Source organism: Mobula hypostoma, chromosome 15 (assembly GCF_963921235.1).
Source record: "Mobula hypostoma chromosome 15, sMobHyp1.1, whole genome shotgun sequence".
In the NCBI taxonomy this organism is placed as follows: domain Eukaryota; kingdom Metazoa; phylum Chordata; class Chondrichthyes; order Myliobatiformes; family Myliobatidae; genus Mobula; species Mobula hypostoma.
In genome coordinates, this window is record NC_086111.1 from 20,840,891 (window position 1) to 21,129,248 (window position 288,358).

Here is a 288,358-nt window from a genome sequence, read left to right on the forward strand (position 1 = left end):
TACTGTAAAGATGAAGCCACACTCAGGTTGGAGGAACAACACCTTATATTCCATATGGGTAGCCTCCAACCTGATGGCATGAACATTGACTTCTCTAACTTCCGCTAGGCCCCACCTCCCCCTCGTACCCCATCTGTTACTCTTTTTTATGCACACATTCTTTCTCTCACTCTCCTTTTTCTCCCTCTGTCCCTCTGAATATACCTCTTGCCCATCCTCTGGGTCACCCCCCCCCATCTTTCTTCCCGGACTTCCTGTCCCATGATTCTCTCGTATCCCCTTTTGCCTATCACCTGTCCAGCTCTCGGCTCCATCCCTCCCCCTCCTGTCTTCTCCTATCATTTTGCATCTCCCCCTCCCCCTCCAGCTTTCAAATCCCTTACTCACTCTTCCTTCAGTTAGTCCTGACGAAGGGTCTCGGCCTGAAACGTCGACTGCGCCTCTTCCTATAGATGCTGCTTGGCCTGCTGCGTTCACCAGCAACTTTGATGTGTGTTGCTTGAATTTCCAGCATCTGCAGAATTCCTGTTGTTTAGTGTGAATTGTGATGTTTTATTACACATTCATAATGTTACCTTGATTGTCACCACTCACCTATTCGACGTACGATAAAGGCTGCAGATGGAGAGGTCAGACTGGGAGAGGGATGGTGAATTAAAGTGGCAAGCAGTAGGGTGCTCAGGATCACTGTTCTACGGGGGCTTTGGGCTGTTGGGGAAAGATGACTGATCACCGAAGTGTGTATGTGTAGCATACTGAAGGCGTGGAGACCCCAGGCAGAAAGGAATATCAATGTCTGGGTCTATCTTGAATTCCATTCGGAAATGTGAGATGGGTATATGTTTTTCTCCATTCTTTTTATATAATTTATCAGCTGCTTGAGTAACAGCGGGTGTAAAATAACTCGGGCTATTTTACAGAACAAAAGTTTGGGAAAATCTTATAGTGTGAATTGTGTTGTATTATTACACATTCATTATTTTAATTGAGTTATAGGACACGTTTCTCACCTAATGAATGTATGATAAAGTCAACTCGTGTTAAATAAACCACCTTTGTTGCTCCAAGATCTATATGCTCTACAGTTTGTGAGGAGTTCTCCCACCTCCTCAATGATTTACTTGCCTGCCTCCAAATTTGCTCCAAGCTTGGCCCACTCCTTCTCTCCTTTCCATAAGATCATATGACATAGGGCAGGATTAGGATTATTTGAGGCTGTGTCCTTTGGTCCTAGACTCTTCCCCCCTAGGAAAACATTATCTCCACATCCACTCTATCAAGTCCTTTCAGCATTCAGTAGGTTTCAATTAAGTCACCCCTCATTCTTCTGAATTCCAGTGAGTACAGATCCAGAGCCATCAAACGCTATCCATATGACAAGCCGTTCAAACCTGTGATCATTATTGTGAGCCTCCTGTGAACCCTCACCAGTGTCAGCAGATTCTTTCTGTCTAAGTCCTTCTTTAGCCTCTCTACTCCGTCAAAACTGCCTGCCCCTCCACCTAACTTCGTATTGTCTGCAAACTTTGCAACAAAGCCACCAATTCTGTAATCCAATTCATTGATGTATAATGCAAAAAGTAGCGGCCCCAACACAGACCACTGTGGAACACCACTAGTCACTGGCAGCCAACCAGAAAACCTCCCTTTATTCCCACACTTTGCATCCTGCCAACCAGCCACAGCTTTATCCATGGTAGTATCTTTTCTGTAATACCACAGGCTCTTAACTTGTTAAGCAGTCTCATGTGTGGCACCTTCTGAAAATCCAAGTACGCAACATCAACCAATTTTCCATTGTCTATCCTGCTTGTCATTTCTTCAAAGAATTCCAACAGGTTTGTCAGGCAAGATTTTCCCTTAAGGAAACAATACTGACCACAGTCTATTTTATCATGTGCCTCCAAGTACTCCGAGATCTCATTCTTAACAATTGACTCCAACATCTTCCCAACCACTGAGGTAAGACTCACTAGTCTATAATTTCCTTTCTTCTGTCTCTCTCCCTTCTTCAAGAGTGGAGTGACATTTGCAATTTTCCAGTCTTCTAGAATGAGTCCAGAATCTAGCATTTTTTGAAAGATCATTACTGATGCATCCACAATCCCTTCAGCCACCTCTTTCAGAACCCTATGGTGTACATGATATCAGTAAGACAAAGGAGATGGTGTTGGACGACTAAGCTGCTCTGCTCCCTGTTACTATTGGTGGTAAGGACATGGATGTGGTGAGGATTACAAGTACCTGGGGGTGCACTTGGCTGACAGATTTGAGTGGAGTCCCATCACAGAAGCTGTGTACAAGAAGGGCCAGATTTGCCTCTACTTCCTGAGGAGACCGAGGCCCTTTGGAGTATACAGGCCTCTCCTTCACATGTTCTACCAAATTGTTGTCATCAGTACAATCTTCTATGTGATGGTGTGCTGGGGCAATGGCATAAACATGGGTGATGCCAAAAGGCTCAATAAACTGATTAGAAAGGCTGGGTCTGTTATAGGAGTCAAAATGGACACATTGGAGGCTGTGGTAGAACAAAGGACCCTACAGAAAATCCTGGTAATTCTGGACAATTTTTTTCACCTTCTGCATGCCACCTTGACTGAACAGAGGAGCACTTTTAGTAATCGACTGAGACATCTGTGCTGCTCCAAAGAGCACTATATGAGGTCATTCTTACCCTTGGCCATTAGGCTCTATAACGAGTCAACCTACAGCCGGGGAAGTGATGACCCCCTCCTGTCAGAAAGTTTGAGGCAACTGATTTTTTATTCTTTCTTACTTCTCCTCATATTTGTATATCTGTGCACTTGTAATGCTACTGTGACACTGTAATTTCCCTTGGGATCAATAAAGTACCTAGCTATCTATCTACCTCATCCTCAGCACTATCACTCAGATTCCCATTGATCTCTTCCAATCCATTACCCTCTTGTGCCCCTGAACTTTTCTCATTTAGAACTCTGAATATTTCAGCACAGTACAATCCTTCGGCCCCTGATGTGCCAAGATTTTTACTTCCTCTAGGATCAATCTAACCCTTTCCCTTCTACATAGCCCTCTGGTTTTCTATTCTCCACGTGCGTATTGTTACATACCCCGTAACTGGGTTGTCAAACCAGCAGAAATGGAACACTCATTGGAGTCTGTGATGACTAGAAACTAATAAAGTTTTATTAAAAAAATAAGTAATACAGCACACTAATCGCAAGGACATAAATGTAACAGGTTAGCGATGATAGTACACATATATACACAGAAATAGGGTAATAGGAATCAACCAAGCTCTATCGCAGTCTAGGGGTAAAATGATCGGTCTTAAGGTGAAGCAGAGCTCAGTTCAGTCTAGTGTAGTTCGAAGTAATCGCTGTTGTTGTACCGTTGGGGGGAGAGAGAGAGAGAGAGAGAGTGAGAGATACAGTTGAGGTTTCAGGCAAACCTTTCGAGGCCTTCTGATCCCGTTGTGGTCACCAACTGTGACCCCTCCGTTCCGGATGCGATCGTTCTTCCGTGGTGAACCCGGCACCCAGGCAAAGGTGGACACACAACAAGTTCCCACCGGTCCTACCTTTACACCCTGTGAGCCTCTGACCGATTTCCATGAATTGGTCCTCCAAACTCCCACCAACTTGTGGGGCACAGTGCTCTTTCCAGGTTCTCGTGGCGTGTGTCCTGTGCCTTAGCAAACCCGCTATTTTATCCTCCCCCTGATGGGGTATCACCTGTCCATCAAACTTAACACTGCCTATTGTCTCAGCAGGATTGCTAATTAACAGTTCAGGTTCAGAGCAAACTGTCTGTGGCAGATGCCATCATATTGAGTTATGTGTCTCTCTCTCGATATCTCTCTCTTCTCTCTTATTAGCATTTTGAATAGCTTTCCTTTGTCTCTCGTTATCTCTCTCTCATTAACAGCATCCGTTCTGCAGCTCTGCTTGGCTTCACAAATGACACCCCCACCCTTGAAAGAATTTTTACCGGGGGTAAAAATTACGGGCATGAATGCACATTACAAAATACACACTAATATACAGGTAGTCATCAGCTATTCGGCTAATACAGAGAACTTCAAATTTTAACACCTGGTCAGACAATCAGCAATCACATTGTCGGTTCCTTTTACATGTTTTATCTTTAAATCAAATTCTTGTAATATCAGACTCCAACTTAACAAGCGTTTGTTTTTATCCTTCATTGTGGTCAAAAACACTAATGGATTGTGATCAGCGTAAACTATCAGTGGTTTCCGTGCCTGACAAATATAAACCTCAATATATAACATAAACCTCACCGTAGTGAAAAATTTCACAAGCGCCAGAATGATTGCCAGTAATTCCTTTTCCACAGTGGAATAATTTCTCTGATGGACATTAAACTTAGAAAAATAAGCCACTGGGTGTTCAATTTCCTCTTTATCTGTCTGTAACAGCACCGCCCCGGCTGCTTCGTCACTAGCATCTGTTGCTAGGAAGAAGGGTTTTGAAAAGTCAGGCGCACTCAATACAGGGTAGTGACACAGAATCGCCTTCAGACTCTCGAAGGCTGGTTGACAAAGGTCGTTCCACACAAACTTCTCATTCTTTGGCAAGAGCTTAGTAAGAGATAGATAGATAGATATACTTTATTAATCCCGAGGGATATTTGGTTTCATTACAGCCGCACCAACCAAGAATAGGGCGTAAATATAGCAATACAAAAAACTCCAACCATCAAACACCAAAATGCAAACTATGCCAGATGGAAAATAAGTCCAGGACCAGTCTATTGGCTCAGGGTGTCTGACCCTCCGCGGGAGGAGCTGCACGTTCGATGGCCACAGGCAGGAACGACCTCCCGTGCCGCCAAGTGTTGTATCACGGTGGAATGTGGACGAAGTCCAACAATAAAAAGTTCAATATCCAGTCTGCAAACACGTTCCTCGATCGTAATATACCCCGGATTGCACCGTCCATTGTTAGCCAGAACAGTAAGCACCGAACTCCTTTACACTTAACGTTCTCAGTGCACTTCCGGTCAGCCGGAACGGTATTACCCACCGAACTCCTCTTCTCCAAAAGTCTCTGTTGTCTGGATCCGGTCCTCTTTCCTCGGCTTTGTGATACCCCTCTGTGTGTTTTCCTCCAGATTTCAGCAGGGGTGTCCACCGCTCTGTTCGCTAAGCTGGCCGGTCTTTGCTGGTCCGTGGAATATACAATGCGACCTTGTTTCTGTCCCGCGTGTCGGGATGTAACCATTTCCAGCGCTGAAGAAAACCCAAATAAAACTCTCTCTACCAGCATGTTAGAGAGGGTGCAGCTTCGATGTGTTACCGTGAGAAAAAAAAACAAGAAAAACGTAAATTAAAAAGTAAGAAGAAGAAAGTAAGAATAGATCGGAATGGCTGTACCAGGCTGCATGCACGACCGGCGCATGTGCACTGACATCAGGGAGGGTAATATCCGCAAAGTTTTTACAAAACTTCCGATAGTACCCCACCATCCCCAAAAACCTTCTCAGGGCCCTCTTGTCTGTCGGGATGGGAATTTCAGAGATAGCCTGCACCTTAGCCTGCATCGGTGCCAGCTGCCCCTGTCCTACCGCATACCCCAGATAGGTGACCTTAGCGTGGCTGAACTCACTTTTCGCGAGGTTCACTGTCAGGTTGGCTTCAGACAGCCGTTTAAACAGTTCCTCTACTGCCACAATGTGCTCATCCCACGTGTCACTCCAGACCACCAAATCATCAATATACGCTTCTATGTTCTTTAACCCTTTTATCACTGAATTAATCATCCTCTGGAAGGTCCCTGGGGCGTTCTTCATGCCAAAAGGTAAAACATTATACTTGTATAACCCCGATGGAGTGGCAAATACTGGGATTTCTCTAGCCCGGTCGGTTAAAGGAACACACCAGTACCCTTTCAGCAAATCGATCTTTGTGATATACTTAGCTCTCCCCACTTTATCAACGCAATCGTCTACCCTTGGGATGGGGTAAGCATCAGTTTTTGTGATGGTGTTCACCGTTCTGTAATCTGTACAGAATCGTATGTTCCCATTGGGTTTCGGGACAACCACACAGGGAGAGGCCCGTTCCAATTTGGATGGCCTAATAATACCTGCGGCTAGCATGTGTTCAGTTTCTTTCTCCACTAGTTTGCCCTTCTCCAAGTTCATCCTATAGGGGCGTTGCTTAATAGGCTGATCTGACGTAACAATAACATCATGTACCGTCCCCTTGTATCGCCTCGGGACATCCGGACATACATCTGCATGCCGGTTAATTAGTTTTATCAGCAGCTCACTCTGTTCAGGGGTTAAGTGAGAGACCTTATCAGCAAAGTTGGCCAAAACAATAGAGTTCTCCAATCTGGTCGGCACCATGTTTATCTTTTCAAGACTTGTTTTCCCCTTATCATTTGGCACCACAGCCTCATCATTTTTGTAATAGCACCGACTAGATCTGCTTTCTCATCGTGGCAAGCTTTTAGCATATTGATATGCACTAATTGTGTCAGCTTACGTCTGTCCGGCGTTTCAATAACATAATTCAAAGAGTCTATCTTTTTAATCACTTTGTACGGACCATGGAATATCGCCTGGAGGGGGTTGGTTACCATTGGAAACAGAACTAAGACCCTATCACCCACTTGAAACACTTGTTCGTGGGCACGTCTATCATACCACTGTTTCATTTTTGCTTGGGAGTCTCATAGATTTTCTTTGGCAAGGTCACAGATCCTTTTAAACCTCTCACGAAATTTTAAAACATAATCAATCACATTGACTTGTCCTGTCGGGCTGGACCATTGCTCTTTCAGTAGGGTCAGAGGTCCTCTGGGCTGATGACCGAAGACGAGCTCGAGTGGGTTGAACCCCAATGACTCTTGAACCGTGTCCCTTACGGCAAATAACAAGAGAGGCAAGGCATCATCCCAGTCCCTAGCGTTCTCTTGACAATAAGTTTTAATCATGGGCTTTAACATTGCGTGGAATCTCTCCAACACCCCTTGAGACTCCGGGTGGTACGCGGTGGCCAAAATCTGCTTCGCTCCCATCTCATCCAACATCCGTCGGAATGTGTGAGATGTGAAGACACTCCCCCGATCTGACTGGATTTCCCTTGGCAACCCCACCGTAGTGAAAAATGTCACAAATGCCTTTACCACTGCGGGAGCCTTGACGCTTGCCAGGGGCACCGCCTCCGGAAACCTGGTGGCGGCCCACATCATAGTCATCACATACTCTCGCCCACTTGCAGTTCTGGGCAGGGGACGACAAAATCCACAATTATTCAGGAAAAAGGTTCCCTGAAAGCGGGTATTGGTCGAAGGGGCGCTTTAGGCAGGCCCTGGTTCAGCTTTCCTACCACCTGACATAAATGATATTGCCTACAATATTCAATAATATCCTTCCTCATGTTCAGCCAGTAAAACTCTTTCATAATTCTATCGACTGTTTTCCTCACCCCAAAATGTCCACCGAGGGGTATCTTGTGGACCAGGTTAAAAATCTTGTCCCTATAAATTTTTGGCACCGCCACCTGGTGTACCACCCGCCACTCCTCATTCGCGGGCATGGTACTTGGTCTCCACTTCCTCATCAGTACTCCCTCCTTCATATAATAGCCCACTGGTTCCCTTTTTATTTCTGCTTCAGAGAGAGCTGTCTCCGTCAAAACCATCAGCTCCTCGTCTCGTTCCTGTGCCTGTATAAATTCCTTCCTTGCTAATGATAAGTCTACCTCAACTCCCTCACTTCCTTCCGCTCCACTATGCTCCTTGTTCTCACTTTCTAACCCCTCCTGGTACAAGGCTGGTAAAAACGTCTCAGCTAAATCTACATTCGCTTCGGCAGCCTTTCTGGACATGCGTCGAGTTACTGCGCAAACGGGATAAACCTGTGAGTCCATGGGCGGGTCCTCAGTCCTGGCAGGCTGGCTTGTCAGCTTCACTGCTGGGTACACATCTCCACCTGCAAGGTCGTTACTGAGCAAGACCTCCACGTCTTCCATCGGTAATTCGGACCTCACCTCTATCGTGACCGGTCCGGAGACCAAGTCACTTTTCAGGTATATCTGGTGCAAAGGTACTGCTTCAATCCCTTTCCCAATGCCTTTTATCCCACTGACCTCCCCAGTCTCGGTCTCTGCACTAAATTCTAACACCCTCCTTAAGATCAATGATTGACAAGCCCCAGTATCTCTCCAGATCCGTACTGGAACTGGGGTTGACCCCTCCTCCACCAACACTAATGCGGCCAAAGTAAACTTCTCGCGCCCTTCCTGAACTCTGTCAGATCACTTCTTCCCTGGTGGTTTGTTTGCCGGCTCAATACAGCCATTCGGAATCGTCATTTTTCCTTTCACCGTTTCCTTCTTTGGGGCAAAACACCTGGACACAATGTGACCCGCTTTCCCACAATTATAGCATACAAAACCAGGAGACTTCCTACCAAACTGCTTCCCGTCTTCCTTATCCTTCTCACTAGACCCCGGCTTACTTTCTGGCTTTGCCAGCGGACTTTCTCCGCCCTCTCAACTACCCTTCTGGTAGCTCTTACTCGGGGTAAACTTTGCTTTGTGTGTTAACGCCTATTCATCCGTTAACTTAGCAGTTGCGGCTAAAGTTTCTGCCTCTTTCTCACCTAGGTAGGGTCTCATACCTTCAGGGACACAACCTTTAAATTGCTCAATCAGTATTAGCTGTAGCAGTTTGTCATAATCCCCAGTGACCCCTTTCGAGGCGCACCAACGCTCATAAGACATCTGCATCTCACAGGCAAACTCTAAATACGTGTGGCCCCACTGCTTCCTCACATTCTGGAACCTTTACCGGTATGCCTCCGGACCAACTCATAAATCCTGAGTATAGCCTCTTTTACCACATCATACTTCTGTGCATCTTCTGCTGACAACGCTGAGTAAGCTTGTTGAGCCTTCCCTTTAAGCACGCTCTGGAGTGAAACAGCCCACTTATCCCTTGGCCAGTCCTGACTTGCAGCGACTTTTTCAAAATGTAGAAAGTACCGATCAACATCGGCCTCCTCAAATAGGGGAACCAACCTAACCTCCTGGGTCACCTTGACCCCTCCACCTTGGTCTTGCATTTGGCCCCCCTCTAGCATTATCTTTAACTTCTCCAGCTCAAACTCCTTTTCCTTCTCTCTTTCCTCCCTTTCTAGCAGCTTCTCTCTCTCTTCCCGTTCTAGCTGCTTTTCTCTCTCTTCCCTTTCTAGCTGCTTTACTTGGAACTCATGCTCAAGCCTTAATCTTTCCATCTGCAGCTGCACCGCCTCCCCAACAGGTTTACTCATAAACACCACCTCTAGCTCCCCGAGGGGAAACACATCTTTAGATACGTAATACTCTATGATGGCTCTGTGCATCTCCGCTCTCCTCATTGTCTGCTTCCCCTTCAAAAGATTCAACCATTTTGCAACAGTCGCCAATTCTGATTTTTTGGCATCCTCTAATGCCTCCAAGGTTGGAGCCTTTAGAAATTCCTCCATCTCCATTTCTGCTGTTTGCCCTTTTTTTTTATTCGGGAATTTAACCCAATCAATTTAACCAGTCCCAATTTTGGCTTTCAAAATCCCAGACGAGCCCCCACTTATGTTACATACCCCGTAACTGGGTTGTCAAACCAGCAGAAATGGAACACTCGTTGGAGTCTGTGATTACTAGAAACTAATAAAGTTTTATTAAAACAAATAAGTAATACAGTACACTAACCACAAGGATATAAATGCAAACAACAGGAATTCTGCAGATGCTGGAAATTCAAGCAACACACATCAAAGTTGCTGGTGAACGCAGCAGGCCAAGCAGCATCTATAGGAAGAGGCGCAGTCGACGCTTCAGGCCGAGACCCTTTGTCCGTCCTGACGAAGGGTCTCGGCCTGAAGCGTCGACTGCGCCTCTTCCTATAGATGCTGCTTGGCCTGCTGCGTTCACCAGCAACTTTGATGTGTGTTGCTAGGATATAAACGCAACAGATTAGCAAAGATAGTATACACATATACACAGAAATAGGGTAATAGGAATCAACCAGGCTCTATCGCAGTCTAGGGGTAAAATGATCGGTCTTAAGGTGAAGCAGAGTTCAGTTCAGTCTAGTGTAGTTCGAAGCAAACGCTGTTGTTGTACCGTTGGAGACAGAGAGAGAGAGAGAGAGAGAGAGAGATACATTTGAGGCTTCAGGCAAACCTTTCAAGGCCGTCTGATCCCATTGTGGTCACCGACTGTGACCCCTCCATTCTGGATGCGATCATTCTTCCGTGGTGAATCCGGCACCCAGGCAAGGGCAGACACACAACAGGTTCCCACCGGTCATACCTTTACACTCTGTGAGCCTCTGACTGAATTCCGCGAATTGGTCCTCCAAACTCCCACCAACTTGTGGGGCACAGTGCTCTTTCCAGGTTCTCGTGGCGTGTGCCCTGTGCCTTAGCAAACCCGCTATTTTATCCTCCCCCCCGATGGGGTATCACCTGTCCATCAAACTTCACACTTCCTATTGTCTCAGCAGGATTGTTAACGAACAGTTCAGGTTCAGAGCAAACTGTCTGTGGCAGAAACCAACATACTGAATTATGTGTCTCGCTCTCGATATCTCTCTCTTCTCTCTTATTAGCATTTTGAATGGCTCTCCTTTGTCTCTCGTTATCTCTCTCTCATTAACAGCATCCATTCTGCAGTTCTGCTTGGCTTCACACATGACAGTATCTAAGGGTTTATTAAATGCCTTCTAATGTATCTGCCTTTACAAACACCTCTGGCAGAGCATTTGCCACACTCACTACTCTCTGTATAAACAAACTTACCTCTGACATCCCCCCATACTTTTTTCGAAGCACCTCAAAATTTGGCCCCTGATATTAGCCATTTCCACCTTGGGAAACAGATCTGGCTGTTCACTCTATTTATGCTTCTTATCATCTTGTATACCTCTATATCTAACCTATTAGTTACTAAGTTCTTGGGATCTGCATGTTGCTGAACCTCCAGCAATTTTTTTCCTGTCCTTGCTTGCTCTTGAGAAGGTGATGGTGGGCATGTTCCTTGAACATCTGTTTCGCAGCACAGTCAGACATCACCAATTTCATCAGTCCAACAATGTACTGCCATCTTGCAAAGTGCCAAATGCTATGACTTACTCCTTTGACTCTTCTACTCTCTTGGAATGCTCTAAAACCCATCACTCCAAAGACAGAATACAGTAGAAGCACTCTGCTGGCCAGAGAAATGGTTAATGTTTCAGACAGTATACACTTAGTTGGGATAGATAGGTTAAGTGAGTGGGCAAGGCTCTGGCTGAGGGAGTACAATGTTGGTAAATGCAAGGTCATCCACTTTGGAAGGAAAAATGAAAGATCAGATTATTCTTTAAAAGGAAAATGATTGCAGCATGCTGCTGTGCAGAGGGACTTGGGAGTGCTTGTGCATGAATCACAAAAGGCTGGTTTGCAGGTGCAGCAGGCTATCAAGAAGGCAAGCAGAATGTTGGCCTTTATTGCTAGAGGGGTTGAATTTAAGAGTGTGGAAGTTATGCTGCAACTGTACAGGGTACTAGTGAGGATGCACCTGGAGTATTGTGTGCAGTTTTGGTCTCCTTACTTGAGGAAGGATATACTGGCTTTGGAGGCGGTGCAGAGGAGGTTCACCAGGTTGATTCCAGAGATGAAGGATTAGACTGAGGAGAGATTGGGTCTCCTGGGACTGTATTAGTTGGAATTCAGATGAATCGAGAGGAGATCTTATAGAAACATATAAAATTATGAAAGGGATATATAAGACAGAGGCAGGAAAGTTGTTTCCACTGATAGGTGAGACTAGAACTAGGGGCATAGCCTCAAGACTCGGGACAGCAGATTTAGGACGGAGATGAGAAGGAACTCCAGGTGCATCGAGCTGCAGCTCCTTAGGGACCGTGTTAGGAAACTGGAGATGCAGCTCGATGACCTTCGTATGGTCAGGGAGAGTGAGGAGGTGATAGAGAGGAGCTATATGCAGGTAGTCACTCCGGGGCCTGGGGAAACAGATGAGTGGGTAACAGACAGGAGAGGAAAGGTCAAGAAGCAGGGGCTAGAGAGTATCCCAGTGGCTGTCCCCCTTAACAATAAGTACTCCTGCTTGAGTACTGTTGTGGGGGACAGCTTACCTGGGGGAAGCAACAGTGGTTGCGCCTTTGGCACAGAGTCTGACCCTGTGCTCAGAAGGGTAGGGAAAAAGAGGAAGGCAGTAGTGATAAGGGACCCTATAGTTAGGGGGTCAGACAGGTGATTCTGTGGATGCAAGAAAGAAACGTGAATGGTAGTTTGCCTCCCAGATGCCAGGATCCGGGATGTTTCTGATCGTGTCCATGTTACCTTGAAGTGGGAAGGAGAACAGCCAGAGGTCATGGTACATATTGTAACCAACGACATAGGTAGGAAAAGGGAGGAGGTCCTGAAAGCAGACTACAGGGAGTTAGGAAGGAAGTTGAGAAGCAGGACCACCACGGTAATCATCTCAGGATTACTGCCTGTGCCACACGACAGTGAGTATAGGAACCGAGTGAGGTGGAGGATAAATGCATGGCTCAGGGATTGGAGCAGGGGGCAGGGATTCAGATTTCTGGATCATTGGGACCTCTTTTGGAGCAGGAGTGACCTGGTCAAAAAGGATGGGTTGCACTTGAATCCCAGGGGGACCAATATCCTGGCGGGGAGGATTGCAAAGGCGAAGGGGAGAGTTTAAACTAGAATTGCTGAGGGGTGGGAACCAAACTGAAGGGACAGAGGAAGAGACAGTTGGCTCACAAATAGAGAAAGCTTGGAGACAATGTGAAAGGGAGGATAGGCAGGTGATAGAGAAGGGCGCACTCAGACCGATGGTTTGGGATGTGTCTATTCTAATGCAAGGAGTATTATGAATAAAGCAGATGACCTTAGAGCGTGGATCAGCACTTGGAGCTATGATGTTGTGGCCATTACAGAGACTTGGTTGGCTCAGGGACAGGAATGGTTACTTCGAGTGCCAGGCTTTCGATGTTTCAGAGAGGACAGGGAGGGAGGCAAAAGAGGTGGGGGCGTGGCACTGTTGATCAGAGATAGTGTCACAGCTGCAGAAAAGGAAGAAATCATGGAGGGATTGTCTACGGAGTCCCTGTGGGCAGAAGTTAGGAATAGGAAAGGGTCAATAACTCCACTGGGTGTTTTTATAGACCACCCAATAGTAACAGGGACAACGAGGAACAGATAGGGAGACAGATTCTGGAAAGGAGTAATAAAAACAGTGTTGTTGTGGTGCGGGATTTTAATTTCCCAAATATTGATTGAAGCTTGAAGACTCGTACGGCCAGATTTGGGAACAGCTTCTTTCCAACTGTGATAAGACTGCTGAACGGATCCTGACCTGGATCTGTGCCGTACCCTCCAAATATCCGGACCTGCCTCTCGGTTTTTTTGCACCACCTTACTTCCCATTTTTCTATTTTCTATTTATGATTTATAATTTAAATTTTTAATATTTACTATCGATTTGTAATCCAGGGAGCAGGAAGCGCAGAGTCAAATATCGCTGTGATGATTGTATGTTCTGGTATCAATTGTTTGGGGACAATAAAGTATAAAGTGTTGACTGGCATCTCCCGAGAGTGAGGGGTTTAGATGGGGTGGAGTTTATTAGGTGTGTTCAGGAAGGTTTCTTGACACAATATGTAGATAAGCTGTACTTGATCTGGTATTGGGAAATGAACCTGGTCAGGTGTCCGGTCTCTCAGTTGGAGAGCATTTTGAAGATAGTGATCACAATTCTATCTCCTTTACCATAACACTGGAGAGGGATAGGAACAGGCAAGTTAGGAAATTAGAGTAAGGGGAAATATGAGGCTATCAGGCAGGAACTTGGAAGCAGATGTTCTCAGAGAAACGTACGGAAGAAATGTGGCAAATGTTCAGGGGTTATTTGCTTGGGGTTCTGCGTAGATATGGTCCAATGAGACAGGGAAAGGATGGTAGAATACAGGAACTGTGGTGTACAAAGGCTGTTGTAAATCTAGCCAAAGAAAAGAAGAGCTTACGAAAGGTTCAAAAAACTAGGTAATTATAGCGATCTAGAGGATTATAAGGCTAACAGGAAGAAGCTTAAGAATGAAATTAGAAGATCCAGAAGGGACCATGAGAAGGCCTTGGCGGGCAGGATTAAGGAAAACACCAAGGAATCCTTAAAGTATGTGAAGAGCAAAAAGATAAGATGTGAGAGAATAGGACCAATCAAATGTGACAGTGGAAAAGTGTGTATGGAACCGGAGGAAATGTAAAGGTACTTAATTAATATTTTGTTTCATTATTCACTACAGAAAAGGATCTTGGAGATTGTAGGGATGACTTGCAGCGGAATGAAAAGCTGGAGCATGTAAATATTAAGGAAGAGGATGTGCTGGAGCTTTTGGAAAGCATCAAGTTGGATAAGTCACCGGGGCTGGAGGAGACGTACCCCAGGCTACTGTGGGAGGTGAGGGAGGAGATTGCTGAGCCTTGGGCAATGATCTTTGCATCATCAATGAGGATGGGAGAAGTTCCGGAGGATTGGAGGGTTGTAGATGTTGTTCCATTATTCAAGAAAGGGAGTAGGGATAGCCTAGGAAACTATAGACCTGTGAGTCTTATTTCAGTGGTTGGTAAGTTGATAGAGAGGATCCTGAGAGGCAGGATTTATGAGCATTTGGAGAGGCATAATATGATTAAGAATAGTCAGCATGGCTTTGTCAAAGGCAGGTCATGCCTTATGAGCCTGATTGAATTTTTTGAGGATGTGACTAAACAGATTGATGAAGGTAGAGCTGTAGATGTAGTGTACAGTATATGGATTTTAGCAAGGCATTTAATAAGGTACTCCATGCAAGGCTTATTGAAAAAGTAAGGAGGAATGGGATCCAAGGAGACATTGCTTTGTGAATCCAGAACGGGTTTGTCCACAGAAAGGAAAGAGTGGTTGTAGAGGGGTCATATTCTGCATGGAGGCCGGTGACCAGTGGTGTGCCTCAGGGATCTGTTCTGGGACCCTTACTCTTTGTGATTTTTATAAATGACCTGGATGAGGAAGTGGAGGGATGGGTTAGTAAATTTGCTGATGACACAAAGGTTGGAAGTGTTGTTGATAGTGTGGAGGGCTGTCAGAGGTTACAGCAGGACATTGATAGGATGCAAAACAGGGCTGAGAATTGTCAGATCGAGTTCAACCCAGATAAGTGTGAGGTGGCTCATTTTGGCAGGTCAAATATGATGGCAGGATATAGTATTCTTGGCAGTGTGGAGGATCAGAGGGATCTTGGGGTCCGAGTCCATAGGACACTCAAAGCTGCTGTGCAGGTTGACTCTGTGGTTAAGAAGACATATGGTGCATTGACCTTCATCAATTGTGGGATTGAGTTTAGGAGCCGAGAGGTAATGTTGCAGCTATATAGGACCCTGGTCAGACCCCACTTGGAGTACTGTGCTCAATTCTGGTCACCTCACTACAGGAAGGATGTAGAAACCATAGACAGGGTGCAGAGAAGATTTACAAGGAAGTAGCCTGGATTGAGGAGCTTGTCTTATGAGAATAGGCTAAGTGTACTTGGCCTTTTCTCCTTGGGCAACATAGAATGAGAGGTGACCTGATTCAGGTGTACAAGATAATGAGAGGCATTGATCGTGTGGATAGTCAGAGGCTTTTTCCTTGGGCAGAAATGGCTGGCACGAGAGGGCACAGTTTTAAGGTGCTTGGAAGCAGGTACAGAGGAGATGTCAGGGGTAAGTTTTTTACTCAGAGAGTGGTGAGTGCGTGGAATGGGCTGCTGGTGGCAGTGGTAGAGGCGGAAACAATAGGGTCTTTTAAGAGACCCCTGGACGAATACATGGAGCTCAGAAAAATAGAGTGCTATGGGGTAACACTAGGTAGTTCTAAGGTACGTATATGTTTGGCACAGCTTTGTGGGCCAAAGGGCCTGTATTGTGCTGTAGGTTTCCTCTGTTTGTATGTTTCTATGAATTGCTTTTCCCAGAGAGTGGTGAATCTGTGGAATTCCCTGCCCAATGAAGCAGTGGAGGCTACCACAGTAAAAATATTTAAGACAAGTTTGGATAGATTTTTGCATCGTAGCGGAATTAAGGGTTATGGGGAAAAGGCAGGTAGGTGGAGATGAGTCCATGGCCAGATCAGCCATGGTCTTATTGAATGGTAGAGCAGGCTTGATAGGAAGATGATCTACCTCTGCCGCTATTTCTTATGTTCTTATGTTTTTATGTTGATTTACTACTGCTTGATATACAATGACCTGGTTGACTGAGAACCTTCACAGACATACTTTTTGTAACAGTGTCACATGGGCTCCCCAAATCTAATCAAAGAGTGTTTGGAGTGTTAGATTTGAACAGCCTGGAAACAGGCCCTATGAGCCAGCATGTCAGTACTGAGCGCCATGCTTATTCATTACTGATCTCTCCTTCCGTACTTTAGTTCCATATCCCTTTTCATCTTTCTCATTGTAGTACCTGTCAAGATGCCTCTTAAATCTTATCTCAGTTTCTGCCTCCACTGTCAGAAAATGTAGAGGAGGTTTGACACAAAAGTAGAACAGTAAATTATATTTTACTAATTAACTGCAAAATTACAAGCAACAAAGGAGTCACAAAACAAGAGAGAACAGATACTTAGCAGAACAAGGCAACAAGGCAACTCAAAGCCAGGAGCAACTGGTTGCAACTGGCTGATTCAATGAGTGAAAAGCAGGCTGTGAATGAGAACTGGGTTTAAATAGGCTGCAGGTGATGAGTTAGAAATGAGAGCAGGTGATGAGTTGGAAATGAGTGGCACATAACTCCTGTTAGCTGTGTGGAGACTGGGAGGTGTTTGGCTGTGCTGGCCTGACATCACCCCATCCCTACGTCTGGCACCCAATAGCCCTACATGATTCAGATGGATCCAATGTATCTCCTCAATGAGTGATGGATCTAAGATTAAACTGGACAGCACTCAAGACTTCTCCTCCAGACCATACCTTTCCCCATTGACCAGGTACTGCACATTCCATCCATGATATTGTGAATCCATCAGCCAGCAAACTGTGTACACAAAACCTTCCACTATCCTTGGTTCCAATTGTGTATGCTCCGGGGGGTTGAGTGGTCCATGGACAGTGGGCGTGAGGCAGAACACATGGTAGGTAGGTGTACTCCTGAGGGACAGTGGCCACTAGAATGGTAAGTGATTGGGATGATGTGCTGGGTAATCTTAAAGGGACCAATGAACCGGGCGAGTGCTTGTGGGAGTCCACGTACCATGACAGATCTCAGGTGGACAGCCAGATACAGTCCCCATGCTGGAGTACTCCTTGTACCACTGGCATCAGTAGGTGCGGTTGGTATCTCGGACTGCCTTCCATGCCCTCTTTCAAGCATTCCAGCATTGTCGACCCAGTGTCCTGGTGGATGGGTCCTCCACCGTTGGCTCTTCCATTGGGGTTGGCAGCCATGAAGAACTTTAAGGGGTGACAAAGGGCCAAGGAGCTGTGTAGCTTATAGGTCAGTTCAGTCCAGAGCAGGTACTTCTTCCATGTAGCATCAGAGGTGGTGAAGCATTGCAATCAATCTACTCCACTTGTTGGTTGGCTCCTTCTGAATGACCGTTGGTCTAACGATGATAGGCAGAGGGCAAACTCAACGAGGTGCCGAGGAGGAAGGAGAAGGCTTGCCTGAATTGGAAGCAACATTGTGGATGCTGGACTGACTCAATGTCCTGAGGGAATTCATGGAGGCAAACTACATGTTGGAGATCCAGGTCCTTTGTCTCGGTGGTTGACAGAAGTTTGGGGAGCGCAAGGAAGTGGGCCACGTTGGAGAACCGGTCTACCACTGTTAGGAATACCATGGCCCCATTGGAAAGTGGCAATCCTGTGCTAAAATCCATTGTGATATGAGACCATGGGAATCCGTAGGAGCACAGAGGGTCACTGGTTTGAGGAATTGGACTGGGTATATTGAGGGCAGGTGGTGAAGAACTGATGTACCATACATCTGCCATTGTGGTGGGCCACCAGGACCAGCATTACAAAATCTCCAGAGCCCTTTGTGCACCTGGACAGCCAGAGAGGGGTGAGGGATGAGCCCTCTGGAGTGCACAGCTGCCAGCACGTACAGGTGTATCGGCCAGAACAGGCTCGTACTGTAGAGACTGGCAGATCTGGTTCTCAAGTTCCCAGATGATCAGAGCAAGGATCTGAGAGGATGGAATCATGGGCTGAGGGTCAATCTCCCTTTCCGCCAAGTTGAACCGTCATGATAAGGTGTGCACGTTAGCGTTCTTGGAGCCTGGTTGGTAAGAGATGACAAAGTTGAATTGCTTGAAAAAGCGGTCCCAGTGAGCCTGACGTGGGTTGAGTTGGTGGGTCTGTTGTACAGATATGAGGTTCTGGTAGTCAGTCCATATCAGGAAGGGCTCGGTTTTTCCCATGTCTCCATTCATCCAAGGCCCATTTACTGGTGAGTAGTCTCCTACTCCAAAATGGCACCGAACAGAATTGAACTTGTGTGAAAAGAAAGCACAAGAGTGTGTCTTCTGTCTTCCCATCCTCCTCGCTGGGAGAGGAAGGCTTCGGCGCCCACATGAGATGCATTCTACCTCTGCCACCAAAGGTCCGGAGTGGTTCAGATGGCAGGGAATGGGAACAGTGGTGAAATATCCCGAGCTCCCCGAAAGCATGATCTATGGCAGCAGACCAGGTTACCCGTGAGGTAGGCGACTTGGAGAAGGTGGTGAAAAGAGTGGTGATTTGGCTGTTCAATAGTTCCATTTAATTGCAGACAATGCATGCAATATACATCCTGAAACTGTTTGGGGCAGATGTCAATGAAAATGGAAGGATGCCTCAAAGAATGAGTGGCAGTATAAACGCTACAACCCCAGAGGCCTCCCCCACTCCCCCCTCCCATGCACAAGCAGCAACAAAGCATCGACCCTCCCCCACCCCAACTTACTTCTGTCTGCAATAAAAGCATCAGCTCTCTCTATCCACTAAGCAAGCAATATCAAAGCTCCCAAGAAAGACCATGATCTGCACGAAAACAAAACTAATCATTCATCCGACAATTTGACAAGCCTCAGGCTCTCTCACTCTCTCTCTCTCTCTCTCTCTCTCTCTCTCCCTAATAAAGGGAAAGAGAAGTGTCCCCCTTTCACAGCGAGAGTGGAGACATAGAAAACAACTTGCTGATTTGCAATGATAAAATTCCTGATGAAACGGTGGTGGAAGTTGCAGAAGGCCAAGAAGCATTGTAGCTGTTTGAGAGAGTGTGGTCGGGACCATTCAATGACAGCGCACACTTTTTCTAGTTCAAAGTTCAAAGTAAACTTTATTATCAGAGTACATTCCCGTCACTACATACAACCCCGTGATTCTTTTTCCTGAAATCTATAGAACGGTAACTGTAAACAGGATCAATAAACAACAAATTATGCAAGTGTAAATATAAATCAAAAGCAATAAATAATGAGATCATGAAATACTGTAACAAGATAAAGAGTCCTTAAAGTAAGATCATTGGTTTTGGGAACATCAGAAATAGAATGAGTGAAGTTATCCTCTTTTGTTCAAGAGCCTGATGATTGAGGGGTAGTAACTGTTCTTGAATCTGATGGTGCGAATGAGGCTCATGTACCTTCTTCCTGATTGCAGCCGGGAGAAAAGAGCATGGCCTGGGTGGTGAGGACCTTTGATGATGGATGGATGATGGATGAGCAACAACATTTCATGTAGATGTGCTCAATAGTTGGGAGGGATTTACCCATGATGTACTAGGCCAAATCCACTACCTTTTGTAGTATTTTCCGCTCAAAGACATTCCCATACCTGGTCATAATGCATCCAGTCAATACCCTTTTCACCACATATATGTAGAAGTTTGCCAAGGTTTTTGATGACATTCTGAATCTCCATAGGCTCCTATGGAAGTAGAGGTGCTGTTGTGCTTTCTCTGCAAATTCATTTATATGATGGGTCAAGGACAGGTCCTTTGAGATAGTGACATCCAGGAATTTAAATTTACTGACTCTCTCCACCTCTGCTCCTCCGATGAGCACTGGCTCATGGATCTTGGGTTTCTGTCTCCTGACGTCTACTCTCAGTTCCTTGGTCTTGCTGACATTGAGTGAGTGGTTGTTGTAATACCACCCAGCCAAATTTTCAGACTCCCTCCTACATCCCGATTCATCACCACTTTCGATATGTCCCACAACAGTGGTGTCATCGGCAAACGTATTTTGTGTTGGAGCTGTACTTAGCTACACAGTCAAAGGTGCAAAGCGAGTAGAGCAGGGGGCTAAGCACACACCCCTGTGGTGCAGTCGTACTGATGGAAATTGTGGAGGTGTTTTTGCCAATCCAAACTGCCTGAGGTCTGCAAGTAAGGAAATCCAGGATCCAAGCGCACAAGTGGGTATAGAGGCCCAGCTCTTGGAGTTTACTGATTAGTTTTGAGGGGATGATGTAGTTGATAAAGACCATCCTGATGTATGCATCTTTGGTGTCCAGATGTTCCAAGGTTGTGTGAAGAGCCAATGAGATGGCATCTGCTATGGGCCTGTTGCTTTGGTAGGCCATTTGGAGTGAGTCCGGAAGCTGGTATGTTTCAGCACCAGCCTCTGATTTTTATATTTTAGGCATCCATTAGTCTCCTGAGACCATGGATTTGCATCTTGGAAGGTTTGCAGGGTGCAGGCCTGGGCAAGGTTGTATGGAAGACCAGCAGTTGCTCATGCTGCAAGTCTCCCCTCTCCACGCCTCCGATGTTGTCCAAGGGAAGGGCACTAGGGCCGATACAGCTTGGCACTGGTGTCGTCGCAGAGCAATGTGTGGTTAAGTGCCTTGCTCAAGGACACAACACACTGCCTCAGCTAAGGCTCGAACTAGTGACCTTCAGATCAGTAGACCAACGCCTTAACCACTTGGCCACACGTCAACACCAGCCTCTGAAACATTTCAACATTGTGGATGTGAGGCCACTGGGTGATAGTCATTGAGGCAGGCTACCATGTTCTTCTTGGGCACAGATATGATTGAAGCCTGCTTGAAGCACATGAGTACCACACACTGCCAGAGTGAGAGGTTGAATATATCCGTGAACACACCAGCCAGTTGGTCAACATAGGTCTTCAGTATTTGTCCAGGTACTCCATCCAAACGGGATGCCTTCCTTGGATTCATTCTGTTAATGGCAGTCCACACATCATCTTCAGATACTGAGACCAAAGGATCATTGGGAGACATGCAGTTGAACAATGATTCTGCCATGTTCTTCTGGTCAAAGTGAGCATGCAAGGCATTGAACTCACCTGGAAGCAAAGTCTTGCTGTCCCTCATGTCTCTAGATTTAAATATGTAGGAGGTTATGGCATTCAAACCCAGCCACAGCTGTTGTGCATCCCTTGTTGATTCTAGTCTAGTCTGGAATCCGCACCGCCTGTGAGATGGCTTTCTGGAGATCATACCTGCACCTCTCGCAACATTATTGATCTCCAGACTTCAATGCCACTGATCTGGCCCTCAGCACATTCTGGATTTCATGGTTCATCCAGATCTACTGATTGGGGAAGAACGTGAACGATTTTGTGGGGATATACTCATCTTCAGCTGTTTTAATGAAGTCTTTTACAACCCTGGTGTAGTCACTCAGATCCTCAGATGACTGTTAGAACACAGCCCGGACCACTGACTCAAGGCAATCTAGTAACCTCTCCCCTTATCGCCCGCAACCATCTCTTAGCTGCTTTGATCTCTGGAGTCTTGCTTTTTCGGCTTTGTCTATGCAGTAGTAGAACAGCCAAATGATCTGATTTGCCAAAATGCAGTCTAGGAAAGGAATGATAGGCATTCCTTATCCTAGTGTAGCAGTGGTCTAGTGTGTTGGGACCTCTGGTGCAACAGGCTACATGCTGGTGATAATTAGTTTTCGGGTTCATGGTTATGCCTTGGGGTGGAAGGACGTAACTCAGGAAGGAAATGTTTGGGGTGTGGAACTGGCATTTTACTAACTTGCAGAACAGCTGCTTTTCAAGGAGATGCTGGAGAACTGAATGGATGTGACAGACATGCCTTGGGGGTCCTTGGAGAAGATGAGGATGTTGTTGAGGTAGACAAGCATATGCATCTGTAACCGATCGCAGAGGATCAGACTGCTGGAAAATCCAAAAGGCATCACCGAACATTTGAAGTGTCCAGTGGGTGCTATGAACACCGTTTTCCACTCAATCCCCCAGAGGATACGGATCAGGTTGTAAGCACTCCATAGATCCAGTCTGGTGAAAATCTGGGCCCTGTGGAGTGTTTTCAATTCACGATCCATCAAAAATGAGAGGTTAACAGTTCATAATAATTATTTTATTGAGTCCACAGTAGTCAGTGCTGGGTCAAAGACAGACACCTTTCTTCTTGACAGAGAAGAATCCTGCTGGCGACTGGGATGGTTGAATGAAGCTGTGCTGTAGCACATTGCTGCTGTAGTCATTCATAGCTTGGAAGGGAGATGGAGAGCAAATTACTTCGGGTAGGGTGGTGCCCAGGAGGAGGTTAATTGAACAGCTGTGTGATCTGTGAGGTACTGACAGCAATGGCTAAGTGGTGGTATTCCTTTCAGAGCTTGGTGAGGCCAAGAGCTTTCTCTGTCTCCACGGATTTATGGGATAAAGTCCGCTGAGATTGCAGGCGGGTGGGTCCCCAACCTAGATTGAAACACATGACCAGGTGAAGTGAGGGTCATGAGTGGTGAGCCGAGGGAATTCAAGATGAGAGGAGTGTTGGGTGACCTTTCACTTCCTGGGTGGTTGAAAACCCAGTAATAAATTCCTTATACGTCGGTTGCAAATGGTGGTTTTTATTTCCCCAGTTAGCGACTCCCCAGGTCAGAGTCTGAGATTGCCCATTCAGGAGAGAGACAATTAATTTTGTTTTGGCTTGGTCCATGGAATACAAAGATGGCTGGAACTTGTATTGTAAGATGCATTGGACAAGAACTTGTGGCATTGGATGGGGGATCTGTCAAAGTGTTCAGGCAATGGAATCCGAGGTTCCAAGGGAGAAGGTTGAGGGGTGTGGGGTTGCTGTATCGCAATGGAGAGTTGGTTGAGAGTGGCGTGCAGATGATCAACGATTTCCTGCTGCTTCACGATTGTGTGCCCCTGTCAATGGATGACTTCATTTAGGCAAGCAAACTGCTGGGTCAATCAAATTTTCAGCAATCCTGACAGGAAATGTAGAGGAGGCGTGGCCCTGAAGCAGACCAACAAACTACAAAATAACAAGCCTTGAGATTAGATTAGATTCAACTTTATTGTCATTGTGCCAAGTACAGATACAAAGCCAATGAAATACATTTAGCATCTGACCAGAAATGCAAAGAACAGCGTTATTTACAAAATAACTGCAAATTTAAAAAGTGCTACAGCACACAAATATAAAAGTACTGAGACAGTACAATATGGGTGCAATACTGCTTAACGCTGTGATGTGAGGTTCAGCAGGGTCACAGCCTCAGGGAAGAAGCTCTTCTTGTGCCTGCTGGTGTAGGAGCAGAGGCTTCTGTAGCGCCTATCGGATGGGAGGAGAGTAAAAAGTCCATGGTTAGGGTGAGATGCATCCCTGACAATGCTGTTTGCCCTGCCCAGGCAGCGTTTATGGTAGGTGTTCTCAATGGTGGGCAATTGGGTGCCGATAATCTGCTGGGCAGTTTTCACCACCCACTGGAGTGCTTTGTGGTCGATAAATCAAGGAAGGTAGTGCACCCGTGGCTGACAAGAGAAATTAGGGATAGTATCAATTCCAAAGAAGTAGCATACAAATTAGCCAGAGAAAGTGGCTCACCTGAGGACTGGGAGAAATTCAGAGTTCATCAGAGGAGGACAAAGGGCTTAATTAGGAAGGGGAAAAAAGATTATGAGAGAAAACTGGCAGACAACATAAAAACGGACTGTAAAAGCTTTTATAGATATGTAAAAAGGAAAAGACTGGTAAAGACAAATGTAGGTCCCCTGCAGAATTGATTATGGGGAGCAAGGACATGGCAGACCAATTGAATAATTACTTTGGTTCTGTCTTCACTAAGGAGGACATAAATAATCTTCCAGAAATAGTAAGGGACAGAGGGTCCAGTGAGATGGAGGAACTGAGTGAAATACATGTTAGTAGGGAAGTGGTGTTAGGTAAATTGAAGGGATTGAAGGCAGATAAATCCCCAGGGCCAGATGGTCTGCATCCTAGAGTGCTTAAGGAAGTAGCCCAAGAAATAGTGGATGCATTAGTGATAATTTTTCAAAACTCACTAAATTCTGGACTAGTTCCTGAGGATTAGAGGGTGGCTAATGTAACCCCACTTTTTAAAAAAGGAGGGAGAGAGAAACCGGGGAATTATAGACCGGTTAGCCTAACGTCGGTGGTGGGGAAACTGCTGGAGTCAGTTATCAAAGATGTGATAACAGCACATTTGGAAAGCAGTGAAATCATTGGACAAAGTCAGCATGGATTTGTGAAAGGAAAATCATGTCTGACGAATCTCATAGAATTTTTTGAGGATGTAACTAGTAGAGTGGATAGGGGAGAACCAGTGGATGTGGTATATTTGGATTTTCAAAAGGCTTTTGACAAGGTCCCACACAGGAGATTAGTGTGCAAACTTAAAGCACACGGTATTGGGGGTAAGGTATTGGTGTGGGTGGAGAATTGGTTAGCAGACAGGAAGCAAAGAGTGGGAATAAACGGGAACTTTTCAGAATGGCAGGCGGTGACTAGTGGGGTACCGCAAGGCTCAGTGCTGGGACCCCAGTTGTTTACAATATATATTAATGACTTGGATGAGGGAATTAAATGCAGCATCTCCAAGTTTGCGGATGACACGAAGCTGGGCGGCAGTGTTAGCAGTGAGGAGGATGCTAAGAGGATGCAGGGTGACTTGGATAGGTTGGGTGAGTGGGCAAACTCATGGCAGATGCAATTTAATGTGGATAAATGTGAAGTTATCCACTTTGGTGGCAAAAATAGGAAAACAGATTATTATCTGAATGGTGGCCGATTAGGAAAAGGGGAGGTGCAACGAGACCTGGGTGTCATTATACACCAGTCATTGAAAGTGGGCATACAGGTACAGCAGGCGGTGAAAAAGGCGAATGGTATGCTGGCACTTATAGCGAGAGGATTCGAGTACAGGAGCAGGGAGGTACTACTGCAGTTGTACAAGGCCTTGGTGAGACCACACCTGGAGTATTGTGTGCAGTTTTGGTCCCCTAATCTGAGGAAAGACATCTTTGCCATAGAGGGAGTACAAAGAAGGTTCACCAGATTGATTCCTGGGATGGCAGGACTTTCATATGAAGAAAGACTGGATGAACTGGGCTTGTACTCGTTGGAATTTAGAAGATTGATGGGGGATCTGATTGAAACGTATAAGATCCTAAAGGGATTGGACAGGCTAGATGCAGGAAGGTTGTTCCCGATGTTGGGGAAGTCCAGAACGAGGGGTCACAGTTTGAGGATAGAGGGGAAGCCTTTTAGGACCGAGATTAGGAAAAACTTCTTCACACAGAGAGTGGTGAATCTGTGGAATTCTCTGCCACAGCAAACTGTTGAGGCCAGTTCATTGGCTATGTTTAAGAGGGAGTTAGATATGGCCCTTGTGGCTACAGCGGTCAGGGGGTATGGAGGGAAGGCTGGGGCGGGGTTCTGAGTTGGATGATCAGCCATGATCATAATAAATGGCGGTGCAGGCTCGAAAGGCCGAATGGCCTACTCCTGCACCTATTTTCTATGTTTCTATGTTTCTATGATACGAGACAATTGCCATACCACACTGAGATGTAGTTGGTGAGTATGCTCTCAATGGTACAGCGGTAAAAGTCAGTCAGTATCCTGGGACAGAGGTGAGCTTTCTTCATGCTCCGCAGGAAATAAAGGTGCTGTTGCACCTTTTTGATCAGGATGGAGGAGTTCAGAGACCAGGTGAGATCCTCAGAAATGTGGACACCAAGGAATTTGAAGCTTGATACACGCTTCAAACAAGAGAGAACAGATACTTCGCATAACAAGGTAATGAGATAACTGAAGGATAGGAGCAATTAGTTGGAGGTTGGCTGGTTTGCTAGGTGAACAAAGGACTGTGGATGAGAGTTGGGTTTAAATAGGTTGCAGGTGATGTATTGGAAATGAGTGGCAGGTAATTTCTGTGAGTTGCTACCTGTGCAGAGCTGACATCCATCACCTCCTCTGGCACCGCATTCCAAATGCCAGCTACTCTGTGTGAAACATTTACCCCTCAGAGTTTCTTTAATCCTCCTCCCTCTCATACTAAACATTATAGCAATGCACACAAAATGCTGAAGGATCAGGTAGCATCTATGGAAGGAAGGGAATAAACAGTTAGCATTTTGTGCCAAGCCACTTCACCCGGACTCTAAACCCATACCCTCAGTGTTAGATTCCCCTACTATGAAGAATAGACTCTGGCTATCTGCCCTATCAACACATCGCATAATTTTATACATCTCCATGTTATGTCTCAACCTCCTTTGTGCTGGTAAAACTGACCCATGAAATCCTCTCTCCCCCATCCTGGCAACAACTTTATGGATCTTTACTACACCCTCTCTGGCTTAATCACATTTATCTTCACTCAAGATTACGCTGAGCTGCAGTCTCCATCGAGGCTGAACCTGAAATGAATTGTTTTTTAGGTTATTTCTGTTTGTAGGGATGGTTTTGGGACAGAGAGGAGAGTTAGGGGCCAGGCAATGGTTTAGGGACAGGGATGTGGGGTGTGGAGGATCTTGAGGACAGGCTGGAGTGTAAGCCTCTGCTTCGCACTCGAAGACCCGTGGTTGGATGTCAGACCGTTGAGGATGAGGGATGGTGCCACCCCACTCTCTCCAGGTTAGTGAGTCAGAGCTCTGCGTGGGCAGGAGGCAGGAATGTCAGTAATCAAGACGGATCGGCAAGATCAGAGTTCGAGACTTAGTATTCAGGTCCCATCACTGGCGAATCTGGTGTTCAAGGCCTGGAATTCGGGTCCTCATTTGTCTTCATTGGTGAGTCTTGAGTTAATACCAAAGATCAACCAAGAGTCCAGATTGAAACCCAGAGGTTGTTTAGAAGTCCAGAAGTCAAGGCCAGATGAGCCCTGAGTCTCTGTGAGCCTGCTGGGGTAGAGAATCTATGAATGTGGAGGCTGGAGGCCAAATGCGGCCTGTCCTGGGGTTAGAGGATTGTGTAAGTGTGGGGGTGAATGGGCGGGAGGCCTGGGGCTTGTTTTGCTGCTGTTGTTTTGTCGCTTTCTATATCCTGTTTTGTTGTGTACAGCGTCGTTCTGCCAAGCATGGTGAGCATGTTACCTTTGGCACTAAAATGTGTGGCAACAGTTGCTGGCTGCCCCCAACTATCGTTGGGTCTGTTAGTTGTTAACGTAAGTGATGCACTTCACTCTGTGTCTTGATGTCCATGTGATACTAAACGAATCTGAATCTGAAATCTACCCTCCAGTGTGGCGACCCAGAACTGTACAACAATACCCCAAGTACAGTCTAACCACCATATTCCTTCATCTCGCATTAAGAAAAACTAATAGGCATGTTTCTTTCTTTCAATCTTTTTTTTATTGATTTAAAAGAATAAGGGTAAATACAAATCAGTGGAGAGGTTATCTCAAATACATATTTGAATAACAGTACAAACCAACCGCATGTTTCAAATGGGTTTATTTTATCCCTTCTCATTATCGTCACAATTTTGTTCCACAGTAGTTCTGTAATCATTTCTCAATAAGCAGCCAGAATGAATAGTTAACCAGTGTTAAAAATATCACCAAGGAAACACGGTAATATCCGTTTGAATAGATCTACCTCAAGCTTTAAGCTCTAATCTAAAACTAATGAAGCATGTTGCTTCTTCCATTAATCATCTTGGACTGTAAGCAGTTGTTAAATAGTAAGTGGAAATTTCAGTCCCTGTTTCAATTGATGAACAAATCAAAGATCATCCATCAAACAGGAGAATGTAAGCTTTCTGCAGACTTTGGAGAACTGACAAATGTAATAAGGCATTCACATTATATGACTTGTTAGTGAAGCTGTTGCCTGTACACTAGCTTTGGGCTATCTGGGATCTGTAAACTGTCAGTTCTGCTACATCCCACCTGAGAGGAAATATGAAAAAATATCTGTCCCCACATTGTTGAGGAGACTGAAATCTGCCACTTTCATTGACATAAATTCAGTGTGCACAGTTACAGTTTCGTTAATCCATTAAGTTCCAATTACCAAGCATCCACTTACATTCATCCTGCACTGATCCCATTTTGTCCATTAACTCCCTTCACCTGATGGCCCAGAGAGTCCTGGCAAACTTGAGACAGAGCTGGTAAATTCAAAATAGACCTGATGCTTTCTAGACAGGGTTGGTAAGTTCAAGACAGAGTTGATGCTCTCGAGACAGGACTGGAAAACTCGGGAACATTCTACATAACTCATGACATTGCATATAATTTGGAAACGTGCATCAAACTTGGAAATGTAGAATCATACTCAGGAACAAGGAATAGAACTCAGAAACATGGAATAGTCTTCGGAAGTCCATGGGCAACTCAGGAAACCTTGATGACCTTGAACATAGACTAGAAAAGCTCAGAACATGTACTCGAAAAGCATAGCCTTGGTACAAGCGCTGAGGATAGAAGGCACCCTCACCTCCAGCCGACTGAAGTCTAAGTTACTGTTGAACCTCCACTGGGTCCATTTATGGCACGGGGCCCTTCTGTCACAGTGCACAATGACAAACAACTGAACCCAGGTGCGGAGGAACAATGAACTCCCACATTGAGACAAAAACAAGAGTTTATTCACCTGACTAAGCGACACCACAAGCTGAATCATTTTGGAAACACACAACGAGATCCCATTGGGGGAGTACCAAGACTCACCACTTGTGGTGAATGGGACAGACGACTGAACTCAGGTGTGACAGAAACAAAAGTTTATTCAGTGGACATTGGTGACTTGACCAAGCGACACTATGAGCCGAATCATTCTTGAAACACACAAGGACCCCATGATAAGTGCTAATGGGAGTCCACTTTAATTAAGCACAGTACACTGAAAACCCGAGCCAGTCAAAATAAACTTGACAAAGTGAAACAGGGGGATTTGAGGGACTTGTACTTCAATCTCCCACGTTTGGTGGGGCCGGAGGGTGCCTTTCCCAGATTTATACAGCTGAAGGAACCAGTGTGTTACACAAACATCAGAGCCCTTGATTTATCTAAATAACACAAGATATCAGCTTCCTAGCAGTGTAAACGTGACTGAATCCAATAGAGTGACTATGCAGGTCTTAAAGAAGCAACCTACGAAAGTCCTGCCCCCCACCAAGCTGTCACCTGGCCTTGTACCAGATTCAGATACATCGAGGAAGCATTGTTGCCATGTGGCAATGACTTAGAATCTAAAGACATTATACCTCAGGGACCCAGAATACTACTCCAAGGTACGGCAAGGCAGGTTCAGAACTGCAATGGCAGAGATGGGTGCACTGGGGATTACTGAGGGAGGGGCAGTCAGAAGGGAAATTCTCAGCTCTAAGAATGTCAGCAATGCAACAGGAAGGTCCAGTGTCCACAGGGTGTGCCAATAACAATGAAAAGTGCAGCGGAGTGAACATAAAGGCAAGAAATAAACATCTGATTGAAACGTATAAGATCCTAAAGGGATTGGACAGGCTAGATGCGGGAAGATTGTTCCCGATGTTGGGGAGGTCCAGAACGAGGGGTCACAGTTTGAGGATAGAGGGGAAGCCTTTTAGGACCGAGATTAGGAAAAACTTCTTCACACAGAGGGTGGTGAATCTGTGGAATTCTCTGCCACAGGAAACTGTTGAGGCCAGTTCATTGGCTATGTTTAAGAGGGAGTTAGATATGGCCCTTGTGGCTACAGGGGTCAGGGGGTATGGAGGGAAGGCTGGGTTCTGAGTTGGATGATCAGCCATGATCATAATAAATGGCGGTGCAGGCTCGAAGGGCCGAATGGCCTACTCCTGCACCTATTTTCTATGTTTCTATGTTTCTATAAAGATGCTTGCATCTGCGCTCACTCAGAGGGAGAGCTCCAATACATTGTCAGCTTATTTACTGAAGAGTACAAGAGAATGGGCCTTACACTCAACATCTGGAAGACAAAGGTCCCCTACCGACTCGATTACCGCCCAGCCACACTGCCCTCGATTATATAGACTTGTGGTGAGACGCAGAAACACGTGGACCACTTCCCAGGTCTTGGGAGTTGTCGCTGAACTGGAATTGGTTTGTTATTGTCAGATGTTGAGTGTAAGGCCCACTCTCTTGTACTCTTCAGTGAATAAGCTGAGATACTGTGAAAAGCTTTTGTTTCCACATTATCCATACATCAAGGCAGTACAAAAAGGAACCAGAATGCAGAATATAGTGTTACAGTTATAGAGAAAGTGCAGTGCAGGTAAGTAAATAAAGTACGAGGTCCACATTGAGATAGATTGAGAGACCATTTTTCAGTATATCCTATAGAAAGTCTATTTATATGTCTTATAACAGTGGGATAGAAGCTGCCTTCAGCCTGGTGCTACATGTTCTCAGGCTTCTGTATCTTCTGCCCAATGGGAGGGGAAGGAGAGAGTTGGACCAGGTGGGAGGGGTCCTTCACCATGTTGGCGGCCCTCCTGAATTAGCAGGAAGTGTAAACTGAATAAATTGAGGGGAGTCTGGTTTGTGTGATGGACTGAGCTGTGTTCACAACTTTTCGTTTGTGTAGTATATGTGTAAACATTGGCGAGAGTCTTAGGGGCTGTGCCAAATTTCCTTAGGCAGACATAAGTGATGAAATTCACTCTGTCTTGATAATAGCCAGCACAGTCTTTGATCGATTGAGGAAGCAGGAAGGAGTGATGTCTTCATTCAATACGGGATCTTCTGGGTTCTGGACTACTTATCGCAGACATCTGAAAGTACAGGAAACATAGAGCCAATGCTTTTTCTGCAATATCTACCAAAACTGGCTGGTAGAATTGGTGAACCACTATCAGTGTCATCTTCCTGGCCAACATCCCTACAGTGAGGCCCTCATAACATTTTGAGTGAGCCACATCATAAACACAAGAGATTCTGTAGATGCTGGAAATCTAGAGCAACACACATCAAATGCTGGAAGAACTCAGCATGTCAGGCAACATCTAGGGAGGGGAATAAACAGACCATAGTTTGAGCTGAGACCCTTTATCAGGACTGAAAAAGAAGGGGGAAGAAACCAGAACAAGGTGGAGGAGGGGAAGGAGTACAGGATGGCAGATGATAGGTGAATCCATGTGAGGGCAAAGGTGAGAGAGAGTAAAGGGGGTGAAGTTGGAAGCTGGAGGTGATAGGTGGTTGAGTTAAAGAAGGAATATGACAGGAGAGGGCAGTGGACCATGGGAGAAAGGGAAAGAGGAAGGGAAGCAGAGGGAGGTGATGGCAGGTGAGGAGAATAAAAAGAGTAAGAGGGGATCTAGAATGAGGAACAAAGCTACCAAGGTGGAATGTGAGGTGTTGCTCCTCCAACCTGAGAGAGGCATCGCAGCAGTAGAAGAGGTCATGGACCAGGTGGGAATAGGAAGTAGAATTAAAATGGATGGCCATGAAGAAGTCCTGTCTGTTGCAGCAGACAGAGAAAAGGTGCTCGACAAAGCAGACCCCAATCTATGTCGGTCTGACTGATGTAAAGAAGGTCGCACCGAGAGCCACATGCAAAGCACTTCAACTCTGCCACAGGGAGAGGTTACCTTCCTGCCTGAGAAGTTGGAGTTAATTCAAGCAGTGTTTCAGTGGAGGCTATAAAATTAATCAAAGGCGTTGTCTGTTGGAGATGCACCACAGAGAACCATAGAACCATAGAAACTACAGCACAGAAACAGGCCTTTTGGCCCTTCTTGGCTGTGCCGAACCATTTTCTGCCTAGTCCCACTGACCTGCACACGGACCATATCCCTTCATACACCTCCCATCCATGTATCTGTCCAATTCATTCTTAATTGTTAAAAAAGAATCCGCATTTACCACCTCGTCTGGCAGCTCATTCCACACTCCCACCACTCTCTGTGTGAAGAAGCCCCCTCTAATGTTCCCTTTAAACTTTTCCCCCCTCACCCTTAACCCATGTCCTCTGGTTTTTTTCTCCCCTTGCCTCAGTGGAAAAAGCCTGCTTGCATTCACTCTATCTATACCCATCATAATTTTATATGCCTCTATCAAATCTCCCCTCATTCTTCTACACTCCAGGGAATAAAGTCCTAACCTATTCAACCTTTCTCTGGAACTGAGTTTCTCAAGTCCCGGCAATATCCTTGTAAACCTTCTCTGCACTCTTTCAACCTTATTTATATCCTTCCTGTAATTTGGTGACCAAAACTGAACACAATACTCCAGATCTGGCCTCACCAATGCCTTATACAATCTCATCATAACATTCCAGCTCTTATACTCAATACTTTGATTAATAAAGGCCAATGTACCAAAAGCTCTCTTTATGACCCTATCTACCTGTGACGCCACTTTTAGGGAATTCTGTATCTGTATTCCCAGAACTCTCTGTTCCACTGCACTCCTCAGTGTCTCACCATTAACCCTGTATGTTCTACCTTGGTTTGTCCTTCCAACGTGCAATACCTCACACTTGTCTGTATTAAACTCCATCTGCCATTTTCCAGCCCATTTTTCCAGCTGGTCCAAGTCCCTCTGCAGGCTCTGAAAACCTTCCTCACTGTCTACTACACCTCCAATCTTTGTATCATCAGCAAATTTGCTGATCCAATTTACCACATTATCATCCAGATCATTGATATAGATGACAAATAACAATGGACCCAGCACTGATCCCTGTGGCACATCACTAGTCACAGGCCTCCACTCGGAGAAGCAATTCTCTACTACCACTCTTTGGCTTCTTCCATTGAGCCAATGTCTAATCCAATTCACCACCTCTCCATGTATACCTAGCGAATGAATTTTCCTAACTAACCTCCCATGCGGGACCTTGTCAAAGGCCTTACTGAAGTCCATGTAGACAATATCCACTGCCTTCCCTTCATCCACTTTCCTGGTAACCTCCTCGAAAAACTCCAAAAGATTGGTCAAACATGACCTACCACACACAAAGCCATGTTGACTCTCCCTAATAAGTCCCTGTCTATCCAAATGCTTGTAGATTCTGTCTCTTAGTATTCCCTCCAATAACTTACCTACTACCGACGTTAAATTTACTGGCCTATAATTTCCCGGATTACTTTTTGATCCTTTTTTAAACAACGGAACAACATGAGCCACTCTCCAATCCTCCGGCACCTCACTTGTAGACAGCGACATTTTAAATATTTCTGCCAGGGCCCTTGCAATTTCAATACTAGTCTACATTTGAACAAGTTGTGTCACCATCTGGTATGGAAGAGCCACTGCACAGGATTGGGAGAAGCTACAGAGGGTTGTAGACTCAGTCACTCTATCATGGGCACTAGCTTTCCCAACATCGAGAACGTCGTCAAAAGCCGATGCCTCATAGAGACGGCATCCGTCATTAGGGACCCGTTCCACCCAGCACAAGCCCTCTTCTCGTTACTGCCATCAGGAAGAAGATGCAGAGCCTGAAGACACACAATCAATGTTTTAGGAGCAGCTGTCTCCTTCTGCCGTCAGACTTCCGAACAAAAAATGAACCCATGAGCACTATCTCACTATTTTGATTTTAATGCACTACGTTATACAGTATTTATTTATACCTTATTGCAACATCGCAAATTTTTATGTATTTCACTGTTCTGCTACCACAAGACAACAAATTTCACAACCTATGTCAGTGACAATAAACCTGATTCTGATTTCGATTCATTGACTGGATTTATTAGTCTCAGGCACACACGGTGTTGCGTTGCTCCATCCAGTTTACTTTGGCTCAGAAGAACAAAGTTGCATAGAAATATGCTTAGATGACTTCATAATTGAGGAAAATAACTAACTATTTGTAGATTTAATATTGCATATAGTTATTGATAACATAATTTTATATCTGTAAACAGCTAATTTGTTAGTTATTTGGGAAAACAGCGTAAAATGCAGAAGTTAAAGCATTTCCTGATAGCTGCTTTGGAATTTACATTCCAGCTTTCTGTCACCTTCTCCCCTTCATCACAGTAAAGTGCAATTTATTGCCATAATTATTTGATTTGCCAGAACGTTGTCACACCCAGATCAACTGGATCCCATAGCCGTACTAGTATGACAGGCCAAGTGAATATTGTGATGTTCCATGCAACCCAACTGTTCCTGTTTACATTTTAGGTTTGGCCTTGTGTGTAATTTACTCCCCACAAACTGCAGTGCTGGTCTTCAGTCAGTTGATTTACAGCACAGATTATTAACAGGAGATTTCCAGCTCATCATTATTTGATCTGACTCTATGAAGGCATTGCTCCATCCTGTGCAATTTGAAAAGAACCTGGGGAGCTGATGATGAAAGCATCATTTTTAATTTGGCCGTCTGTTCGATGGCCCTAATGTCAAAGAACTGAGCTCAATTTAATTCCTAGGTGCGAATCACAAATCACATGACATTGTCTTGAAGTTCACCGTTGATTGATGATGTTGAATGCTTTACATAGTTGTACTCTGGCTCATTGGTGTCACTATTGAGAACATTCAAGATTCAAGTTTATTTGTCACATGTGCAGCAAAGTGTACTGTACAGTGAAATCCACTGTTTGCGTTAACAAACAACCATCCAAGGGTGTGCTGGGGGCAGCCCGCAAGTCTCGCTATACGTTTTGACACCAACGTGCTGCAGTACGCTCACAATGCTCGGCAGAACAACACAGAACACAGCAAAACAACAACAGCAAAACATGCCCGTTTTCTCCCTCCCACCCACACACATAATCCTTCAACCCCAGGACAGGCTCCCTCCCTCCCACCACTGCACACAATCCTTTAACCCTCGGACAGGCCGACTCCCTCCCACCCACACACACAATCCTTCAACCCCAGGACAGGCTCACTCACACACACAATCCTTTAACCCTCGGACAGGCCGCCTGCTTTGGCCTGCAGCCTCCAGCAAGCTCGGACTCAGACTTGCAGACATTGGGCCTAGACTTCCCCAGAGGGTTCGCAGAGACTCGCAGACTCAGTTCCAGCCAACAAGCCCTGGATTTCGGACTTCCGATTCAAACCTCAGACAACGATCCTCGATCCACATTGAAGTGCCACAGAGCTGCTGTGAATTTCTGAGCACCTCCATTTTAGAAGCACCAATCACGTCCTCCCTCTTATTAGAAGTGTTTGCTGAGAGTGATGTGTTTATGAACTGCAAATTGTTATTGTTGTAGTCTAGAACATAGAACAGTACAGGCTTGTCTGCCCACAATGTCTGTGCTGAACATGACACCAAATTAAACTAATCCCTAATCCTTTAAACATGATACCTTTCCCTCCATTCCCTGCACACTCACGTGCTAACTAAAAGCCTCTTAACTGCTACTATTACTACCCCTGTCAGAGTGTTCCAGGCACCTATCACTCTCTGTGTAAAAAAATATTTTCTCCTCTCTCCCTAAAGCTATGCCCTCTGGTATTTGACATTTCTACCCTGAGAAACAGATTTTGATTGTTTGCCCTGTTTCTCGCCCGGATAATTTTGTAAATTTTGATCAGGGCTCCCCTTAGCCTCTGATACTCCAGGGAAACCAATCTGAGATTGTCCACCCTCTCGTTGTAGTTCATATCCTTTAAACCGGGCAACATCCAGATGAATCTTTTCTGCACCTTCTTCAAAACCTCCACATCTTTGCTGTAATGTGGAGACGGCAGGCAGGCAAATTGAGCACAGGAAGATCTCTTACGCATTGATCCTGGTTCAACAACAGCTATCCAGGCCATGCTGTCTTCTCACTGTTGCCATCGGGAAGGAGGTACAGGAGCCCTAGGTCCCATACTACCAGGTTCAGTAGCATTTATTACCCCTCAACTATCAGGCTCCTGAACCAGTGTGGATAACATCACTCTCTGCCACACTGAACCGATTCCTCAACCTATGGACTCACTTTCAATATCAATCTGTGTTCTGTATCTCACACTTCCAGCATTATCTTTGCTGCTCTCTCCTCCAACCTCATTCCTGTCTCTCTATTGGCACCTCCTCCAGACAGACCCACTGGGATTAACCAGTCTGCACTACCTTCCTCAGCCCTCCCCACCCCACTCAGCCATGAGTTGTGTCATTCAGTCTCCCCTGGTCTCCAGTGAGTCACAGGAATTCCCTTTGGACTCACTGCCCCTCCCTTCTTTTTACAATTTAAAATAAATTTGATTTCTTTCTTTTCCTGTTTCCAGTGAAAGGTCACCTGAAATGTTACCTCTGCTTCTCTCTCCCCTTGACTGGCCCACTGCATATTGCTAACATATTCCGCTTTTATTTCAACTACGTTTTTCTCCTGTCCCTTTTCTACTGATCGTAGTCTTGGCTGGGATAGATGGGATATCCAGGGAGGGTAGCACCTCTTGTCAAGGGGCTTATCGTGTCCATTCTGGGGTAGCTCACTCACCTTTTGCTGCCACCCGACACAACTCTCATCTGAGGCTCCAAGTAGCTGTTTGTATGAGAAGGTAGCCAAAACCTGGTATACCACTTCAACAGGTGAGCTAAACCAGGTGAGGGTAGCGCAGGTGGGCTAAAGCAGGTGAAGGTAGCGCAGGTGGGCTAAACCAGGTGAGGGTAACACAGGTGAGCTAAAGCAGGTGAAGATAGCGCAGGTGGGCTAAACCAGGTGAAGGTAGCGCAGGTGGGCTAAAGCAGGTGAAGGTAACACAGGTGGACTAAAGCAGATGAGGGTAGCACAGGTGGGCTAAACCAGGTGAGGGTAGCGCAGGTGGGCTAAAGCAGGTGAGGGTAGCGCAGGTGGCCTAAAGCAAGTGAAGGTAGCCAGTAGTCCTCAGACTCAGAGAGGGACATGTCTGTCCTAGCATGCAAGATCACCTCTGGTGGAACGGGTGGATAAGAACAGTGAGATCCAACAGTCCAGAAGGTGGCTCTGTAATGCTTTGTGAAGAGCAAAGGGAATGAAAAGGCACAGATGTAGTCCTGGTCATCGACGACAACAATGAAAGACCGCGGTGGTGAAGAGCATTTGTACAACTGGACCTGGACTTCCGAGGTCAAGGGAGTGGAAGCTGCCTCAATGCAATGGCTTTTCCACGTTGACAGCTCTCCAACACAGGTTCTTCATGTAGTTTACATCATCTAAACTGAAGAACTGCACACATGTAACTGTCACTGTCAAATACAACGGACAACCAAACAGTCTGACCTTAAAAAGAGACTATAAATTCTGCTATGCCCATGATGTTCAGTAATGCTCATCTCTTCCCTCTGATATCTGAGCTACTCTTTGCCTGGTTACTGACTCATTAACCAGGGTCATTGAAGTAAACTGCTGAGTTTTCATACTGCACCATCTGCAGTCTTCAGTGTGGAAGTGCAAGGAATAGGAGTGAGTACACCTGAGAGCAGGGACCAGGTATCAGTAACATGCTGCTAGTGTTACTGATTGCTGTGTTTTAAAGCTCGCCAACCTATTTTACAAGCTCCCTCCTGAAGCTGTCGATCATAGGAAAGGAATAATGAAAGATCAATGCTTTATTGATTATTGAAAACAAAGAAGGTCACACGTGGCTGAGCGGTTTATGTTGCTGCCTCACTACTCCAGTGATCCTGGTTTGATCCTGACCTCAGGCACTGTCTATGTGGGTTTTCACATTCTCCCCACGACTGTGTGGGTTTCCTCTGGGTCCTCCAGTTTCCTCTACATCTCAACTGGCAGGGTAACTGGCTGTGTAAATTGCCTGGGGTGACGTTACTGGAATTAATGGGCATGTGAGTTAGAGAGAGAGGCGGGGAGGAGAGGAGAAGATGGAGAGGGTGGGGGAAGGAGCAGAGAAGGAGAGAGAAGGAGGAGAGACAGGGGGGCAGACAACAGGGAGACAGAGGGTGAGATGGAGGGAGGAGGGGGCGAGATGGAGAGTTGCTGAGGTATAGGGGAAAGGAGAGTGGGAGGGATGAGATAGGGGTCTCCTAGGAGTAGGTGGGCTGAAAGATCTTTTTATGTTGTTATAAATATTTGATAAAATGTGGTAAAAATGAGCAATGAGCAATAACAAGGTGATATATTGTCCAAGATTTTTGAGTGAATTTTTTTTTGGAAAAGGGCCAATGACTTTCAGGGAGCTCATTTTGCATCACTCCTGCTGGAAGGTGAAGTACCCAGTGATTGATTAGTCTTCCAGACGTTCATTTCACTCAGATCACTGGGATAGAATTCCAATGGGCACAACTGTAGCTGGTTGCCCCACCCCCACCATTGGATTAACGTCCAGGCTGGAAAAACTACATGTAGGATTTGGAATCTGTCGCTAAATGAAAAACTTGTCTGCTGCATTTAACAGCCCATTTTGAATTATGACAAAGATGCCCATTTGGCCTATTAAGTCTCTGCTAGCACTCAGAATAGCCTTAGCAATCCTGCCCCTCCACTCCTTTATCTACAACCCTCCCCTGACCATCAATTCCTGATCATCAATTCCTCTGCCAGCCACCTACACGAAAGGGAATTGACCGTTGCTAGTTGATTTACAGACCAGCCCATCTTAGGAGTGTGGGAGGAAACCTGGGTTCCCAGTGGAGACGTACACAGGGAAGGTGCAGAATCTACACTGGTGGAGTTTGGGATTGGACCAGTATCAATGCAGAGCTGAAGCAGCAGATTTAATTGTTAAGACACAAGGTCACCCTTAATGGTGTTCCTATCAGTGGTGGAAAGGAACTGATTTTGGAATGAATGACGTTAAATGGACTTGTTGGGTGGAGTGTATACCCACCATCAGCGTAATGAGCTTCTGATGTAAAATAAAAAGAGTAAGCCCTTGTCATGCGGACTCTTTCTGTGTCTGGTAATCACTATGATGTGTGTGATGGCACAAGAGGCTGTAAATATCACAGTCCTGACCAAAAAGCAAACAGCTGGAGGAACTCAGTCTGTCAAGCAGCATCTGCAGAGGTAGAGGGATGGTCTGTGTTTTTAGGCTGGAACCTATTTAGGACTAAGAGTGTTGACGCGAGATAGCTGTTCAGATTCAGATTCAGATTCAGTTATCACAGGTACTTCAAAACATACAGTGAAAACTGTCATTCACAATAACAACCAACACACCCAAGGATGTGCCGTGGGCAGCCCACAAGCATCACCACACATAGCATGCCCAATCATACCTGGCAGAACTACACAAAACACAATAAGCACCAAAGGAACAATAGCAAATCAAGCCCAGTTTCTCCCTTCCACTGACCGACATATTCACCCACTCATGCACACACACAGAGTTCTCTAACCCCAGGAGAGGCTGTCTTCTGCCTCCTGCCACCAGCCTCCATCAGACTCACGATTCACAGACACTGGGCCTTCAACCTCCCCAGCGGATTCGCAGAGAATCATAGGCCTTGACATCTGGACTTCAGATCAAACTTCAGGCTTCGAACTGGACATCCGATCGACCTTCGCGCTTTGATATTTAATGTCAACCCCGTGACTTGCCAATGATGATGGATGAGGCTGCAAGAGGACCAGGGCTGGGAAATGAATTTTCAAGGGTATACGACCTATCGAAAGGACAGACTGATGGGCAGAGGAGGTGGGGTGGCTCTGTTGGTGTGGAATGAAATTCAGTCCCTTGCGAGGGGTGACATAGAATCAGGAGATGTGGAGTCAGTATGGATAGAACTGAGAAATTGTAAGGGCAAAAAGACCCAAATGGGAGTTATCTACAGGACCCCAAACAGTAGCATAGATATAGGGTGCAAGTTGAATCAAGAGTTAAAATTGGCATGTCGCAAAGGTAATGCTACGGTTGTCATGGGGGATTTCAACATGCAGATAGACTGGGAAAATCAGGTTGGTACTGGACCCCAAGAAAGGGAGTTTGTGAAGTGCCTCCAAGATAGATTCTTAGAGCAGCTTGTACTGCAGCGTACCAGGGAGAAGGCAATTCTGGATTTAGTGTTGTGTAATGAACCGGATTTGATAAGGGAACTCGAGGTAAAGGAGACATTAGGAGGTACTGACCATAATATGATAAATTTTAATCTACAATTTGAGAGGGAGAAGGGAAAATCAGAAGGGTCAGTATTACAGTTGAACAAAGGGGAGTATGGAGCCATGAGGGAGGAGCTGGCCAAAGTTGACTGGAAAGATACCCTAGCAGGGCTGACAGTGGAACAATAATGGCAGGCATTTCTGGGAATAATACAGAAGGTGCAGGATCAGTTCATTCCAAAGAGGAAGAAAGATTCTAAGGGGAGTAAGGAGCGGCCGTGGATGACAAGGGAAATCAAGGACAGTATAAAAATAAAAGAGAGGAAGTATAACATAGTAAAGATGAGCAGGAAGCCAGAGGATTGGGAGACCTTTAAAGGGCAACAGAAGATAAGTAGAAAGGCAATACGGGGAGAAAAGATGAGGTGTGAAGGTAAGCTAGCCAAGAATATAAAGGAGGGTAGTAAAAGCTTCTTTGGGTATGTGATAGGAAAAAATTAGTTAAGACCAAAGTTGGGCTCTTGAAGACAGAAACGGATTCACATTAGACAGAAAATGGTGTTGGGTAGACAGATGGGACTGAAGGCTGATAAATCCCCAGGGCCTGATGGTTTGCATCCCAGGGTACTTAAAGAGGTGGCTCTAGAAATCGTGGATACGTTGGTAATCATTTCCCAATGTTCTATAGATTCAGGATCAGTTCCTGCAGATTGGAGGGTAGCTAATGTTATCCCACTTTTTAAGAAAGGAGGGAGAGAGAAAACAGGCAATTATAGACCAGTTAGCCTGACATCATAGGTGGGGAAGATGCTGGACTCAATTATAAAAGATGAAATAGCAGCACATTTGGACAGCAGTACCAGGATCAGTCCAAATAAGCATGGATTTACAAGGGGAAATCATGCTCGACTAATCTTCTGGAATTGTTTAAGGTTTTAACTAGGAAAATGGACAAGGGAGAGCCAGTGGATGTAGTGTACCTGGACTTCCAGAAAGCCTTTGATAAGGTCCCATATAGGAGATTAGTGGGCAAAATTAGAACACATGGTATTGGGAGTAGGGTACTGACATGGATAGAAAATTGGTTGGCATACAGGAAACAAAGAGTAGGGATTAACAGGTCCCTTTCAGAATGGCAGGCAGTGACTAGTGGGGTACCACAAGGCTCGGTGCTATTTACAATATACATTAATGATTTAGATGAAGGGATTAAAAGTAACATTAGCAATTTGCAGATGACACAAAGCTGGGTGGCAGTGTGAAATGTGAAGGGGATGTTATGAGAATGCAGGGTGACTTGGACAGGTTGGGTGAGTGGGCAGATGCATGGCAGATGCAGTTTAATGCGGATAAATGTGAGGTTATCCACTTTGGTGGCAAGAAGAGGAAGGCAGATTACTATCTGAAGGGCTCAAGTTAGGAAAAGGGGAAGTACAATGAGATCCAGGTGTCCTTGTTCATCAGTCACTGAAAGTAAGCATGTAGGTACAGCAGGCAGTGAAGAAAGCTAATGGCATGTTGGCCTTCATAACAAGGGGAGTTGAGTATAGGAGCAAAGAGGTCCTTCTGCAGTTATACAGGGCCCTGGTGAGACCACACCTGGAGTATTGTGTGTAGTTTTGGTCTCCAAATTTGAGGAAGGACATTCTTGCTATTGAGGGAGTGCAGCACAGGTTCACGAGGTTAATTCCCAGGATGGCAGGTCTGTCATATGTTGAAAGATTGGAGTGACTGGCCTTGTATACACTGGAATTTAGAAGGATGAGAGGGGATCTGATTGAAACATATAAGAATATTAAGGGATTGAACCCGCTGGAGGCAGGAAACAGGTTCCCGATGTTGGGGGAGTCCAGAACCAGAGGCTACAGTTTAAAAATAAGGGGTAGGCCATTTAGAACGGAGTTGAGGAAAAACTTTTTTACCCAGAGAGTTGTGGATCTGTGGAATGCTCTGCCTCAGAAGGCAGTGGAGGACAATTTTCTGGATGCTTTCAAGAGAGAGTTAGATAGAGCCCTTAAAGATAGCAGAGTCAAGGGATATGGGGAGAAGGCAGGAACAGGGTACTGATTGTGGATGATCAGCCATGATCACAGTGAATGACGGTGCTGGTTCAAAGGGCTGAATGGCCTACTTCTGTACCTATTATCTATTGTTTATTGTCCATTGGATCTTGAATTTCAGCCCTTGAACGTCAGATGAACCAGTGATGGGACTCTGAACTCGAGGCCTGGACTCTCATCTTGTTGACTTGTATACCAGGAGGGGCGGAGGAGAGGCGGGGGTCTGTGGCTCTCATGCGTCCTGCTGACATAAAACTCTGATTCCTGAACCCACTGATGACTTGCTAACGTGGGGAGAGGGCCACCTGACCTTGGCCTTACAGGTCTGCCGGCCTGACATCTGACCACAGATGGCCTTCGTCCCAAGTCCACGCCGTGGCCTTCGAGGGCACAGTAGAGGCCTAGACTCCAGCCTGAACTAACTCCCTCAAATCCCTGTCCCTAAACCCTAGCCTGACCCCTAACTCCCCTCCCTTTCTCTATAACCGTCCCTGGTCATAGAGCTAAGCAACATGGAAACAAGGCGATTGATCCATCTCATTCATGTCAACCATGCCACCTGCCTGAGCTCATTCCATTTTCCCGAGTTTGGCCCATATCTCTCTCTGAACCTTTCCCATCCATGCACCTGCCTAAGTATTTTTTAAATGTTGTAATTGTACCCACCTCTACCACTTCCTCTGGAAGCTTGTTCTATATACACACCATCCTCTGTGTGAAAATGTTTCCCCTCTCGATCCCCTTTAAACGTCTCTCCTCTTACCTTAAACACAAGCCCTCACTTTTTAAGTTGAGGTTTATAAAGAGCTCGGGTCCTTTCAGGACTTTTCGGCAGGCTGTGATCATAGTAATCTCTTAGGCACTCGGCAAAGGGCAATAAAAAGACAGGAGATGTAAGCAGAGTGGCCATTGTGTGAGTGAATAGTGTTAGAGTGGTCAGGCTTTGGCTCAAGAGGCTTGGACAAGAACAGGTAGGATCTCAAAGTAAGTTTCTAGTATTTTTTTTCTTTCTCTTTCTTTGTTTGTTGGTAGATGGCTAGTGCAATGTGAATGGGTCCAGTGTTAGTTGTATGTTCTCTGTGTGAGATGTGGAAACTTCTGGAGAGAGATCAATTTCCCTGATTACTACATCTGGATGAAGTGCAGCTCCTTGGAGTCCGTGTTAAGGGACTGGAGAATGAGGAGGTGATAGATAGGAGCTACAGGGAGGTAGTCACCAGGAAGTTGCTGGAGGCAGGTACATGGGTGACTGTCGGGAGAGGGAAAGGGAATTGACGGCGAGTGCAGAGTACTCCTGTGGCCATTCCCATCAATGACACGTATACTACTGTTGCAGTGCTGCAGCAGCCAGGCCTCTGGAACTGAGTCTGGCTCTATGGCTCAGATGGGAAGGGGGAAGAAGAGGAGGGCAGTAGTGATAGGGGATTCCATAGTTAGAAGAGCCGACAAGAGATTCTGTGGATGTAAAAGAGACACCTGGAAGGCGTGTTGCCTCTCCGGTACTGGGGTTAGGGATGTCTCAGATCGGATCCACAGTATACTAAAGGAAGAGGGTGAACAGCTGGAAGTCCTGGTACATATTGGTACCCACAACATATAGCAGGTAAAGAGCAGGAGCTCCAGACTGGTAATCTTCGGATTGCTGCCTGTGCCATGCACCAGTGAGGGTAAGACTAAAATAACTTTGCAGATGAGTGTGTGGCTGAGGAATTAGTGCAGGGGACAGGGTTTCTGATTTATGGATTATTGTGATCTCTTCTGAGGAAGGTATGGCCTGCACAAAGAGGATAGTTTACACCCGAACCCAAGGGGGACCAATATCCTTGCAGGCAAGCACATTTGCTAGAGTTGCTGGGGAGGGTTTAAACTAAATTGGCAGGGGTGTGGGAGCCAGAATGATAGGGCTGGGGATGGGGCAGTCATCCCCAGTAGATGCAGTGTGTAGTGAGATGTTCTTGTTACTGTCTGTGTGATTTGCTTTTCACGCATGGGGGTGGGGTCATATTTTTGTTTGAACGGGTTCCATTTTTTAAATTTTGTGGCTGTCTGTGAATAAGAGGAATCTCAGGGTTGAATACTGCATACATAGAACATAGAATAGTACAGCACAGTACAGGCCCTTTGGCCCACAATGTTGTGCCGACCCTCAGACCCTGCCTCCCAAATAACCCCCCACCTTAAATTCCTCCATATGCCTGTCTAGTAATCTTTTAAACTTCACCAGTGCATCTGCCTCCACCACTGACTCAGGCAGTGCATTCCACGCACCAACCACTCTCTGAGTAAAAAACCTTCCTCTGATATCCCCCTTGAACTTCCCACCCCTTACCTTAAAGCCATGTCCTCTTGTATTGAGCAGTGGTGCCCTGGGGAAGAGGCGTTGGCTATCCACTCTATCTATTCCTCTTATTATCTTGTACACCTCTATCATGTCTCCTCTCATCCTCCTTCTCTCCAAAGAGTACAGCCCTAGCTCCCTGAATCTCTGATCATAATGCATACTCTCTAAACCAGGCAGCATCCTGGTAAATCTCCTCTGTACCCTTTCCAATGCTTCCACATCCTTCCTATAGTGAGGCGACCAGAACTGGACACAGTACTCCAAGTGTGGCCTAACCAGAGTTTTATAGAGCTGCATCATTACATCGCGACTCTTAAACTCTGTCCCTCGACTTCTCTAAGCTAACACCCCATAAGCTTTCTTAACTACCCTATCCACCTGTGAGGCAACTTTCAGGGATCTGTGGACATGGACCTCCAGATCCCTCTGCTCCTCCACACTACCAAGTATCCTGCCATTTACTTTGTACTCTGCCTTGGAGTTTGTCCTTCCAAAGTGTACCACTTCACACTTCTCTGGGTTGAACTCCATCTGCCACTTCTCAGCCCACTTCTGCATCCTATCAATGTTTCTCTGCAATCTTCGACAATTCTCTACACTATCTACAACACCACCAACTTTTGTGTTGTCTGCAAACTTGCCAACCCACCCTTCTACCCCCATATCCAGGTCATTAATAAAAATCACGAAAAGTAGAGATCCCAGAACAGAACCTTGTGGGACACCACTAGTCACAATCCTCCAATCTGAATGTACTCCCTCCACCACCACCCTCTGCCTTCTGCAGGCAAGCCAATTCTGAATCCACCTGGCCAAACTTCCCTGGATCCCATGCCTTCTGACTTTCTGAATAAGCCTACTATGTGGAACCTTGTCAAATGCCTTACTAAAATCCATATAGATCACATCCACTGCACTACCCTCATCTATATGCCTGGTCACCTCCTCAAAGAACTCTATCAGGCTTGTTAGACACAATCTGCCTTTCACAAAGCCATGCTGACTGTCCCTAATCAGACCATGACTCCCTAAATGCCCATAGATCCTATCCCTAAGAATCTTTTCCAAAAGCTTTCCCAACACAGATGTAAGGCTCACTGGTCTATAATTACCCGGACTATTCCTACTACCTTTTTTGAACAAAGGGACAACATTTGCCTCCCTCCAATCCTCCGGTACCATTCCCGTGGTCAACGAGGACATAAAGATCCTAGCCAGGGGCTCAGCACTCTCTTCCCTCGCCCCATGGAGCAGCCTGGGGAATATTCCGTCAGGCCCCCGGGACTTATCTGTCCTAATGTATTTTAACAACTCCAACACCTCCTCTCCCTTAATATCATCATGCTCTAGAACATCAACCTCACTCGTATTGTCCTCACCATCATGAAGTTCCCTCTCATTGGTGAATACCGAAGAGAAGTATTCATTGAGGACCTCGCTCACTTCCACAGCCTCCAGGCACATCTTCCCACCTTTATCGCTAATCAGTCCTACCTTCACTCCTGTCATCCTTTTTTTCTTCATACTTTGATAATAAATGTACTTTGAATTCATTCAATCCTTTGATTGTGAGCAATGGCAGGCAGATGATAGGGCAAAATTGCAATCAGTGGGATGATCTGATGTGTAGCATAGGGGTAAAATCCAAAAGGGTGATGAATACAGGATTGAAGTTGTTATATTTGAATACACTGTATACAGAAGGTTGATGATCTTGTAGTACAGGTAGAGATTGGCAGGTATGACGTTGTGGACATCACTAAGTCATGGCTGAAAGAAGATCATAGCTGGGATCTTAACATCCAAGAACACACCTTGTATAGAAAGGATAAGCAGGTAGGCAGAGGGGGTGGGGTAGCTCTGTTGGTAAAAAATGAAATCAAATACTTGGAAAGAGGTGACAGGATCAAAGATGTAAAATCCTTGTGGGTAGAGTGAAGAAACTGCAGGGGTAAAATGGCCCTGACGGAGTTACAGTATATACAGGTGTCCGAACAGTAGTAAGGATCTGGGATACCAAGTACAGTGGGAGATAAACAATGCATTTAGAAAGGGCAATGTTACAATAGTGATGGGGGATTTCAATATGCAGGTAGATTGGGAAAATCTAGTTGATGCTAGATCCCAAGAGAGGGTATTTGTAGAATGCCTATGGCCTAAGGCTTGCTGCAGAGCGTCAGTGGTGGTGTAGGGGTATCCGCACTTTATACACAAGTTGGTGTTGGAAAACTCACCCAATGTTTGACTCGTTTATAGAAACAGGTGCAATGTGCTCTGAACAAAAACATCCACATCCTAAACCGAACGTCCTCCATCATTTTTTATTGCAATACAAAAACTTCTTCATTGCAATTCCTTTCATACAGAAATATATTAACAATATATCCCAGTGGGGACCAAAAGATTTAAGTCTGTCACATTGTGCTATAACAAGCGATTAAGAAAAATTCATAGAAAAATAATATCGAGGGCATACAGCATAAACCATTCAATATTACACATTTAAAAATACAAGTTTAAGGATGCATCAGTTCCGATGGCATTAGTAGGTACTGTTGCCCTAAAAAGAGCAGGGTACATTTTAATGCCCTTTAACTTTTCTTTTAAATAGTTTCTACCAATATTATTTGTGATTAACATCGAGAATGTTTTTCTTTCCCCCGGTAGTAATTTGGGTTTTGACATTACATGGCACACTGTTATTGGGCAGAGATGGTACCAAAGGACATTTGGAATAAAGAGTCTCTGACACTGGGGTAAAAGGGCTGCTAATCTGTACTGGACTAACAAGGAGAAGGGGCTATGATGTGGGTAAATGATGGCATGAGGGTGCTTATGAACATTAACACATTTTTTGACACTTCTGCCCCCCCTCTCTCTCTCGCTCTCTTTCTCCGTCTCTCTCTCTGCCTGCTAAGATATTCTAAGGTTTCTGATTCCTGCATGTGTTGAAGACAATGAGAAAGCCACCTGACTACAGGGCGTGTAACAGTCCATCTCACCTGTGTGCTCCTGCAGGTATGGACTCAGAGTGAGGAACAATGGACTTCCCCAGCTGAGGTTGTAGAAGTCGATTGTGGCAATATTTCTTACGGTCATTAGGAGCAGGAGTAGGCCATTCGGCCCCTCCTGCCTGTCCAGCCATTCATTATGATCATTGCTGATCTACTCCAGGCCTCAACTCCTCTTCTGTGCCAAATCCGCAGAGTCCACATTTCATGGATTTTTCAAAGGATGAACCTACACTTCCCCCCCCCCCCACCCCCAATGATCTGGCCTCCAGCTCCAGAATCCCCGGAGTAGAGAATACCAGAGACTCAACACTGCACGAATAGATTCCTACGCTCCCAAGTCCGACCAGAGAGCGTTCTAGAGAAGTGGAGGAGATAATTAAGCAAGTGAATGGTCGGCTCAGTGACATGGGCAACCAACGTTGTTCTGCGTCACAGCCTTAGCAACCCATTCATAACAGACTTGCTAAATGCTGATAATTTAGTTCAGTAATAGCTTGTGGGACAAGGGTTGAAGCTGTTTTGGAGCCAGAGAGAGGGGACTTAGCCAAGGTATGACCCTTCCAATCATCATCTCATGGACACTCTCTTTATCACACCTGCCCCATCCACCCCGCTTTCCCCATGAAGCATGTGCGAATGCAAAGCTTTAACAGTCACTGGGCCCGTAATGTGGAATCTGGGTCTCCGGCTAGGCTCGGCAGCTTTGGGAGAGTGAGAGAGAAAGGCAGTATGGCCACAGTGAATAAAGGTGGCAACCACTGACTATCAGAGTAACACCTAGTGCCATGCTTTCACCACTAAAGGATGGTGTCAGGATGATTCTAGTAATTAATGGCTTTCAGCTAGCTATAGAAGTGCAATTTCCTTGTTTATAAACAAACATTGACACAAACGATGCATAATTTAACATGTAAGGACAGACACAAACAAACTCATCACATCAGCCTCACAGTATGAAGTCTGGCCTCTCTGAGTGCATTAATTGTGCTTCGTTCAGTCTGAAGGGAGTTCCCATTCAGACTGTCGCCTGCAGCTTTCTCCTCCCTCCGTCCTGACTGGCCATTCCCCGCCCGGCAAACCCAGAATCAGGGAAGGGCGAGAGTCCCCATCGACTCCTGCGAACAGGACGCTGGGTCGGATATGGCTTTGACCCCCTCTCCAGACATTGCTAGCCTCTTGGGTGCGAATGGGTCAGCACCCCCAAGGTAAGAGTATTAACAATCAGTTCGAGTAAAATCAATGCGTCGTTACCACCCTCCCTGAGAACTGATGAGGGGCCCTAGTTTGGTGATCCAGCCCCACACTAACCCTCAGTCTACAACTGATGTACTTAAATACTTAGTCAGTGTTTTCTATAAAAAACAAACATTCAAAGGCTAAGGGGGAAAAATAGATACTTTCAAATAAATTAATACTGAAGGAAAACCTTTCTATTATTGCCACCCTTTGCAGGGAAGGAGGGAGCCACACCGACTCTGGGTGAACGTAGGTCTTGGAGGATCTATCTTAAGACCTCTTGCCCCAATGCTGCATCTAGTCAAACAGGGTTTTTCCCCACCTCCAATATTCTGCTAGCTACTAAGCATTTGTGCAAGTGCCTTACAAACCGGTCCTCTGGAGATGTTAAGCCCAGGATGGCTGGACACCCTGAGAGCGGGTAGTGCTCAGTGTTCGAGAGGCCCCACTCTTCCCATTCGGAGCAGTTCACCTGTGACCGGGATCGGGGAGTGAAAGGTCGGAAAGGTTGGTAGCACCATCAGAAATTGTCTCACAGCAGGGGAGGGGGCGGGGTGGGGTGCTCTTGCCCCTCCTGCTCACAGTGTCCGCGTGTTCTTCCTGTTCTCCTTGCGCTGTTGCAGGCGGCTGGCGTTCCGCGCACCCTCGCAGTCCTCAGACCTGCTGCGTGCCGTCATGGCCAGAGGGCTGCGGCTGACCACCAGATCCAGGCGGCCACCAGACTCTGAGATGAGCGGCGCCATCACACAACTGTCGAAGTCTCCGGTCTGGATCTGGTTCACCTGCCGGCAGAGAGAGAGAGAGAACCTATTGGCGTCGGTTTACTATTGTCACGTCTACCAAGATCATGTGAAAAGTTTGTCTTGCGTACCATTCATAAAGATCAAATCATTGCACAGTGCATTGAGGTAGAGCAGGGTCAAACAAGCAGAAGCGGTGGATACAGGTTTGATTTCAATATTTAATTGAAATTTGGATAAGTACGTGGATGGGAGGGGTACGGAGGTCTTTGGTCCAGGTGCAGGTTGGTGGAACAAGGCGGAAGAGTTCAGCATGGACTAGATGGGCTGAAGGGCCTGTTTCTGTGCTGTAGTGCTCTATGACTCTATAATAACAAAGCAGAATAAAGTGTAAGTGCTACAGAGAAAGAGCAGTGTATGTACACATTGAAGTGCAAGATCACAATGAGGTAAATTGTGAGGCCAAGAGTTCATCTTACTGAACCAGCAATCCATTCAAGAGTCTGATAACAGCAGGACAGCAGCTGCCCTTGAGCTTAGCATTTCGTGTATCTTTTACATGAGGGGAGAAAGGAGGAGAGAGAATGCCCAGCAAGGGTGACATCACCTGGCTCACATCCCATCCCCGTTCCAGCCTCCCCAAAGCTGGAGGCTGGATTCCACCAGGGCAGGCTGATCAAAGGTTAATTAGTAATTGATAAATTGGTTCATTATTGTCACATATACCACAATCCACTGAAAAACTTTATCATCCTGCAGATCCTATCATCACATCAGTACATCAAGGGATGAGATCAAGGGCTCCTTGCACAGCCCAAACAAAAGCGTTAAATTATGAGGCTCAGTTGAATAGACCGGGCTCAAGTAGCAACAAATTACTCGACATATGACTGTCAAAATAAACCTGATCCTGATTTTGAAGTAGATAGAGTGATGATCAAACTGAAGGGCTTAGGATAATTAAAGGGTCTGAAATGTTGGAGAAAATAAAAGCAAAAAATGTGCTGGAGGAACTCAGCAGGTCAGCCAGCATCTGTGGAGGGAAATGGACATCAACGTTTCAGACCGAGACCCTTCCACTGTAGTGAAAGAGCAGAAGGGAGAGGGCCAGTGTAAAGAGGTGAGGGGAAAGGGTGGGGAAAGGGTGTCTTTGGCTGGGTCAGAGGAATGGGGCTTGTTTTGTTGTTGTGGCTTTGGCGCTGTTCTGTCTTGTTCTGCTGAGCAGTGCAGGCCCCAGCACAGCCTAGGTTGTCAGCACAAATGACAGTAGTTGCAATAAATGAATCTGAATCTGTAAGAGAGCTGGCAAGTGATAGGCTGATCCAGGTGAGGAGCGGTGATTGGCAGACGAGGGTGAAGATAGCAACAGAGGCTGCGTGATGACAGGTGGACGTGACAAAGAGCTGCTGGTGACGGAATCTGAAAAGGAAGGATGGAGCATGAAACCAGTAAGGGAGGTTGCATACTTGCAAACTGACCCCAGCACATCCATAGGTTGGTTGTTAACACAAACGATGCATTTCACAGTATGGTTTGATGTTCACATGATAAACAAGCTGAGAAATAGTTACCTTAAATCTCAGTTAACAGCACCAGCAACACTTGCAGTTTCTACCACCAAGAAAGACAAGGGCGGAAGGTACATGTGTACAGCACTACCTGCAGATCCACTCTGAGTCAAACACCATCCTCACTTGCTAGCTCTTCATTGACTAACTCCTGGAACTCCCTCCCCACAAGCACTGTGGGAGCATCTTCACGGGCAAGAGAACCGTGGTACAAGACGGCAAATCACCACCACCCTCACTGGAGCGACTATGGGTGGGCACTAAATATCAGTCTCCCACAGGTCCCTTAAGGCAAAGGTGCTTCTATCTTACCTGTAGTATCCGGTCGTAGGGTTGGAGCCCACTGCCATCAGCGGGACCATTTGGCCGTATCAAGTTGACATAAACCCCTTTCTCTAGAAGGCCGTCGGAAATACTGAAACCAAACTCTTCATTCTCGGGCTGTTTATGGATTGTAATCTGAGAAGAGAGAGTTGCCTCTTAAAGATTTCTTTCAAAGTAAGCCAAATTTATTGAACCCCTCATAATAGTGAATGGCCTATAACAGAGATTAACTATTTCTTTACATTAAACAGTGCAGGAGATGGGCAGCTCAGGGAAACGGTTGGCAGGTCAGCTGTCTCACAGAGTCATGGGTTCAATCCTGACCTTGGGTGCTCCTTGCGATGATGTGGTTTCCTCTGGATTCCTCCCTCATGCCACGGACTTGTGCTTTGGTAGGCTAATTGTCAGCAGAAAATCAATTGAAGTAACTTGAGGTAATTTCTTCCATTCCCTTCTCTCTTTAGATCCCCTCTATCCATCTATTTTCTTCTTGTCACCTGCCTATCACCTCCTTCTGGTGCCCCCCTTCCCTTTCACCCATCATCCACTCTCCTCTCCTAAGAGATTCCTTCTTCTACAGCTCTTTACCTTTTTTAGCTATCACCTCCCAGCTTCTCACTTTTATCTCCCCAACCCCAACCCACCGACTTGCCCCCATCGCCTGGTTTCACTTATTGCCTGCCATCTTGTACTCCTTCCTCTCCTCTGCATCTTCTTATTCTCGCTTCTTCCCCCTTCCTTTCCAGTCTTGATGAAGGATCTCGGCCCAAAACTTTGACTGTATATTTTTCTCCATGGGCGCCTCCTGACCTGTTGAGCTCCTCCAGTATTCTGTGTGCTTTACTCTGGGTTTCCAGCATCTGCAGAATCTCTTGTGCTTGCTTATGCTGTGCAATTAGGGATTGGCATTTCCATCAGTAAGTAATGGTTTGTGTTTCTCTCCCTTCACAGCTCATCGATGCAATGAAGTAACTTGTTGGTATAATTCTGTTTGACACTAAATTCTTTATATTAAAATTGTAAGGTTGTCCTTAAATGTTCACAATGGTAGGATTTAGGCCTGATCATGTTAAATGGTAGAGTTTACAAGAGTTTACACTGTCCTCTGCTGCCACTTGGTGCTGGAGGCTGGAACTGCAGGGTGACTCCTCTGTAATTACACATTTTCTCCCCCGTGTTTCGGTAGCACTGCCACATGCGTCATTCATTTCTCCTGATCTCAGACCCTCCCTACGCAGGAAACAACCTATCTCTATCTCTCTTCTCAGATTCTCACACGAATACAGTACCCTCCAACAAGGGTAAAGCCCTTTCAGTTGCCACCTGTCCCCGCAGGGCCCATCATCACAGACATGCAGCGTGTGCCCAGTCTGAAGGGGAACTCGTCAGCCTGCAGCCAAGCCTTCCGGGTGTTTTATTTGTTTGACAACACCTTACAAACCCATGACCTTCATCATCAAGAAGAACATCTAAAGCGAATGCTACCCCCCGCAACTTCTGAAAGTCACAGACCTTGATGGATTTGAAATGGATCCCCCTTCCTTACTGTCGCTGGATTAAAGCCTGGAACTAACAATACCATTGCACTGTGTGAACAAGTGTGGGTGTGAGTGAGTGTGCTTCCTTAGAAGTGTGCAGAGATTCGGAATATCACCTAAAACTTTGACAAACTTCTTTGTCAACACCCAGGAATGGAAAAGTCTACAGAAAGTGATAGATACAGCCCAGTCCATCACAGGTACACTTACAAGGAGCGCTGCCATCATCAACGTCCCCCCACCATCCACTATTCATGCTCCCTTCTCACTGCTGCCACTGGGTAGGAGGTACAAGGACCTTAGGTCCCACCCCACCAGGTTCAGGAACAGGTATTATCCTATAACCAGTACCAGTGTGGATAACTTCAGTCACCTCAACTCTGATCTGATTTCACAACCTCGACTCACTTTCAAGGACTCATGTTTTCATCGGGTCTGCTCCACCATGTCTGATTTAATGCCCCTTTCAACCCCATTCTCCTGCCTTCTCCCTGTAACCTTCGACATTATTTATTTATTTTGTTACTTGCACAATTTGTCTTCTTTTTCACATTGGTTGTTTGTCAGTCTTTATTTATATATGGTTTTTCATAGATTCTTTTTTTTATTTTCCTGTAAATGCCTGAAATAGCATGAATCTCAATATATGATAACATATACATACTTCGATAATAAATTTACTCTGAGTGTCTGCCCAAGCAGCAGTGTGTATGCCTGCGTGTATTCCTATGCGGGTGCCATTGAGAGTGTTTGTGTTGCGTATATGTGTGCATGTGAGTGTGCGTTTATGTGTGTATGTGTGTGCACATGTATCCCTCTGTGTGTGTATGCACATGCACCGTGCTTGGTCTCAAATAGGGATGGCCAATAGGCTTCATTGCAATACCAATATTTAGATTAGATTAGATTAGATTTGATTTGATTATGAGGACACTCAATTTCTAAGTGTAAATGAAGCAGGCCCACACACACGTTACCCACTGCTCTGGAACAGATGAGCTGCAGTCAGATCCTGCCTTTGCCCAGCTTCACTGCAGGCTGAATATTGAAAGGCCTGGACAGGGAGGATCTGGACAGGATTCTTCCCATAGAGGGGACCAGATGGTACAACCTCAGACTAGGACATCCTTTAGAACAGAGATGAGAAGCAATTTCTTCGGCTAGAGGATGATGAATCTGTGGAGTTCATTGCCAGAAGTGGCTGCTAAAGTCATTGGGTATATTTAAAGCGGAGGTTGGTAGGTTCTTGATTAGAAAGGGTGTCAAAAGGGAGAACGCAGGAGAATGGTGTTGAAAGGGACATGGTGGAGCAATCCTGGGGGCAAATGGTCTAATTCTACTCCTATATCTTAAGGTCAATAACAATCCCGCCATGTGCCCAGAGCCTTCTCAGGAATCCTGCTGAGGGTGGTATTCAGGGTGGCTCAGTGCAGCCAGTTGAACTTGGAGCAACAACTTCAGATTGGAGGAGCAACACATCATATTCCGCCTGGGTAGCCTCTATCCCGATGACATGAACATTGATTTCTCTAACTTGCAATAACTTGAACCCCTATCCCTCTCCATTTTCCTATTTGTCATTCCGGAATCCCTGTGGTGCTCCTCCTTGCTCCCTTACTCCTCATCTATCAGATTCCTACTTCTTCAGCCCTTCAGCTTTTCTACCTATCACCTCCCATCTTCTCAATTCAACCCCCTCCCTCAACACACCAACCCTCCCCCGACCTGGTTTCACTTATCACCGACCATCCCGTGTCCCCATCTTCTTGTTCTGGCTTCTTCCCCGCTCCTTTCCAATCCCGGTGAAGGGTCTCGGCCCAAAACTTGATGACTGTTATTCCTCTCCATAGATGCTGCTTGACCTGCTGAGTTCCTCCAGCATTCTGTGTGCATTATTGTGGAGTTCCAACATCGACAGAATCTTGTGGTTTATGTTGTGGAATTATAAATTGGCACTTCGACCAGCAGGTAATGGTTTGTGTTTCTCTCCCTTCACTGCTTGTGATTCGGATTCACTCTCTACCTGCTCAGTTACCCTGGTGAATTCACAAGTCTTTCAGCAACAACCCACACTTACTCTGCCTCTTTAGCCTAATTCCCACTTTGTCTCCCACAGCACCATTGGGAGGAGGTTCCAGGGACTGTCTGATGCCAACTACGGACACTCACCTTGTGCAGCTCCACAGGACTGGGTAATGTTATTTCTTTAATCTCCTCCTTGATCTTCTTCCATTCCAACACTTTGTCCTTTGCCAGTGCGGATGCTGCAGGGCATTCTGTCTGGCCCTCTGCAGACGCCTGGTCCTGCAGCTTCCCCAGGCCTGAGTAGTCTGCCAGTTGTGACAGCTGCCCGTCAATTCCCAAAGTCAGCTCAGTTCCAGACATTATGGAAGCCTGCAAGGAGAAGGAGAGTTGTAGGTGGTTTGACAACAGGGTAAACAAAGCCCAGCACATGCAGGTCCCTGAGCCTCTCAAACCCACTCAAACAGATCACGGCTGGTCTGGAAACTCACTCCGTTTATCTCGATTTCATGTCTGCCACTAGCCATATCTGTCTAGAACATAGAACATTGAACACTACTTTTCTCCCTGATGTTGTGCTGATTTTGTAACCTACTAAGGTCAATCAAATCCTTCTTTCCTACATCACTGTCCATTTTTCTATCATGCATGTGTCAGTCTAAGAGGTTCTTCAATGCTCCTAACGTATCTCCCTCTACCACCAGCCATGGCAGTGCATTCCACACACTCATCACTCTCTGTATATAAAAAAAACTCACTTCTAATATAACCTCCTATGTTTTCCTCCAATCACCTTAAAATTATGCCCCCTGTTTTAGCCATTTCTGCCCTAGGAAAAGGTCTCTGGCTATCCACTCAAGCTATGCCTCTTATCATCTTGTACACCTCTATCAAGTCGCCTCTCATCCTCCTTCAGTCCAAAGAGGAAACTCTACAATCTAATGGTCTAGTTCATTCTCTCCCCGAGTTCTCAGTTTACATTCCCCTTTGCATGAAAGTCCTTTTGTTACCTGAGTAGACTAGTTTCAGCTAAGTTCACCCTTTAGATCTGCACACATCTATCAGAAGAACTTGTTTTTCTCCATCTATCACAAAGTGATAGAGCATGCTACTGCCATCAGGTTGGTTTCATTTTGAGATACTGGCCCTTTCAGCCCAATGAGCCTGTGGTAGCCAGTGTGACCAATTAACCTACTGACCTGGACATCTTTTGGAATGTGGGAGGAAACCGAACACCCAGAGGAAACCCAGAAGGTCACAGGGAGAACGAACAAATTCCTAGAGACGGGAAATGAGCCAGGGTCCCTGGTGCTGTAATAGTATTACACAAACCATTACCCGACTGTGTTGTCAGCTTATGGACCAATCAGAAAGACTCTTCATCAACTTGCACAGCTGTTCTTAAGCAATTTTTGTTTATTGTGTTGTATGTTATGCAATATTTATATTAATTGTGTCATATGTTATGCAATATTTATGTTAATTATGCCATATGTTAAGCAATATTTATGTTAATTGTGTTGTATGTTATGCAATATTTATTTTGTGTTGTATATTGTGCAATATTTATGTTAATTTATGTTTATATTAATTTATGTTCTTCAGGTTTATTGCAAAATAGGGTAAATATAGACTACACACATCAAAGTTGCTGGTGAACGCAGCAGGCCAGGCAGCATCTGTAGGAAGAGGTGCAGTCGACGTTTCAGGCCGAGACCCTTCATCAGGACTAACTGAAGGAAGAGTGAGTAAGGGAATGCTGCCTGGCCTGCTGCATTCACCAGCAACTTTGATGTGTGTTGCTTGAATTTCCAGCATCTGCAGAATTCTTGTTGTTTGCATAAATATAGACAGTCTTTTTCCCAGGGTTGATGAATCTGGAACTAGAGGGTATAGGTTTGAGTTGAGAAGCAAATAATTTAATAGGATTCTGAGGTTCAGACTTTTCACCCAGAGGTTGGTACATTTATGTAATGAGCTGCCTGAGGCAAAAGGTGATTTTCATAGCGTTTATATCCTGAACTATAACCAGGAATGTGGGGTAGTCAGAGTCAGGCTGGAGTCCATGCCTCTCTCCCACCTTGCTTTGCTGTTGTTGTTTTGTTGCCGTTGTTCTGTTTTGTTGTGTTCTGTGTTGTTCTGCCAAGCATTGTGGGTATGCTATGTTGGCTCTGGAATGTTGGCAACACTTGCAGGCTGCCGCCAACACATCCTCATGTTGTGTTGGTTGTTATCGCAAACAACGCAGTTCACTGTTCGTTTCAATGTACATGTGATAAAGAAATGAATCTGTGTCCAAATCTGAGCTTGAGCTGTCCTACCAAGCTCTAATCCTCTTAACAACTTAGCTCATGACTTTATCTGCATCAATAAGTTATTGGAGAAGATAATTCCAGACCTTCTACACTTTCTTTGGCATAAAACCAAATGGGTAGTTGAGGCTTGACATGTTCCCAGTCTATATCTATGAGCGGTGATTGATAAGTTTGTGGCCTAGGGTAGAAGGAGTCAATTTTAGAAAACCTAGCACATTTATTTTTCAACATAGTCCCCTCCTGCAGAGGAGGAGGAGAAGATAGCAGCACGACGCAGCGCGCACGGCCACTCCAAAATGATGTCGTATCTGTAAGTAGGTACCATGCACAATCCTGATTTGATGGAGACAGATGTGAGATGCGTGGAGGAACACCTGCAGTAACTTCTCAAATGCCTGCTTCACTGCCACTGCTACTGTGCGATCGAGAATCTCCAGAGGGGAAGGCCCCAGATCCTCAGCTTTGCCTATTGCCTGTTGCCAGGGTTGGGGTCGAAGCGCTCGGCAGAGATGGTGCTCGGTGCTCAGTGTCGGAGAGCTGGTCGGAGGCTCGAAGTTTTCGGACGGACTCAAGAGTCGGCTGTGGTCGGGTGCTTCCAGGGTGCTTCCAGGGTGCTGCATCAGCAAGTTTGCAGCGCTGAAGGTTCATGGCAGGAAGAGAATTTCTCTTCCTTCTACCGACTGCGTGAGATGATTGGACTTTCGAGAGACTTTGAGACTTTTTCTTACCATGCCCATGGTCTGTTCTTTATCAAATTACGGTATTGCTTTGCACTGTTGCAACTATATGTTATAATTATGTGGTTTTTGTCAGTTTTTTTAGTCTTGGTTTGTCTTGTGTTTCTGTGATATCATTCTGGAGGAACATTGTATCATTTCTTAATGCATGCATTACTAAATGACAATAAAAGAGGACTGCGTGGTCCACAGCAGGGGTGATTGGTAAGTTCGTGGCCTAATATAGATGGAGATATTAACTTCAAACTTTCTGCATAAGCACTCAAAGAGATGAACTGCACGTGCACGTAACAAGAGCTGTATAACTCATCTGCTTCTACCTTGGGCCATAAACTTATCAATCACCCCTGCTGTGGACCACCTGGAGGTCCAAGACGCCAACTTCTACAAAGAGGGGATCCGTATGCTCCACGACTGCTGGACTAAGTGTGTAAATGCAGGAAAAATAAATGTGCTAGGCTTTCTAAAATTGACTCCTTCCATCTTAGGCCACGCACTTATCAATTACCCTTCGTATGGTTCTATGTCTCTAATAACACTTCCTTATTTCACTTCCAAGCAACTTGGGGCAAATTTTCTTTCACTTGGACAGAACTCCAGGCAAGCAGCCCGACAGGAACATGAGTGGGCAGAAAGGCAGTACAGAGTATTCAGTTCCAGTACCGAGATGTTGTAGAAGGCACTGACGAGACAATATTTGGAGTACTGTGCTCTGTTTTGTTCAGGTTGCTATAGGAAAGTTGGAAAGAGTTCAGTAAAGACTTATAAGGATATTGCCAGGCCTCAGAGGACTGGGCTCTAGGGAAAGGATGAGCTGCCGAGGACTTTATTCCTTGGAGCATAGGGGAGATCATGTAGAGCAGCATAAAATCATAATATTATGATATTATGGACGCACTCGGTCTCTTTCGCAGGGTTTGGGAATCAAGAGGGTAGAGGTTTAAGGTGAGGGGCGCCGAGTTAACAGGAATCCGAGGGATAAAATTTTCACTCAGAGGATGGTAGGTTTATGGATCATGTTGGTAGATAAAGTGATTGAGGGAGGTACAATAACAACATGTAAAAGACATTTGGACAGGTGCTGGGATAAACATAGGTAAGATGACTAGCTTGGTCATGGCATGGTTAAGTTGGACTGAAGGGCTTGTTTCCATGCTCAATGAATAAGACTTTTTTTAAACTGATAGATATACATAAAAAAATAAAGGCAAGGGACGTTTGGAAGGTTTGTAATATCTACTGTTTACAATTTGGAGGATATTCAGGGTCACACTCAGTGCATCAACTAGTGAGCAATGCTAATGTACCAGCAAGCCAATGCTTTGTGAATAAAAGCACAACAGGGTCAACACTGCATCAGTCATTGACGTCACCATAGCTGGCTGCAACACATTACCGTGAGACTGGTGGCTGGATGGACTATATGCTATAAAGTTGAAATCAGTGTCGATAGACACGACTAGATGTCAGGGGTAGATAGAGGAGGATGAGGCATTAGCACACAGCTGGGGATGGAGGAGGAAGGACTTCAGATTTTCTGAACCCGACACGAATGCTTTGTGAGATATTGGGGTCAGGTCTGAGACAGAAAGGACCTGTTCAGGAATGACAGTTGCATCTTAATAGAACTGGAATCACAGACCCACTGGCTGGTGGGATTAGTGTGGGCAGAGAGGTGTTTGAATTGATTAGGCAACAGGATGGGAGCTGGCAAGAAGCAACATAAATGAGGAATCAGGAGCACAGAGGACTGGGGATATGGTTATCAAGGAAGCAAGAAATAATATTCGGGGTAGGGGTAGATTACAAGGAAGTCAGCAGTAGGTATAGAATGAATGTGTATGGTAAATAAGGCTGCTGTTTCAGACAGAGATGGTGTAATTTCTGTTTAGAAACAACAGCAGATCATAAACTGAATCCCAAGTCTTCCTTGTTGGGATCTGAGTCTCTGGATTGTCCATTCAAGCCTTTGTTTTAACAGTGTCATTATTTTACTTTTCCAGCACCAGTTAAAATTGAATGGATCAGTGATCAGGATCGTAAACATAGGAGCAGAATTAGGCCAATTGGCCCATCAAGTCTGTTCCGCCATTCCATCATGGCTGATTTATTATCCCTCTCAACCCCATTCTCCTGCTTTCTCTGCAAAATCTTTGACACCCTTACTAAACAAGAACCTATTAAACTCTGCTATAAATATACCCAGTTACTTGGCCTCCACATCTGTCTGTGGCAACAAGTTCCACAGACTAAGGAAATGAGAGTAAAACTGGGTTTTATGAAGGAGGACTAACTTCAGTGGGTGATCTGGCTTGGGTTAACTAGAACCAGAGACTGCTAGACAAATCTACACCAAAACAAAGAATGGCCCTTAACTTCTTAATGGGCTGGGAACAGTTCAGATTCATTCTCACCTGAGGGGATGAAGGTATGACAAGCAATGCCCTAATTCCTTGGGCGATGAAAGAGAAACTGAGCCAGAGAAATGAGTTTACATCCCATTTCAGGCTGAGAGTAGAAAGCAACTTGGTTGCATATGGAAACTTAGAGATGTGGTGAGAAAGGAAATCAAAATCAAAGTAAATTTATTATTGAAGTATGTATATGTCACCTTGAGATCCAGTTCCTCGAAGGCACTTACAGAAAAATAAATATATTTGAATTTATGAAGACCATTCATAAAAAAGACTGACAAACAACCACTGTACAAGTAATGAAGAAAAATAAATAATACTGAGAACATGAATTGCAGAGTCCTTGAAAGTGAGTCTGTAGGTTGTGAGATGATTTACCACAGTACATAATTATCTATTTAAATGTTTATTTTGGCTTTTATATCATCTCAACTACAAATAATTGTAGTTTTATTCATATAAAAAAATGGAAAAGGTTATATGTGTGAAAAAAGTACATGATAATTGTGAACTCCTTATCCAAATAAAAATAAAATTTAAAAAAAAAGAGAATGGGAAAGGGAGAAGAATAAACTGAGAGCTAATATGAAAAATATGGGGGTAGGAGGTGAGGGGAAGTGGTAGGAAAAGGGTGAGGGTATTGAGGACTCTAAAGTAATTTATGCAAGGAGGCGTAACACATGGCTTAAAATTTCAGTGAGGACCTCAGATCAGCCAATGTTGTTCACGTAGTTTAAGAGGGAGGGTGGGACTTCGGGAGGTTTCAATCAAAATGAAGAATTAGACGTACCAGTGCTGTCTTCCTTGAAGCAGAGAAGGTTAATCTGATAGAGGAGCAAAATTATGATGGGCGAGATGGAATTGTGAGACCTATCCCTTTCACGGAAGGGTCATGGGCTAGAAGGTACAGATTTAAACTAATTAGCAAAAGCCCTAAACACGAGCTGAAGAAAGGCAGCTTTACATGTTTGAGCACATTACAGGGGCATTCAGCCCACCGAGTTTGGACAGGTACATGGATGAGAGGGTATGGAGGGATATGGTCCAGGTGCAGGTCAGTGGGACTAGGCAGAAAAATGGTTCAGCACAGCCAAGAAGGGCCAAAAGGCCTGTTTCTGTGCTGTAATTTTCTATGGTTCTATGGTTCTACTAAGGTCAATATACAGTGGCCAATTAAACTTCTGATCCACACATCTTTGGAAAGAGGGAGGGAGCCAGAGCACCCAGATGAAACACACACAGTCACTGAGAGAAACTCCACATAGACAGTGCCCAAGGTCAGGATTGGACCTAGAGTTGTGAAGCAGTAACTTTACCTGCTGTGTCACTCTGCTCGAACTTGCTGCTTAATTATGTGGTGGATAAAAATCCAATTGTGGAATTCTAGAGAGAATGAGTTAAATATTTGAAACCTATTCATGGGTGGTTTATTTACAATGGTACAGGCTTAAGTCTAATTGAGGAGTTCGGGTAATTTACAAAAACAAGGTTGGAGATCATAGTGTTACAGACCAGAAATAATCTGGGGATTCATTACTTTATCTGTAGAGAACTGTTCATTTTCTATCCTGAGGGAGAATCACTTATCCCATAGCAGGGTCACACTGCATTTAGTAGGAATGAGAGTGTCTCCATTGGTATAGTTACTATTAGGAAGTCCCAAACCGAAAGAGTAATTCAGCTACTTTTCTTTGAAGCAACACACACAAAATGCTGGAGAAACTCAGCAAGTCTATGGAAAAGAGTACAGTCGATGTTTTGGGCCGAGACCCTACGGCAGGACTGGAAAAAAAATGATGAGGAGTAGATTTAAAAGTTGGGGGGGGGGGCGGTGTAGAGAAGCACAAGGCGATAGATAAAACTGGGAGCTGGGGAGTTGATTGGTGAAAGAGATACAGGGCTGGAGAGGGAGGAGTCTGATAGGAGAGGACAGAGGCTATGGAAGAAAGATGGGCGGGCAAGGAGACAAGGTGAGAGAGGGAAAAGGGGAAGGAGAATGAGTGGGTGGGGGCCATTACCAGAAGTTCAAGAAATCGATGCTCACAAAAACAGGTTGGAGGCTACCCAGACTGAATATAAGGTGTTTTTCCTCCAACCTGAGTGTGGCCTCATCACGACAGTAGAGGATATGGATTGACATATCAGAATGGGAATGGGAGTGGAATTAGAATGGGTGGCCACTGGGAGATCCTGCTTTTTCTGACGGGCAGAGCGTAGGTGCTTGGCGAAAAGGTCTCCCAATCTACACTGGGTCTCACCAATATGCAGGAAGCCACACCGGGAGCACTGGACACAATATGTGACCCCAACAGACTCACAGGTGAAGTGTCGCCTCACTTGGAAGGATTGTTTGGGGCCATGAATGGTAGCGAGGGAGGTGGTGTAGAGGCAGGTGTAGCACTTGTTCCACCTGAAAGGATAAATGCCAGAAGGGAAATCAGTGATAAGGGACAAAGGGACATGGGAATCACGTAAGGGGCGATCCCTCCGGAAAGCAGAAAGTGGGGGAGAGGGAAAGATGTGCTTGGTGGTAGGATCCCGTTGGAGATGGTGGAAGTTCCGGAGAATTATGTGCTGGACGTGGAGACTGGTGGGGTGGTAGGTGAGGACAAGAGGAACCCTATCCTACCAGCCTCTGTGGCCCCTTGTCCTCACTTACATTTCCAACATCTGCAGATTTTCTCTTGCTTGTGACTTTTCATGGACGAGTCCTTTTGTTGTCAGAAATACAGGACAATTTACTCACTCTGTCAGGGGTGCTGAATGTATGGCATACTTGCCCAAGATGGCATAGGGATGCAATGCTGCCTCCCCAACGAGTTAAACTCCACTCATTTTAAAGAGATACATTATGATTACCATTACTGCAGAACGAAGCAGCAAATCACATTTTACCACCCGGGATGTCTTCACCAGAAATGCCTCACGCCATCTTGATGGTTGCAAGAGTGCGTGACATTGGAAGATACGTTTTGCAATCTTTGCAGACCTGGTGTACAGATCAGCATTTGGATAGTAAATAGGTACAATAACAATATTATTTAAAAATGATGTTTTTAAAAGATTAATATTGATATTTTTAACAGGCTTTCTAAAACGCTTTACTTATTCCAGTCTGTCTCTGTTATACTTTTATTAGTAGAAAAGCAATGAACACACAGAACTAAAAATAAGAACTCGTTCTTTTTCCTTTAGAAGATCCATAATTATTGTTACTAATTCATTGATCAATAATAATCTCTGCTCAGTATTCCCATGGCACACAAGATAATTGTTTGAGATTGTCACAAATTTGGGCAAGATTTGCCTAGATCATCTATACAAGTGATGTCAGTTGCTGAGCAAATATTGATCAGGACAACCATTGGTTGGGACACTGGTGTCCTTTGGACAGTGTCAGGTGTCCGAGAGCCTGGATAGGACCTTGGTCTGATATCTGATCTGAAAGGTGACATTACCAATAAAGCAGCCCTGCTTCAATGCTGGAGTGACAACCCAGATTCTGGATTCATCACGGGAAGAAAAAATAATAAAGGTAGAATTAAAGATGTCACCTAGAAACTGGAAAGTTTTTAAAAGGTCATCATAGCTGGACAATTTGATCACACCTCATAGTGAATGAAGGGAAAAAGTGAAGGCAGTGATGCTTGCCCCCTCCAACTTTCAAATCCCTTACTCACTCTTCCTTCAGTTAGTCCAGACGAAGGGTCTCGGCCTGAAACGTCGACTGCACCTCTTCCTAGAGATGCTGCCTGGCCTGCTGCGTTCACCAGCAACTTTTATGTGTGTTGATAAAAATATTAAGATCAGTTTAAGGGGAAAGAAATACATTTGTGACAGACCCAGACACACACAGCATATGCATATGGGCAGACCCAGACACACACACACGCACACATATGGACAGACACAGACACACACACACACACATGGATACACAGACACACACACGCATATGGACAGACACAGATACACACACACACATATGGACACACACACATACATAGATACACACAAAGACATCACACATATATAGAAAGACATCACACATATATAGAAAGACACACACATCACACACGCCTATCTCACCCCACACATGTCACATATAAACATATACCACACAGATGATTAGAAAATACCATCAAGGGATTCAGCACATTTGTGGGATATAGATGCTCATGAGCAAGTTTATACACAGAATGGTGATGACCCAGAGTGGGTTACAACCTTAAATCTAATCACAAGCTTCTGGTGGTTTACTTAGTGATGGAAACCCTGAAGGTTTTGGATCTAATTGAGGTGTTCAGGTGATTTACAATAATGTGGTGACTTATTGCTTTATCTGTAGAGGACTGACCACTCCCTGTCCCTGGGAGAGAATCACTTTCCTCACAGGCAACTTCCTGTCTCACTCTGCTCCTCTCCCAGGTTCCGCAGCCTCTATCATTTTAAACCAGTTGGAGACCCTCTTCATGCCTGCTTCCTAATACTTTACATGCATCCGCTCTCCATGGTCCTGCACTCCGTCCTCCAGTGCTCCAGGCAACTACAGGCCTGTTCACCCATCTGGGCAGTCTAGCTCAAGCAGATCTTTCTCCACAAGCTAACTCTCCAGCACCTGTGAGACTAAGCTGGCTAATTCCAGGATCCCACCTGCTCATCTCTCAGAGTCAAGTCCAAAATACTCCATGGACTGCAACCATGAACTCTTCAGCTGGTCCTAACTGACTTCAGCTTCTACACATCAGAGATGATCTTTTTATTCAACCCCTTCTCCAGCCTTCTCCCTGTAACACTTAGCACCTTTACTAATCAAGAAACTATCAATCTCTGTCTTAAATACACCCAATGATCTAGCCTCCACAGCCTTCTAAGGCAACAAATTCCACTGACCCACCGCTCCCTCATCTCGGTTTTAAAAGTACATCCCTTCATTCTGAGGCTGTGTCCTGGGATCCTGGACTCTCCTACAAAGTAGGAGATGGCACGGTAAGTGGCTGGTGCAGATTGCATAACGCCATTATAACACCAGCTGTAACATCGGGGTTCAATCCCCTCTGCTGTCCGTCAGGAGTTAGTACATATTCCCCCGATCTCCTGGATTTCCTCGTGGTGCTCCAGTTCTCTCCCACATTCCAAAGTGGAAAGTATCTTGACTGGCTGCATCATGGCCTGGTATGCAAACACCAAAGCTCAGGAATGGAAACGTCTCCAAAAACTGATGATGCAGTCCAGGCAGAGGTAAAGTCAACCTGGTCACTGAGCATGTCTATGAGGAGCGCTGCCACCAAAAAGCAGCATCCATCATCCAGGCCATACTCACTTCTTGCTACCACCATCAGATAGGAGGTACAGGAGCCTTAGGTCCCAAACCACCAGGTTCAGGAACAGTTATTACCCTACAACCACCAGGCTCCTCAATCTGTGTGGATAACTCCACTCGCCTTAACGCTGAACTGACTCCACAACCTATGGACTCACTTTCAAGAATTCTACAACTTAGTATAATTTATTTACATTTTATTATTGGCACAGTTTATTTTCCTTTGTCCATTGGTTGTTCATCAGTGTTTGTTATTTATAGCTTTTCATAAATTCTATTGTATTTCTTTATTTTCTTGTAAATGCCTGCAAGAAAATATATCTCAATGCAGTATATTGGGACATATACATACATCGATAATAAATTTACTTTGAACTCTACTCATCTACTCTGTCCTGGCCTTACAATATTCAGTAAATTTCAATGACAACCACCCTCATCCTTCTGAATTCTATTGAGCACAGACCCAGAGCCATCAAATATTTCCTCTTATTTTTAACCTTTCATTCCTTGGACCTCCACAGGACCATGGTTTCTGCTCTATCTTTAATCTTATCTGGAAATTTATTATAAGACCCAAGATATTGGAGTGAAGATATAGTCCATTCGGCCTATCGAGTCGACTCTGCCATTCAATTATGGCTTTTATTTCAACCCCATTCTCCTGCCTTCTCCCCATAACCCTTAACCTCCAAACTAATCAAATACACCCAATGACTTGGCCTCCACATCCCTCTATGATAAAGAATTCCACAATTCACAACTGAGGAAATTCATCCTCAGCTCAGTTTTAAAGGGACTTCTCTTTATCGCCCTCAGATCCCAGACTCTCCTACTGATGGGAATGTCGTCTCCACCTTCAGTGTATCCAGGTCTGAGCAGGAGCATTGTCTAGAGATTACCAACAGCTACCCATCCTACCCCGGTCTCCAGTCAAGGTGAGAGCAGGGCTGGTTACTCAACCCAGAACTTCACAGTGTAAAATAACAATAATACAAGAGGAGAGTTACCTCAATTTCTCTCAACAGCTCCGATTGTCCACAAGTTTCTAAATCTTCCAAGGCCTGAGACCAAAATTTGTCTTCCTGTTCTTGCTCGAGTCCGTTGTGATTGCTAAGGTATCTGTTTAACGTACGAACCAAAGTGTCAGTATCTTCAACTCTACGCCCTCAGCACCAGTGGACGAAGGTCACAGTTCCCCGTCTGAACTGAACCTGGAGAGATGTGGGGGTGGGGTGTTGGAAGGCAAAGGGAATGGGGGCAGGATGGAGAACTGCGGCTCTGCCAGTTTTCTGGTGGGGAATATCCGGAATTATCTGCCCCCTCCCCCCAACAAGTGTAGTGGAGGTTGCTCTAGTTGAAGCATCTAAGAAGAAGTTTGTTAAATATTTGAAAGATCGAGGAATTCAGGGCTATGGGGAACTGGTGTAGAGGAAGGGTTGAGGTCCGGTGGGAGGGGGTATCAGACATGATTGTATGGAATGGAGCGGCCGGGTAGCCTACACATGCTCTCAAATTGCTTGTGTTCTTGCTTGGGAGCAGGGGTTGGAACATGGTTCTGGTGGTCGTGGGAAAGTGCTGTGGGCAGATGTCAGTGGGATTGCAGCAAGGAACGAGGTTCATGGTTCTGCCGACACAAAATGAAGACAACACATTGAGGAAATAGTCCAGCGCCAGTGAAGCACGGTGGATGCACAGCGAGTATACAGGATGGAGGGTAGGGAGGGGCAGGGAGCATCCCAGGCAGTGAGGAGGTTGATGAGGAAAGAGCTCAGAGTTGAGACACAGACAACCTGAGAAGAGAAAGAAAAAAAAACTAAGACAATGTAACAGACAACATGGAGAAGTGTGGAGACACAGCGAGGACAGTACGAGTCTCTGAGCGACCATATTCACAAACGCATGAACCATGAGCTTCCTTTGGCTAGCAGAGTCATATGTAAGGTCCAAGCAGTGGCGCAAGTCTGTTAGAACCATTTCACACTGAGGCAAACTCGGCCGAAGACCACCAACTCAGTGAAAGGGGCTCTTCTGTCTGCCTGAACCTCACTGGCCTTCCAGTGCAGCGGGATGTCGGGAAGGGGATGCTGCTGACAGGTACGTTCCAGGCTGCAGGGGTATGCAAGATGGCGCAACAGATTTGTAGGGAAGGATTCCAGTCTGAGAATCTACCACCTTTGAACACTGAAATCCTGTGCAACCATTGCACAAACATTTGAATGGTGTACTGTTCAAAGAGGTTATGGTTGACAGTGGGGCTTTGTACATAGAGTGTACTTGATAATACGACAAAGGCATTGACTTAACAACACTGAATGCAATGGAAGGCATACACTGTTAGGTACTGTAAATATATTTTGTGAGTAGAATACCCTAACCATAATCTATTCCAGCTGCTACCATCCGGGAAGCAGTACTGCAGCATAAAAGCCAGGACCAACAGGCTCCGGGACAGCTTCTTCCACCAGGCCATCAGACTGATGAACTCACGCTGATTTGAGTGTACTCTATATTGCACTGACTGTTCTATTTACTATAAATTATTATAAATTACTATGATTGTACATGGCACATTTAGGTGGAGACGTAACGTGAAAATTTTTACTCCTCATGTATTTGAAGGATGTAAGAAATAAAGTCAATTCAATATTTGAAGTAAAAAATATTTAAAACACAGGTATGATAACATTTTTTGTGTTCTAAATGGCATGGTAAGGTTGCCATTTTAATAGACTCTTTATAGATCTTTCACAATGAAACACCTTGGCTTCTCTTTGGTACTGCTGTACGTGCAACACAGATGTGTTGTTCAAAATGAAACACTAAATAGATTGATTTGTTAAGAGGGAGACATACTGACAGAATTGTAATTCCCATACATATTTTTATATATTTTACTTTTTTAAATAAAGAAAGGACGAGGGTGAAAAAACACTATTTAATTCACTTGCAAATACTGTCGATCACCGTGTTTCAGGGTACACACAGAAGTTTCGTACAGCCATCATGCAGGCTCTGTGGGGAAGGACCACAGTCAGTGGTCCAAATACCACTGGATACACTTAATGGGTGCTTTGTTTGAGGAAATGTGAGTGGTGTTGATGCATTGTAATAGAATGCACTGGATTGATGGTACAATCACTAAACAGAAAGCCATGTCATGATTATATTTATTGCATGTAATATGAATAAAGTATATTTTTGGGGGAAAAAAGTCATAAAGAGAGCCACAAAATATTCTCTCTATAAGTTTGAGGATGACGATCTTGCCCTCTCGACCCCTCAGTTGTATGAGAGCCCTTTCCACAGACAACTTCCTTTCACCTAAAATGTATCATTCAATCAGTATTCTTCTCTCCATTGATCAAGGGGGAGAGGGATTAAATCACCTGAATGATGCAAGGAATGGGAAATACAAGGCGGAGGATGGTTAACAATGGCTGCCAGGACGTAAGGTTTTCAAGTTGATCTAATTACAGTGGATTCTGGTTAATTGGATCATCAGTTAATTGTTGCAGCCACTTATTCAGGGCAGCAGCTCTCTAAGAACATAGTGTCAGTAGCGTGTGTTTGTATTCAAAAAGCAGTGATTTTTGTCACTGATAGTTGCCGAGAAATAAGCCGTAAGACAATTTGGTACTGTTTTGCTCGCTGCAGTTTCAAGCATTCAGGTTCGGAGATGCCAGAAACGGCCGCGAGTGAAAATGGAACGATTTCGCAACTTCAAAAATTTACAAACTATGAAGCATTTTAAGGTATCGACAATCATCTTGAATGTTACAATGATAAGGAAGATTTAAAGGATGTGATCACTGAAAGCATTGTATGAAGGCAATCCATTATCTGCACTGATTTTGTTCACTTACATTCAATCACAGCAGCATATGAATTCCTTTGTCAATAACAATTAGAAACAAATGCACAGTTTTATAGTACTGTTAGCAGTATTGATAGTGTTCTCATTTGTTCTGTATTTCATTTATATACATGAATTAGTACTCAATTAAATGGTAGTTGGTCTCTTTAATACCGTTTTAACTATTTCCATGAAACTTTGGCTAATTGGGGAAGCCACTTAATTGGGCCAAAATGAACTAGTCCCGGTGTGTTCCAATTAACCAGAATCCATTGTATTTAGTTTAATCATTTTTAAGAGTGTGTGTTCAGTGTTCTAAAGTCTTAAGTAATTTCTGTAAACAGATGATTTTCTCTGACATCGGAGGTCAAAAACATTACAAATGTTGGGTAACTGGTCATTTTAACAGCCAGAGGGCCTATGTGGGACTTGCTGTGGTTCACTAGGCCACACCAAGCTGCAAGGCTCAGCTTCCAGCGGGAGACAGTGTTTGAGATCACACTGAAGATTGCAATGTGGTTTAGCAACATCCATGCACCAACAAAATGCTGGAGGAACTCAGCTGGTCAGGCAACATCTATGGAGAGGAATAGACGGTTGATGTTTCTGGACGAGACCCTTCATCAGGACTTATGATTAACCGTCTCAGCCTGACACATCGATTGTCTATTCCTCTCCGTAGATGCTACCTGACCTGTGGAGTTCCTCCAGCATTTAGTATGTGTTGCTCTGGATTTCCAGCATCTGCAGAATCTCTTGTGTCCATCTACTAACTCTGCGCCAGTGAAGAATCTGCCTGATTGAGATTAAGAATAAACGCTGCCCATTAAACTGAAAGACACTCAATGGTGTTTGGAACGGACACTGGGGAAATGGAGGTCCAGCTCTTACCCGGCTGCCTTCTCCCACTCATCCTTGCTGAAGGCATTATCTGTGCAGGGGTAGCTCTTCCGACGACTGCCTTGCATTGACAGACTGCTCCTCTTGCCTGTACCCTGCTCCTCATGAGGTTGTAGCACAGCCCCTTCAGCCTGGTGACTGTAGGAACCTATAGGTTAAATTAGAGGTTTGTATTAACATGGATGTGACACTAATGCCCCAAAGCTTCCCCTTTTGTATGCTTGCAAAGTGCTTCGCAGGGACGGTACACAATCAGGCTTGGCAAGTCTACAACCCAATGGTATGAATGTTGAATTTTCCAATATCAGGTAACCCTCAACTCCCCTGGTGGATTTGCACCCTCCCCCACTCTCTCCCTCTTTCCGATCATCCTCCAGTTCACCCCTCTTGGTCCTTTTTCCATATGTCCCCTGCATCCCTTCATCACACATTTTTGTTTCCCCTCCTCTTCTGTTCATGCTCCAGGTTGATTTTTATCCATCAATGAACCAAGACACGTTTTGCAAACCTTACATATAAACAGTTAGATAGAGGATTGGGCCATTAAATCATAAGGGATGGGAATAAAATTAGGTCATTTGGCTCATTGAGTCTGCTCTGCCATTTGATAATAGCTGATTTTATTGTCCCTCTCAACTCCATTCTACTGCCTTCTCTCTGTAACTATTGACAACTTTACTAATCAAGAACCTCCACTTTAAAAATACCAATAACTTAGCCTCCACAGCTGTCTGTGACAATGAGCTCCACAGATTCCCCATCCTCATCTCTGTTCTGAAGGGACATCACTGTGCCCTCTGGTCCTCGGGTCTCCTACTACTGGAAACATCCTCTCCACCTCTGCTCTAGCTGGGCCTCTTCATATTCGGTAGGTTTCAATGAGATTCCCTCCTCATTTTTCTAAACTCCAGTGAGCATAGACCCAGAGCCATCAAATGCTCCTCATGCGTTAACCCTTTCATTCCCGAGATCATTCTCAGGAACTTCCTCTGGAGCTTTTCCAATGCCAGTACATCTTTTCTTAGATGCGGCGCCCAAAACTGCTCACAATAATTGAGCTGCAGTGCAAACAATTACTTATAAAGCCTCAGGCCTTAAAATCCAAGTACATTACATCCACCAACTTCCCTTTATCCACACCACCCATCACTTCATCAAAGAGTTCCAATAACTTGGGGAAACATGATTTGCCTTTTACAAAAACATCTTGGTTTTGTTAACTTCCTTAAATATTTCTAACAGCTCTGCCATAACATCTTAATTCCTTTTAAAAATAATAATTTATTTGTTTTTTTTTAAATTTCAGCTTTAATTTTTGATGCTGCCTTATATTTAATCATTGTATTTTATAACATGGGCTTGAACGGGGAGACACTGTATCTATTCATTGCAGTGTTGTTTTTAATTCAGTTGTAACTTAGATGTCATTCTAAGTAACTCAGATGTCTTTAAATTTAGCCATTGTGTTTCTAGTAATTGAATTGCCAGAATGCTGCTTTGCACTGAATGAAGTAGCACTACAATCTTGTTGTCCTCAGCAATGACAATAAAGCTCTGACTAACAAACTACCTATTTAACGGCTTCTAGCCTTTCCATTCTGACAGATGTTACGCTAACTGACCTGTATTTTACTGCTCTCTATCTCCCTCTATCTTTAGTTAAAGGAGTGGCATTTGCTAGTTTCCAATTTAGAATCACAGAACACTGCAGTACGGAAACAGGCCATTCGGCCTATCTACTCCGTGCCAAACTGTTATTCTGCCTGCATCTGGACTAAATCCTTCAATCCCCTCTCATCCATGTAATTATCCACATTTCTCCGAAACATTGAAATCAAACCCATATACTAGCAGCTCGTTCCACTCTCACCACCCTTTTGAGTGAAGTTCCCTTAAATATTTCACTTTTCATTCATAACCTTTGACCTATAGTTCTAGTTTCACACCCTTCAGTGGTAAAAGCCTGCTTGCATTTACTCTATCTATACCCCTCATGATTTTGTATACCCCCACCAAATCTCCCTTCATCCTCCTAAGCTTCAGAGAATAACGTTCTAACCTGTTCAACCTGTTCTTAGAAGGGATGTACTGATGTTGGAGAGAGTCAGAGAAGATTTATGAGGATGATTCCTGGAATGCAGGGGCTAACATATGAGGACTGTTTGTCGGTTCTTGGACTGTATTCATTAGAGTATAGAAGAATGAGGGGGATCTCATAGAAACATTTTGAATGTTGAAAGGGTTGGACAGAGTAGATGTGGAAAGGCTGTTTCCCTTGGCGGGTGAGTCCAGGACAACAGGCCATAGTCTTAGAATAAGAGGGTACCCATTTAAAACAGAGATGAGGAGAAATTTTTTTAGCCAGAGGGTCGTGGGTTTATGGAATTCGTTGCCACATACAGCTGTGGAGGCCTGATCATTGAGGGTGTTTAAGGAGGAGATTGATAGGTATCTAATTAGTCAGGGTATCAAGGGATATGGGGAAAAAGTTGTAAATTGGAACTAGATGGAAGAATAGTTCAGCTCATGGTGGAGTGGCGGAGCAGACTTGATGGGCCGAATGGCCTACTTCTGCTCCTTTTCTTGTGATCTCTTGTGGTCTTGTGAAACTTTCCCTATAACTTAGGTCCTCAAATCAGAGCAGCATCCTTGTAAATTTTCTCCGTGCTCTTTCAATCTTATTGATAGTAATTAAAAAGTACTTTAGCAGATAATTTCCCAAATCTAGGGAAGTATGGAAAATTAAAGCTAATTTCAAGAGTCACTTTAAAGATCTTCGGATGATCCATTAGGACCCAGAGACTTGTTAATCTGCAACTCCAACACTATCACTGCCCTGGTGACTGTAATTTTCCTGAGTTCCTGCTTCCCAATTTAGAGCTACAGTACTGTCCCAAGTGGTTAAGGCATCGGTCCAGTGATCTGAAGGTCGCTAGTTCGAGCCTCAGCTGAAGCAGCGGGTTGTGTCCTTGAGCACTTAACCACACATTGCTCTGCAACGACACAGGTGCCAAGCTGTATCAGCCCTAGTGCCCTTCCCCGGACAACATCGGTGGTGTGGAGAGGGGAGACTTGCAGCATGGGCAACTGCCGGTCTTCCATACAACTTTGCCCAGGCCTGCGCCCTGGAAACCTTCCAAGGCACAAATCCATGGTCTCACGAGACTAACGGATGCCTATTATTATTACTGTGCAAATGTCTTAGGCATATATATGTAGCTGGGATGCCTAAAATATTTACACAGTACCGTATTAATTTTATGTGCTGCTAAAAAAAAACAAATTCCATGACGTTTGTGAGTGATGAAAAATCTGATTTTGATATGGACCTCTATTGTGGACTGAGACTGGGAAGGGGGCAGGGAGAGGGGAATCCTGGTTGGGAAAAGGGGAAGGGAGAGGGGAAGGAGCGGGAAACACCAGAGAGACGTTCTGTAATGATCAAGAAACCCATTGTTTGGAATCAAATAACCTTACCTGGTGTTTCAGAGTTGAGTGTGTCTGCACCTGCTCCAACACCCCCTCACCACCCCCCGACTCTGGCAATCCTTCTCTGCCACCTGCCCCACACCCTTCCCACAGCACTCCACCCTCACCATTCCCAACATGCCCCACCCCCCACAGCACTCCACCCTCACCATTCCCAACATGCCCCACACCCTTCCCACAGCACTCCACCCTCACCATTCCCAACATGCCCCACCCCCCACAGCACTCCAACCTCACCATTCCCAACATGCCCCACCCCCCACAGCACTCCAACCTCACCATTCTCAACATGCCCCACCCCCCACAGCACTCCAACCTCACCATTCCCAACATGCCCCACCTCCCACAGCACTCCACCCTCACCATTCCCAACATGCCCCACCCCCCCACAGCACTCCAACCTCACCATTCCCAACATGCCCCACCCCCCCACAGCACTCCAACCTCACCATTCCCAACATGCCCCACCCCCCCACACCACTCCACCCTCACCATTCCCAACATGCCCCACCCCCCCCCACAGCACTCCACCCTCACCATTCCCAACATGCCCCACCCCCACAGCACTCCACCCTCACCATTCCCAACATGCCCCACCCCCCCACAGCACTCCAACCTCACCATTCCCAACATGCCCCACCCCCCCACAGCACTCCACCCTCACCATTCCCAACATGCCCCACCCCCCCACAGCACTCCAACCTCACCATTCCCAACATGCCCCACGCCCCCACAGCACTCCACCCTCACCATTCCCAACATGACCCACACCCGCCCACAGCACCCCACCCTCAACATTCCCAGTATGCCCCACCCCCCCACAGCACTCCACCCTCACCATTCCCGACATGCCCCACACCCCTCCCACAGCACCCCACCCTCACCATTCCCAACATGCCCCACACCCCTCCCACAGCACTCCACCCTCACCATTCCCAACATGCCCCACACCCCTCCCACAGCACTCCACCCTCACCATTCCCAACATGCCCCACCCCCCCATAGCACTCCACCCTCACCATTCCCAACATGCCCCACACACCTCCCGCAGCACCCCACCCTCACCATTCCCAACGTGCCCCACACCCCCACAGCACTCCACCCTCACCATTCCCAATATGCCCAACACCCCCCCACAGCACTCCACCCTCACCATTCCCAACATGCCCCACCCCCCTCCCACAGCACTCCACCCTCACCATTCCCAATATGCCCCACCCCCCTCCCACAGCACCCCACCCTCACCATTCCCAACATGCCCCACACCCTCCCACAGCACTCCACCCTCACCATTCCCAACATGCCCCACACCCCCACAGCACTCCACCCTCAACATTCCCAACATACCCCACCCCCCACAGCACTCCACCCTCACCATTCCCAACATGCCCCACCTCCCACAGCACTCCACCCTCACCATTCCCAACATGCCCCACACCCCCACAGCACCCCACCCTCAACATTCCCAACATGCCCCACCCCCCCACAGCACTCCACCCTCACCATTCCCAACATGCCCCACCCCCCCCACAGCACTCCACCCTCACCATTCCCAACATGCCCCACCCCCCCACAGCACTCCACCCTCACCATTCCCAACATGCCCCACCCCCCACAGCACTCCACCCTCACCATTCCCGACATGCCCCACTCCCCTCCCACAGCACTCCACCTTCACCATTCCCAACATGCCCCATCCCCCACAGCACTCCACCCTCACTATTCCCAACATGCCCCACACCCCCCACAGCACCCCACCCTCACCATTCCCAATATGCCCAATACCCCCCACAGCACTCCACCCTCACCATTCCCAACATGCCCCACACCCCTCCCACAGCACTCCACCCTCACCATTCCCAACATGCCCCACACCCCCCACAGCACTCCACCCTCACCATTCCCAACATGCCCCACACCCCTCCCACAGCACTCCACCCTCACCATTCCCAACATACCCCACACACCCCCACAGCACTCCACCCTCACCATTCCCAACATGCCCAACACCCTCCCACAGCACTCCACCCTCACCATTCCCAACATGCCCAACACCCTCCCACAGCACTCCACCCTCACCATTCCCAACATGCCCAACACCCCCCACAGCCCCCACAGCACTCCACCCTCACCATTCCCAGCATGCTTCGCTCCTGCCAGATTCACAAACTCGCTCTCCACTCCATGTTGACAAATAGAGTACTGTGCAAAAGACAGAGGTGCTCTAGCTGCACAGATATATATGTGCCTAAGACTTTTGCACTGTACTTTATTTCTGGGATGTTATTGTTTTTTTATTTATCCTTGTGTTCCATTATGAATTCCACAGACACATTATATGGGACCAACATTCACTTTCTTAACTCTTCCCTTTTTTATGTATCTATAGATACTCATCTATTTTTATATCTGAGTGGCGTTCTCATAGTCAGGGCTTTTCCTTCCTTTTTAATCTTTTTGGTCATTCTTTTTGTTGTGCTTTACTTAATCATCTGACCCACCACCTGTCTTTACAAGTATGCCTTCTCTAAGTTAGATACTACCTTTATCTTTTTGACTTAACCACACATCCACCTTTTTCTTCCTTTCTCATTGGAATGTTTTTCATACAGTATCACAGAGGGAACATAGTGGAGGGTTCATTGACTGAATCGATATGGGTCGAACCAAAGATGAGAAAGGTCCAGTCACTAGGATATTGAGGAACAGATTGAGAAAAGGATTAGGGAAATGAGCAAAATCAGTAGGGCTGTCATAGTGGGGAGACTTTGACTTTAAAGATAGAATACAAAACACTAAAACTCAATACAGCCCACAATGCTGTATCAACCTTTTAAACTATTCTAAAATTAATCTAACCCTTTCCTTCTACATAGACCTTCATTTTTATAGAACATAGAATTCCCCAATATAGATTGGGACCACCTTAGTGCAAGAGGACTAGTGAGGGTAGAATGCATTAGGTGCATCCAGGATGGTTTCTTAAAACTATCTGCAGATAGTCCGACTACAGGAGGGGCCATACGGGACCTGGTGTTGGGTAATGAGCCTGGCCAGGTGACTCACCTTTTGGTGGGAGAACAGTTAGGAAACAGTGATCACAATTCCTTATGTTTTAAGATAGCTATAGAAATATAAATATGGATCTTGTGGGAAAGTATTAAACTGGACCAGGGCAAACTCTGAGAGTATTAGGGAGAGTTCATCAGGAGCAGCTGTTTCTGTCCAAGTCCAAATCTGGCATCTAGAGGCTGTTTAAAAATCAACAGGGCAGCGTACAGGACAGGTATGTCTCAGTCAGAAGGAAGGACAAAGATGGCAAGGGAAGGAAGCCTTGGAGGACAAGAGTGGTTGTGAATTCAGTCAAGGGGAAAGAGGAATAATATGTGAAGTTTAGGAAGCTAAAATCAAAAAGGGCCTTTAAGGAATATAAAATCCAACTTGAATATTGAGAACGACAGAAGACTGCTCACTTTTCACCACCTGCAAAACCAACAGAAATTATCAGGATAAATTGTCAGAAACCCTTTGAGTGTGACACTATTCATTCGACTGAAGATATGTTTTGTGCAATAAAATTAACTACCACAGGATGGTAGCAAACAGCATGTTAAGGTTCCTGTGTCTGATCAGAAAATGAGCAGAGATTCCATCTACCTGTTCAAAAACACTTCATTGGAAAGTCAGTCTAAATTGATTCAAGCGGGTTATACTGCCATTAGCCATACATGATGCAAGTCAAAAAGGCCCCTCACTAGTAGCCATTTATTACCAAAGCCAAAATGAAAATCAAAAAAATAACCACAGATGCTGGGTTTCTGAAATAAAACTAAACATGCTGTTCTGATGAGAAGTTCTCACAAGTTTTAATGAATGGTCTTCAACCTAAAACATTAACTGTTTCTTTTTCCACCAGACCTGCTCAGATTTTCCAGCATTTTCTGTTTTTTTACCACCCAGGTCAAAGTGTTTGCCAATCCAATAACCAGTCAGCAGCTTGATCAGACAGACTCCTGTGCAGCAGCTACTCACCATTGTGGTCAACTCTATGCCTGCCTCGTAGTCAATCACCACACAGGACAACCCTATGGTCCAACCCTTGCAGCTAATCACCATTGGGTCTTGGCCTGAAACATTGGCTGTTTATTCATTTCCATAGATGCTGCCTGATCTTCTGAGTTCGTCCAGCATTTTGTCTGGATTTCCAGCATCTCTTGTGTTCACCACTCAGGTTAACACTGTGCCTGCCTAGAAGCCAATTACCACTCAGACAAAGTGTGTCTGACAAGTAGCCAATCATCACTCAGGTCATCCCTATGCTTGCCTAGAAGCCAATTATCATTCAGGTCAACAGTGTGCCTGCCTGGTAGCCAATCACCACTCAGGTCAATCGGTGCCTGCCTAGTAGCCAATCACCTCTCAGGTCAGCATTGTTCCTGTCTAGAAGTAATCACTCAGTGCCTCTGACCAGAGTGTCTTATTATCCAAGCCCAGTCTAGGAGCAAATAGTGCTCAGTGGAGGTTAAATCACCAAAGATCTCACTTTGGCTTTCAAATGCCCCTTCCATTCCCGAGCAATCCCAGGACTCCATGGCACTGTCCATGCTTGGAATGGTGTTGGAGTAGATTTTCGAGAGTTTGCCCGTCTTCTGAGAATCCGGGAGATCATCCTCGGGGTCACTCAGCTCACTCATGGAACTGGTTTTCTTTGCGAAATAACCTGGAAGAAATTGTGGAATTTTAATTAAACACATTTTTTTTACTTATTCATTGCAAGAAAGTATTTACCATACTTAGTCTCCCTTGAGAAGGGTGGCGACCCACCTTTTAGCAGTCCTCTGGTAAAGGTATCCCCACAGTGTTGGATAGGGTTTTGCAGGTTATAAACCAAGCAATGGTGAAGAACCAATCATAGATTTTCAGCTCGGTGGGGGGGGGTGGTTGCTGTGTGTTTTGAGGGTAACTTACCAGCAAAGATGCAGCTCCTTATCCTTCCTCATGCTAGAGATCAAATGTTTCTGGGGTGGTATCAAGGCAGCCTGTTCAAGTAAATATAGGCTATTTTATAGATCGATAGATTGCAGCCTCTACTAACTATTGCTGGAGGGAATGAATGTTTAGAATTCAGATTCAGTTTCAGATTTATTTATCACATTGAAACATACAGTGAAGTGTATTGTTTGCATTAACAACTAACACACCCAAGGATGTGTTAGAGGCAGCCCGCAAATGTCTCGACTCATTCTGGAGCCAACACAGAATGCCTGCTATGCTCAGCAGAACTACACAGAACACAAAAAAACAGAACTAGGAAAGAAGCAACAACAGCAAAATATGTCCCTTTCCTCCCTCCCACTTGTGGACAGTTCTCCAACTCCTGTCTCCAAGCTTTGGCCATCGGATTTCGACTTCCGGACTTCCACTTGTCTTTCGGGCTTCGATCTTCAGTACCGAACCGCAGACGAGCTGATGGCAGGACCCCGAACTCCAGCCTCGAGCTTCAGCTCTGCAGCGTAACTGGCCCTCACATCTCCTGCTCACACAGACATCTGATCCAGGTACACACAGACCTGGCTGGGCCAGGCATCTCTGGCTGTTCTTCATCTGCTTTGTCTGGGGCACTCTTTAGCTTCTTTAGTGTTGTTGCAAATGTGCAGGAACTTCATACTCTTTCAGTGTTTGGGACTACTCAGGAATAGTTGGTGATTTGTTGCAGTCATTGGCATTGGTTGAATTTGAACAATGTGGGATTTCAGAGGGTTGTTACATTAGTGCTGTCTTCACTAAAACCAAGATTGTACATCTTCTCCTTCCCCACCTTCTTATTCTGGATTCCTCCCCCTTCCATTCTAGTCCTGATGAAGGGTCTTGGCCCAAAATGTCAACTCTTCATCCCTTTCCATAGATGCTGCCTGATCTGCTGAGTTCCTCCAGCATTTTGTGTGTGTTATTCTGGATTTCCAGCATCTGCAGAATCTCTTCTGTGAATGATTGTTTTCAAACCTGTTCTCTAAAGCTCTGTTTCACAGTGCTTTTGAAATACAAGCCTCTATATCAGCAGGAAATACATTCAGATTCAGATTTATTTATCACTTGAACATTGAAACATACAGTGAAATGTGTCATTTGTGTTAACAACCGACACACCCAGGGATGTGCAGGGGACAGCCCACAAGTTTCGCCACACATTCCAGCACAAGTATAACATGCATCCATAGAGAAAGTCCATTTAGCGAATTGTTTCTAATAAGACCACTACTTAGGGAGTAGGAGCAGAATGAAACAGTGCGGATGTGAAAGGCACGAAGGGACTTCACTTCAGGCAAACTTTCTGAAATGATTAGGTGCTGTAGGACACAGGATAAGGTTGCACCCAGCGGCAACAGATCTGTAAAATGAAAAGTAGATCCCCTGCAGGCTCTGAGGCCTTGTTCGTGCTTAGAACAAGGAAGAGACCATTTCCATTGAGCCCCTAAGTTGTGAAGAGGTTGAGAGAAGAAAAATGCACCGCTTATTAATTCTACCCACAGTAAGCTTCGGACACAGGCTCATCTGGTTGGCTTGGAGAGACCCACTCCCATCAGGGACCATCAGACTCAAAAATAGTTACTTCCCCCAGCCGTGAGGCTGATCAATACGTCCACCCACTAACCCACCCTGCCACTACTACCTTATCATTTCCTATTAGAGTCACCTTAAGCACAGATCGTCCTGTACCTAGTGTCACATTATGGTTATGTATATAAGCTAAACTTATGCATTTATATTTATTGTGTTCCTTACACCTATTGTGATTTTTCACGCTGCGTCAGAACCAGAGCAACAATCATTTTGGTCTCCTTTACACTTGTAAACTGAAGAATGTCAATAAACAAACTTGAATCTTGAAGATTTTATTTTGGTAAAGGTGTTTTTTATTATTAAAAACCTATATAAAAATAACTGGTACGATGAGGACTGGGCCTCAAGCCGTGGTGCCTGTTTACAGCCGCCAGGAGAGGGGTGTTGGAGCCAGTGCACTCCAGCGAGGGCGGCGTGGTGCGGCACGGCACAGCGTCTACGCTGTAGTCGGTGCAGCTCCCCCAGTGTTCATTTGGCCAAAGACAAGCTGGATGATGTTTGACTGCAGCATTCACGGCTCGGGGCTGGACTGCTTTTTTTTGCATGGCGGTATTCTACCAATATCTTTATGTGCTATGTGCCGTGTGTGACTGTTGGTACTGTGTTTTGTACCTTGGCCCCGGAGTAAAGCTGTTTTGTTTGGTTGTATCCATGTATGGCTGAATGACAATTAAATTTGAATTGAATTGAAAATAGTAAATTAATGCGGATATTTATTTACAGGACAGTGAGTAATGACCCAACAGCTTCCCTCTTGCTCTCCTCTATTCTGGCAGGTACTATATAAATTAATACACACCCTCTTGTTCAAAATCCACCGGCCAATGGAATAATCATTATAGGTAGGATCACAGCTGATCTTGTTCTGAAGCCTTTCATCTCAAGGGCACCGCACTCACCAGGACCAGATCAAATCTGGACTGCATGGCCACTGACTTGTCAGATGGTTCAGTGGCCCTGCTGGGCCATTTGGGGCAGCTATTTTGTCAGTGTGACTTACAGCTGCAAGAACAAGTAACCAGGGACGTAGTACTCTTTCCCCTGAGGCCTTAAGACCCTTCCATTTGAGCATGGCTAATCTGTATTTTAACCCCATCTATCCACACTCCCCACACCCCAAACAATCTCTTAGTCTTGGTCTATATGAGACTCTGTGATTCACTGTCTGTACAGTCACATGGCTGGGTGTGACATCAAAGCATACAGGCCCACTAGAACAGAGGGGAGCAAGGGAGCGCTGATGGATCATTCCCCACTTACCCTGTAAAGAGCACTCACAGTGTTTTGGTCTTCTGTTTTAATAAAGAGCAAAACGTTGCCAGGGAGCACTGCTACAAGAGAGCAGCATCCGTCATCAAGGGACCCACCAAGCCTTGCTCTCTTCTCGCTGCGACAATTGGGAAGGAGGAACAAATCCCACACCACCAGATTTAGGAATAGTTATTACCGTACAGCCATCACGTTCCTGAACCACTGTGGATCAATGCGTCAAACATGGCGCCAGCGAATAATGCTACCAAAAGCAACGTCCTTAAGACAGATCACGAAGCAATTCCTTTCACTTCTTTTTTGTTCCAGATATAGCTCTGTTACTGTTAGAGCCTGCTATCTACATTCTGGTGGTGTGATATCGGGCGATCTGATGCTTTGCTGTCTCCGAGGGATTTCCACAAGGCTGCAACCAAACCGTGCTTCATGGAGGCACGGAGCCAGGAGATGGGGTGTGAGCCCACGATCAACTCTATCTCTCGCCGATTAAAGCACCGAGGAAGATTGAAATCACCGGGGCGGGTGCGGAGCCAAGCACGTAATCAGAACCATCAGCCGGCCTCTCGCTCTCAACTGCCGGACAGGGTGTCTGCGTGTTACAGTCTCTCGCTTCTCCCGAGGGAAGGTCCTGGTGTTGGAGTGATCGCTCTCTCCCCGTTGATGCTGTCGGAGGGTTGTCCGGGAGCAAGGTTCAGTCAATGCACATTGTAGATTTGGACTCTAATTCAGCCTTTATGAAATGTTCTAATCTAGCTCTAGTTCTGGTCACTATTTTTGGTTACAACTTTTGGGCGATTTTGGAATTGGGGTGGCCTGCAGATAATGAACATTGAGCTTTGATAACTTCACTCACATAACGTTGGACTGATTCCACAACCTATGGACAATGTAACTCATCCACTTGCTGTTATTTGTTTATTTATTTATCTTGGTGGGGTTTTTTTTGACATTTGCACAATTTGTCTTTCGCACATTGATTGTTGGTCTCATTTGTGTGTAGTTTATCAGTGATTCCGTTGTACTTCTTTGTTCTGCTGTGAATGCCTGCACAGAAATTAACCTCAATGCAGAATAAGGTGAAATACGCATTAAGTACTTAGATAAAAAAAAATTACTTTGACCTTTGAACTTAGAACATTTGAGAATTTAAGCTTTCAGCAGAGAGAGCTCCGGGCTCTTGATATTGGAAGGAGCATGCCAAGTTCACTCCTGAGCGCTCTGATCAGCGCTGCGGTGGTTAATACTTACGGTCTGCCTGCTTCTTGATTTTCAGGGTTACTGTCTCCCCAGCCATCTGCAGCAGGTGGATGGCCTCGCTCAGAGGTTTGCCCTTGAGGCTCACACTATTAATGGCCAGTATCCTGTCCCCTACGTGAATGGCACCGGTCCTGAAAACACAGTTAAAAGTCAGCCCCCATCCACCTCCAATCCCATCCTTCATCTGCCCGGATCAAGGGTCTTGGCCCGAAACGTTGACTGTTTGACGCTTTTCCACAGAAGTTGCCGGACCTGCTGAGTTCCTCCAGCATTTTGTACGTGTGCCAGCATTCTGCAGATTCCCCTGTGTTTGTCATACCTTGCATCCTCTCCCCTCACTGAAGTTCCCTGCGAGCAGCTACTGCTCCCTGACTGGAGTATCAGCTGCTTTAATTTCAGACCCATAATCGTGAGGGAAGTGAGGACTATCAACGTTGAAAGTCAGAAGTTTACAACGCCACCTCACCAAAGCTCTTCAGCTCTGGGGTCCTCAGGAAGCAGCCAGTGGGCAAAAAAGAACATAGGAAATGGAAGCCTGAGAAGGCCATTCAGCCCCTTGTGCCTTCTTTCTCCATTCAATAAAAATGTGGTTGATTTTTTAACCTCTGTACTATGTCCATGCGTAAAGTCATAGAGACATACAGTACATCACAGAAACATGCTCTTCAGCCCACTATGTATCCACTGGCCATTGCATACTAATTCTACTCACCTGCATTTTGCCAATAGCCTTATACTTTTCGGAAAGCACTAGGGTTCAAGGTGAGAGGGCAGAGTTTAATAGGAATCTGAGGGGCAATGTTTTTACCCCTAGGGTGATCCGTACAAGGAACGAGCTGCAAGAGGAAGTGTTTGAGGAAGGTACACTAACATTTAAGAGGCACTTGGACAGGTACATGAATAGGAAAGTTTTAAAGGCATACGAGCCAAATGCAGGCAAATGGGACCTATTTAAATAGGCGTCTTGGTTGGCCTGGACTCCATTTACTTCTTTGCTTGAGCACATCTGCCCCCACCACCTCCTCACTTAGCAAGTTGCGGGTTCCAGCCAGCCAAAACACATGCAGAGGTTGAGTGTGGGTGTTCTACCTTTCTGCCAAACCTTTCTTGGTGAGCCCGCTGATCACAATGGGATCAAAAGGCTCCTCGGTTCCAGAGATGGTGATTCCCAGTGGCCCTCCGTACCTCTTCAGCTCCACACTGTATATTATTGCACCAGTCCTTTCTTGCTCATCTGATGGAGACAAGGAGTGAGAAGTAAATACCCAAAACAGCACAACACTCGTCATCTGCACAACACACAGAACACACAGGCTGGGAATTTCGGCTAACAGGGTAGAACTTGGCCAATCTCTGACTTTAGGGCCAAACAAGTCCCATGTCTGAGTCTTGCCAACTGCACAAAACACATCAGGAAATCCCTGTGCTATCTGCAATTTGACATTGCTATTCAACCCCACTCTGGGTAATAATTTGGGAAAAGGGGGAGGAGTCAACAACCGGAAGGCAGAGCCTCAGAATAGAGGGACGTCCATCCAGAACGGAGATAAAGAGAAATTTCCTTAGCCAGAGGGTGGAGAATCTGTGGAATTCATTGCCACGGACGCCTGTGGAGGCCAAGTCATTGGGTATATTTTAAATGGAGTTTGATCGGTTCTTGTTTAGCGAGGGCAGCAAAAGGTATGGGGTAAAGGGACGAGAATGGGGTTGAGAGGGATAACGAATCAGGCACGATGGAATGGTGGAACAGACTCAAAAGGCTAAGTGGCCTAATTTTGCTCCTATGTCCTATGGTCTAAAAAGTTTTAACTGTTGGGATGGAATAGTTTCTGTAATCAAATGTTACCAAGGCCCTAACAAGGGTCTCTCTAAAACATTGCACAGATTGGTTATGTTGAAATAAAAGCTATCTCTGAAGTCATGATAACCAATTTGCACTGAGAGGGGGCAGTATGGATGATACTGTATCTAACATACGCTGTCCTGTTCTAGGCATGTATAATGCATAACATAGGGGTGTTTTACAAAAATGCAGCTGTACTGTCCATCTCCTGGGAGTGATTGATGGGACAGTGTGGAGAGAGGTTTGTACATAACCTGCAATGTCCCCAACGTTGGGAGTGTTTGGTGGAGAGTACTGAAGGAGCTTGCCTCTGTATATACAGTCAGTGGCTATTTTATTGGTACTCCTGCTCGTTAATGCAAATATCTAATCAGCCAATCATGTGACAGCAACTCAATGCATAAAAGCATATAGACACGGTCAAGAGGTTCAGTTGTTGTTCAGAATGGGGAAGAAATGTGATCTAGCTCTAAGTGACTTTGACTGTGGAATGATTGTTGGTGCCAGATGGGGTGGTTTGAGTATGTCAGAAACTGCTGACCTCCTGGGATTTTCATGCAAAATAGCCTCTAAAGTTCACAAAGAATGATGCAAAAATGCATCCAGTTAGCAGCAGTTCTCTGGAAAAAATGCCTTGTTAATGAGAGAGGTCAGAGGAGGATGGTTCAATCCGACGGGAAGGTAACATTAACTCAAATAACCATCCGTTCCAACAGTGCAGAAGGGCACCTCTGAATGGATCATGTTGAATCTTGATGTGGATGGGCTACAGCAGCAGAAGACCACATTGGGTTCCATTGCTTTATCTAATAAAGTGGCCACTGAATGTATAATCCATACTATTCCCGTACTGGGAGTGATTGATGGGACAGAGTAGAGGGACCTTTGTATGTGACCTGTAATGTCCCCAACCTGGGAGTGTTTGGTGGAACAGTATTGAAGGAGCTTTACTTCGTGTATAAAATCCATACTGTCCCTCTCCTGGAAGTGATTGATGGGACAGTGTCAAAGTGTTTGCACTGGATGTTTAACCTGTGTGGCCGAAGAATTAATTGATGGATCAATGAAGACAGAGCCATGCTGGAAGAGCCCAAGGAGGGTTTGAAGTGTCAGTGTAGAGTGGCCTGCCTATGGGAGACATATTAGTATTTCAGTTGACTGTGATGGACCTCTCAATTCAATCAGTAAAAATCCTCTTTAAGTAAGGAAAACCCCATAAGAAGTGGAACCTTGTTTGAAATTCTGACTCCCACGAGGCCGCGTACCTGAGTTGTCCTCGTCTTTTCGAATCTTCAGTTTGACCAGCTCGTCACACTGCTGCAGGATCTGCACAGCATCCTCCATCGAGCAGTTTTCCAGCCGTATGTTGTCGATAGCTAAAAGTTTGTCGCCTGGCTCCAGAGTTCCAGTTCTGTTGAAGGAAAGAAGGCAGTGGATAATACCACACTGCAGGGTGCTGTGCAAGGCAGCTTCTTTCAGCATGCAGAGCAATGATTGCTATCTATTCCCACGTACCCAGTGAATTCTACCTAATAGAACAATGGGATTCCACTGCCTTCCCTCACCACTCCTCTTTCCCCTTTCAGGAGTCCATTCTCTCTGTGACTCCCTACTTTGCTCATCCATCTCCACTCCTTCTCACATTCTCCCACCCATTGTTGTCTGAAAGGAGTCTGTATGTTCTCCCCATAACCGTGTGGGTTTCCTCAATTCCAAACAAGTATGGGTTAGTAGTTTAATTGGTCACATGGTGTAATTGGGTGGCATGGGCTCATTGGGCTGGTAGGACCTGTTACTGTGCTGTATCTCTAAATCTACAACCGCAGGAGAGGCATCACCTGCTGTCTGGCCATATTCCTTCATGTTATACAGTGAGGGACCCAAACACTATACTGTGGGAAGCTGCAAATCACTTGCACTTTTTCCTCCTAAATTTGATGTTTGTCTTCTGGAGAACCCAAATGCAGATAGGGTGACCGTTCTGCAGGGTACCCACATTGAATCTACATGGCTTTTTCCACCAGAAAAAGTGGGGCCTCTGAGTGGCCACCCATTTTAATTCTACTTCCCATTCCCATTCTGACATGTCAGTCCATGGCCTCCTCTACTGCCGTGATGAGGCCACACTCAGGTTGGAGGAGCAATACCTTATATTCCCTCCGGACAGCCTCCAACCTGATAGCATGAACATTGATTTCTTGACCTTCTGGTAATGCCCCTCCCCCTTCATCATTCCCCATTCTTATTTCCCTCTCTCACTTTATCTCCTTACCTTTCTTCCAATTCCTTCTGTCCTATCAGATTCCACCTTCTACAGCCCTTTATCTCTTTCATCAATTGACCTTCCAGTTCTTTACTTCACCCCTCCCCCCTCCCAGTTTCACTTTATTACCTAGTGCCTTGTATTTCTTCCTCCCCTCCCATCACCTTCTTACTTTGACTTCTCATCTTTCTTCTCCAGTCTTGATGAAGGGTCTCGCCCCAAAACATTAGCTGTTTACTCTTTTCCATAGATGCTGCCTGACCTGCTGAGTTCCTCCAACATTTTGTGTGTGTTGCTTGGATTCCCAGCGTCTGCATATTTTCTCTTGTTTGCAATTGGACGACAGGACTGGGCTTCCTGTTGTCTGTTTGTTACTTTATTGCTTTCTGCCAATCCTGCCCTAACCTATTTCTCTGACCTCCCAAACTTGCTCCAGTGAAGCTCAACAGCCTCGATCAGTGGCATCTCATTTCTATCTCAGCAGATTACAACCCTCAGCCCTCAAGGCTTGCATTCCCAAGCTCAGATAAGTGTGTGTCAGAGTTGGCCAGGTCCTATTGACGTGAACCATTATATCAACTTTTCTCTCTCCACAGATGCTGCCTGACCCTACTGGATATTCCCAACTTTCTCTTTCATTTCAGATTTCTAGCAACTCAGTTTTCGCTTTCTGTTCTCATTTGTCTCCATTCACATTTCTCTAGATAATTCAGCAATTAAGAAGTGCCCACTGGCCTATCTCAGCCAACACCACCATCTCTTGTGCCATTCAATCCATCTTGCTCTTCATCCACCCTATTGTGTTCCCTTTCTTCTCTCTGCTCTTCCCCCTTTGCCACATGTTAAAACATGCTTGGTCTCCTGAAATGTTACCATCGTTTCTCTCTCTGAAAAAGCTGGATAACCTGCTGAATATTTTCAGCATTTTCTGCACTAATTATGCTTCATATTCCGTACACCTACAAAGTGCAAAGTAAATTTATTATCAAAGAACATACAGTATATGTCACTATATACAACCCTGAGATTAATTTTCTCATGGGCATACTCGATAAATCCATAATAGAATAATAACCGTAATAGAATCAATGAAAGACCACACCACTGCATTAACATTAACATTCATCACAACATTTCCTACTTTGTCTCATTGCTAGCATCAGAGAAGAGGTAAAAAAGCCCCAAGACACACATTGTTTTAGGGACAGCTTCTCCCCTTCCGCCATCAGATTCCTGTAATGGATAAAGAACCCATGAAATCTGTCTGACTATTTTTGCTCTCTTCTTGCACAACGTATTTATTTTTTATATATTAAGTTTCCTATAGATTATAGCAGGGATGGCCAACCTATGGCGCATGTGTCAAAAGTGACACATTGGTTGATTAGAAGTGGCGCATTGCACCCCAGTGATAATAATAAAAAAGTAAGTTTACTCATGCAAAAACTATTAACCAAAAACCGATTTGTAGAAAAAAAATCTATAACAGGAATTCAAGTAGCTTAGAGCTAGAAATGGGTTTTACTGAGAACTTAGCAATTATTTTTAGTGATGTTATTATTTCATGCACATCTTTTGGCGAATGTTATCTTCTTTTACATTAATCTGTTTTCAATTTAAAAAACGTTTAATGAGTCAAACTAGGAAAGAAGGACTTTGTTCTGCAGTCGTTCCATAACTGTTCAATACATGTTTGATACTTGTTTGATCCTGAGGCGCCAGGCATCTGCACCAGCGGTGCGTCGCAGGTTTTTGCCAGTCAGATTACAATTGACACTCGTGCGCTACGGAGTTCTGCTTTGTTCGTCCTTTGTGAACCTTTGCAGTTTTGTACTTTTTCGAAAATTAAGCCTTGTTTTTACATTCAATTACCCATCACAGTGCAAAAGAAAATGAGCAAAAGAAAAGCAGAAAGTGATAGTAAGCATGAATTCAATGAACAGTGGGAAAATGAGCTCTTATTTATAGCAGGTCCGTCAGGAAAACCATTGTGCATTGTTTGTGAAAACACTTTCTCACATAATAGAAGACATGATCTTAATAGACACTATAAAACACAACATCAGACTGAAATAGAAGGAAAACTGAAGCTAGTGCTTGGGTCCGAGTTACAGAAAGACTATGTGATTAAGAAAAAGGAAGAAACCAAAAGAACACAAAATATATTTGTTAAAAGAAGTCTCATTAAGGTAAGTAATGTTTATTTTGTTTTTATATTAAATCAATATATCATGTAAAAATGCTAAATATATCTATACTAACATATTTTACAAGAATTGAATGGGGGTACAAGAGTTGTATGGTGCATCTGAACTTCCGTGTGAAAAAATTGACGCATGCAATGTAAGAGGCTGGCCACCCCTAGTTTATAGCAACACACATAAAAGTTGCTGGTGAACGCAGCAGGCCAGGCAGCATCTCTAGGAAGAGGTATAGTCGACATTTCGGGCCAAGACCCTTCGTCAGGACTAACTGAAAGAAGAGCTAGTAAGAGATTTGAAAGTGGGAGGGGGAGGGGGAGATCCAAAATGATAGGAGAAGACAGGAGGGGGAGGGATGGAGCCAAGAGCTGGACAGGTGATAGGCAAAAGGGATATGAGAGGATCATGGGACAGGAGGCCTAGGGAGAAAGAAAGGGGGGGAACCCAGAGGATGGGCAAGGGGTATAGTGAGAGGGACAGAGGGAGAAAAAGGAGAGAGAAAAAGAATGTGTATATATAAATAAATAACGGATGGGGTATGACGGGGAGGTGGGGCATTAGCGGAAGTTTGAGAAGTCGATGTTCATGCCATCAGGTCAGAGGCTACCCAGACAGAATATAAGGTGTTATTCCTCTAACCTGAGTGTGGCTTCATCTTTACAGTAGAGGAGGCCGTGGATGGACATATCAGAATGGGAATAGGACGTGGAATTAAAATGTGTGGCCACTGGGAGATCCTGCTTTCTCTGGCGGACAGAGCGTAGGTGTTCAGCAAAGCGGTCTCCCAGAAATTCTAGCATCTGCAGATTTCCTCGTGTCCTGGTTTATAGTATATTTTATGTACTGCACTGTACTGCTTCTGCTAATCAACAAATTTCACGACATATGTCTGTGATAATAAACCAGATTCTGATTCTTTAACAATGCCTCATAATACTGGAACATCGATATATCCTAGCAACCACAGTTTATAACCTTTTAAAACCCAAATAGTGCCACCAGCCATCGCCTCTTCCTTTTTAATCATCCATATTTATATTCTTTTAAATCACTGTACTGTCACTGCAGTCTGGTTTTGAACTTTCACCTCAGTTTCTTAGCAGGAAAACAACACAATCTTCATCAATGATGCCATTACCTTTAAGAGTTTTCAAACTTCATCCAAGTTATGAGTCTACATTTTACCCTTGGATAAGTGAAATATACAGATTTTGTCAGTTTCAGATGAAAAATTGCTTGTCAGTCTTGCTTGTGTGTAGTTTTTCATTGATTCTATTTTGTTTCTTTGTTCTACTGTGAATGCCCACAACAAAATGAATCTCAGGGCAATATGCGGTGACACATATGTACTTCAATAATAAATTTACTTTGAATTTTAAAGATTACGTTGGTAACAAGCAATAAAAATAAATAAAACTGGCCTTATTAAGGGATGTGCAAATGACTTCCAGAACCACTCTGATGTCTGGTTTTATCCTCAAGGGAATGATGAGATAAGCTACTCCTTGGAGTTTAGAAAGGAGGTTTAATATTCACTTCACTACCTCAGTGCAACCCTTTATTGGCGCTATGCATTATCCCAAGCCAACCCTCTTCTCAAACCACTCTGAAATGGTTTGATACATGTGAGAAGTTTGTAGGGCCTATGTCAGAGGTTAAGGAAATTTACCCTTCTAGATAATACAACATCAATGAAGCTCATTTTCTTTTCCTAATTGGAAACAGAGACCAAAGGCCAGGGTGCAGAGACAAGACAAATGTGAAAGAACATGGAAGGGATGACATGATTGTGGCAATCTTTCAACATAGAACATTGAACGTTACAGCACAGAACAGGCCCATTGACCACAATGTCGTGCCAACCTTTTAACCAAGTCCAAGATCAATCTAACACTCCTCTCCAGCATACCCTCTATTTTACTTTTATCCATTTTACTTTCATCCATTTGCCTATCTAAGAGTCTCTTAAATGTCTCTAATGTATCTCCCTTTGCCCTGGCTGTACATTCCACACATCCACCACTCTCGGTGTAAAAAATTAAAAAATTAATTCTGACATTCCACCCCCCCCCACACACACATCAAAACTTCCCTCCAATCACCTTAAAATTGTGGCCTCTCATAGTCAGGGTCATAGAACTGTACAGCACAGAAACAGGCCCTTCGGCCCATCGAGTCCATGCTGAAACAATTTAAACTGCCTATTCCCATCGACAAGTACCAAGACCATAGCCCTCCATATCTCTACTATCCATGTACCTATCCAAACTTCTCTTAAACATTAAAATCGAGCTCACATGCACTTGTGCAGACAGCTCCTTCTGTACTCTCATGACCCTCTGAGTGAAGAAGTTTTCCCTCATGTTCTCCTTAACTTTTTCACCTTTCACACTTAACCCATGACCTCTGGATGTAGTCCCAGAAAACCTCAGTGGAAAAGGCCTGCTTGCATTTACCCTATCCATACCCCTTATAATTTTGAATACCTCTATCAAATCTCCCCTCAATCTTCTATGTTCCAAGATATAAAGTCATAATCTATTCAATCTTTCCTTATAACTCAGGTCCTCCAATCCCAACAACATCCTTGTAAATTTTCTCCGTACTGTTTCAAGCTTATTTACATCTTTCCTGTAGGTCAGTGATCATACCTTCACACAATACTTCAAACTAGGCCTCACCAATGTCTTATACAACTTCAACATAACATTCCCTGTCCAGTACTCAATACACTAGGAATTCTGCAGATGCTGGAAATTCAAGCAACACACATCAAAGTTGCTGGTGAACACAGCAGGCCAGGCAGCATCTCTAGGAAGAGGTACAGTCGATGTTTCGGGCCGAGACCCTTCATCAGGACTAACTGAAAGAAGAGCTAGTAAGAGATTTCAATATCTCTTGAAAACCAAGATTCCCTACACTTGTATTCTTTATGTTTTATTTTGACAGGCACATACAAGCCTTGCACTCTCAAAAATTCACTTTTGAAGGCCTCCCACTTACCAAGTATAACTTTGCCAGAAAACAACCTGTCCCAATCCACACCAGCGAAATCATACCTGATACCATCAAAACTGGTCTTTCTCCAATTTAGAATCTCAATCTATGGATCAGGCCTGTCTTTTTCCATATTTACTTTGAAACTAATGGCATTATGCTCACTAGATGCAAACTTGCCCTGTCTCATTCCCTAATAGCAGATCAAGTATTGCACACTCTCTGATTGGGACTTCTATGTACTGATTAAGGAAACTTTCCAGAACACATTTGACAAATTCTGTCCCATCTAGTTCCAGTCAATATGCAGAAAGTTAAAATCGCCTACTCTAACAACCTTACAAGGGGTGATTGATCGGTTTGTGGCCTAAGGTAGAAGGAGATGAGTTATACAGCTCTCATTACATGCACATGCAGTTCAACTCTTTCAGTGATTATGCAGAAAGTTTGAAGTTAATAACTCATCAGGGGTGATTGATAAATTCGTGGCCTAAGGTAGGAGATGAGTTATTCACTTCAATCTTTCTGCATAATCACTCAAAGAGTTGAACTGCATGTGCATGTAACGAGAGCTGTATAACTCATCTCCTTCTACCTTAGGCCACAAACTTATCAATCACCCCTGGTGTGGAGACTTTCTGGAGGTCCAAGATCCGTATGCTCCACGACCGCTGGACTAAGTATGTAAATGTAGGAGGGGACTATGTTGTAAAATAAATGTACTAGGTTTTCTAAAATTGACTCCTTCTACCTTGGGCCACAAACTTATCTATCACCCCTCGTATGTTTCTTGCAACAGTCTGTGATCTCTCTACAAATTTGTTGCTCTAAATCTCTTGCATTGTTGGGTGGTCTGTAATATAGCCCCATTAACGTGGTCATCCTTTCTTATTTCTCAGTTCCACCCATAATGTCTCACTAGACATGCTCTCCAGTCTGCCCTGATGGAGCACTGCAGTGACATTTTCCCTGACTAGTAATTCCACCGTTCTCCTTCAATCCCTCTCACTCTACCACATCTAAGATGACAGAAATCCAGAATACTGAGCTACCAGTCCTGCCCTTCTTGCAACCAAGTCTCATTAACGGCTACAGTATCATAACTCCAGGTGTTGATCCATGCCCTGAACTCATCCACCTTTCCTACGATACATCTTGCATTGAAATATAGACAGCTCAGGACACTAGTTGCACCATGTTCAACCTTTTGATTCCTGACTTTGTCTGAGGTCTTACTGACATCTGTCTCCACAACCTCTCCACTAACTGTTCTGGCACTCTGGTTCCCATCCCCCTGGAACTCAAGTTAAACCCCACAGTGCAGCATTAGCAAACTTTCCTGCTGGGATATTAGTCCCCCTCCAGTTCAGGTACAAAACGTCTCTTCTGTACAGGTCCCACCTCCCCTGATAGAGAGCCCAATGATCCAAAAATCTTATGCCCTTCCTCCTACACTAACTCCTTAGCCACATATTAAACTGTATAATCTTCCTAGTTCTAGCCTCACTAGCACGTAGCACAGGTAGCAATCCTGAGATCACAATCTGTCCTTTAACTTAGCACCTAACTCCCTGAACTCCCTATGCAGAACCTTGTCACTCGTCCTACCCATGTCATTAGCATCTAAGTGGACCATGACGTCTGGCTGTTCACCCTGGACCCTGCCACACAGGAGGCAACATACTATCCAGGAATCTCATTCTTGTCCACAGCTCCTCCTCTCTGTTCCCCTGACTAATATATCCCTTATCAATGTAGTGTGTCTCTTCTCTCCCTTCCCTCCTGTGTCACCAACCACTGTGAATTTCCCCTACTAGGTCAACTCCCTTCTCCCAACAGTATCCAAAGTGGTATATGCATTGCTGAGGGGAATGGCTACAGGGGTACTCTGGTCTTTATCCCTTTTCCCCTTCCTGACTGTCTCCCAGTTTCCCGTGTCCTGCACCTTGAGTGTAATTACCTCTCTGTATGTCCTATCACATCCTCAGCCTCCCAAATGATCCGGAGTTCATCCAGTTCCAACTCTAACTCCTTAATATGGTTTGTTAGAAACTGCAGCTGGATACACTTCTCGCAGGTGTAGTCATCAGGGACACTGGAGATGATCTTGCCTTCCCACATCCCACAAGAGGTACATTCCACTATCTTGCCTGGCTCCTCGACTGTTCTAACTGAGCAAATATAAAGAAGGGAGCTTAAAAAAACTGTACCTACAGCTTTTTTGCCTTCTCTGACTGAAGCGTCAAAGAGCTGAACCCTCAGAATCTTTGCTCTGACTCTGTCCACTCACACAATGGCTGGTCCGCTTGCCCCTGCCTTACTTTAATTTGTTCTTGTTAATCAGTCCTGAACATTGATTGGCTGCTGCTCAAAGCTCTAAGAAACTGGCAAGGTTGCTGCCTTTAATACTCGTTCAGCAAAACTGAGTGAATTACATTCTCTCAAGTTTCTGATCTCTCCGATTAGCCACTGGTCAAAGCCCCAAGCTCTTGTATTAACCCTGGGTAAAACATGCTGTCTATCCACTCTATCAATGCCTCCTACCATCTTGTACACCTCTATCCCACCCTCCTTCGTTCCAAAGAGAAAAGCCCTAGTTCGTTCAACCTATCCTCAACTAAGACATGTTTTGGTTTTGAAGATTGTAGTTTGTGATGTGTATAAAATTGTGAAAGGTAAGGATGGGAAGGTTTGATCCCCAGATGGATATCTGTAGGCCAGCAGAGGGTACACATTCTGTACCATTGTATTTATGCATATATAGTGCACACACCTGGAACAGTGAAAGCTTAGTGCTAAAGACCAGGCATTGCCTCTTCTCTATGGTCACCTCATTATATGGACAAGTTAACTTGTGAAGAGTACTTACCGGTGTGCTACACTCCCCTTCTTAATATCGGATATGATCAGTGGCTCCCCAGGCTTCCGGCTTACAGCTGCTGAATGGAAAAATTCAAAGTCATTCCAAAGCACTTGACATAAATTGAATTACTGTCCAGCCCAGCCAGTGCCACTGTGGAGAGGAACCTGCCAGCCTTCGCCACAAAGCAGTGGCTGGTTATTGGGTTGCCTGTGTTGATGGTCACAGGGGAGGATGTTGGAGAGGTGGAGGGATGGCTGTTGCCTGGCACAAACCAGGCTGCCGGAGTACGGACTAAGAGACGTATTGAGGCTCAGTTTGGCCAATGCAAAGGCCTTATGGGGAAGTGCAGCAAGATAAGGTCAACCAGATAGTGAGGAGACTCGAGTCCTAAGTAACATGAGCGGCACTGATGCCTTACCCACAGTACAGCACAGTAGAGGCTTTTGGGTTTGCAATGTTATGCCAACCCTTTAACCTACTCCAAGATTAGTCTAATCCTCCCCTCCCGCATAGCTGTCCATGTGCCTAAGAGCTTCTTAAATGCCCCTGATGTACCTGCCTCTTCCACCACCTCTGGCAGAACATACCACGCACCCACCACTCTCCATATTGATAAAAAACTCTCTCTGACATCCACCTATATTTTCCTCCAAACACCTTAAAGTTATGCCCCCTCATATCAGCCATTTACGTCCTAGGGAAAAAGTCTCTGGCTATCTACTCGATCTATGCCTCTTATCCTCATGTACACCTTTATCAAGTCACCGCTCATCCTCCTTCGCTTGATGACATGATGAATGTATAGATTCTGCCAATGCAGTGCAGGTATAGACTGCACAACACTATGGGGTATAGTGAAAGCCATATACTCCTTTTGGGAATAAAGATTATTTAAAGATTGTTTAAAGAATTAAGTTTCTCTGCCCCTTTTTGGATGGCACACTGGGATCTTTTCAATCCCTGTGGATGGCCAAAAGCCCAAAGTTTTGCTTCTTCCACAAGCTGTGGTCCCTTCGTGTGGCCCTGCCTGGGCTGTGAGTGCAAGTCTCTTGGACAGATAGTGAAACTGTGATCTATTGATCTTTTACACAACATGAGAGAAATGAACATTCATGGTTAAGTTCGAACACCACTTTTTTAAGTGGATTTCTACATAGTCTTATCTTCCCTCTTTCCTTCCAATCCTGAAGAAGGGTCTGTTATGTTTTGTAACTTCAAAACATTAAATTAATTCAAAGGATTCCAGGAGTCCAAAATGCAGGTACAGTTTCATCTTTACTTTAAATGAGGTGCTCACATATGGTGTGGTAGCATGATGACATATGCAATTCATGAATTTATACATATAAGCTGTAATGAATTATTTAAATCAACACCCTGACACAGTGGTGTCAAGAAAACAACCCCTCCCTCAATGTTTCAAACACAAAGGAGCTGGTTGTAGACTACAGCAGAAATGGAGCAAGGCTAACCGCTATTGACATCAATGGATCTGGGGTTGAGAGGGTGAACAGCTTTAAGTTCCTCGGTATACACATCACTGAGGATCTCACTTGTTCTGTACATACTGGCTGTGTGGTGAAAAAAGCACAACAGCGCCCCTTTCACCTCAGATGGTTGAAGAAGTTTGGTATGGGCCCCCAAATCCTAAGAACTTTCTACAGAGGTACAATTGAGAGCGTCCTGACTGGCCGCATCACTGCCTGGTATGGGAACTGTACTTCCCTCAATCGCAGGACTCTGCAGAGAGTGGTGCGGATAACCCAGCGCATCTGTAGATGTGAACTTCCCACTATTCAGGACATTTACAGAGACAGGTCTGTAAAAAAGGCCCGAAGGATCATTGGGAACCCGAGTCAACCCAACCACAATCTATTCTAGCTGCTACCATTGGGGAAATGGTACCGCAGCATAAAAGCCAGGACCAACCAGCTTCGGGACAGATTATTCCACCAGGCCATCAGACTGATTAATTCATGCTGATACAATTGTATTTCTATGTGATACTGACTGTCCTGTTGTACATAATATTTATTATAAACTACTATAAATTGCACATTGCACATTTAGACAAAGACATAACGTAAAGATTTTTACTCCTCATGTATATGAAGGACGTAAGTAATAGTTAATTCAATTCAGTGAAAGATTAATTAACATATATATATATATATATATATATATACACACACAAGATTATTCACGTATTGTTGAAATATCAAATACACAACACTCCTCTCTGCTTAGCTATAAGCTCCAACTCAACAGAGAATGCAGCTCAACTGTATCCACAGTATACTATATAATACTGCTGCTATGTATACACATCCACAGCATATTAAATTTTAAATTGTCCCATTTAGGCCTAAAGATTTAATTGCTATGGAGGATTTCTTACCCTTGTGGGATAACGTCTTTCCTGACAAGGGGGTCACTCTGCTTGGTGGGTGAAATTTGTGCCTGTGAAACAAGCTTGGGTTTCTGGTCCTCCTCTGTGATGATTGCTGGAGCTGACTCTAAGACTGTAGGAAGTGGTTGTGACAGTGGTAGCCATCCTTCTTCTTCTTCTAATCAGTGCATCTTGATCTTGGGAAGGTGCATTTAGTTCACTGAAGTATTCCATTATTAATCTTTCTATTGCTCCCTTTAGGATCTGATCTCTCCTCTTGATTTCCTCATCCACCACATCATCTGATGAATCCTTTGTTTTCATATCTCCGTTGACTCCTTTCTTTTTGGACTACCATTCATCCAGCTGGGCTTTGGCCTTTGCATCTGTTTTTACAAGCAGTGTTGTATCTACAACTTGAAATTCATGCAATAACCTTCATGCACTCAGATTAGGTTCTGGTTCTTTGTACTAACAAAGTCAAATGCTTGCAACTTCCCTGAAGCTTCTTGAACTCCCCTCCAGTTCGAAACTAGGCCCGATGGAGTACCTGGTAAGGCTCTGAAAACTTGTGCCAACCAACTGCAAGAGGTGTTCATAGACATTTTCAGTCTCTCATTGCTACAGTTGGAAGTTCCCACTTGGTTCAAAAGAGTAACAATTATACCAGTGACCAAGGAGAGCAGAATAAGCTGCTTTAACAACTATCGTCCAGTGGCACTCACATCTTTGGTGATGAAGTGCATTAAGATGTTGGTTATGGCTAGAATTAACTCCTGTGTCAGCAATGACCTGAACTTACTGCAATTTGCCTATTGCCACAATAACTCTAGGGTGGACGTGACCTTATTGGCTCTTCACATGGTCTTGGATCACCTGTGCAGTACAAATACCTATGTTAGGGTGGCATTTATTGACTACAGCTCAGCGTTTAACACAATCAGTCCTACAGTTCTGATCAAAAAGCTCTGGATCCTGGGCCTCTGTACCTCCCCTGAAACAGGATCCTCAACTTCCTATCTGGAAGTCCACAATCTGTGTGGATTGGAAATAAAATCTCCAAGTCGCGGACAATCAACACTGGCACACCTCAGGGATGTGTGCTTAGCCCGCTGCATTTCTCTCTTTACACTCACGTCTGTGTGGCTAAGCATAACTCAAATGTCATCTATAAACTTGCTGAAGATACAACCGTTGTTGGCAGAATTTCAGATGGTGACAAGAGGGTATACAGGAGCAAGATATACCAGCTATTTGAGTGGTGTCGAAGCAACAACCTTGCAGTCAATGTCACTGAGACCAAAGAGCTGATTGTGGGCTTCAGAAAGGGTAGTACGAGGGAACACACTCCAGTCCTCATAGAGGGATCAGTAGTAGAAAGAGTGAGCAATTTCAGGTTCCTAGGTTTTAATATCTTTGAGGATCTAACCTGGACCCAATACAGCTACAAAGAAGGCCTGACAATGGCTATATTTCATTAGGAGTTTGAGGAGATTTAGTAGGTCACCGAAAATGTCACAAATTTCGACAGGTGTACCGTGGAGAGCATTCTAGCTGGCTGCATCACCGTCTGGTATTGGGGGGCGGGGAGGTGGGAAGCAAGTGCACAGGATTGAGGTAAGCTGCAGAGAGTTGTAAACGTAGTCAGCTCCATCATAAGTACAGGCCTCCACAGTATGCAGGACATCCTCAAGGAGTGGTGCCTCAGAAAGGCGGCATCCATCGTTAAGGACTCCCACCACCCAGGATGTGCCCCCCTTCTCATTGCTACCATCAAATAGGAGGTACAGAAGCCTGAAGGAACACACTCAACAATTCAGTAATAGCTTCTTCCCATCTGCCATCCATTTCTGAATGGATATTGAACCCATGAAAACTACATCACTACTTTTTTTATTTCTATCTCTGCGCTAATTTAATTTAACTATTTAATATTATATATAATTTTCTAGGTGGGAAAGGACAGAGTGGAGGGCCGAGGCGATGGCAAACATCTCAAGCTCTATCACACTGAGCCCTGGTGATCCCAGGGCTGTGTGCTCAGTCCACTGTTGTTCATGCTGCCAAGACACGACTGCAATGACAGATTCACATCGCTGATGATACTACAGTGGTTGGCCTCATTAACAACGATGATGGCACTCAGAGAGGAGGTAGAGAGGCTTGTCAAGTGGTGTGAGAACAACAACATGAGTCTCAACATGGACAAGACCAAAGGGATTACTGTGGATTTAGGAAGGCACAGGTCATCCACTCTACTGGGCATCACTGGCTCTGCTGTGGAGAGAGTGAAGAGCACCAAGCTCTTTGGTATGCACATAACAGGCCATCAAATCTGGATCCACAACTCCCTCACTAGTCAAGAAGGCACAGCAGTGTCTACACTTTTTGAGGAGATAGAAGTGAGCAAAATTCCCTGCCCCTATTTCAATAACTTTCTGGAGGAGTACCTTTGAGAATGCCCTGTCTGGCTACATCACTGTGTGGTACAGAAGCTGCAAGGTATCAGACTGCAAGACCTTACAGAAGGTAGAAAAATCACCAAGACAACCCCCCTATTTGTGACCTTTACCGGGAACATTGCAGATGGAGGGCCTGAGGTATTGTTGAAGATCCCTACCATCCATCCCACAATCTCTTTAACCCACTTCCATCAGGAAGGAGGTACAGAAGCATCAGGATGAGGAATGGCAGATTGGATTACAGCTTCTTCCCTCAGCCACCGCTGAGGTCTCGTCACTAGGACGGCGAGCTGTTTACTGTTCACCTGTGCTGAACTCTGCATGCATTTTGGATTATACTTTATTGATTTTATTTATGGTAATATTTTGGTTTATGTACTGTGCATGATATATGTTGTGTGGGTGCAGTAGTCTGGAGGAAAGTTATTTTGACTGGTTGTTTATATGTATAGCCCAATCATAATAAACTTGAACTTGAATTTGAACCTTGCATCTCCGCCTGGTATGAAAACACCAATGTTCAGGAATGGAGATGCTTACAAAAAGTCATGATACAGCCCATCAGAGGAAAAGCCCTCTCCACTATCGAGCACATTTATAAGGAGTGCTGCCGCAAGAAAGCAACATCCATCATCAAGGACCTCCACCATCCAGCCCATGCTCTCTTCTCACTACGATTTGTCAGGTAGGAGGTACAAGAGCCTTAGGTCCCAGACAACCAGGTTCAGGAACATTTATTGCCCTACAGCCATCAGGCTCCACTCACTTCAACTCTGAACTGATCCCACATCCTCCTGCTTCACTTTCAAGGCCTCAAAATCCTTTGTTCTTAGTATTATTTATTTATCTATCTGTTTGTGTGTTTATTTATTTATCTAATTACTTATTTGTACAATGTATCTTCTTTTGCACTTTGGTTGTTTGTCAATCTTTGTTTATGTATATTTTTCATAAATTCTACTATAATTATTTATTTTCCAGTAAATGCCTGCAATAAAATAAATCTCAAGATTGTATATATTGAAATGTACCTACTTAGATATTAAATTTACTTTGACTTGGAACATTTTGAATCCGGTAAGGGTTCTACAAACTCCCAAAGGTGACCCCTGCAATATTTCACTCTCTTCCTCTTTCTGTCCATTTTGCTGTTACCATTCTGTTACCCCACAACCAGGTTTTGGGCACTCTTCCCCTCTGACCCAATTAATGATGAGATAATGCATAAAAGCAAGTAAGATAACTGATTGGACAATGGCAGAATAATAACCAGCTTCAGACTATGTGGCTCAGTCAGAGAAAGGTCTCAAGCAGGGAAAGAGTTAATGCAACCTTAGATTCCAAGGCTGTGCATTGCAATACGATATCTTGGACCCATTGTGAGTATATTGTACAGGGAAAGATAAAGAAACCTGCTGATATAGTGGATTCTAGTTAATTAGGACACATCAAGATAATACATTTTGGCCCAATTAAGTGGTTACCTCAATTAACTGAAGCTTCATGGAAACTAGTTAGAAAGGTATAAAAACAACATACTACTACTTAACAGAGCAACAAATTATGTATTTAAATGAAATACAGAACAAATTAGAACACAGCCAGTAGTACTACAGTACTATAAAACTTTGTAAAAGTTCCTAACGGTTATCGGTGGAAGAATTTATTGTGTGCGCTGCTGTGTTCTTTTAATTGACAGTAGATCAACACAGACACCGAGTGCAGATAATGAACTACCTTCATACAATGCTTTTGACAATTGCATCCTCTAAGCCTTCATTCAAGGTGATTGTTGATACCCTTAAATTCCTTGTTGAAGTAGTGAAATCATTTCATTTACAGTCTGCCATTTCTGGCATCTCCAAGCCTGAATGCTAGAAACCACGGTGAGCAAAAATTGTCTTACTACCTATTTCTCATTAACTATCAGTGACAAGAATCATTGCGTTTTGGGCACAAACACACACAACTGCTGCTATTTAAAAACTGTTCACTCTAGACGTGGTGGAGTGTCTAATAGCTACACAAGTGCACATGGCTGATGCTAGTTAGAAACTGTTTGGCAAAAGTCTTCTGCCCCAGTTAAGCAGCATAGTGTCCCAATTAAATAAAGGAAATCTCAACTATTTTCTTGATTAGATTTTGTTCTTTAAGAGTTGTCCAAAATAAGCGGCTGCCCTGATAGACCAATAGCACAATTTACTGGAATCCACTGTATTGATTGTGAAAAAAGACTGCGATGAGAAAAAAAAGCTAAAAGCAGGTCTGTTCATTTATGCAGAGCTTGGTTTGGCTGATTAAATATACAGTGGAACACTATTTCTTCCAAAGATCATTCCCACTAATTATGCTCAATGTAACTCATAAATCCAGCCTCAAATCCAAGACCTAGAGAAGATATTTGCCTGTACTTCTCTGTAAGAATGCAATCTTGCACCTCTCACAGGGCTCCTGAAGTCCCTTGTTACCAGCACCACATATTGATTAGCCATTAGCAATAAAATAAATAATTGAATTCGGTCGAGCCAATGTTTCCAGCTTCAGAGCACAAAAGGAGCATTCTCCCACCCCCCATAGACCCCTCCCATCTTCACACCACAAAGCCCCTCATCTCTCATGAAGTCCCTTGTTACCAGCACCACACACTGATTAGCCATTAGCAGTAAAATAAATAACGGAATTCTCAGATTCATCAGTAGATAAGCAAAAATACCTAGTGGCCGGCACAGTAGTGTAGCAGATTGGAAAACACTAGTGCAGTGCTAGCCAACCGGGTTCAGTTCCTCTTCTGTCTGTAAGGAGTTTACACATTCTTCCCGTGACCGTGTGGGTTTCCTCCGGGTGCTCTGGTTTCCTCCCACATTCCATATACGTATGGGTTAGGAGGTTAATTGATCACACAGGTGTAATTGGGTGGCACGGGCTCGTTGGGCTGGAGGAGCCAGTTACTGTGCTGTATCTCTAAATAAATCTACAATGAACCTAAAAGCCCTCTTACCTCAAAAGATTTTAAAATTAGTTTTTAATCTTTAGAGGCAAGTACATCAAAACATACAATGAAATGCTTTCTTTTGCATCAAATCAAATCAACAAGGATTGCGCTGGGCAGCCCACAAGTGTTTGCCATGTCTCCAGCACCAATATAGCATGCCCAAATCTTACCAACCCTACCCGTACATGTTTGGAATATGGAGGAAACCGGAGTACCCAGAGTAAACCCACATGGTGATGGGGAGAACGTACAAACTTCTTTCAGATGGTGGCAGGAAACAAACCCCACTCTTACAGCTGGTGCAGTGAAGCCATGCACTAAACACTACACTACCATGCTCTCCCAGTACCTCTTCCATGATACAATCAAATTGTGACTGATCTTTTACCTCCTGTACTAACCTGTACTCTCCTGAACTAATCTGATATGATTTCCTTAACACAAATATCTATTGATCTCTGTCTTGATGTACTCAGCATCTAGGCATTCACAGCTCTCTCAGGGGTGGGAACTTCGATGTCTCTATTGTCTGATAAAGGATTCTTGACTCATCCCTGTCTTGTCCTTGTTCCGAGATGGTGACTCCCAATTCTACACCCCCAAGCCAAGGGAAACATGATTCCCACATCAAAAAAGACTACTGGCAGAAAAATCGGTGGGTCAAGCAGCATCTGTGGGAGAAAAAAAGAACTGTTGATTTTATGGATCAGACACTGACCCGAACCAGGGTTTTGACCCAAACTTCAATAATTCCTTTCCTCCCACAGAAATTTGAATATAAAAAGCAACACATACAAAACGCTGGAGGAACCCAGCTAAACAAATCTGATAAGAGAGGAGAGTGGACCATGGGAGAAAGGGAAGGAAGAGGGTGCCCCTCCTCCTTTTCTATCTCCCCTGGTTTCCCTTTGGTGCCTTTTTCCCACTGTCCACTCTCCATTCCTAGCAGATTCCATCTTCTTCAGCCCTTTCCCTTTTCCAGCTTAATGTTGACTGCTTATTCCTCTCCATAGATGTTGCCCGGTCTGTTAAGTTCCTCCAACATTTTGTGTGTGTTGCTCTGGTTAACGGGCATCTGCAGAATCACTGAGTTTCTGATTTGAAAGTAAATGGTGTACACGAATGGTTGATAGTCAGGACTCAGAACTGAGGGTGTATTACTTTGCTGTAGGTTTCTGTGACTCCATAACCTGTGATTATTGGGGATTTCAATATGCAGGTAGAATGGAAAAATCAAGTTGGTACTTGATCCCAAGAGAGAGAATTTGTAGAATGTCTATGAGATGGGTTTTTTTTTAGATCAGATTGTGGTTGAACCCACTGGGAGAAAGACTATTCCGGACTGGATGTTGTGTAATGAACTGTATTTGATTAGGGATCTTACGGTAAAGGAACCCTTTGGAGTCAGTGATCATAATTAGAGAGGCAGAAAGAAAGGAACTATAGGCCTGTTAGTCTGACCTCAGTCATTGGGAAGATGCAGTCAATTGTTAAGAATGTGGTTTTGGGGTACTTGGAGGCACATGATAAAACAGGCCATAGTCAGTATGATTTTATTAAGAGAAAATCTTGCCTGACAAATATGTTGGAATTCTTTGAAGAAATAACAAGCAAGATAGACAAAGGAGAATTGTTGGATGCTGTGTACTTGAATTTTCAGAAGGCCTTTGATAAGGTGCCACACATGAGACTGCTTAACAAGTTAAGCGCCCATTTCTGACAACATACTTGGATAGAGCATTGGTCGATTGACAGGAAGCAAAGATGGGAATAAAAGGAGTCTTTTCTGGTTGGCTGCCAGTGACCAGTGGTGCTCCACAGAGGTCTGTGCTGGTACCGCTTCTTTTTACATTATATGTCAATGATTTGAATGACGGAATTGATGGTTTTGTGACCAAGTTTGTGGACGATACAAAGATAGATGGAGGTGCTAGTGGTTTTGAGGAAGCAGAGAGGCTACAGAAGGACTTAGACAGATTAGGAGAATGGGTAAAGAAGTGACAGATGGAATACAGTGTCAGGAAGTGTATAGTCATGTACTTTGGAGAAGGAACAAAGGCATAGAATATTTTCTAAGTGGGGAGAAAATTCAAAAATCTGAGGTGCAACAGGACTTGTAAGTCCTTGAGCAGGATTCCCCAAAGTTTAACTTGCAGGTTGAGTCAGGGATAAGGAAGGCAAATGCAATATTAGCATTCATTTCAAAAGGACTAGAATATAAAAGCAAGGATGTAATGTTGAGGCTTTATAGGGCACTGGTGAGGCCTCACTTGGAGTATTGTGAGCAGTTTTGGGCCCCTGATCTAAGAAAGGATGTACTAACAATAGAGAGAGTTGAAATGCTTAGACAGAGTGGATATGGAGAGGATGTTTCCTGTTTGTGGGGGAGTCTAAGTCCAGAAGGCACCACCTCAGAACAGAGGGACATCCAATTTGAAAGGAGGTGAGGAGGAATTTCTTTAACCAAAGGGGTGTGAATCTCTGAAGTCAATTGCCACAGAGAGCTGCGGAGGCCAAGTCATTGGGTGTATTTAAGGCAGAGGTTGATAGGTTCTTGATTAGTCAGAGCATGAAAAGTAACGGAAAAAGGCAGAAGAATGGGTTTGAATAGGAAATTGGATTAGCCGTGATGAAATGGCGGAGGAGACTCGACGGCCAAAGAGCTTAATTCTGCTCCTATCTTTTATTGTCTTATTGTATAGGATCTTTCAGATCCTTAAGATGGTCAATACATTTAGAATAGATAAAGAAAACTTTTGTAGTGGAATCAATGCTGCACTGCAACAATAAACACAAGAGACTTTGCAGATGCTGGAAATCTAAAGCAACAAACACAAAATGCTGGAGGATCTCAAAGGGTCAGGCAGCATCTATGCAAATAAAAAAACTGTTGATGTTTCAGGCCTAGGCCCTTCATGAGGATTTTAACAGTGAAGTGACCATTTGTACACACCAACCTCCCAAAAATAGCAAAGAGTTAAGCATGCCTATTGTGTTTTGGTTAAAGACTAGACTACCTGGAGGCTGACTTTAACATCCCACCTGAAGGGGTTACCTCAGCAGAGCAGCACGCCCTTAGGTGACTTCAGAAACTCCTCAAGCCTTTAGTTCTAAGGCATGAATCAATTCACAGCCCAAAGTGCTCGCATAACTCATCAAGCAATAGAAGGGTCTGAAAGAGTCTCTACTCACAGCTGATGGTAATGCCCAGCTCTACGCCTCTTTTCTTGGGGAGTTTCACGTGAAAGGTTCCACTGCTGGGAATAACTGATTCTGTGGAAAGGAAACAAAGACAAGAGATGCAGCCTTAGTCATTAGGACTTTATTTGTGTTAAATGTTGGTAATGTGTTGGCTCTGTCTCCTGCAGTTGATCATTTTCCACAAATGACATTGGATAAAAGCTGATGGACACATTTGTACCACATTCATGTGTCCATTGTTTTAAAGTAGCTTCTATTAACTTCACTTAAAAGCTGTAACACAGGAATGTTCAGCACAGTTGTATGTTCACACATCACCAAAATAACATGCTGTATTTCCACCATATAACTGTGTATTCCAATGATGTAATCTGTGGAATTCATTGCTATAGATGGCTCATTTAATAGTTATTCAATTTAATCATTTAATCAAAGTTAATAGATTCTTGATTAATTAAAGGCTTTAAAGGGTACCAGGAGAACACAGGAGAATGGGATGGAGAGGGATAATAAATAAGCCATACTGGAATGGCAGAGTAGACGATGGGGAGAATGGCCTAACTCTTCTCCTATGTTTTATGTCTTAATAAAAATTCATGTTTCAAGCAGAAGGAGAACTGCAGAATGGGGGTCACTGTTTCATGAGGCCTCCCCATCCTGCCTAAGCCTGTTCTGAGAAAGATCAATTTAATTATTCCCATTCTCCTGCATTTTCTCATTGTCCTACAACAATCCTCACCATATTGATTCCCAATTCATTTCCTGATACAAAGTTACTAGTGAATGTCCAACTGTCATCTTGTCAAGCAGTGCATTGCAAATCAGATATTTCATTGGCTAAGCATTTCCTCATTCCCCGCCGGGGTTTTGCCCATTGTTGTACACCTGTGTCCTCTGCTGGATGCACTCCAGGACTCCAGCAGGGCTTCCTTACTTTTTACATTGAGTTCCTCCTTCACCTATGTGCCCCAGTTCCATCATCTCCATACAATTAAGGTTACCATCCTTAGGAGTGTTCAAGTAACCTTCTGCCCTCCAAAGCGCCAAGAACATGCCTACTTTTCACTCTCTCTCTCTCTAACACACACACATATATACACACACACACACACACACACACACTTACACTTGAATGGAACTTCTAAGAAGGACCCTTAACCTCTCAATCTACCTCATCACTACCCTTGCAGCTGATTGTCTGCACTCTAGCACTATAACCCTGCATTCTGTAATTGCTTTTTCCTTTGTACTACCTCGATGTACTGATGGTTGGAAATATGCAAAATAAAGATTTTCACTGTACACGTGCGATAATGACAACAATAAACCAATTCCACACACACATGAAGACACACACACACACACACACATGAAGACACACAGGTGCATATGCACACACACTCAGTAGACACATGCACAAATAATAAACACAAGAAATTCTACAGATGCTGGAAACCCAAGCAACACACACTAAGTGCTGGAGGAACTCAGCAGGCCAGGCAACATCTATGGAGAGGAATAAACAGTTGGTGTTTTGGGCTGAAACTTCATCCAAAAATAATGAAGAGACTCGGCCAGAAACATCGACTGTTTATTCTCCTCCATGGATGCAGCCTGACCTACTGAGTTTCTCGACATTTTGCGTGACAAGCACATACGTGGATTATGGGTGCACATATACAGACACACACATACAGGCACAAATAACCACACCACTTGATACAAATATACATGCACTCATGGTCGCAGGCACATACACACATGAATACTAAGATGTACATAAAGGTACTCACAAACATTTGACAACATTAATACAGATGCACATGCATGCGCACACACACACACACACACACACACACACACACACACACACACACAGTGGCATGCAAAAGCTTGGGGACCCCTGGTCAAAATTTCTGTTACTGTGAATAGCTAAGCAAGTAAAAAATGAACTGATTTCCAAAAGGCATAAAGTTAAAGATGACACATTTCTTTAATACTTTAAGCAAGAAAACTTCTTTATTTCCATCTTTTACAGTTTCAAAATAACAAAAAAGGAAAAGGACACAAAGCAAAAGTTTGGGCACCCTGCATGGCAGTACTTAGTAACACCCCCTTTGGCAAGTATCACAACTTGTAAATGCTCTCTGTAGCCAGCTAAGAGTCTTTCAATTCTTGTTTGGGGGATTTTCACCCATTCCTCCTTGCAAAAGGCTTCTAGTTCTCTGAAATTCTTGGGTCATCTTGCATGCACTGCTCTTTTGAGGTCTATCCACAGATTCTCGATGATGTTTAGGTCAGGGGACTATGAGGGGCATGGCAAAACCTTCAGCTTGCACCTCTTGAGGTAGCCCATTGTGGATTTTGAGGTGTGTTTAGGTTCATTATCCTGTTGTAGAAGCCATCCTCTTTTCATCTTCGGCTTTTTTACAGACGGTGTGATGTTTGCTTCCAGAATTTGCTGGTATTTAATTGAATTCATTCTTCCCTCTACCAGTAAATGTTCCCTGTGCCACTGGCTGCAACTTTAAAGCTGCAGCCATTGGCTGCAAAGCATGATTGATCCATCCCCGTGCTTAACAGTTGGTGAGGGGTTCTTTGCATGAAATTCTGCACCCTTTTTTCGCCAAATATACCTTTGCTCATTGCGGCCAAGAAGTTCTCATCAAAAGGTTCAAAGGAACATCTAAACAGGCCTGAATGCATTTTGGAAACAAGTCCTGTGGACTGATGAAGGTAAAATAGAACTTTTACTTGCTTAGCTATTCACAGTAACAGACTTTTTGACCGGGGAGCCAAAACTTTTGCATGCCACTGTACATGATTACTTGAACACTTCTTCTGTTAAAGAAGTGATTGGCATTTTGATTCCAGTTTGGCTACAGAAACAATCATTAGCTTCTGCAACGTATGGGAACAGTGGAGACTCAAGATTCAGGATTCAAAATGGTTTCATGTCATTTCCAGTACACAATTGAAAAGGAGAATGAAACAATTATTACATCGGATCTGATGCAGCATATAAAAACACACTAAGATAAAGAACCCAACAATAACGAACAAAATATATATAAATATTTAAAATAGCTTATATACATAGATTGACTATATGCCCATAGAGTAACATGAGGTACAGGGGTGTCTGTACATAAAGTGACTCTGATAGGAAATGATAGTGGTGAGTTTGTGGGTGGAGGTGTTGATCAGCCTTACTGCTTGGGGAAGTAACTGTTTTTGAGTCTGGTGGTCCTGGTGTGGATGCTACGTAGCCTCCTGATGGGAGTAGGACAAACAGCCCATGAGCAGGGTGGGTCGGATCCTTCATGATATTGCTTATCTTTTCTGCTACCTTTCTGCATATATGTCCTTGATGCGGGGTAGGCTGGTTCTGGTGATGTGTTGGGTAGTTGTGACCACCTGTTGTTAAGCCTTCCTGTCCACTGCAGTGCAGTTTCCACAACATGCAGTGATACAGCATGTTAGGATGCTCTCCTCTGTGCATCTGCGGGTCATAAGTATTGATGTGCAGAGTCCTACTCTTCTCAGCCTCCTCAGAAAACAGAGGCATTGGTGATCGTTTAGAATGTGTTCTGGGACCGTGAGATCTGTGAGATGTGCATGTCCAGGAGTTTGAAGCTGCTCGCAGTTTCCACTGCCGTGCTGCTGATGTGAAGAGGGATGTGAGTGGTGTGAGTTCTCCTGAAGTCGACAACCATTACCTTTGCCTTGTTGACATCGATGAAGAGGTTACTTGCGTGATGCCAGGACTCACGCTCTTCCCTCTCCTCTCTGTAGGCAGTCTCATCCTTCTTGGTGATGAGCCCCTACCATTATCATGTCATTGGTGAACTTGACAATGTGATTTCTCGGGTGTTTGGCCATGCAGTCGTGTGTGAGCAGAGTGTACAGCCATGTGTTCAGCACACAGACCTGGGGGCCACCTGCGCTGAGGATGATGGGAGGTGCATCATGACTACCTGGGGTCTGTTGGTTAGGAAGTCCGACGCCCAGTTGCACAGTGATGTATTTAAACAGAGGAAAAAGAGTTTTTCTCACCAAGGTCTGTGGGAAGAGGTACAGTTGACGTTTCAGGCCGAGACCCTTCATCAGGACAAGGTCCTTGTTTTCCAGGTGTGTCAGGGCCAAGCACATAACAGATACTAAGACATCTGACATAGAGTGGTTCTGCCAGTAAGCATGTTGGTGTGTGTCCAGTGCAGTGGGAATGGAGGGTTTGATGTGTTTCCTTACTAGCCTTTTGGAGCACTTCATGATGATTGGTGTCAGAGCCACCAGACAGTAATCGTTCAGTTCTTAAGGTGTAGAGTTCTTTGGTACAGGGATAATGGCAGCTGATTTAAAGCATCCGGGGACAGAAGCATGGATGAGTGAAGTGTTGAAGATGTTCGTGAAGACACCAGACGAGCTGGTGTGCACACTCCTTGAGTACTCAGCCTAGGGTGCTGTCTGGTCCAGCAGCTTTACGGGGGTTGACTCTAGCTTTCGTGGGTGGCTTTGTGTTGCTAGCCTCGAAGTGTGCATGGAAGGTGTTCAGAGCATCAGGAAGGGAGGCATCACTGGTACAGTCAACGCTGTTTTTCCCTGTGTGATGACTAATGTCCTTGATGCTCAGCCACATACGCTGGGGGTTGTTATCAGACAGGTGTTTTTGCATGCAGGCTATCTTTGCCAATGATGAGGTTTCTCCTGCCTGTTCTGAGAGCTGCTCTGCCATCAGACTTGAAGGCAGCAGCCAGGACTTTTGGTTGGGAATATATCTCTACTACAAGGGTATCACAGTGATGACAGTATTATTGTTGTTCTAGCAAGCCAGAATATAAATGAGATCTTTTGGAGCAAGAGGACCTGACCAGGAGAACAGCAGTGTGTGATGGTGAAACCCATATTCACTCTCCAAAACATTAAACAGTGGGAACATGGGCTCACTATGGGGATCTGTGTAGGAACATCTTATCTCTCCACCCACTAATTGTGGACCCAGGCTCAAGAACTGAACCTGTTCTACGTTATATTTTCTATACCAACCTCACTTCGTAATCGGCTGATTACCATATAAGAATATCTGGGTCCCGTTAAATTTCACAAAAATATTTTGTCTAATAGGTCTGATCTCCATCTCCCAGTTTCCATCTTGTTCTTACCAGAACTCAGGAACTGGTTATCGGCCGGTCAGGGACAACCTTCCTCTCATCTCACCCTGGTCCTGGTCTTGATTCGCGTCATTCAGAGAAGTCTCACAGGTAGGGTTTTGAATCCTTTCCGAGGGGCTAGTTACTTGGTTGAGGCTCAGTTGGATCCTGTAAATAGGGATCCCATCTGCGTCGCCAAATTGTTAGGGAATTTTCTTTTCCAGAACAAGACTCAGACCCAGGTATTTGTTAGGAGACTCTTTATTTATGTGACATGGTGAGCTGTCCCTCTGGAAAGCAACAACTTCATTTACAATCAGTACACGCACCCTCTTTATGGTTGATTCTAACGGGTATGGTTGTCCAACATTTCAATATTTGGTATTGTCCTAAGCAAGCTAGAGAGAAAGACACCTAAGTCACATAACTTTGTGGTGTAGAGCCGCAAGCTGGAGAGCACCACAACATAATTTTATGTCTATGGCAGCAGAGCAAGAGACAGATCCATGATTTTCTGCTGATCCAGGCCTTAAGCAATACAGCCACACAATTCTATGGTCTCGCAAAGATATTTACCCGACCCGAGTTGGCCAAAATTCTCCACAGAACCTTAACTTCCAGTGAAGTGTCTGGAATTTACACCTTCTAAACCACGTTATCTTACAAATCCCAGGGAATTCTAAGGAAAATCCCCATCACATGAAACTCTCAGAGGTCAGAATTTGGAGAAAGCTTAGGTTTCTCATTAGTCAGTATCTACATTTCACCAATTAGTTGATAGATAGAATGACCCCACTCCTAAACCCTTAATAAGATGAAATAGGCAGATAAATATGAACACATTCACCTTGTCTTCATGAACCCAAGTTAGGTTTTGCCTCAATCATAACATCAACCCCTGTTTTCATTCCAGATTTGTGTCAGCCAAAGTTACTTATGTACAACTTTGCCCAGGATAGCCCAGGAAATTATAGACCAGTGAGTCTTACCTCAATGGTTAGTAAGTTGATGGAGAAGATTCTGAGAGTCAGGATTTATGAACATTTGGAGAGGTACAATATGATTAGGAATAATCAGCATGGCTTCGTCAAGGGCAGGTCGTGCCTTATGAGCCTGATTGAATTTTTTGAGGATGTGACTAAACACATTGATGAAGGAAGAGCAGTAGATGTAGTGTGCATGGATTTCAGCAAGGCATTTGATAAGGTACCCCATGCAAGGCTTATTGAGAAAGTAAGGAGGCATGGGATCCAAGCAGACATTGCTTTGTGGATCCAGAACTGGCTTGCCCACAGAAGACAAAGAGTGGTTGTAGATGAGTCATATTCTGCATGGAGGTCAGTCACCACTGGTGTGCCTCAGGGATCTGTTCTGGGACCCTTACTCTTCGTGATTTTTATAAGTGACTTGGATGAGGAAGTGTAGGGATGGGTTAGTAAGTTTTCTGATGACACAAAGGTTGGAGGTGTTGTGGATAGTGTGAAGGGCTGTCAGAGGTTATAGCCGGACATTGATAGGATGCAAAACTGGGCTGAGAAATGGCAGATGGAGTTCAACCCAGATAAGCGTGAAGTGGTTCATTTTGGTAGGTCAAATATAATGGCAGAATATAGTATTAATGGTAAGGTTCTTGGCAGTGTGGAGGATCAGAGGGATCTTGGGAACTGAGTCCATAGGACACTTAAAGCAGCCGCGCAGGTTGACTCTGTGGTTAAGAAGGCGTACGGTATACTGGCCTTCATCAATCGTGGAATTGAATTTAGGAGCCAAGAGGTAATGTTGCAGCTATATAGGACCCTGGTCAGACCACACTTGGAGCACTGTGCTCAGTTCTGGTCGCCTCACTACCAGATGTGGAAGCCATAGAAAGGGTGCAGAGGAGATTTACAAGGATGTTGCCTGGATAGAGGAACATGCCTTATGAGAATAGGTTGAGTGAACTCAGCCTTTTCTCCTTGGAGTGACAGAGGATGAGAGGTGACCTGATAGAGATGTATAAGATGATGAGAGGCATTGATCGTGTGGATAGTCAGAGGCTTTTTCCCAGGGCTGAAATGGTTGCCACAAGAGGACACAGGTTTAAGGTGCTGGGGAGTAGGTACAAAGGAGATGACAGGGTAAGTTTTTTATGCAGAGCGGTGAGTGCGTGGAATGGGCTGCCAGCAACGGTGGTGGAAGCGGATACAATAGGGTCTTTTAAGAGACTTTTAGACAAGTACATGGAGCTTAGAAAAATAGAGGGCTATAGGTAAGCCTAGTAACTTCTAAGGTAGGGACATGTTCGGCACAACTTTGTGGGCCGAAGGGCCTGTATGGTGTTGTAGGTTTTCTATGTTTAACTTCAACTTAGGGAAGTTGTTCTGTGACCTTCTTTCTAGGAACTGTGTTGCACAGATGGAAACATTTACTGGAAACAGTAAACGAGCCATAATTGGGCATGGGAATCTCATTAAAGGCCTGCTTCTTGCCCCCCAAATGGACCTCACAGACAGGTTTCAAACGTCCGTGCATACCTGCCACGTCGAACTCTATCTCCAGTGAAACTTTGTTTGCGAGTGCTGCATCCCGTAGCAACTGGTTGGCTTCCTCCAGAGTTCCATCCTCAGTTGCCATGCCGTTAATGGAGAGCACGCGATCTCCCACTTGCACAAGCCCACATCTGGATAGAGGGGTTAGCCGATGGGAAAGTTCCAGGGAAGGAAAAAGGAACAATGAAAGGAGGTTATTGGATTCCAACCCATAAATTATTGAGCATCTCAGAAACTGTGTTCCCACTGTAAAAGAACCTGCATCTAGATCGCACCAGCAGCAACACAGCAAAACTCTTTAAGCCAAGCAAGTGTTGTTGATGTCGTGATGTGGGAATTTATGCAGGCAGCTTAAGCACAGTCTGATCTCAAATCCAAAACATCAATAAGCAAAATACCTTCAGTTAATATATGTCAAAGATAACCATTAAAGGATAAATGATCAGGTTAATTTGGAGAACTTCTCTTGTCTTCTTCAAAACTGGACAGTGTACAAGGAAAACTTGTGCAATGAAAAGTTACTGATTAATTTTAAAGAGGTTAACGTGTCTATAATATAGGCTAGTGGAGTAATGTTATAGTGACCATTTGCTTTATCACTCACTAAATAATTGGGATATGGGAGAAGATCATTCAGGATCTTTCCCAGCACATCTCTCATATATCCTGATGAAAATGCACCCCATTTCTCTCTCCATAGATACTTCCTGATTCACTGTTTTTATAGCAGAATTCCAAGATCGGCAGCACTTTGCTGTTTTACACCACGAATCAGTGCCTTGAACACCCAGGAGCATTTTGCTTCCCTGACATGATCCCTTAGATTATCACTAACATTTATAACACCATAGGACCATAACACAGCTTCTTCCCTCAGGCTGAGAGACTAATGCCACTACCAAGGTCTCGTCACTAGTACAGCGAGATGTTTACTGTTTACCTGTGTTATGCACTGAATGTATTTTGAATTATACCTTTGAAACTTATTTATGGTAATATTTTGGTTTATGCTCTGTGTGTAATATATGCTTTGTGGGTGCATCGTGTTTCAGAGGAGCACTGTTTCACTTGGTTGTATATACTGTATGTACAAAGAGATGTCAATAAACCTGAACTTTAACTTGACAAAGGAGCAGAATTAGGCAATTTAGCACATTGAGTCTGCTCCACCATTCCATCATGGCTGACTTATTATCCCTCTCAACTCCATTCTCCTGCGTTCTCCCCGTAACCTTTGATGCCCTTACAAATCAAGCAGCTATGAACCTCTGCTTTAAATATACTTAATGACTTAGTTTGTGCCAACGTATTCCACAGAATCACCACCCTCTGGTTAAAGAAAATCCTCCTCACCTCTGTTCTAAAGGGACATCTTTCTATTTTGAAGCTGTGCACTGGTCCTACACTCCACCCACTGTAGGAAACATCTTCCCCTCGTCCACTCTATCCACGCCTCTCAATATTATTTGAAAGAGGAAGTTCATTTTGATTTCCATCTTAAACACTACTAATTTTTAAATATTTTTCTTGACTGGTTATGGATGCAGAGTTCTGCTCCTGAAAGACGTTAATGAATACACTAGGAATTTTATAAAACATTGGGAATTTCATCATCACTGTTGTTGATATTTGCATTTTATTCTGACTTCTGATGGGACCTGAACTCCTTATTAATAGGCCAGGCCACTAGAGGTTTGTTTGGTGACTTAATCACTTTGCAACTGTGTCTCAGGTTGTAGATTTTCCAAGACACTGCAAAATTAATACTCATGTTAGTGTGGGCTCTTCCCCAAGGAAAATCCCTGAATCTGCTGGGTTTTACTCACAGTTCAACAGCGTCATGATCACTTACGGATTGATTGTAAATTTGTGAGCTAATTCTGAGGACATACTCTTAGGCTGCAATGGTGAGATTTCAATTCATATCCTTCTAATCATTTGTCTTGTCTGCAGATGACCAAAGAAAGGAGGACTTGCATTTAAAATCACAAACAAGGGAAAATGTCTTGGCCAGAAATGTCGACCGTCCTCCTTTCCGTAGATGTTGCCTGGCCTGCTGAGTTCCTCCAGCATTCTGTGTGTGTTGCTTGCATTTAAAATGTTCCTTTTCACTACCTCACAATGTCCTGCACAGCCAAGGATGTGATGTTACGTACTCAGATATTCAGCGATGTTGTTGCAGGATTCAGTTCTGGAGGAAATGGTCATTGGTTTACTACTGTCACATGGAATGAAATACAGTGTAAAGCTTTTGTTTGAAGCCACGCAGACAGGTCATTCCATATATAAGTATATTTGAGATACAGTGGCAGAAAAGGAAAAAAATAACAATGCAAGGGTATGATGAGGTAGACTGAGAGATCACAAGCTCATCTTTATCTTGAAAGAGGTCTGTTCATGAGTGTGGTAACAGCTGCCCGTCAGCCTGATCGTGCATGGCTTCAAGATTCTATAGCTTCTGTTTGATAGCAGAGGAGTGAAGGGAGTTGGTCTGGGGCAGAAGGGGGTCTGTGCTTATGCTGGCTGTTTTTCCAAAGCAATGGGACATGTAGATGGAGTGAGTGGTTGGGAGGCTGGTTTGTGTGATGGATTGGGTTACATTTACAAATCTTTGCGATCTCTTGAGGTCTTCGGCAAATCAGTTGCGTACCGAGCTACAATACATCTGCATAGGATGTTTCCTGTGGTGTGCCTGTGAAAACTGGGTCATCAGGGACATGCCAAATTTCCTTAGGCTTCTGAGAAACTGAAGGTTCTGGTGAGCTCTCTTGGCCATAGCATCTACTTGGCTGGACCAGCTCCCTTTTCCTTCTTCAGAATTGTGTAACAAAATCATGAGATCCTTCTTATCAATCCGAGGGAGTGGATGGGGCCCTGCTGTATCTGAGGGGGTGAATGGGGCTCTGGTGTATCTGAGGGGGTGGATGGGGCCCTGGTGTATCTGAGGGGGTGAATGGGGCTCTGGTGTATCTGAGGGGGTGGATGGGGCCCTGGTGTATCTGAGGGGGTGAATGGGGCTCTGGTGTATCTGAGGGGGTGGATGGGGCCCTGGTGTATCTGAGGGGGTGGATGGCACCCTGGTGTATCTGAGGGGGTGGATGGGGCCCTGGTGTATCTGAGGGGGTGGATGGCACCCTGGTGTATCTGAGGGGGTGGATGGGGCTCTGGTGTATCTGAGGGGGTGGATGGGGCTCTGGTGTATCTGAGGGGGTGGATGGGGCTCTGGTGTATCCGAGGGGGTGGATGGGGCCCTGGTGCATCAGTAAGTTAGCATTTCATATTCTGTTTCTCATATTTTCTTACAACGTAGAAGAAAGGCACATGACCCACTGAGTCTAGGCTGCATCTCAGAACAATCCCATCAGCCCTCTTCTCCCATTTATTTCTCTTTGATCTATTCTCTCTCCAATGATCCTCAATTTCATGCCCCACCCCCACTGATTCTTCTGCCACTTACCTATACTAGGAGTAATTTACAGAAATCGTTTAATCTACCAACCACTCATCTCACACGACTTTACATTGATTTTTTGACCCAGTATTTTCTCCTCTTTCTCCTCTCTCTCTTTTTCCATTCCCCATTCTGGCTTCCCTCTTATCCCTTCTCCTCACCTGCCCACTTCCTTCCTCTGGTTCCCCTCCTCCTTCCCTCTCTCCTGTGGTCCACTCTCCTCTCAAACAGATTCCTTCTACCTCAGCCCTTTACCTTTCCCATCTATCACTTCTCAGCTTCTCACTTCATCACCCCTCCCCCTCCCCCTCCCCCTCACTGGGAGTCACCTATCACCCACCAGCTTGGACTCCTTCCTCTCCCCCACCTTCTTATTCTGGCTTCTTTCCCCTTCCTTCCCAGTCCTGATGAAGGGTCTTGGCCCGAAACATCGATCGTTTTTATTCATTTTCATAGATGCTGCCTGACCTGCTGAGTTCCTCTAACATTTTGTGTGTGTTGCTCTGGATTTCCAGCATTTGCAGAATCTCATGTGTTTATCACACATTTCTGGGCTGTGGTAGGAAACTGGGACACCTAGGGGAAATTCAGTTGGAGACAGAATGTGAAAACTCCACACAGACGGGACCTACGGCCAAAATCAAATGCCTCTTGCTGAAGGCAGGAGACAGCATCTCTATCTGCCTTGCCATTGTGTCACCCTACCTCCTTCAGCACCTGCTCAGACCCAGAGTCCATCATGTAACATGAGCACTATTCTACCATAGGCATGCTAGTGCACAATATGTCAAACTCCAGACTGCTGATGACAAAGCTTGCTCTTCTCATGTGCTGTGGGAGGCATCAAGTCAATAATTTTATGCTCAGCTCTTCAATCTGCTATCAGCATCCGGGGTCCAATCGATTAGTGACCGATTTCAGTGTGTCATGTAGCTGCAAATCAATTCAGAGTGCTCGTGCCACCCAGTCCTTTCAACGCCAGACAGTAATTTGACTCTGCCACCAAATGGATCATAACAAAGAATATAGATCCGCAACCACAATAATTAGCACACGGAGATAATTACTGAGGAAAATGTTACACCATATTTATTCAATAGTGTTAAATTTCAGTGTATTTACCCTTAGCTTAACCGAAGTAGAAAATAAATGAGTATTTATTATGAACAAACATTATCCTTCTTTCACGATGACATTGTTCCCGTGGGATAGGGTATTACTCGATTCTAATCCCTCTATAGTTTCATTCCTCTCTATATGTATAAGCATCTCCAGTCCTGAAGCCCTCTGTATCTGCCCTATTCCTGCCACTTGAGCACCCACATTTTTAGTTCTTTCATCACCTCATCCTTAATACCCTCTGTTCTTAGTTGTGAAGACAGCCTGGTCAATCACACAACCCAGCCTCCCTTCCATTAACTCCATCTGCACTTCCCACTGCCTCATAAAAGCAGCCAATGTAAAAAAAATGCCTCCTTTCAGCCTGGTATTCTCTATTCCGCCTTCATCCTGTCTGGCAGAAGATACAAAAGCTTGCAAGCACATACAACCAGGCTCAAGGACAGCTTCCATCTTGCTGTTATAAGACTCTTGAATGGACCTCTCATTAGCAAAAGATGAACACTTGATCTCTCAACCTTCCTTGTCCTGGCCCTTGCACTTTACGTCTATCTGCATTGTACACTATATAATGCATTCACCGTTTCCTTTTCACTACCTCAGCAGTGAATGAACTGTCTGGAGGCATGTAAAATGATATTGTATCTTAGTACATGTGATAATAATAAAGGAAATCCAATTTAAGATCACCTACACTTTTGTCCTGATTTTGCTCGGCTGTTCTAATACCATCTTATGTCGCTTGGCATGAACACTCATCTAATTATTTTTCTGTGGACAAGCTGCCGAGCAAGGATTGTGGTTTGTAAAGCAAGTTGTCAGTCTGGTTTTGTTTCTCAGTGGTTATCGACAGACAATAACATCAGAAGACCTAACCTTTCCGCAGGACTGTCTGGCTCGATAAACCGTACGAGCGGCGGAGAAGAGAGGGGCTCGGTGGCAAAGATTCCTCCCTGAAGCTGCAACCCAAATCCGTTCAGTGGATCGCCCTTTAGAAAGATTTCCGTCGTCTCTGTGTGCACGATTTGTCCTCCTAGGCCAATAGTGCTCGAGGCCAGTGACACTAGAGAGCAAAAAGGTCAGGGTTAAGCACCATGAACAGTGGCATTCAGAGTCATAGAGTAATGCAGCATTTCGGCCCAACTTGTCTATGCCAACCTGATCTTGTCTGCTTTGCCTGCACTTGGCCCATGTCTCTCTAAACCGTTCCTACCCAAGTGTCCTTTAAATGTTGTTGCTATACCTGCCTCAACTACTCCCTCTGGGAGTTTGTTCCACAGATGCACCATATTCTGCATGAAAAAATTGCCCCCTCAAACCTTAGCCTCTCACTTTACAACAGGAACAGATCTTCAGCATTTTAGGAGCCCCACTGATACCTTATGCTGAGGAAGGGGTCACAAAGTAGTTGGCTGAACCACAATCAAGTGACCCAGCAATAAGCCACTTAATCTTCCTCCTTTTGACACAGCCATTCCAACAACTTGAGCCTGCTAACTGATGCCTTTGGACATGTGTTCTGAATGCCAGCAGTGAAGGGGAATTGGGTTCATGACACCGTCAGCATCCCTAAATAGTCTGTTGTATCCAGTCAACACGTGCCACACAGTGGGATGCACTGCCTTTCAGACAGACAACTAAACCGAGACACCATTTGCTCCCTCAAGAAATCTCATGGCAACTACTTAAAATAAAGGTGGTTGCCCCACCGATTCAGGCCAATGTTTAGTCACCATTAAGTAGAGGATGTCTTATTGTCTCATTGTGATTGTTAGGGCTTTGCAGATTTTGCTTCATTTGCAACACCTCCAAAGAACCTCAGCTGTGTGGCTGGATACTGAAAGATGCAGCCCCATCTCAAGCACTTGGGAGTTTGTAACTGTGCACTTTCTGAATCAGTTCCCCTTGGCAATGCAGCACGGTGGCTGCTATAGGGATGTGGGACAGGCATTGCTCCCCATGCTCAGCTCCTTCCAGTGCATTGCAAAGAGGGTGGGAGAGGTCAAGCAGGGGTCTTCTGTAACTGGGCAATTTCACAACTGCATCAGTTCTGGTGTAGGATCAATCCTTTACTTCCCCTCTCCTCAGTACACTGACTTCCTCCCCTACACTGTACCCCACTCCACAAGCACATTGCTCTGCTGTACACATCCCTCAAACACACTGCCCATTCTACACACCTCTCCCCAACACAGCACCAAAGACACTGGCCCATTACACACACCTTTCCCCAACACGGTACCCCACTCACCAAACACTGCTCCTCTATACACACCTCTCCCCAATACACTGCACCATTATACACACCCCTCCCCAACATGGTACCCCACTCACCAAACACACTGCTCTGCTATGCACATCAACCCCAACACAATGGCCCACTATACACACCCCCTCTCCAACACAGTGCCCCACTCATTGAAAGCACTGCCTCAATATAGACACCTCTCCCCAACACACTGGCCCACTCCATGAACACAGTGTTCAGCTGTGCACATTCCCACAATAAACTGCCCCTCTCCATGAACACACCACCCTGTTAAACACACCCCCAAACTCAACCAGAATACTCTGACCCTAAATACTATGAATGCCCCTAAATGCTGACACCTTTTCCATCCCTGTTTTGCTTGATACACATTGACTGCTTTCAGAGCAAACTGTTGCACTTCCCTAACTCACTGACTCTCCTCGAAACAATGGCACCACTCCAAAACAGTCACCCTCCCTAAAACACCACCCCATACATTACCCACAATGCACTGGCTCCAACTTAATGCCATGGCAACAGAGCCAGGTTTAATATCACAGGCCTATGTCGTGAAATTTGTCACTTTGCAGCAGCAGCGCATTACAATACATAATAAAATTGTAAATTACAATAAGAAAATATATTTTTTAAAAATTAAGTAAGTAGTGCAAAAAGACAGCAAAAAAAGAAAAAAAATGTGAGGTAGTGTATATTGGTTCATTGTCCATTCAGAAATCTGATGGTGGAGTGGAGGAAACTGTCCCTAAATTGTTGAGTGTCTTCCCACCCTTCACAAATATTCCTTTCCTGCACATCATCCCCCTGACCCTGAACTCCCATCCATCCATGCAATGAAAACCTGTTTGGCTCACTCCTGATTGTCCTGTCACTGACTGTGCCTCCCCTTGCCCCCCCCCCCCGGGTCAACCGGCAGCATTGAGGGTCCGAGGGATAGGGTCTTATTGGGAAGGGGCAGGTCTTCCAGGGAATGGATGTCCCAGGATAGTGGGGTTCCTGGGGGCCAGGAAGTCCAGGGCAATGGAAGGGTGTCTTGGGCAGTAAAACATCTTGCAAATGGAGAGGGTCTGGGGACAGAAGATCCTTAGGAATGAGGGTGCTGAGCGAAGGGAGTAAGCTTGATTGGGATTAATATTTTTGTGCTGATGTTCCCACCTACTGTAACACATCAATAAATTACTTCAGAACATCTGCCCTTGGGTTTTATTCTGTAGAGCCTCCAAATGTTTAAAGTTTAAAGTTTAAAGTAAATTTATTATCTCAGTACCTATATGTCACTATATACTACCTTGAAATGTGTTTTCTTGCAGGCATTCACAGACGAACAGAGAGTACAATAGAATCAGTGAAAAACTATACACAAAGACTGACAAACAAAAAATTTTTAAAAAAAGCTTCCCAACAATTAGTCCCTAAAAATTCATCTCCTCTGAAACAAAAAAACTTCAAATGGACGCACGACACTCAGGGCCTTAAAACGGGTAGATTTGGGTATATTTTCTTCATTTGATTTAATTTTATGCCAGAGAAGATGGCTGTTTCTTTTCCTAGTTATTAATTGCCCCTGGATGTGAAGCTAACCGCCAGTGCTGGGTTCAGCACCTTCCCATGCACTGTCCTAATGATAGCAATGTGCCTTACCAATCAAATGGGTTCAGCAGTGAGGTTGCTAGAATTATTCATCATTCAGTCCAATCCATTTACAATGTACCATCCTCAAACTGCAAAGACTTGTTGAGTTATAGATTTTAGATTTAATCAATCACAGTTCCATTATTTATGTGGTTTAGGTAATTGTTATAGATTCCAGGCATTCAACCAACGGAGACCAGCAGCTGACTGGGTAACATTGTTTACATCCCTATTTCAACTAACACCACTCAAAGGGGTTGATGTACCATTTAACTCATTAATGTTCAAGGGATTTTGCTAACATCTGACTGACAAGAGCACTTGCTAATGTATTAGTAATTATTTTAATAGCACTCCAAACAGAATTCATTTTGTGGAGCCAGCTGAGGATTTTGTCTTTGATATCTGCAGATAAACTTTACCAGATTACTTGAAAGCATGGCTAAAAATGGACCAAAGTCAATTCTGAACAGCTTCTACCATCCTGGTGGTCATGTGGTCATTAATGGGTAGGGATCTACACAGAGTGGCAGAGTGGTGGTGGAGTCAACAGAGTTGTTACCTTACCTCATAACCCCAGTGACACGGGTTCAATTCTGACCTCTAGTGCCTCCCCCCCAACTCCCGTGGAGTTCGTACATTCTTCCCGTGATCCTGTGAGAGCTCCAGTTTCCTGCCCCATGTCAAAGACATGCGGGTCAGAAGGTTAAATGGCTGCAGTGTAGGTGAGTGGAAGAATCTGGGACGAGTTGGGACCGCATGTTAGCATAACGATTAGCGCAATCATTTTACAGCAATCGCCAATTATTGTTCGATTCCTGCTGCTGTTTGCAAAGAGTTTGTAATTTCTCCATTTCCTTAAGCTGCTAGTTTTGTCTCACATTCCAAAGACGTACAGATTATGGTTAGCAAATTGCGGGCATACTATGTTGGTGCTGTAAGCAGGGCAACACTTGCAGGCCATCCCCAGAACAATCCTTGCCAACCTGATTTGATGCAAAGGACGTATTTCAATGCATGTTTTGATGTACCTGTGACAAATAAAGCAATCCTCTCTTTAATCTTCATCTAAGGGTTAGTACACTGTTAATGGCAAGACCCTAACCAGTGGCAGAAGAGCAGAAGGATCATGGGTCCAAGTCCATAGGTACATAGGTTAATAGGGTGGTTAAGAAGCTATAAGGCAGGTTTGCCTTTATTAGCCAATGAATCGAGCTCAAGATTTGGCAAGGTATGTTGCAGCTTTACAAAAATCTAGTTAGGCTACATCTGGAGTATCGCATTCAGTTGTGGTCGCCCCATTATAGGAAGGATGTCGAGGCTTTGGAGGGGGTACAGAAGAGATCTACCAGGATGCTGTTTGGATTAAAGGCCATGCAATAAAAGGAGAGGGGGGACAAACTTGGGGTGTTTTCTCTTGAGTGGCTGAGGCTAAGAGGAGATCTGATAGACACTTATAAATGATGAGGCATAAACATAGAGACAATATCTTTCTCCCAGGGTTGAAATATCTAATACAAGAGGGAGGGGATGCATTTTTTTTAACAGAGAGTTATGAGTGCCTGGAATGGTGGTAGAGACATACTTTTACTTTATACTTTATTGCTGCCAAACAATTGGTACTAGAACGTAAAATCATCACAGCGATATTTGATTCTGCGCTTCCCACTCCCTGGATTACAAATATTAAATATTTAAAATATTAAAGTCAAATTAGTAAATATCAAAAATTTAAATTATAAATCATAAATAGAAAATAAAAAAATGGGAAGTAAGGTAGTGCAAAAAAACTGAGAGGCAGGTCCGGATATTTGGAGGGTATGGCCCGGATCCGGGTCAGGATCCACTCATCAGTCTTATCACAGTTGGAAAGAAGCTGTTCGCAAATCTGGCCATACGAGTCTTCAAGCTCCTGAGCCTTCTCAGATATGCTGGGGGCAATCAAGGGTCTCTTTGATAGGTACATGAATTTGTAGGAAACAAAAGGCTATTGACACTTTATAGGCACCAGGGTTTCGTTTAGTTGGATATTTGATAACTAATTTATTTAGTTCAGCATAACATTATAGGCTAAAGGGCCTATTCCTGTGCTATATTATTTTATGTTCTATTAGTGTAGGATTATGGTAAATGGGTGCTTGATGGTCAGCATGAAACTCAATGGACTGAAAGGCCTGTTTTCATGCTGTATACCTCCATGAATAGCTATAAAGAGAAGCATAAATGTTTGCGGAATCAAATGGCAATAAGCATCAATTGTGTCCATACAGATTCCCCTCACAATACATCACATCTCAAGTTATTCTTTGATTCTAATTCTAAAAAGCAGTCTTCTTAAAAAAAAAACTTATTGCATCCAAGTGCTATCAGGAGTCTGGTCCATGCTAACTGTAAACAAGCTCTTTGATGGCTATCCACCATACTAACTACATTCAAGGTCTCTCTGGGATATGTTCTATACTAACCTCTCCAGGATCTCCCAAGAATCTGCTCCTTATTAACTGTCTCCAAGATCACTCTGGGATTTGCTCCATACTAATGGCAGCCAAAATCTCCCCAGACATCTTCTCCAAAACCAAGTGTTTCCAAGCTCTCCCAGGATTGAGCACATAGATAGTGATGTATACACTTGCAAAATATATATACTGTATTTATTAGGCACAGGACGTACATAATAAAGTGGTCACTAAGCATTTGTGGTCTTCTTCTGCTGCTGTAACCCATCCACTTCAAGGTTCAATGTGTTGTGCATTCAGAGATACTCTGCACACCACCGTTGTAATGTATGGTTATACAAGTTGCTGTTGCCTTCCTGACAGCTTGAATCAGTTTGGGCTTTCCCCTCTGACCTCTGTCATTAACAAGACACTTTTACCTAGAAAACTAACATTCACTGGAGGACTTATTTTGTTTTTTTGCACCATTCTCTGTAAACTCTAAACTCTAGTGTTTACAGAGTCTCTAAAGTCTAGAGACTGTTGTGTGTGAAAATCCCTGGAGATCAGCAGTTTCTGAGATACTCAAACCTCCCTGGCTGGTACCAACAAATATTCCTTGGTTAAAGTTATTTAAATCACACTTCAACATTTAAAATTCAATGCAAATTTATTGTCAAGGTACATATGTCACCATATATAACCCTGAGATTCATTTTCTTGCAGGCATTCTCAATAAACACATAATAGAATAATCACAATAGAATCAGTGGAAGACTGCACCAACTTGGGTGCTAAACCAGAGTGCAAAAGACAACAAGCAGTATTAACACAAAAATAAATAAATAATAATAATAATTATTAATGATAATAACAACGACAATAAATCAATAAGCAATAAATATTGAAAACATGAGATGAATAATACTTGAAAGTGAGTTCATAGTTTGGGGGAACATTGTCAGTGATGGGGCATGAACTTGTGTGAAGTTATCCCCTTTGGTTCAAGAGCCTGATGGTTCAGGGGTAATAACCGTTCCTGAGCCTGGTGGTGTGAGTTCTGAGGATACTAAAGCCTCTTTCTGATGGCAGCAGTGAGAAGAGAGCAGGAACTGGGTGGTGGGGGGTCCCTGATGATGGATGCTGCTTTCCTGTGACAACGTCGTGTAGATGTGCTCCGTGGCAGAGAGGGCTTTACCCATGATGGTCTGGGCCACATCTGCTTTTTGTAGGCTCTTCCATCAAGGGCATTGGTGTTCCCATACCAGGCTGTGATGCAGCTAGTCAATATACCCTCCATCACGTCTATAGAAATTTGTCAAAGTTTTAGATGTCATGTTGAATCTTCACAAATTCCTAAGTGAAAGTGCTGCCGTTTTTTCTTCATAATTGCACACACAGTGCCTATTAAAAGAATTTACCCTACTTGGAAGTGTGCATGTTTTATTATTTTACAGCATTGAATCACAGTGGATTTAGTTTGGCTTTTTTTGACACTGATCAACAGAAAAAGACTCTTTTGTGTCAAAGTGAAAACGTATCTCCACAAAGTGATCTAAATTAATTAAAAATATAAAACACAAAATAACAGATTGCATAAGTATTCAACCCCTCTCCTTTAATATGACACACCAAATCATCATTGGTGCAGACAAGTGGTTTTAGAAGTCACATAATCACATAAGAAAGATTACTAGTTAAGTCAGTATTTAGCAGATGCACTTTTGGCAGCAAATACAGCCTTGAGTATGCATGGATAGCTCTCTATCAGCTTTGCACATCTGGAAACTGCAATTTTTCCCCATTTTTCTTCACAAAACTGCTCACACTCTGTCAGATTGCACAGGGATTGTGAGTAAACAGCTCTTTTCAAGTCCAACCACAAATTTTCAATTGGATTGAGGTCTGGACTTGACTTGCCCACTCCAGGACATTAACTTTGTTGTTTTAAGTCATTCCTGTGTAGCTTTGGCTTTATACTTGGGGTCTTTGTATTGCTGGAAAACAAATCTTCTCCCAAGTCACAGCTCTCTTGCAGACTCCATCAGGTTTTCCTCCAGGATTTCTCTGTATTTTGCTGGATTTATTTTACCCTCTACCTTCACAAGCCTTCCAGGGTCTGCTGCAGTGAAGCATCCCCACAGCATGATGCAGCCACCACCATGCTTCACAGAAGGAATGTAAATGGTGAATTTTCAGTGGTGTGCAGTGTTTGGCTTATGTAATCAGTCAGATAGTCAAAAAGTTCACTTTTGGATTCATCAGACCATAAAACCTTCTTCCAGTTGAATTCAGAGCCTCCCACTTGTCTTCTGGCAAACTCTAACCAAGATTTCATGTGAATCTTTTTTGACAGTGGCTTTCTCTTTGCCACTCTCCCAGAAAGCTGTGATTGGTGAAGCACCCGGGCAACAGCAGTTGTAAGCACAGTCTCTTCCATCTCAATCACTGAAGCTTGTAACTCCTCCAGAGTTGTCATAGGTCACTTGCTGGCCTCCCTCACTAGTCCCTTCTTGCACAGTTTCTCAATTTTTAAGGATGGCCTGCTCTATGCAGATTTACAGCTGTGCCCTATTCTTTCCATTTCTTGATGATTGACTTAATTGTACTCCAAGGGATATTCAGCGGCTTGGAAATTTTCTTGTATCCATCTCCTGACTTGTGCTTTTCAATAGCCTTTTCACGGAGTTGTTGGAGTGTTCTTTTGCCTTCATGGTGCAGTTTTTGTCAGGATACTCACTAATCAGCAGTTGGACCTTCCAGATACAGGTATATTTTTAGCACAATCAACTGAAACACCTTGACTCCATTTAACTAATCATGTGACTTCTAAAATCTGTTGGCTGCACCAGTGATGGTTTGGTGTGTCATATTAAAGAGAGTAAATACTTATGTAATCAATTATTTTGTGCTTTATATTTGTAATTAATTTAGATCACTTTGTAGGGATCTGTTTTCACTTTGATACGAATGAGTCTTTTTCTGTTGATCAGTGTCAGAAAAGTCAAATTAAATTCATTGTCATTCAACGTTGTAAAATAATAAGATATGAAAACTTCCAAGGGGAGTGAATACTTTTTACAGGCACTGTGCATGCTGAGGACAGGTCCTCCAAAATAATAACACCTAGGAATTTAAAGTTGCTAACCCTCTCCACCTCTGATCCTTCAATGTGGACTGGCTCATGGACCTCCGGTTTCCTTCTCATGAAGTCAACAATCAGCTCCTTGATCTTGCTGACATTGAGTAAGAGGTTGTTATTGTTATGACAATACTCAGCCAGGGTTTCAATCTCCCTCCTACATGCTGATTCATCACCACCTTTGATTCGGCCTATAACATTGGTATCATCGGAAAACGTGAATATGGGTATTGAAGCTGTGCTTAGCCACATGGTCATAGGTATAAAGCGAGTAGAGGAGGGGGCTTAAGCACAGATCTTTGTGATGCACCTGTGCTGATGGAGATCACGGAGGAGATGTTGTTGCCAATAAAAACTAACTAAGTAAGGAAATTGAGAATCCAACTGCACAAGGAGGGACTGAGACCAAAGTCTTGAAGCTGAAGCCAAGGTCTGGAAGCTTGTTAATTTTAATTCCACGTCCCATTCCCATTCTGATATGTCTATCCACAGCCTCCTCTACTGTAAAGATGAAGCCACACTCAGGTTGGAGGAACAACACCTTATATCCCGTTTGGGTAGCCTCCAACCTGATGGCATGAACATTGACTTCTCAAACTTCCGTTAATGCCCCACCTCCCCCTCGTACCCCATCCATTATTTATTTATATCCACACATTATTTTCTCTCTCTCTCCTTTTTCTCCCTCTGTCCCTCTCACTATACCCCTTGCCCATCCTCTGGGTTTTTCCACCCACCCTCTTTTCTTTCTCCCTAGGCCTCCCATCCCATGATCTTTTCATATCCCTTTTGCCAATCACCTGTCCAGCTCTTGGCTCCATCCCTCCTCCTCCTGTCTTCTCCTATCATTTTGGATCTCCCCCTTCCCCCTCCCACTTTCAAATCCCTTACTAGCTCTTCCTTCAGTTAGTCCTGACGAAGGGTCTCGGCCCGAAACGTCGACTGTACCTCTTCCTAGAGATGCTGCCTGGCCCGCTGCGTTCACCAGCAACTTTTATGTGTGTTGCTTGAAATTGCAGCATCTGCAGATTTCCTCATGTTTGCATCTGGAAGCGTGTTGATTAGTTTTGCGGGGATGATGAGTATTGAATGCTGAGCTGCAGTCGATAAAGAGCATCCTGATGAATGTGTCCTTGCTGTCCAGATGTTCCAGGATTGAGTGAAAAGCCAATGAGATGGAATCTACTATGGACTTGTTGTGTCGGCAGGCAAACTGGAGCAGTTCCAGGTCGCTTCTCAGGCAGAAGTTGATATGTTTCATTACCAATCTCTCAAAGTACTTCATTAGTTTGGATATAATTGCTACTGGGTGATGGTCATTGAGAAAGGTTACTATGTTCTTCTTAGGCACTGGTATAACTGAAGACTTCTAGAAGTAGATGGGCACCATAGACTGCTAAAGCACAAGGTTAAAGATCTCAGTGAACTCTCCAGCCAGTTGATTAACAAAGGTCTTTGGTAATTGGCCACATGCCCCTTCTGGGTCAGATGCTTTTTGTGGGTTCACTCTTCTGAAGGTTGCTCGCACATCAGCCTCAGAGACTGAAATCACAGGATCATCAGCGGCTGTGGGAGTTCATGATGGTTCCTCTTTGTTTGGACAGTTAAAGTTATATCTTAACAGTGGTGTAATGTGTTGCAACCTCTGGTGCTACAGGTTATATGCTGATGGTAATTAAGCAGGGATTTCTTCAAACAAGCCTACTTGAATTCCATGACTATGATTTGAAATGCATTGGGATGGACTTGTTTCTTGTTTGGAGATGGCATCATGCAGTAACTCAAGCGCTTGAATATAGTTGGTTGCTGGTGGTATGTAAACTCCAGTGACGATCACTGATGAGAACTCCCAAGGTAAATAGAATAGATGTAATTTAATCATTAAGTGTTCAAGGTCAGGGAAACACAAATTTGACAAAATTGCCACATTGGAGCACCACTGAGAGTTTATTATGAAACACACGCCACCACCCTTTGTCTTTTCCAAATCGGCAGTTTGGTCCATCCTGTGATCGAGTAGCCTTCAGGTCTGATCACTGTATTTGGCATGCTGAGAGTAAGCCACGCCTTGGTTAAACATAGAACACAACAATCTCTCATTTCCTTCCATTACGACAATCTTGCACTCAGGTCCTCAGTCTTGTTCTCCAGCAACTGCACATTTGCCAACAAGATGCTGGGTAGATGGGATCTCATTCCTCTGTGCTTCAGCCTGGCTTGGAGTGCGTCCCCTCCTGCCTCGCTTCCAGCTATTGTAAAGAAACTTCTTCCACTTAAAGGGGCCGTACTGCTTGCTTGAGAGTTAAGTCCACCGAATCCTTCAGAAGATCGTGTAGTTTGTAGTTCATCAAGTCGATTTAAAAGTACATTGCTTAAAGGGAATTACATGCTGCAGATTGCAGTGAGAGTAATTCAACAGAGGTATATTTAGAAGTATTGTACATAGTCTGTAGAATGTCACTGTGACTCACCAGCGCCACCTTGCAACATTTCTTCCCCATTCTGATGTTTGGTCTGAACAACAATTGAACCGTGTCTGCATGTTTTCATGCATTGAGTTGCTGCCACATGATTGGCTGATTAGATATTTGCATTAACAAGCACAAATAAGAGAAAATCTGCAGATGCTGGAAATCCAAGCAACGCACACAAAATGCTGGAGGAACTAATTAGGCTAGGCAGCATCTATGGAAAAAAGTACAGTCGACATTTTGGGCCAATACCCTTCGGCAGGGTGGGAGAAAAAAAGCTGAGTAGATTTGAAAGGTGGGGGAAGGGGAGAGAGAAACATAAGGTGATAGGGGAAACCTGAAGGGGGAGGGATGAAGTAAAGAGCTGGGAAGTTGATTGGTGAAAGAGGTACAGGGGGCAGGAGAAAGGGGAGTCTGATAGAAGAGGACAGAAGGCCCTGGAAGAAAGAAAACCAGGGAGGAGTTCCAGAGGGAAGCGATGGGCAGGCAAAGAGATAAGATGAGAGAAGGAAAAGTAGATGGGGAAGGGTGAAGGGGGGGGGCATTACCGACTCCCTTGTCCACTCATCCCTCCCCACTGATCTCCCTCCTGGCACTTATCCTTGCAAGCAGAACAAGTGCTACACCTGCCCCTATACCTCCTCCCTCACTGCCATTCAGGGCCCCAAACAGTCCCTCCAGGTAAGGTGATTCTTCACCTATCAGTCTGTAGGGGTCATACGCTGTGTCTAGTTCTCCCGGTGTGGCCTCTTGTAAATCGGTGAGACCCGATGTAGATTAGGAGACCGCTTCACCGAGCACCAATGCTCTGTCCACCAGAAAAAATGGGATCTCCCAGTAGCTACCCATTTTTCCCATTCCCATTCCAATATGTCTATCTATGGCCTCCTCCAATGTCGTGATGAGGCCACACTTAGGTTGGAGGAACAACACCTTATATTCCGTCTGGGTAGCCGCCAACTTGATGGCATGAACATTGACTTCTCTAACTTCCAGTAATGCCCCCCTTCACCATGTCCCTTCTCCTTTTCTCTTTTTCACCTTCTCTCCTTGCCCACCCATTGCCTTCCTCTGGTGCTCCTCTCCCCTTTTCTTCCTTCAATGACCTTTTGTCCTCTTCTATATGACTCCCTCTTCTCCTGTCTTCTATCTCTTTCACCAATCAACTTCCCAGCTCTTTACTTCACCCCCTCCCCTTCAGGTTTCACCTATCACCTTGTGTGTCTCTCTCTCCTCCCCCCCACTCTTTAAATTTACCCCTCAGCTTTTTTTCTCCAGTCCTGCCAAAGGGTCTCGGCCCGAAATGTTGACTATGCTTTTTTCCATGGCCTGCTGAGCTCCTCCAGCATTTTGTGTGTGTTGCCTGCATTAACAAGCAGGTGGGTGTACAGGTGTACCTAATAAAGTGGCAAAAGCAGTGTGCTAAGGTTCTGCTGTTCTGTGCACAAACATAGAGTCACAGGCCACTATATCACAAAAACAGACTCTTCAGCCCATCTACTGTTATTCTGCTGAGTCCCATTGACGTGCACCTGGACCATAGCCCTCGATACCTCTCTCATCCATGTACTAATCCCAACTTCTCTTAAATATTGAAGTTAAATCCACATCCATCACTTCTGCTGACAGCTCATCCCACACTGTCGCCACACTCTGAGTGAAGATCAATTCCCTCAGACACCCCTTAAACATTTCACCTTTCTCCCTTAATGCATGACCTGTTGCTCTAGTCTCACCCATGCATTGATATGTCAGTCATTTCCTGTTGATACCATAACCACTCAGTGGATGTGAACTGCATATTGTTTGCGTATAGTAATCATCTAAATTTGCTGAATTGACCCCGCGCCCCTCAAAGCTGTAATTTGTAATAACTCCTTCTCTCTGGCTTCATTCTGTCTTGATGTTTGCTGAATTCCAAAGCTTTACTTGGGCCATCATGAACAGTAAAGTCAGCGTCTTGTCCCTGAATGGCCGACATGAGTTAATATAATGAGTTATGAAAGGGAGTAGAGGCTTCTGAAATTATGACAAGAATAAACATGCAAAGTTTGCACCTTGAGTTTGCTTCAAACACAAACTCAAAGTAAATCAAAGTTAATTTATAATTTATCAAAGTAAAGTACATGTGTGTCGCCATATACTACCTTCAGATACATTTTCTTACAGGCATTTACAGAAGGATAAAGAGATACAATAGAATTTATGAATAACTTTACATAAACAAAGACTGACGAACAACCAGCGTGCAACAGAAGACAAACTGTGTAAATAATAAAACAGTAAATGATGCTGAGAGTGTGAGTTGTAGAGTCTTTGAAAATGACTCTGAAGGTTGTGGAACCAGTTCAGTGTTGAGGTTAGTGAAGTTACCCAGGCCAGTTCAGGAGCCTGATGGCTGTAGGGTATAACTGTTCCTGAACCTGGTGGAGTGGGACCTAAAGCTACTGTACCTCCTGCCTGATGGAAGTAGAGAGAAGAGAGCATGGCTTACACGACATGGCTTGATTCCTATCTGGGACTTTAGCTTCCTCCCACATGTCAGTTTGGGAGATTAACTGGCCACCGTACATTATCCCTTAATGCAGGTTAATGGCAAGGTCAACCAAAGGCAAATTGATGAGCAGGAATGAGGAAGAAAGTGTTGCAGTGTACAGGAAAACAAGGGGAAGGGGACTGAAACCAATGGGATTTTTCTGCTGAGAGCTGGCATGGTTCTGATGGGCCAAATATCCTCCTCCTTTTCCTTAGCTTTACCACCAGACAGTTCAACAAAGTGAAAATACTGCTGATGTTCACCAGTGTGAAGGAATTGGCAAACTGCTCTGAAGCATGGCTGGCTCAACTCTGATTTTGGAAATGGCAAAGCCTAAACCTAGTAATGATTTGCTGACTGTTAGAGGTGCCTTTTTTGGCTGAGTTTGTTAGACTAAACTGTTAAAGTGGGTGTACATTGGGAAATGGGGAGCACTCCTAATGTTCTAGCAACATCCCCCTCTCGGCCAACACTGCCAAAACAATTTACCCAGCTGGTTACCTAAACTGGGCTCTTACCTTGTGTAAATGGGCTGCTGTATGGGTCCACAAGACAGGTGTAGTTTCAGACAGTCAGCACTTCTTTGCTATATATCTTTTAATTTATAATTTTTGCTTAACAAAGCACTTTCCTGAAGTTCATTCACTTTGTTGCTATGATAAATACAGCTACAGAACAAATCCAAATTATTAACTGAAAAAGTGTAGGAGCAGAGGAGATTGAGTAGAGATTTGATAGAGGTAAAATGATGAGAGGTATAGACAGGGCAAATCCAAACAGACTTTTCCCACTGAGGTCGGGTGAGACTAGAACTGGAGGTCATAGGTTAAGGGTGAAAGGTGAAATGTTTAAGGGAGAGCTTATTTACTCAGAGGGTGGTGAGAGTCTGAAATGAGGTGCCAGTGCAACGGGTGGACATGGCTTTGATTTCAAAATTTAAGAGAAATTTGGATAGGTATATGGATGGGACAGGTGTGGGTCAATGGGACTAAGCAGAATAATAGGTTGGCATCACCTAGATGGGCTGAAAGGCCTGCTTCTGCACTGTAGCACTCGAAAGAAGGGCCATTGGGTCCCCGCTAAGTAATTCCATTTGCCCTATACCTTACTCCTTACTTCCCTGTATATCTGTAACACATTTTCTCTCTCTCTCACATGCCCACCAACCACCCTTTGATTCTTTTGTCTTTTATTTAGGGTAAGGGAGAATTTGGAATCACCAACTAACTACCTACATTTAGATAACATGTTGCATCAAATCAGGGTGACCCAAAGCACTTTCAGAATTACTTCAAAAGCAAAATGGCAAAGTGGAAGATGTGGCAAGTACGATGGGCACACCCAAATCCTAAAAACCAAGATAATAAATGGCCAACAGTAAATACAGGCCAGGTCCATGGGCAAGCAGTTGTTCCTCAAAATAGTGCTGTGGAAATGTTTGCGCCCACTTTAAAGAATAGACAGGAGATTTAGTCAACAGATGTCATCTCTGACCGTGCAGTATTCCTTCAGTCTTGCACTAGAGGGTTTGGCTTGAGTGCGTGAGACAGTGGTAATGTTGCTTTCAAGACATTCATGGAAGTGTCCTTCTTCTCTTTGGTAACAGCTGGAGCAGAACTGAGGTTTTAAGATTTTTCACATACAAGTTGTAACCTAATTTCACACAATTATAATGTCAGAGCCGAAGGCTGTAGCCATGCGGCAGCCGTGCTTCAGGGTTCATCTCATGAACAGTGATGAAATTTCCAGGTTAAATCCTGCATTATGAAAGCAGATTTCACAGCTCAAAAAACTAGTTAACTAAGGAATTTTCACTGCATCTAAATGCTGATTGTTTTAAACAGCAAAGTGCACATTGAGTAAAATATTTTGTAAGGCACCATTGTCCTCCAAAAGGGGCAGGAAAACTATTCTCAGGCCAGGGGGGCTGTCGGACTGCTGCTATTGGACAGATGGACTTATTCATTTCCATAGGTGCAGCCTGACATGCTGAGTTCCTCCAGCATTTTGTGTGCTTTGCCTTTGAGATGAACTTGGGAACTATTCTTCTACTCTCTGGCATCAGGGGAATACAACAGCAACTTCAATAACTTTCATGCCCAAGTAATAACTTAATTTCCCACAGCCATTACATCATGGATAAAAGCATGGATGTTGCTGCTTTTGAAACTGTGCAACTGACTTTCATGGTCTTTTGACATTAGTCCCTGGAAAGTTGTTATTCAGTGCAATTCATTCAGATTCAGATATATTTGTTGCATGTACATCGCAACATCGAGTGAAATGCAGTGTTTGCGTTAACAACCAACACAACCTAGGTATGTGCAGGGGGCAGCCTGCAAGTGTTACCACACATTGTGGTGCCAACAGAGTATGCCCAGAATGCTCGGCAGATCAACAGACCCCTCCCATCGCACTGATTCTCTCTTCTCCCCTCTCCACACTGGGGGGAAGGTAAGAACCTCCAACCTCAGGAACAGCTTCTGTCCTGCTGTTATCAGTCTCCTGAATAGACCTCCATATGCTAAAAGAGGAACTCTTGATCTCAACGTGAGCCTTGCACTTTATTTGTCTACCTGCACTGCTCTTTGTCTGGGAATGGTGACGTTATATTTTGTAGTTTGTTTTTTGTTTAGTACCTCTATGTCCTTATCTATGGCATGATCTGTCTATGTGTCATGCAAAATATAAGCATTTCTTTGCATTTTGGGACATGTGGCAATTCCAAGTATCTACACGCTTCCATAATGCAGTACATATCACTGCATTATGATGCTGGCTGCATAGGACACACGTGGAGTGGTATTATTTATCAGTGTTTGGAGTGACAGCTGAGGCTCCCCTGCTCTGGGAGCTGATTTGATTGCTCACCACAAGAAAGCTCAACACCCTGACTCTTCCTGTGGATACTCTGCTTCTTTTACTAACTTCTGCAATATGTGCAGCGTTTCTGAGACCACCTGGAGATCAGAGAGGCAGGAAAACCCACCGTTCTATCTCCGAGTGAGATCAATTAGGGTTAGGACCACAACGTCCAACATTGAACTCTACAGCACAGTAGAGATCTTGCGGCCCAAAATGCTGTGCCTACCTTTAAACCTACTCCAAAATCAATCTAAACCTTTCCTGCATAGCCCTCCAGTTTCTCCATCATTCATCTGCTTATTTACAAGTTTCTGAAATGTCCCTAAAGTATCTGCCTCGACCATTACCCCTGGCAAGGTGTTTCACGCACCTACCATTCTCAGTGTTAAAAACTTACCTCTGACATCCTCCCTATATTTCCCTCCAATCATCTTAAAATTATGCCCCCTGGCATTAGCCACTTCCGCCCTGGGGAAAAAGTCTCTGGCTGCCCATTCAGTCTGTGCCTTTTATCATCGTGTACAACTCTATCAAGTCACCTCTCATCATGTGGCCCTGCTGCTTGTGTTACATTAGCAGGGCTGCTGGACAGATGCAGAAGGAAATGCACACATGCTCTGGAACATTTTTGGAGGAGGGGAAGGGATTCCTATGTCTAATGACCCTGCTCCTGAACTCTGCCTGGAGGGTGCATGTTCTCCCTGTGACTGCACAATTTCCCCAAGTCCCTGCCAAAGACGTGCGTGCTGGCACGATGTTGTGCCAATCATTTAACCTACTCCAAAATCCATCTAACCCTTCCCTACCACATAGCCCTCCATTTTTCTTTCATCCATGTGCCTATCCGAGAGTTTTCTAAATGTCCCTAATGTTTCTGCCCCTACCACCACCCCTGGCAGGTATCTGCCCCTTTGTAAATATATGGCTCCTCCACAGAGAGAGTAAAGTGCATCAAATTCCTGGGAGTTCACATCATGGATGACCTCACCTGGTCCCTTAATATCACCTCCCTGAACAAGAAGGCACAGCAGTGCCTCCACATCCTAAGAAGACTGAGGCAAGCAAAGCTCCCATTTTCCCATTTTAACTGCATTTTACAGGAGCACCATTGAGAGCCACCCTGACAAGATGCATCACCATCTGGTATAGGAGCAGTCGAGCATCAGACCAGAAGTCCCTTCAAAGGCCTGTGAGAACAGCTGAGAGGATCATGGAGGTCTCCTTACCATCCATCAGGGACGTTTATCAGGAGCACTGTGTACGCAGGGCATTTAGTATTATTAAGGATTCCACCCATCCGTCCAGCATCCTCTTTGACTTTCTACCATCAGGCAGAAGACCACGATGCATAAAAACAAGATCAATCAGGATGAAGAACTCCAATATTTAAAATTAATGCATTTTGGTTTGTTATTTATGCGTGATTCATCTGTAAATTTTATATTTATCTTCATAAATTATCATGGGTTATGTGTGTAATATATGCTGTTGTGCTTTACACCCTGGTATGAAGAAACAGCTTGTTTCTATATGCATTTTATAGGCATCTGTTAGTCTCATGAGACCATGGATTTGCACCTTGGAAGGGTTCCAGGGCGCAGGCCTAGGCAAGGTTGTATGGAAGACCAGCAGTTGCCCATGCTGCAAGTCTCCCCTCTCCATGCCACCCATGTTGTCCAAGGGAAGGGCATTAGGGCCGATACAACTTGGCACCAGTGTCGTCGCAGAGCAATGTGTGGTTAAGTGTCTTGCTCAAGGACACAACATACTGCCTCAGCCAAGGCTCGAACTAGCGACCTTCAGATCACTAGACGAATGCCTTAACCACTTGGCCACGCACCAACATGGTTATATGGTTATATATGTTATATACATGTATATAGTTAAATGACAATAAACTTGACTTGACTTGACCTACGCCTGACATCCCCCCTATGCTTTCCTTCAAGCACTTAAAGTTATGCATCTCATATTAGTCATTTCCACCCTGAAAAAAGTCTTCAACTGTCCACGCATTCTCTGCCTATCATCTGATACACCTCTTTCAAGTCACCTTTCATCCTCCTTCTCACCCAGAGAAAATGTACTTTGAACTTTGAAAAGCCATGGTTTGCTTAACAGATTACTCCAAGTTTTGTCAAAGGAATAGCATTTACCACACTCCAGTCATCTGGTACTACTCCTTTAGCTAGCGAGGATGCAAACATCAACACTAAAGGTGCAGCAATCTTTTCTGTTGCTTTCTGTAGTAATCTGGGAAATGTCCTAGCCATATTTGAATTTACTTGGTATACCGAATAAGGCGGATAAATTTGTAGCACAGTTGCAGATTGGCATGTATGACGTCGCAGGCATCACTGAATCGTGGCTGAAAGAAGATTATCACTGGGAGCTTAATGTCCAAGGATACACATTGTATCAAAAGGACAGGCAGGAAGGCAGAGGGGGTGGTGTGGTTCTGTTGGTAAAAATTAAATCAAATTATTAGAAAGAGGTGATATAGGATTGGAAGGTGTTAAGTCATCGTGGGTAAAGGTAAGGAACTCCAAGCGTGAAAAGACCTTGATGGGAATTATATACAGAGCCCAAACAGTAGTAAAGCTGTGCAAGATATAAAATGTATGGCAAAAGCCACAGGGGAATTTCAATATGCAGATAGATTGGGGAAAACAGTGGGGGAATTTGTAGAAAGTCTAAAAGATGACATTTTAGACCAACTTGTGGTTGAACCCACTAGATGCTGTGCAATTAGGGAACTTAACGTAAAGGAACCCTTTGGGGCAAGTGATCTTAATATGATGGAATTCACCCTGCAATTTGAAAGGGAGCAACTAAAATCAGATGTATCAGCGTTCCAGAGGAGTAAAGGGAACAACAGAGGCATGAGAGAGGAGCTGGTTAAAATTGATGGGAAAAGAACACCGACAGGGATGACAGTAGAATTGGCTGGAATTTCTGCAAGTAATTTTGTAATTTGGGCAGGATATGTACATCACAAAGAGGAAGAGGTATTCTGAAGGCAGGATCACACAATTGTGACTGACAAGAGATGTGAAAGCCAAAGAGAGGGCAAATAATAGAGCAAAAATTACTGGGAAGTTAGAGGGTTGGGAACCTTTTAAAAACCAACAGAAGGCAACTAAAAAGTCTTAAAGAAGGAAAAGATGGAATATCAAGGTAAGCTAGTTAATAATATTAAAGAGGATACCAAGAGTTTCTTTTTGATACATAAAGTGTAAAAGAGAGGTTGGAGTAGATATCAGACCACTGGAAAATGATGCTGGAGAGGTAGTAATGGGGGACAAGGAGATGGCAGATGAACTGAATAAGTACCTTGAATCAGTCTTCACTGAGGGAGACACTAGGTGTAAGGAAGAAGTTCAGGAGTGTCAGGAGGCAGAAGAGTGGGAAGTTGCCATTACTAGGGAGAAGGTTCCTGCGAAACTGAAAGGTCTGAAGACAGATGAGTCACCTGGACCAGATGGATTACACCCAGGGTTCTGAAAGAAGTGGCTGAAGAAATTGTAGAGGCATTAGTATGACTTTTCAAGAATTAATTGATTCTGGCATGGTTCCAGAGGAATGGAAAACTGCAAATGTCATTCCACTCTTCAAGAAGGGAGAGAGGCAGAAGAAAGGAAATTATAGGCCAGTTAGCCTGACCTCAGTGGTTGGAGTCAATTGTTAAGAATGTGGTTTCAAGGTACTTGGAGGCAGATGATAAAATAGGCCGCAGTCAGCACGGTTTGCTCAAGAGAAAATCTTGCCTGACAAATATGTTGGAATTCTTTGAAGAAATAACAAGCAGGTTCAGCAAATAAGAATCAGTGGATGTTGTGTATTTGGAATTTCAGAAGGCCTTTGACAAGATGCCACACATAAAGCTGCTTAGCAAGCTAAGAACCCATTGGTATTAGAGGAAAGACACTAGCATGGATAGAGCATTGGCCGATTGGCAGGAGGCAGAGAGTGGGAATAAAGGGAGCCCTTTCTGGTTGGCTGCCAGTGACTAGTAGTGTTCAACAGGGGTCTGTGTTGGGATGGCTTCCTTTTACATTGTATGTCAGTGATTTGGATGATGGAATAGATGGATTTGTGGCCAGTTTGCAGGGATATAAAGACAGGGGGAGGGGCAGGTAGTTTTGAGGAAGCAAAGAGGCTACAGAAGGACTTAGATTAGGAGAATGGGCAAAGTAGTGGCAGGTGGAATACAGGAAGTTTATGGTCATATACTTTGGGAGAAGAAATAAAAGCATAGAGTATTTTCTAAATAGAGAATAAATCCAAAACTCTGAGCTGCAAAGTGTCCTGGGAGTCCTCATGCAGAACTCCCTAAAGGTTAATTTGCAGGTTGAGTTGGCAGCGAGTAAGCCAAATGTGAAGTCAGCATTCGTTTCAAGAGAACTAGAATATAAAAGCAAGGATGTAAATTTGAGGCTTTAAAAGGCACTGGTGGGGCCTCACTAGGAGTATTGTGAGCAATTTTGGGCACCTTATCCAAGAAAGGATGATCTGACATTGGAGAGGGTACAAAGGAGGTTCACAAAGATGATTCCGGTATTGAAAGGCTTGTCACATGAGAAGCGTTTGATAGCTCTGGGCCTCTACTCACTGGAATCCTGAAGAATGAAGGGTGACCTCATTGAAACTTACCGAATGTTGAAAGGCCTTGATAGAGAACATATGGAGAAGATGTTTCCTATGGTAGGGGAGTCTAAGGACAGAGGACATAGCCTCAAAATGGAGGGGAGTTCTTTTAGAAGAGAAGGAATTTCTTTAGACAGAGAGTAGTGAATCAGTGGAATTCATTGCCACAGGTGCTGTGAAGGCCAAGTCATTGGGTATATTTAAGGCAGAGGTTGATAGATTCTTGATTAGTCAAGGGAGGAAGGGATACTGGGAGAAGGCTTGAGATTGAAACTGAGAGGGAAAATGTATCAGCCAAATGGCAGAACAGACTCGATGGGCCAAGTGGCCTAATTCTGCTCCTCTATCTTATGGTCTTGTGATTTTATTACCATTCCTATAGTTTTACAAATGTTCCAGCACACCTTTCTTAATGTCAACATGTTTGGGTACTAGTTCATCTTTTAGCCTGTTCTACGTTGACCTCACATTCTTCAAGGATCTTCTCAATGGTAAATATTGAAGCCAAGTATTCACTAAGAAACCTCCACTACCTCCTCCGATTCCGGGAACATATTTCTTCTTTTATCCCTGAAGCCTTGGGGTTTTCCTTAATCCTATTCAACGAGGCCTTCTTACGGACCCTTCTAGCTCTGCTATGTCCATTCTTAAGCTCCTTCCTGGCTATCCTGTAACACTCAAGAGCTTTGTCTGATCCTCGCTTCCTTAACCTAAGTAAGCTTCTTTCTTCTTCTTGACTGAAGGTTCTTGTCAACCATGGTTCCTTCATCCTACCATCCTTTCCCCACCTCAGGGAGACAAACCTATTTAGAAACCATGCAAGTGCTCTGTAAACAACATCTCCATTTCCATTATGCATTTCCCTGAACACATCTGTTCCCAATTTATGATCTCCACTTTCTGCCTAATAGCATCAAAATTCACCCCCCCCCCGCCACAATTAAGTAGGTAAATAGTTTCCATACTGAATGCTCCTATCTCTGTCCAAGGCTACAGTAAAGGTTAGAGGGTTGTGGTCACTGTCTCTAAAATGCTCACCTATTGAGAGGTCTGTCACCTGACCAGGTCCATTGTCTCGTACCAGATCCATTATGGCCTCCCCTCCAGTAGCCCTGACTAAATATTGTATCCAAGAATTCTTCCTGGAAACACCATACAAATTCCACCTCAACTAAGCACTTTGCAGTAAGGAAGTTCCACTCAACAGTAGAGAGTTGAAGTCCCCCATGACACTAACCCTGCTATTTTTGCATCTTTCCAAAATCTGCCTCCCGATCTGCACCTCATAGTGTCTGTTGCTATTGGGGGGGGGGGCTATGGAATACTCCCAATAGAGTGATTGCTCTCTTTCTGTTTCTGACTTCCACCGATACTAACTCACTACATAATCCCTCCATGACATTCTCTCTTTCTGCAGCTGTGATGCCATCCCTGATCAGCATTGCCACTTCCCCACCACTTTACCTCCCTCCCTGTCACTTTTGAAACATATAAACCCCAAACATATAAAAACCATATCCCCACAATAACTCCCGCGTCATAGTTCCATGTTCTAAGTTCATCACTCCTGTTCCTGATACTCCTCACATTAAAATAGACACATTTCAACCTGTCCAGTTGTCTGAAATTATGCCCTTTACACCCCCCCCCCCGATTCTACCTCACAGTCTCTCTACACGCTACATCTATCTTTACAACTGCCCCATCCTCTGACCTATCACTCTGGTTCCCATCCACCTGCCATATAGCTTAAACCTTCCCCAGCAGTTTTATAAAACCTACCTACAAGGATATTTGTCCTCCTCAATAAATTTTGTACAGGTCCCACCTTCCCCAGAAGAGATCCCAATGATCCAAAAATCTGAAACCCTGTCCCCAGCACAGATTTGTCAGCCACATATTCATCAGCCAGATCATCCTTTTCTTATTCCCACTGGTGCTTGGATTACTACCCTTCAAAGTCCTGCTTTCCAGCTTCCTACTGAGCTCCCTGTATTACCTCTTCAGAAACTCACCCCTCTTCCTGCCCGAGTTGTTGGTACGAGCATGTACCATAGCTTCTGGCTGCTTCCATGCCCCCTGAAGAATGCTGTGGACCTAATCTGAGATGTCCCTGACCCAATTACCTTAAACGAGACTTGCTGTTAGCAATGTGTTCATTATGATCAATTGTTACCCCGCAAAGACGTGCAGGTTGTGAGGTTGATTGATCCCTGTAATTTGCCTCTACGGTGTAGTGGGGGAAATTGTCAGGGATGAGGGGAGAGAATGAAGTGCAATTAGTGTAGGATCCGTGTAAATGTGTACTTGGTTGGTGCGTTCTTTGTTACCAAAGGGCACAGCACGGATGTCCAGACTTAAGAACAGCAACTTCTGCACCATGATTAGGTTTCAGAACCAGTCACCTCTTTTACACTCCCTTCCCAGTTTTGCTGCCACATAAAGATTAAGATAATCATTATATTTGCCAAGATAATATCACATGTACATAGAAATATATGTTGTTTGCATGAAATTAGCACAGATTGTACTGAGCCAATGCAAATGGCACGTGCTTACAGTGGCAACATGCCTACAACTCACTAATGTTAACCATAGGACCTTGGAATGTGGAAGGAAAATGGAGAGAATGGCGGGATTCAAATCCCAGTTGGTGATCACAATAGCTAATTACTACGCTATTGTGCCGCCCCCATTCTCGTATATTCTTGTACCCTTAACCCGACCTCTGTTATTCAGTTACTGTCAATAATGCATTTCTTTTTGCAGATTGTGCTACTTTCTTTGCACCATGCTGCTGGTTTTCGCTCATCACTGTATTTATTACTGTTACTATTCACCCTGTGAGCTTCATGTAGACATTGCACCCTGGTGTATATGTCAATAAACTAATCTCACTTAATGGCTCTACCTGAGTGGATCTGGGAAGAATCTTCCTCATCTTTCTCAAAATACTTATTCTCTTTTTTCCATCATCTAACCCTCCTGGGATACAGCAATAAATATGATAAGTTTGCTAGCATTGCCACTTTGTAGGAAGAGCTTGCAGTGACCCGTAATAAACCTTTGCTTGCCATTATCGATCATTTTGTCAGTTTCACATTTTGTACCACATAATCTAATGGTACATCAATGGTTAGGTGAACTTCAGAGACAGTTAAAAACAAAAAAACAAATCTCTGATAAAAACATAAAGTTCTGGACCAGTATCTCAGACGGTATTTGTAGAAAGACAATCTGAATTTCTCTGAAAGCACTCTTGACCAAATGTTGTTTGCACTAACCAATTACAGGAAATCTGCCCTAACTTTCTAAATGACTCCCTGGTGTAATTTAAGAGTAAACATTCTTCTTCAATGGATTTGTTTTGCTTTTAAATACCATGTTATGATTGGCATGGGTGTCCAGGGAGAGGTGGCACCTCTGGTGAAGGGCTTGTCATGTCCATTCTCATTTACCCTTGTTCCCACTGAACACTCAGCTGTCATCTGCGGCTCCAAGTAGCGACAGCAACCACACACCCTGGTGTACAGGAGGGCTAAACCAGCAGAGGGCAGCTGGCAGCCTCATACCCTAGTGAGATAGAGCATGTGAAGTCAGCTCTGGCGGACTGGGTGGATGAGATTGAATGGCCAGGAAGGTGGCTCTACAATGCTTTGTGGAGAGCGAAGGGCATGGCAAGGCACAGAAGAAGCCATAGTCATCTACCACAACCAAAGAAGACCCAGATGCCATGTCTACTCATACCATTGGAACCCGGACTTCCAAGGTCAAGAGAGTGGAACTACCCCAGTGCAATGGGTTTTCCACCTCAAAAACCTCCTGCACAGGTTTCTTTGTGCAGTTCACACCATCCGAAGAAATGCCAACATCTATCATCATGTGTAACAAACAACCAATTAATCAGGACTGACAACAATCAAGGGACTCACATGAGCTCTTGTATTCTTTCCTCTTCACCCTCCTGCGCATCATGGTTGCCCGCGGGCTCATTGGATGGGCCGTCCGCGACAGGGTGCTCGTGTTCTGGGAGCTGAAGCCTGAAGTGCCAGAAGAGGGTGGAGAGGAGCTGACTGGGACCAGTGCTATGGCAGAGAAAGAGCAGGAGGAGGGTATGGATTAGCTCCGGAGTAATGAAGCACATCTCTACTGATGGTAAAACATTATTAAACACATTGCACAGTGACATAGGGTTGAATAGGTCTGATTGTGGTGGAAGCTACAGGAGTTGGTCTCCAGGGCACTGCCACAGACAGCTAGGGTGCAGGGCAGAGCGCCATTATGCCCTAGAAAGAGGCATTTTCCCTTTGAGTCACTGCTGTCTTCCAGCAGAGTAATCCAGTCAGTCTATTCTGTTTATTTCCCTCCAATTTACTTTGAAATCACAGATCACCTTTATTTGACCAGACTCAAGTTCCCAGTCATTCCCACTTAGTACCTTATATAGTTTGTCCTTTAATCTCTGCCGTATCCCCTGTCCAAAACCTTAAATACATGCCTCCTGCCCCTTGTACCAACAGCAAATGGGAACAGCTTAACTTCATCAATCTCACCTAAACCTTTGCACATCTTTCAACTTCCTTTGTTATAAAGAGAAAAACCTCATTTTTCTGATGCTTCCTTGTATCTAACATCCCTCTTCCCTGCAATAACTCTCATAACCAATCGTCTCTGCACACTATCAAAAACCTTCACACCTTTACTAAGGTGTAGTGATAAGAATGAAACAATTTAGCTCCTTACTTTTGTATTCAATAGCTGACCTCACAGTTCTCTATGCTAAACATAAGAACATAAGAAATAAGAGCAGGAATAGACCATCTGGCCCATCAAGCCTGCTCTGCCATTCAATAAGATCATGTCTGATCTGGCCATGGACTCATCTCCACCTACCTGCCTTTTCTCCATAACTCTAATTCCCCTACTATGCTAAAATCTATCCAACCTTGTCTTAAATCTATTTATTGAGGTGGCTTCCACTGCTTCATTGGGAAGAGAATTCCACAGGTTCATTGGGCAGAGAATTCCACAGATTCATCACTCTCTGGGAAAAGCAGTTCCTCTTCATTTCCATCCTAAATTTACTTCCCCGAAACTTGAAGCTATGTCCTGTAGTTCTAGTCTCACCTACCAGTGTAAACAACTTTTCTGCCTCTATCTTACCTAATTTTATATGTTTCCATAAGATCTCCTCTCATTCTTCTGAAATCCAGCTGGTATCTGTCTGCCCATTGTGTCAGTCTATTGATATCCTGTTGAAATTGATTGGTGGCTTGCACACAATATGCCTGACCCTGAATTTGCTCAGAATTCCATTATCAATGTTATTAAGAACAAAACTGTGAAGTCACGCTAACCCTCACGCTATGCCCAGTGTATACTGTCCTCTAGTTTCAAAGGCAACTGTCATCTTCATCATTATGTGCCATGTGGTATGACATAGACAATCATGGCCCTGTGACTGTGATTGTTCTTGACAATTTTTTCTCCAGAAGCGGTTTGCCATTGATTTCTTCCGGGCAGTGTCTTTACAAGACAGGTGACCTCAGCCATTATCAATACACCTCAGAGATTGTCTGGCTGGCATTAGTGGTCACATAACCAGGATATGTGATATACACCAGCTGCTCATATGACCATCCACCACCTGCTCCCATGGCTTCACATGACCCTGATTGGGAAAGAGAGGGTGCTAAGCAAGTGTATTTTCTTCATCACCCTTCCTTGTTACATCAGCAGAAAAAATAAGTAAGTCAAACGCCTCACCTCTTGCTTTCAGTTGTGTGATCAAATGCTTTTGGTTTCTTAACTCAACCCAAATGGATTGCATTTTGCCCAGTACTTTTGCTCTCTCAAAACTACTATGCCTTCCATAATCGGTACTGCTATCCACCTCCCTTTTCACCGACCCTGAACACTTTGTCACCAAGTCCTCACTCTATTTGAGCCAGATTTCTGTATTTGCCACTGTCCTATGTTTCTATACAACTATTTGGCCATATCCACCATGTTTATGTATTAGTGTTTTAAACCTGTCTTGTGGCAACCCACCTCACTCTGTGCCTACCCAATATGGCACCACTTCGTCCTGCAATTGTCTCCAACACTCCTGCTCTTCAGGGTATCTTATTACTGAATGCAGATGCCCACTTCCAAAACCATAAGACATTGAGTCTGCTCCGCCATTCTATAACAGCTGATTTATTGTCCTCCTAAACCCCCATTCTCCTGCCTTCTCCCCATAACATTTGAAGCCCTTACTAATCAAGAATCTATCAACCTCTGCTTTAAATATACCACAATTTACATTTAGTTTAAAGCTTGTAAACCTCCCTGCGCAAACTGCAACCCTGGTTCTGTTGAAGGGCAGCTCAACCCTTTTGATTGGTTGCCTCCTACGCCCCCAATGCCCCATGAGCCTTATCTGTTAAATGGGCAAACCCCAGTGACCTTCTTCATCTCCTTTGCCATCCAAGACCATGGTTTGGTTCCTCTGCTCTTCCTTCATGGAGGAATATACCTGACTTTCAGCTAAACGCCTTGCACCTACTCAAGTCCGGCTCACAACAGCACACTGCAAGTGACTTGATAATTGTTTCTTGAGTCTGCTTTCCACACACGTACCTCAGCTCTTTCTTGACATTTGCAGACTTAACCAGTAACCTGCGTTTCTCTAAATTATTCAGTAAACATTTCTATCAGATATTCTTCTTGTATCCTTTCCATTTAGAATTCACTAGTGCTACTAAGCTTTGTACTCTGCCAAGAGGCTTGAAAGTCAATCATAGAAAGAAGAGTTTGAATCACACTTCAGAAGTTAGGGAATTTATAGCTAAATAAAACACTAACTCAGTAATAGTGATCGTAAATTGCCAGTTCTGGTTAAAAAACTATAGGGTTCAAAATTTCCACTCTGACCTTTGATGTGCCTGCAGTTTCAGTAAAATAGCTGATTCTTGACTGAATTCTGGGTGCAGTCAAGAAAGTAACTGCTAGACTTGTTACTGATGCCTGAGTCTTGTGAATGGGTAAATAACAAACCAATGCAAAACCCCACTCTGCTGATTTCAATTCTTTCTTTGAACAATAGAAATTTTATATATATATATACATAATTTACTGTCCGAAAAAGTATTTTCGGATGTTTAGTTGAGGTAAGTGAAAAAAAATTCTCTCAATGTCATTTGAATTTGCTGGGACCAATTTCTCAGAGAAAAATCAGGTAGTACCTTGGGTAAAGTTGTCTCATCACATTGCTTGTAGTTGTTTTAGTTGGGAATTCTAATTGAGATGTCATAGTTTCCAGACAGAGGAATTTGGAGTGAAGAAATAAGGAATTTAGATACTGGGCTACTTTGCCTCAGTAAGGAGTTGTGGTTGTGTGTTTTAAAAGTTAAGTTCGATACAATGAATGGATTAAGGGTTCTAATTCTTGTACTCAATTGAATATTATAAATGCATTTTTATTAAGATCTAACATAAATTCTGTTAAATGTAATCTTGCATGTCAGCACCTTAATCTGGGAAATCCCAAGGGCTACAATTGATTTTGGGGCTCTCTGGGATAACCATAATTTCTCCACAAGCCAGGCAGTAGTAACAGAGTCCAACACTCTGACAAGGCATAACCACAAGAGATGGTGATTCTGAAGATGGTGGCGATCTAGACCAATACATATAAATTTTGGAGGAACTCAGCAGGTCAGGCAGCATCTAAGGAGGGGAATAAATGTTAAACATTTCAGGCCAAAATCCTGCTACAGGACTGGAAAGGAAGAGGAGAAGGTATACAAGTTGGCAGGTGATGGGTGAAGCCAGGTGAGTGGGAAGGTGGGTGGGTGTGAAAGCAGGGGATGAAGTAAGAAACTGGGAGGTAATAGGTGGAAAAGATAAAGAGCTGAAGAAGAAGGCACCTGATAGGAGTGTCATTGTGAAAGGACTAGGCCGAAAATGTCGACTGTTTATTCTCCTCCACAGAGGCTGCCTGATCTGCTGAGATTATGTTTGATCATGTTGCTTAACATATCTTGTCACCGCGATTTTTTACAATATAGAAAGGAGGTCCTAATGCTTGGTTCTGGCAGGCACCTTGGGTAAAGTAAAGTGGTGCTGGATACTATGAAATCAAGCGGGGTGGAACGGGATGAGAAAATAGACAAGCTAGCTTGTAAGGAAATGACTCATTCCAAGAATGACCTAGGATTCAGAGATAAGATGTTACTGTACATTTGCAGTAGTCTGAGTTGGACAGAGAGGTTGGTGCACTCCATGTAGGTGTCTTGCAATGCCCTGGGTGGTAGGTGTGGCAGTAGTTGACGCAGGGGTCCCAGCAGTGGTGGTGGTCACTCCTCTGAACTTTAACTGTCCGCCAACCATCGAAGGTTGAGGGTAAAGAGACAGAAGATAAAAAAGATTATTAATGAAACACAACTCCAACACTTAAAGAGCCTGTCATTATTCTAAGGATGGGAGATGACCACTCTTCTTTTAAGTTCAGTACTTGGCGAACATTGGCTACTTCAGGTCTCTTCTTCAAGGAAACATTCAGGTCATGAAAGACAAGCATAAGACATGGGTTAGCATTCTTTATCGCAAGATAAATGTTACCTCATTATGGGAAGTGTAGAAGCTTTAAAGAGGGTGCAGAGGAGAATTACCAGGAGGCTGCCTGTCTTAGAAAGCATGTCTTATGAGAATAGGCTGAGTGAGCTAGGGCTTTTCTCTTTGGACCAAAGGAGGCTGAGTGGTGATTTGACTTTGGTGTACAAAATGGTAGGGAGCATGGGTCAACTGGATATCCAGACTTTTTTTTCCCAGACTGGAAATGCCTAATTCAAGGCAGCGTAATTTTAAAGTAATTGGAAAAAAGCATAGAGGGGGAAGTCATTGGTAAATTTTTACACAGAGTATGGGTGCATGGAATACCCTGCCAGGGGTGGTGGTAGAGTCAGACACATTAGGGGAATTTAAGAAACACTCAAATAGTCATTTTGAAGATAGAAAAATGAAAGGCTGTGTAGGAGGGAAAGGTTAGATTGATCTTAGAGTAAGTTACAAGGTCATCACATTGTGGGCCAAAGGGTTTCTACTGCGCTGCAATGTTCTATTTACCACGTTTTATGTTAAGATGACAACAGTAACAAAGGACTCATATCTTGGTTTTTGCACTGACTCGTACAAGTTATTCATAGAGGGAAATGCCAGAGCATCACATGAAATAGAGACACGAGAGACTGGAATCAGGAGAAGTGTGCATAGTGCTGGAGTAAGTTGGTGGGACAGATAGCATCTATAGAGTGAAATGGACGTGAAGTTTCAGGTCGAAATCCCTCAATCCACATGAGGGATTCAAGGCTTCAAGGCTTCTTCCTAACATTACATCCCCTTCATATATAATTGATCCGTATGACGTAGACAGAGGTCATTTCAGCCCATCAAGTTCAAGTCAGCTTACAGAACAAGTTTCTCTGTAACTATCCTTCCTATGTACCCATCAGATTTCACCACGCTACACCCCATGGAAAATTTACAGTGGTCAATTCACTCAGGTTATTGGACTGTGGGAGGAAACTGGAGCACCTGGAGGAAACACTTTCAGTCACAAGAAGGGCAGGCAAATTTCACACAGACAGCACCAGATGTTAGGTCTGAATCTGAGTCCCTGGAGCTATGAGGCTACAGCACTGATAACTGCATGCTATAATAATCAGAGGATGCTAATAAAATTGATAGACATGATGCATTTTAAAGCCTGGCTGACGTGAATGTGTAGGCCCTTGAGGGATGTACAGGCAACCTGCACAAAGCAAGATCCATAAACAGGGGTAGGTTAATGACTAAATTCCTATATTTTTAAGTAATTGTTGACAATATTTCCCATTACTTCTTAATACCTAAAGAATTTTTATAGCCACAGGACAGCACATACAGACCCTCCATTTTATTTCATCTGAAGATCTGTACTTCCATAAATGTAAACCTCAGACTGGCCGTCAGAACTTTTGTGCTCATTTGGAACTTGAATGCACAAACTCTCACTCAGAAACTAAGGGTCTCAGTTCTGGGAGAACCATATCTCCTTCATTAACAAACAAGATGGGCAGAAGATGCACTTTTGGGGGCTGTTTGTAAAATTCCATGTTCCCCAGGATCTACTAGTGCAATTCTACACTGCCATCATAGGGAGCATCTTCGCATCAGTCATTACTGCCTGGTTCGATGCAGCATACCCTTACAATATACCAAAATGATAGTAAAACTATCAGGTCAGCAGAAAAAGTCATTGGTTGCAATCTACCATCACTGCAGGACTTGTGTATATCCAGGACAAAGAATTGGCCAGGAAAAATCAGTGCCAGCACTACCCACCCTGCAAAATGTTCTTTCTAACAGTTTCCTTCTTGAAAGCACTAGAGGGCTATTAAAACAAAAACTTCACACTACCTTCTTCCCCCAGGCAGGTGATCTGATCAAGCATTCTAGGTACCTACCCATCCCCTCTATCTATTACCCCCATCATGGCATTGCACTGTAATCACTTTAAAACACTTTTTTATCATGCAGTTTACATTGTAAGGATATGATGGTTTTATGTATTCATGCACATTTTATTCCATATCCATCCTTTAACCTCCATTTTTATATACTCCTTTATAATTGTTGTTTTGGTTGCATGTCATGCTCTGTCCAACACACCACAGCAAATTTCTAATACATGTAAAAGTATACGGGGAATAAAGTTGATCCTTGATCCAAATTGCCAACTGTCTATTTCTCTCCATAGATGCTGCCTGACTCATTGCGTTCTCCAGTGTCTTTGTCTTTTGCTCCAGATTTCAGCCTCTACAGTCTCGTGTCTCCAGTTGGACTAGTAAAGATGGAAATGTGAAGCTTTGGCAGAGCATTCTCAAAGAGCTAAGCACACAAGTACATCATTTGGAAAAGAGCAGTTGCAGTTATTTGGAAATCTGACAAAATGTTTGTGTTCATTGCTGTGGGAAATGAAATCAAAAGAAGAGGTTATGTTTCATCTATATAGGGCATTGATGTGGCTACATTTGGCACACAATGTATATAAAGGATGTTATTTAAGGATGATAAGGAGTTCAGAGAAGGTTTACCAGACTAATAACTGAAATGTTCAGACTATCTTATGAGAAAAGTCTGAGCAGGCTAGATTTGTATCCACTGGAATTTAGCTGACTAAATTGTATGAGATCTTGATAGATCTTGCAGCACCAGATTTATCCACCTGGACCCCAGACTATGTCTCGGAGCTCTGCATTCTCTCACCATTCAGATACCATTCCTTTTCATTTATCCTCCCAAAATGGACTATTACACATTTTCCCACATTAAACATATTTGCCTGATCTTTGCCGACACCCATCCCAGCGTGTCATCTCCTGAATTTACTCCTCCTCCTACCTCAGCCAGTTCCATTATGGGTGCAGCTCTCCCTGTTATCAGAAGGTGATATCTCATGAAGGTGACATCCCCTCATTAACAACCTCCACCATCCAGGCCATGCTGTCTTCTCACTACCTCCATCAGGTAGGAGGTGCTGGAGCCTCCAGGTTCATCAATTGCTTTTTCCCCGCTGGTTCTTGAATTGACCCGAAAAGCCCTAATTCTATCTTGGAATGTAGTTCTCTCAACTTGCACTAATGTTTGCTTTTTATTCTATTGTGTAAGTTATGCATAATTTATGTTAATCTAAGTCAATATAATGCATGTTGTGTTGCAATGTGCTGCAAAAAAGTTCATTTTCATGGTATTTATACCCTGGGTAAGTATGCTTGATCTTAGTCTTCACTTTCCAGTAATAAGGTGCCCCTTGCATGTGCATAATCAGGTGAATCAACTTTTCTAATCTTTTCCCCTTATCCCCGATGAGGAGGGAACAGAGAGTAACCTTGCTCCATTGGCTTCAGGGATAGTCGGCTCTGGTGCACAGGGAGGATCTCAAGCTTGACATTATCGGAGGCGTTGGTCAGGAGCTGGGTGGCCTCCATCAGGGTGCAGTGCTCTGTGCTCACTCCATCGATCGACAAGATGTAGTCACCGACGTGCAAAGCCCCACATCTGACAAAACAAATGCCATTTGAAGCCACAGAAACAGCTGACACAATCTTAGTGATCTGCATCTGTCCAAAATAATTACATGAATGCAAATGATTGCAAAAGAAGTTCTGTCAACTAAAAATAAATTCCATTGCAGGCAATTTCAAAATTTGAAAGCTGAGGTGTTGAGTTCATTAAGATTCTGCACCATCTCAGATAATCTGTTCTTGCTGCTTCGAGGATTGTTCTTGAGTCAGAGAACAAACAGCTAAAGAAGCTCGGGTCTCTGTCAGTACTACTCAGTGGCCACTGACTCAGATCTGAGGGAGATCTCCATCTCCCTTACCTTCAAATGCCTTCATGGACTTGGCTTTGTCCCAGTCTGTTCTTCGCCTCCTGTCTTGTAACCTCATGAGATCACTGCCCCCACTCCTGCCTTCAGCTGTCTGGCCTGATATGCTGAAACCAGGCCTCTTTGTCTCTGCACTTCTCTTTCCTCCTTTAAATCTGCTTCTTGACCAAGCATTCACTCGTGTGTCAATACGGTAAAATGACAGTAATCCATATTCCATGGTTCAATATCTGGTTCCTTGGATGATGTTTCCGGTACTCCGCTGAAACTCAGAGGGATTGTTCCTGTGCTCCTTCCAGACTCAATGGGGTCCTACTTCTCGGTCTCACTTCAAACTCTGGGTAACTGGGCTCCCACACTCCTTTCAATTTCTCCAGGGCACCACATCCCACAATCTCTTGAACTCACAGGGCCCCATTCCCCCCAATCTCTTGAATTCACTGGGGCCCATTACACACAATCTCTTGTACTCATTGGGGCCCCATTTTACTCAATCTCTTAAAATTATTGGAGCCCCTTTCCCATGAACTCTTGAACTCAGACAGCTGTGTTCCTCACAAACTCTTGATCTTACTAGGACCCAATTTCCACAATCTTTTGAACCCACTGAGGCCCATTTCCCTCGATCTCTTGCTCTCACTGAGGTCCCGTTCCCCACAATGTCTTGAACTCATTGGGGCCTTGTTCCAAACAATCTTGCATCTCTGGGACCCCATTCTCCACGCTCCTTTTAAACTCACTGTGCCATCATTTCACACACTCCCTTGCAATGTACCAAGTTCACTGAAAAATCCATTAAACTACTTGTAATACCTAGTTTTGAGAGATAGATAAGAGCAAAAGTTTGAAAAATTTGCCAGTTCCAGCACCTTCAAAGTGCTGAATGTGCCAGATTAACAGAGCGCTGTTGGATGTTCATCGATTTAATGACGAACGCTCTTTGGTCTGCCCGAAATTTGTCGTTCTCCTGGCACAGCAATATGTCCATAATGGAGTGCTGCCAACTGGCACATCCCAGGCTGCAAAACTACATCCCTCAGCACGTACTGAAGCTTGGTGTGGCCAATGCTGTGGGTCAGTGGGGAAGGGCCTGAGTCTAGCTTCCATCCTCTACCATGGAGTCAGACTGGTAAGCCCCTCAAACACTGAAATGGCATAACACCACAGAGGGGCCACATGAGTGGCAATGGCACTATAGTTAAAAAAAGGCTACACTACTGAATGTATTAACCATGAATGTAAAATGTTTTGACTGTTTATTTCTCTGTACATATTTTTTTATTTTGAATAAATTTTACGTTTGAAATTTTAAAAATAGCTGAATTTTTCCTTTTGTATCTTGCTATCATTTCCTGTCTGAGAAACGGTTAAGCTTGTTTTGCTATTTTGCTGATGTGATATAAATGTAATTTTATAACATTTTCATCTCTCCTCCTGGCCCCTTCCCACGCAAGCGTACCTGAGAACACGGTGTGGGATCATTCATAATGGTCCAGCTTTCCTTTCACAACTACTCATGATCACTATCCATCAGAGGTGCCTTCAACACAACTGCCCCCCAGGGTTGTGTCCTGAGTCCCCCCCTCTGCTCTCTTTACACCCCCCAACTGTGCTGCCACACACAGCTCCAATCTACTGATCAAATTCGCAGATGAGACGACATTGATCAGCCCTATTTCTAGTGGTAATGAGACAGCCTACAGAGGAGAGGTTGACACCCTGACACAGTGGTACCAAGATAACAACCTCTCCCTCAATGTCCAAAAGAGCTGATTGTGGATTACAGGAGAAACAGAGATAGGCTCGCCTCGATCATCACAGAGGGACTGTAGTGGAGAGGGTGAGTAGTATCAAGTTCCTTGGTGCACACATCACCGATGATCTCACCTGGACTGTACACACCAGCTGTGTGGCAAAAAAACACAACAGCTTTTCTTCCACCTCAGGCGACTGAAGAAGTTTGGCATGAGCCCCCAAATCCTCAAGATCTTCTGCAGGGGCACCATTGGGAGCATCCTGACTGGCTGTATCACCGCCTGGTACGGGAACTGCACCAACCTTGATTGCTGGGCACTGCAGAGAGTGGTACGGACAGCCCAGCGCATCTGTGGATGTGAACTCCCTCCATTGAGGACATTTACAGCAGAGGTGCAAAAAGAAGGCCTAGAAGATCATCTGGGACACCAGTCACCCCAACCGTACACTGTTTCTGCAGCTTCTGTCTGGCAAATGGTACTATAGCATTAAAGCCAGGACCTAAAGGCTACAGGACAGCTTTTTTCTACAAGCCACTGAACTTATAAATTTGCATGTTTTAACATTGCAAAGGAGTCATAATGCAAAGATTTTTACTCCCTCACGTTGTGGGATGGATGTATGATATAAATTCAATTCAAATTCACCAACATGTGGCTGGAACAACACACACAAAATCCTGGGAATCAGCAGGTCAGGCAGCATCTATGGAAGGGAATAGACAAGCTACATTTTGAGCCAAGAGGATCACAACCTTATCATGGTTTGGAGGCTTGTGTGCCTCAATGACCTGGAGAGCTGTGTTGGCTGGAGTCAGGACTTCATGCTTTGGCTCTTGGTAGGGTCACTCATGCCAAACAAGTCAAAGGGTAGAGGCCAGACGAAGAGTGGTCTACCAGTCCTCCAGGTTCAGGGGTTCAACTCAAGGCTAATAATCCTGACTGGTAAAACAAAACTGTTACCCAAACAGCAATGAAGAAGAACCCATGACTGTGTGGCTAAGCATAGCTCAAATACCATCTATAAATTTGCTGAAGATACAACCATTGTGGGTAGAATCTCAGGTGGTGATGACAGGGCGTACAGGAGCGAGATATGCCAACTAGTTGAGTGGTGCCGCAGCAACAACCTGACACTCAACATCAGTAAGACAAAAGAGCTGATTGTGGACTTCAGGAAGGGTAAGATGAAGGAACACATACCAATCCTCATAGAGGGATCAGAAGTGGAGAGAGTGAGCAGTTTCAAGTTCCTGGTTGTCAAGACCTCTGAGGACCTAACCTGGTCCCAACATATTGATGTAGTTATAAAGAAGGCAAGACAGCGACTATACTTCATTAGGAGTTTGAAGAGATTTGTTATGTCAAAAAATACACTCTAAAACTTCTATAGGTGTACTGTGGAGAGATTCTGACAGGCTGCATCACTGTCTGGTATGGAGGGGCTGCTGCACAGGACCAAAAGAAGCTGCAGAGGGTTGTAAATTTGGTCGGCTCCATCTTGGGTACAAGCCTACAAAGTACCCAGGACATCTTCAAACAGCAGTGTTTCAGAAAGGCAGCGTCCATTATTACTGAACCCCAGCTCCCAGGGCATGGCCTTTTCTCACTGTTACCATCAGGTGGAAGGTACAGAAGCCTGAAGGCACACACTCAGTGATTCAGGAACAGCTTCTTCCCCTCTGCCATCCGATTCCCAAATGGACATTTAACCCTTGGACACTACCTCACTTTTAAAATACATATTATCTCTGTTTTTGCACAATTTTTAATCTATTGAATACATGTATACTGTAATTTATTTATTTATTCTTCTTCTATATTATGCATTGCATTGAACTGCTGCTGCTAAGTTGGCAAATTTCACGACACATGCTGGTGATAATAAATCTGAGTGCAATAGTATTCCCGAGTCTCCCCCCTGGAGTTATATGACTGACAGTAGTGAAAACTGAGAGGAAGCAACTGCCACAATAAAGGAAGCCCTGAGCACATCACAGATGGAGGATCTTCAATGCTGCCCTAAATATCAGCAGCATAATGGGCAGTAAGTAAGTAATTTTGGGCCAAGATTGGGAATAAAGGGGGCAGAAGCCAGAATAAGACTGTAGGGGAGGAGAAGGATCTGCAAACTGGGAGGTTATAGGTGAGACCAGGTGAGGGGGGAGGTGGATGGGTGGGGAATGGGGGAAAATGAAGTGAGGAGGTAGAATGTGATCGGTGAAAATATATGGGGATCAAGAAGAAGGAATCTGATAGGAGAGGAGAGTGAACCATGAGAGAAAGGGAAGGAGGAGGGGCACCAGAGGGAGGTGATGGGTGAGAAGAGAAAGGGTGAAGGGGAGGCCAGAATGGGGAATGGAAAAAGAGAAAAGGGGAAGGGGGAGAAGTTACTGTAAGTTAGAGAAACCGATGTTCATGTCATCAAGTTGGAGGCTGCCCAGATGGAATATGAGGTGTTGCTCCTCCAATCCGAGAGTGGCATCATTGTTGCATTAGAGGCCATGGACCAACATGTCAGAATGGGGTTGGTAAGTAGAATACAAATGGGTGGAATTTTCTCATAACCTTCCAGAGATGGAACACAATGTGTTCTTCAGGTCTTAGCACTAAGTGTGGGATTGATTGGAACAGGAGATCTGGGGGATAAAATTTACCCCTTTTTCTTCGGCCTCCAGAGTTCCTATAGCAGCCATTGACTAAACCACTGTTATACCATAAAGTCATGGAGACATACAGCACAGAAACAGGACCTTTAACACACTGATTCAAGGCGACCATTTACACTAATCCTACCTGAATCCCACGATCTCATCTACTCCTCCTGGATTCTACACCTCACCTGCACTGCACTTTAGCCCATTAACATGCATGGCTTCAGAATGCAGCAGGTAACTGGCGCTTCAAGAGGAAACCCACACAGTCACAGGGAGAACGTGCGAACTCCACACAGACAGCACCCGAGGTCAGGATCAAACCCCCAGGGTCTCCAACATTGCAAAGTAGCTGCTCTGCTGGTGAGTCTTTGTGCCAAAACAGGAAACAGACCACAACAACCTTCAACAAGAACCCAGCAGCTGAGTGTGTGGCTTCAGCTCACCCACGGGCCATTCAGCCCAGCAGCTATAAGCATCAATACTACCCATGCAAGCTCTCTCCCCAGTCTATTTCCTTGTTCTCATTCTGTCCTATGTTCATCTATTGCCTGACATTTGTGTTAAATCAATTTTTTTAAAAGTCAAGTTCATGTATGTTCATATGGCTAATGAAAGCATAGCACCACATTTCCAACATTTCCACCCCTGGAGACTGAAGAGATGAAGGGAGTGCAGAGGAAACATTAATCCTTCAACCAGTACAAAGCTCAAGAAGTGTGCTGCAACCTCTTGAGGTCCCTGTTGATCATTGCAATTTCATCACAAAAAGACTTTGATTTAAGAGGCTTGTTAATGATCCCAGAACACTGCAAAGAGATTTAACAACAATGAGGCACTCTGCAGTGTTCAGAAGCCACTAACAAGGCTGTCACTGCTCTGAAAGAGAAATGCGACAATGACAAAAGCAATCTATCTGTTAGATGTTGAAACACAGACATTGGCCAGCACTCCAGGGAGAACTCAAATAATAACACAAAATGTTGGAGGCAGCAGCAGGTCAGACGACATCTGTGGAGACAGAAACAGAGTTATTGCTAAATGTTAAAAGTCCATCATCAAGAATTAGAGAATAGAATTATAGAAATGCACAGGATAGAAATGGGCTCTTAGGCCGAGCTCACCCATGACAACGGTGATATCTGTCTATGCTAATCTCGTTTGCCCACATTAGGCCCCTGTCCCGCCACTGTTCTTATCCAATTACAGTACCTTTTAAGCAATGTAATTGTTTCTACCTCCACAACTTCCTCCGGCAGCTCATTCCAAACCTTCACCAGCCCCTGTGTGGAAAAAGTTCTTTCAGATCTGCTTTAAACTTCTAATTTTGTAACCCCCTTTAAAATCACCTCTCAGCATCCTACAATAAACTCAACCTATCAAAACGCTTCTTATAACTACAGGCCTCCATTCCAAGCAACATCCTGGTGAATCTGTCCTGCACTCTCTCTATCGCTACCACATCGTTCCCATAGTGTGGCAAGCAGAACAGTACACAATACCTCAAGTGCAGTCTAACCAACTTTCTGTACAGTTGCAACATCCCAAATCGTATAAACAATGACTTGGCCTATTAAGGCAAGCATGTTGAATGCCCTCATCACCATCCTATCTACCTTAGTGGCCCTTACAGGAAACTATGCAGTTGGACTCTCTGTACATCAACACTTTGAAGGTCTCTGCCATTTAGGATGATGGGTCTTCAACCTGAAAGGATAAATCTGTTTCTCTCTCCACAGGTGCTGCCTGGCCAGCTACATCCTTCCTGCATTTTCTGTTTTTTATTTCAGTTTTCCAGAACAGCAATTTTATCACCTCCGGGGAAACTCTCCCACACTTCTCTGAAATTATCACAACTAATTTAGAATACACAGGCTTCACATTTCATCTGAAAGAATAAACACAAGACATTCTGCAATTGCTGGGAATCCAGACTAACACACACAAAATGCTGAAGGAACTTAGCAGGTCAGGCAGCATTTATGCAGATGACTAAATAGTCGATGTTTCAGGCTGAGACCCTTCATCAACTCTTTAAACCTTTTCACAGATGCTACCTGGCCTGCTAAGTTCCTCCAGCATTTTGTGTTCAACTGAAAGAAACCAGCTTTAGTGGACAGTGCTCCCTTAGTACTGGAGTTGAGAGTCAGTGGAGTTGAGGTACGCAGGATTTCCAAGAGCTACTCAATCAGATTCAGAGCCAGGGGTCTGAGTGATGCAGCCTAAATAACTTGGCCCGATTTCCAGAGCCAAGGTCCTTACTTAACTTAGAGAGCACAGACCTGTCCACAATGCTGGCAGCTTTGATCTTGTCAAGGATGATGACGTGCTTGTTATGATGCATTCCACTGGACAGTGATATCCCCAGTGGGCAGCCCGGAGTTTTGGTGATCTCCACAAGCAAAGGACCAGAAGCATTGATCACGGAATCTGAAAGACAGAATAGCCACTGCTATAACCACAGGACTGCCCCTCTCCAGCCACCCACACCAGGACCACTACACTCAATAACAGTTACTTCCCTCAGGCAGTCAGACTGACCAACACCTCCACCCATTAACCCACCCCACCACCACTACTTACACATCACCTTGTGTCACGTTATGTACGTACAATCAGTCAATGTATACAACAGTTACTTGTACATTGTGGTCTACAGGATTGCTTTGTATTTATAATTCTTGTGTTTTATTGTGTCATATATGCTTAGTGTGGTTTTTTTTATGCTGCATCAGATCCAGGGTAACAATTATTTTGTTCTTCTTTACACTTGCGTGCTGAAAAATGACAACAAGTAATCTTGAATCTTGAACCTTCAACTCCATCCCAGTGCTGAAAATCAACACCAGTTCTGACAAAGAGTCCCATGCTTGAGGTGTCAGCTCTGCCTCTTCCCTCCACGGACACTGCCTGACATGCTAGGTTTTCCCAACGCTTTGGTTCCTAGTCAGTGCTCCCCATCTCACTGCTGAGGCACGATCTCCAACTTGTTCTTTTTTAAGTTTCATTTTTATTGTATTTTGAGATACAGCATAGTAACAGGCCCAATAAGCCCATGCCATCTAATTACACCCATGTGACCAATTAATTTACTCACCCGGATGTGGGAGGAAGCCAATTGGTCATGGGGAGGATTACAGACAGCGGTGGAATTGAATCCGGGTCACTGTAATAGTGTTACACTAACCGCTACCCCACCATGTCCTGTGTTTTATTACCCACTTCAATGAGGCCTTACACGTCCCTCCCAACTACTGATTCATGGGGTTTTCCTGAGCAATCTATTGCAAAATAATAAATTAATTTAATTCTCACGGCATCAGAGAATGATGGAGATACAGCAGTGAAACAGGCCCTTCAGCCCATTGAGTTCATGCTGACCATCCAGCACTCATTGACCCTAATATTACACTAACCTCATTGACATTCACCTCACATTCCTATCAAATCTCTTCAGAGTGAACCCAGATATGGAGCTCATAATCCATCCATTCAGCACAGTTAGATGGACAGCCAAAGGGTTATACACTATGGAATCAGCTCTTCAACCCAAGAATCCAAGCCAACTAACAGCACCTATTTAGAAGGTTAAAACAATATAGCACAGGAACAGGACCTTCAGCCCAAGATACCATATCTCTGCTGAACATAATGCCAAATTAAACAAATCTTATCTGCCTGCACATGATCTATGTCTCTCAATGCCCTGCATATTCTATAAGCCAGTGCTGAAGCTATATACAGTAATTCTACATTACCCCCATTTTATTCTCCCTATAGAAAGGAGACACAAGAGACTTCAGATGCCACAATCTGGAGCAACACACAAAGTATTGGAGGAACTCAGTGGGTTAGGCAACATCAACTGAAGACAATGGGCTGTCTGGTTTTGGGTCAAGACACTTTATATGGAAGGCTCTTCACATGGAAAGTTGGAGGTCTGACGTCTGTGAGCCCATGAGTCAACTGTACACTGGAAGACCAGAGGTAGTCTGCACTGGGACGTTGGAGGAGAGGAGGAGAATGTGGTGTGTGTGTGTGTGGGGGGGGGGGGGGGGGGCTGCTCCCAGTACATCCTAAAGTTGTGATGGTTAGTAAAACAAACAACATATTTCACTGTATGTTTCGATGTACCTGTGGTGAATAAATTAACTTGAATCTACAATACAAACTTCAAACAAAATGCAATGACTCAGCAGGTCAGGCATATTTATGGAGAGAAATGGATGGCTGACTTTTCAGGTTGAGACCATTCATCAGAAGGTCCCAGTGGCTACCTATTTCAATTCAACTTGTCATTCCTTGGTCTCTGGTACGGCCATGAGGAAGTGAAACTCAGGTAGAAGAGCAACACCTCATATTCTGACTGAGTAGCCTAAACTTGCTGGTATGAACAGGGCAAGTTTACTTTTTCCTGGAGTATGGGTCCCTGGAATGCACTGTCTGGGGCCATAGTGAAGTCAAATATGATAGAGGCATTTAAGAGGCTCAGAGATAGGCACATAAATATACAGAGAATGGAGAGATTTGGCCGTGTCATATCCAATATTCAAAGGAATTTGAGGATGTATATTGTATACATTTCTCTGACATCAAATGTACCTGTTGAAACATATAATGTGGTCATTTTCAAATGGATATTTTTAACAGTTTAAGAGGGAATAAGATCACCTATAAAGAAAGTCATCAGCCTGCATCTCTCTGGCTGTCTTGACTGTACAAAGAATGAAACTGAACTTTCCATTCCCAGTCAACTCAAAGTTTCCTCTCATGTTCATGGTTCAGTGGAAGCCCCTGTACCTCCAGCCCCTCAGAACTCCCATTGCATGCCAGAGTGGTTACTGAGAGAGTGGCACCATATTGAGGGTACCATCCTTCAAATGGGAAGGTCTAAAGGGTAAAATTCTAAAGGAATACGAGAACAAAAACATTTTACTTGGAGGATGCTCCCATTTTCAATAACCAAACTCCAAGGCTGTTCAGCTCTACAATAGAGAGAGTAGAGTAACCGAGTGATGAGGTTCAACAGGCCACTGATCTCCCCTTGTCCTTGCCTCCTCCTCTGTAACCTGTTTCCCTCACATCCTGGCTCACAATTGATCAGGCCAAGACTCCATGCTGAGTGGCTGGACAATCCTCCTGTTTTTTCAGGATTATACAATGTACAGCTCAGCCATTATTCGCCGCACAACCCTCAGTCAGGAGTCCCACCATGGGAATAATGTCATTCTCAACCTCTAAATGGGAAGAAGACACCCCTGCCAGTGAGGCTCCATGCTCCTTACCCATGACGTTGACATCGTACTCAATCTGGTAGACAGCTTCCTGACCACACTGTCGCAGGATGTTCATGGCCTCTCCGTGACTGACATTGTGAAGTGGAATCCCATCCACACTCAGTAATCTGTCCCCAACCTTCAGCGTCCCCTCCCTGCAAACATACAGAAGGAAATATTAATCTTTCTGCGCCGATTCCCTCTGTGTTCTCTAAGAGCACAAACTGGGGAGCGTTTGTACATTGGGCTTTACAATTACAGGACCCAGAGCTACCTTGGGATTAGTTAGGCATCAGCCTCTAACCCACACTGCTGACTCACTTGTGAGTTAGCCGTCTTGTCCATCATGGCAACACACACTTCAGCTGTTCAGCTCTCAAACCGTCACAACCAATCACCCATGACTCAAAATGACGGGCAGTAACGGCAGAACAACAATGGCCTGAAGACTGCTATGTATGTGTGGAGCTAGAACGACAGCAGTTGTATACGCGTTAACTCAATTAAATGTTCTAACCTTTATCTATAAGGGATGTAGGCTCAGTTGGTACTTTTAAACGCCAGCTCAAAAACAATTTATTTAACCTTGCTTTTAATTAACATCATTTTGTCTTTTATTTTTATGCTTGGACTTTATCCCACTATAACGCATTTTGAACTGCATCATCTACATGAAAAATACTCTATAAATAAGTTATTATTTCTGAGTCATGTCAGCCACGGCATACGCTGGGCAACTTTTAGCGTGGGAGCGATGAACCGAGAATGGTGAGATGAAAACGTTTGCGCTCAAAATTGAGCATAAGAAAGCGCCTTCTGCATATAGGAGGCCCAATCATTTCCCCGTGCAATAAACTAGCCGTATGCACACTCGCCATATTCTCACTATCAATTTGATACGGTTCAAAGACGTTCTGTTCAAAAGCAATAAGGAACATGTCCTGTTGGATTGGTTTATTATTTTCATATGCACTGAAATATAGTGAAGAAATTTTGCTTATGTGCCATCCCGTCTGATCATTCCATATGTAATCACATCGAGGTAGCAGAAAGCAGGATGAAGTGTTAGCGTTGTAGAGAAAGTGCAGTGCAGGTGAGAAATAAAGTGTAAAGTCATTCGGGAGATCAAGAACAAGAGAAAATCTGCAGATGCTGGAAATCAAAGTAATACACACAAAATGCTGGAGGAACGTAGTGGGCCAGGCTGTATCTATAGAAAAGAGTACGGTCAATGTTTTGGGCCAAGGCCCTTCATTTGGACTCATGATGAAGTGTCTTGGCTTGATACATCAACTGCTTACTTTATTCCATAGATGCTGCCTGGCCTGCTGGGTTCCTCCATTATTTTGTGTGCATTACTGGGAGATCAAGAGTTCATCTTCTCATGTAGGAGAGATTTATGAATGCTTTAATTTGGCTGTTTTCATCCCTAATACTTGGAGATCCATCAGGTTACCTGTCAGCTGGTCCACCAAGCCTCACATGGGTCACCACCAGAGCACGGGACTTGTTCCAGTCTTCATGGGCTCCACCTGCAAAGCAACACCCATTTCCTCATTTCTTCCCTCAGTGAGACAGTTTCCTTGTCTTGCATCAGCTGTCCTCTGCCAGCAGCACAGTTAACAGCCTCTGCAGGTAGACAGAAAGGCATCACCTCCAAAGCTCCTCATAAACCTATTCTATCCAGGAACAGTGGCATGAGGGATCACAGGTACTCATGGAAAGGGAAGGAATCTCAGGACACGCAACAGAGATTCCACCATTATGATAGAGAAAGGCTAGGTTGAGGCCAAGATGGAGTCAATCTAGAGAGGAGATTTCTATTAGTAGGACAGGCTAGTCTCAGAATAATGGGATTCACTTTAGAACTAAGATGAGGAGGAATTTTTACAGCTAGAGAGCAGTCAGTGAATGGAATTCATTGCCATATAAGACTATTGAGGTCAAGTCATTGGATATGTTTAAGGCAGAGATTGATAGGTTCTTCATTCATTAAAGGGTTTAAGAGCTACAGGGAGAAGGCAGAAGTAAGGGGTTGAAAGGATTGAATAGCAGACCAGACTTGTTTGGCTAAATGGCCTAATTTTTCTTCTATATCTTATGGTGTTATAGTGTAAAACAGCAAGCATAATCTGCTACCTCAAGATAATATAAGACTTTGAGTCTCTCCCATCATCTCTTTTGCAAAATAAGATTCTTATACAGGTCCTCTCCAGGTTACAAACTCCTGACTTGCAAACGGCCTGTGCACATAAATAGATGTTTGGGAGTCCAGTGTGACTGACTTGCTGTCTGCAGCTGGCATCTTCCGCCATGTGAGAACTCGGTTCTTTGTTCTGGTCACGAACAGTTCATAGCATCAGAACCTTGTCAGGACCTGTAGCAATATTTTAGTAACCACAAAGACTACCTTTGAACATCTAACATCAGCCATCATGCAATAGTTGCAAAGGAAAAAAAAATCACTCTTTCCAGTATTTACAAACTCTTTTGTGTCTCACAAGGAAGTTTTTTTTATCCTGCAACAGCTACATGGGGGAATTCTGTGGATTTACCTGCGGCATTGTACAAGGCTTCTTATGTTCTGCCTGGGTCAGCGAACAAAGCCATGGAGAGTTAAAGGGCATGGATTGGTCTCTGAATCTGAACACCTTGGACCCAAATTACTCATCAATGACAGGATAATTTTGGCTTTAGGGTTAGGAGGCTGTGGGGCCAAGTCCCTCACTAGCCATTTGGACAATAGTCCACTACTGAGATCCTGCTGCAATGTCATAATTCCTACCCCCTCAGGTGAGACATGAGGCACAGAATAAAAGGACAACCATTTAAACCTGAAATGAGGAAGAATTTCTTTAGCCAGAAGGTGGTGAATCTATGGGATTCATTGCCACAGCTAGCCGTGGAGGCCAAATCACTGGGTGTATTTAAGGCAGAGATTGATAAGTTCTTGATCAGTAAGGAGATTAAGGGTCAAGGGGAGAAGGTGGGGCAATGGGCTTGAAAAATATCAGGCAAGATTGAATGGCAGAACAGACTCAATGGGCTGAATGGCCTCTTATACGTGCCCAGACAATGCTTAATCACTACTACAAGAAGCTAGTGGGATCTTGCTTTGCAAAACACTGCATTTCTCATATCACAACAGCAAATGCACTGCTGAAGTAAGATATTGGCTGTAATATATTGATAGGTCCAGAGTACTGTCAAGATGCTGGTTAATAACTTTAAGTGCCACATCATAATGAAAACATTTTGTTCTGATCGCATGTCCTTACAACAGCCTCTTAGTGGAGAGTTCTTGTAAAATAAGCGGGTTGTATTCTAACCTGTAGTGAACAATGATTTACCATGCACTTGTAGATACCCAGACAGCTCGGACTAGATCATCACCAAACACAGGAGGAAGGAAAGGAAGAGGGAAAACATGGAGATAACAAAATGACGAACCCCTCATCACAAAGCCAAAGCTGTTGCCTTCTTTGTACAGTGAGATTTCGACAGTCTTTGGAATAATTCTTGAATTGTTTTCTGGAACTAGAACAAAAAATAAAATTTTGTTTAATACGCGCATTGAAGCAAGTGCCAAAATCTTCATCAAGCTGTTAAGGCTGTTCAACACCTCCACCCTTTAACTCACCCCCATCATCCCCCACGATCACGACCTCCACATGAGCCACTCCTTGCCAAGTCCCTCAGCACCCTTCATTCTCCCCCACGCACTGCCACTTCTCACTTACGCTGCGTACCTCATATCTACACCAACACAGTCACTGTCCTACTGTGCTTCCATGTGTCCTGCTGCTACCCAGGAGAGTTCCTCCTGTCGAGAGTCACTTTGTCGCTTTATCATTTCCTGTCAGAGTCACCCCATGTAGAGATACTCCTGCACCTAGTGTCACTTTGTGTGCTATACTACAATCAGACTATGTATATAAGCTGATCTTATGTCTATGTGGCCACTCAGACAGTTACTTTGACTTTTATGGGATTGCTTTTAGACTTCTAGACAGTATATTGTGCTTTTTTGGGTTCTGTTATTGTTTTCTTTATGCTTATTGTGTTTTTATGCTGCATCAGATCAGGAGTAACAATCATTTCACACTCTTGTACTGAAGAACAGCAATAAACAATCTTGAATCGAAGTCAGGAGCTACAGTACACATCCCAGTGGAGTGTTAATTGATCCTCAGTCAATGCCGATTATTGTAGCAAGTCACAGTGGTTTCCATACAGAACAGGGTGTGGATACTGGAGGCCTTTTCTTTAGAGACAGTACAGGCAGCTTCCTACTTATTTAACCCTAGCCTGATCATAGGACAATTTAAATTGACCAATTAACTGACTAACCACTATATCTTTAGAATGAAGGAGGAAACCGTAGCACCTAGAGGGAACCAACACGCTTACTGGAAGGATATACAAACTAATTAAAAGATGATATTGGAAATGAGCTGTGACATCACCAAGCTGTAGTAGCATCAAGCTAACCACTATACTATTGTGTCGCTGTACTCCTTCTCCTCTCCCCACCCTCTGCCTCTGCTTTTGCTGAATTCCTTGCGAGTCCTGATGAAGTGTCTCGGCCTGAAACATCAACTGTTTATCCTCCTCCATGGATGCTGTCTGACCTGCTGAGCTCATCCAGCATTTTGTGTTTGTTAACTAGAGCAACACAAAATGTACTGGAAGAACTCATCGAATCAGGCAGTATCTGTGGAAGAAAATGGACATTTGATGTTTCAGGATGACACCTTGCTTTAGTCCAGATAAAGGGTCTTGACCTGAAATGTTGACTGTCCACTTCCCTCCACAGATGCTGCCTCATCTACAGTGTTTTGGATGTTACGTTTCCCCTACCTGAGTATCAGAAAGGAATAAAATAGCCAAGGCCCTCAGTTAATTGTGTTAATGAATGCTCAGTGACTCAGATTGCAAGTGCACGTGATAAAGTGCAAGGCAAACTGAAAAGTCTTAAGGTGGATAAGTCACCTGGACCAGATGGACTACATCCCAGAGACCTGAGAGAAGTTGCTGAAGAAATAATGGATGCATTGGTTATGATCTTTCAAAAATCACTTGATTCTGGGATGGTCCCAGGGGACTGGAAGATTGCAAAAGTCACTCCACTCTTTAAGAAGGGAGGAAGGCAAAAGAAAGGAAATTATAGGCAGATTAGCCTAACGTCAGTGGTTGGGAAAGTGTTGGAGGCCATTACTAAGGATGAGATTTCGGGGTACTTGGAAGTTAATGATAAAACAAGTCAAAGTCAGCGTGGCTGTTATGGTTCTTTCAGGAAGTTACAAGCAGGGTGGACAAAGGTGAGGCAGTGGATGTCATTTACTTAGATTTTCAGAAGGCATTTGATAAGGTGCCTGACGTGAAGCTGCTTAACAAGATAAAATCCTATGGTGTTACAGGAAAGATACTGGCATGGATAGAGGAATGCCTGACAGGCAGGAGGCAATGAGTGGGAATAAAGGAGGCCTTATCTGGTTGGCTGCCGGTGACTAGTTGTGTTCCTCAGGGATCAGTATTGGGACTGCTACTTTTCACATTGTTTGTCAATGATTTGGATAATGGAATTGATGGCTTTGTGGCAAAGATTGAGGATGACACAAAGATAGGTGGAGGGGTAGGTAGTGCTGAGGAAGCAATGCAATTGTAACAGGACTTAGACAAATTGGAAGAATGGGCAGAAGTAGTGGCAGATGGAATACAGTGTTGGGAAATGTATGATAATGCGTTTTGGTAAAAGGAAAATAGTGCAGACTATTATCTAAATGGGGAGAAGATTCAAACATCAGAGGTGCAAAGAGACTTAGGAGTCCTTGTGCAAGACCTCCAGAAGGTTAATTCACAGGTTGAGTCTATAGTAAAGAAGGCAAATGCAATGTTGGCATTTATTTCAAGGGGAATAGAATATAAAAACAAGGAGATAATCCCAAAGCTTCATAAGACACTAGTCTGGCTGTGCTTGGAGTATTATGAACAGTTTTGGGCCCCTTATCTCAGAAAAGATGTATTGTCATTGGAGAGAGTCACAAGTTCACAAGGATGATTCTGGGAATGTAGGGTTTAACATATGAGGAGCATCTGGTAGCTATGGGCTTGTATTCATTGGAATTTAGAAGAATGCATGGGGATCTCATTGAAACCTACTAGATGTTGAGAGGACTAGATAAGGTGTATGTGGATGGGATGTTTCCTCTGGTGGGGGTATCCAGAACTAGAGGCCACAGCCTCAAAACTGAGGGGCAACCTTTTAGAACAGAAGTAAAGAGGAACTGTTTTATCCAAAGAGTGGTGAATCTGCAGAATGCTCTGCCACAGAATATGGTGGAGGCCAAGTCCATGGGTATATTTAAAGCAGAAGTTGATAGATTCCTGATTGGTTAGGGCATCAAGGGATATGGTGAGAGGGCAGGTGTATGGAGTTGAATGGGACCTGGGATCAGACATGATGAAATGGTGGAGAAGATTTGATGGACTGAATGGCCTAATTATGCTCCTCTCTTATGGTCATATAAAGTTAAGACCAGGCCAGACTGGCTATTGCAGATAAAATAATCCCCACCAATGAGTTCATCTACAAGAGGCAATGTCTTATGAAAATGACATCCATCAGGAACATATCATCCAGGTTATGCCCTCTTCTCGATGCTGCCATCAGATAAGAGGAGTATGAAGACCCACACCTTAAGGTTGAACAACAGCTTCTTCCCAACCACCATCAGGTTCTTGAACTGACCTGGAAAACCATTAGACTGACTCTGACTGTATTTCTCTTTCTTCTCTCACTCTCTCTCTCTCTCTCTCTCTCTCTCTCTCTCTCTTTCTCTCTCTCTCACTGCCCCCCCCCCCGCCCCCCAAGTTGTATTAATGTCATTGTTACTGGAGATTCTGTAGATGCTGGAAATCCAGAGAAACACACACAAAATACTGGAGGAACTCAGCAGGTCTAGCAGCATCTATGGAAGGGAATAAAGGGTTGATAATTTGGGCCGATACCCTTCACCATCCGACTGAAGGGTCTTTGCCCGAAACATCAACTCTTTATTTCTCTCTGTGGATGTTGCCTCCCTTGCTGAGTTCCTGCAGCATTTTGTGTGTGCTACTAGTGTCATTGTGTTATTCTGTTGTTGAGTTATGTGGAATTCTGTTAATTTAAGTTGATATAATTTCGGTTTGTCATGTTTGTAATGTACTGCTGTTCAAAGAGCTAATTTTCAAGCATGTGGATCCAGTATACATAAGACTATGATATTAAAATATAACCGGAAGCTGCTTGGCAACCCACGGTCGTGGCTGAGAACATTAAGTGTGATGGACCAGAGGTTGGTCAACACTCAAGGAACGAAGTCCAGCTTTTCCAAGGAAGTTGAAAGAAGAGAGAGTTATGGCATTGTACCTGAACTCACTGCAGTTTAGAAAACTGAGGAGGGATCACATTAAAACCCTTCGAATATTGAGAGGCTGAGATACAGTAGACATGGAAAAGATTTTTCCAATAGTGGGGGAGTCCAGGACCAGAAGACCCGGCCTCAGAATAGAAGGACGTCCCTTTAGAACAAAGATGAAGAGGAATTTATTTAGCCAGAGGTAAGTGAATCTGTGGAATTCATTGCCACAAACAGTTGTGGAGGACAGGTCATTGGATACATTTAAAGCAGAAGTTGATCAGCTCTTGATTAGTAAGGGTATGAAAGGTTATGGGTAGAAGGAAGAAGAGTGGGGTTGAGAGGGATAAGAAATCAGCCATGATGGAATGGCAGAGAAGTCTCAATGGGATGAATGGCCTAATTTTGCTCCCATGTCATATATCATGAAAATGGACCCTTCGGTCACCAGGTTCAGTCTGACCATCAAGTCTTACTGTTTCACATAAACACACACCTCACATTTTATGTTAACCAGTCTTCTCTAGTGGCCATGCCTCTTGAGAACTTGTGTTAATATTATTTTGAAACTCTACGTGCTGCATCGTAACTATATTTTCTGTGTGTGGCTATATGTATTCTGTTTTGCATTTTGGTCCCAGAGGAATGATGTTTATATGTTTATTGTTGAATGACAATAAACTTGAATTTGAACTTGAACTTGAAGTGTTCTCTCCACACTCCCATCAGCTAACTGACAGGTTCAAAATGCTAAGGCCAATTTGAAGCAGCCATTTTCCTACGAACCCATATCTTTGGAATGTGGGAGGAAAGCAGAGCACCTCCGAGAAACACGACAGTCGTATGGAAAACATGCAAACTCCACACAGTCAACACCAGAACTCAGGACTGAACCAGGGGTCCCTCAGCTTGTGAATTAGCAGCTCTGCTAATGGTGTCACTCTGCTGCTCTGTATTACATAATGTTGCAAGAAAGGTCACTCTGTTCAAACTGTCCAATTTAGTTTTGACTATGATGTGAAAAATAGCCCCAATCTCTTCTGCCTACTTCGCTCTCTTCAGTCCCTTCCCTTTCAATCCATATCTGCCCAGTCTAATTTGGAAAGCTGACAGCCACGAAATTTGTTTCAAGGCAAAGCAATAAACACACTATACAGCCACGATTGTACATTGTACTTCACACACTAAATTTCCTTCCAATGATCATTGAATCAAAGCGTAAACGCACAGCTGCTGATATTGATCAATTACTTCACAGACATTATTTCTGGTTTGACCACTTATCCAGGAAATGAACTACACAACCACAAAGCTCCGATAGTGGTGCCCTCCTCTTCTCTCTATTCCAAGTCCCTTCCTTCGACCTTGCATCAATAATCTCTCTTCTGAGGCCCCTTAACAACTAGCAACAGGCTGCTTTTATCTACTTAGCCGATCGATAATTCCTTCACTTGCAGCATCCTAGGACCTACAGTGATCCAGTGTAAAAAGACCCCATTTTTAAAAATAATTTCTTCATGTTTATGTTCTTTTCTACCAGGAAGTATCCTACTGAATTCAAAATGCTGTAAAGATAAAACTCTGTACCAAGTTCAAACCTTTCTCCTTTATTATGTAATGAATAATTAAGAACTGTGAATCCAATCCTTCCCGTAAATCAAGAACTGTCCAAGCCTTTCATGCATGGCTCAGACTTGTGTTACACTTTCAGTAACCACTCAGTGGCCACTTTATTAGGTACACCTGTTATCTGCTTGTTAATGCAAATATCTAATCAGCCAATCATGTGGCAGAACTCAATGTATAAAAGCATGTAGGCATGGTCAAGAGGTTCTGTTGTTGTTCAGACCAAACATCAGAGTGGGGAGGAAGTATGGTCTTTGACTTTGACAGTGGAATGATTGTTGTCAGTTGGGGTGGTTTGAGGATCTCAGAAACTGCTAATCTCGGAGAATCTTTACTTACAGCAGTCTCTAGAGTTCACAAAGAATGGTGCGAGAAACGCAAAAAAACACTCAGCGGGCAGCAGTTCTGTGAGTGAAAGCAGGTCAAAGATGATCAGAAGAGGATGGCTAGAGTGGTTCAAGCTGACAGGAAGGAGATAGTGACTCAAATAACCACGTATTACAACGGTGGTACAGAGAGGAGCATCTCTGCACACAAATCACATCAAACATTGAAATAGATGGGCTACAGCAGGAGGTACCTAATAAAGTGGTCACTGAGAGTATGACAGTAGATTCTAACTCAGATGTGATTCCTGACCAGGAAATGATGACATTGACCTCACAGGACTTCAGCTGCAATGCCCCATTTACAGACTGCTCAGTACAATCCTCACTGATTTAATTTGATATGATGAAAAATGAAAAAAATCATAAATTAAAATTAAATGAAACACAATTTTTACAAGAAAGAGCAAGAACACTATTAGAGCAAAAGAAGTCAATTATAGTGTGAAGTCGTTTCGATGTACATGATTTGATGTTTTGATGCAAATATGACAAAAAAGTCAATTTTAGTGCAAAGTAGTTTCGATGTTTCGATGCGAATGTGACAAATAAAGCTAACGCTAAGCTAAGCAAAGTATGACCCATGGGCATTATTCTGTACAAAGCAATCCTCAGTTTTCTGCAAGGCAGCTGAGAACGGGCTGAAGATTTCTGCTTTTCAAAACTCCTTAGCTCAGAAAAATTGACTTCCTGATCTCTGAAAGAATCTCTGCTCCTTTAGATATTTGTACATAAGGCCATAAAGCCATAAAATATAGGAGCAGAATTATTCCAATTGGCCCATTGAGTCTGCTCCACCATTTCATCAGGGCTGATCCATTTTCCCTCTCAGCCCCAGCCTTCTCCCTACATCCCTCCTTGCCCTGACTAATCAAGATTCTATCAACCTCTGCCTTAAATATACCCAATGACATGAGCCTCAGGTCATTGCTAAAGTCATAAAGTTAAGTTGAGTTGATCTTTAAAGTTGAGTTGATCTTTAAGAAGAGAGAGAGGCAAAAGAAAGACAATTACAGGCCAGTTAGCCTGACTTCAGTGGTTGAGAAGATGTTAGGGTCCATTATTAAGGATGAGGCTTCCGGATACTTGGAGGTGCGTGATAAAGTAGGCCAAAATCAGCATAGTTTCATTAAGGGGGAATCTTGTCTGACAAATCTGTTGGAGTTCTTTGAGGAAATAACAGGTATGATCGACAAAGGACAGACAGTGGATATTGTTTACTTGGATTTTCAAAAGGCCTTTGATAAGGTGCTGCACTTGAGGCTTCTTAACAAGATAAGAGCCTATGATATTACAGGAAAGATTCGGGCATGAATAGGCGATTGGCTGACTGGCAAGAGGCTAAGAGTGGGAATAAAAGGGGCCTATTGTAGTTGACTGCTGGTGACTAGCGGTGCTTTGGAGGGGCCAGTATTGGGATCACTTCTTTTCGTGTTCTACGTCAACAATTTGGATGACAGAATTGATGAGTTTGTGGCCAAGTTTGTGGTTGATACAAAGATAGGTGGAGGGGCAGGTAGTGTTGAGGACCAGGGAGTCTGCAGAAGGACTTGGACAGATTGGGAAGTTAAGTGGGTTGTAAAGAAGGCAAATGCATGGTTAACTTTCCATTTGAGAGGTCTGGAATATAAGAGCAAGGATGTAATGCTGAGGCTTTATAAGGCATCAGTCGGACCGCACTTGGAGTATTGTGAGCAGTTCTGGTCCTCTTATCTTAGAAAAGATGTGCTGGCATTGGAGATGGTCCAGAGGAGGTTCACAAGACTGATGTATGAGGAGTATTTGATGGCTCTGGGTCTGTACTTGCTGGAGTTTAGAAGAACGTGGGGGGATCTCATTGAAACCTATCAAATATCGAAAGGTCTAAATAGAGTGGATGTGGAGAGGATGCTTCCTATCATGGGGGAGTCTAGGACCAGAGGGCACAGCCTCTGAATAGAGGGATGTCCATTGAGAACAGAGATGAAGAGGAATTTCTTTAGCCAGTGGGTGGTGAGTCTGTGGAATTCATTGCCGCACAAGGCTGTGGAGGCCAAGTCATTGAGTACACTATAGTTAAAATGGAGGTTGGTACATTTTTGATTAGTCGGGGCACCAAAGGTGTCAGGAGAAGGCAGAAGAATGGGATTGAGAGGGATAATAAATCAACCATGAAGGAATGGGCCAAATAGCCTAATTCTGCGCCTATGTTTTATGGTCTTGAGGTCTTAATTATCGCATACACAATTCCATGCAATAAAAATTGGAGCATAACATTCTCAAGAAAAACACAAATTTTATACACGTTTTTAACAACACAGAAGATGATTAGAACAAAATGAGTCAATTTTATTGCCAAGGTAGTCAGAGTGTTGTTATACTATACTGATCAGGGTTTTGCCGATTGAAGAAGAGAATGACTGAAGGGAAGTAGCTGTTCTTGAACCTAGTGGTGTGGGAGTTTATGCTTCTGCCCCCACTGCCCAATAATAGTTGCTAAAAGATGGCGTGGTGCAGTGGTGCGGACCTTTGATGATGGATGGTGCCATCCTGAGGCAGCACCTTATGTAGATACCACCGATGGTCGGGTGGGATGTACCTGCGATATACCCAGACCATAGTCCAGAGTCTGCTCATTCTCCAGACCAACTTCATGAGCACAAATCCCATGCTTCCATTCTTTTGGTGCCTCCAGAGCAGACCTCAAGTATTTCCCAGAGCAATCAACATGAATACACGGACACACAGAGAGGGATCTGTGAGTAACAAGGGCATAATGTAAAGCCCCTTCCGCAATGCCCACCAAGCACTCCCGAGTTGGCTTCAGCACGGGTTACCAGCACTGAAGTAATGTCAACAGTCACAAAATAGTCAGCCAGGCATCAGCACATTATCTGTTGGAGACAATGCTGACTGAGATGTTCCTGCAGGAAGTGAGTGTGAACATTGTCAGTCAATCCCTGGTCAGCAAGAGCCAGGTAATTAAACTGCCAATTTCATGTCAATTCATGCTGGGTCAGTCTTCTCAATGAAGACTAGCTTGTGAAATAGAAGACAGTCAGTTAGAGGAGTCAAAACTAAATACTGGCAGCTGCCTTTGAGTGGAAGAACTCTTCTATTACTAGTCTCTGTGTGTATTACATGTGGCTTAGACTCGCTGAAAGAAGGGGATGTTCATTCATCCCAACAACATGATCACAAGCCAATTTTTCAAAACCAGTGAAACAAAGGAGAAGGGTACTTTGGACACCTATGGCCTGGAATGGTAGAGCTAGCACTGACCTGCAAGAGAATGATAGCCCAGAGTGGTTGGAGAGATTCTTACCTATCGGAGGAAGCTCGTACTCCACCTCAAGGACCACTCGCTCTCCCACGTTCTTCAGTAGACTGATGATCTCATCGTGCCGCAGTTTGGTCAGGTTGATCCCATTGACAGACTTGATGTAATCTCCGATGTTTAACTGGTCACTCCTACAAGGAGGAAGAAGATCAAATACTATTAAATACATCAGGCTGGGTGAAAAAAATTAAAGGATTCATTCCTGTTTCTGTGGTGTGTAATGCCATGCCAAGGGCTGTTCACTGGCAACTTTTAATCTGGGTCAGTTTTCATCTTCAACCAATCCAATTCTTAAACAGTCTATCTGGGGGGCAGTTCTCCTTATGGAGAAAGTAGCCACTGCCCTCATAGCAAACCTTTGAGATGTGTTATCAGCTTTGGTAAACTCCATTTAATATAATGACAGTGTTTAACATCTGTCAGGCATTCTCTACTGACACCACAAGCCTCCCAGGGCCCTGTAGCATTTAGGCATGGAATGAGTCTGTGCATAAATACTTCACGTGGACTGTACTTGGGATTATTCATTCTGTCAATAAGAAGTGGAGAATCTACAGCTCATTCTGTCTCAGAGGAACACTGAGTGAAATAATTAAACCTACGCTGTAGGCCATCGGTAAACAAGGCCTGGAACAGTTCTTTAGTCTGCTCTGTGGGTCAGAAGTGACTGCAGACAGACACTCACAGAGAGCAGGAATACAAACCATTCTTTTCTATCAAACTGATTAACCTGTCTCATGATGCACAGACATGTATGATATATACATTCTTTCTTTGGAAATGCCAAGAGATTTTATTGAAAGACAATTATGAAGTCCATTAAAGGGATAATCTGATGCTACAGGTCTTCAGGAATGTCAAAGCACTAATATAAGAATAATCTTCCACTTAATAACTCCCTTACAACCTCAGGACTTCCCATTTGTAGACAATTAACTTTGTTGGAGGTTGTAATGGAACTGAACAAATTAGCTAATTTGCACACTGAAAGTGGTACAGGCATGTGACCAGATCAACGGATATAGGTATTGATGGAAGAAGGGATGACTATTGGTTAATGGGCAAACAAGAGAAAATCTGCAGATGCTGGAAATCCAAGTAACACACACAAAATTCTGGAGGAACTGAGCAGGCCAGGCAGTATCTATGGAAACAAGTGCAGTCAGAGTGGTTAACTGGTCTAGTTTTCACCGGGGTGATGGAACACTCAGAGAGCGGGGTGTCATCTGAATGGCTGCATATCTGACAGTGCAGCACTCTCCCTGTACTGTCAGCCCATACAGTGGGTTCAGCGTCCTGGAATGGAGCGTGAATCTGGGGGTCACTCAGCCACGGCCTATCCCAGCACTTGTGAGGGGGAGGCCAGGACACAGGAGTGGCTGAACTTTCAGAATGGAATTTTACTCACTTCACTGGATGCTTGATCATTGATAGGGTCTGCTGATCTTGTCTGGGTTAGCTGTTCTCTCAAACAGAGAGGGGGACTCACTGGTTTCAGTGGAGTAGCAGGGAGGTAAAAATCAGTTTGATTTTGACACAGCTACTTGCCACTCTCTGCAGAGGTGTTTGTAGGGCACGGCAGCGAGTGCAGGCATCACTTTGAAATTCAATCAGGCCATAGATTTTCTGCACCTCAGCTCCATTCCCAATGGTTTATGACTGGACTAGCAGTGATGCCTCTGGCAATGCCTTAGTGATACTTGGTAATGTTCAGACAGAAAGAATGATCACTGCACAAAGATACCAAGGCCTGTTGGTATACAGTATGTATACTTGGCAGAAGACAAGGTGCAGGAGGGACAGTGAAGAAGGTTACAACAGGATGTTGATCAACTGAGAAAATGGGCAAAGAAATGGAAGATGGGATCTAACACAAATATGAGTGGGGTGGTGGTGCTAAATCAGAGTAGGACACACACAGTGAATCACAGGGGCCCCGGGGGATATATCTAAATAGAGAGACCTTAGGCTGCAAGTACTTGTGGTGAGAAAGCAGAAACACAGGTAGACAGTTAGGCAGAAGAAAATGGATGGTATGCTTGCCTTCACTGAGTTCTGAATCAGGACATCATACGACAATTGCACAAAGCATTAGTTAGACCACATTTGGCAGTTCTGGTTGCCTTACAATAGCAAGGATGTGATTGGTCTTTGGAGGGCACAATAAAGCTTCTCAAAGATGTTGCCTGGACTGGAGGACTTGAGTCATAAAGGGACACTGAATAGGCTGCGACTGTTTTCCCTGCAGTAGAGGAGGTAGAGGGGTTACCAGATGGAGATTTATAAAATCCAGGATAGGGAAATCTAAAACTAGAGGACTCGGGGAAGGGGGTACGGGGTAAGATTTAAAGAAGAGATGAGGGGCAACTTTTTCCACTCAATGTTGGGTATGTGGAATGGGCTGCTGAGAAGCTAGTAAAGGTGGGCACAAATACGTTTAAAAAATATTTGGACAAGAACGTGGACAGGAAAGGTTTAGAGCAAGGGTTTCCAACCCTTTTTTAATGCCATGGACTAATACCATTCCCATTGACCCCAGGCTGGGAACCCCTGGTTTAAAGGGATATGGGACAAAGGCAGGCAAAGTAGATTAGACATCTTGCTCAGTATGGTTGAGTTGGGCTGGAGGGCCTGTCTCTGAGCTGTGTGACTGCACGGCTCTGTGGAAAGGAACAGATGAACAGGAACTAGCGCGATGCTATTGCAGCTCGGGGTCTCAGAGTTTGGCGTTAACTCCACCGCCGTCTGTACAGAGTGTGTACGTTCTCCCCAAGAACTCGTGGGTGTTCCGGTTTCTCCCCACATTCCAAAGGCATGCTGGTCAGTAGGTTAATTAGTTACTGTAAATCACACAGCGATTAGCCTACGGTTAAACAAGTGAGTTGTTCGGCAGTGGGGCTCGTTGGGCTGGAAGGGTCTGTTCCACACTGTATCTCTAAATAAAATGAAAAACGGAGCAGTTTTGTTCCAACTACCTAGGTAGGGGCTGTCATTGAAACAAACAAACAAGGATTTAATTCAGCACCAGGTTGGGTCTGTATTCTTTATTTAGAACAGTGAGGGGAGATATTATGGAAAAACATAAGATCATGAAGGTGTATGATAGGGAGACGCTAGGACATTTCCAATAGTGAGAGAGTCCCAGACAAGGGGACGTTGTTGCACGGTAAGGGCTGGGGGTGAGGTCGTCATCTAAAATTTCTTCTCCCAGAGGATGGCAAATCTCTGCAACTCTACGCCCCAGAGTGTAGAGGCCAGATCATTGTACATATTTAAACTAGAAGTTGATAGACATTGAAAATTTAGAGGATCGGGGCTATGTGGAATTGGTGTGGTGAAGGAGCTGAGACCTGGGGAAGATCAGCCATGATCATATTCAATGACAGGACAGGCTTTTGGGACCAACTGGCCTTCTCCTTCTCCTATTTTAGTGAACACAAATGCTGGAAATCCAGAGCAACACACACACACACACACACAAAATGCTAGAGGAACTCAGCGGGTCAGACAGCATTTATGGAGAGGAATAAAGAGTCAACCATTTGGGCCGAAACCCTTCATCGGGATTGGAAAGGGAATGGGGAAGAAGCAACAATGAGAAGGTAGAGAGAGCGGAAGGAGTACGAGCTGGCAGGTGACAGGTGAAGCCAGGTGAGTGGGGGACGAAGTGAGAAGTGGAGAGGTGATAGGTGGAAAAGGTAAAGGGCTGAGGGAGGAGGAATCTGAAGGGAGGAGAGAGTGAACCATGGGGGAAAGGCAAGAAGGAGGGGTGCCAGAGGGAGCTGATAGGCAGAAGAGGAGAACAGAAAGGGTAAGAGGATGGCCAAAATGAAGAATGGAGAAAGAAAGAAGTTGTGGGGGGGGGGGGGGAAGAAATTACCAGAAGTTAGAGAAGTTGATGCTCATGCCATCAGGTTGGAGGCCAGCCAGCAGAATATGAGATGCTGCTCCTCCAACCTCGTCGGGCCAGTTGAGGAGCCGTGTTTTCATGTGTTCCTGTTTGTAGTGAGCTCACCGAATTTCATAAATTGACCTCTTCTCTAGGAGCCCTAACTGAGTATTAACAGTTCCTGGCACAGTGGAGAGGGGGAGGAGACCGAGGGTCTCACTGCATCAACACTGCATTGCACAGCTCAGCAAGACACTACCAGAGTGATTAGGAAAGACAGAATTGGTACCAAAAAGTCTGAGAGCAGCATGGAATCACCTGTTCCTCTGGGAATTTCTGTTTCACCTCCACTTATTCTGGATTAGCATCTTCCATCATTCTCCTTCCCTTCATATCATGGGACACCATTCTTCCAATTGTACAGTTCCACCTCATCTCTACTCTCATGGCTCCTAGTAACTCTCTTTCCACTCTCCACAGGACAGCCCTCATCCTAGAACCCATTCTCCCCAGGACGTTCCTCCCCTGAACCCTCTCTCCCCAGGGTACCTTGCTCCCAGGAACCCACTCTCCCAAAACCATTGCTCCCCCAGGAGACAACTCGACCTAGAACACTTCTCCCACCTCTACCAATGTTCCTACTTCCCAAGACTTGGCATTGGGTTTGCGAGTGTCATGTCAGTGGCAAGTTCACTTGCCCCCAGTTCATGAGCTTGTGGGTTCTCGAGTCCTGTCTCAGTCACACGACCAAGATATTCCAGCCTGGGGTACCTCTGCACTCGTAATGGAGTGCTGCACTGCCAAAGGTAAATTGTCTGAATGATACATGAAAGGGAGGCCCTCTATTGATTGTGCAATCAGAGAAGAGCAGGAGATTCTCACACCACCTTCCAATACCTCCAGACGATAATCCCCCTCACCAGCACCGAAATGTACGTCAACTGGTCATTGGAGGGAAAAACAACAGACAGAGGTGCAAATGATCCCAGAAATGAATGGGTTAATGTATGAGGAGCGCTTGATGGCTCCGCACCTGTGCTCACTGGAATGAGGGGGGAACCTCACTGAAACCTATCGAACATTGAAAGGCCTAGATAGAATGAACGTGAAGAGCATGTTTCCTATTGTGGAGGAGTCCAGGACTAGAGGGCACAGCCTCAGAATAGAGGGATACTCCTTTAGAACAGAGATGAGGACAAATTCCTTTAACCAGAGGATGGTGAATCTGTGGAATTCATTGCCAAGGACAGCTGTGGAGGCCAAGTCTTTGGGTATATTTAAAGCGGAGGTTGATAGGTTTTTGATTAGTCGGGGCATCAAAGGTTGTGGGGAGCAGGCAGGAGAATGGGGTTGAGAGAGAAAATAAATCAGGCATGATGGAATGGCTGGAAAACAAATCAGCCCTGGTTGAATAACAGAACAGACTCAATGGGCTGAATGGCCTAATTCTGCTCCTATGTCTTATGGTCTTTTGACAACAAACAAACTGCTGGAGGAATTCAGAGGATCAGGCAGCATTTGTGGAGAGAAAGGGACAGTCGAGAGCCTTCACCTAGCCCGGAGCAGTCAGCGATGGAGTGAGAGTTTGAAATGATGATGCTGTGGCTCAGGAACCCCTACAATGTGGGGTGAAGTTCTTACCACATCAACACAGCCACAGACCAGAACCAGTGGTGATAAAGGAGTACGTCAGAGCCCATGCCTTACCTGGCAGCCAGTCCTCCAGGCCGTAGGTTTGACACTCGTGGCTTGCCGTCTTTATCAGTCCCACCAGATATCGTCAGGCCTAGGGTGCAGCCTTCCTTCTTGATGAGCTCCACCACTGTCAGCCCCCTCTGCTCCTCTGTCACAGAGACACAAGGGTGAAATACTGTCCCATTCTCTGATGGATTCACCAAGGAAGTTGTCAGCACTGGGCTCCGCTGGCAGAGCTGCTGCTTTGACCCAGGGCTGATTGCGTGGAGCTTGGCATGCGCTCCCTGTGGCAGTGTAAGCTTCCTCCAGGGGGCATTGATTCCCTCCCATATCCCAGAGTCGTGTGGGTTGTGGGAGGGGGTTAAATGACCACTGTGAATTGCCTCAAATGTGTGTGGCTGAGTGGCAAAATCTGGGTGGATTTGATGTGGGAATATTGGGAAAATACAAGGGGATTCATATGTGGCTTAGTGTAAATGGGTACTTGATGGTCACAGGGGCTCAGTGGGCCGAATGGCCTGTTTCTGTACTTATGAATCTATTACTCTTTGTCATTGGGATCCTTTCAGCCAATTGTTTGAAACCACTGCACAATTAATCCACAGCATTGTAAAGATTAAATCTGATTCAGAAATGAGTTGCTTGCATTAGCAACCAACTGGGGGCAGCCCACGAGTGCCGTCACATATTCCTGCATCGACATGGCATGCCCCCAATACTTGGCAGAACAACTCAAAACACAACAAAACAGAGAATACGAAACAACAAAGCAACAACAGCAAACCAAGCCATGTTTCTCCCTGCCACCCAAAACACACATACACAGTCCTCTAATCCCAGAACTGGTTGTTTTCCCCCCAGACAGTGGATTTGCAGACACTGGGTCTCAACATGCCCAGCAGACTCACAGATATTTGCAGACTTAGGGCTCCAGCCTTCAGGCCTCGATCCAGACCCCTGAATGGCCTTCGGGCCTTGATCTGGACCCCCGATCGACCTTCAGGTCTCGATCCAGACCCCCAATCAGCCTTCAGGCGTCAATCTGGATCCCCAATCGGCCTTCAGGCCTCAATCCACACCCCCGATCGACCTTCAGGTCTCAATCCGGACCCCCAATCAGACTTCGGGCCTCTATCCAGATCCCCGATCGACCTTTGGGCTTCAATGCAGATCCCCAATCGACTTTTGGGCTCCGATTTTTGTTATCGACCCAGGACTCGCAGATGTCGATGAATGAGAAACCTGGAGGAGGGCCCGAATGCCAGGCCTCAAAATGCAGTCTCGCCTTTTGAACGTTGCAGCAGGAACTGCTTCCACAACCTTTTCGGTCATTGAGCTCCAGGTCATACCCAACCTGGGTTATAATATAAATCTCTGCTCCTCCAGATCATATGTGGAGTGTCAAAGTTCAGAGTTCAATTCTGGTGTCCTCGGTAAGATTTCATTCCCTGCAGAATACGTGGATTTTCTCCGGGTGCTCCAGCTTCCACCCACGGCCCAAATACATACCGATTAGAAGGTTAATTAGTCATTGTAAATTGTCCTGTGATTAGACTAGTGCTAAATAGTTGGGTTTCTGGGTGGAGTGGCTTGTTGGGCAAGAAGGGCCGGTTCCACATTGTATCTCTAAATAAAAATTAATATAAATAAAATCTGTTTGTTTCTCCAGAGAAGTTCCATATCGACACTAGAAGTCCGGAGGCCCACTGCTGAAGAAGCTCAATGGTGTGAAGAGTTAATGTGACCCAAAATGAACCATTCCTTGCCCGTCCACCTCCCTTCCAAATCAAATGACAAAAGCAGTGACTCGGGCTGATCTAGCTGCATTCTGCAGACGCGCTCCCCATAGCTGGAGAGGAGAACAATCATTGGCAATTCTGCATTTCTTTATTTATATATAATCCTTTATTTTTATGTACTTCTTTATTATTGTTGCATGTTGCTGTTTTTGGTGCACGTCGTGCCAAAACACCATAACGCTCCTATGTTGTTTTGAGGTGACAGACTGGCAGGCACTCTGTGAGCCACATGGAGAGGATATTGATGGGCTCACAGAATGCATCACTGATTACATCAACTTCTGTGTGGACTGCAATGTTCCGACAAGAACTGTCCTTTGTTATTCAAATAACAAGCCATGGGTGACAAAGGACATTAAGGACATCCTGAACGCTAAAAAGAGGGCGTTTAGAGATGGAAATAGGGAGGAGCTGAGGGCATTACAGAGGGATCTGAAAGCCAGGATCAGGGAGACTAAAGACAGGTACAGGAGGAAGCTTGAATGGAAACTCCAGCAGAACAACATGAGAGAGGTCTGGAGTGGGATGAGGACCATCACTGGGTTCCGGCAAACTAGCAACAGAGGAGCTGAAGGCAGTGTGGACAAGGCCAATGAACTTAACCTGTTCTTTAACAGATTTGACATTGTGGCCCCTGCCCATCCCCCACATGAGCCATCTGTTGTCGGCCCCCAACCAACACATATTCCACTCTCCCCTCCTACCCCTCCTCACAGTAACCCACCCTGCTCTCATGACTATACCTCTTCCCCACACGAAACCACCATGGTGGGCTTCACAGCTGAACAGGTGAGAAGACAGCTGAAACGTCTCAACCCAAGCAAGGCTGCAGGACCGTATGGTGTCAGTACCAGGGTGCTCAAAGCCTGTGCCCCTCAGCTATGTGGAGTACTTCGCCATGTATTCAACCTGAGCTTGAGGCTCTGGAGGGTTCCTGTACTGTGAAAGACGTCCTGCCTCGTCCCTGTGCCGAAGACGCCGTGCCCCAGCGGCCTCAATGACTACAGACCGGTGGCATTGACCTCCCACATCATGAAGACCCTGGAGAGACTTGTTCTGGAGCTGCTCCGGCCTATGGTCAGGCCACACTTAGATCCCCTCCAGTCCGCCTACCAGCCCCGACTAGGAGTTGAGGATGCCATCGTCTACCTGCTGAAACGTGTCTATGCGCACATGGACAAGCCAGCGAGCACTGTGAGGGTCATGTTTTTTGACTTCTCCAGTGCGTTCAACACCATCCACCCTGCTCTGCTGGGGGAGAAACTGACAGCGATGCAGGTGGATGCTTCCCTGGTATCATGGATTCTTGATTACCTGACTGGCAGACCACAGTACGTGTGCTTGCAACACTGTGTGTCCGACAGAGTGATCAGCAGCACGGGGGCTCCACAGGGGACTGTCTTGTCTCCTTTTCTCTTCACCATTTACACCTCGGACTTCAACTACTGCACAGAGTCTTGTCATCTTCAGAAGTTTTCGGATGACTCTGCCATAGTTGGATGCATCAGCAAGGGAGATGAGGCTGAGTACAGGGCTACGGTAGGAAACTTTGTCACATGGTGTGAGCAGAATTATCTGCAGCTTAATGTGAAAAAGACTAAGGAGCTGGTGGTAGACCTGAGGAGAGCTAAGGTACCGGTGACCCCTGTTTCCATCCAGGGGGTCAGTGTGGACATAGTGGAGGATTACAAATACCTGGGGATATGAATTGACAATAAACTGGACTTCTCAAAGAACACTGAGGCTGTCTACAAGAAGGGTCAGAGCCGTCTCTATTTCCTGAGGAGACTGAGGTCCTTTAACATCTGCCGGACGATGCTGAGGATGTTCTACGAGTCTGTGGTGGCCGGTGCTATCATGTTTGCTGTTGTGTGCTGGGGCAGCAGGCTGAGGGTAGCAGACACCAACAAACTCATTCGTAAGGCCAGTGATGTTGTGGGGATGGAACTGGACTCTCTGACGGTGGTGTCTGAAAAGAGGATGCTGTCCAAGTTGCATGCCATCTTGGTCAATATCTCCCATCCACTACATAATGTACTGGGTGGGCGCAGGAGTGCATTCAGCCAGAGACTCATTCCACCGAGATGCAGCACAGAGCGTCATAGGAAGTCATTCCTGCCTGTGGCCATCAAACTTTACAACTCCTCCCTTGGAGGGTCAGACACCCTGAGCCAATAGGCTGGTCCTGGACTTAATTCCTGGCATAATAACATATTACTATTTAACTATTTATGGTTTTATTACTATTTATTATTTATGGTGCAACTGTAACGAAAACCAATTTCCCCCGGGATCAATAAAGTATGACTATGACTATAACTATATGCGTGTCAATGTATATGGCAAATACAGATCCTTGATCCTTGATCACCCTTCTTCTGAGAGTGGTCAGTTCCATTGTGGGTGACGGACATAGACAGCTGACAGGTGGCATCCTGATGGCACCTGTAGGATATAGGATACAGCGTATGGGGTACCACTACAGGCACCCTGATGGTACAGGTTACAACTCACCTCTCCTTTCAAAAGCCTGTACAAACACCGGTAGTCACACCGGGGCTTGGGGAGACAGATAAGTACGTGACCGTCAGGAGAGGGAAGATCAGGAGTCAGAGGCCAGAGAGTACCCCTGTGGCTGTACCCCTTGACGGTAAGTACTGCTTGAGTATTGTTGGGAGGGACGGCTTACCTGGGGGAAGCAACAGTGGCCGCGCCCATGGCTCAGAAGGGTAGGGAAAGGAAGAGGATGGCAGCAGTGATAGGGGACTCTATAGTTAGGGGGTCAGACAGGCAATTCTGTGGACGCAGGAAAGAAGCACGGATGGTAGTTTGTCTTCCAGGTGTCAGGGTCCGGGATGTTTCTGATCACGTCCACGATATCCTGAAGTGGGCAGGAGAACAGCCAGAGGTCGTGGTACATATTAGTAACAACAACATAGGCAGGGAAAAGGAGGAGGTCCTGAAAGCAGACTACAGGGAGTTAGGAAAGAAGTTGAGAAGCAGGACCACAAAGGTAGTCATCTCAGGATTACTGCCTGTGCCACATGACAGTCAGTACAGGAAAAGAGTGAGATGGAGGATAAATGTGTGGCTGAGAGATTGGAGGAGGGGGCAGGGATTCAGGTTTCTGGATCATTGTGAACTCTTTTGGGGCAGGAGTGACCTGTACAAAAGGGACGGGTGGCACTTGAATCCCGGGGAACCAATATCCTGGCAGGGAGGTTTGCTAAGGCTGTTGGGGAGAGTTTAAACTAGAATTGCTGGAGGGTGGGAACCAAACTGAAGAGACGGAGGAAGAGGCGGTTGGTTCACAAATAGAGAAAGCTTGGAGACCGTGTGAGAGGGAGGATAGGCAGGTGATAGAGAAGGGACGCGCTCAGACAGACGGTTTGAGATGTGTTCATTTTAATGCGAAGAGTATTATGAACAAAGAAGATGAGCTTAGAGCGTGGATCAGTACTTGGAGCTATGATGTTGTGGCCGTTACAGAGACTTGGATAGCTCAGGGGCAGGAGTGGTTACTTCGAGTGCCAGGCTTTAGATGTATCAGAAAAGGCAGGGAGGGAGGCAAAAGAGATGGGGGCATGGCACTGAAGATCGGAGATAGTGTCACAGCTGCCGAAAAGGAGGAAGACATGGATGGATTGTCTACGGAGTCTCTGTGGGTGGAAGTTAGGAACAGGAAGGGGTCAATAAATCTACTGGGTGTTTTTTATAGACCACCCAATGGTAATAGGGACATTAAGGAGCAGATAGTGAGACAGATTCTGGAAAGGTGTAATAATAACGCGGTTGTTGTGGTGGGAGATTTTAATTTCCAAGATATTGATTGGCATCACCCTAGAGCGAGGGGTTTAGATGGGGTGGAGATTATTAGGTGTCAAGAAGGTTTCTTGACACAATATGTAGATGACCCTTCAAGAGGAGAGACTGTAGTTGATCTGGTACAGTATTGGGAAATGAACCTGGTCAGGTGTCAGATCTCTCAGTGGAAGAGCATTTTGGAGATAGTGATCATAATTCTATCTCCTTTACCATAGCATTGGAGAGGGATAGGAACAGACAAGTTAGGAAAGTGTTTAAGTGGAGTAAAGGGAAATATGAGGCTATCAGGCAGGAACTTGAAAGCATAAATTGGGAAGAGATATTTTCAGGGAAACGTATGGAAGAAATGTGGCAAATATTCAGGAGACATTTGCGTGGGGTTCTGCATAGGTACGTTCCAATGAGACAGGGAAAGGATGGTAGGGTACAGGAACTGTGGTGCACAAAAACTGTTGTAAATCTAGTCAAGAAGAAAAGAAGAGCTTACGAAAGGTTCAAAAAACTAGGTAATGATAGAGATCTAGAAGATTATAAGGCGAGCAGGAAGGAGTTTAAGAATGAAATTAGGAGAGCCAGAAGAGGCCATGAGAAGGCCTTGGCAGACAGGATTAAGGAAAACCCCAAGGCATTCTACAAGTATGTGAACAGCAAGAGGATAAGACATAACAGAATAGGACCAATCAAGTGTGACAGTGGAAAAGTGTGTATGGAACCAGAGGGATGGCAGAGGTACTTAATGAATACTTTACTTCAGTATTCACTACGGAAAAGGATCTCGGCAATTGTAGGGATGATTAACAGCAGACTGAAAAGCTTGAGCATGTAGATATTAAGAAAGAGGATGTGCTGGAGCTTTTGGAAAGCATCAAGTTGTCTAAGTCACCAGGACTGGACGAGATGTACCCCAGGCTACTGTGGGAGGTGAGGGAGGAGATTGCTGAGCCTCTGGCGATGATCTTTGCATCATCAATGGGGACAGGAGATGTTCCGGAGGATTGGAGGGTTGCAGATGTTGTACCATTATTCAAGAAAGGGAGTAGAGATAGCCCAGGAAATTATAGATCAGTGAGTCTTACTTCAGTGGTTGGTAAGTTGATGGAGAAGATCCTGAGAGGTAGGACTTATGAACATTTGGAGAGGCATAATATGATTTGGAATAGTCAGCATGGCTTTGTGAAAGGCAGGTCGTGCTTTCCAAGCCCGATTGTATTTTTTGAGGATGTGACTAAGCACATTGTTAAAGGTAGAGCTGGAGATGTAGTGTATATGGATTCCATCAAGGCATTTTACAAGGTACCCCATGCATGACTTATTGAGAAAGTAAGGAGGAATGGGATGCAAGAGGACATAGCTTTGTGGATCCAGAACTGGCTTGCCCACAGAAGGCAAAGAGTAGTTGTAGACAGGTCATATTCTGCATGGAAGTCGGTGACCAGTGGTGTGCCTCAGGGATCTGTTCTGGGACCTCTACTCTTCGTGATTTTTATAAATGATATGGATGTAGAAGTGGATGGATGGATTAGTAAGTTTGCTGATGACACAAAGGTTGGGGGTGTTGTGTATAGTGTGGAAGGCTGTCAGAGGTTACAGCGGGACATTGATAGGATGCATAACTGGGCTGAGAGGTGGCAGATGGAGTTCAACACATAAGTGTGAGGTGGTTCATTTTGGTAGGTCAAATATGATGGCAGAATATAGAGGTGACTTTAAACTAGAATGGTTGGGGGGTGGGAATCAAATTAAAGAGGCTAGGCGTGAGGAGGTTAGTTCACAACAGAGGGATGGGAACCAGTGCAGAGAGACAGAGGGGTGTAAAGTGAGCGCAGAAGCAAAAAGTACTAAGGAGAAAAGTAAAAGTGGCAGGCCGACAAATCCAGGGCAAGCATTAAAAAGGGCCACTTTTCAACATAATTGTATAAGGGCTAAGAGAGTTGTAAAAGAGCGCCTGAAGGCTTTATGTGTCAATGCAAGGAGCATTCGTAATAAGGTGGATGAATTGAAAGTGCAGATTGTTATTAATGATTATGATATAGTTGGGATCACAGAGACATGGCTCCAGGGTGACCAGGGATGGGAGCTCAACGTTCAGGGATATTCAATATTCAGGAGGGATAGACATGAAGGAAGGGGAGGTGGGGTGGCGTTGCTGGTTAAAGAAGAGATTAACCCAATAGAAAGGAAGGACATAAGCCGGGAAGATGTGGAATCGATATGGGTAGAGCTGCGTAACACTAAGGGGCAGAAGACGCTGTTGGGAGTTGTGTACAGGCCACCTAACAGTAGTAGTGAGGTCGGAGATGGTATTAAACAGGAAATTAGAAATGTGTGCAACAAAGGAACAGCAGTTATAATGGGTGACTTCAATCTACATGTAGACTGGGTGAACCAAATTGGTAAAGGTGCTGAGGAAGAGGATTTCTTGGAATGTATGCGGGATGGTTTTTTGAACCAACATGTCGAGGAGCCAACTAGAGAGCAGGCTATTCTGGACTGGGTTTTGAGCAATGAGGAAGGGTTAATTAGCGATCTTGTCGTGAGAGGCCCCTTGGGTAAGAGTGACCATAATATGGTGGAATTCTTCATTAAGATGGAGAGTGAGATAGTTAATTCAGAAACAAAGGTTCTGAACTTAAAGAGGGGTAACTTTGAAGGTATGAGACGTGAATTAGCTAAGATAGACTGGCAAATGACACTTAAAGGATTGACGGTGGATATGCAATGGCAAGCATTTACAGGTTGCATGGATGAACTACAACAATTGTTCATCCCAGTTTGGCAAAAGAATAAATCAAGGAAGGTAGTGCACCCGTGGCTGACAAGAGAAATTAGGGATAGTATCAATTCCAAAGAAGTAGCATACAAATTAGCCAGAGAAAGTGGCTCACCTGAGGACTGGGAGAAATTCAGAGTTCAGCAGAGGAGGACAAAGGGCTTAATTAGGAAGGGGAAAAAAGATTATGAGAGAAAACTGGCGGGGAACATAAAAACGGACTGTAAAAGCTTTTATAGATATGTAAAAAGGAAAAGACTGGTAAAGACAAATGTAGGTCCCCTGCAGACAGAAACAGGTGAATTGATTATGGGGAGCAAGGACATGGCAGACCAATTGCATAATTACTTTGGTTCTGTCTTCACTAAGGAGGACATAAATAATCTTCCAGAAATAGTAAGGGACAGAGGGTCCAGTGAGATGGAGGAACTGAGTGGAATACATGTTAGTAGGGAAGTGGTGTTAGGTAAATTGAAGGGATTGAAGGCAGATAAATCCCCAGGGCCAGATGGTCTGCATCCTAGAGTGCTTAAGGAAGTAGCCCAAGAAATAGTGGATGCATGAGTGATAATTTTTCAAAACTCGTTAGATTCTGGACTAGTTCCTGAGGATTGGAGGGTGGCTAATGTAACCCCACTTTTTAAAAAAGGAGGGAGAGAGAAACCGGGGAATTATAGACCGGTTAGCCTAACGTCGGTGGTGGGGAAACTGCTGGAGTCAGTTATCAAGGATGTGATAACAGCACATTTGGAAAGCGGTGAAATGATCGGACAAAGTCAGCATGGATTTGTGAAAGGAAGATCATGTCTGACGAATCTCATAGAATTTTTTGAGGATGTAACTAGTAGAGTGGATAGGGGAGAACCAGTGGATGTGGTATATTTGGATTTTAGGAGATTAGTGTGCAAACTTAAAGCACACGGTATTGGGGGTAAGGTATTGGTGTGGGTGGAGAATTGGTTAGCAGACAGGAAACAAAGAGTGGGAATAAACGGGACCTTTTCAGAATGGCAGGCGGTGACTAGTGGGGTACCGCAAGGCTCAGTGCTGGGACCCCAGTTGTTTACAATATATATTAATGACTTGGATGAGGGAATTAAATGCAGCATCTCCAAGTTTGCGGATGACACGAAGCTGGGTGGCAGTGTTAGCAGTGAGGAGGATGCTAAGAGGATGCAGGGTGACTTGGATAGGTTGGGTGAGTGGGCAAACTCATGGCAGGTGCAATTTAATGTGGATAAATGTGAAGTTATCCACTTTGGTGGTAAAAATAGGAAAACAGATTATTATCTGAATGGTGGCCGATTAGGAAAAGGGGAGGTGCAACGAGACCTGGGTGTCATTATACACCAGTCATTGGAAGTGGGCATGCAGGTACAGCAGGCAGTGAAAAAGGCAAATGGTATGCTGGCATTTATAGCGAGAGGATTCGAGTACAGGAGCAGGGAGGTACTACTGCAGTTGTACAAGGCCTTGGTGAGACCACACCTGGAGTATTGTGTGCAGTTTTGGTCCCCTAATCTGAGGAAAGACATCTTTGCCATAGAGGGAGTACAAAGAAGGTTCACCAGATTGATTCCTGGGATGGCAGGACTTTCATATGAAGAAAGACTGGATGAACTGGGCTTGTACTCATTGGAATTTAGAAGATTGAGGAGGGATCTGATTGAAACGTATAAGATCCTAAAGGGATTGGACAGGCTGGATGCAGGAAGATTGTTCCCGATGTTGGGGAAGTCCAGAACGAGGGGTCACAGTTTGAGGATAGAGGGGAAGCCTTTTAGGACCGAGATTAGGAAAAACTTCTTCACACAGAGAGTGGTGAATCTGTGGAATTCTCTGCCACAGGAAACTGTTGAGGCCAGTTCATTGGCTATGTTTAAGAGGGAGTTAGATATGGCCCTTGTGGCTACGGGAATCAGGGGGTATGGAGGGAAGGCTGGGGCGGGGTTCTGAGTTGGATGATCAGCCATGATCATCATAAATGGCGGTGCAGGCTCGAAGGGCCGAATGGCCTACTCCTGCACCTATTTTCTATGTTTCTATGTTTAATGGCAAGACTCTTGGCAGTGTGGAGGATCAGAGGGATCTTGGGGTCCGAGTCCATAGGACACTCAAAGCTGCTATGCAGGTTGACTCTGTGGTTAAGAAAGCATACAGAGTATTGGCCTTCATCAATTGAGGGATCGAGTTTCGGAGCCGATAGGTAATGTTACAGATATATAGGACCCTGGTCAGACCCCACTTGGAGTACTGTGTTCAGTTCTGGTTCTGGAAGGATGTGGAAATCATAGAAAGGGTGCAGAGGAGATTTACAAGGATGTTGCCTGGATTGGGGAGCATGCCTTATGAGAATATGTTGAGTGAACTCGGCCTTTCATCCTTGAAGTGGTGGAGGATGAGAGGTGGCCTGACAGAGGTGCATAAGATGATGAGAGGCATTGATCGTGTGGATAGTCAGAAGCTTTTTCCCAGGGCTGAAATAGCTAGCACGAAGGGCACAGTTTTAAAATGCTTGGAAGTTGGTACAGAGGAGATGTCAGGAGTAAGTTTTTTTTAACATAGAGAGTGGTGAGTGCGTGGAATGGGCTGCCGGCAACAGTGGTGGAGGCAGATACAACAGGGTCTTTTAAGAGACTCCTGGACAGGTACACGGAGCTTAGAAAAATAGAGGGCTGTGGGTAATCCTAGGTAATTTCTAAGGTAAGGACATGATCAGCACAGCAAAGTTGGCCGAAGGACCTGTATTGTGCTGCAGGTTTTCTATGTTTCTAAATCTTAGGAAATAGAATTAAACATAGTACCTTGGATGGCACACGCACCACATTCAGGCACAGGGGACAACTCCAGCCGTAACTGGACACAGATTATTTTTATTTGTCATCGAAACGTACAGTAAACAGCATCATTTATGTCAAATCAAATCAGTGAGGATGAAATCCGTGTAACGATGGAGAGAATGTACAAGTCCTTACAGACAGCAGTGGGAATCGAACCACAATCTTAAAGATAGCGGTGTGGATCGAACCACAACCTCACAGACAGCGGTGGGAATAGATCCACGATCTCAAAGACAGCGGTGGGGATCAAACCACAATCCTACAGAAAGCAGTGTGAATTGCACCACGATCTTAAAGACAACGGTGGGGATTGACCACGTTCTGACAGACAGTGGTGGGAATCTGACCTCGATCTCACAGGCAGCGGTGGGGATCAATCCACGATATTACAGACAACGGGAGTAATACACACAACGGAAGTAATCAATCCGTGATCTTACAGACAGCGGTGGGAATCGAACCACCATCTTACAGACAGCGGTGGATGGCACATGCATCACATTCAGGCACAGGGGACAACTCCAGCCGTGACTGGACACAGATTATCTTTATTTGTCATCGAAACATACAGTAAACAGCGTCATTTATGTCAAATCAAATCAGCGAGGATGAAATCCGTGTAGCGATGGAGAGAATGTATCAAGTCCTTACAGAGTCGAACCATGATCTCTCAGACAGCAGTGGGGATCGAACCTTGATCTCACAGACAACAGTGAGAACTGAACCTTGATTTTACAGACAGAGGTGGAAATCGCAGCACGATCTTGCAGACAGCGGTGTGCATCAAACTACGATCTTAAAGACAGTGGTGGGGATCGAACCGCAATCTCACGGGCAGCGGTGGCAACCGAACCACGATCAGACAGACAGCGGCAGGAATCGAACCACGATCTCACAGATAGCAGTGGGAATCGAACCACGATCTCACAGATAGCAGTGGGAATCGAACCATGATCTTACACACAACAGAAGTAATTGAACCACGATCTTACAGACAACGGTGGGGATCGAGCAGGATTTTATCAACAACGGAAGTAATCAAACCATGATCTTCCAGACAGTGCTGCGGATTGAACCACGATCTCACAAGCGGCAGTGGGATTCGAACCACAATCTCACAGACAGCGGTGGCAATCAAACCACGATCTGACAGACAGCGGTGGGAATCGGATCTTGATCTTACAGACAACAGTAGGGATCGAGCCAGGATCTTACAGACAACAGAAGTAATCGAACCACAGTCTTACAGACAGTGGTGTGAACCGAACTATGATCTTACAGACAACGGTGGGAATTGGAACTCAGTCTCACAAGCAGCAGTGGGAATCAAACCACTATCTTACAGACAACGGAAGTAATCAAAGCACGATCTTACAGACAGCGGTGGATGGCACACGCACCACATTCAGGCACAGGGGACAACTCCAGCTGTGACTGGACACAGATTATCTTTATTTGTCATCGAAACATATAGTAAACAGCATCATTTATGTCAAATCAAATCAGCGAGGATGAAACCCGTGTAGCGATGGAGAGAATGTACCAGGTCCTTACCGTGGAGTAACTGAACCACGATCTTACTGATAGTGGTGGGAATCCAAAACGGTATCAAGGACAGCAGTGGGAATCGAACCTTGATCTTACTTACAGCATTGGGAATAGAACAACGATCTCACAGACAGCGATGGGGATCAAACCACAATCTTACAGACAACGGTGGGAATCGAACCACGACCTTACAGACAGCGGTGGAAATCAAAGTACGGTCTTACTGACAGTGGTGGGGATTGGACCACAATCTTACAGACAGCGGGAGTAATCGAACCACGACCTTACGGGCAGTGGTGGAAATCAAAGTACAGTCTTACTGACAGTGGTGGAGATCGGACCACGATCTTACAGGCAGCGGGAGTAATCAAATCACAATCTCACAGACAGCGGTGGGAATCGAATCACAATCTTACGGACAGCGGGAGTAATCGAACCATGATCTTATGGGCAGTGGTGAAACTCGAAGTACAGTGTTACAGACAGAGGTGGGGATCAAACGACGGTCTTACAGACGGAGGTGGGAATCGGAACACGATCTCACAGACAGCAGTGGGAATCGAACTACGGTCTTACAGACCATGGTGGTGATCGAACCACGATCTTACAGACAGCGGTGGGGATCGGACCACGATCTCACCGACAGCAGTGGGAATAGAATCACAATCTTACAGACAGTGGTGGGGATCGGACCACGATCTTACAGACAGCGGGAGTAATCGAACCACGATCTTGGTGGGAATCGAAGTACGGTCTTACTGACAGCGGTGGGGATCGGACCATGATCTTACAGACAGTGGTGGGAACTGAACCACTATCTGACAGACAGCGGGTGTAATCGAATCACGATCTCACAGACAGTGGTGGGAATCGGACCTTGATCTTACAGACAACAGTGGGAATAGAATCACGATCTTACGGACAGCGGTGGGAATCGAACCACGATCTGACAGACAGAGATGGGGATCGAACAATGGTCTTACAGACAGCGTTGGGAACCGAACCACTATCTGACAGACAATGGGAGTAATCGAATCACGATCTCACAGACAGTGGTGGGGATTGAACCACAATCTCAGCGACAGTGGGAGTAATCGAATCACGATCTTACAGACAGCGGTGGGATCGAATTACGACCTCACAGACAGCGGTGGGGATCGAACCATGGTCTTACAGACAGTGGAGGGATTGAACCACAATCTCAGACAGCGGTGGGAATCAGACCACGATCTTATAGACAGCGGAAGTAATCGGACCATGATCTTACAGACAGCAGTGGCAATCGAACCACAATCTCACAGACAGTGGTGGGAATCGGACCTTGATCTTACAGACAACAGTAGGGATCAAGCCAGGATCTTACAGACAACGGAAGTAATCGAACCACAATCTTACAGACAATGGAAGTAATCGAAATACAGTCTTACAGACAGTGGTGTGAACCGAACTACGATCTTACAGACAACGGTGGGAATCGGAACTCAGTCTCACAGGCAGCAGTGGGAATCAAACCATGATCTTACAGACAACGGAAGTAATCGAAGCACAATCTTACAGACAGCAGTGGATGGCTCACGCACCACATTCAGGCACAGGGTACAACACCAGCTGTGACTGGATACAGATTATCTTTATTTGTCATCGAAACATACAGTAAACAGCATCATTTATGTCAAATCAAATCAGCGAGGATGAAACCCGTGTAGCGATGGAGAGGATGTACCAGGTCCTTACCGTGGAGTAATTGAACCACGATCTTACTGATAGCGGTGGGAATCCAACCACGGTCCCAAGGACAGCAGTGGGAATCGAACCTTGATCTTACTGACAGCATTGGGAATAGAACAACGATCTTACAGACAGCGGTGGAAATCAAAGTACGGTCTTACTGACAGTGGTGGGGATTGGACCATGATCTTACAAACAGCAGTGGGAATCAGACCTCGATCTCACAGACAGTGGTGGGAATCGGACCTCGATCTCACAGACAGCGGTGGGAATCAAACCACGGTCTGACTGACAGCGGTGAGAATTGAACCTCGATCTTACAGACAGCAGGAGTATTCGAATCACTATCTCACAGACAGTGGTGGGGATCGAACTATGGTCTTACAGACGGTGGGAGTAATCGAACCACAATCTTACGGACAGCGGTGCAAATTGAAGTACAGTCTTACTGACAGTAGTGGAGATCGGACCACGATCTTACAGGCAGCAGTGGGAATCGAACTACAATCTTACAGACAGCGGGAGTAATCGAATCACAATCTCACAGACAGCGGTGGGAATCGAACCATGATCTTACACACAACGGGAAGTAATCGAACCACGATCTTACAAGCAGCGGTGGGAATTGGACCACGATCTTACAGGCAGCGGTGGGAATCGGACCTCAATCTTACAGACAACAGTAGGGATCGACCCAGGATCTTACAGACAGCGGTGGGATTCGAACCATGATCTTACAGACAGCGGTGGGAATCGGACCTCGATCTTACAGACAGCCGCTGTAAAGCGATTGCATTAACTGCTACGTAAAGAAGCCATCCTCCTATTTCACTCTGAGGAACCACAGCTCCCAGCTTCTTGCCTGTCCATGGGACCTGGGCTGAACGCTAGCTTTAAGCCAGTTGGCCCGGCTTTCAGCTCACTCCCATCCCTGTACAATCCTTCACATACCCAGTTCCTCACCTCCCCTCGTTCACTGGCTGCTGCATTACAGTAACCAATTCCCCCTCTATGGACACTTGCCGCTACCTCAGTAAAGCCATCAACATAACTAAAGAGCCCTGCCTCCCCCGACATTCTCTTTTCTCCCTCTTTCCCATCGGGCAAAATTTCCCAATGGCCACCATTTTAATCAGAATTCTATTTCCCATTCCCATTCCGACATGGCCTCCTCTACTGTGTGTGTTGCTGATGGAGCGTACCTGGTATGCTTTGCCGCCTTGCGCACACTGCAGTCTCCGCGGTTACTGCCTCTTTCCTTCCTTTGGTGTAAGGCCCATCATCTACAATAGAAGCACAATACTAAGGTTAGAGACCGTCCTACGTCACAGAGCAGTGCTCACGCCTCCGTCAACGTTATCGGGGCAGGGCAGGAAGGTGCAAGGGTGACTGTAGAACCCTGCTCAGGTTATACACTGCGGGGTGAGCTGGCTCCGACACGGCACAGGAACACGTGACAGGGGCCCAGCTGTGGCTCAAAGACCAGCCAGAGGTCACAGGCTCAACCCCACACATCCTCCCCCAACACAGAGTGAGATTCCACGTACAGCAAAGAGCAGATAACTGGCAATATGAGGTCGGTTGTGAGATCAGGGCAGCAGGTGAATTCACCTCCTCTTTCCTGAACCTCAGAGAGGAGGCAGTCCTCCGAAAAAGTGTATAGTCTCTTTCTTACATGTCCAGGTATTACCTGCATCAAAAACACTACCTGTATTGAGAGATATTACTTTTATTAAGGGATGTCACCTGTACTGAGACACATTACCTGCACTGAGGGATGTTACCTGCAAGAAGAAACATTACCTGTATTGAGGGATATTACCTGTACTGAAAGTCATTTGTTGTATTGATGGATGTTACCTGTATTGAGGGAGGTTACCTGTATTAAAGGACATTACCTGTACTGAGGGAAGTTATCTGTACTAAAGGACATTACCTGTACTAAGGGAAGTTACCTGTACTAAAGGACATTACCTGTATTGAGGGAAGTTACCTGCATTAAAGGGCATTACCTGGATTGAGGGAAGATAGCTGTGTTAAAAGACATTACCTGTACTGAGGGAAGTTACCTGTATTGAAGGCCATTACCTGTATTAAATGGTTACCTTTATTGAGTTGGTTTATTCCATAAACTGCAGTTTTTATGTATTATAACCAATGAATGCAGAGGAATTTATTTCTCTCACTGTGAAGACAAGCATACTGTCTTCATTTTAAGAACTTATATAGAACACAATGGTTCTTGGTATGAAGGCATGCCAGTCCTAACAGAGTATGTGTCCATGGATATACTTAAGGCAGAAGTTGATAGTTTCCTGATCGGTGAGGGTATCATAGGATATGGCGAGAAGGCAGGTGTATGGGGTTGAGTGGGATCCGTAATCAGCCATGATGGAATGGCGGAGCAGACTCAATGGGCTGAATGGCCTAATTCTGCTCCTGTGTCTTATGGTCTTATGTCCAGTGAGTAGACCAGTGAGGAACCTGTGAGGTAGAGGAAGTTACACCACTGCCGCCACTAGATGGAGCAAGAGCTCCACATTCTGATCCCGATCTGGCCGCTGTTTAACCATAAAATGTGCAATCCAGATCTTCTCTACACTGGGGAGATTTATCAGTGACATGTGGCGCTGAACCAGTAGAAACACAGTATATCACACAAAGTCTCCAAAATGTCATATGGAGCCATACCATTGATCTGCCCCTGGAAAGGGAAATAAAAAGGGTTAAAGTCACATACATTATTAATGGAGTGAGGTGACATTTAGACTGCATGAATCTTATTGACTTATTGACTGACAACTCAAACCCATCATCACAGGATATTACTTTAGTCCAGGGAGTAATTTTCAAACTGGTTATTTTTTTGGTTAAGTCTGAAAAAGCAGATAACGATCGGCAGTTCAGGACACCTATAAACTGTTTATTTAACAAATCTTCCCAAGTGTGAGGTAGTGGGTTGTGATCACTGCCTTAATACCAGCAGTACCAAGGGCGTTCACAGCCTGTCTTACCCGTGGGAGAGACTCCACTCCCACGGGGGTTACTGGCACTGCAGAACGACACTGATCAGGATATATTCAAGAGATTGTTTCTCTCAAGAAGCGTATATCAAGGGGATTTAATGGGCTGTGAAAGGACTTGACTGAGCAGGTACGGAGAAAATGCTACCACATATGGAGAAGTTCGCCAACAGATAGTACAGTCATGGTAAGTTGTGAATCCAGCAGAGTTCAAGGGAACTCCTTTACCTCATGAAGGTGCAGAACTCACCAGTGCGGTGCCGTTCAGCGTGAGTTACTGTACGTAAATCAGGATCTGGTTCATTATTACTGACATACAGTATGTTGTGAAACTGAAATTTGTTTTGCAGCAGCAGTACAGTGCAAGACAGAATAACTAATGTAAGAAACAATAAGAAATATAAAAGATAACTATGTAGTGCAAGAAGAGAGCAAAAGTGAGGTAGTAGTGAAGGTAAATACACAGGGAGAGTGCTGGCTAGCAAGACTAGTTCAGAACTGAGAACAGCCACAACTCTTCTGGTAACAATGCACTTCGACTGCCCCTCGCTGATTAAACTACCTAACTTTCCCAAGGAGGAGTCTATAACAGTTTAACGTGGAGCTAAGGATGTGTAGGACTGCTCAAAAGGAGAAGAAAAATCATCAGTCTCTCAATGGTGCAATCCGAACCAATAAGCAAGCTAAGAGCTAATGAAATCCTCTCAGAGAGTTGGCAATGTCTCTGCAACCAGAGAAATCCTTCCTGATACACAACATGGCAAGACTCTACATAAAGATGTATCACTCCCAAGCGCAGCTGATTGCAGGAGAGAACAGTGGCTTTCCATCACAGTGCTTCCCCGAGCTAACCTAGACCATAAAACACAGGAGCAGAATAGGCCATTCGGCCCATCAAGTCTGCTCTGCCATTCATTCGTGGCTAATTTATTGTCCCCCTCCATCCTGTTCTCCTGCCCTTTCACCTAAATCATTGACACCCTTACTAATCAAGAAACTATCAATCACTGCTTTAAATATATCCAATGATCTGGTCTCTGTGGCAACAAATTCTACAGATTCACAACCATCCGGCTAAAGAAATTCCTCCTCATTTCAGTTCTAGATGGGCATCCTTCTACTCTGAGGCTGTGCCCTCTTGTCCTAGACTCTCGTACTTTGGAAAACATCCTCCCTGCATTCACTCTATCCAGGCCTTTCAATCTTCAGTAAGTTTCAGACAAGACGCCCTCCACCTCATTCTTCTAAACTCCAGTGAGTACAGACCCAAAGCCATCAAAAGTCTGGTTATTGGGTGATGCAGGTCCTGAAGCCAAATACTGTGATGACCTGAAAGGGATCACTGCTCAGTACAGGGGCAACTCTAAGCCCAGGATAAAGTGTGGCAAAGAAGAAATGGAACAGTGCGTCAGACTTTTAACCTTTGAAGGATGCGATACAAGAGGAACGTAAGAAACTCGGAAAGAAGAAAGCCATCCAGTTAGTCATAGCCTTGGTCTGTATCTCATGACAGTTTGATTCACCAAACCTCTTGTGAGCAAAACCCAGAAAGCTGCAAATGGCAACCTGCTTAGTTCTGACTGTCACATGCGTGGGAATTACTTCTTGGATTCACTTCTGATCTGGTGTAGCTGATGTTACGATTATGTTGCTTTGTGCCTGGCAAACCCATGAAAGAAACAATTTCTCCATAGTTATCCTTTCGGGATCTCTCCCCCCCGCCTCCGACCCAGGACGCACACAGAAGTTCTGCATCCGCCGGGCCCTCAGCACTGCCAGGTACTCCTCCCAACCTATCCCAAAGTCTCTTTGGCCACCTACCATCAGGCAGAAAGCACCCTGCTGCCAAATTATTTATGATGATGTTGTATATTTAACTGTATGTTATATAGACACTTTATGTCAACTTGTCCATCAATAGAACAATTTTATCTGTTAATATTATTTTATGTGCTGTATGTGATACATGTTCTGTGTTTGCACCTTGGTATCTGAGGAAAGTTGTTTCGTTTTGCTGTATCCATGTGTCTAGTTAGATGACAGTAAGCTTGAACTTGGACTTTCTAGATGTCTTTAACATTTCTATTAGCCCATCATCCAACCATCCTGTGTATACATATCACAATTAAAACATCATGCTCTGTGCAGGACATACTGCTGAAGGGAGAGGAAATCCTGCAACAAGTACTATGGAAGATACTCTGGAGAATTGCAGCATGGAGGGAAGGAAACACTCTTTTAATGCAGCAGAGAAAGAATAAGAGACCTTTGCAATATTACTACAATTCATTCCCTGATGACTCTCACCAATTCTCACAGATGCATTGTCAGAAGTATCCTATCCTGATGCACCACAGCTTGGTACCGCAACTGTTCTGCCCAGAAACTGTAGAGAATTATGAAGGCAGCCCAATCTATCATGCAAACCAACTTCCTCTCTGCTGACTTTGTCCACACTTCCCACTGCCTTGGAAAAGCAACCAGCATAAGTCAAGGGCCCCACCCACACTGACATTCTCTGTCCCACTGGGCAGAAGATACAAAGGCCTGGGTAGATGAATCACCAGACTCGAGGACAGCTCCCACTCCATTGTTGTCAAATCCTTGAACAGACCCCTCATATGCTAAAGATGAACTCCTGATCTCCCAATTCATCTCGCCAAAACCCTTACACTTTCTTTGCCAACCTGCACTGCACTTCATTAGTGACTGTAATAATATGTGCTTCATTCTGTTTCTGTTCTTAAAGACACGAGATTCTGCAGGTGCTGCAGCTCCACAAAATGCCAGAGGAGCTCAGCAGGTCAGGCAGCAGCTGAAAAGAGGAATGAAGAGCAGCCGTTTCTGGCTGAGACCCTTCACCGGTACACGGAATGAAGGACCCTTTACTCCTCTCCATAGCTGCTGAGTCCCTCCAGCATTTAGTGTGTGCTGCTCCGTTCTCTGTTTACTACCTTGATGGTCTCCTGTATGGGATGATCCGTCTGGATGGCCAGCAAAAGAGAAATAATTCACTGTACTTTGCTACATGTGACAATAATAATGAGTATGAAACAATAGATTTTCAGAAGCATTCTTGCATTCATCAGGCGTGGTGTTGAGTCCAAAAGTTGACATCTAAGGTTTCAGCTGCATAAAATGTTGGTCAGACATCATTAGGAGGACTGTGTGCAGTTCTGGTCACTGAAGGATGGGAGGCTGAAGGGATTACCTGAGCAAAGTTTATAAAATTCAGAGTCTTCTTCCCGTGATGGAAATGTCAGCCATCAGAGGACAAAATTTTGAGGTAAGAATGGGAAAGTTTAAAGGATATTTGTGACGTATGTTGTTTTCTTTTTGCAATGGAGCAGTACGTGCTGGAATGCACTGCTGGGATAGGATTTAGAAACAGGAACATCAGGAATGTGTAAGAGGTGTTTAGACTGGTAGGTAACCAGGCAGGGAGTGGAGGGATATAGGCCATATGCAGGCAAATGGAATCAGTTAAGATTGGCATCACAGTTTTGGGCCAAAGAGCCTATTCCTGTGTTGTACTGTTTGATATTCTATCTTTTATGGAGAAGGACGAGGATTAGAGAATGAATCTGAGCTTAGACTGCGAAGTCAAAGTTAAGGTTTCTTCATCGAGACTGAAACTATCTCACCCCAAAACATTGACAATTAAATTCCTCTCCGTAGCCGCTACCTGATATGCTGAGTTCCTCTAACATTTTGCATGTGTTATTCAGGATTTCCGGCATCTGCAGAATTGCTTGTGTTTACTGTTGAAATCATCCCTGCCTAATGGTCTGGCAGTCATATTCAAGGCTGCTTAAGGCCAGCATGTCTGGGGAAAACACCACGATGTAGTGTAACGAGATCCGTGCAGGAATACAGTCAACAATTTGCAATGGTGCTTTACAATTCAGAGCAGGATGCCACTCAGTCCTGAGAACGGGATAATGTGCCCATGGGAATTTTACTGGAATTCTTTGATAATACATTTTCTGGGAATGTCAGTAACAGCCCAGCAATAATAGTCCACTCCCACGAGGCATCAGCAGTTTAATTGCAATCTGAGTGAAGAGTTAAAAGGTCACTGAATTCGGCATGATGTATTACAGAAGGGTGTCCAGAATACTTGACTTCATTAGCTGGGGAACGGAATATAAGAGCAGGAACGTCTAGGAATATAAAACTACTGTTGGCCCACAACTAACTGAAGCACTGTGTGCAGGTCTGATTGTTCCACTACAGAAAGGATGTCATTGTGCTCCAGAAGAGATTCACCAGGATGTCGCCTGAGAATGAGAGTTTCTGTCAAGGACAGGATGGATTGGTTGTCTGTGGAATGAGGAGATTCGGGGTAGTGGTACAGAGACGCAAAGCTAAGAGGGATATAGGCAGGGCAATAGTAAAGAACCTTTCCCCATAACAGAGACCAATATCAGGATTTATAGTACTTATCCCACCCACATCGAAAGAAACTGTGAAATGCATCATTTGCATTAACAACCAACACAACCAAGGCTGTGCTGGGGACAGCCCACGAGTGTCACTGCGCTTTCTGGCGCCAACACAGCATACCCACAATGCTTGGCAAAACAGCACAGAACACAACAAAACAACATGACAAGCAACAAAATAACAACAGCGAAACAAGCCCCATTCTTCCCTACCAACCACGCACATTCACGGTCCCCTAACCCCAAGACAGGCCATCTTTTTCAGCCTCCAGCACACTCGCACACACAGACAATGGGCCCGGACCCCAAATACCAGGTTTCGAACTCCAGTCTTACAAATTCGCAAAACCAGGGAATCATCAAACCTCCCGGCCGCAAGGAACTCAGAAATTCTATTTTAAGGCGTCTTAAAAGCAGAGGGCAAGGGATGAAAGGAAGGATTGAATATGGGAAAGAAATTCTTCATTCAGAGTATGGTGGGAATCTGGAATCTGTAAGGCAGAGATTCGCACAACTTTTGAGAAGTATTTAACTGAAGACTTGAATTGCCAAGGCCATGTCCTGGGAGATGGTATCAGTATAGGTAGGTACTTAATGACTGACATTGACCTGATGGGCCGAAAGGCCTGAATCCATACTATATGACCCTTTGACACCAATCTGTATGATTCTAATGCACAATGATTACAACTGCCTCCAGTGAACGGTTTCAGGTCACTCACCACCATCAATGACATTTATGACAAAGAAGTTCACTCACTCCTGAGTGGGATCAAGTGCACCCGGTGAAACTACCATTTACTGCAAAACTATCAGCAACACACAAAATGCTAGAGGAACTCCGTTGGTCAGGCAGATCAGCCTGCCCGAACAGTTGACATTTCCGGCCAAAACCCTTCCTCTGGACTAGAAGGGGGAAAGAAGCCAGAGTAAGGTGGTAGGTGGCGGGGAAGGAGTAAACACTGGTGGGGTAATAGGTGAAACCAGACGAGAGTGAAAATAGGCGGGGGGGAGGAGGGATGAAGGTAGGTTGGAGGGGGAGGAGGGATGAAGGTAGGTTGGAGGGGGAGGAGGGATGAAGATAGGTGAGGGGAGGAGGGATGAAGATAGGTGAGGGGAGGAGGGATGAAGATAGGTGGGAAGGGAGGAGGGATGAAGATAGGCAAGGGGAGGAGGGATGAAGACAGGCGAGGGGAGGAGGGATGAAGATAGGTGGGAGGGGAGGAGGGATGAAAATAGGTGGGAGGGGAGGAGGGATGAAGATAGGTGGGAGGGGAGGAGGGATGAAGGTAGGTGGGAGGGGGGATGAAGATAGGTGAGGGGAGGAGGGATGAAGATAGGCGAGGGGCGGAGGGTTGAAGATAGGCAAGGGGAGGAGGGATGAAGATAGGCGAGAAGGGAGGAGGGATGAAGGTAGGTTGGAGGGGGAGGAGGGATGAAGATAGGTGGGAGAGGAGGAGGGATGAAGATAGGCGGGAAGGGAGGAGGGATGAAGATAGGCGAGGGGGCGGGGGGTTGAAGATAGGCAAGGGGAGGAGGGATGAAAATAGGTGGGAGGGGAGGAGGGATGAAGTGAGAAGCTGGGAGGTGAAATGGAAAAGGTAAAGGGCTGGAGAAGGAGGAATGTAATAGCAGTGGATAGTAGACCATGGGAGAAGGAGAAGGAGAAGGGCAGATGAGGAGAAGAGAAGAGGCTAAGAGGGGAACCAGAAAAGGGAATGGAAAAAAGAGAAGAGGGAGGGGGAGAGATTACCAGATGTTAGAGAAATCAATGTTCATGCCATCAGGTTGGAGGCTACCCAGGTGGAATATGAGCTGTCATTTCTCCAGCCGGAGACTGGGCCTCGGCATGGCAGTAGAGGAAGCCCTGGATCAACAAGTCAGAATGGGAATGGAAAACCATGGTACTGCAAATCTGAAAACTCTAGAGTATGAGGCTGAGGCACCCTGAATGGTCATTCGCAGGTGCTCACGTGTGTCCTAAAATAATAGCACATTTCCTTTCTTAGCTGCTCCCCGACCTTCTGAGTACTTCCAACATTATCTGTTTTGACTTAATGTTTCAAGCTTGCAGAGTTTAGCTCATTGCCTGTTGCCCTCGTGACTCAAGGGCTCAAAGAAACTGGGTCGGGCCTGACAAACTGCTGGTGGTATGTCCGATCTCACCCACGTCGTTGAAGCTGGACAGAGGTCTGTCCTGTACAAAGCTAAAACATGACTGATGCGAGCTAACACCAGCAGAGATTTACAATGTCAAAGTCAATTTATTATCAAAGTACATATTGTCACCATATACTACTGTCAGATTCATTTCCTTTCAGGCATTTATTGGAAAATAAAGAAATACAAAAAAAATATGAAAAATATACATAATCAAAGACTGAGGAACAATTAATGTGCAAAAGGCAAAATGTAAAAATAAACATAAATACCTCTCTCCCCACCTTTTTATTCTGTCTTCCCCCTTCTTTTCCAGAACTGAAGAAAGGCCTCAGCCCAAAACGTTGACTGTTTATTTAATTCCACCGATGCTGCCTGAGCTGCTGAGTTCCTTCAGCATTTTGTGTGTGTTGCTTTGGATTTCCAAAAATTCCAGCAAAATTTCTCATGTTAATAATAATACTGAGAACCTGAGTTGTAGAGTTTTTGAAAGTGAGTCTGAGGGATGTGAAATTAGTTCAGAGTTGAGGTGAATTCAGTTATCCACGTTGGTTCAAGAGCCTGATGGTTGTAGGGTAATAACTGCTCCTGAACTGGATGGTGTGGGACCTATGGCTCCTGTAACTTCCTGCCTGATGGCAACAACAGGAAGAGAGCAGGGCCTGGATGATTAGGGTCCTTGATAATGGTCACTGATTTCTTCTGGCAGCTCTCGTTGTAAATACGTCCAATGGCGGGAGGGCTTTGCCCATCCTCTGGGCTACCCCCCTCCGATTTTCTTTCTCCCTAGGCCTCCTGTCCCATGATCTTCTCATATCCCTTTTGCCAATCAACTGTCCAGCTCTTGGCTCCATCCCTCCCCCTCCTGTCTTCTCCTATCATTTTGGATCCCCCCTCCCCCTCCCACTTTCAAATCTCTTACTATCTCTTCTTTTAGTTAGTCCTGACAAAGGGTCTTGGCCCGAAACGTCGACTGTACCTCTTCCTATAGGTGCTGCCTGGACGGCTGCGTTCACCAGCAACTTTGATGTGTGTTGCTTGAAATTCCAGCATCTGCAGATTTCCTCGTGTTTGCGTGAGAAGCTAACAGATGATTCTGCTAGTCATTGGTTGTGTAGTCATAACTTAAGTGTTAGTGCATTTATTTATAGGGCATTAATCTGGCCTAATCAGATCCAAACCCAAAAGTTTACTGGATGTAGGGTCTTGACCCAAAACATTGACAACTCCACCTTCACTACAGATGCTGTTTGACCTGCTGAGACCTGACAAGAGTAATCTTCTGTGTTGTCTGGCCATGCATTGTGGGTATGCTACACTGACGACAAAATGTTTCCTTTTTTTTTGTGAGGAGGTGGGATTTGAGGGTTGATAATTGTCCTGCATTTCTTTTCTGCTGAAGGGTTCTGAAACACTGACTGTACTTTTTTCCATAGATACTGCCTGGCCTGCTGAGTTCTTCCAGCATTTTGTGTGTGTGTGTTGCTTGGATTTCTAGCATCTGAAGATTGTCTCTTGTTTGCCTTTCTTTTCCTTCTTGGTTTCACGGCTACCCAGAGAATTGAAGAATTTCAGAGTTGCATACTTTGATAATAAATTAACCTTTGAACCTTTGAAATGGGTGGCGACACTTGCGGCAACCCCTAGCATATCCCTAGGTGATGCTGGTTGTTAACACAAAAAATACCTTGCACTGTATGTTTTGAAGTACATATGACAAATAAGTCTAAATCTCTAAGTCTCAGTCATTTGATGGGCCAATCAATGGTGGTGATGAATCAGTGTATAGGAGGAAGATTAAAAATTTTGCTAAGTGGTTCTACAACAACCACTTCACACTCAAAGTCAGCAAAATCAAAGTGCTGATTATTGACAACAGGAGGAAGGAAAACTGAAGGTCAATGAGACAGTCCTCATTAGAGGATCAGAGGTGGTGAGGGTCAGTAACTTTAAACTCCTTGGCATTATCATACCAGAGGATCGGTCCTGGGACCAGCACTTAAAGGCCATCACAAAGAATGCACATCAGCTCCTCTACTTTCTCAGATTTTCTGACAATGAAGCGGCCTTTTGGCTGTTTGGAGTCTTTACCAGGTCTCATGTAATCCCATTGGTCATGGTGTCCCATTTCTAATGCAATCCCATTGATCATAAGATCCCATCTCTAATGTAATCCCATTGGTCATGGTCCCCAGCTCTCATGTAGTCCTATTGGTCATGATAATCCCACTGGTCATGAGATCCCATCTCTAAAGTAATCCCATTTGTCATGGTTCCCAGTTCTCACAAAATCCCATTGGTCATGGTGCCCCAGCTTTCACATTATCCCATTGATCACGGGGTCCCAGCTCTTGCTTAATCTCGTTGGTCATGGGGTTCCAACTTTCATGTAATCCCATTGGTCATAGGGTCCTATCTGTCATTTAATCGCATTGGTCATGGGGTCCCAGCTCTTGTGTAAACTCATTGGTCCCAACTTTCATGTAATGCCATTGGTCATAGGGTCCTATCTTTCACTTAATCCCATTGGTCATGGAGTCCCAGTTCTTGTGTAATCTCATTGGTCATGGGTTCCCAATTTTCACATAATCCCATTGGTTATGGAGTCCCAGCTTTTGTGTAAGCCCATTAGTTATGGGATCCCAACTTTCATGTAATCTCATTCGCCATGGGGTCCCAACTCTTGCGTAATCCCATTTGTTCCCCCTTTTAAGTGTTAATAATTGGTGCTTCAAATTGTTTTATTACATAAGGTTTAAATTTTTCGATTATTTAAATAATATATTTACCTCAGTTTTTAATCTTTGGACTGAATTCTCTGGTACTCTTGCAGTCACAGCCCATGACCGAAATCTGATCCATGTGTTCCTGCTCTGTGTTTCCTACCTCTATCTGTATCAATGTACCATCTCCAATCTAATACGCTTTAACATGTTTACCCATATCTCCACACTACATCAGACAACACCACACTCCCATGGCCTAGACGACATCCAGATCACGGTGTTAGACTCTTGAGTGTGGAGGACCAGCTAATGCAGATAAGGGTATGGAGCTGGAGCTAGTGATAGGGTTAGGAAACTGTCATCCCATTCCAAGGGACTGAGTCAACAACGCATGGCTCATTCTATTTCCTAATCCATTGATATATTGATCCTAGTAATATTTCCCTCTGCACTAACTGTGACAGCAGCTCCCTGAAAGAAAATAAATTTTGTTTATGAAACTATCTAGAAGTCCTAACACACCCAGAGGAGTGAACAATACGCTAAAGGTCTCTGATGTAACTGCCCAGATATTGTACCAAAATTAACTAACTGAGGTAATTTATTGATAAATGTGTTTGTATATGAATAGTATATTCACATTACAGCATAGAAGGGGGTTATTCAGACCATTTTCTGTCTCCAAGCAAAGCTATCTCATCAGTCCCATTCCTTCCCTTTCTCTTTGGTTCCTTTGTGATCTACCAGTGTTAAGGTGTAATATATAGTTGTAGCATATCATTGGGACGTGCGAGGAAACCAGAGCTCCCAGAGGAAATCCACGCAGTCACTGAGAATACGTGCAAACTCCACGCGGACAGCAGTGGAAGTGGCTGCAGCTTTGAGTCAGCAGTTCTACCGGCCACAGTGACCCCCAGTGGAGGGGAAGAGAGCTGCACATTTCTGCGGGTGTGAACTGAGTTCTCTCTGGTGTGTGGACCAGTCTTAATCTCTCAGTAGCCATTATGGGAACAGACTATGTGTTTCTTGAAGCCCTCTACAGCCTCAGAGCTGCTGAGACTCAGGTTCAATCCTGACCTCCAGCACTGTCTGTGTGGAGTTTGCACATTTTTCCCGTGACCGTGTGGGTTTCCTCCAGGTGTTCCGGTTTCCTCTTCCATCCCAACGACATGTGGGTAGGTTAATTGTCTACTGTAAATTATCCCTTAATGTAGGTAAATGGCAAAAAGAATATGCTGTTTTAATTTCCACAAACACAACTGTAAAAATTATACTAAACACATGCCCCCACACCTTGAGTAATAATACTCTGCACTAGGAAAAGGTCATTGGAATAAAGTAACCAGCCCTGTTTTCATTGATCACTTCTGTTCATTAGATCCTTTAATCCTTTCTCAGACTAAAAGCAAGTAAAATTCTTTTTAGATGTGCTTGTTACCATTCCATTGCATGAAAAAGTCTGTCAAAAAACTGTAAGAGGGTTGCATATTTACCACCTTCAGAAAGGTGGTCTGCTCATTGCAGAATGTGGTGGGAGGACTGGGAAGTGGAGAAGTATTCTGAGTGGTGTAATGTCTATTTGAGGAAAGTGAACCCACAGAACTATATTGCGAGCACAGCAAAGTTCATCAGCAAACCAGCCTTCCTTCCTTTGACTATCTATGCTGCTCGCTGCCTCAGAAAACCAGCCAACATAATCAAGAATCCCTCTCACAACAGTTAGTCTCTTTTCCCCTGTGGCCAGACAGGCAAAAAATGGAAAAGCTCGAATGCATGAGCCACCAGGCTCAAGGACAGCTTCTATGCTCACTGTTATTAGATTGTTGGATAGATCTATCATATGCTAAAGGTGAACTCTTGATCTCCCAGTCTACCTTACACTTTGTCTACTCGCTAAGCACTTTCTCCAGAACGGTGACACAGCACTCAGTGGCCATGTCATCAGGTACGTCTGTAGACCTGCTCGTGAATTCAAGTATCTAATCAGCTAATCATGTGGCAGCAACTCAATGCATAAAAGTAAGCAGGCATGGTCAAGAGGTTCAGTTGTTGTTCAGAGCAAGCATTAGAATGGGGAGGAAATGAGATCTCAGTGACTTTGACTGTGGGAATAATTGTCATAATCTGAACTGTTGATTTTCTGGGATTTTCACACACAACAGTCAAATTTACAGAGAATCGTGCAAAATATTTTTTAAAAATCCAATAATAAGCAGTTCTGTGAGCAAAAACACTTCGTTAGTGAGAGAGGTCAGAGGTCAGAGAAGAATGGCCAGACTGATTCAAGCTGACAGAAAGGCGACAGTAACTCAAATAACTGCACATTGCAACAGTAACGTGTAGAAGAGCATCTCTGAATACACAATACATGAAACCTTGAAGTGGATGGGCTACAGCTGCAGAAGACCATGAACATACATTCAATGGCCACTTGATGTACTTCTGTATGGCGTGAACTGTCTGAGTGGCATGTGAACAAAAGCCTTTCATCCTATGTTTGTGCAGGATGTGACTATAATAAAACCAATAATGCTGTCTACATATCATTTAGAGTACAGGTCAGAATACAGTTAAGAACACAGGGGACCAGAGGGCACAGCCCCAGAGGAGAAGGTCATCCCTCTAGAACAGATGAGGAGGAATTTCTTTATCCAGAGGGTGGAGAATCTGTGGAATTCTTTTCTACAGATGCCTCTGGAGGCCAAGTCATTGAGTATATTTAAAGTGGAAGTTGGTAGATTCTTGATTAGTACGAGCATCAAAGGTGACGGGGAGAATATGTGAGAATGGGGTTGAAGGGGATAATAAATTAGCCATGATGGAATGGCGAACAGACTCGGTGTGCCAAATGGCCTAAATCTGCTCCTGTGTCTTACCATCTTGTGAAATAATCAGAATGCAAAACGTAGCTATATTTTAATACTTCAACATGGTACAATCATGTTTAATATACAGTGCCTATAGCATTTGTCACGAAATATTGAGATGGCAGAGTGCATACGTATATTGTTTGGCCCCAACTTGCCCCACCAGGTTCCAATATTCCTGGATGGCATTGGGACTGGGCTGGTGTGCGAAATGGTAGCTAGGAATGCAGATCACTGACCAACTTTGGGCTTTGAGATGGAAGTCTGAAATCCTCATCAAAGTCTGAATTCTCTCATGCAAAGCTATCTTCATATCTTTCGGGAAATTTCAGAAATCTTGACAACCCTCCTATGTTGTTTACTCCTGAGAGGGTGGTAAATGACTGTGACGCTGAATCATAAGACCATAGATTCCACAGATTTACCACCCTCTGGCTAAAGAAATTCCTTCTCATCTCTGTTCTAAATGGTCTATTCTGAGGCTGTGCAATCTGGCCCTATACTTTGCTACTACAGGAAACATCCTCTGCACAACCGCTCTATCTAGACTTTTCGATATTTAATAGACTTCAATGAGATCCTCCCTCATTCTTCTCAACTAATTCTCCCACAGAAAGCGTGAGAAGCAAGAAGAGAGGAGGATTCAGAGGACTGTAAATTACCAGAGAGCTAATGTGTCAGCTCCCTCTCATTAACATCCTGTTGCAAAATGGCACAACCTCAGAAGAATACAAAGATGTATTGATTCAGATATTAATTTATTTTTATAAATTCAGAGAAATTGAACCCATAAAAGATAAGAGAACCTGAGCCTCCTAAGAAGTGAGCATTTAAAACTGTTCCAGATGACTTTGAAAAGATTATTGCAGAGCTCTGCAGATGCGGATAGTACCCTGTTCCATCAGTAATTCTTTCACTGAGTAAGATCATCCAACTGCAGTTTGTATAAGCAGCCAGGGACCCATTTCCATCAGTCTCTGACTGAATAGTGGATAAGACTGCCCACAGAAGGCAGAGATGTAATACCACGCTCCCACCAACTGGAATTACATTTCTGTTGAGATTCTAAGACATTTGCAGCCATGAAGCTAACTGGGAAACAACATATTGGAGAGACATTCTCTGAAAATTGAGCTGTGGCAGCCTCAACACTGACCCTATACATTAGATTAGATTCAACTTTACTGTCACTGTGCCCAGTACAGATACAAAGCCAATGAAATGCAGTTAGCATCTAACCAGAAATGCAAAGAACAGTGTTATTTACAAAATAACTGCGAATAAAAAGTAAGTGCTACAGTACACAAATATAAAAGTACTGAGACAGTACAATATGGGTGCAATACTGCTTAGCGCTGTGATGTGAGGTTCAGCAGTGTCACAGCCTCAGGGAAGAAGCTCTTCCTGTGCCTGCTGGTGCGGGAGTGGAGGCTCCTGTAGCGCCTACCGGATGGGAGGAGAGTAAGAAGTCCATGGTTAGGGTGAGATGCATCCTTGATAATGCTTTTCGCCCTGCCCAGGCAGTGTTTATGGTAGATGTTCTCAATGGTGGGCAATTGGGTGCCGATAATCCACTGGGCAGTTTTCACCACACACTGGAGTGCTTTGCAGTCCGATACGGGACAATTGTCATACCACACTGAGACGCAGTTGGTGAGAATGCTCTCAATGGTACAGTGGTAAAACTCTGTCAGTATCCTGGGACAGAGGTGAGCTTACTTCATGCTCCGCAGGAAGTAAAGGCGCTGTTCCGCATTTTTGATCAGGATGGAGGAGTTCAGGGACCAGATGAGATCCTCGGACATGTGGACACCAAGGAATTTGAAGCTTGATACACGCTCCACTACAGCTCTGTTGAAGTAGATGGGGATGTGAGTGTGGCTCCTAGCATGCCTAAAGTCCACAATGATCTCCTTGGTCTTCTGGGTGTTAAGGGCCAGGTTGTTGTCGGCACACCACGTGGCCAGGTGCTGGACCTCGTCCCTGTGAGCCGTCTCGTCATCCCCTCTGATCAGGCCAACCAGTGTGGTGTCCTCTGCAAACTTGATTACAGAGTTAGAACCATGTATACATGTGATTGTTCTGACACCAGACCATGGGGCTCCAATACTGATCGTGGCCCCACTCCAGTCAATTTGGTGGCTCTGTAACAGCCCAGCATCCCTGGCCACCTCTGTAGCGGTGAGGTGAACGACAACTGCCTATGTCTTGGATGCAAAGGGGTTTCAACCCTGAAACATTAACTCTTTCTCTTTGCACCGATTCTGCCTGACCTGCTGAATGTTTCCAGCATTTTCCATTTTATACTGCATGTGCAGAATTGTGGCACAGACCAGACTATCACGAAAATAAAAAACGCCTCACTGTCTACACTTGCCTGTGCCTTGGGAAAGCAACCAGCAGCCAACATAACCGAAGACCCCTCCCACCCCGGTCATTCTCCCTTCCCCCCAAACATCACACAAATGATACAAAGACCCCTCCCACCCTGGTCATTCTCCTACCCCCCACATCACACAAATGATACAAAGACCCCTCCCACCCCGGTCATTCTCCCCCCCTCCACATCACACAAATGATACAAAGACCCCTCCCACCCCGGTCATTCTCCCCCCCTCCACATCACACAAATGATACAAAGACCCCTCCCACCCCGGTCATTCTCCCTCCCCCACATCACACAAATGATACAAAGACTCCTCCCACCCCGGTCATTCGCCCCCCACATCACACAAATGATACAAAGACCCCTCCCACCCCGGTCATTCTCCCCCCCCACATCACACAAATGATACAAAGACCCCTCCCACCCCGGTCATTCTCCCCCCCCGCCGCCACATCACACAAATGATACAAAGACCCCTCCCACCCTGGTCATTCTCCCTCCCCCCCCACATCACACAAATGATACAAAGACCCCTCCCACCCCGGTCATTCGCCCCCCCCACATCACACAAATGATACAAAGACCCCTCCCACCCCGGTCATTTGCCCCCCCCCACATCACACAAATGATACAAAGACCTCTCCCACCCCGGTCATTCTCCCCCCCCCCACATCACACAAATGATACAAAGACCCCTCCCACCCCGGTCATTCTCCCCCCCCACATCACACAAATGATACAAAGACCTCTCCCACCCCGGTCATTCTCCCCCCCCACATCAAACAAATGATACAAAGACCCCTCCCACCCCGGTCATTCTCCCCCCCCACATCACACAAATGATACAAAGACCCCTCCCACCCCGGTCATTCGCCCCCCCCCCCACATCACACAAATGATACAAAGACCCCTCCCACCCCGGTCATTTGCCCCCCCCCACATCACACAAATGATACAAAGACCCCTCCCACCCCGGTAATTCTCCCCCCCCCCCACATCACACAAATGATACAAAGACCCCTCCCATCCCGGTCATTCTCCCCCCCATCACACAAATGATACAAAAGCTTGAAAAGACATGCCACCAGCCTCACAGATAGTTCTATCTCTCTGTTATAGACTGTTGAACAGATCTATTGTGCGATGCAGATGAACTCAGTCTCAGAATCTAGCTTGTTGCGGCCCTTACACTTTATTGTCTACCTGTTCGGTAACTGTAACACTCTATTCTGCATTCTCAAGTTCAGGTTGAAGTTTATTGTCATTCAACTGTACACATGCATACCGTCAAATAAGCAACTTTCCTCTGAACCAAAGTGCACCCACAGTACATGTAAAACACACATAAAACACAAAGTAATATTACCACTAGGAAATTAACAAATAATAAGCCGCATTTGTGACAGAAGTTAAAAAGTAAACGGTATTTTGCTGCTGACGCCTTATCCATGATGAGACCGGAGTAGTGGCAGGGCGTTCAGCCTGGGAGACGAAGCTGTTTCTCATCCTAACTGCGTTTGTCCTAATGCTATGGTACCTTCCACCTGATGGTATTGTGCTATTGTTATTCCACCTGATGGTAGTGGGCTATTGTTTTTCCGTTTTGTACTACTGTACCGTGATCTAATTATGTTTGGAATGATCTGTCTGGATGACACGAAATACAAAACTTTCCACTGCACTTCGACACGACGCTAATAAACCAATTACCACTCAAAACAGCCTCGGCCACTCCTGTGCACTAATGGTTAGAGCTGAACCTCGTTAGTAAATCCACAGAAACCAGTCCTGTTCATTAGGATAGTACCAAGTGTGAGGGTTAAACGCCAGCCTGTGTAGACACAAGAGATTCTGCAGATGCTGGAAGATCCAAAGCAACACACATAAAATGCTGGAGGACCTCAGCAGGCCAGGCAGGATCTATATTTACTTCCCTCCATATTTCCTTCCAGGCTTACTGAGCTAGAACACAGAATATTACAGCACAGAACAGGCCATTCAGCCACCATGTTGTACCGACTTTTAATATACTCTAAGAGAAATCTAGACCTTCCCTCCAACATAGCCCTCCACTTTTCGATAATCTATATGCCTATCTACGGGTTTCTTAAATGCCCCTAGTGTGCCCGCCTCTTCCCCTCACCTACCACTCGACAAAAAACTCACCTCTGATAACCCCCCCACATTCTTTCCTCCAATCACCTTAAACTGATGGCTCCTCGTATTTCTGCCCAGGGAAGAAGTCCCTGGCTATCTCCTCGATCTATACCTCTGATTATCTTGTACAGCCTCTATCAAGTCACCTTTCATCCTCCTTTGCTCTAAAAAAAGACTTAGCTTTCTGAACCTACTCTCATAAGGCATGCAAAACATTTTGTGCATGATGGCCTATGTGAAGCTGTTTTTCTCCATAAGATTACTTTGATAAACCTAATTTGAGATTGTTTCGAACTCTCTACTGAAGCTACATTACACTCACCAGTTTTTAACCAAAACCCAGTACAAAAGTTTATGCAACATCCCATGACCCTATGCTCACCTGAGTGCGGCTGGCAGTCACTGCTGACTGAGGGTATGAGAGGAGAATACACAGCAGGAAATCCTTCCCACTGTGACATTACTATGGGCACCCCTCATGTCAGAGGCAAGATAACACCAGTGCAATCCCCTACTCACCTAAAATCCATTCACGCACACGCTGTTCCTTTCTACTGAAAGGAACCATCATCATCCTATGGGATAGAGATATATATAGATAGATAGAGAGAGAGTGTGAGAGAGAGAACAAGAACCAGTTACAGGCATTGCCCAACAGCAACACATCCTTTCTTAAAAGAGGAAAATGGGGACTTTTCCAAGCCTCCAAACCCGGGCAAATAAGAACTGAGCACTCTCTTCCCAACGTCTGAACTGCATTGATTCGATTGTGAGAATTGGCTTGCGGCTGATTGATCAGCGAGGAGTCACTTGGACCTCCTACATGCAGGGGGCTCGCTTTTCAGAGGCGGGCTTTCGAGTATGCATGTTTCCGTCTCTGCAGGTTCAGGACGTTGTTCTTGTACTATAATTACCAGCGTGAACCATTACTAACACAACTCAATAAAAATGTTTAATATTATTCCGTTGTCATTCCTGCTCCAGTCCCAAATCCTGGCACTCAAATGCATAACACGAACCTCTTTCTAATGTACACACAGAAATTTCATTTTGTTGACAGCAGCAAACTCATCAGTCTATAGATGACGTGACTGATAGTCCTAGCACTCAGACAGGGAGATTAGGCCCTTGCGCGCACACAGAGAGGCAGAGGATATGAAAGCTTATAGAAGCCTCCCACAGCATGCTAATTACTCTCCTGCTATTGAGGAAATGTAATACGCTTTGCTTCCCCAACACTGATGTCACCTGGAGATTTTTAGGCTTTTGTCTTTCAGTCAGATTTCAGATTCATTTCTGGCTTTTTGGATCTCGGACCGACTAGATTTATCCATTGGTTCTCATGAGCAATTGTGGGTGGGATTGAACTGAACCTGCAGAAAAATCACTTCCTTCCCCCCCCCCACCACCACCCTCTCACATTTAGACCCCAGTGCATACACCCAGATCTCACCAAACTTCCTCACACTCAATCTCCAGCCAATGACCCCTACATCCCTCACTGCAGTCTTCACCTCACATCCATCCATGCTCTTCCACCCCTGCAGAGCCAGAGCCTAAACAAGGCTTTCACCCTAACATCTTGACCACTGATGACCATGTGTACCCAGATCTCACCCACCCTGACTCATACTGACATGGATTTGACGGCCCGAAAGGCCTGTTACTCTTCTGCAAAACCCCAACCCAGCCACCACTTGCTCTGTTGAACCCAGACTTTTAGGTCTCCAACTCATTCCCTGACTAATCTGCCTACCTTTGGCTGCCTCCACCACCAGCCTGAGGCTAAACATAAAATAGCACCTCATATTCCACCTGAGAAGTTGACGACCCAACAGTGTGAACACTGAGTCTTCCACGTTCAGGTAACCTGCTTCCCATCTCCCACTCTCCTCTCCTATCAGATTCCTTTTTCTTCAGCCCTTTATCTTTTTCAACCTATCACCTCCCAGCTTCTTATTTCACTCCCCCAGTCGCCAACCCATTCACCTTCCCCCAGGTTTGACCTATCACCTGCCAGATGGAACTCCTCTTCCCCTTCTCATGACATATGACAGTGATGTTAAACCTGATTAGATACTTATTCTGGCTTCTTTCCCCCTGCCTGACCTTCCTTTCCAGTCCTGATGAAGGGTCTCAGCCTGAAGCGTCGACTGTAAGGAATACTTACACAACAAGTTTCCCCTCATTTACATCCAGCCCACATTGACCTGTCCATACCCCATACCCATCCATCGAGTCAGAATCTTCCATTCCTGATTCAGTTAAGATCCACCCTAACTCTGAGCACTCCTGGCCAACTGCCTGGCATTCAGGTGTGAGATGTGAACCCAAGCCATCAGCAACACAAGTCTCAGTCCTCTCCTTGCACAGACATGGCACTGGCCTGGCTCACACTCCATAAGGATTCCATCACCAAGAGCGCATACCACGCATCCTCTCATGTACCCAACTAACCAACCACACTCTGACGACAACCCACCTCCACCCAATCACACCCTTCATCCATCCCCATTCTAACCATCTCCCACTCACCTAACCATGCCCCACAATCATCCCCACCCTCACCCCACATTCTAACTACCTCTTCCCTACCCAACCACAACTCACACCAACCCCCACCCTAACACTGACATTGAGCACATTCACTCACCTAACCACGCCCTGGACTCACCCTCGCTCTAACCCCACACTTGCCAGCATACCCAGCCATCGTAACCGCATCCTACATTACTCCTTCTCCAACCCCACACCATTCACCCTGACTCACCTGATCCCATCTACCCCACACCACTCCTGCAACCATCCCACACTCATCCCAGCTTTACCTCCCCCTCACCTATCTACGCCCCACACCCCACACACTGGCCTTGCCCTAGACTATACGCTACCTTACCCACACCCTGTTAGAATCCAGTTCCCCTCTCAGGGATCTGAACCTCACACAGCCTCCCCCATGCAGAAGCCAGCCCAGATCCAACCCTCTCAGATGCCAACACACAAGCTCACTGTCCTAGGCTTCAGCTCACTCCCCTCCCCTCAGACTCCATCCCACATTCAACTCCATGTACTCAGACTCCAATACAGCGCGTCCCACACTCCCCCCCCACCCCCGCCAGAGATGTCACCCTACGATGCCCCTAACCCACATGCAGCCACTTCTCAATGTGCAGGCTGTGGTGCTCTGAGGACCAGCCTTGGTACTAAGCCCAAAGGTTGGGCCAAGCAGCATTTCCATTCCTATTCAGGGCCCTTCCTACTGTTGGACATTTCCCACAACTTCTCTGTCTGAACTGAATCTGAATCTGTTATGATCCGGATCAGGTTCCGTTTAAATTTACTTTGTGTTGCGATCCGGACCGTTGACTCCCTGTTTCCCTTTGGTTCCCTGTTCTCCCGTGTCCCTCGAGCTTGGTGATTAGAGGCAATTTACTCTTAGCTGAACTGGCAGTTCATAAGTCTCCAGCTTTCAGTCGTTTGGCGCGAGAGCGTTAACGAAGGTAGTGCGAGCCAATGTCATCTGGCCGGAGCCAACTAAGTTTCTTGCCGGAGCAAGCCAAGTCTCTTCCCGAGGCAAGTGCCAGCAAGCCACCTTCCCTTGCCAGAGCGGGTCAGTCAAAGTTAACCCGCCGGGGTGAGTCAAAATCTCACCGCTGCTTGGAGCATACTTGTGCCCAGTTATAGTACTGTCCATCGTTGTGTGGTCTCCGTATCCATGTCCTGTATCCAAAGGGGGTCCCGGCCCTGTACCCTGGAAGGGTCCTGACCCTGTGTCAAGAAGAGTCCCGACTCTGTCCTGTGTCTAAGGAGGATTCCCGGCTCAGTGTTTTATGTCCTGTGTCTGAGTCTGTCCAATGAATAAGAAGAGTCCCTGGCTCTGGAGGCTTCAGGTATCAAGTCCTGGCTCTGGAGGCTTCAGGTATCAAGTCCTGGCTCTGGGGGTTTCAAGTATCAAGTCCTGGCTCTGGAGGCTTCAGGAATCAAGTCCTGGCCCTGGGGGTTTCAAGTAAAAAGTCCTGGCCCTGGGGGTTTCAATCATCAAATCCTGGCTCTGGGGGTTTCAATTATCAAGTCATGGCCCTGGGGGTTTCAATCATCAAATCCTGGCTCTGGGGGTTTCAAGTATCAAGTCCTGGCTCTAGAGGCTTCAGGTATCAAGTCCTGGCCCTGGGGGTTTCAATTATCAAGTCCTGGCCCTGGGGGTTTCAAGTATCAAGTCCTGGCCCTGGGGGTTTCAATCATCAAATCCTGGCTCTGGGGGTTTCAAGTATCAAGTCCTGGCTCTAGAGGCTTCAGGTATCAAGTCCTGGCCCTGGGGGTTTCAATTATCAAGTCCTGGCCCTGGGGTTTTCAAGTATCAAGTCCTGGCTCTGGAGGCTTCAGGTATCAAGTCCTGGCTCTGGGGGTTTCAAGTATCAAGTCCTGGCCCTGGGGGTTTCAATTATCAAGTCCTGGCTCTGGAGGCTTCAGGTATCAAGTCCTGGCCCTGGGGGTTTCAAGTATCAAGTCCTGGCCCTGGGGGTTTCAATTATCAAATCCTGGCTCTGGGGGTTTCAAGTATCCAGTCCTGGCTCTGGAGGCTTCAGGTATCAAGTCCTGGCCCTGGGGGTTTCAAGTATCAAGTCCTGGCCCTGGGGGTTTCAATTATCAAATCCTGGCTCTGGGGGTTTCAAGTATCCAGTCCTGGCTCTGGAGGCTTCAGGTATCAAGTCCTGGCCCTGGGGGTTTCAAGTATTGAGTCCTGGCTCCGAGGTCCGTGTTCCGAGTCCTGGCCCAGACCCTTAGTCCCAGCCTAGTCCAGGGCCTGAGTCCTTGTCCATTATGCTATTCCCGCTTCTGCTTTGCTCTCCTTGTAACCAGCAATAAACTCAGTTTAGTTAACCTCACAAGACATGTTTGTGTCTTGCATTTGGGTCCGCTCCCAGCGCCCCCATGTGACAGAATCAGGATTATTATCACTGTCGTACATTGTGAAATTTGTTGTTTTGTGGCAGCAGTACACTGCAATACATAAAAAATGACTATAAGTTACAATAAGAAATATACAGCAAACATAAGTATTGCAAAAAGGGAGCAAAAAAAGGTAGTGTTCATAGATTCACGGTCCATCGAGAGATCTGATGGCAGAGGGGAAGAAGCTGTTGCGTGTGTGCTCACATTCCTAGGTTCCTGCTTCTCCTCCCTGATAGCAGCAATGAGCAGAGGGCATGTTCTGGGTGTGGGGCCCTCACTGATGGATGCTGCCTTCTCCAGGCATCGCCTTTTGAAGGTGTCCTCACTGCCGAGGAGGCTAGTGCCCATGATGGCGCTGGCCGAGTTTACACCCCTCCGCAGATTTTTCCAATCCGTGCTCTGGAGCCTCCATACCAGATGATAATGTAACCGATCCAAATCATCTCCACAGAATATTTATAGACATTTACTATATGATTTCAATATCTCTTCATGTGATACAATGTCAGCTTCTATTGATTATACCACTTATTACATAAAAAACAACCAGCATTTACATAGTGCCTTTTTAAAGCCTGGACAATGCATACAACTCTTCACTAATATTAGTTGTTCAAAATCTCAGTAGCCAATGGGGGATTTATGAAAACAGCAGAATAACCAACAAAGCTACTTTAACACAGAGAGTATTTAGTAACAAGGTACAAATATACAGTACTGTGCTAAAGTCTTAGACATGTATATTTAGCTAGGGTTTGCACAGAACTGTATTTGTCAATGTGGAGAGGAGAGCGAGTTGGTAAATCTGGTGGGAACAAAGGATGTTGGAAATAGTGAGGGTGGAGTGCCGTGGGAGGGTTGTGGGACAGGTGACAGAGACCGAGTGCCAGGGACAGGGGGTTGTACAGGTGCAGACACATCCAGCCCTGAGACACCAGGCAAGTTCATTTGATTCCAAACAATTGGTTTATTGATCATCACAGAACGTCCCTCTGGAGCTTCCTGCTCCCTCCCCTCTCCCTTCCCCTTTTCCCAACCATGATTCCCTTCTCCCTGCCCCTTTCCCATTCTCAGTCCATAATAGAGCCCCTTATCAGAATCAGGTTTATCTTCATTCACATATGTCATGAAGTTTGTTTTTGTTTTGCAGCAGTACAGGACAATACATAAAATTACTACAGTACTGTGCAAAAGTCTGAGGCATCCCAGCTATATACTGTACACAGTACCTGCAAAAAGTATTCACCCTCTTGGAAGTTTTCACAGTTTATTGTTTTACGACTTTGAATCAGAGTGGACTTAATTTGGTTTTTTTTGACACTGATCAATAGAAAATAAAAAGTGAAAACAGATCTCTACAAAGTGATCTAAATTAATTACAAATATAGAACACAAAACAATTGATTGCATAAATATTCACCCCCTTTAATAGGACACACCAAATCATCACTGGTGCAGCCAATTGGCACATAAGGCACATAATTAATTAAATGGAGATCACCGTGTGCAGTCAAGATGTTTCAATTGATTGTACTAAAAATATACCTGTATCTGGAAGGTCCAACTGCTGGTGAGTCAGTATCCTGGCAAAAACTACACCATGAAGACAAAAGAGCACTCCAAGCAACTCAGTGAAAAGGCTATTGAAAAGCACAAGTCAGGAGATGGATACAAGAAACTTTCCAAGTCATTGAATATCCCTTGGAGTCAATCATCAAGAAATGGGAAGAATATGGCACAGCTGTAAATCTGCCTATAGCAGGCCATCCTCAAAACAGAGCAAACATGCAAACATGGTGAGGGAGGCCACCAAGAGACCTATGACAATTCTGGAGGAGTTACAAGCTTCAGCGGCTGAGATGGGAGAGACTGCACATACAACATCTGTGGCCCGGGTGCTTCACCAGTTGCAGCCTTATGGGAGAGTGGCAAAGAGAAAGCCACTGTTGAACAAGACTCACATGAAATCTTGGCTAGAGTTTGCCAGAAGTCATGTGGAAGACTCTGAAGTTAGCTAGAAGTTTCTATGGTCTGATGAAACCAAAATTGAGCTTTTTGGCCATCAGACTAAACACTATGTTTGGCGTAAGCTGTGGGGATGCTTCATTGCAGCAGGACCTAGAAGGCTTGTGAAGGTAGAAGGTAAAGTGAATGCAGCAAAATACAAGGAAATCCTGGAGAAAAACCTGATGTAGTTTGCAAGAGAACTGCAACTTGGGAGATTTGTTTTCCAGCAAGACAATGATCCCAAGCATACAGCCAAAGCTATGCAGGAATGGCTTAAAAACAACAAAGTTAATGTCCTGGAGTGGGCAAGTCAGAGTCCAGACCTCAATTCAATGAAAATTTTGTGGCTGGACTTGAAAAGGGCTGTTCACTCATGATCCCCATGCAACTTGACAGAGCTTGAGCAGTTTTGTAAAGAAGAATGGGGAAAAATTGCAGTGTCCAGATGTGCAAAGCTGATAGAGAGCTGTCCACACAGACTCAGGGCTGTAATTGCTGCCAAAGGTGCATCTAGAAAATACTGACCTGAAGGGAGTGAATACTTAAGCAATCAATTATTATGTGTTTTATATTTGTAATTAATTTAGATCACTTTGTAGAGATCTGTTTTCACGTTGACATGAAAATGTCTTTTTCTGTTGATCAGTGTCCAAAAAGCCAAATTAAATTCTCTGTGATTCAATGTTGTAAAACAATAAAACATGAAAACTTCCAAGGGTTGGATACTTTTTATAGGCACGGTGTGTGCCTAAGACTTTTGTAGAGTATTGTAGTTCAAGTGTCATTTTCAAGACTTGAACAGAATAAATTACACCACCACTATGATGTAGTACTGAGAGACAGCAGCACACTGAGAAACTCTACTTTTCAATTTAATAGAGGTCCTGTTCACAATCTCATGAAAATCCCACGGTTCAGTTCCAAGAAAAGACTAGTACATTACTGCCCATTTTTCACTCAACTTAACCCTTCACTTTCTGATGGTCACAACCATTGCTGAGAACTTGCTATAATGCAGGCTCTTCTGAACACCTGTCTTATGGACGTGCCAACATAAAGATCAAACTCCCATATTACTATATTCAAAAGTTTGATGTACATATACATTTGTTCCCATGAACAACAGAACTAGTTTTGCTTCCTCTTGGCTTTTAGTAATTCTTCCTTCTTATCAATCATATGTGCTTTCAATGCCATTCAGAGTCTGTGAAAAGATCTACTGTACAATCCCCCAGGTACTAAAACATTGCTGCCAATCACACTCAGTTATTAGGTACCATATGAGTTAGTTTTGCTGACTTTCCTGTTAATGGCACAGCCTCTGTAATAATTCTCTATAAAGACTGACAGGTGCGGTCTGATCCTAACCCTGTATCAACAGGCATTCATATAGCCCTTTAAAATGGCTCCATGTTCTCCAAAGTTTGGAAGATTGAGAGATTGGATTTTTTAAAAAATGAAGGAATTTGGCAGATTGGAATCAGGGAAAATGTTTCTCATAGCTGAGGAGTTTAGGACCAGGAGGCATTGAGATACAGTAGTGTAGCGGTTAGTGAAATGCTTTACAGCATCGACTGTAAGACTGGGTTTCAATTCCCACCACTGTCGGTAATTAATTTAGTACTTTCATCCTGTGACCGATGGGTTTCCTCCGGCTGCTCCGAACTCCTCCCACCTTCCAAAGATGTACAGGTAAGGGTTAATGAGATGCTGCCTGCTACGTTGGCACCAAAGCATAGTGGCACTTGGAGACCGTCCAGCACAATCCTTGCTGATTTGATCTGACACAAGCAACACATTTCAATGTACATGTGACATCTTTAAAAATCTCTTTGGTAAGCTATCTGAGACTGAGAGGAGGAAAGATTTCTTCACTCAGAGGGAGGTTAATCTTTCAATTTGTCTGTCCTTTGGAGCTGTGGATGCTTCAATACTGTATTCATTTTAAACACTCAGTGGAAATTGTGCAGCAATGACACTTGGGTAAAATATCAGCCATGATCTTAATGGATAGCAGAACAAGTTCAGCATAGTCAGTAGGAAAGGAAACTTCTCAATGAGAAACTACAAATATGGATAAGCAAGAGACTGCAGATGTTGGAATCTGGAGCAACACAATCTGGGTCATACAAAGCCGATAAAGAGAAATGGACAGTTGATGCTTCAGGTCGGGACTCTTCATCTGGACAGAAAGGTAGAGTGGAGACAGCAGGTATATAAGAATGTACAGGGCAGGGGTGGGGCAAGAGCTGGCAGGTGACAGGTGGATCCAGGTGAGGAGGGGTGATAGGCAGATGGAGGAGGGACAGGTGGAACTAGTGACAGAGGCTGAAAGATGGTGAAATCTGATGTGAAGGGAAATGAATAAAGGATATTAATTTGTAAAGTTATTAAATTGTTAATTGTTACGTTATTAGAACATGGGAATTAGATTCAGAATGCTTGGTCTTGGAGATGAGGATTGTTTTCTGAGTGGAAGAGGGGATAGAGAAAACAGAGGTGAGTGTGGCAAGAGAGGGTATATGATTTGGAGAATTAAACGTGTATCAGTCCCAAACCCGACATCAGGACGGTGAAAGCGAACTTGCTGTCAGTTGCAGTGATAAGATAATGTGGGGATATCGGTGATAGATTTGTCCAGGTGATGTTGCTTTCACAGGTGAATGGTTCACAGATGAATGATGATTGATAGGGATAGGATCAACTTTCCCTCTAATTTCTTTACAGCTGCGTGGACCAGCCAGAATGGCGCAGGGAGGGAGAGGTCCTGGAGTAGTACAGGAAGCCAGATGTCCTAGGAACTGGAGTCCCACAGACGCAGAGGGAACGAGGGAACCGGGGTCCCACAGACACAGGGGAGTGAGGGAGTGTGGGGTTTGGAATGGTGGAGAGAGGAAGAGGACATGAAGCAATTGAGGGAGGGAGAGGTTCTGAGGCAGTTGAGGGAGTGTGGGGTCCTGGAATGCTGGAGGGAGGGACAGGTCCTGAAGCGGTGGAGGGAGGGAGAGTCCTGACATGGTGGAGGGAGGGATAGGCCCTGACGCGGTGGAGGGAGGGAGAGGCCCTGACGCGGTGGAGGGAGGGAGAGGTCCTGACGCGGTGGAGGGAGGGAGAGGTCCTGACGCGGTGGAGGAGGGACAGGTCCTGACGCGGTGGAGGGAGGGAGAGATCCTGAAGCGGTGGAGGGAGGGACAGGTCCTGACGCGGTGGAGGGAGGGACAGGTCCTGACGCGGTGGAGGGAGGGAGAGGTCCTGACGCGGTGGAGGGAGGGACAGGTCCTGACGCAGTGGAGGGAGGGAGAGGTCCTGACGCGGTGGAGGGAGGGAGAGGCCCTGACACGGTGGGGGGAGGGAGAGGCCCTGACGCGGTGGAGGGAGGGACAGGTCCTGACGCGGTGGAGGGGGAGAGGTCCTGACGCGGTGGAGGGAGGGACAGGTCCTGACGCGGTGGAGGGAGGGAGAGGTCCTGAAGCGATGGAGGGAGGGACAGGTCCTGACTCGGTGGAGGGAGGGAGAGGTCCTGACGTGGTGGAGGGAGGGAGAGGTCCTGACGCGGTGGAGGGAGGGACAGGTCCTGACGCGGTGGAGGGGGACAGGTCCTGACGCGGTGGAGGGAGGGAGAGGCCCTGACGCGGTGGGGGGAGGGAGAGGCCCTGACGCGGTGGAGGGAGGGACAGGTCCTGACGCGGTGGAGGGGGAGAGGTCCTGACGCGGTGGAGGGAGGGAGAGGCCCTGACGCGGTGGAGGGTGGGAGAGGTCCTGACGCGGTGGAGGGAGGGAGAGGTCCTGACGTGGTGGAGGGGGGGAGAGACCCTGAAGCGGTGGAGGGGGGGGAGAGACCCTGACGCAGTGGAGGGGGGGAGAGGTCCTGACGCGGTGGAGGGAGGGACAGGCCCTGAAGCAGTGGAGGGAGGGAGAGGTCCTGACGCGGTGGAGGGGGAGAGAGGTCCTGACGCGGTGGAGGGAGGGACAGGCCCTGAAGCAGTTGAGGGAGTGTGTGTGCGGGGGACCCAGAGCAATGGAGGGAGAGCTGGTGTCATGGTCCAAGAGTGTCAGAGAGAGTGCTCGTACTAGGGAAAGGAAGCATGAGGTTGCAGAATGGTAGAGGCAGCATGGGGACGGGGTGCTGGAACGGTAAAGAAAATACCAGAGCCAGGGTCCTGGAGGGGTAGAGGGAGGGAGTGGTCTAGCAGGAGTAAAGGGAACACTGGAATCAGCACCCACTGAGCTGTGCAAACATAGAGATTTCCAAACAATCAGACAGCCGATTATCAGCCTCCCTGAATTTACTTGGGATCTGGTTGCGGGAACACCAATTTTGATTTCCGACAACATCAGCTGTCTTGTGGGCATTCCGAGCCGGTCGAGAAGCATGGCGACATTTGTTTGCTGTTGCCAGCACACCTTTGAACTGTGTTGGTCATTGACACACATGTTCAAAGTTCAGAGATACATTTACTGTAGTGTATTGATGTACAGGCGACTGGTAAAGATATCCTTAATCTCTCTGCCAACATGTCAGAATCAGACTGAATTCCTCCCTGCTGTTGCTCAGGGAATGGAACTGAAACTCAAGTCCCCAGGACCTCCGCTTGAACCCACAGTAACTTATTTCCTAAGTTGAGCAACAAATAATCTGCTGGAGGAACTCAGTACGTCGATCATAGGGGGTGTGGGGTGGGGGAAGGAATTGTTGAAACTTCTGGTCACAACCCTGTACCAGGACTGGGAGGAGAAAGAGGAAATGGGGGGAGTGGTGAGGTATGAGTCCAAGGTGAGGCGGACTGATGAGGGGTGGAGGTTGATTGGCAGGTCGAGATAAATTGGGAAGGGGCGGAGGTGTGGACTTAGGAGACGGGCAGTTGGGTGGTGGATGTAGGCAGACAATAAAAAGAGAGGCAGGGAAGATTGAAGGTGCTAGAAGGAGACCAGGAGGAACAGAATAGTCCAGCACTGCTGAAATGTTAACAGGAACCATTTGGGGAGAGATGTGTGGCAAATAGGATCAGAACCAGATGGGAGAATGGAAGAGGCAGGGTGGGGAGGAAGCCTGTAGGTGAACTTTGTGTGTTTGAGGGAGAGGGGGCCATAAAGAGGACATAGGAGAACATGAAGAAGACCGGAGAGCAATAGAAAACACACCAGAAGGAAGGGTTACCTAAAACTGGAAAACTCGATGTTCATGCCATTTTGTTGTAGACTACCCAAGCAGAAGCTGGGGTATTGTTCCTCTATCCTGGGAAGAGGTATTGACACAGTAAACAACAATATGATGGAGGAACTCTGCAGGTTAAGCAGCACTGTAGTGTTAATGTTTTGCATTGAAAGCCTGGGTGATTTCCTCCCATAGATTCCGTGTGGCCCTTTTCTCCAGCAGATCGCCAAATTCCAGTGTCTGCCGTCTCTTGCGATTCCATTGACGTGACGTGCAACTCGGAGCTCGGGGTGGCCATTGCCAGATTGAGCCCGCTTTCCTCTTATTGGTCACTGAGCTCATCCATTCACATTGGCCCATCTTCATTAACCAATGGAAATCACACCTTTTGCTAGCTCAGTGGGTGAATCCTGTCAATCACTCAGTCAGCTCAATGCTTTTGTGATTAAAAGATGGAAGTAAACACAATGCATGAAAGGTTCTGATGAAGAGTCATTAATCTGAAACATTGCAATGCTGCCTAACCTGCTACATTCAGCAATATTCTGTTTTTTTTGTACTTCCGATTTCCAGAATCTGTATTTTTTTTTGTTCTCAGTTTTGATTCACATCACACAAAAGACTCTTCTCCCAACTTGCTCAAAATAGGATGAATCTTCCATTCCTGAAGAATAAGGCCGTAAATAGATAAGCTGCAGGAGCTGTATTAAGCCATTCGGCCTAGCAAGTCTGTTCTGTCATTCAATCGTGGCAGATTTATTATCCCTCTCAACGTCATTGTTCTCCTGCCTTCTCCCCATAGCCTTTGATACGAGTCCGTCCTGGAAGAACAGCAACCCTCCCTGGCACCAGAGAGGTGGGAAGGTATGAAAACTGTTCATTGCTTTCGGCTTGCAAAATAGCAGTACAAATCCATTAATTACAACCCAAGCTGTCAATCAGCAGTATTGGAGGAGCCATCGACAATGCTGTCAAACACACTTACTCTCCAATAACCTGTTCCCGAGACCCTGTTTGGGTATTGCTAGGGCCTACTCGTATAAGGACTCTATTGTTCCACATATGTATAAACAACAATATCAGACGCAGCATGAGAGTTGTTGCCCTCAGAAACAGGCAGAATTTAGTTAAGTATGGATTTGTGAAGTCCAGGTGGTTGGTTGTCCATCGTATCTGACGATGAGAGTTAGATCTGTGCAGTTCTTGTGCATTCAAAGACAGCTGGTGAGTCCAAATAGTGATAGACTTGGATATCTACAATAAGGACATGGAAACTGTCCTTGTTCTGGTCATGGAGCCACTGTGAAAACTTCATTCTTCGTTGGCCAGCGACTAGCTCTGCCTTCAGCCTGTCCTCTAGGTTGTTATGAGTGATTTGAACCAAGGCTCACCAGCCACTCTGCACACTGAAGAAACTTGTGCGGGAGTTTGTAAAGTGGAAAAGCCATTGCACTCTGACAGTTCCACTCTCTCGACCTCAAGTCCAGGTCCAGTGATATGACTAGTCATCACAACTGGGGTCTTCCTTGGTTGCAGTGGATGACCATGACTTCTCCTGTGCCTTGTCATGCCCTTTGCTCTCCTCAAAGCATTGCAGAACCATCGTCCTGGCCATCGGATCTCACTATTGACCTCATCCACCCAGTCTGCCACAGCTGACTTCACGTGGACTCCGGGTAAAACTGAAGTTAATGGCATTAGGGCATGAATATTCCAATGGTTGGAGTCATACCTCAGAGAGAGGAAGATGGCTGTGTCTGTTTAAGGTCAATCATCTCAGCCCCAGGACACCCCTACAGGAGTTCCTCAGGGAAATGGCTTGGATCCAATCATCTTCAACGGCTTCACCAATGACTTTTCTATCAAACGATCAGAAGTGGGAACGCTTGCGTAATTGATGACTTCACAATTTTCAGCTCACAAAATGCTGGAAGAACTCAGCAGCTCAGGCAGCATCTCTGGAGAAGAATGAACAGTCAACATTTCAGCCCGAGACCCTTCATCAGGACTGGAAAGGAGGGGTGAAGAAGCCAGAATATGAAGGTTGGGGGTACAAGCTGGCAGGTGATAGGTGAGACCAGGTGAGGGTGAAGGAGGGATGAAATGAAAAGCTGGGTGGTAATAGGTGGAAAAGTAAAGGGCTGAAGAAGGAGACTGATGAGACAATCTTAAAGAATATGACAGGTTGGTGTTATACTAATTGGAGTCTGTGCTTAAGGTTGCTGTTCTGCTGAAAGGTTCCCAAAACAGCATTTAATTTTATTTCTTCATTGCAGATGTCATAAGTTATTGCCCCTCTTTAGTATGATGGTCAGAATTTTATGTGAATTGTAAGCAACTTGATATATAGAACTTTGATCACTTGGCATCCTACTGTTTGGAAAATCTGATGGGTCAGCTTCTGGATCACTTGTTAGTCTAGAGTCCAAAATAGGATTTTAGAGTGAAAGGGTGTGCAGTCGGAGCAGAGGATTAAAGTGTGGCCAGGGTGGGGGTGGGCTCTGGGCTAGGGACTGGTGTGTAGCTAGACAAGGGTTTGGAACACCAAGGGTCAGGAACATCGGTAATTTTGTTGACAGGCCCAGAGGCCAGAGTGCTCATATATTTCCCAATCCATTTAATCTCACTGGGGTTGCTGGGGATTATTATACCCCTGAGCAAAATGTAATAATAATGGAATTATAGTATCTTTGGGGTAGTAACATCTGATAAAATTCACTAGCCAGGCATCAAAGCTCAAAAGATCATGAATATTGAACCTGAGTGGCTGAATTAGACACTTCCGAGAGATGCCAAAGTCAACTGCTTTACATTTGTGTTAGACTAGTCATGCATAGGCTATACTGAGGAACTATTGCAGACTAACCTCCCTTTGCTTTTCTTTTATTGCTCTTCTTAAATTATCTCCATCAATCTGCCCTTTTTATTGACTGGTTAATTGAAGAGATATTCAGGAGGTAACTATGCAGTGGCATCAAACTTAGACAAATACGAGAATGTAGAAAAAACATTCATCGGTATTTCACAAAAAAGGTGCAAACCAGCGTTTGGTGCTGTGCCACAGGCATAACTTGACAAGGAGCCAGTGTGAGCCAATGAGGACATAGGTGATGGGTGGACAGGACATGGGACAAACAGCTTGTGACCCGACATTGACACCTAATAGAATGGGTGAGGCCATCTTGGAGAGGGAATAGTCAAGGTTAAAGGTAACAAAGGCACAGGTTTGGGTTTCAATTTGCAGATGAGATGAAGTAGGAGCAGGGCTGAGCAAAGTCATAGTGTTGGAAACAGCCTGCCAGGATGATAGAAGGGAAGTGAAGTCCAAACCTCAATGGGGTTAAGTACAGCACTAAGAAGAATGCTTCAGGGAGTGGGCAGGAGCCTGTGGCTAGAGACATAGATATGACATTGTTTGATGACAGAAAATTTGGACTGGTAAACATCTAAATCTGAATCCTCATATTTTGAGTCGATCTTTGAAATAGATTGACTCTTTACCACATTCCTGTCCTTGGGAACCTGGGGTGTGCACAATGTATCTAGCCTTACAATACGGGCTACATGTTGGAAGTATTATGTAGCAGGACTACATGTTAGTTATGCCTTTGGCTAGTAACAGTCTGCTCACTTTTGAGTCGACTCTAGGGACCCGAGCGTAAAAGACTTGAACAACTCAGAAGGAGTGCTACATTGCTCAAGATGCCAAGCCCAAACAAGCTATTAGGCCCAAACTCTGCTAGGTGGAAGAGATCACACGGCGTTATTTGTTAGAAGAATGAAGGTGTGCCTTTGATGTCCTGTTTACCGCTTGTCACCTAATCATTAACAGAAAAAGAGATCGACTCATTACGACATTCCTAATCCTGGATACTTGCTGTGCACACTCTTGTAAATTGGGTTTCGTTCATTACAATATCGACTAAAGATTAAGAGCATTATATAAGCTGTGAAGTACTTAGAGACACCCTGATGTTATGATGTACTCTATTAATTGCAAATCCTTTTCATTCTTTGCAGAATTTTAATGATTAAGATTTTTTTGTCATGGAACGCTGGCGTTCTCAACAAGAAACTACTTAGCCAGGAGATCAAAGCTTGAGATTTGGATGTTGTATTATCTTTTATTTCTGGAACATTACGATGAACCATTGATGAGGCAAAACAAATGGGCCATGTCTTTCCCTACAATTTCAGACACAACAGCACCCAGGACAACTTTATGCGTGTTCAACCATTTAAACACTCAAAGATATTAGCCACGGGCAGCTCAGCACCGCTGTGGGAAGCAATTACTAACGTGCAAAATGATCTCCAAATATTGCTATAAATAAAATGGTGAATTTCCCCCTGAGCAAAGAGCAGAGGTCAGAAGTGAAATGGGCAAGACAGCATGAATTTTCAGCTCATTGCTGCTTGCTGCCTCTGCTGTTGAAAATAAAGGTAGGTGTAGAATTGAGCAAGCTCCCACTTTGTCTCAACAGAGTATCTCATGCATGGTGTTGCTTTACCTCTCCTTAACATCATGTTCCTCTGATGATCCCTGCTTGCTGCCGTCAACCCGTCCCTACCTGACCAGAGAACAATGCTAGCTAATTAGTCAAGTCAGGATGGCCCCCAGACAAATCTCTGCATGGTTAGTGATTTGTCTGTGGAATTGCTGATGGGACTACCGTTGCGATTCCTGTGGAAGATGATGGCTTTGCCTGTTGCTGTTGTCTCCATGTTAACTGCATAGTGCAATGGCGTGCAGATAGTGCAGTGGCACTTGTGCATGAATCACAAAAGGTTGGTTTGCAGCTGCGGCAGGCTATCAAAGCGGCAAATGGGATGTTGGCCTCAAGGGGGATTGAATTTAAGAGCAGGGAGGATATGCTGCAACTTTACAGGGTATTGGTGAGACCGCACCTGGGTACTGTGTGCAGTTCTGGTCTCCTTACTTGAGGAAGGATATACTGGCTTTGGAGGCGGTGCAGATGAGATTCACCAAGTTGATTGCAGAGATGAAGGGGTTAGACTATGAGGAGAGATTGAGTTGCCTGAGACCTTATTTACTGCAATTCAGAAGAACGACAGGAGATCTTATAGGAACATATGAGATATGAAAGGGATAGATAAGATAGAGGCAGGAAAGTTGTTTCCACTGGTAGGTGAGACTAGAACTAGAGGAGATAGCCTTAAGATTTGGGGGAGTAGATTTAGGACAGATGAAGAGGAACTGCTTTTCCCAGAGAGTGGTGAATCTGTGGAATTCTCTGTCCAATGAAGCAGTGGAGGCTACATCAGTAAATATATTTAAGACAAGGTTGGATAGGTTTTTGCATAGTTCGGAAAGTAGGGTTATGGGGAAAAGGCAGGAAGTTGGAGATGAGTCCATGATCAGATCAGCCATGATCTTATTGAATGGCGGAGCCGCCTTGACAGGCCAGATGGCCTACTCCTGCTCCTATTTTTTATGTTCTTATAGCAAAACCAGAGGGGATCCGGCTCCCCCAACATAAACAGGTCTTACAACACTAAATACCGGAAATACTGAGGATCAGGTTCAGAGCTGCTGAGGTTTGTAGCAAAAGTTGGCTCAAGTATGTAGGCAAGGTTGAACTAAAACGGGACTGTGGAAGTTGTGCTTCCTGTTGGTGATGGGAATGATCAGGTGCCGGGTGCTCTGCTTACTGCTGAATGTGGTGTGAGTGTGGTCTACACCCTGCTCCAGTGCCACGAGGTCATCTGAACCATCTTCAGCTTCAGCCAGGATGGAACATGACCTACACGTTGTGATTCATAAATCTATACAACATTTTGCTCATAGAGTCATAGATCACTATTGTGCAGAAACAGATCCTTCAGCCCATCTAGTCCATGCTGAACTGCTAGTTCCATTGACCCACAACTGGACCATATTCCTCCATACCCTTCCCACCCATGTACTTATTCAAACTTCTCTTAAATGTTGCGATCAAACCTACATTATATAAACTTAAAATATACAACAAATTACAGTGAGATATACATACTATACAGAATATACAATATAACATTACAAACATATATGTTGTACATAATACTGTATATCTTAGGTTTCCCCATCTCCTCTTGGGTCCTCAAAGCCACCTTCCTCCCACCCTACCTTCCCTGAACACCCCAACCCTTCCCCATCATCTGACACCATCAACTCTCCTCTAATCCCTTCCTTTCCTTCCGACCTTTCCCTCTCTAAGGCCTTTATCCCCCTTCATCTGCATCTCAGAGAGTCCTGCACCCGCCATGATGCTAAGCTCCTCTTCTGTCGCCTCTGTCTCTGAGCCCACATCTTTGAAGAATTCCCCACCCCACCCCGATGACCCCTCCACCCATCTCCAGCCCTCCTCTTCTTGGACACTTCACTCTGGTTCTCTGCCTGCTCTGGATTTTTTCATCTCTAATTGCTAGCGATACCTGAACCATCTCCACTCAGCACTCCTCCCTCCACAAGCTCCACTCCCTCTGAACGCTATGTCCTCCACTCTCTCTCTGTACCAATCCCAACCTTACCATCAAACCCATAGGCAAAGTTCATGCTGTTGCAGTGCAGTAGACCGACCTTGCTAAGGCCAGGTGGCAACTCTCAGACACCTCCTCTTCCTTACCCCTTGCAAAGGACTCCACTTCAGGAAGAAACTGCTCCTGAACTGCTGTGTGTGCCTTCAGGCTTCTGTACCTCCTTCAATGTGAAGGGGGCATGACGTGGGTGTTGGAGGTCCTTAATAATGAGCACCACCTTTCTGAGGCATTGCTCTTCGAAGATGAGGAGGCTAATACCCAAAATGGAGCTGACTAATTTTACAACTTTCTGTAGCTTCTTCTGGTCCTTTGCAGTAGCCACTCCCCCACCCCCCCCCACCTCCATACCAGACAGTGATACAGCCTGTCCGAATGCTCTCCACAGTACATCAATAGACATTTTTGAGTATATTTATTAGCATACCAAATCTCTTCAAACTTCTAATGAAATATAGCCACTGTCTTGCCTTCTTTACAGCTGCATCGATATGTTGGGACCAGGTTAGACCTCAGAGATCTTCACACCCAGGAACGTCAAATTGCTCACTCTCTCCACTTCAGATGCCTTTATGAGGATTGGTTTGTGCTCCCTTGTCTTGTCCTTCCTGAAGTGCACAATCAGCTCTTTTGTCTTACTGACAGTAAGTACAAGGTTGTTGCTGCAACACCACTCGATTAACTGGTCTACCTCGCTCCCGTACGCCCTCTCATCTCCACCTGAGATTCTACCAACAATGGTTGTATCATCAGCAAATTTATAGATGGCACTTGAGCTATGCCTAGCCACACAGTCATGGGGGTAGAAGGAGTAGAGCAGTGGGCTAAGCCAGTGTTGATCATCAGCGAGGAGGAGATATTATCACCAATCCACATAGATTGTGGTCTTCCGGTTAGGAAGTCGAGGATCCTGTTGCAGAAGGGGTACAGACTCCCAGGTTCCATACTCCTCAATTATGTAAGCCCCTATCAGATCACCCCTCTTTCTCCTACACTTCAGGGAATAAAGTCCCAACTTTTTCAACCTTTCCCTGTAAATCAGTTAGTTATGTGACAAGAATATACATAGATTAAGATATAGCTGTCCTGTGCTGGCACCAGTGGGATCAGCAGTTGGTCTGCCACCTGTCTTCAGGAGAGAGAGAGAGAAGGAAAACAATGGAGCAGCATTTGGAGATGTGTAATGAAGGGGAAGGAGAGCTGTCAAGATCGGCTCCCCCTTTGAACCCTGAACTGGTTGAAGTGATGGACAGGCGATACCCCAGCAGGGGGATTAAAAAGGGACAGGTTCGCTAAGGCAAGACACACACGACACCCGAGGTAACGAGACCCTGGAAGCGGTACGTCTCTCACAAGTCGGTGGGAAGTTTTGAAAGGCACGATCAGCGGGAACCTGGTGTGTGTCCACCCTTGCCTGGGTGCCAGGTTCACTGCAGAGAAACGATCGTATCTGGAAACGGAGGGGTCACGGTCGGTGACCTCAGATGACATCACAAAGGACTCGCCTGAAAGCTGACTGCGAAGGCCTGTATGTGGAAGCCGTTTTGAATATTCATTCGTTTTGCTCTCTCTCTCCTTCCCCCCACTGTCTGCGAACTGAACTAAATTGAACTGAACTTTGCATCACTTTGAAACTGGTCATTTACCCCTAGACAACGATAGAGCTTGATTGATCCTGTTATCTTAATTCTGTGTACATGTGTGTTTATCATTGCTGAACTGTTGCATTTATTATCCTTCTGATTAGAGTACTGTGTTGCTTGTTTCTTTAATAAAACTTTCTTAGTTCTAGTCATCCAGACTCCAACTGAGTGATCCAGTTCTGCTGGTTTGGCAACCCAGTTACGGGGTACGTAACAGTTATAGTTCAAATTTAATTGTCTTTCAATCATACATGAATACAGGCAAATGAAACAGCGTTATTCCAGGGCCAAGGTGTAAAACACAGTAACAAGTGTCACACAGCATAAGGCACATTTAGCACATACAAGATAGCAAGGTCTTAAAATCCTCAAGTCCCAGCAACATCCGTGCAAATTTTCTCAGTGCACTGTCCATCTTATTGACAATCTTCCCTGATACCTTGGTAGGTGACCAGAACTGCACACAATACTCCAAATTAGGCCTCACCAAAAGGAAACTTGTTGGTCGTCCCGTCTAGGCAGCTGTTCCTAAGGGAATGCTGCCGATGTGCACATCCTGAGGTACAGGAATAGGTGCTGAGGGATGCACTGAAGCTTGGTACAGCCACTATAAAGATCCTGTGGGGAAGGTCCGGAGACTAGAGTCCTGCATCACTGGACACTGAGGGGCCATACCTGTGTGACAACTGCTTCATTGTTGCCTCGTCTAAGGAGGAAAAGAGAGTGGGGTTGAGGCATTGAGAAAGAATGTATTGGAATGATGGCAGTGGGCAGCGGGAAAGGCATGTCCCAGTTGTATGGACTATGAAGGTTTTAAATTAAGTTAACTTTTCCATTAAAAAAAATCCCAAAGGCAGGAAATGGACAATTTTTTGGAGGCAGGAAGGAGACAGGGAGCGAGATATGGGAGGGATACGGTAGCAGCAGAATTCGAGGTGGCACAGTAGTCCAGCTGGTAGAACTGCTGCCTCTCAGCTCCAGAAACTCATTTCCGATCTTGACGGCAGGCACTCGCGTGGCATTTGCACATTCTCCCATGACCGTGTGGGCTTCCTCTGGGTGCCCTTAGTGTTGGAACCTGGGGGGAGTGGATGGGATTGTGGGGAGAATGGCTGCTCACTGGTCAGCACGGATGCAGTGGGCCGAAGTGCCTGTTTCTACACTGTATCTTTTCATGACTCTTCAACCCGAACAGCCATCAATCTGCCATAGTGATAAAGATGTGATAGAGACAACCTGCCCGAGCAATTTAACATGCCCATGGTATTTTGATTAGCTTGCATAGTACTACCTCTGAAATAGTCAATTCCTTTGATCCACATCAGTCCAGACATAAGACAAGTTTGTAAAGTTGATGAGCTTGCAAAACTTGCAAAATTAAATTATTAAATTATTAAACACTGGGATGGCTTGGAGAAGGTATTGATAGGTGAAGTGTTGTGAAGTTTGCCAAATTTCAAACCTCCAGATATTCTTGCTGAACGATATCAATCACAGCAACATTGCAGCAAGCATTATTCAGAGTACCAGACTCCATGGTTACAGACTGACAAAAAACAAGGATTTCACAATTATTTCTTTCCATTTTTCTTGTTACCTTTTATCATATTCACATGTCATCTTAGGAAAAAGCTGACCAATGTTTTTTGGGAAAATAAACACAACCCAAAAAATTGACTCTGTTATAGGCCTCTGAAAGCTGAAAGCACATCCAAGAGGACCACAAGCTTGTCGTAGGGTTTGGAGGCTTGCGTACCTCGGTGACCTGGACAGCTATATTTGCTGGAGTCAGGGATTTATACCTTGGCTCTTGGTGGGGTCACTTGTGCCAAACAGGTCAAAGGGTAGGGGTCATACTGCGCACACCAATCCCCTAAGTTCAGGAATTCAGCTCAGGCCTAACAACACTTACTGGTAAAAACAAAACTGTTACAGAAACAGCAATGAAGAATCTTTCTGCATCTGAGTGTGATGGCATTCCTGAATCTCCATCATGAACTTGTACAACTGACAGCAATGAAAACTGAGAAGAATCTACTGACATATGAAGCAAGCCCTGAACGCCACCAGAGATGGAGGACCTTCATCGCTGCCCTAAACACCAGAGGTTTAACGGGCAGTATTTACCTGCTCACAGACTTGGGGCTCAGCTCCAGTGCTGGAAGAAGGAGACCTTAATTCCCAACAGGGCACGCAGATATTTGAAGCAGACGGATTACCTCGGAATGGTATACGATGTGGGGATGTCCATCACCGGCAATAAATGTTCTTGGTAATGGATTGGTTGTTTCCATCAGGTGGACAGTAGGCAGAAAATGCTGCCTTCATCGGGATTATGTTTTTCATATTTATTTATGGAGATTAATGCAGTCCCACAGAATCCAATCAGGTTAAGGACCATGTGGAAGGGAGTTCTAAGCATCTCCAGGGCGAAAGACTTGAACAAATTGTGCAGAGCAATTTAGCTGCTTGCATCACTGTTTGGTATAGAGTGGCTACTGCACATAACTGGAAAAAGCTGCAGAAATGTGTAAACTCAGCCTCCTCCATCACGGGCACTAGCCTCCCCACCAGTGAGGACATCTTCAAAAGGCGATGTCTCAAAAGTGAAGTATCCATCATTAAGGATCCCCACCACCCAGGTCATGTCCTCTTTTCACTGCTATCATCAAAGATGTGCCACAGGAGCCTGAAGACACAAGCGCAATGTTTCAGGAACAGCATCTTCCTTTCCACCATCAGGTTTCTGAACAATGCATTACAGTACCAGCAAACCAAGCTCAATTCCCACCATTGTCTGTAAGGAATCTGTACGTTCTCCCCATGACGGCGTGGGTTTCCTCTGGGTGTTCTGGTTTCCTCCTACAGTCCAAAGACGTACCGGTCGGGAAGTTAATTGGTCACTGTAAATTATCCCATGATTAGGCTAAGGTTAAATCATTGCTCGCAGGGTGGCGCAGCTCGAAGAGCCAGAAGGGTCTGTTCTACACTATATCTCAGTAAATAAATATATTTTATACTGTACTTTGTGGCATTTTTATGGATTGCACTGCACTGCTACCACAGGACAATAAATTTCATGATGTATATGATCATAAACTGGATTCCGATTCAAGGAGCAGCTGCACATTTGGAAGGTGGATTAATATTCCTCCTGGATCACGTGGAAGTGTTTGTGCTCTTGCTTTGAGAGCCTTCCGCTTCTCTTCAGGGATAAATCTGCATGTATCCATTGTTGACCATTTTAAGGTTACACACTTTCATACAGAGTGGCAGAGACTTGGACATTAATGACACAGGAAGCGCATTGCTAAATGATGTGATGTCATTTAAAACGCCAATAGTTATTGGATATAACAACCAATGGGGCAGTTAAGGGCCAACTGTATTAGCGGGTCTGGAATCACACGTAGGCCAGACTTGGTAGGGATGGGCAGCACAGTCATGCCGCTTATAGAACTGCTGCTTCATAGCGCCAGTAGCCCAGGTTCGGTCCTGGCCTCTGGTGCTGCCCGTGCTGACGTCTGTAAGTTTTCCCAATGACTGTGAGGGTTTCCTCCTGCACCATAAATATGTGCAGGTTGGTAGATTACCACTAATGTGAGGGTGAATTGTATCTGGGAAATTGATAGGAATGTTGAGAGAATAAAAATTTCTCTCATATAAATAATAACATAAAAATGATACAAATCAACATAATAACAGTGTTAAATGAGTCCTTAATGGCCAGTTTAGACTATGAGCCAAAGGCCCTGTCTCCATGCTCTATGACGTTGGGGCTTCCATACTTGCAGCTGATTATTGAAACTGGTGGATTTAATTGATAAACTGGCAGTTTCATAGTCACCATTTCTGAGAATGGCTTTTCATTAATTTACACATTTATTTAAATACTTAAATCTCAATTCAAGCTGCCATTGGTAGCATTCAAACTCATATCTCTCGATCAGTGGTCCAAAGCTCCACTTACTGGTCTAGTAACAATAAATAAACCTTTGTTACAGAAAATTAAAGATTGCATTGGGAACTTATCAATTCAAGTCTACCCATAGATCTCCTCTTAGGCAAATTTCTGGATGTCACCTTACAGGAGGGATGTGAAGGCTTTGGAGAGGGTGCAGAAGAGGCTGACCAGGACTAGAATGTGTTAGCTAGGAGAGATTGAACAAATGTGATTCTTTCCTCTGCAGTATCAGTGGCTAAAGGGCTACCTGATCATGGTAAATTAAATTATGAGAAAGCAGCTAGTCAGATTCTCCCTTCACAGGGTAGAAATGTTAAATACTAAAGGACATTACTTTAAGGTGGGAGAGTTTAAAGGTGATTTAGAATGTTTCTTTTCATTTACACAGAGAATGGTAGGTGCCTAGAATACACAGTCGGGTCTGGTGGTAAAGCAGATACAATAGCTCTATTTAAGAGGCATTTACACAAATACATGAATAGGCAGGAAGTTGAGGAATATAGAACATGTGCAGGCAAATGAGATTCGTTTAATTTGGAATCATGGTCAGCGCAGATATTGTGGGACCAAGGACCAGTTCCAGTGCTAGACTGTCAGTATTCTAGCTTTAAATAGTGAAGTGCTATATGCGAAATAATTTCTTCAACAGCATCCTATTTACTTACCATGATACTAACTGGCCATCAGATCACACTGACTCCCAACAGAGTAAATCCCATTTGTCCAATTCTGCTTCTCCGTATTTCCTTCTAGCCCTGCAGTTCTCCCTAACATGCATTTCAATTCTGCTTTGATTGATTTTTGTCCTTCACCTTGCTTATTTTTATTTACAATTGCCAGTTCACCAATCCTGCATGTCTTTGGGATGTGGGAGGAAATCGGAGACAAACCATCGACGGATTCCCACAGTTGTCTGGACTAGACCTCTCCCACCCTGTTCCCTGTAAACACAGGAAACACACTTGATTACAGGGAGAACATGCAGACTCCACACAACAGTACCTGAGGTCAGGCTTGAGCCCAAGTCTCTGGTGGTCTGTCAGCTGCATCACTGTGCCAAGTGCAGGAAACTAATCAATCTTCCCATTCTCATTCCGACAGCAGACCATGGCCTCCTCTACCATCACGATGAGGCCTCTCTCAGGTTGGAGGAGCAACACCTCAATCTGGCTCAGCAGTCTCTATTCTGATGGCATGAACATAGACTTCCCTAACTTCTGGTAATTTCTCCCTTCTCTTTTTTTCCATTCAACATTCTGGCTTCCCTCTCACCCCTTCTCTTCTCTTCCCTCTGTGTCCTTCCTCCTTCCCTTTCTCCCATGGTCCACTCTCCTGTCCTATCAGACTACTTCTTCTTCAGCCCTTTACCTTTTCCACCTATCACTCCCAGTTTCTCATTTCATCCCCCTCCCCCACCCCCACCCACTTTGTTTCAACTATCACCTGTGGCTTGTGCTCCTTCCCCTCCCCCTATTTTCTTACTCTGGCTTCCTCTCCCCTCCTTTCCAGTCCAGATGAAGGGATTCAGCCTGAACGATTGAACATTTATTCCCTTCCATAGATGCTGCCTGACCAACTGAGTTCCTTCAGCATTTTGTGTGTGTTACCATGCAAACTGCTTGAACTTACTCTGCACAATCTCCCTGTTCACCTTGATTTTTTACCTTCATTTCAAAACACTTACACAGTGTCTCCATCTAGTCTCAGTAACTTCCACCAATTCTACAGCCCTACAGAATACCTGTAGACTTTTGTGACATTCTCTGTCTGACTGTGGCATTCCTCCCACATCCTAACAATACCTCAGCTGATAGGCTGATTGGCAATTGTACATTGTTCCCTAATGCATTGGGGAGTGGTTGAATCTGAGAGGAGTTATAGAGAATGTGGACTTTTGGTAAAGTTCCATCTTTACCCGAATGTACTGGTGCAATTCTACAGTACCATCATAGAGAGCATCCTCACATCAGCCATTACTATCCGGTGTTCGGTGTAGCATCCTCTCACAATGTATAAAAACTGCAGCGAACTGTCAGGTCAGCAGAAAAAGGTAATTGGCTGTAGTCTACCAACAGTACAGGGCTTGTATGTGACCAGGACAAAGATGTGGGCAGGAAAATCACTGAGGACACTAGCCACCATGTAAACCATGCTTTCCAAAAGCTCCCTTCTGGAAAGCACTATAGGAGGTTTTTAAAACAGAAACCTCTTCCCCCGGGCAGCTAATCTAATCACTAATCACCCATTCTAGTCAGCCCCTACCCCTCCCCCTTCTATCTAATACCTCAGTCTCTGCACTACATTATAAACACTTTAAACTACTGTATATAATGCTGTTTACATTGTAAATCCATGCTGGTGTGTATGCACATTGTATTCCATATCATTTTATTTTTATATAATGCTTTATTCTTTATAAATGTTGAATGTTGTTTTTGCTGCATGTCACACCCTGACCAACACACCATGCAAATTCCTGATACATGTAAGCGTATATGGCAAATAAGGTTAATCTTTAATCCTTGATAAAAATACCTCATCAAGAAGCTTTCTATCCAACATCACCAGGGCCTTAAAGCACACCACTTCTTTCTCAATAAAAGAACCAACCAGTTTCCCTCCACTAACACCCTCCTCCATCTGGCAGAACTGATCCTCACCCTCAACCGTTTTTCCTTTGGCCCCTCCCACTTTCTCCAGACTCGAAAAGTAGCCATGGGCACCCACAGAGGTCCCAGCTATGCCTGCCTTTTTGTTGGCTACATAGAACAGTCCAGGTTCCAAGCCTTCTCCAGTAATGCTCCCCAACTCCTCCTCCGCTACACTGATGACCACATTGGAGCTGCTTCATGCACCCACGCTGAGCTCGTCAATTTCATCAACTTTGCCTCCAACTTCCACCCTTCCCTTCACTTCACTTGGTCCATCTCTGCCCCCCCCCCCCACCATTTCTCGACCTCTGTCTCCAACTCTGGAGACAAACCATAGACGAATTCCCACAGTTGTCTTGACTAGACCTCTCCCACCCTGTTCCCTGTAAAAATGCTATTTCCTTTTTCCAGTTCCTTTATTTCTGCCACATCTGTTCTCAGAACATCAGAGATGTCCTCTTTCTTCAAGGAATGAGGTTTCTCTCCCTCCACCATTGATGCTGCCCTCCATTTTCCAAACATATGTGCTCTTCCCATCTTAACAGTGATAGAGCTCCTCTTGTCCTTACCTACCACCCTATAATCCTCCGCATCCAACATGTCAATCTCCACCAAACATATCTTTATCTCCACCCTCCTATCCACTTTCAGCAGGGATCACTCCCTCCATGATTCCCTTGTCCCTTCATCCCTCCCAACACTCACCCCAGCAAGCGGCCTAAGTACCGCATCTACCCATTCACCTCCTCTCTCACCTCCATACAGGGCCCCAAGCAGCCCTTCCAGGTGAGGCAACACCTCAACTGTGCATCTGCTGGGGTTGTCTATTGTGTCTGGTGCTCCCATTGTGGCTTCCTCTGCACTGATGAGACCCATCGTAAATTGGGGGAACGCTTCATTGAGCATCTCCGCTCCATTCCCCAAAAGCAAAATTTCCCAGTGACCAAACATTTTAATTTCCATTCCCATTCCTGTTCCAACATGCTGGTACAAGGCCTCCTCTTGTGCCACAATGAGGCCTTCCTCAGGGTGGAGGAGCAACAAGTTATATAGCATCTGGGTAGCCTCCAACTTGATAGCATGAATATTGCTTTCTCCTTCCGGTAAAAAAAATTACCCTCCCCTCCCTTCTTCTTCTATTCCTCACTCTAGCCCCTTCACTCTTCTCACCTGCCTATCACCACCCCCTTGAGCCCCCTCCTCCTTCCCTTTCTTCTATGGTCCACTCTCCTATATCAGATCCCTTCCTCTCCAGGCCAGCTGGCTTCATCCACCACCTTCTAGCTATCTTCCTCCTCTTCTCCCACTTTTTAATCTAGCATCTTCACCCTTCCTTTCTGGTCCTGAAGAAAGGTCTCGGCCCGTAACGGCAACTGTTTATTAATTTCCATAGATGCTGCCTGACCTGCTGAGTTCCTCCAGCACTTTGTGTGTGTGAACAGGATTAACGATTTATCATGAAAATAGGTAGTCGATGGCCAGCATCGACTCAGACCTTATAGAACTCATTCGAGTAACAGTAGATAATCTGTTAGGCAGTTGGAGAAAATACTTCAGTCATTTTTTTAAGCCGAACCAAAATTCAGAGGAGGTGTTGGGTGGTGTCTCTCACAGGCAGCAAGTGGGGACCTGCATGCTCCCTGTCTAGACATTGCACTTGGCCATATGTGGTCCATTTTAATGAGAGCCTGGGCACAGCTTCACAGGAAAATTTAGAATCTTACTGGGGGCAAAATCATAAATTTTGAGTGTTTATTAAGTTCACAAGTGAAACACATTAAAATCAGAAACCAAAAAATCCCTCGAGCAGCCTGCTGGAGGAACTCAGTGGTTTGGGCAGCATCTGTGAGAGGGAAAGAAATGCTGGATTTCAATTTCACAACCAGGTCACCAGCAAAAATAATTACATCCGTAACTGTCCTGTAACCTTAAAAGAAGTTATCATCTCTTCCATTACAATTATATTTCCCTTCTTGCCGCTATTTCTTGCATTCCAACTGCACTGTACTGTTGATTGGCTCTCTATCCCAGTCAGACACAAGAGACTGTGGATGTTGCAGGCTGGAGCATCAAACAAACTCCTGGAGGAACACAGTGTGTTGAGCAGCGTCTGTGCAGGAAAGGGAATCGTTGATATTTCGGGATGAACTGCAGTGTAACACTATTACACCACGAGCGACACAGGTTCGATTCCCACCATCGTCTCTAAGGAGTTTGTATGTTCTCCCTGTGGATATTCTCCAGATGCCCCAGCTTCCTCTCACGTTTCAAAGACATACAGGTTAGTAGGTTAATTGGTCACATGGGTGTAATTGGGAGGCGAGGGCTTGTTGGGATGGAAGGACCTGTTACCTTGTTGGATAATAAAGAAAGAAAGAAATCCTCCATCATCTCTTCAAGGTGTGCCAGCTTTAAAGAAGTTTCCCTTCATCCAGGTGCAGGGTTTTAACTGGAAACAATGTCATTTCTTTTCCTCCTGCAGATTCTGTCCAACTCACTGAGATTCTCCAGCAGATTACCTGTTGCTCCTTCTCAACATACATGTCTGAGACCCTGCAGGCACAGACCCGTCATCTGAATATCATCTTCCTGTCTTCACTCCCCCCCCAACTCCACTGCTGTCAATATACATCCATCTCTGACTCTCCCAGATCAATCCTCCTTTCTTATGCAACAGACAAAAAAATGCAAGCAGGCTTTTTCCACAGAGGTTGGGTGACACTAGAAGTAGAGGTCACAGGCTACAGGTGAAATATTTAAGGGGAACATAGAAGTGAACTTCACTCAGAATGTGGAGCAGGCTGTCAGCGAAGTGGTGCATTGATTAGGTAGAATAATAGTTCGACATGGATTGCATGGGCTGAAGGGCCTGGTTCTATGCTGTAGTGCTCTATCACTCTAATCTTTTATCTCTTCTACCCTATCTCCTTTTACCTTTCTCCTCTCCTACACCAACCCTCTCAATATTCAGCACTGTCCAGCACGTTGTATCATGTGGCAGGCAGGTAGAAATGTGACAATCCCCATTGTGCTCTCAGATCATGCTAGTGGAGATTAAAGCACTCAGGTTCAAGTTTGATCTGAGGGAATTGCTGTTGGGCTTGAGGTTAACTCAGAGTGGCTGTAAAGAGCCATGAGGGAAATTATTTCTCTGGCTGTACCCGTGAGTGACAACAAACTGCTTGCATTAATCGTAACTTTCTTCATCATAGATTAGAAAACAACAAGAATAGAGAACAAGGTGGCAGTGGTAGTGCACAGCAAGAGTCCACAGTACCCAAGAGGAGTCACACAGCACGGAAACAAGCCACCACCAAGCAGCAAACCTGCATTAGAGAAAATCTGACTGAATCCATCATGGTCTGGTACAGCAATCCCAATATATAGCAGGGTTGGAAGTTACAGAGAGTATGGATTGAGCCAAATAGATTATAAGCACATTCCTCCCACAGTCAGTAATGTCTACACGTTGCAGTGCCTCAGCAAGACAACATCTATCATCAGAGATCCTCACACTATCCAGGCTATGCCCTCTACCCACAGCTCCAACAGGCAGGAGGTACAGAAGTCTGAAGTCCCACACCATCAGCTATCTCCTTTCAACCATTTGAATCTTGAACCAACCAACACAACCCTAATCACTACCGTAGACACGATGAGCAGTTTGCATTTTAATTGTTCTAATTGTGTTCTTTCTTGTGTAACTTATGCTTTTCCTGTGAATGCTGTCTATTTGATGCTATTTGCCTGTGATGCTGCGGCAAGTAAGCTTTTCATTACACCTGTGCACACAATAAAGGTGAGATTTATTTGTCATGCACATTGAAACATGCAGTGAAATGCATGGTTTGCATCAAATAATATCAGCGAGGATTATACTGGGCAACTCATAAGCCTTGCCAACTTTACTTGCCACAACTCACCAACCCTAACCGTAGGTCTTTTGGAATGTGCTAGGAAACTGGAGCACCCAGAGGAAACCCACACAGTCACACAGAACATGCAGACAATGTGGGAATCGAACCTCAATCAGTGACCACTGGAGCTGTAATAGCATTACACTAACCACGACACTGCCCTGTTGTCCTTTGCGCATATGACAATAAATTCAACTTTGACTAATCCCATTTTATTTGCCCCATATTCCCATCAACTCCCCCCACAGCCAGATTGTACCACTCACCTACACTCTCTGGGCAATTTAAGTCTGATTTATACTTGTGCATCAAATGTATGCTGCAGGTACGGCGTAGCCGATTACCCTATGCTGTACTCTATGCCTAACGCACACCTCTCCCAAAATGTAACTACGCGTCGCGGCAACGCAGACCACAACAACTGTGATCGGTCCGCTTGGTAGCATCGCATTTCCTCCTACGCTGCAATAGCTTCCCATTGGGCGACTGAAGGGCAGGGAAGGAACTCCGGCTGCAATGCTTTCCATAAGCTTTACAGACCTCCCAAATTATGGAGGACCCTGTGCTTGACGCCAGTTTGTAGCTAGCTGCTACAGCCTGTTGACTTCCACCTGAAGTCTCTGAGAATACTGTGCGTACACTGGTGTGAAATAAATGGTTGGAGATGTTGAACCAAATCATCAAATCTACCTGCCGACATCTGAAAATACTTGAAATGCATTTCCTCGTCCATGTCTCTCAGTGGCCGGACAAGCACAGAAAATTCACCCTCCTTCAGTTTCAGTCGCCATTGTTCGAAGTTTGAGTTTCTTCGTGTTGAGTTTCAACACGAAGAAACTCAACACAGTGGCATAGAACCCCACTGCCAACTAGCATTTTGGCGGTGAATTGCAGAGCGACACAGACACACCAACACACAAGTATAAATGCTCACAGCAGCGTAGCCCACTTGCGTAGGCTACGGCGCAAGCTAGTACGCACAAGTATAAATCAACTTTAACCGTGACCAATTGACCTTGCACATGATCCAAGGAAAACATGCAAATTCTCGGTATGTGACCATCGCAGGGAAGGTGTTCATTTGTTAGCCCAGTTGCACTGACGAGATGTTAGTGTGCTTTTCCACCGCCCCCCCCCCATATCACAGTGCAGCCCTTTGTGCTACTGAGGAGATTGGGCAGCCCACAGGCTTGTTCAGCAGCTGTCCTCCTCTAAAGGAACCAGGAGCTTTACCTAATACCAACTTCTGATTCACACCATTTTATAACATATTTATATTTTTAAACTGACACGATTTTATTGGAACACAAATTCTCTGGATTACCAGTCCAATAAAATAATCATTTTGCTAACATGCTTACATGACCTGTTGCCAGTGGTGATCCATTATAAAATTAATACTGAATCGTTGGTTATCAGCTGGTATGTGGCATGTTACTGGAGCAGTAAACCAGGTTTTTGCGTCAATTAATTCAGAAAATACAAGTTTAGATCACAGCATTTAAGAATTTCAATTCAGAAGAACAATGAGAATAAAACAAATTGATGTCAAAAAAATTGAACTGCTCATCATTAAGGAAACTTGGCATCTGAACAATTATTATCCTTTAGCTATCAAGCTCCTGAACCAATATGGTTAACTTCACCTCAACACTGAACTGATTCCACAGCCTAAGGACTGTCTATCAAGGACCCTACAACATTCTCAATATTATTTAGTTACTGTATTTGCAGTCTGTATTTATAGTCTGTCTTACTTTGCACATTGGTTGTCTGTGTGTAGTTTATCATTAATTCTATTTGTGTTTCTTTGTTCTACTGTGAATGCCTGCAAGAAATAAATCTCAGGGTTGTATATGGTGACATATACATACTTTGATAAATTTACTTTGAACTTGGCTCTGGGTAATCTGGAATAAGCAGTAAATACCAAAAGTGCCCAATCAAAAAACTGAAATCAATCTTCTTTTAATCTATTTCACCACAAATGTAGGTACATTAAATTAAAGAGTAATTTTAAAACAAATTCATACTAAGTACTTGCATTCCACTTACAGTATTAACTTTTATTGATTCACTTAGATTGCACTGAATCGACATTTTGGAACTGTGAGCACATGAATGGCCTGAGGTCGTGACACTACTTAGAGCCAGGTGGTGTGAAAGTCAGCACATTGAAGCAAAACACTGAAATCCGAAAGGAGACGCTCTGAAAGTACAGTTAGCTCTGCCTGTTCTCCCACAGTGAGAAGAGTTGGTGCCCTCAACCTATCCTGCCAGCTTCCCTCCTCCCAAAACGGCACACAATGGCATGCAGCGTGGGGAAGGCTGTAAAATTTGGAAAGCCGGTGCAGAAAGGTGGAAAAAATTAATCCATGCTTTCTTACATTCTTGGCACAATTCTCAGAAATGCTCCAAAGTGACTCCTGCAGAATGAATTACTTCAACTCCACCTTGGGGCAAATATAATTTCTTAAACACAGAGTTACCTCAAAGACAATAATTGCACAAAAGCCATAAGACCATAAGACATAGGAACAGAAATTCCTGCCTGTGGCCATCAAACTTTACAACTCCTCCCTTAGAGGGTCAGACATCCTGAGCCAATAGGCTGGTCCTGGACTTATTTCATAATTTACTGGCATAATTTACGTATTACTATTTAACTATTTATGGTTCTATTACTATATTATTTATGGAGCAACTGTAACGAAAACCAATTTCCCCCGGGATTAATAAAGTATGACTATGACTATGACTATGAAATAGATCATTCAGCCCTTAAGAGTTTGCTCCGCCATTCGATCGTGGCTGACTTATTTTCCTTCTCAACCCGATTCTCCCGTCTTCTCCCCATAAACTGTGACACAATTGCTAATTAAGTACCTATCTCCACTTCAAATATACCCAATGACTTGGCCTTCATAGCCATCTGTGGCAATGAATTCCACAGATTCACCACCCTCAGGCCAAAGAAATTCCTCCTCATCTCTGTTCTAAAGGGATGTCCCTCTATTCTGAGGCTGTGCCTTTTGGTCCTAGGCTCTCCCATGGTAGGCAACATCCTCTCCATCTCCACCCTTTCTTAGGACTTTCAGTATTCAATAGGTTTCAATGAAATCCCCCCCTCAGTTTTCTAAGCTCCAGCAAGTACAAGTCATATGTTGGCATTTTCAGTGGTGTTGCTTAAAGGAGGAGTTTGTTGGTTCAGATGCAGGGGGATCTCCTTGAAGATAGGCCTTGAAACAGAAGAAAATAGTGCTCCTGATGTCTGGTCGACAGATCCATCTTTCCTATCAGTGCTATGATACTCTGTAGCACTGCTTAGGAGAGGAAAGGGCTTGCTCCCAGTACTTGGATTAACATTTACCCCTCAACTAACACCACTGAAATTGTCCAGGGTTCTGCCAGCATTGGACACTGACAGGTTATGAGTACAATGTTTGAGGAAACAGTAAGAGGATGCGTTAAATAGACGGTGCAATGAACATAAAGAGAGATGAGTAGTGATTGAATTTACAGTACTGCAAGGTATATTTTTGAACTTTAAAATAAAATCACTAAAGCAGATTATCTCTTTGCTGCTTGTACAATCTTGCTGTAAGCATAACGGGTGCTGTTTTCTTCACTGTTACGACAAGGATTAAACTTCAGAAGTAAGCTTCAGCTGTAAAGCACATTGGGAATGCTTGTAAAATGTACTTTGAAATATGAGCTTTCCCTTTCATTTTGACTGAAAAGCGCAGTAGAACTGTATCGTGATGCCAACATTCAGTGTAGTCTGGGGCTGCTGAGGACCAGGTGTTGATGACCATAGCTGCCAAGACCCTGCCGTAGTGACAATGACAACAAACTTGCTGCACCAAAATGAATCAGCCTGGTTCTGAAAGTGGAAAATGGAAGAAACAGTCTGGAGAGCTGATTATGAGGGGGGAGTGATCTCATTCACTGTTCCAAATTAATGGCACGCCATACATGTGCTCACTGACATAAGTTAAGCCCCTGGATGTCTGATTACGTGCCACAGGGGATTCTGCAGATGCTGAAAATCCAGAGTGACACACATACAAAACGCTGGAGGAATTCAACAGGTCAGCCAGCATCTATGGAGAGGAATAAACGATTGATGTTTCATCATTTTGTCTCACCCCAAAAAGTTGACTCTTTACTCTCTCCACAGATGCTTCCTGACCTGCTGAGTTTCCCCAGCAGTTTGTGTGGATTCTGAAATGTAACATCCTCGCTTACAGACTAAAATTCACACAGGTCCATATCTGAATGGTTATAGGTAAGTACTCAGCTGATGAGAGATGCATCTGCAGGTGTTGGTACACACAACTATGGACTCATAAGACACAATACAAGTAAAATGTAGCATCTGGCTCAGTAAATAGCACGCTCGATTCTGAGTGTGGTCGCTGTGAGTTCAAATCCCACCCAGGGTCTACAGCACAAAATCCAAGTCTACTTTCCACTGTAGCGTTGAAGGAGTGTGGTGTTTTCAAAACATCTCCGTTCCTCACAGCATAGGTGGCAGCCATTTGACCCAACACATCTCTGCTGGTTTGTTCAGTAATCCCATTTCTCCACTATATTTTCCCCTGTAATCTATTCAGCTCCCTCCTCCAGATTCTACAGAGGAAAATTAAATTACCAACCTGCATGTCTTTGAGATGTGGGAGGAAGCTGGAGCACCAGGAGAAAGGTCAGACCACATTTACAGCAAGAATGTACAAATTCCCCTCAGAGGAGGCTACTTGTATCTGCTCATCTAAGTAATTCCAAGGGATCATTTGAAGACGAGGGAGCTCTTTACACCCGAACCCCTCTGTCATTAAAATAGATGATTTAATGGAGATAGCATTCCTGCTAGTGGGAATTTATTCCCAAACTCGTCTTCCAGTGCAAGGATGTACTTCGAAAAAAGTACCCATTACCCATGACTTTGATTTCTTTTAAAGCCATGCGAAGCATTATACAAACGCATGTTGAATAAAAACACACATTCAAAAATCTAAATATTTTACACAAGGTACAAGAGGTGGTGGCGGGTATATACACTCACTGGTCAATTAACACCTAATCACACATATATATAGTATCTTCCCCCCGCCCCAGATCCACAGCTGACAAATGCTGAAATCACTGTTGCATTTCTCAGACCGTACAACGGCAAGACGCTACAATTTAATAGTTGCATCTACTGGATATCAGGCAGAGTGACAGAACCCATCAATTCCAGACACTGACACCCATCCCTTGCACAGGCAGTACACATTCTATCATAGCAGTTCAAAAATTCTGGGATCTACCTCTTTATCCCAATCAGTTCCAAACCCCGCAAACCCTCCGTAGAAATAACCAGCATCAAATCCCTCTACTTGGTCTGAGTGTGAGACCCGTTTCCGTTAAAACTGCGAGAATGCCTCTGACTGCTGTCGGGTTTCTGGGTCCGTGCGTCTCTCCCGTACATCAGCCGCCGGTGATTACAGATGAAAGCCACTTATTCCGGGTAGAGCAACGATTTAATCGTGCCGCAGATTCCCAGTACAGTATGAGACGCACAGGCGGGTGGAGGGAACAGAAAGACTTGCCGGTTCACACTGACTGGGTCCCTGCGAGAACTCACCGAAGTCTGCCTGCAACTCCTTCCTCAGCCCGCACAGCATGTTGAGTGCCAGCGCGGGGAGCGAGTGAACAGCAGGTGCGGACCCACTCCTCGCCGGCGCTGTGTGCTCTCGCAACCCCCCACGTTATCCAGGCAGCTTCCGCGCCGACTGTCACAGCGAAGCCACATGACAGAGGGAGGGGTGAAATCACACACGGAGAGGGACGGAAATGTCCCTGCATCCCTCCTTTACGTACCCCACCCTCATCTCTGACGAGTGGGTCTCAACTAAGTGCCATTGCCGTGGTTGCTTTGTCCCTCCCTAATTACAGTCAACGCCAAGATTTCCCTTCCGTGCATCTCTGCTTCCAATCGACGCTTTCACTGCTATTGCAAAGGCGCGAGGGAAATATTAAAGGGTTAATCAGGGGATGGGGGCGGGCCCTCCATGGTCACTACTTCAAAGGCACTCGGCATACGCATTCCCCCTTCCCATGGCACCAGAATCCCAGCTGCACTGCAGGCTCCTGGGGGCGAGGGGTGGTTGCATTTGCGGGTCTGGTGCTTCACTCCGACCCCTTTCTCCATCTAGACAATATAGTGACCAGCACATGCCCACCGTGCAGGACCTGACACGTTAACTCTGCAAATCTCCACCCCAGATAACAGACAACCCACTGAGTGTTACCTCTATGTACCTTCACTTCAGGGCGCAGGGGCAGAGACTGGAGAGGTCACAGGGGCAGATGGAGAGATCACAGGATTAATCGAGCTGGAGTTACAGATTGAAGGGGTAATGGAGTTGGAGGTAGAGATTGCAGTGGATAATGGGAAAGAAATTGGTGAACACAGAGGGTAATGGGACTGGGGATGGTGCTTACAGAGGGTAATCGGACTGCAGATGGTGATTACGGAGGGTAATGGGTCTGGAGATGGTGATTACAGAGGGTAAAGGGACTGGAGTAGAGATTACAGAGGGTAATGGGACTGGAGATGGTGATTACAGAGGGTAATGGGACTGGAGATGGTGATTACAGAGGGTAATGGGACTGGAGAAGGTGATTACAGAGGGTAATGGGACTGGAGATGGTGATTACAGAGGGTAATGGGACTGGAGATGGTGATTGCAGAGGGTAATGGGACTGGGAGTGGAGATTACAGAGGGTAATAGGACTGGAGATGGTGATTACAGACAGTAATGGAGATGGTGATTACAGAGGGTAATGGAACTGGAGGTGGTGATTACAGAGGGTAATGGGACTGGAGATGGTGATTACAGAGGGTAATGGGACTGGAGTAGAGATTACAGAGGGTAATGGGACTGGAGTAGAGATTACGGAGATTAATGGGACTGGAGATGGTGATTACAGAGGGTAATGGGACAGGAGTAGAGATTACAGAGGGTAATGGGACTGGAGATTGTGATTACAGAGGGTAATGGGACTGGAGATGGTGATTACAGAGGGTAATGGGACTGGAGTAGAGATTACAGAGGGTAATGGGACTGGAATAGAGATTACAGAGGTTAATGGGACTGGAGATGGCGATTACAGAGGGTAATGGGACTGGAGATGGTGATTACAGAGGGTAATGGGACTGGTGATGAAGATTACAGAGGGTAATGGGACTGGAGAATGTGATTACATAGGGTAATGGGACTGGAGATGGTGATTACAGAGGGTAATGGGACTGGAGATGGAGATTACAGAGGGTTATGGGACTGGTGATGAAGATTACAGAGGGTAATGGGACTGGAGATGGTGATTACAGAGAGTAATGGGACTGGAGTAGAGATTACAGAGGGTAATGGGACTGGAGTAGAGATTACAGAGATTAATGGGACTGGAGATGGTGATTACAGAGGGTAATGGGACAGGAGTAGAGATTACAGAGGGTAATGGGACTGGAGATTGTGATTACAGAGGGTAATGGGACAGGAGTAGAGATTACAGAGGGTAATGGGACTGGAGATTGTGATTACAGAGGGTAATGGGACTGGAATAGAGTTTACAGAGGTTAATGGGACTGGAGATGGTGATTACAGAGGGTAATGGGACTGGAGATGCTGATTACAGATGGTAATGGGACTGGAGATGGTGATTACAGAGGGTAATGTGACTGGAGTACAGATTCCAGAGGGTAATGGGACTGGAGATTGTGATTACAGAGGGTAATGGGACTGGAATAGAGTTTACAGAGGTTAATGGGACTGGAGATGGTGATTACAGAGGGTAATGGGACTGGAGATGCTGATTACAGATGGTAATGGGACTGGAGATGGTGATTACAGAGGGTAATGTGACTGGAGTACAGATTCCAGAGGGTAGTGGGACTGGAGATGGTGATTTCAGAGGGTAATGGGACTGGAGATGGTGATTTCAGAGGGTAATGGGACTGGAATAGAGTTTACAGAGGTTAATGGGACTGGAGATGGTGATTACAGAGGGTAATGGGACTGGAGTAGAGATTACAGAGATTAATGGGACTGGAGATGGTGATTACAGAGGGTAATGGGACTGGAGATTGTGATTACAGAGGGTAATGGGACAGGAGTAGAGATTACAGAGGGTAATGGGACTGGAGATGGTGATTACAGAGGGTAATGGGACTGGAGATGCTGATTACAGATGGTAATGGGACTGGAGATGGTGATTATAGAGGGTAATTGGACTGGAGAAAGTGATTACAGAGAGTAATGGGACTGGAGATGGTGATTACAGAGGGTAATGGGACTGGAGATAGTGATTACAGAGGGTAATGGGACTGGAGATGGTGATTACAGAGGGTAATGGGACTGGAGTACAGATTCCAGAGGGTAGTGGGACTGGAGATGGTGATTACAGAAGGTAATGGGACTGGAGATGGTGATTACAGACGGTAATGGGACTGGAGAAGATGATTACAGAGGGTAATAGGACTGGAGTAGAGATTACAGAGGTTAATGGGACTAGGGTATATTTTACTGATGGTAATAAGGCTGGAGATGAGAATGTAGATGCACTTTATAGAATGTTATGGGCTGAGAGTTCAGAATTATATGCATGGAGGAGGTTTTAGGAAAAAGCTTTGATTGGATCTAAAAATAAGATGCAACCTATTAAATCTACTGTTATTTTTGGTCCCCCTGGGTGATGAATAATGTGAATTACTTTTATGTTTGCCTTTTCCTCCAATATGAAGAGGTTTTTTTCTGCCCATCAGTTCTATGATGGCTCATAGAGCCCAGCCTGTTTCTCCATTCTACATATATTCTCTGTCATCTCACATAGTTCCATTAATCTGCTCAAAACTAGGTTACAAGGAAGGAAGAATTGGTTTTGCCTTGATGGGTGAAAGGGGAGCAGGCTCTGTTGGTGAATGTTTGGATGTCTCACAGTTTCACTTTTATTTCTGGTTGGAGGCAAGGTTGAAGTGCATTTTACTGCAATTTTTTCACTCACCTGGCAACATACAAAAAGATGGTTTGCAAACAGCTTCCTTCTACAAAAAGTAATCAAAAATTAATTCAAAAAAGAGCAGATAATCAGTTCCCTTGGTGCTGGATGTGGGAGAACTATCAAGCAGCTCACTGGGAGATCTCTTTTGCTGTTCTTTGTAACAGTGCACTGGGATTCTTTTTAGCTCCCAGGGTGAATGGCATATCTGTAAAGTATGCCACCCTCTTGATTACTGCACTGAGTGTCAGTGCAGATTACGTAGCCACCTCCGGAGTCAGACCTCGGTAAGTGTAAGCATTTCTAAGCCATCATGCAAGGAAAAGGGGGATTCCACAAGCAACCTAGCCAATTATTACTGGTCACTGGCACTTCGCTGCTTGTGGGATCTTACTGTGTTTTCTACTCACTTCCTAGGCAAATGCAATTTTTGTTTTATTTGTTTGTTGAAGTACTTTCACATTTCAACTTATAAATATTAACCTTACAACAGTTTGTCCATTAACTAACCAAAGCTCTGTGCTCTGGAAAATACATCAAGCTGGGCAGAACGTGACAGGTCTTTGATCTGAAACATTAACACAAGAATTTCTGCAGGTACTTATACTTTATTGTTGCCAAACAATTGATACTAGAACGTACAATCATCACAGCAATATTTGATTCTGCGCTTCCTGCTCCCTGGATTACAAATCCATAGTAAATATTAAAAATTTAAATTATAAATCATAAATAGAAAATAGAAAAATGGAAAGTAAGATAGTGCAAAAAAACCGAGAGGCAGATCTGGATATTTGGAGGGTACGGCCCAGATCCAGGTCAGGATCCGTTTAGCAGTCTTATCACAGATGGAAAGAAGCTGTTCCCAAATCTGGCCGTAGTTGTTTTCAAGCTCCTGAAGTTTATCCCAGAGGGAAAAGGGACGAAAAGTGTGTTGGCTGGGTGGTTCGTATCCTTGATTATCCTGGCAGCACTGCTCCGACAGCGTGCAGTGTAAAGTGAGTCCAAGGACGGAAGATTGGTTTGTGTGATGTGCCGCGCCGTGTTCACCATCTTCTGCAGCTTCTTCCAGTCTTGGACAGGACAACTTCCATACCAGGTTGTGATGCACCCTAGAAGAATGCTTTCTACGGTGTATCTATAAAAATTAGTGAGGGTTTTAGGGGACAGGCCAAATTCCTTTAGCTTTCTCAGGAAGTAAAGGTGCTGGTGGGCCTTCTTGGCAGTGGACTCTGCCTGGTTGGACCAAGTCAGGTCATTTGTGATATTGACCCCGAGGAACTTAAAGCTTTTGACCTGTTCCACTTGCGCACCACCAATGTAAATTGGGTCTTGCTGTCCGCTACTCCTTCTGAAGTCAACAACCAATTCCTTTGTCTTGCTGACATTGAGGGATAGGTTATTGTCTTCGCACCATGCCACCAGGTTCTTAATTTCCTCTCTGTACTCAAACTCATCATTACCTGAGACACGGCCTACAATTGTTGTGTCATCAGCAAACTTATATATTGAGTTTGATGGAAATTTAGCTACACAATCATGGGTGTACAGTAAGTACAGCAGGGGGCTGAGTACTGAGTATGCTGGAAATCTACAGCAACAGACACAAAACGCTGGAGGAACTCAGCAGGTGAAGTAGCATCTATGGAAATGAATAAAAAGACGATGTTTCAGGTCAAGTCCCTTTATTGGGATCTGGGAGGTCTCCTGATGCAGAGTCTCAATCTGAAACATTGACTGTTTATTCCCTCCCCTCCTGAGATGCTGCCTGACTGCTGAGTTCCTTGAGTATTTTGTGTGTGTTGCTCTGAAACATTAACTTTTTTTCACTTCCCAGAGTGGCATCCTGACCTGCTGAGCATTTCCAGCGTTTCCTGTTTTTATTTCTATTTATTCATTTATTTAGTGATACAGCACCAAGTTGGCCCTTCCAGCCCTTCGAGCCACATTGCCCCAGCAACCCTTAACAAACCCTGTTAACCCTAACCTAATCACGGGACAATTTACAAAGACCAATTAACCCAGCCAGTACATTTTTGGACTGTGGGAGGAAACCAGAGCACCTGGCGGAAATCTACACATTCCACGGGGAGGACGTTCAGACTCCTTACAAAACAGCAATGGAACTGAACTCTGAACTCCAGAATGCCATGAGCTGTAATAGCATTGCACCAACCACTACGCTGCTTTGGCACCAATTTTTAATATAGATTTCCAGCATCGGCACTTCTTATTGGTTTGGGCAGTCCACAAAACCCCTGGAAACATCAAGCAACCACTTCTGGTTTGAAGTGGATCCATCATAGATCCATTGTTCACACCTGAACCGATTTTCTCCTCCCCACGTCCCCTCCTTCAGATTCTATCACTCACTTACACACTAGAGGCAACTGAAATTACCAATTAACCTACGACCCTCCGTATATTTGGAATGTGAGTGAAAACCGGAGCACCAGAAGAGGCCACACAGACAGCCCCCAGGGTCAGGATTGAACCTCGGTCTCTGGAAGACTCTTGGGTGTGGTGTGGAAGTTACTCTGAAAAGAAGTTGGCCCAGTCTGTACCACTGGGCCACCTTCCTTACAAAATCAGCTTTCGCACCCGGCTCCTCAAAACTTCGCCAGCAACAGTATGACCTCTGAAGTCCATTGATTGTGCTATAATTTCCAAGACTCTTGGTCATCTTTTCTGAAGCTCCTTGTTTCCACCTCCCCAACTGGAATTCTACAGGCACTGAAATCAGCCTTTTCCAAGACAGTGCTCATTTCAATTCCTTACTGGCCCTTGAAGAAGAACATTGTCTGAAGAAGAACATTTAAACAGCAGTAAAGAGCAGTTGAAGAACCCAGTGGCAAACCACCCACCCTGACAATGCACCAATGCAGGGTAACTGGTAACCCAGGGTATCTGCTCTTAGCAGACGTAGACAGCATTTTTATTCCTTCCTAAACAGCTGGCCAGGCTGCCTGACAGAGCCGAACATTTGTTCAACTTTGAATGGCTGCATTCTGCTCAGGAGTCTCAGTTTGATACAAAGTCCAGTGAAAAGCTCAAAGGATAAGGCTGATAGCCAAACAACTATTGGCTCAGCCAGAAATGGTTGCTAAAAGAGATCACAGGAACGAGCTTAGAATTGCAATGACAACCTTGCATCTCTCTGACTACCATGGACTTTTCACTAGATGCAGTCAAACATGACCATAGTCCATGGAGAGTTAAAGTTACTTACTACTCACAGCTTGCAATAAATCCAATACCGCTGATATACACCGTGCAAAGACATCACTGTTCTTGAACAGGGACCATCTCGCAGATTATTCTGGACTCTTTCTACTGATGAATTATTATCATTTATTTCAAATAATCAAAGTGATTGACATTTAGGACATTTGCTGAAAGTCATGAGTTTGACAGAGAGTTGCAATTTTTGTGAACGTTTTGAATCTCTTGTGTGAGGGAACAGGCTCATCATACATTGGCAAGTGGAATCCACCATCATCAAAAGTAGGATATTGGTCAGGAGATCCTTTGGTAAGAAATAAGCAAGCACGAAATGAATGGCCAAAAGATTAAGCAAAGGTGTGCAATTATGTAAATGTTGTATTTGCACTCTCAGTTTTACATCTGCACCAACAGCCTATGGCTTCAAAGTTCAAAGTAAATTTATTATCAAATACATATATGTCACCATTTACAACCCTGAGATTCATTTTCTTGTGGGTATTCACGGTAAGTACAAAGAAATACAATTTAAAAAAAAACTACTTCCAATATGGATATAAGTGCAACACCACTGCAGTTCAAGTGTGTTGTCAGCTGCCTGTAAGGAGTTTGTACCGTCTCCCCGTGACCACGTGGGTTTTCTCCCACAGTCCAAAGACATACCGGTTGGTAGGTTAATTGGTCATTGTAAGTTGTCTAGCTTGGGAGTAGTGGCTTCAGTACTGGACTTCAAGGCAGATGGTCCTGAGTTTAAACCCAGCCGGGTCCCTACCTGGGCAGCAACAGGATCTGCGCGGAGCAAAGGCCTGACAATCTACTTCCGTATCTTGCCATGGAAACAAAGAGTCAGACTCAACTTAATGACTGAACAACAAAGATGTCTAGTGGGTCAAGTCGGGGGTTACGGGGCGTCATGGCACGAAGGACCAAAAGGGACTATTCTATGCTACAAGTCAATAAAAATTTTTAAAAATTAAATAAAAGCTGCATTACCATAAGATATTAACCCAGAGTTTGATTGAAATCTCCTTTAGCTCTCCACAAAGAACGGGGGATTGTCCTGGTCAAGTTTCTTTCTTCAAACAGCACTGGCAATATCAAAGAGATTTTCTGATCATTTACTTGGTCTGTGGATTGGGAAATCAGACACATTAAGACCAGAGCTGCCTTATTTAGCACCTGTTTCCAAATTTTGTTGGATCATGGTAATCTGTGCATTCAACTCAGCTCACCTGCATTGCTTCATATCATTTTTAAAGCCAAAGTCAAGTTTATTGTCAGATGCAAGTACAGATATGCACAGGTTTGGGGTTTTAATTCTATGAAATTCAGTGGTTAAGAACAGAGTGACTGAGGATCTGATGAAAAAGGATTTGGCTAGAGACACAAAATGGAGCAAATAATAAACTGCAGGAAGACCCAAGTAAGTCAAACAGCAAGTGTGCAGTAAAAGGGCTGGTTGGTGTCTCAGATCAAGACCTTGCATCAGGAAGGTCACAAAATCTTGATAGAAGAACTTGACCCAAAACTTTGACGATCCCTTTGCCTCCACAGAAGTTGTTTGATCTACTAAGTTCCTCCAGCAGTTTTCTTTTCCTCCAGATTCCAAGATCTAGAATCTCTATGGACAATATAGATTTATGAAGAGCAACACACACAAAGTGCTGGAGGAACTCAGCAGGTGAGGCAGCAAGGTATGGAAATGAATAACCAGTTGACTTTTCATTTCCATAGATACTGCCTGACCTACTAAATTCCTCCAGCATCTTGCTTGTGTTGCTCCTAATTTCCAGCATCTGCAGACTCTCTTGTGTTTCTGAAGAGCAATTCATCCAATCAGTCTAATTAAACTCTTTGAGAAGGAAGTTATTGAGGCAAACAAAGAAATAGCTTTGCATTTTATCTTAATAGCTTTTTAGAAGTTATTCAATGAGGTTCAATGCAGGAGGTAATATCAAAAATGTATGTGCAGGGGATTGAAAGGAGTGTCTGCCTTGGGAAGGGATAAAGGGCAGGTGTACGATTGGTGGATAGTTCCCCAAGATTCCTATTACATTTCCCAAGGATCTAATCTTGAGTCTCAACTTTTCACCGTATTTATGAAAGGCTCGTATGAAGGATTGAAATTGCATATCCAAGCTTGAAGATAAAATCAAGCTGCCAAGGGCCATTGACAGATTAAGTGAGTGGCAAAAGTATGGTAGATAGAATTTAAATGGACAAGCAGTCTTTCAGTTTACTCAAATTGAAATTAAAGGAGTTAATTGGAAAACTTTCCAAATGGCAAAAAGCGAGTAACTGAAGAGAATTTATGGAATCCAAATACATGAATCATTAAAAGCCCGTCAGCTCATGCAAAGTGCAATCAAAAATGCTAATTGATCTTTGACTTTATCTCAAGGGTACTGGAATACAGAAAGGGAGGAAATTTGCGTCAGTTGTACAAGGCCCTGATCAGCTTCCATCTGGAGTAGTATTTCCAGTTTTTAAGCAGCATTGTCCAGGGAGGACACATTGGATTTGGATGGGTGCAGATTCAATGGGGCAAGGTTGTACAAACAGGGCTTGAGGATTGATTGAGAATGTAGAATGTCAAAAAAATTGACAGGGTCAGAATTAGAATCAGGTTTAATACCACTGACATATGTATGTTAGGAAATTTGTTGTTACACAACAGCAGTACTGTGACCTATACATATAGTAAAAATACTATAAATTACAATAAGATATAGAAATATAATTACATTTAAATAAAGTCATGCAAAAAGAGTGAGGTAGTGAGGTAGTGTTCATAGGTTGATTGATTGTCTGTTCGGAAATCTGATGGTGGAAAGGAAGAATCTGTAAAACAGTGAGTGTGTATCTTCAGGGTAGATGCATGGGAAATTAGTCCTTCCAATGGGGGCATTCAAAAACAAAAGGAAATAATGTTAAAATAGGAACCAGGTTGGCACTTCAGGACTAAATCTGCTTCAGATTCAACTTAGTTATTTATCACATTGAAACATATAGCGAAATGTGTTGTTTGCATTAAGAATCAACACAACCTAAGGATGTACTGGGACAGCCTGCAAGTGTCACCACACATTACAGCACCAACACAGCATACCCACAATGTTCAGCAGAACACTACAAGCAACAAAACAACAACAGCAAAACAAGCCCCTCTCCTCCCTCCCACCTACCCACACACCCACTGAATACACAGACAGTCCTCCAACACTAGGACAGGCCTTTGGGCCTCCAGTCTCCAGCAGACTCAGACAATGAGTCCCTGACTGACCCAGCGGATTCCCGGACTCATAGAACCAGGGCTTCGGCTTCTGGGCTTCCACTCAACCTTTGATCTTTGATATTTTCCCCAGGACAAGTCGATGATGGGACTCCGAACTCCACTCCTCAAACTGTGGACTTGTTAATGACAGGACCCAGAACACCAGGCCTTATACTCTCGACTTGCCAAACTAGAAGGCACCAGCCCTTATGCATCCTGCTAGCACTGGATTCAGGAACCGCCAACGTAGGTGCTTGACCTGATGGGCTTCAGTCTACATCCTTGCTAGTCCTCATCCACAGTACTTGTCAGCCCGACATCTGCGGATGGGCCTTTGTCGCTCATTCACGTTGCTGTCCTTCGAGTGCAGAGCGGAGGCCTGGACTCTGGATGTCCTTCACCCCAAGTTGATATCACTGGTGTTCGATGCGGTTTTTCAAGGATTCAAAGTTCTGCCCCATCCTCTACTACAGTCGGTATCCAAAGATCAGAAGCATCTGGCTGAAGTCCAACCATAAGCCGAGGAGCAGTCATCCATGGACTGGTAGACGGACTGCAATATCTTGCATCCCATGCAGATATGTGATGTGACCACGCTGGGACAGTGAAGGACATAATACTAATTGCTTCTCGTCAATATATAATCCCTTTCCCATAATGCCACCTGCCTTGCCCACTACGGGCTGCACAATAGCATAAGCTGTGAGTGCAAGTGCTTTACACCATCAGTAATCACCGATCAGGGTTCAATTTCCGCTGCTCTCTTTGAGGAGTTTGCACATTCTCCCTGTGACCTTGAGGGTTTCTTCCAGCTCCTCCAGGTTCCATCCACATTCTAAAGATGCACGGTGAGGGTTAATAAGTTGTGGGCATGCTACGTTGGTGCCAGAAGCAAGGCAACACTTGTGGACTGCCACCCACCACCACCCTCAGAGATAAAACACACTGTAACATGTATTCTTCATCTTTATCTTTATTTTAATGTGATTAATTTCATCCACTCTCATGCTGGGGGGAGCAATAGTGCAGCAGTTAATGCTGTTCAGTCCTGACCCATGGAGCTGTCAGTGTGGTGTCTAACCCTTCCTCCTCAAACTTTGTTGGTTTCCTCTCACATTCCAACGGCATGGGGTTCAGTAGGTTAACTGGCCATTGTAAATTGCTAACAACAGGAATTCTGCAGATGCTGGAAATTAAAGCAACACACATCAAAGTTGCTGGTGAACGCAGCAGGCCAGGCAGCATCTCTAGGGGGAGGTACAGGCCGAGACCCTTCGTCAGGACTAACTGAAGGAAGAGTTAGTAACAGATTTGAAAGTGGGAGGGGGAGGGGGAGATCCAAAATGATAGGAGAAGACAGGAGGGGGAGGGATGGAGCCAAGAGCTGGACAGGTGATTGGCAAAGGGGATATGTGAGGATCATGGGACAGGAGGTCTGGGGAGAAAGACAAGGGGGGGGGATTCAGGGCCCCAGACAGTCCTTCCAGGTGAGGCGACACTTCACCTGTGAGTCGGCTGGGGTGATATACTGCGTCCGGTGCTCTCGATGTGGCCTTCTATATATTGGCGAGACCCGACGCAGACTGGGAGACCGCTTTGCTGAACACCTACGCTCTGTCCGCCAGAGAAAGCAAGATCTCCCAGTGGCCACACATTTTAATTCCACATCCCATTCCCATTCTGACATGTCCATCTACGGCCTCCTCTACTGTAAAGATGAAGCCACACTCAGGTTGGAGGAACAACACCTTATATTCCATCTGGGTAGCCTCCAACCTGATGGCATGAACATTGACTTCTCTAACTTCCACTAATGCCCCACCTCCCCCTCATACCCCATCCGTTATTTATTTTTATACACACATTCTTTCTCTCACTCTCCTTTTTCTCCCTCTGTCCCTCTGACTATACCCCTTGCCCATCCTCTGGGTTTCCCCCCGCTTGTCTTTCTCCCCAGACCTCCTGTCCCATGATCCTCTCGTATCCCCTTTGCCAATCACCTGTCCAGCTCTTGGCTCCATCCCTCCCCCTCCTGTCTTCTCCTATCATTTTGGATCTCCCCCTCCCCCTCCCACTTTCAAATCTCTTACTAACTCTTCCTTCAGTTAGTCCTGACGAAGGGTCTCGGCCTGAAACATCAACTGTACCTCTTCCTAGAGATGCTGCCTGGCCTGCTGCGTTCACTAGCAACTTTGATGTGTGTTATTGTAAATTGCTGCTAGTTTTTAGATGGATGGTGGAATCTGGAGGGAGTTGGTGGTAATGAAGATTGAATAAAATAGGATTTGTGTAGCTTTGAGATCAGGGTAATTAGGTGTTTCATGGTCAGTATAGATGATGGGCTGAAGGATATGCTTCTGTGATGGATGCCCAAATGAAGGTGGGCAGCAAATGATACACAGGTAGTATGGCTGCCTCACAGTGGCAACAACTCAGCTCCATCCTGATGTTGGGTGCTGTCCACAGGTAAGTTCCCCGCTATGACGGTGTGCATTTCCTCAGGCGCTCCTCAATCCACATCTCAAGTTTGGAAGGTTAATTGGCCATTGTAAATTACCCTTATTGTAGGTGGGTAGTTTCATTGGCTGCCTGCTGGGAGTGGCATCTTTTGTGATGTTATGGCTGGGATCACAATCCTTAATGCTTCTGAAGAAATGTAATTTTGAGTCTGTGTGAGAAATCACTACCAAGTGGGGCCTCATTTGATTCAAAGAGCAATTTTGCTACCTGATATCTAGCTACATAACTCAACCAAGAACATAGACCATCACAGCACAGTACAATTGTTACAGCATTATTAAACCCCTCAGTGCATGTATGGGATTCTGAGACAATATGCTGTGCTCCCACTCCAGAGAACAAGAAGATGGCAGTGTGGGACAGGGAGAGTGCTGTGCTGTCAGAAGTGCGCTGTGTGAATTGTTACCTCCATCTGCCATGCCACTTCTCAGAGAGGAGCATCATTTGACCTGATTCAGACACGAAGGTGGCAGAGCCAAGAAAGCACACCAGTGCCTCTACGTCCTCCAAAGGCTAGGGAGATTTGGCATGTCCCTGATGACCCTCACCAATGTTTTCAGATGCACCGTGAAAAGTATCCTGCTGAGCTGCATTTCCACTTGGTATGGCAACTGCCCTGGCCAAAACAGCAAGAGTTGGCAGAGAGTGTTATGAACCTTGCACTTTATTTGCTGATCTGCACTCTCTGTACTTTCTCTGTAACATAAGAGATTCTGTAGATGCTAGAAGTACAGAGGTACATAGAAAATCCTGGAGGAAGTCAGCAGATCAGGCAGCATCTATGGAGGGGAATAAACAGTTGATATTTTGGGCCAAAACCCTTCATCAGGACTGGAAAGGGAAGGGGAAGAAGCCAGATTATGGTTGAGGCGAGGGGAAAGAGTACAAGCTGGCAAGTATGGGGGATGGTCCACCCACTTTCCTTCCCCATCACCTGCTGCCCTGGTTTCTCATCAATATTTGTCTCACAGCTCAGCTGCCCTAAAATAGATTATTTTGAAGTTTGTGGGATCTCACTTTATGAAAATTAGCTGCTGCGCTTTCTACTAGCTTCCACAATTGTGTTATACTTTGAAAATACTCCACTGACTGTAAAGTCTTTTGAGATGTCCTGAAGCAGCTTAGTGGCACTGAAGTTCCCCAGTTAGCAGAGATAACTTGTGAAACCGATTGCTTAACATATGGTGAACGTAATGCAATATTCACACATTAAACACAGAATAAGGCCATTCTGCCCATTGAATTTATGTTGACCCTTATGGCAATCACATCAAATTTGTTCACCCATTTATAATCCGTGTAACATATTCTCCTTCACATGTCCAACCACTCCATCAGAATGTTCTATATTTTAACCTACCAACCCACATGTCTTTGGAATAGGTGAGGGAACTGGAATACACAGGAGGAATGTGAAAACTCCACATGGGCTGCAGCAGAGATCAGGACTAAACTCAAATCTCTTCTGGTAACAGCTCCAGCAGTTACCCCACTGCGTCAACCAACCAACATGTTCGACATGAGCCAGTCACCTCACCTGCATCATGGCATATACTGTATGACTTTACCTTTTGGACATGTGCCTAACTCACTAACTCAAAACTGCAACAACTACAAGATACTAACTTCAGAAATCAATTCTGTGGTTATAAGTACAAGCCAGACGCTAGATATCCTGAAGTGAGTGAATCGCTTCCTGACACTCTAACTTCCTCTTGTTGTTCCATTACTCAAACCTGTGGCTTCCTTCAGGGACTAATGACCTCTTCAACCTACAAACCAAGATGCCATTCTGAATGAAAAGATCCACTCCTGTTGCCCAACCCATTGTTGCCCTCAATATGGGATCGACGGCAGCTTCATTGTTTGTTGAGCAGGGCTTTTTTTTAAAACCAGTGCCTCTCACTGAGAGGCATGTTCAACATGAACACTGTGTGAATAGCTCATGGCAGTGTCAGAAAGTTCATCGTTTGGGTCTGCATGGTGAGTGTAACACTACTACAGTACAAGCACCCTGGGTTCAGTTCCATCACTATCTGTAAGGAGGTCGTCCATTTTCCCCATGGCCAAGTGGACTTCCTCTGGGTGCTCCGGTTTCCTTCTACATTCCAAAGACGTGGGTGTGATTGGGCAGCATGTCCTCCTTGGGCCTGAAGAGGCTGTAGCACGCTATATCACTAAATAAATAAACAAACTATAAATAATTTTTACAAGAAAACTCCGCTGGTCTGTCATCATTATTGGGTCTAACTACTAGAATATTCTCCACAACAGCACTGCGGGGGTACTTTTCACCAGAAGCACCAACCAGTTCAGACGATGGCTCATCACTATCTCCCCAAAGGCATTTGGGGATTGGCAGTAATGCTGGCCTTGCCAGGAATGCCCAGAGTCCTAAAGAAAACAAAAGAAATTGCTGTGCTCAGGATGAAGGATTGAATCATGAAACATCAGCTTCTGAGTGTATGGCAGGAAGAAAAATATAAAATTAACCCCACAGGAGGGACAGGGCCACATGGTGTTTTTCTGATAGGTCATTCTTCATTCAGCGCGGCCTCCTAGCAGCATCATAATGGCCTGGAAATGGACAAAGGGAACTGTCACATTGTTGGCAGATTCTGTCATTATTCTGTGTATTACCCAACCAGTCTAAGGAGTAACATAGACAGCTGGGGGAACTCAGCAGGCCAGGCAGCATCTGTGGAGAGAAATGCACAGTCCATATTTCGGGTTGAAACCTTTCATCTGCTCTCAGATATCAGGTCCAGATGAAGGATCTCAAGATGAAATCCTGCCATAGACATTGCCTGACCTGCTGAGTGCTATTTGTGTTGCTCCTGATTCCAGCATCTGCAATCCATGCTGTCACCAGTTCAAGGAGTTATGAGAAGCAACATGCATGTTACAAGTTCCACAAAGTGCATCTTACCCTCAGGTTCCCTACAAAACCGAACAGCTTGCTCAACTTCCATATTGACTGCCTAAAAAGATCACCGGCACAAGTCAAGTCTAATCATCAGAGCTGCAGGTTCCTTGAATACTCTCTATAAATCCTTCTGACCTAGAAATGGAACCACTGCAAATGTGGAATGTTTTTCCTTGCAGTAATGGATTATAGTTAGAGACTTTAAGAAATGTCTGTATTGTTTTTGCCTCCGTCTGTTATCTCTCACATTCTCTCTCTTCATTTCTCACTCCACATCCAACCTGACATTAAGAAGACTTCTGCATATTTTGCTGCTCTGTTTGTTTCATGGGTCCTTAAATCTCATTTGTTAAGGAGATAACATCTAAGTTATGCCAATCGTGCTGGAGTTGAGCTCACCAGGTATCAGTAGTTCACCTCTAAAGAAAAGTTATGAAAAGTCTGAGTGGAAGGAATGGAGAAAAGGGTGATAAAGTATCTAGTAACTTAGAAACACAAGAATTAGGAGTCAGATCCTTTATCCAGCTCTGTTTTTCAGTCATAGATTTGTAAAGAAATATAACAGAGAAACAGTCCCTTCGGCCCATTAAATCCATGCCAACCATCAAGCATTTGATTACATCAATCACACGTTTTGTTTTGCTCTCATTCCCAGCAACTCCTCCCCGATTCAACCACTCAGTTACACACCGGGGGGAGCTCACAGCCCCAACATCTTTGGGTCTGGGGGGAAATCGAAGCCCTGGTTGAAAGCCCACGTGGCCATCGGGAGACCGTGTAAACTCCACATAGACAGCGCCAAAGGTCAGGATCCTGGGTCCCTGGAGCTGTTGAGGAGTGGCTCTCGCAGATGTATCACTGTGTCAGAATCAGATTCAGGTTTATTATCTCTTGATATGTGTCGTGAAACTTGTTGTTTTGCAGCAGCAGCAGCACAGTGCAATACATTAAATATCCTATAAAATTACAATAAGAAATATGTTCATATGGACCTCTGAGTGAATATAGTTATGCTTCATCTCCACCTACTGCAAGTTACCCCTTTAGAGAGCAGGCAACCAGTGAAGGGGTCAAAGGAAAGTTGCTGGGCATATGAGACTGAACAAATTACAGGGCTACGGGGAATAATCAAAGGGGGAATGAGAGTCAATAGATCTCCTCTACGTCGGTGAAACCAAGTGCAGACTAGCAATGGATTTGCAAAGCACCTGTACTTTTTCTGTAATGGTCCACAGATCTCCTTTCTGCCTGCATTTTCAATTCCCCTTCTTATTCCCACACCGACTTGTCCTTCCCTAACCTTCTCCACCGCCAGAGTAAGGCCCAACACTAACTAGAAGAACAGCTCACATAGTGCCTGGGTAGTAGAGATTATCCAGTTTCAGGTAACCTGGACCAATCTGTCTTCTTCAGATCCACCTTCTACCGACACCTTCTCTCCAACATCCCCATCGTCCTCTATCTTCGCGCCCCCCCCTTCTGGTTCCATCCACCTACTAGCCAAATACTTCACCCACCTGACCCTCCCCCCCATCTAGTTCCATACCCTTCCTCCCTCCCCTAATGGCTCCCATAATCACCTTCCACACTTAGCAGATCCCGGCACTGGTAGCTTTGTGCTCCTGCTCATCATTGTTCTGGCTCAGAATCTGAATCAGGTTTATTATCCCAGCAAATGTCATGACATTTGTCATTTTGCAGCGGCAGTACACTGCAATACTTAAAAGAACTACAAATTGCCAGAAGGAATGCATATATATATTTTTAAATTATTAAATAAGTAGTGTCAACTAAGAGCAAAAAAAATAGTGAGGCAGTGTTCATGAGATGGTTCATTGTCTGTCAGAAATCTGATGTCGGAGGGGAAGAAACTGTTCTGAAAATGTTGAGTGTGTGTCTTCAGGCTCCTGTACCTCCTCCCTGATGGTAGCAATGAGAAGGGGGCATGACCTGGGTGATGGGGGTCATTAATGATGGATCCCACCTTCTTAAGGCATCACCTTTTGAAGTTGTCCTCAATGCTGGGGAGGCCAGTGCCCATGATGGTGCTGGTTGAGTTTGCAACCTTCTGCAACTCCTAATGAAACATAGATGCCTTCTTTGTAATTGCATCAATATGTTGATTCAGAGATGTTGACCCCCAGCTGTCACCCTCCCCTGCCTTTTATTATTCCTTTTCTGCTTCCACCCATCACCGCCCGCCTCTGTCTCCCATCTCCAATCTGCTGGAGGAACTCAATGGACCAAGCACCATCTGTGGGAGGAAAGGAACTGTCAACATTTCAAACCAACACCCTGCATCAGGACCACTCCTCACTATAAACCAGTACAGCTTCCCTGAAATGAGCTAACAGATAAAGTTGCTACTTTAAGTAGGATGTCCCCAACTAGCCCCTTTCTGCTCAGTATAAGCTAATGCAACATCCTTTCCAAATGAACTGGGATATTAATATAATCTTCTAATTGAAACATCTGTTCCCTTGCTCCCTCAAACTTGCCAACAACTGGGCAATATTCCAGGATGGGGACTATATTTATCCAACAAGAGACTCCACATTTGCTGTTTGCTTACTTACAGAGATATAGCATGTTTCACAATTAACAAAGCACTTTGCAGGCAAATACTGCAAACAGCCCCCAAAGTGTAGTCATTGTTATCACAGAACAAATGTGATTTGACTTGAACTAAATCGCATGCAACACAATCCCACCAACAACATTGAGATAAAGACTGGCTCCTCTGAAGTATGTATATTGTCAACCACTGCTTTCTTTCAAAACAGTCTCGTGGTATATTTTACATATCTATGCACTGGGTAAACATTTTGTCCATTCATCACCCTCTCACTGGAATCCTGGAGCATTGAATAAAAGCCAAATGGGATGTGTATCCTTCTGAAAAAGTAAAAATACTGTATGACATAGAAGCACAATTAGGTCATTCGGCCCATTGAGTCTGCTGTATCATTCAGCCACGGCTGATTTATCTTCCCTCTCAAACCCATAGTCCAGCCTCATAACCTAAGATGGCCTTCCTAATTAAGTACATATCAATTTCTGTTTTCCTTTCAAGCCCATTGATTTCACTTTTACCAAGGTCCCTCAATTCTACCGTACGTGTGGCTTTGAGGTTCTGATTTAAACTGAAATGTTAGCATTGATTTGCTATCCACAGATAGTATCTGACCTGCTGACCATTTTCACTCTGTCCACCTGGAACTCCCTCTTGCCAACCATTTTAATTCCCCTGCCACACCGACCTGTTTGCCCTTGGCCTCCTTTACTGCCAGGGTGAGGCTAAACACAAGCTCAAGTCACAGTGCCTTATATTCCACCAGGGTAATCTACAGCCCGTCAGTATGAACATTGAAGGTCAGCACGGTAGCATAGTACCAAGCTCAATTGCTTTACAATCGCAAGCTAGTTGTGGACTACAGGAGGAATGGAGACAGGCTAGCCCCTATTGACATCAATGGATCTGGGGTTGAGAGGGTGAACAGCTTTAAGTTCCTTGGCATAAACATTACCGAGGATCTCATGTGGTCTGTACATACCAGCTGTATGGTGAAAAAGCACAATAGCGCCTCTTTCACCTCAGGGGGTTTAAGAAGTTTGGTATGGGTCCCCAAATCCTAAGGACTTTCTATAGGGGCACAATTGAGAGCATCCTGACTGGCTGCATCACTGCCTGGTACAGGAACTGAACCTCCCTCAATCGCAGGTCTCTGCAGAGATTGGTGCAGACAGCCCAGCGCATCTGTAGATGTGAACTTCCCACTGTTCAGGTGTGTAAAAAGTGCCTGATGGATCACTGGGGACCCAAGTCACCCCAGACAAACTGTTTCAGCTGCTACCATCCAGGAAACGGTACCACAGCATAAAAGCCAGGACCAACTGGCTCCGGGACAGCTTCTTCCACCAGGTCATCAGACTGATTAATTCATGCTGACACAACTGTATTTCTATGTTATATTGACTATCCTGTTGTACATAATATTTATTACAAATTACTATAAATTGCACATTTAGATGGAGACGTAACATAAAGATTTTTACTCCTTATGTATATGAAGGATATAAGTGATAAAATCAATTCAATTCAATACAGTGCCCAAGATCATCAAACGGGGTTGGATCTCCGCCACTGCCTATAAGGAGTTTGGATATCCATCCGTGACTGTATACGTTTCCTCTGGGTGTGCTGGTTTCATCCCACATACCACAGACATATGGTTAGGGTCAGTGAGTCGCAGGCACGCTATGGTAACACCAGAAGCATTGGAATACTTACAGGTTGCTCCCAGCACAATATTTGGACTATTCTGGTCATGAGTGAAAAATGATGCATTTCACTGCATGTTTTGATGTACAGTACATGTGACAAATCTTTAATCTTTTTCTCCAGCTTCCAGTAAACTGCTCTCCTCTATCCCTTTCCTCTCTTCTCCCAACCTGCCTAGTTCCTCCTACACCCATCTATCCCCAGACCCCCATCACCCCTCCTCTACCCATCCTGCCTGTCCTACACACTCCTCCCACTGACTCATTGCTCCCATCTCCCTCATTTGGTTCAAAGCTCCATCTTCCTCTTCTATCAGATTCCACCATTTGCAGTCCACCAATTCCCTCCCAGCCTCAGTCACAATTTCCACTGTTGTTTGCAATGTCCTGGTCTAACCCTTCCCCTCACCACTAGTTATCTATTGGTCAATCTAAAGTAGGGGCTCCCAAACGTCTTTATGCCATGGACCAAAGCCATTAAGCAAGGGGTCCATGGACCCCAGTTTGGGAACTCCTGATCTAGATGAGGTGCCTCAACCTAAAACATAGCATGCCCACAACTCACTCGTCCTAACCATATGTAGAACATAGAACATGGCAGCAGAGTACAGGCCTGTCAGCCCAGGGTGTTGCCAGCCTTTTGACCTACTCTAACCATTCCCTCCCACATGGCCGTCCATTTTTCTATCATCCATATGCCTTAAATATCCCTAATGTGTCTGCCTCCTGCACCATCCCTGGCAGGGTGTTCCATGTACCGGTTCCTCTAGCATTTCAATTTATCTTTCTTTCCACTGTGTTTTTGTTTTAATTTAATGGTGCAAAACAGTGTAAAGATAAAGGCTTAGTAATAATGAATATTGTACAAGTCAGAGGTGATTAAGGTGTTAAAAAACTGCACAGATGTAGATTAACTGTATGTCAAGGTTTTATAATTATATCCCATTCTATCTAGTCCTGACACTGGGTGAAAGGTGGTTCCAATGCCCGAGTAACACGGTGCGTTTGGTGCCAGTGCAGGAGTGGTTGCAGAAGCGAATCACTGGGATGCTGCTTGGGATGGAGCAGTTCACTTTTGAGGAGAGATGGGAAAAGATAGATTTTTTTCCCCCAGGAGCAGAGGAGCTTAAGAAGTCTATAGATCATCAGAGATGAAGGGTCTCGACCTGAAACGTCCACTGTTTATTCCCCTCTATAGATGCTGTCTAATTTGCTGAGATCCTTTAGCATATTGTGTGTGTTGCTCAAGATCTCCAGCATTTGCGGTACCCCTTGTGTTTATGGGTTGTCGGAAAGTCGCTGTTCCTGAACCTGGTGGTGTAAGACTTCGGACCTCATTACCTCCTGCCTGATGGTAGCAGTGAGAAGACAGTGTGACCCAGATGGTGGGGAGAGTGGTAAGAACCTGGAAGACACTTCCTGAGGGAATAGTGGCAACTGGGTCATTGGCAGCTTTTAAACAGTGTCAATGAACATGTATATCTGCCAGGCATAGAGAGCTAACGACCAAGTGCTGTGTGCTGGTGTTAGTACGGAAGGGAGCCCACTAGTCAGGGTGGATGATTACATGAAACGCTTTACAATTCTATGACTACTGAATCTGGAAGGTACTGGTGCTGAATGAAGAGTAGCAGAGTTGAGCCTGTCTTCAATTATCCAGTTCACATTCTCCAGTCTGGCATTGCCCTGGCTCAGCTCGGCTGTTGCACCTGAACTGGAGACACTGACTAATCTACCAATGAGATCAATATAGTCCACGGCAGTTTCTTGGTTCACTGATTACAATGCAGAAAATTAGCATCAAAATTTAAAAAATAATCAGCTCAGAGACTCTGTAAATAAACTTGGGGCATTTTTACCAGCTCAGTGTAATTGGCTAAGATTCATCACATGACCTCTCATCTCTCCAAGGTCATCACCTTGAAGATCTATATAAGCTGAAGTGCTTAAATACACCAGTGTTTGAGGTTTGTTTGATCAGAATCAGGTTTATTATCACTGACAAATGTTGTGAAATCTGGCGTTTTATGCCAGCACTACAGTGCAATACATAAAAAACTATAAATTACAAGAAGAAATATATATGAGGGGTGATTGATAAGTTTGTGGCCTAAGGTAGAAGGAGACAGTTTTAGAAAACCTAGCACATTTATTTTTCAACATAGTTCCCTCCTACATTTACACACTTAGTCCAGCATTCATGGCGCATACGGATCCCATCTTTGTAGAAGTCGGCGTCTTGGACCTCCAGAAAGTGGTCCACGGCAGGGGTGATTAATAAGTTCGTGGCCTAAGGTAGAAGGAGATGAGTTATACAGCTCTCGTTATACGCACGTGCAGTTCAACTCCTTGAGTGATTATGCAGAAAGTTTGAAGCTAATAGCTTTTGTGGTATTTCTGTTTCAGATAATTGAAAATTGCAAGTAAGCACTGTCTGAGAAAATGGACGACATCAGCCTTTGTGCAGTCATCCACTACCTTGGTCCCCAGGGCTCATCGCTCAAGGAGGTCCACGAGGACACGGTGGCAACACTAGGGAAGGGTGAAAAATGAATGTACTAGGTTTTCTAAAATTGATGCCGTCTACCTTAGGCCATGAACTTATCAATCACCCCTCATCTATAAGTAGTGCAAAAGGAGATCAAAGGTAGTGAAGTCGTGTTCATGGTTCACTCACCATTCAGAAATCTGACGGTGGGAAAGAAGAAGCAGTTCCTAAAATGTTGGGAGTGTGTCTCAGGCTCCTGTACCTCCTCTCTGATGGTAGTAATAGGAAGACAGCACGCACTATCTGATGGGGGTCCTTTATGACAGACACTGCCTTTTTGAGGCATCGACTTTTGATGTTGGGGAGGTTAGTGCCCATGACGGGGCGGGCTGAGTTTGCAACCCCTCTGCAGCCATACCGATCCTACGCAGTGGCCCCTCGACAACAGACGTTGATGCAACCAGTCAGAATGCTCTCTGGGGCTTGCCACCATTCCTTAATTCAAGTTGGCTTCAGGCCTACTTCATGTTGACTGGGGAATAAAGGAGAATCCGGTTGCTTGGTTGCAGACATAACAAGGTTTGTGATGATAAGCTACCATCAGAAAGGTAACATTATGTATTGGCTAAATAAAATACACACACACACACACACACACACACATATTTCAGGGATGACTTGAAAGTAAGTACTTGCCTATGAAATGGCTTCATCCTTTAATACAGCAGCATTCCTGATCAATATAGCCATTCCTTGCTGACGTTTGGCTGATGTGTCCATCCATTGTTTGCAAATTTTAACTGGCACTTCTATTCTCAGCCTGTCGCCAGCATTCACCATCTCACACTGAGTCATGACTCTATTTCCTATTTGACTATTTCTAAAGTCAAGTGCCAAAATAACGTTAAAAGCCAGAAACCGCATTAGCAAAGCGCAGTACTTCTCAGCTCATTTAATGAAACTCTTCTTCTGCATTGGAACAGACAGATTCTGTATGAGTATAAAACAGCCCTGGCTGTCGACACAGTCACATTAACGGGTACTCTTCTTCCTTCTGCAGTGAGGAACAGGCTGTGGGCCATTCTGCCCCTCAGTGGAGGTGCTGTCTCACAGATCCAGCAGCTTGAGTTCAATTCTGAAGCCCTGGTGGAGTTTGCACATTCTCCCAATGAACGTATGGGTTTCCTCTGCATGGTCCAATTTCCTTTCATGTCCCATGAAAGGACACGCAGGTGGTAGATCCACTGCGAGTTACCCCTAATGTGTAGGTGATCGATAGAATCCGTGGGGAGCTAACGGGAAACTAGGAGAAAAAATGGGTTGAGTGTAAATGCTGTTCTCTGGAGGACCACGTCCACTGTGCAGGTGGAGAGACAAATCACAGCTCTCCTTCACTGTTTTAGATTCATGGAGAGATACAGTTGAAGTCAGGAGTTTACGTACACCTTAGCCAAGTACATTTAAACTCAGTTTTTCATAATTCCTGACATTTAAACCTAGAAAACATTCCCTATCTTAGGTCAGTTAGGATCACTACTTTATTTTAAGAATGTGAAATGTCAGAATAATAGTAGAGAGAATGATTTATTTTAGCTTTTATTTCTTTCATCATTTTCCCAGTGGGTCAGATGTTTACATACACTTTGTTAGTATTTGGTAGCATTGCCTTCAAATTGTGTAACTTGGGTGAAATGTTTTGGGTAGCCTTCTACAAGTTTCTCACAGTAAGTTGCTGGAATTTTGTTCCATTCCTCCAGTCAGAACTGGTGCAACTGAGTCAGGTTTGTAGGCCTCCTTGCTCGCACATGCTTTTTCAGTTTAGCCTTTCAGGTTATATCGATATAGGACTCATTTTACTGTGGATATAGATAGTTGTCTACCTGTTTCCTCCAGCATCTTCACAAGGTCCTTTGCTGTTGTTCTGGGATTGATTTGCACTTTTCGCACCAAAGTACATTCATCTCTAGGAGACAGAATGCGTCTCCTTCCTGAGCAGTATGACAGCTGTGTGGTCCCATGGTGTTTATACTTGCGTCGTCGTCACAAGTACTCACGTACTACTGTTTGTACAGATGAAACTTGGTACCTTCAGGCATTTGGAAATTGCTCCCAAGGATGAACCAGACTTGACATCATTTTTTAACCTCAATCCGATAGAAAATTTGTGGGCAGAACTGAAAAAGTGTGTGCAAGCAAGGAGGCCTACAAACCTGCCTCAGTTACACCAGTTCTGTCTGGAGGAATGGAAAAAAATTCCAGCAACTTACTGTGAGAAATTTGTGGAAGGCTACCCAAAACATTTGACCCAAGTTAAACAATTTAAAGGCAATGCTACCAAATACTAACAAAGTGTATGTAAATCTCTGACCCACTGGGAAAACGATGAAAGAAATAAAAGCTGAAATAAATCATTCTCTCTACTATTATTCTGACATTCATCATTCTTAAAATAAAGTAGTGATCCTAACTGACCTAAGATAGGGAACGTTTTCTAGGATTAAATGTCAAGAATCATGAAAAACTGAGTTTAAATGTATTTGGCTAAGGTGTATGTAAACTTCTGACTTCAACTGTTTAATTGTGAAATAGGATCCTTCGTCCACCATTCACATTGACCTTTTAAGACATTCTACATTAATCCCATCAAGTCAGATTAGAAAGATGAGAAAGATTCAACGTATTTATTATCGAAGTACGTATACAGAGTGCAACTGAAATTCGTCCTCCCGCAGGAAGCCATGAAACAAAGAAACACTATGGACCCCATTCAAAGAGAAGCATCAAACACCCAATGCCCAAAAGAAGAACAGATTGCGCAAATGGCAAAAAACAACTGAACAACACATAGAATATCAACATCAAACCAGGAGTCCAGGACTATTCAGTTTAGTTCAGTTCACCTCTGAGCTTATAACAGACTGCAGTCTGCACTAACCGCCCCAATCAAACCACTCAAAAACAGCTAAACAGAGTAATCAGAATCCACAAATACATGCAATATGAACCACAAAGTCCCCCTTAACAAGTCCCACAGCAACTTAGCCGACCAATCTTTGCAATATGGATCACAATACCCTGCACTTTCCACCAACAGCAGCTAGAGAGAGGGAGAGGAATTCGGGTCACATGCAGGCAGATGACCCCTTGTCTTTGTCGACTTCACCCTTGCTCAGTTGGGGAGAAGCAATGGAGACGACCTTGGGCTTGTTCCCCGCATCCAGGCATCAGGGCCGCACGCTCCACTCCCAAGCTCACCGAACTCTCTTGGAGACAGCAAGGCACCAGACCGCTCAATCGGCCCCAAAACACACCATCAAAATGTACATCACAGGCTCCAGTCGCATGCAGCGTAGTAACAGAGTCAGATTTGAAAGTAGTAGTTTTGTGAACTGCCTGCAAGATGTCGCCATTAGACGTGTTGTTCGCTGGCTCCATCTTGAGCAGATCCCGCCACGACAATCTCCACTCAGCTACATACTAGGGGCAATTTGCAGTGGCCAACCCACTGGTCCTTTGGACGTGAGAGGGAACCAGAGCACCTAGGGTATCAGCAAAAATGTGCAAACTCCACACAGACAAGGGCTGAGGTCAGGATTGAACCCAGGTCTCTGGTGCAGTGAGGTAGCAGCTTGACCAACTGTGTCACAGAGCAGCTCTAAAACCCTAATGAGTGTAACACTCCCCTCCCTCTCTCACAGCAACCGTTCTCCCACCTGTCTCTTACTACCATCCTCCCACTGTCACTCTCTCTCCCTCCCCCTCCCACTGTTATCCTCTCCCTCTGTCACCCTCTCCCTCTGCCACCCCCCCACTGTCATCCTTCCCCCACCCCCTCTCCCACTGTCACCGTCTCTCCCACACCCTCACTCATTGCCACCTTCTCTCCCAAGTCAGGCCCCCCTTCCCCATCCAGTGCCAGCCTTCTTCCTGGTCTTGATCATGGGTCTCCCTCATCCTCTGTCCATATTTACCTCCCTCCCTCTCAGCTGAGGCCTTTCCTTCTTCCTGATTCTGGAGAAGTCCCTGCTCTGACAGCCTCCCTCTTCCAAGCAGCCCGAGCATTTTCACCAGCTGCTGACACGGAGATAAACAAAGCTGTCCAGGAGCCGGGCTGCACCTTCTTAACAATGGGTCCAATCAGATGCTCTGATCATTTACTATGTTCCATGAACTATAAAGAAAGATTAGCTTTATTTGTCATATGTACAGTGCATCGAAACTTTGAAACACAGTGAGATGCTTTGTTTGCGTCAAATCAAATCAGAGAGGACTGTGCTGGGCAGCCCACAAGTGTTGCCATGCTTCCGGTGCCACTGTAGCATAGCCACAACACACTGACCCTAACTGTAGGGCTTAGGAATGTGGGAGGAAACTGGAGCACCTGGAGGAAACCAACGCGGCCACGGGGAGAACGTACAAACGCCTTACAGGCAGCAGCGGGAATCAAACCCTGATCTTACAGTGGTGCCATAATAGTGTTGCATTAAGCACTGTCCTACTGCTGAAGGAGAATGTTCAGGCCATACTGGATGTGTAGGAATGGGTAGAATATCAGGATTATCTTTAAACCTTCAGCACTCTGAGATGTCTCTTCATACAATGAGTAAGCATGAAGAGAAGGAAAGTTTTTGACTGGGTCCTTCAACAAACAATGATTTCTTCCCCGCACTCTCCCTCCTTGGCATTTGGCAATGAGTCACCGTGCATCGCTCAGTAAACTGAGCTGTGGAGTTGGGGCTCTGACAGAGAGAGCACAGACGGGAGCAGACCCTAGCTCCCACACTGACAAGCAGAGGTGACCTTGTCTGGCCGTTGCGTGTCGTCCACAATTGAGTGCAGGGCCCCTTTTATGCCATTAGTCTTCATTAAAGAGGCATTTGCATAGCAGACTGCTGCAGGCTCATTATCAGCCTGATGAGTGCCAGCCATTACATCCATTAGTGAAAGGGGAAGCCTGTTATTATAAGGAACTGGAGGGCAGGGAGTCGAAGGGATGATGGAAGCTTGGTGACTCTAGCTCCACAGAAATCCCGCAATTAACGATATGGCCAATAGTGGTCAGCGAGCCACAAAGAGTTAATATCACTTTGTCTTTGTAAGTAGAGGCTCGGATTAAGACAATTTAATATTTCTGTTTATCTGATACAGAGAGTATTTGCTGTGTCCATACTGAACTTGGGGTCACCCTCCTCTTGAAACTACTGCATTCTAACTCACCCCAGGTGCCATGCATCATCACCCCAATGTTTACTGGATGCTTTATTCATTCTACCAGTTCACTGAGAGAGGGCAATCTGGAATAACATCAGACATCACACCAGCAGTGGAGATAAAATCATAAAACACAGGAGCAGAATTAAGCCATTCGGTTCATCAAGTCCGCTCCGCCATTCCATCATAGCTGATTTATTATTCGTCTCAACTCTTTCCCCTGCCTTCTCCCCAAAACCACTGACACCCTTACTAATCAAGAACCTATCAACCTCCACTTTAAATATACCCACAACCATCTATGACAATGAATTCCACAGATTCACCACCCTCTGGCTAAAGAAATTCCTGCTCATCTCTGTTATGAATATTGAGAATGGAAGTGTGGAAACGTCAAACTTATTGATGTTGCAGGAACTCAGTAGGTCAGGCGGCATCTGTGGAGGGAAATGCATGTTCAATGTTTCAGTTCGAGAGGGCATAGCTTTAATGTGAGAAGGATTAGATTTGAAGGGGGCAAGTTTTTCATACAAAAGGTGGGTATATAAATCGAGCTGCCAGAGGAAATGATAGAGGAGGGTAAGATTATAATGATTAAAACACAGTTAGAAAGATACATGGATAAACACAAGAGATTCCTCTGGTGATGGAAACCAGAGCAACGCACACAAAATGCTGGAGGAACTCAGCAGGTCAGGCAGCATGCATGGAGGGAAATGAACAGCTGATGTTTCAGGCTGAGACCTTTCATCAGGACTGGAAAAGAAGTGGGAAGAAGCCAGAATTAAAAGGTGGTGGGAAGGGTTAGGAGCACAAGCTGGCAGGTGATTGATGGAAGAGGAAGGAGCAATCTGATAGGAACGGAGAGGGGACTGTTGTATATTGAATATTTCAGTAATAATTGAGTAATTTGGTAAATATTGTCTGGTTAAGTACTGTTTTTTGTTTACATAATGCATTGCAGGTTATATGTAAAAGTATGTAAATGGCATAAGTCTTTACACCACCACATCATACATGAGTGCCTCGCTTAAAATAAAATACAAACTTAGACTCACATTCCCGGCTCCTTTGTTTTCTTTTTCATTAGTTTATTGTTTTGGAGTTGCAAAATGCAACAGTGGAAACAAGGTATTTTTAAAAAAATCCGAGATGACTCCCTACTGTTGAAGCAGAGAAGACGTTCGAGTTTTTAAAAAAGCGCAGCAAGAAATGGTTGAAGTGAAAACACAGCGCAGCACATGCTCTTCAGAAAAGAAGAAGGACAGAGTCAAGTTTAAAAAGGGCAGGAAATGGAAAAATTCACAGGTTCACGGGTTCATACAAACTGCGCAGAAATGACTGTCTACGTTGTAAAGACTGCCATTTTGATTACACAACAGGTAATCAGATATTGTACATGGAGCGAAATGAGCAGTTTTATAAAGCAAATGAAATGCCAAGGAGAAATAAGTGCCAATTTTGCTGAGTGCATTGGATTTAATGGCAAACAATTGGCTTAGAAATTTGAACACTCTAACCAAACCAGCTGAAATGAGCTTTGTTGATATCATGAAAATAATGCAGGAACTTTAGAACTGAAACCATTGTTAATTGTTTTAGGTTTTATAAGCAGAAAAAAAAGGAAGGCAAGTCCTTTTCAGTTTACACAGCTGAATTGAATAAGTTGTCTGAGCATGGTAATTTTAGTGATAGGCTTAATGATGCACCAAGAGATCATTTAGTTTCTGGAATCTTACAAGAAAGCTTTCAAAAATAGCTCCTATCTAATGTACAACTTACATTTAAAAGAGTAGAAATATAACAACCAACAGGCTACATTGGGCTTGTACGTGGTAAAAACAGGAGGGCCAGCATTGCGGGGCCATGATTGACTGAGACTACTACAATCTATCCGTTGTTTCATGTCACACCCACTGCAAAAGAGTCAGCTGAGAGCAAATGAAGAAAAGTACTGCAAGATGCCACAGCTGTGTGCAAAGATGGCATTGGAAAACTGAAAAAGAATAAGTTTAAGATAGTGTTAAATAAAAATGCTTTAGCCAAGTTTTACAAAGCCCATCTAGTTACTTGTACCATGCATGAGAAAGTAGCCAATGAGCTAGATCACATGGAGGTTGAAGAGTTTTTCCAAGATTGAATGGAGCATACAGGCAATCCCAGTGGTACCAGTATCCACGAAAGGTAGGTCTGTTGAGATCTTTGGTGATTTTAAGGCCACCATCAATCCAGTACTGAAAGTAGATCAATACCCTGTGCCCAGGTTAGAGGATATCTTTGCAAACCTCTCTGGAGGAAAACGCTTCAGCAAAGTGGACTGGGCTGAGGCCTACCTACAGATGGAGATAGAAGATGAGGCAGACATGTTTCTCATCATAAACACTCACACAGGACTTTATAGAAACATAGAAACATAGAAAATAGGTGCAGGAGTAGGCCATTCGGCCCTTCGAGCCTGCACCGCCATTTATTATGATCATGGCTGATCATCCAATTCAGAACCCTGCCCCACCCTTCCCTCCATACCCCCGATCCCCGTAGCCACAAGGGCCATATCTAACTCCCTTTTAAATATAGCCAATGAACTAGCCTCAATTGTTTCCTGTGGCAGAGAATTCCACAGATTCACCACTCTCTGTGTGAAGAAGTTTTTCCTAATCTCGGTCCTAAAAGGCTTCCCCTTTATCCTCAAACTGTGACCCTTCGTTCTAGACTTCCCCAACATTGGGAACAATCTTCCTGCATCTAGCCTGTCCAATCCCTTTAGGATTTTATACGTTTCAATCAGATCCCCCTTCAATCTTCTAAATTCCAACGAGTACAAGCCCAGTTCATCCAGTCTTTCTTCATATGCCATCCCAGGAATCAATCTGGTGAACTTGCTTTGTACTCCCTCTATGGCAAGGATGTCTTTCCTCAGATTAGGGGACCAAAACTGCACACACTACTCCAGGTGTGGTCTCACCAAGGCCTTATACAACTGCAGTAGTACCTCCCTGCTCCTGTACTCGAATCCTCTCGCTATAAATGCCAGCATACCATTCGCCTTTTTCACCGCCTGCTGTACCTGCATGCCCACTTTCAATGACTGGTGTATAATGACACCCAGGTCTTGTTGCACCTCCCCTTTCCCTAATGGGCCACCATTCAGATAATAATCTGTTTTCCTATTTTTGCCACCAAAGTGGATAACTTCACATTTATCCACATTAAATTGCATCTGCCATGAATTTGCCCACCCACCTAACCTATCCAAGTCACTCTGCATCCTCTTAGCATCCTCCTCACAGCTAACACCGCCACCCAGCTTCGTGTCATCCGCAAACTTGGAGATGCTGCATTTAATTCCCTCATCCAAGTCATTAATATATATTGTAAACAACAGGGGTCCCAGCACTGAGCCTTGCGGTACCCCACTAGTCACTGCCTGCCATTCTGAAAAGGTCCCGTTTATTCCCACTCTTTGCTTCCTGTCTGCTAAACAATTCTCTATCCACATCAATACCTTACCCCCAATACCGTGTGCTTTAAATTTTCACACTAATCTCCTGTGTGGGACCTTGTCAAAAGCTTTTTGAAAATCCAAATATACCACATCCACTGGTTCTCCCCTATCCACTCTACTAGTTACATCCTCAAAAAATTCTACGAGATTCATCAGACATGATTTTCCTTTCACAAATCCATGCTGACTTTGTCCGATCATTTCACCGCTTTCCAAATGTGCTGTTATCACATCCTTGATAACTGACTCCAGCAGTTTCCCCACCACCGACGTTAGGCTAACCGGTCTATAATTCCCCGGTTTCTCTCTCCCTCCTTTTTTTATCACTGTAATAGACTTAGTTCTGGAGTAGCATCTCTACCTGCCCCTGGCAGAAAGCTATGGACCAGGTGAAACAAAGCAGCACACGCACCTGGTGTTACCTGGATGACATCATTGTTACTGGTAAGAATGACAAGGAAGATCTCCGGAATCTCAAGACAGTGTTAAAAAACTTTAAAGATATGGGCTCAGAGCACGATACAACAAGTGTGGATTCTTTAAACCAAGCATCACTTACTATGGTCACACCATTGACGCACAAGTATTACACAAGTGTGCTGAGAAAACTCAAGCAGTGGTGGATGCCCCAGGACCAAAGAATGTGTCACAGTTGTGGTCCTTTTTAGGATTTGTCAATTACTATAACAGGTTCCTGCCAAACTTGGTTACAGTGCTCCAGCCCTTGAACTCATTACTACAGATCCGGAAGAAAAGCAGCATGAGGTAGTTTTCAAAAAGATAAAGAAAATGGTGAACAGCAGACACTGTACTCATACATTATGATCCACATCATCCAGCAAAGCTTGCCGTGCTCTGCTCAGGATGCCAACATGTCCAAAAGAAAGGTGTCCAGAGCTGTCAGAACCACTTCCTTCTGTCTCAGAGTCAACTCCCACAACCACCACGGAGGAAGCCACACAAACAGATTGTTTTGCAGCTCGAATTCTCTCCTGCCAAGCAAAGAGACCACTTCCACCTCTTGTCAGGAAAGACATTATCCCACAACAGTAAGCAATCTTCCATGGTGATTAAATCTTTAGGTCCAGATGAGACAATTTAAAATTTACTATGTTACAGATTTTTATATACAGTAGTAGTTGCATTGTATAGTATATAGTGTAAATAAGTTGAGATGCAGTCTATATTGAGTTGGAGTTTATAGCTAAGCAGGGAGGAGTGTTGTGTATTTAATATTTCAATAATATTTGAGTAATATTGTAAATATATTGTTTGATTAAGCATCATTTGTTGTTTACATAATGCATCGCAGGTTATGTAAATGGCATACAGTACACCATTACACCACCACATCATACATACATGCCTCACTTAAAGTAAAAGACAAAGTTGATTCACATTCCCAGCTCCCTTGTTTTCCTTTTAATTTGTTTTAATGTTTTGGAGTTACAAAATATAACATGGAAGAAAGGGAAGAAAGAGAGGCACCAGAGGGTGAGTGAGGAGAAGAGAAGGGGTGAGTAATGAGAATGGACAAAGAGTGAGTAGGAAGGGGGAGAAATTACAATAAGTTACAGGTGATAGGTGGAAGAGGTAAAGGGCTGAAGAAGGGGGAATCTGATAGGAGAGGAGAGTGGACCATGGGAGAAGGAGGAGAGGAGAGTGGACCATGGGAGAAAGGGAAGGAGGTGAGGAAACAGATGGAGGTGATGGGCAGGTGAGGAGAGTGTGGAGGAAAGAGTACTATGATGAGACAAAGGAAGGGAGGGGGGAGAAAATAGAGGGGAGTGGTTACCGGAACTGAGAGATCCATGTTCATGCTTTCAGGTTGGAAACTACATGAGGTGTTTCTCCTCCACCCTGAGGTTAGCCTCATCATGGCAGTAGAGGAAGTCATGTACAGACAGTTTAGTGTAGGAACAGGATGTTGAATTAAAATTGGTAGTCATTGGGTGATCCTTACTCCTGTGATGGGCAGAGTGGGCCCCCAATCTATTCCAGTTCTCACTGATGTAAAGGCCACACTGGGAGCATCAGGTACAATTGATGACATCAAAAGACCTGCAGAAGTGTTGCTCACCTGTAAGGACTATCTGGGGTCCTGAATAGTGGTGAGGGAGCAGGGAAAGGGACATGTTATTCTGATAGGGATAAGTGTGAAGTGGAAGATCTCTGTTATGTCAGGAGGGGGTGGGATGAGGGCAAGCATGTAGGAAATGGAGGAGATATGGGTGAAGCAGCATCGATAGTGGTGGAGGGCAAACACTGTTTTCTGAAAAAAAGAGAGTATTTCAGATGTCCTGTAACGGAAAGCCTCATCCTGAGAACAGATGTAGTTCTAGGCTAGATATATTCCAATGAATGGGAAGGATAGAAAAATTAATGCCAGACTTCCTTGGATGAATATGAAGTGAAAAGCAAAGGTAGCAAAAAGAAAAAAAAAGTGCACATGACAGGTTAACAAGCACGAATCAGGCTGAACAAAGAAAGTCCAGGGAGGACATAAAAGAGAGGCACAGAAACTCATGAAAATAAAAATCATTTCCAAAAATATTCTACAGAAAGGTAAGAAAGCATTTATTATATGAGGAGATGTGGGATTGAACAGAGACCAAAATGTAAATCTACCCTCGGAGAGGATGAGGCTCTAAATGTGCGCTGAACATTGATCTTCGCCTGGCAGAAGAGGACGCTGGAGTCTCACGAAAGGAAGATAGACCGACTGCACATGTAACGGAAATCCGTCCTCACAGAATTCAAAAATCACCACCCAAAATTCTGAGATATAAAATTTGCACACAGGATTTATGTGAAGAAAGTAAGTAAACACACAAAAAAAACTCACATTTCTTGATGCACATGCAGATGACAGGACAAAATCATGAAACATACTGGTTTCTAGGAATTCAATCCTCTTTGTAATGTGGGATTAACCAATGGTCAGTATTCTAGATAGACTGGACTGAACTGAAATAGACAGGTGGCAGGGACGCCTGCTGTACTGAAGGATAGATCAGCAGGTTCAGGTGGGAGGACTAGGATCCAATCTTCCAAACATCTCTATATTTAGGGATGGTGCTTGAGTACTGGAAAATTGCAAATCTTACACCTTTTGTTCAAAAGCAAAGGTAAATAGGAACCCCAGGTGCTGGAAACTAGACAACATTCTAGTTATAGTCACAGAGCAAGCGAGCACAGATATAGGCCGTTCTGCCCGACCAATCCATACTGACAACAATGCCCACTCAATTAGCCTCAATTTACTGTGTGTGGCCCATATCCCTCTGAGCCCCAGTCCTCATGTACATATCCTAGTGCTTCTTGTACCTGTTTCAACCTTTTTCCATAACAGCCCAGTCCATATACTTACCACCATCTGTGGGAAAAAGTTGCCCTTCAAGTCCCTTCTACAGTGTATCTTTCCCCGTCTCAGCCCAAACCTAAGACAACTACTCCATCAGCTATAGCAGTAACACACATCAAAGTTGCTGGTGAACGCAGCAGGCCAGGCAGCATCTCTAGGAAGAGGTACAGTCAATGTTTCAGGCCGAGACCCTTCGTCAGGACTAACGGAAGGAAGAGTGAGTAAGAGATTTGAAAGTTGGAGGGGGAGGGGGAGATCCAAAATGATAGGAGAAGACAGGAGGGGGAGGGATGGAGCCAAGAGCTGGACAGGTGATTGGCAAAGGGGATATGAGAGGAGCATGGGACAAGAGGTCCAGGGAGAAAGACAAGGGGGGGGAACCCAGAGGATGGGCAAGGGGTATAGTCAGAGGGACAGAGGGAGAAAAAGGAGAGTGAGAGAAAGAATGTGTGTATAAAAATAAATAATGGATGGAATACAAGGGGGAGATGGAGCATTAGCGGAAGTTAGAGAATCAATGTTCATGCCATCAGGTTGGAGGCTACCCAGACGGAATATAAAGTGTTGTTCCTCCAACCTGAGTGTGGCTTCATCTTTACAGTAGAGGAGGCCGTGGATAGACATGTCAGAATGGGAATGGGATGTGGAATTAAAATGTGTGGCCACTGGGAGATCTTGCTTTCTCTGGCGGACAGAGCATAGGTGTTCAGCAAAGCGGTCTCCCAGTCTCGCCAATATATAGAAGGCCACATCGGGAGCTATAGCAGTAAACACTTTTTAACAGGCTATTACAGTACAGTTACAATGCTGGCATGTACCCCACAGTATGGGAAATTACCCAGTTATGGTACACCCACAAAAGATCAAATATAAAGTTCAACATTCAAAGCAAATTTATTATCAAGGTACGTATACGTCACCACATACTACCCTGAGATTCGTTTTCTTGCGGGCATTCACAGATGAACAAAGAAATACAACGGAATCAATGAGAAACTTCACCCAAAGACTGACAAGCAATCAATGTGCAAGAGAAAAGAGACAAACTGTGTGAATACAGAAAATAACAAATAATACATAAATAACTAAAGAACACTGAGAACATGAGTTGTAGAGTCCTTTAAAGTGAGTCCATAGGTTGTGTTCAGTGACCAGTTCAGTGTTTAGGGTTTAGGTGAGTGAAGAAGGTAGCTAATTATGCAGTCTATCAGTCTCCTGGAAGGCATTAGCAACTGTGAAATCCAGTGGCCATCTTCAGCGACTTCATTCATGCTCGGATTGGGAATTATTTGGACTACATCGATCTAAACCTCATTACAGAAGTGAACTGCAGAGGTAAGAGTGACTGCCCTTTACAACAAAATGACATTGAACCACATGTTGAATTCAGTGGCCTTGGTAACAGTTAAGTCAATGGAGCTTTGAAAGGTAAGGAATACGTAAAGTCGAGGGCAACGATGGACAGATAGAGAGAGAGAGATAGATCTTACGGTATGTTATGTTTAATTTCTCGATACCGATGAAACTACATGCCATCACAGACGTACATACAGAAAGGTGCCAGAAAAAGGCCTGTAGCATCCCACACACCCTGCTCATGTACTGTTTGTCCCACTCCCATCAGGGGAGAGGCTATACAGTATTCACACCAGGACCACTAGACTGAAAAACAGTTACTTCCCCGAAGTCGTCAGGTTGATTAACACCTCCACCTCTTAATCCACAACCCCACCATCACTACATACACACCACCTAGCATCACTTTATACATACAATCAGTCTATGTACTTGCATACTGTGTTTTATAGAATTGCTTTATATTTATATTTATTGTTTTTTATTGCATCCTTTATGCTTAAGATGCTTCCAATCTGGAGTAACAATTATTTCATTCTCCTTTACACTTGTGTGCTGGAGACTGACAATAAATATTCTTGAATCATTTTCTTCTGAATGCTGTTTATATGATACTATATGACTTTGATGCTGCTGCAAGTAGGTTTTTCATTGCCCCTGTGTATACATGTACTTGTGTAGATGACAATAAATTTGACTTTGACTTTGATTCACTGCATACTTTCTCCTTGCATTTGACATCCCAAAGTGCCACACCTCACACTTGTCAATGGGCTTTGAAATGAAAGGTATAGACAAAGCAGAGATTGATAGGTACTTATTTATTAAAGGTATCAAAGGTTGTGGGGAGAAAGCAGAACAATGCGATTGAGAGGGAAAATAAATCAGCCATGATTGAATGGTGGAGTAGACTAGAGGCAGGAAACATGTTCCCAATGTTGGGGGAGTCCAGAACCAGAGGCCACAGTTTAAGAATAAGGGGTAGGCCATTTAGAATATAGTTGAGGAAAAACTTTTTCA

The 288,358-nt window shown here is 44.7% G+C and overlaps 1 protein-coding gene across 1 annotated transcript; it reads right to left on the bottom strand.

Annotated features, from left to right (window-relative positions):
• Positions 1-47,839: 47,839 nt before the first annotated feature.
• grip2b (glutamate receptor interacting protein 2b) lies at positions 47,840-236,655 on the bottom strand. The gene is made up of 26 exons (XM_063068462.1): positions 236,534-236,655; positions 236,293-236,323; positions 198,250-198,262; positions 196,761-196,841; positions 181,061-181,196; positions 175,450-175,595; positions 166,184-166,270; positions 164,190-164,265; positions 162,743-162,888; positions 159,740-159,887; positions 152,549-152,718; positions 148,861-148,995; positions 144,567-144,719; positions 119,514-119,700; positions 114,053-114,198; positions 106,381-106,461; positions 95,352-95,418; positions 86,287-86,432; positions 84,268-84,412; positions 83,170-83,309; positions 78,575-78,751; positions 70,534-70,690; positions 66,797-66,908; positions 55,145-55,369; positions 51,426-51,572; positions 47,840-49,587 (listed from the first exon to the last, which is right to left on the bottom strand). Exons 1-26 carry the CDS (start codon positions 236,653-236,655, stop codon positions 49,384-49,386), a joined length of 3,378 nt encoding a protein of 1,125 aa, XP_062924532.1. The 3' UTR covers positions 47,840-49,383.
• Positions 236,656-288,358: the final 51,703 nt, after the last annotated feature.

Excerpts from the sequence above, each read along its gene's own strand:
- grip2b (XM_063068462.1), bottom strand. The coding sequence starts at position 236,655 with ATGGGAGAATGTGCAAATGCCACGCGAGTGCCTGCCGTCAAGATCGGA. Across the intron at positions 106,462-114,052 it reads GATAGAGTTCGACGTGGCAG|AATCAGTTATTCCCAGCAGT; the intron begins GTATGCACGGAC and ends TCCTTTCCACAG. Across the intron at positions 51,573-55,144 it reads GTCCTGTGGAGCTGCACAAG|ATTACAATCCATAAACAGCC; the intron begins GTGAGTGTCCGT and ends CTCTCTTCTCAG.